Raw genomic sequence first — 288,358 nt, forward strand, 5'->3', positions numbered from 1 at the left:
GCCTGTCCTGCCTGTGTGCTTGTCTTGCTGCTTCTCCCACGAGGTTCCCACCGTTTCTTCTCATCTCCATCTGCAGCCCCTGTGCTCCCTCCCTCCCTTTTAGAATAGTCCCTCAGTACACAGAGTGCTCACTCTGTTTACACAGACACTTCTCCAGACCTCCTCCTCTCCAGTTCTGTCTCTCTTTTTCTCTTAGTGCAAAAACCATCCAAAGGACAGTCTTCCCTGTGCTATCTGTTCTCAGCTTGTTTCTCTCACCAGGTACATTCTGGTCCATCCTGGTGGAGGAACAGCACCCTCCCTGTGGTAACTACTTCCAGCCGTTGGGAGGGGCGGGCATCCAGCCTGCTTCTCCACCATCTCCCAAGGCATCTCATCCTGTCTGCCTCTGCTTCATGACAGACTCTGTGGTCTGCACTGGATTATTAAGAAGCCGGAAGGGGCTGGGGATTTAGCTCAGTGGTAGAGCGCTTACCTAGGAAGCGCAAGGCCCTGGGTTCGGTCCCCAGCTCCGAAAAAAAGAACCAAAAAAAAAAAAAAAAAAAGAACCAAAAAAAAAAAAAAAAAGAAGCCGGAAGAGGTGCCAGGGTCATGGCTCAATTGATAAAGTGCTTGCCACACAAGCAAGAGGAATACCTGGTTTGGATCCCCAGAACCTAGTAAAGCTGGGTAGAGAAGTATGTGTCTGTTATCCTAGCCTCTCTACTGTGAGACAGGAGGTGGAGACTGCTGGGCAGGTGGCCTAGTAGACAAAATGGCAAATGCCTCAAACAAGGTAGAAGGCAGGGGTTGACCCTGGAGGTTGTCCTCTGAGCACCACACATCTACTGTGACACCTATGTGCCTCAGGTGAAAGCTAAGAACAGCAGACAGGAGGAGCCTTGGACAGGAGCAGCCTAGTTTCTTTTAATTCAGGTGGTGAAGTTGAGTTGCAGTGATCTGTCTGCCAGGCACAACACCAGAACCAAGCAGGACTTTGTACTCATTTCTTTCTGTCTCCAGGTTTCAAATGTTATATTAAACCATGGTGCCAGGGGTGAGCTGTTAACAGCTAGTGCTTCTTTTGTGATTTGTTGATCCTAGAATGTGGAAGAGGAGACCCTGTACATGAGAAGCACCCGATTCAGAGTCTTGGAGAGCGGAAACAGTTTGTCAAGGGAATCACAAGTTCTCTCTGAGGTTCACCTCTAAGCCTTATGCCTGGAATTCAGATTAGGGTTGAAGGTGTGTGTCTTAAAAGAGGCCTGGCAGGGTTAGATCAAATCAACTCAGCAAACTTGCTTATCATTCATTTTATAGCCGCCTAGAGCTCCCTTCCTCTCTCCTCTACTTCCTCTATTCCTCCCTCCCTTCTTCCCTCTATCCCTCCTTCCTTCTCTCCCTCCCTCCCTCTCTCCCTTCCTCCTTCCTTCTTCCCCTCCCTCCTTCTTCCTTCCCTTCCTCTATTCCTCCTTCTCTCCCTCCCTCTCTCTCCTCTGTCCCTGGTGTTGGTGTTGGTGATGGGCCTAGAGGGGGCCAAGGCTGCATCTGATGCTGGCAGCTGAGTTTGGTTGTGTGTAAGAGTCTCCCACATGGAGCTGGCTTTAGCAGCATGAGACCTGCAGAATTGAGGGGATCATGGAAAGCAGCTGAGGCTTAGCACAGAAAGAGTCCAGGAGAGGTCGCTGATGAAGGAGCAGTCGCGGTAACAGTGAAAACCCCAGGACTGCAGGTGTCAAGGAGATCAGTTGAGGCTTGGGCTGTGTGGCAAATTGGGAGTCCCTGAAAAGAGCCCAGGAAGCCACTTATGAGAGTGCAGCCTGTGGAGACCCCACACTGGAGATGTCAGGACCATGGGATGCCCATCAAGAAGGTGTGGAGTGGAATTGGCCTGACCTTAGAAGGAAGCCAGCCCTATGTGCAGACGGCAGAGTTAGACAGAGAAGAACTCAGAAGATCATGAATGAGCCTCAAGTACCAGAAGACACTAAGGTATTTATGCTGCTCCGTTTGATTTTGCTGTGGTCCTTCCTTTTTGAAATAAGAAACATGTGACGTGTTTTGTGTGTGTGTGTGTGTGTGTGTGTGTGTTTGTGTGTGTGTGTGTGTGTGTGTGTGTGTGCGCGCAGTTGCCCTCTGAGATCAGAAGACAATGCTAAGCTGGAATTATAGAAAGTGGCGAAGCTACCTGATATGGATGCTGGGAACTAAACTCAGGTCCTCTAGAAGAGTGGCAAGTCCTCTTAACTACTGAGACATTTCTCCGCCCACCCCTTTGAGATTTATTTTATTTTATGCTTGTCTACATACACATATGTGCACCATACATATACACTGTCTGCAGAGGCTAAGAGTCCCTGGATCTCCTAGAACTGGAGTTGCAGAGAATGCTTGAGAGCTGCCAAGTGCATGCTGGGACCCAAACCTGGCTCCTCTTGCAAGACCAGTCAGTGCTCCTAATCAGTGAGCTATTTCTCTCTTTTCTCTAGCCCTGTTTAACTGATTTTTTATTTTACAGGAGCCTGTGATGAGGGACTTCAGACTTTTAAAAACCTTTTAAACAGAGAACTCGGATTTGAACAGTGTTGAAAGTTTAACCCCCGCGAGAGTTTTAAAGTCATACTATGTTTTATATTGTGTTATTTACATAAGACCTTGGGGATAATTAAAAAAAGAAAGGTTATGAGTGATGCATTTGTGCCTTGATTTGGCAAGGGGTCAAATGTGTTGGGTTTGTTGTGTTTTTTTGTCGACTTGTCACATGTTAGGATCATCTAAGGAGAGAGAACTTCGACTGGGGAATTAACTCCTTCAGATCGGCCTTTTCTTCATTAATGACTGATGTGCTCAGGTCCAGCTCACTATGGGCAGAGCAAACCCTGGGCTGGTGGTTGGATAAAAAAGCAAACTGAACGAGCCCGAGGAATGAGGGTAAGTCAGTGGGCAGCATCCCCCATGGCCGCTGCTTCAGACCCTTGTGCCCAGTTTCCTGTCCTGTCCCCCCTCGGGGATGGAGTATGGCCCGAGAGTTGTAAGCTGAAACGAACTTTCTCCTCTCCAAGTTGCTTCTGGTTGTGTTTATTGCAGCAATGAAAAGGATCTGAAGAATACAAGCAGAGGAAGTGTTTAAGAATGAGAATTAGGGCAGGCAGTGTGGTACAGTGGGGAAAGGTCTTGCCACCTAAGCCTGACATCTTGAGTGTGATTCTTGGGACCCATAAAATAGAAGGAGAGGTGAATAACAGAAGTCACCCTTTGAATTCCCAATGTGTGCTGAGGCATATACGTGTGTCTTCACACTCAAATTCTCTCTCCCTCTTCCTCTCCTGTCCTCCTTCCTCCTCTCCTTCTTCTTCTCCTTCCTCCTCTCCCTCCTTCTCTCCTCCTTCTCTCTCTCCCCCTCCCACTCTTTTTCTCTCTCACACACACTATACATATACATACATACATATATACATACATACACCTCACACCACACATACATACTACAAACACCATATACATACATACACACTCACACCACACCACACATACATCACACACACACTTATACCACACCACACATACATTACACACACACACATACATACATTCACACACCACACCACACATACATACACACCACACACATACTACAAACACCATATACATACATATACACACCACACCACACACACTGCACACACACATACCATATACATACATACACATACTCACACCACACCACACATACATTACACACACACACATACATACACACATCACACCATACACACCGCACACACACATACCATATACATACATACACATACTCACACCACACCACACATACATTACACACACATACATTACACACACATACATACCACACACACACACACACACACACACACAGAATGTATGCTGTGGCACATACATGTGCCCCCACAGTCTCATACATTACATACACAATATTACTAAATAAAACAGCTAGAGAACAGAGAAAGAACTTAGTAATCAAGAATATAACAGCAGAATTTTTTTTATGATCTATTCCAACAAGAAAGATAAATTGGTCAAGAGGATAGCCTGCTCCTCTCTCTAGGGACCAGACTGGTAAACTGAACACAATTCCTTTCCTCATTGGCCAGACCTTTGCCACATAGTTCATCTAGCCGCAAGCATTTCTGGGAGATGTGTCTAGTTCTCCTGCATTGCTGTAACAGAATACCTGAGGCCGAGACATTTATAAAGAAGAGACTGTATTCTCATAAATGCTGAGAAGCCCCAGGTCAGGGATCTGTCACCTCTCAGGCCTCCCTTACTTTGTTCTCTGAAGGCCTTGATTTGTTCCTGGTCAACCGGTGACCTTGAGCCCAAGATGATGGGCTCCACAGGGTAGCAGTTGGGTCTGGGGTTATCTCTGACTTCTGGAGCAGAAGCATCTTCTGGTGCTTTTTCTGGTATGTTCTGGAATGTTCCTTGCTCTCTGGATTCTACTGACTCTAGCCCACTTGCTGGACTTTTCATTGATTCCCTGTTTTACCTGGTACCACTCTGCCGCTGTGGTTCTGTTGTGAGTCTAGAGGGACTTGGTTTCTGATGACTTCAACTGTAAACCTTAATTAATGCATACAGAAAGCCTATAGCAAAAATCCAACTTCATGGCAAAAGGCCAGAATCCCATCTTTTCTTTAATTGGATATTTTCTTTATTTATATTTCAAACGTTATCCCCTTTCCTGGTTTCCTCTTCAGACCCCCCCCCCACCATCCCATCCCATTCCCCCACTCTCTGCCTCCATGAGGGTGCTTACCCACCCACTCACTCCTTCCTGACTCCCCGCCCTGGCATTCCCCTACACTGGGGCATCGAGCCTTTCCAGGACCAAGGGCCTCCCCTCCCATTGATGGCAGACAAGGCCATCCTCTGCTACATATGTATCTGGAGTCATGGATCCCTCCGTGTGTACTCTTTGGTTGGTGGTTTAGTCCCTGGGAGCTCTGGGGCGTCTGGTTGGTTGATATTGTTCTTCCTATGGGGTTGCAAACCTCCTCACAGAATCCCATCTTTAAAAGGGCCTTATTTTGGGATTCTGTTCAGCAGGGAACCACTAGATAAATTCCTCACTAAAGCGAGTGGTTCAAGAGCCAGGAGTAGACGACTCACCTGCCCGTAGAGAGAGTAGCTGAGATCTCTGATATAACCATAGGAACCAGGATGTATGTGTTAGCCAGAACCACAGGAAGCAGTGGTTGCCAGAGCTTCCCTTTCAGACTGCCAAGATGACTTAGGCAAGGTAAGTGGTTGTCATAAAACAGGGGTAGATAGGGCACAGATGAGTTCTAATTTGTGGGGACAGATGTTTGTGGAAGCTCGGAGGTACGGCAGTTAGAGCTGACAGATGCTGAGGGAGGGGTGGTGAGACCAGTGGCTCCAGTTCTCCATCTGTTGTGTATATTAAAAAAAAAGCCGGGTGGGGATTATGACACAGTTATATCTTATTTCCCTTCCTTCTTAATTAAGAATATATTATATAATCAGTAATATGCTATTCCTAAAAACATAAATACAACCTGCTCAACCCATGTGATAGGACTTGCACATCTGTTTCTGTCTGGTTTTGGAGAATCAGTCTGAGATTGAGGCCTTCTGGGTTTTATTGCCCACAATATTAGATATTAGTTAATCATGACTGTGTTTTATTTGGGCACGTTAATAACACAACCCAAAGTGTCCATAGATGCCTGGTCTGCACCTTCAGAAATGAATGTGTTTGATCCAAGCTAAAAAAGAAAAGGAAAAGCAAAAACCAAACCAATTTACTTCCCACCCCTAATCTAAATCATGCACATAGCTGGCCACAGCTTTCCAGTGTAGACAGACAAGACAGCCCTGCCTACTCTGTGAGTTATCTCTCATGGCACCTCTCACTTAGTAACCAGTGGGCAAGCTCTGATCAGTACTTGAGAAATGAGGCGTGTAGGTCAGCACTGTCAGAGGTCAGGGTCTGATAGGTTTTCCTACTCCCAAGCCTAAATGAACCACCCTGACCTCCTTCTAAGAGTGGAGGTCATTTCTCACAATGCACCTCTTTTCTAGGGTGAGACAGACCCATGGATGGAGGCGAAGGAACTCACTGGAGGGATAGACTTCTGCCGGCATGCAGGAGCTAGCCAGAGAAGGCCGAGCTAATGGATCAGAGGTGATGGGCAGCCACTAGGCTGAGAAGCCATGTGGTCCAGCAGCAAGGGGAGCTAGGGCCTCTGTGCAGGTGCAGTTTCATTGTGGCTATGGAGCTGTGTGTATGGCTGAGGCAGTGAGGAGGAAGCTGGGGCTGGAACCCACTGCCAGGTCTCTCTATGGCTGCTGATGCTGGTGGTGACCATGGCAACCTGCAGTAAGGGCCACAATGCCAACTCCACTTGTTCTTCCAATTTTGTGTGAATTCAAGGTTTGCCAACTGTACTTTGGAATCACACAGAGAAAGGGATCGTTGGGAAAATGGATCTAATTTGATCAAGTTGTCGTCATGGAAGCCACTCTAAGCGTACACTCTGAAGATGTGGAGGGCCTTAGCAATAGCCAGCCAGTCTTGTAGGCCCATTATCCCCCGAGCTAATGACCCCTGTGCTGAGACTGTGTCCCTAGCACCAATGAAGTGACATGTAAGGATTGCTTACGGGAACATGCTTAGCATGCCTTAGCAAAGGATTGAAAATGATGCTCACATTCGAGGAGGAAAAAAATAATAAGCCACAGAAAATTGTGCATGGGTGCAGAACAGCAGTTTTCAAGATGTTTTGCTAAGTGAAGGTCGGCCGTGCTTAAATCTCAGTTTCACCAGGACTCTTGTTCCTCCTTTGTAGCCTATGAATGTATTCCAGCTTCTAGATAACGCATAAACATTAACTTTAAAAGTTTCTAAAAACTGAAGGGAAAAAATATCCCCAAATCGACTGTGTTGTGTACTGATTTTGAAGTAGCGTGAGATACCCCTCTACAGCAATCCCAGCACAGTAATAATTACACCCTCTGTCAGTAACTTTAAGCCTGTCATAGGGGTCCCCTCCAGCTGTGGCAGGTATGGAATGAGGCAAACCACTTGAGCAGTGGGGTCTAGAACCAGAGGATTGGGTGCTGCTGAGAGGAGATGCAGACACAGGGTCTGTTGGTCGGCCGGAAGATCTGTTCAGAACCGGACTGGGTGATATTAGACTTGGCACATGGCGTGCTCTCTCTTTGAGACGCTCCCTGGCTGTCATCTAGGCTATAAGTCTAGACACGGTGGGTGATCCTTCATCACGCAGACCCTCGCTGCCTACCCCTTGATCACTCAAACAAGAAGGGCTAAAGATCCCTGCAGAGGGGCCTCCTTTCAGACTTCAGGCTAGCTGTGGAGAAAGTGACTGAAGCAGGCAGGCTAAAGAACACTTCCAGAACTGTGGCCGGACTCAAGCCCACGGCGAGGAGCTGTTCTGGAGATGGGTCCAGTGCCTAGCCAGGACTCTCAGGCGGTGTTAGCACCTAGCAGAAGCTGGATGGCCATGGATTGCAACCCCTGAAGCTGGAAACCCAAAAATAAAGCCTCTCAATGGTTGGAACTGGAAAACATCATCCTGAGTGAGCTAACCCAATCACAGAAAGACATACATGGTATGCACTCATTGATAAGTGGCTATTAGCCCAAATGCTTGAATTACCCTAGATGCCTAGAGCAAATGAAACTCAAGACGGATGATCAAAATGTGAATGCTTCACTCCTTCTTTAAAAGGGGAACAAGAATACCCTTGGCAGGGAAGAGAGAGGCAAAGATTAAAACAGAGACTGAAGGAACACCCATTCAGAGTCTGCCCCACATGTGGCCCATACATATATAGCCACCTAATTAGACAAGATGGATGAAGCAAAGAAGTGCAGACCGACAGGAGCCGGATGTAGATCGCTCCTAAGAGACACAGCCAGAATACAGCAAATACAGAGGCGAATGCCAGCAGCAAACCACTGAACTGAGAATAGGACCCCCGTTGAAGGAATCAGAGAAAGAACTGGAAGAGCTTGAAGGGGCTCGAGACTCCATATGTACAACAATGCCAAGCAACCAGAGCTTCCAGGGACTAAGCCACTACCCAAAGACTATACATGGACTGACCCTGGACTCTGACCTCATAGGTAGCAATGCATATCCTAGTAAGAGCACCAGTGGAAGGGGAAGCCCTGGGTCCTGCTAAGACTGAACCCCCAGTGAACTAGACTGGTGGGGGGAGGGTGGCAATGGGGGGAGGGTTGGGAGGGGAACACCCATAAGGAAGGGGAGGGGGGAGGGGGATGTTTGCCCGGATACCGGGAAAGGGAATAACACTTGAAATGTATATAAGAAATACTCAAGTTAATAAAAAAAATATAGAAATAAAAAAAAAATAAAGCCTCTCTTCTAGTGAGGGTGGAGTGCTTAGGGACACTTTTAAATCCCACGCCTTTGCAACCGCGGCGTGGAAAGGAATCTGCATGTATATATCACCAAGGGCATCGTGCGTGGCTGATGGCGTATTTGTTTTCAATGAGCTCAACGGCCCAGGCGGTAATGGGGCGGGGGCACACACGATCAATGCGGGTAGATATTAACTAGACAGGGTTCCAGGACCTGCCTGAGCTAGGCTTCCAAAAACAGGGAAGAGAAGCATAGTCTCAGAAATGTGGCTGTGATCGTCTGAGCAGATGGGCAAGACTGGGCCCCAGAAGGACTGACTGCCCTTGTCCCTGCCCTGTCAGATATGGGTGTGTGGAGATCGGACGCCAAGGCAGGGCTTTCCTATGGGGTTAACCTGCAGTCTTCTCAGACAATGTTATAAGTGCCTGTGGTGAAGGTGGCAGGTCAGCTCCATCTCGCTTGGTGCTGTGTCATATGATGGGAAGAGCAAAGCCCATGGTGGATGGGCTCACAGAAGCCTCTTGTGGTGAGACTCAGAGCTGTGGTCTGCTTTAAGGTTTCCAAGTTAATTGGCATAAGGGGGAAACGATGCCTAGCTCCACTGAGTCTACTGAGCCTTTGCAAGCTGCAGGGAAAAGAGAAATTGGGCTTAGAAGACTGACTGAACGATGGGTAGGGTCCACAGGAAGCATCCTATGGGTAATGCAAACTGTCTGCTATACGGCCGTGCTTGGGGATTAGTTAGGGAGGCTCTTCTTAGTGAGCATCCACATCTACACATGAGCTCTGAATGCTTTTTATACCCTCGGTGGTGTTGTCTGAGGCCCCTCACTGATATGTCACAGCCTCCAGTTGGACATGGCTCAGGTCTCAGAGAACTATGGGATTGCAGCTCATCAGCCTCTGCACCAAAAGTCAGCCATGCATTTCCTCCTCGGGGTCCCCGACAATCACGGCAGCATGGGTGTGCCTTCAGTGTGGTGTTTCCTGGAGTTTGGAACCAGTGTGTCTTACGATCTTATTACGGGCGTTTATCACGATTAAATACAAATGTCTTCAGAGACGGAAATGAATAAGAATGAAGCCCTGTCCTACAGCTCTGGAGAATTATAAAGATGGGAAAGTTATAAGAAGGTAACCTGGAAAAGATGAGAGGATGTGGGGAATCAGAGGCGTCCGATGGCAATTAGCCTAAGGGATACTGGGATCCTTTCTATACTGAGGATCATGACAGGTTGTCTGTGGGCAGCGACCTTCTGACGATGGCCACGCAGTTTACAGCCTCAGGTTAATACCTTTGAAAACAAATTGAGTGATAAGGAAAACTGGTCTAGGCAGTAAGGCAATCAGTCTACTGACAATAAGAGGGTTTACACAGGGTGGATTTAGCATGGAGCACACACCTCTTCCTCCATATTCTATACCATAATGCATTTGCACAGCATCAATGATTAACAGCATGTTTTCCCCTTTGTGCCTCATGGCCACACAGAGGAAGATCCCTATGTTCTCAGTATTGATTTCCCACGAGTTTGATTTCCCACGAGCCCTTCCTTTCCTCAGATTTTCCTCATCGATGCCTGTTGACCAGCCACGAGCTGTGTTGTGGCAGAATGGCTTGCTGGCTGTCTGGCTAATGTTCCCCAGCTCCCGTGGATTAGTCCGGTAGTAAATCCTTACCTATGACTCGAGACAGAAGGCAACCAAGAGCTCGTGTCTGTATTTTTCTCTACCGCGGGAGGTGACATTGGGGGACCATGGATCCCCAACTGAGGCACAGTTACCGTTAGAGTTACATAGTGAAAGCCCAGCTGTGTCAGGCTACCGCAATGCTATGCCTCATTTTCAGTGCTCTCAAAAAAAGCCCCAGCTTGAGTATAATGTTACTTGTTTCCCAGGGCTTAAAAATGCATCCTAAAGAGTCATCTGCCAAGGTTTCTGGAGATGGTTAAGTACTGAAATCGGGCTGTGAAACACTCTCAAAGGCTCAGAGCATGTGTAATTTTTTGATGCATACAGATGGGTTCTTAGATTTACAAGCTTGTATGAGTGTTCTTATATAAGTAAAATTTAAAGAGTAATTATTGTAACCCAAATGTTACCCATGCACGGAGCCTCTGTGCTGTGAGACCCACAGGCATTGCCAACAGTCGTCTGTTCCTCCCCTTCCCTGTTGTAGCTGGGACCCTGCCTGCTGCTGCTGGTGTTTTACATGCTGGGTGCACTCACCTCACCTGACCAGGAGTTTGTTCTGAGAAGTGTGTTGCCAGGAGACCTTGCCCGGATGTGGTGGTCAGCTTCTTCACATGACCTCTTCTTCCAGATGGGAAACGTGGCTGACACTGGATGCCTTACATGTTACAGCATGATAAGGCATCACATGTTACAGAATTATAAGGTATTACATGTTATGTCATGATAAAGCATAACTCTTTTTAAAAATGATTTTTATTCGCTCACTTTACATCCTGCTCACTGTCTGCCTCCCGGGCTCCCCCTCCCACAATCCTTCCCCCTCTTCTCCTCTGAGAGGATGGAGCCCCCTCCCCCATCTCCTCACCCTGACACATCGAGTCTCTGCAGAGCTAGGCACATTCTCTCCCACTGAGGCCAGATAGGACAGCCAATCTAGAAGAACATATCCCACAGACAGGCAACTGCCTTTGGGATAGCTCCCATTCCAGCTGTTCAAGACCTACATATAGACCAAGCCGCATATCTGCTACATATATGTGGGGAGGCCTAGGTCTAGCCTGTGTATGCTCTTTGGCTAGTGGTTTAGACTCTGAGAGCCCCAAGGATCCAGGTTAGTTGACTCTATTCCTGTGGAGTTCCTAGTCCCTTTGGGGGCCGTACAATCCTTCCCCCAACTCTTCCATAAGTTTCTGAAAGCCCCATCCACTCTTTGGCTGTGGGTGTCTGCATCTGTCTGAATCAGCTGCTGCGTGGAACCTAGTCGTTCCGGCATGGTTGCTTAAGGGGTATCATGCCACTGTCCCTGCTCCTAGAGCATCACAGGGCTGTTGATCCCCACAGGTGCCGATGGTTGCTGTTGCCCTGAAGTGGATGTGCTGTCTCTTCTCTTGTTTTACTTTCAACCTCTCTTTCTGGGGAATAACGTTTCCCCATCAATCAGAGCTAATCACGCCATAATAAAGGAAGCAGATGCGGTTCTCAGGAATGAGGAATGGAGGAACAGACCTTCTGCTTGGCTTTTGGGGGCCATTGGTTCAGGCTCTCTGCTGAGAGGGAGGAGAAAGAATGAGAAGAAAGAAGAAGGAAGAATGAAGAGAATCCTCAGGTAAAGAGAGAGCACTTGAGCCGACAGCTCACATTCACCTCTGAATCAGTGCTGCTCTCGGATGACAGCCATGCTAGACTCCTGACTGCAAGCATAACTGAGTATCATTAATAGTGTCACAGATTGGTGCTTGCTCATGGCATGGGTCTCAGCCGGTTATTGGTTGGCTCTGTTCCATCCCCCATCCCCGCATTTTGTGTAGACAGGACAAATTTTGGGTTGAAAGTTTTGTAGATGGAGTGGCATTCCTATTGCTCCGCTGGGGTTCCAAGGCCTAGCTTTTGATGGTAGTCATCTTCTATAAATAAGGCATAGGCTTTAAGATGAGGAAAGTGTAGTCAGGAAATTCATGAACGCACCCCTTCCTTGGTTATTGATATTGGGCACCATGAGCTATTCACAGAGGCATGTCATGTACTTTTAAAAATTACATTTTAGGCCCGGCCCGCAGCTGCTCTCTGCTCCCAGACCCGGTGAGAGAGAGACCCAACCGCCTGGTCAGGTGGGCACTCCTGAGGCTGCAGAGCAGAAGAGACCACCAACACTGCTCACCCCTGCCCACATCCCTGGCCCAAGAGGAAACTGTATAAGGCCTCTGGGCTCCCGTGGGGGAGGGCCCAGGAGCGGCAGGACCCCTGCCAGAGACACCGCCGGACCCTGAAGGAAACAGACCGGATAAACAGTTCTCTGCACCCAAATCCCGTGGGAGGGAGAGCTAAACCTTCAGAGAGGCAGACAGGCCTGGGAAACAGAAGAGACTGCTCCCTGCACACACATCTCGGACGCCAGAGGAAAAAGCCAAAGACCATCTGGAACCCTGGTGCACTGAAGCTCCCGGAAGGGGCGGCACAGGTCTTCCTGGTTGCTGCCGCTGCAGAGAGCCCCTGGACAGCACCCCACGAGCAAACCTGAGCCTCGGGACCACAGGTAAGACCAAATTTTCTGCTGCAAGAAAGCTGCCTGGTGAACTCAAGACACAGGCCCACAGGAACAGCTGAAGACCTGTAGAGAGGAAAAACTACACGCCCGAAAGCAGAACACTCTGTCCCCATAACTGACTGAAAGAGAGGAAAACAGGTCTACAGCACTCCTGACACACAGGCTTATAGGACAGTCTAGCCACTGTCAGAAATAGCAAAACAAAGTAACACTAGAGATAATCTGATGGCGAGAGGCAAGCGCAGGAACCCAAGCAACAGAAACCAAGACTACATGCCATCATCGGAGCCCAATTCTCCCACCAAAACAAACATGGAATATCCAAACACACCAGAAAAGCAAGATCTAGTTTCAAAATCATATTTGATCATGATGCTGGAGGACTTCAAGAAAGACTTGAACACACTTAGGGAAGCACAGGAAAACATTAATAAACAAGTAAAAGCCTACAGAGAGGAATCGCAAAAATCCCTGAAAGAATTCCAGGAAAACACAATCAAACAGTTGAAGGAATTAAAAATGGAAATAGAAGCAATCAAGAAAGAACACATGGAAACAACCCTGGATATAGAAAACCAAAAGAAGAGACAAGGAGCTGTAGATACAAGCTTCACCAACAGAATACAAGAGATGGAAGAGAGAATCTCAGGAGCAGAAGATTCCATAGAAATCATTGACTCAACTGTCAAAGATAATGTAAAGCGGAAAAAGCTACTGGTCCAAAACATACAGGAAATCCAGGACTCAATGAGAAGATCAAACCTAAGGATAATAGGTATAGAAGAGAGTGAAGACTCCCAGCTCAAAGGACCAGTAAATATCTTCAACAAAATCATAGAAGAAAACTTCCCTAACCTAAAAAAAGAGATACCCATAGACATACAAGAAGCCTACAGAACTCCAAATAGATTGGACCAGAAAAGAAACACCTCCCGTCACATAATTGTCAAAACACCAAACGCACAAAATAAAGAAAGAATATTAAAAGCAGTAAGGGAAAAAGGTCAAGTAACATATAAAGGGAGACCTATCAGAATCACACCAGACTTCTCGCCAGAAACTATGAAGGCCAGAAGATCCTGGACTGATGTTATACAGACCCTAAGAGAACACAAATGCCAGCCCAGATTACTGTATCCAGCAAAACTCTCAATTAACATTGATGGAGAAACCAAGATATTCCATGACAAAACCAAATTTACACAATATCTTTCTACAAATCCAGCACTACAAAGGATAATAAATGGTAAAGCCCAACATAAGGAGGCAAGCTATACCCTAGAAGAAGCAAGAAACTAATCGTCTTGGCAACAAAACAAAGAGAATGAAAGCACACAAACATAACCTCACATCCAAATATGAATATAACGGGAAGCAATAATCACTATTCCTTAATATCTCTCAATATCAATGGCCTCAACTCCCCAATAAAAAGACATAGATTAACAAACTGGATACGCAACGAGGACCCTGCATTCTGCTGCCTACAGGAAACACACCTCAGAGACAAAGACAGACACTACCTCAGAGTGAAAGGCTGGAAAACAACTTTGCAAGCAAATGGTCAGAAGAAGCAAGCTGGAGTAGCCATTCTAATATCAAATAAAATCAATTTCCAACTAAAAGTCATCAAAAAAGATAAGGAAGGACACTTCATATTCATCAAAGGAAAAATCAACCAAGATGAACTCTCAATCCTAAATATCTATGCCCCAAATAAAAGGGCACCTACATACGTAAAAGAAACCTTACTAAAGCTCAAAACACACATTGCACCTCACACAATAATAGTGGGAGATTTCAACACCCCACTCTCATCAATGGACAGATCATGGAAACAGAAATTAAACAGTGATGTAGACAGACTAAGAGAAGTCATGAGCCAAATGGACTTAACGGATATTTATAGAACATTCTATCCTAAAGCAAAAGGATATACCTTCTTCTCAGCTCCTCATGGTACTTTCTCCAAAATTGACCATATAATTGGTCAAAAAACGGGCCTCAACAGGTACAGAAAGATAGAAATAATCCCATGCGTGCTATCGGACCACCACGGCCTAAAACTGGTCTTCAATAACAATAAGGGAAGAATGCCCACATATACGTGGAAATTGAACAATGCTCTACTCAATGATAACCTGGTCAAGGAAGAAATAAAGAAAGAAATTAAAAACTTTTTAGAATTTAATGAAAATGAAGATACAACATACTCAAACTTATGGGACACAATGAAAGCTGTGCTAAGAGGAAAACTCATAGCGCTGAGTGCCTGCAGAAAGAAACAGGAAAGAGCATATGTCAGCAGCTTGACAGCACACCTAAAAGCTCTAGAACAAAAAGAAGCAAATACACCCAGGAGGAGTAGAAGGCAGGAAATAATCAAACTCAGAGCTGAAATCAACCAAGTAGAAACAAAAAGGACCATAGAAAGAATCAACAGAACCAAAAGTTGGTTCTTTGAGAAAATCAACAAGATAGATAAACCCTTAGCCAGACTAACGAGAGGACACAGAGAGTGTGTCCAAATTAACAAAATCAGAAATGAAAAGGGAGACATAACTACAGATTCGGAGGAAATTCCAAAAATCATCAGATCTTACTATAAAAACCTATATTCAACAAAATTTGAAAATCTTCAGGAAATGGACAATTTCCTAGACAGATACCAGGTATCGAAGTTAAATCAGGAACAGATAAACCAGTTAAACAACCCCATAACTCCTAAGGAAATAGAAGCAGTCATTAAAGGTCTCCCAACCAAAAAGAGCCCAGGTCCAGACGGGTTTAGTGCAGAATTCTATCAAACCTTCATAGAAGACCTCATACCAATATTATCCAAACTATTCCACAAAATTGAAACAGATGGAGCCCTACCGAATTCCTTCTACGAAGCCACAATTACTCTTATACCTAAACCACACAAAGACACAACAAAGAAAGAGAACTTCAGACCAATTTCCCTTATGAATATCGACGCAAAAATACTCAATAAAATTCTGGCAAACCGAATTCAAGAGCACATCAAAACAATCATCCACCATGATCAAGTAGGCTTCATCCCAGGCATGCAGGGATGGTTTAATATACGGAAAACCATCAACGTGATCCATTATATAAACAAACTGAAAGAACAGAACCACATGATCATTTCATTAGATGCTGAGAAAGCATTTGACAAAATTCAACACCCCTTCATGATAAAAGTCCTGGAAAGAATAGGAATTCAAGGCCCATACCTAAACATAGTAAAAGCCATATACAGCAAACCAGTTGCTAACATTAAACTAAATGGAGAGAAACTTGAAGCAATCCCACTAAAATCAGGGACTAGACAAGGCTGCCCACTCTCTCCCTACTTATTCAATATAGTTCTTGAAGTTCTAGCCAGAGCAATCAGACAACAAAAGGAGATCAAAGGGATACAGATCGGAAAAGAAGAGGTCAAAATATCACTATTTGCAGATGACATGATAGTATATTTAAGTGATCCCAAAAGTTCCACCAGAGAACTACTAAAGCTGATAAACAACTTCAGCAAAGTGGCTGGGTATAAAATTAACTCAAATAAATCAGTTGCCTTCCTCTATACAAAAGAGAAACAAGCCGAGAAAGAAATTAGGGAAACGACACCCTTCATAATAGACCCAAATAATATAAAGTACCTCGGTGTGACTTTAACCAAGCAAGTAAAAGATCTGTACAATAAGAACTTCAAGACACTGAGGAAAGAAATTGAAGAAGACCTCAGAAGATGGAAAGATCTCCCATGCTCATGGATTGGCAGGATTAATATGGTAAAAATGGCCATTTTACCAAAAGCAATCTACAGATTCAATGGAATCCCCATCAAAATACCAATCCAATTCTTCAAAGAGTTAGACAGAACAATTTGCAAATTCATCTGGAATAACAAAAAACCCAGGATAGCTAAAGCTATCCTCAACAATAAAAGGACTTCAGGGGGAATCACTATCCCTGAACTCAAGCAGTATTACAGAGCAATAGTGATAAAAACTGCATGGTATTGGTACAGAGACAGACAGATAGACCAATGGAATAGAATTGAAGACCCAGAAATGAACCCACACACCTATGGTCACTTGATTTTTGACAAAGGAGCCAAAACCATCCAATGGAAAAAAGATAGCATTTTCAGCAAATGGTGCTGGTTCAACTGGAGGGCAACATGTAGAAGAATGCATATCGATCCATCCTTATCACCCTGTACAAAGCTTAAGTCCAAGTGGATCAAGGACCTCCACATCAAACCAGACACACTCAAACTAATAGAAGAAAAACTAGGGAAGCATCTGGAACACATGGGCACTGGAAAAAATTTCCTGAACAAAACACCAATGGCTTATGCTCTAAGATCAAGAATCGACAAATGGGATCTCATAAAACTGCAAAGCTTCTGTAAGGCAAAGGACACTGTGGTTAGGACAAAACGGCAACCAACAGATTGGGAAAAGATCTTTACCAATCCTACAACAGATAGAGGCCTTATTTCCAAAATATACAAAGAACTCAAGAAGTTAGACCGCAGGGAAACAAATAACCCTATTAAAAATGGGGTTCAGAGCTAAACAAAGAATTCACAGCTGAGGAATGCCGAATGGCGGAGAAACACCTAAAGAAATGTTCAACATCTTTAGTCATAAGGGAAATGCAAATCAAAACAACCCTGAGATTTCACCTCACACCAGTGCGATTGGCTAAGATCAAAAACTCAGGTGACAGCAGATGCTGGCGAGGATGTGGAGAAAGAGGAACACTCCTCCATTGTTGGTGGGATTGCAGACTGGTAAAACCATTCTGGAAATCAGTCTGGAGGTTCCTCAGAAAATTGGACATTGAACTGCCTGAGGATCCAGCTATACCTCTCTTGGGCATATACCCAAAAGATGCCTCAACATATAAAAGAGACACGTGCTCCACTATGTTCATCGCAGCCTTATTTATAATAGCCAGAAAATGGAAAGAACCCAGATGCCCTTCAACAGAGGAATGGATACAGAAAATGTGGTACATCTACACAATGGAATATTACTCAGCTATCAAAAACAACGAGTTTATGAAATTCGTAGGCAAATGGTTGGAACTGGAAAATATCATCCTGAGTGAGCTAACCCACTCACAGAAAGACATACATGGTATGCACTCATTGATAAGTGGCTATTAGCCCAAATGCTTGAATTACCCTAGATCCCTAGAACAAACGAAACTCAAGACGGATGATCAAAATGTGAATGCTTCACTCCTTCTTTAAATGAGGAAAAAGAATACTCTTGGCAGGGAAGGGAGAGGCAAAGATTAAAACAGAGACTGAAGGAACACCCATTCAGAGCCTGCCCCACATGTGGCCCATACATATACAGCCACCCAATTACACAAGATGGATGAAGCAAAGAAGTGCAGACCGACAGGAGCCGGATGTAGATCGCTCCTGAGAGACACAGCCAGAATACAGCAAATATAGAGGCGAATGCCAGCAGCAAACCACTGAACTGAGAATAGGTCCCCTATTGAAGGAATCAGAGAAAGAACTGGAAGAGCTTGAAGGGGCTCGAGACCCCAAAAGTACAACAATGCCAAGCAACCAGAGCTTCCAGGGACTAAGCCACTACCTAAAGACTATACATGGACTGACCCTGGACTCTGACCCCATAGGTAGCAATGAATATCCTAGTAAGAGCACCAGTGGAAGGGGAAGCCCTGGGTCCTGCTAAGACTGAACCCCCAGTGAACTAGTCTATGGGGGGAGGGCGGCAATGGGGGGAGGGTTGGGAGGGGAACACCCATAAGGAAGGGGGGGGGAGGGGGATGTTTGCCCGGAAACCGGGAAAGGGAATAACACTCGAAATGTATATAAGAAATACTCAAGTTAATAAAAAAAAAAAATCAAAAAAAAAATTACATTTTAGGGGTTGGGGATTTAGCTCAGTGGTAGAGCGCTTGCCTAGGAAGCGCAAGGCCCTGGGTTTGGTCCCCAGCTCTGAAAAAAAGAACCAAAAAAAAATTACATTTTAATCATCATTTTGTGTGAGTTTGTGTGTGTGACAGGATTCATGTGTTAGTCAAAGGCCAACTTGTGGGAACTGGTTCTCTCTTTCTACCATGTGAGTCCCAGGGATCAAACTTAGGATGTCAGGCAAAGCCACTGAACCCTCTCGCCACTGTGTTTTTTATATAGTGGGCAGAATGCTAGGTTCGTGGGCTTTGTGGTGCATCTCGAAGCTGTTATGGCATCTCTGGGCAATAACATTCGTTAGTCTTCCTGGGGTACACTTGTATGCAGTCTGTCCTTGACTGAAATGCCATTTCATGTTATATAGGTGGTGTTTCTGAATAAGATGCTTTAATTATTATACCAGCACCTTAGCCATTTTCCCTTGGCATTCCACTTCTGGGAAGTCTGAGATTTAGTTACGGTGTTCATTATTTTTGCATCTGGTAAAAGACCCAGAATGAACAGCTCAAGGGAGGGAAAATACAGTTTAGTTTATTCCTCTCCTTTATGAGGGCTGAATACTATTCTGTTGTCCGGAATTTTTTTTTTATTCATTGACGTATTGAGGGGACATCTAGTCATTTTTACAGTAGATAGAGTTGTCATAAATGCATGTGCCTTTGTGTCATATGAGTTTAAATCCTTTGGGTCGATGCTGACCCATGGCACATGGATGAACTGTAAGGGAAGGATGCACAAATTGTGAGTAGCCTGCAGGTTGCCTTCCAAAGCGGCCAGGCTGTTCACCTTCCCACCAGCCACAGAGGAGCAGCTGTGTTGCCCCAAAAGTCACTAGTACTTGTTGTTGTTGCCAGTATTCTGGTTTATGCCACTCTAACTACTCCTTTACTGATATCCGTTAGATTCTATTTCTACTGACAAAATGAACATGTGCTAAATTATCCTCAAACTGACATTTGCTGCATGCTTTTTTTGTCTATTCTTATACACAAGAGAAGTGAAACATACAGGAAACTTGAAGTGTGTGTAGTGTGTTGATGATTATGACTCAGGATACACAACTGATGATTAGCGCCTCCCCTTGCTTTTGAGTTATATGCCTTAGGATGGTGCTTACAAGCAGGATGGCTGAGTTTGTCTGGTGTTCTGATTAGCTTAGTAGCCACAGTTAGCCCTCTCCATTGCAGAGGGACAGAGCAGCAGTTTGTGTCTGTGTGCTGTGAACATTCCTTGCTGTGTTTTGTGTGACTCATCTCTTTCAAAAAAATTGCTAAATTTTTTTCATGCAATATATTCTGATCAGATTATTTTTTCTCCTCTGATGTCTCCCAGATCCTCCTCACCTCCTTACCTCCCCAGTGTTATCCTCTCTCCTCTCTCTTTCATTCATTCTCTTTCTATCTCTCTCTCTCATTCTCCTTTCTCAAACACACACAGACACAGACACACACACATACACACACACACACACACACACACACACACACACACACACACCAAACAACAAGCAGAAAATCCAGTAAGTCCAACCAACCAAAACATCATGGAGTCCATTTTGTTTTGGTCAACTATTCCTGGGTATTGGGCCTGCCCTGTTGTGTGGTTGATATACCCAGTGATGCTCCATTGGTTTCTTTTGTCTTGTTTGAACATGTGTAGGTCTGGAGCGTGATGTCAGTCTCTTGACGTTGTAAGTGCATGAGCCCTAATGTGTCTGGAAGACACTGTTTCCTTAGTGCAACTCGTGTCTTTGCATGTTTATTCCTCCTAGTACAGAGATGCTGAGAGAAACACGTTTCCAATACTAATACAACATCTCAGCTTGATTTCCAGAAGTGCTATACTGATTCAGGCCCAAAAGAGAGGTTGCGATGTCTCGCTATTTAAAAAACTAACTTCACTTGGTATCACCAAGGCATTCAGGATCTATCAGCAGGGCAGATGTCTAGTAATGCTCAGGAGACGAGAGATTCTGAAATAGGGCTGGTAGTATACTGGCTTGAGAATTTAGGTCTTTGGATGTAATGGCAATTTTATATGTAGAGGGAACATGTGGAGGCTGAGCTACCACAGGTTGAAAACAAACTCCGCAAAGTTATCCACAGTCACCCACAGCAGCCACTGGTCCATCCGGACAGTGGAGATAAGAGAAAGCTTTTCTAGATCTGTGTAGACACGGTCATCTTTGATGAGCGCTTTGGGCTTGTGCTCGGAATACTGTTCTGAGACTTTCTCTTTCTGTCTCTGTATAACATATTTTTTATTCTTTTTCTGTTGCTAAATAAATGCTACAGGGTATGAAAATATCCAAATGTGTTAATTTGTCTTCCGTGGTGTGGACATTCAAATCCTTTCTAGTTTAAGCTGTTGTAAATAAAAACCACTGCAACTCATTCAGGTCCATGTCCTGTGTGGGTGGATTTAAGTATTTCTGTTTCAGAAAACGGAACACACACAGGGGCGGGTTCTCCACTCTAGGTTGGCCTTAGGTTGGAATCATGTGCAAAGATTATGGACCTTAAGACTAAATGAGTGTATAACCCTTATATACACATTATATATGGTATAATTGGTGTCTTTGTAAATACTTTTAAGGTGCCCACAAAGCTCTCATTCATATGACTCAGAACAGCACTACCTTAGCCTGAAATGTATTGTGGTGTAAGAGGAGACCAACTTTCTGATTTCTAGGTCTGTAAGAGGGCGACTTGTTTGTCTAAGGTGTTTCTGGGTATAAGTCCAGTGGCATTTGTTTGAGCGGTTCATTACACATTGTTATAATTTGCCACAGGCTCTAATCTTTTAAGCATCCTCCCTCAGATCTTGGTCAACCACTAAATTGATTAAGAGGCTCCCCCTCCCACACCGCTGAGTGTCACAGAAGGTGTGAGCTAAACGGGGAGACACAACACATTCCTAGCTAATGAGGCCAATGACTGAAGTTGTAACCTTCTGTGAGTAGAATTCAGAGTCTGGTAGCTAAGTCCATGAGGACCAGCAAGTCCCTAAGATGCTATGCAAGCTGATGGGACCTGGAAGGATGGGGACCAGAGACTGATGTTCAGCACCACCAAAAGTTCCTCCTAGCACCTCTGAGTGACAGGCTCCTTCTGATCACATGGTCTCTGGGAGGAGCCTTTTAAAGATGAGCTTGACAAAGGGTGCTAGGAATGAATCTCAGGGGAAGGAGAATTGTTAAATCTGCCCTCCCAGATAAATATAGTAAAACTTGCATGCTTTATGACCTGCACCAAAGAAAGAGAACAGGAAGACTGTAGAGTTCCTGTCAGGACTTTGAGGGAGTTCAGAGGTGAAGAGACAGTCCAATGTTCCCTGCTGGACCTCCCTGCAGTAAAAGTGTCTGGTCTTCAAAAGCCCTTTATCTCAAGAAGCTAAGTGGCAAGATCTCCCTGAAGACTGATTTTTAGCAAGAGTTCTGTCTGCATTTTTTTGGGGGGGCAGTCATTGAGCCCAATGGGTGTGCTGTGGCTAGCTTTCAGGACTCTGCAAACCAACTATTCGCATCTCTGTGGGTCCTGAAATCAACAAAAGGGGGCCTGATATTCAAGTCAGGTCCCTTCACTCCTAAGTGACAACAGGCAGCTCTCTTGATTTTCTGGATCTTGAGCGTCTTATCTGTAGTAAAAACTCTGCTATGTTCTAAAGCCACCAAGAGAAGCCAATAGGTGCAATATGCATGAAATTCTAGGGGTCAGTAGAAACTCCACTAGTGTTGGTCAGCATGGTGTTGGGGTGGCAAGAAGAAAGGGTGTCAGTGTGAGCTGAAGTGTCAGTTTTAAATTATAAGATCATAGTAATTGTGCCATTGGCCACCTATTACCATATCTGTGACTGTGGTACAGTATCCTGACCAAAAGGGACTTAGGGAAGTGTCTTAGTTAGGGTTTTATTGCTGTGAAGAGGCATCACAACCATGGCAACTCTTATAAAAGAAAACTTTTCATTGAGGCTGGCTTACAGGTTTAGAGGTTTAGCCCATTATCATGGTGGGAAGTATGGCAGCATCCAGGCAGATATGGTGCTGGAGAGGGAGCTGAGAGGTCTACATCTTGATCTGTAGAGGCAGCAGAAGGAGACTGTGTGTCACACTGGGCATAGCTTGCGTATAGGAGACCTCAAGTCCACCCCAACAGTGACACACTTCCTTCAACAAGGCCACACCTCTCAATAGTGCAATGCCTTTTGACCATGCATTCAAACACAGGAGTCTATGGGGGGGGAAATCTATTCAAACCACCACAGAAGGAAAGGGTTTATTCAACCTTTTATAACTCTAAGTTACAGCCCATTGTTGTGGGGAATTCAGGTCAGGGACTTCAAATATCACATTCGAAGTCAAAAGTCAAGAGAACAAATATATAGATCTTTCCTTGTTTGCTCTTGTAGACTCAACTCGATTTCTGAGCTCTTGAAATGTTCAGGACCCTCTGCCTAGTGCCACCCACAGTGGTCTGGGTCAATTGACAGTCAAGATTCTAACCCACTGACATTTGTAATTAAGACTCTTTTCTCAGGCGATTCTAGGTTGTGTGTAGCTGACGGTTAAAATTATACAACACACTAATATATACATATATATACATATATGTGTGTGTGTAATAATAATCTTTAAAAGGAGCCAGACAGTAGTGGAGTAAATCTCTTGGCAAGCAAGCATAAGGCCCTAAGATTGGATCTCCAAACCTACATGAAGCTGGGCATATTAGCTGTCTGCTACAGTGGTAGGTCTTCTACAGTGAGATTGGAGCAGAGGCAAGAGGATCCTCAGAAGTTTGTGGGCCAGCCAGCCTGTAAATGCAGTGCCATTCAGCAAGAGACCCTCCTCAAACTAGACAGAGATTACACACTGAATGCTGTCCGTTGTCCTCCATACATGTTAATCCCAGCACTTGGTAGGCAGAGTAGGCAGCTCTCTTGAGGTTTAAGACCAGCTTAGTCTACAAAGCTAGATCCAGGACAGCAAGGCTACACAAAGAAGCCTTGTCTGGAAAAACAAAACAAAACAGAAAGCACACACACACACACACACACACACACACACACACACACACACACACACAAAGGAAATATCCTTGGGGCTGGAGTGATAAATCATGGTTAAGAGCACTGCCTAATCTTCCAGAGGTCCTGAGTTTAATTTCTAATACCCACATGGTGCCTCAAAACCATCTATAATTGTGATTTCCATAGAATCCAGTGCTCTCTTCTGGCGTGCAAATGTACACTCAGCACCCATATATGTAAAGGTACATAAATAAACCTTTTAAAAGATAACATTTAATAAAAATGGCAGACAAAATATCAGAGGTAGAAACGCAGAAGTTTGTCAGGGAATTAAGGCTGAAGAAGGAAAGTTTCTTTTTTTTAATCTTTTTTTTCCCCTTCCATTTTTATTAAACTGGGTATTTCTTGTTTACATTTCAAATGTTATTCCCTTTTCCAGTTTCCTGTCCATCAGCCCCCTAATCCCTCTCCCTCCCCTTCTATATGGGTGTTCCCCTCCCCATCTACCGCTATTTCTGCCCTCCCAACAATCTCCTACACCGGGGGTCTAACCTTGGCAGGACCAAGGGCTTCCCCTTCCATTGGTGCCCCAACAAGGCTATTCACTGCTACATATGAAGTTGGAGCCCAGGGTCTGTCCATGTATAGTCTTTGGGTAGTGGCTTAGTCCCTGGAAGCTCTGGTTGGTTGATATTGTTGTTCTTATGGGGTCGCATGCCCCTTCAGCTCAGAAGGAAAGTTTCTTTTCTTTTCTTTCTTTCTTTCTTTTTTTTTTTTTCTGAGCTGGGGACCGAACCCAGGGCCTTGCGCTTGCTAGGCAAGCGCTCTACCACTGAGCTAAATCCCCAACCCAGAAGGGAAGTTTCTTATGGAAGAGACATGAATGGGGTTTTGTTGACGGGCTGTTTGTATGCATTTTGGGTTCTTGATACTCATTGCTGTGTGGCTGTGACAAAGCAGCCTTCAGAATTTGTGGGACCTTCAGACACTGCCAGCACTGCTGGGAGAGCCAGGAGCAAAGGTTGACCTTCGAGACCCGAGTGTTTCTGACTCGAGAGAGGTTTATTGATCAAATGCAAATGCAATAGAAGCCACTGATTACTTAACAGGGTTAGGAAGATTGCCTTTCGGAAGGAGCGTGGCTGTGACATCAGAGGACGTCCGGTAGTCACTGAATGAATAGATGGCTGGTTCTGTGTGGAGGATGTAAATATTTCACGGAGAAGTACAGTGTCGGAATAGAAATGTGGCTCACTAAACAGAGCTGTGGGGTCAGTCTCTATCACGTTCTCCTGAAATTTCAGTCAAGGACGCTAGGCAGCAGCTGTGGCTTTCTTAGGTAATGGTGGAATGTGTGACACTTTAACGCGTATTCCCAAATAGCTTGTCCGGCCATCATTGCTGCATGTTTATAACTGTGAGGTACTCCTAGATGAGGTGATAGACACCTATAAACTCAGCATATGGGAGGCTGAGCCAGGAGATCACAAGTTCAAGGCTAGCTGGATAAAGACCTTCTAAAAAATTAAGGGCAAAGGAGATGACTCAGTGGGTAAATCGCTTAGCAAGCAAGCATAGGGCCCTAAGATTGGATCTCCAAACCTACATGAAGCTGGGCATATTAGCAGTCTGCTACAGTGGTAGGTCTTCTACAGTGAGATTGGAGCAGAGGCAAGAGGATCCTCAGAAGCTTGTGGGCCAGCCAGCCTGTAAATGCAGTGCCATTCAGCAAGAGACCCTCCTCAAACAAGACAGAGATTACACACTGAATGCTGTCCTTTGTCCTCCATACGTGTACTGTGGCATGTTTACATCTGCATGTACACATGAATATGCAAAGATAAACATTAAAATAAAAAAAATTGTAGGGTGTTGACGTCTGAGTTCTAACACAGTAAATGTCCACTCCCCACGATCCCTTCGAGGACCCTGTGGAGATTAAGAGTCTTCGAAATGGGATCTGAGACAAATACTTATCTGCATCTCTGAATAAATGATGTCACTATAACAAGAGAGTGCACAGGACAACGGGTTCCTAGGGCCAGAAGCTGAGGATGTAGTAACAGCAGACATTTTTTATTGAGCCTAGCACTCCTCCATGCTGGCTGCTATCCTTGTGGGCTCTTCCACCCACCCATCGAGAAAGGACCCACCCAGTGAGAAAGCAAGTAAAAGGATGTTAAAGGTTATGGCCATGGCTGAGCACATAACTCAGCTGGTAGCTTCCTTGTCATTGACCTGCAGCATCCACGTAAAAATAATCTAGGTGTGGTACACACGTGTAACATCTGTGTTGTGCTGGCAGAGGCGGGTAGACATGTCAAGCTGACAGCAGCCAGCCTAACCTAATCAGTGAGCCCCAAGTCCCAGGGAGAGACTCAAAGAACAGGCAGACATCTCTGAGACTGACTTTTACACACTTCCACATAAGTGTGCACATGTGTGCACATACACTGGAGCCCACACACATGCAAGCTACACTCACATGAACACTTACTTCCTTATAATATGATTAAAAAACCCTCACTGATCAGCTTAAAATAACAGCTTCTTTTAAAAAAATATTGTTTTGTATATGTGTATGTGTAGGATGATGTCATTACGCAGGTGAAGGCAGGTACAGGATAGAATGAGGCCTGTCATTGCATGAGAAGGAAGGATGGGTGGGAGAAAAGTTTTAGAGAGGGAGGAGGAAACTGGAGCGGTGGAGAGAGGCAGCCGAGAGAACATGGAGACAGATGTTAAGGTTCCTCCCTGCACATTTACAGGTTGTTATGAATGTTATTAAGGGATGGATGTGTACCTGGCTTTTTATGTCTAGATGGGGCAATTATATCCTATCATTTGGATCAGAGGTTATTGTGTTGCGTGCTCTTTCATATGTCGATTTAATTGAATTCAAGAGAGTGTGTGGTGGCCGGAGACACTGGGCTGCCACGGAACTGGGATGTGTTTGTCTGGCCTGGTGGCAACCTGCCTTGGGAACTAGATGGGTAGAAAGATTGTTGCCAGGCTCAGAAAGAAGCCATGGGCAGTGTGATATGGGATGGAGCAGAGCAGGTGAGAGGCTTTGCTGACTGAGATGAAGATACTTATCAGATATCTTGGGGCACTACGGTGCTGGATCTAGTGTGGGGTAAAAGACAATTTTTTAAAAATAATTTACAGCAACATGTATGTGGTGTGTAAGTGAAGGTGCGCACACACGCACGGCAAATGCATCACTGTAGGCTCTGGAAATCAAACAAGTCATAAGGCTTTGCTTTAATTTTTCTTATTTTATAGGTTATCAGTTGGCATTTTGCCTGCACACATTTTCTGTGCACCACATGCATGCTGTGCCCACAGAGGCCAGAAGGTGAGAAGCCCTCTGGAATGACTGTTACAGAGGGCTATGAGCTGCTGGGAATCGATCTGGAATCCTCTGGAAGAGCAGCTTGTGTTCTCAACCATTGAGCTATCTCTCTAGCTCTGTGGCAAAGAGCTTTACCCACTAAGCCATTTCAATGGCCCTGAAGCCCAGTTTCTCTACCAATGAATCTACACTTGGAGTGTCAGAGAGTAGAGGGATATGGATACCTGAGGGTGATGCTGGCCGAGAGTCAGGGAGCGTCGTGTATCCAGGCAGGTGCCAGCCCTTGAACACAGACTCTGTGTCACGCAGAGATGCTATTTGAGACACGTGGCCATTGGATGCCACCTGAAGCCTGAGAAGGCAACTTTGTTGATTGAGTTTACCCAGGGGCCACAGAGTTTACTTTAAATTATTATTGTTAAATATTCTGTTAGGAGGCGGTTGAGGAGCCCTTCAGACAGAGATTAAAATATCTAGATGTTTTTATTTTGTTTCTGTACTGTGAAAAAAAATACCCCCAACAAAAGCACTTGTAAGGGACAAAGGGTTTATTTGGCTTAAAGTCCCAGGTTATAGTTTGTCATTGTGGGGAAGTCAAGGCAGGAAGATTGGGGTGGTTGGTCACATCCATGATTGAGAGCAAAGAAAATGGACACACGCACAATTAAAGTCAGTTAGTTTTCTCCATTTTTAGATAATTCAGAATTTCGTGCTTAGGGAATGGTTCCCCCAACAGTGGGAAAGGCTTCTCATGTCAATGAGCAAGCATGACAGCTGTGCCCCAGGGACACGCCCACTGGCAAACCTGACCTAGACAACGGCTTGCTGGGACTCTGTTCCTAGGTGATTCTGGGCCATGCACATAAACAATTCAATCTAACCATCAGCCAGGTATGACAGTACACATCTTTAATCCCAGTACTTAGAGGCAGGGGCAGGCAGATCTCTGTGAGTTCAAGGCCAACTTGGTCTACATGATGAATTCTAGGGCTATGTAGGGAGAGACTTGCCTCCAAGCCAATAAAAAACCCAAATGAACAAACAAGTAAACAATCTCAACAACGACAACAACAAAAACTTCAAACCCAACCAACTAGTCTCCCTTCCCCACAAAAACTCAACCAACCAACTAACCAACCCTCCAAAACCAAACACAAGCCAATGGATAAGCTTCACAGATGTTGTGCCTGTTGTAACTGACTTTTGTAAATGGAGACACTGATAGTTCTATGCCAGACACTGTGCTCAGTAACTTTACCCATTAGACTCTTGGTTGAGCTATTTCTCTAGCCTCTGGGATTCTAATGTGCATTTTCTTTCCGAATACTGACTGAAAAACAGAAAAATGATCAAAACACTTGGATCCAACCCCGGTGTCACTAGCTAGGTGTGAGGGTTTAGTCTTCATTGTAGGCTTGGCTGGATTTAGCCTCATTCAGGAGACACAGCCCTTGGAGTGCCTGTGAGGCCACTCCCAGAGAGTTTAGCTTAGGGAAGAATCACCCTTCCCTCAGGCGGCACTGTCCCATAGGCCTGAATAAAAACTGAAAACAGAGACAAGGAGCTGTGCTCCACATTCGTCTCTCTTTGTTTCCTGACTGGGGACACTATGTAACTCTCCTTACACTGATACACTGTATCCCTCAAAACATGAGCTGGAACGAACCCTTTTGCTGTTAAGATGGTTTTGCTACAGTAACCGGGAAAAGTACTTTAAAACTGATTGCATGTAGAGGGCTGGTCTGAGCTTGATCTTTAGCTCCTTTGCGGTTCCATTCACCTCCCCTCGGAAGTCCAGTGTTGGCCTTTGGTCTAGGCTCCACCCACAGATACCTGGCAACAGCCTGGTGTGCCTGACTCACTATAGAAGGGACTGCTTGTCCCACACCTCACCCTCTTGCTCCTGTTCCCACTCCCTACCCTCTCTTTCCCCATTCCCCTCTCCCCTCTCTCCATGTGCTCAGGGCAGGCCTCTATTACTACCGCCCCTCCCGCGCCTTTCATCGTGTGTCTGGTTCTTTGGCTGGGGAGAGGGATACCTCAGCTTGGACCCGCAGAGGCACCCCCCAACCTTACCGCACCTCCACCAAACATATCCCTGTTTTCTCGTTCTTTTTATAAATCACAACATCCGGGATCTGCTCTAGGTCAAGGTCCCTTAGGAATGTAGTCTGGGATGGTGACTTGCCTATATCGGGTGACTGGGGCCACCCTACTAGAGGTATGGCAGGAAAACTTGACATGAGAAACAAAACCATTTGATGTGACAGTTCTCAGGGCACAGCTCACAGTTGGCAGCGGAGCTTGGAAAGTTGCGATGTCCTGGATGAAATCTAAGAGTGATGGCTGTGGACCTCTATGTTATGCCTTACTCCTTAAGGTGGGAGTGGGGCTGTGGGCCTTAGGCTGAGGGTGGTTGCCGATGTAACTTACTTTAAAGCCAGAAATTTGAAGAGGACACAGTGTGGCTCATAGCAAGAACATTTTCCAAACTACCGACTATGGTCATTCCTGCCCACAGGTAAATCTGTGGATCTAACGTTTCTGAATAGTATTCTTTTACCTAGTCCAGTGTGTCCCCACTGCAATGGCTTCCTCTGTCGATCTGGGCCTTTGTATCCTCTTTTGATGTGTGCAGCCTCAGGGTACAGACCTCGGATGGTATGGGACAGCTTGTAGGAGGTAGGTTTTCTCAATAGAGACAGAGCCAGACTTCAGGTGACTATTATGGCTAAGTCATCTTTCCTCACAAAGTTCACAGCCATCGCTGCCTGGTATTAACGCTTGAACTTTTGCAGACAACATGTAGGGTTCATGCCTGGCTTTCACTCATTCATCCATTTCCATTAAACGTGCATTTATCATGCTAGGAATGGTCAGTATATTAACCAGTGTGCCACCAGAGTGAAGCCCCTGATAAGGTTTCCTTATGATTCTGGGGTTCAAATCCAAGGTCAGATGGCCTCATTTGTTTAGTCCTCCAGTGAAGTTTGCATGTAGCATGCACTACAGCAGGCGGAGAAGGATGTGGGGAGAGCAGGGTTTCACAGTTCCTTCAGAGAACATATTACCAACGGCTGTAGAATTTTCTTACAGCACCTGCTGGTACCAACCCTGGGGCCCTGGCCCGTTTCTGATGGACCTCAGGAGACAACACATTTAACCAGGGGCTGAGGTGCCCCCCACAATAACCTAAGCAACCACCTGCTCTCAAAGCTAATCTTAGACTGAATTATGAAAACAGAAACACGTGTCTTTAAATTAAAGGATAGAGCTAGGTGGGGAGTAGTCATTCATGATTTTTCTATAGGAGTAGAATCTACAGCCTGTGCTTTTAGGGTGAACATTCAGAACATCTGACTCACCCATTCACAGAGTAAAACAGAATGTGGTGCATGTGTCGTGGGCAGGAAGGGAAACAGCTTCCAATGTTAGTAAACTAAAATGTTAGGACTGAGGCAGTGACTCCATCAGTAAAGTGCTTTCCTTGCAAACGTGAAGACTCGAGTGTGACCCCTCCCTTTCATCCCCAGAAGCCACATGAAGATGCCAGGGGTGTTAACATGCTAGTATTCCCAGCTCTGGGGAGGCAGAAATAAGATTTCGAGGGTTTGCTGTTTGGTCAGCTCAGTTTAATGGTAAGTTCCGGGTCAATGAAAGAGCCTGTCTCAAAGGAGGATTGCACCATCACCAAGGAATCCACACAAACTTGTCCTCTGGCCTCTGAGAGCACACACACGCATGCATACATTTAAAAATAAACAAGCTCCTGGGGCTGGGGATTTAGCTCAGTGGTAGAGCGCTTACCTAGGAAGCACAAGGCCCTGGATTCGGTCCCCAGCTCCGAAAAAAAGAACCAAAAAAAACCCACAAAAAACAAAAAAAAAAAAACAAAAAAAAAACAAGCCACTAAGTGTAATTTTCATTTATTTTCTCACCCTGCAGTGCCCTCTGGTGGCAAAATTAAAGTACTATGCCCCAAACCCCAATTGTTTCTGCTTGTCTGGGACAGCCACATAATTTATCACGCAAACGATTTGAAGAGTTTTGATTGTAAAATGGGAAACGATTAATAATTCCCTAGAGTGCCAAGCATGAATGAATCTCTTTAATAAGAAAGACATCCTAGAGGGAAAAGTGACCCTGATACTGAATCAGTGAGATCTTGGCTCATTTCAGATGTTGGAAGGCTTGATTCTTAGCTTTCCCTCACTAATTACCACATGGTGGCCGTGGGACTACCAGGTAAACTGTAGGGCGGCTAATTACAGATCACAAGTAATACATGTAAGAGATCAGCAGACACCTAAGGGTATCCCAGGTATTCAGACGAGCAGCTAATAACGCCCAGAAGTTGTTGCATGGGACATACTTAACCTAAAAAGTATTTACCCCTTACCTGAAACTGAGATGTTCCTGAGGGGTCTGTTTATCTTTCTCCCAAATGTAGGAACTGAGATAGGAGCAGTCCAGTCACTTGCTCTCTGGGCAGGGTCCTGCCTTGTCATCTCAGGAACTTGTATAGCAGGACAAACGGACTACCTACCGTGGTACACAGCGCTCAGTGACTCGAGGATTGGAAGTACTCCCATGCTCATGTGCCAAGACAGTCTTGGGGAGGCACACTGCAGCCTGAGGCGGGGATATCTTCTCTGACAGTAGTCTGGGCTCTGGGTATGAGTGCTGGGTTTGGGCAGGGACCACCAGCTTCTAGAATTTCCATCCTAGGGACTTTGTGGTGTCACACTTTTCTCTGACACTGTCCTTCCCACAAAGGGGTCTCTGAAATTCATTTTTGAAACTGTAGCTTATCCTCATGGCCACAACAGCAGCCAGTTGTAGGGACAGCCAACTAAGGTCAAACAGGTGAGAGTCCACATTCCAGGGCTGTCACAATTGGGATCTAAGATGCTAGTCACCAGTGGGAAAGAAGTTCTAGGATCTGGAATAACCTTGCCACCAGGGAGGTGGGAGGAAGATAGAAGGGGGAAGAAGAGGGCATGAGGAGAAGAGAAGTAGAGAGAGGAGGAGGAGGAAGAGGGAAGGAGGAAGGGGAGGGGAAGGGAGAGGAGCCAGAGAGAATCATGTGTGGGAGAGCTTAAGGGAGTGGCAAAGAGAAGCAAAGACCCCTCCCACCAAGGCCTCAGACATATGAGAAGCTATGTAGCCCACAGTCCCACGGCCCCATGGCCCCACAGCCCCAACAGTTGTGCCACATGGTCCAGAAGTATTGTCTTAGTCACTGTTCTGTTGCTGTGAAGAGACACCATGATCAAGGCAACTCTTACAAAATGAAGCATTTACTGAAACTTACGGTTTCAGAGGTTTAGTCCATTATCATGGCGGAACATGGTGCCATGCAGGCAGGTCCTGGAGCAGTTGCTGAGAACCACTTCCCGAATGGTAGAGAGAATAGATCTGGCATGGGCTTCTTGAAAAGTCTACCCCTATTTCACACTTCCTCTAATAAGGCTATATCTCATAATTCTTCTATTCTTATCAAAGAGTTACCCGGCCTGGTGGCTAAGCATTCAAATACGAGGCTATGGGGGGTGTTCTTATTCAAACCATGATGAGCTCCGCAGCCCCATAGCTAGCATGGTCCCAGCATGACCATCCTGGGAACGTTTGACACGGCTGGAATGCATAGACCCCCAGTGCAGCTTCCTCTCATTCACTATGACGGCATCAGTCACCCATGTGGTGGAATGTTATCTTACAGAAACAGTCACTGTTGCTGTCTTCACAGAGTGGCTGTGAGCACCAGGAGGGTCCCTCGAGATGGCCCCAGAGAGCTTGCCACCGTGCCCTGCTCTTCCCAGCCAACTGTGTGCAGTTCTGCCCACACTGCATGTGATGACGTGCTCTCAGGGGATGGGATGTGGAAGGTGAAGGAAAGACTCTTATCTATACAGTTGTGAGGAACATCATGTTGGAGTGACATGTTTCCAAAGTATGGCAGTTGGCATTCAGTCTAGGCTCCACCCCACAGTTACCTGGCAACAGTCAGGTGTGCCTGACTCACTATAAAAGGGGCTGCTTGCCCCCTCCTCTCTTGCTCTTGCTCTGTCTGCTGGTTCCTGCTCCCTCTCTCACCACTTGTTCATGGCCGGCCTCTATTCCTCTCCTCTCCTCTCCCCTCCCTTCCCCTTTCCTCCCCTCCCTGCCTTGCCCCCCCATGCCCCCCTCTTCCCCATCTCAACTCACCTCCCCATGTCCCTAAATAAACTCAATTCTGTATTGTACCATCCTGTGTTGTGTGGCTGGTCCCTCGGGGGAAGGGATGCCTCAGCATGGGTCTGCAGAGGCACCCCCTTTCCCCCATACCACACCTCACCTCCACCAAACACATCTCTGGTCTCTTCTCTTTTTATAAAACAACAATGGCTGCTTTGGTGTTCCCCATGTCCTGTAAGCACTCCCTAGCCAATGCTGTCTAAGTGCAATAAACTTAAGGGGCCCCAAGTTGGACTTCAGTGGAATGGCGCGTTTGTGGTAGAAATTGTTTAATCCCAACCCAGAGTTTCTACCCCGCCTTTGACCCTTTAGTTCTCTGATAAAAGACACACACAGCCTTTATGTTTACAATAGAGCAGCACAAGAGCTGGCAGCTACCTACCCTATGTGCTATTAGAACCCACTTTCCTATCGAGAACCCCGAGTTATTACTTACTACTTACTGTGTTTCATCCGGGCTGCTCTCAGCTCCAATTGACTGACCCTCAGGGACATGATTTTATGGCTCACCTAACCCATGGTGGCTTCCACCTTCCTTCACCTTCTTTCCCCATTATGGTCATTTTCTAACCTTAAGCCCATGAAACCTAAACCCCGCTTATGTCTCTTCTGCCAGGCTATTGGCTGTTGGCATCTTTATTTAGTAATCAGAAATAACTTGGGGCAGGGTCACATAGCATCTACATGCAGACTCTCTGTCTCCAGGGCAACCAGTCCTGGAGACTCAATATTAGCATTAAAATATAAGCAGCATCAGGCCAACCTACTCCAGGCTTTGTATCTTCCAGGAAGAACTGCAGACAACACCCCTAAATATGTTTCCTGAAGGCTTCTTCCCAAGCACTAGTCTCCCTGCACCAGTTGTCTTTTAACCCTGTGGCAACACCCATCTGTAGCTTCCTTCCGTGCACACACCAGCTGTCTTGGGTGTCTGTGTCTGGGAACTCTGGCTGGTATCTTAGAGCTCTGGTTAGTGAGGTTTGTCGCCACCTAGTGGCCATCTAGGGTGAAAGGCGAACTCCATCCAGAAGAGCGGTGGATAGTGGCATTTTCTTGGCAGAAATCAGCATCACTCATAAAAGCACTAGGAGGCTCAGAAGATCCCTGATACAAGTGGGATTTGAAGCAGCATGAGGAAGAAGGTGAGGTTCATATTTGCAGGCTGACAAGCAATCGGCCATGAAAATGCCCACCAAGCCATAGTGGTCTCTGTTTTCCCCTCGGTTTCTTTCCCTGGCCATGGGAAACTGCCCAGGAGCTGTTCCACCTGTGCCTTTTGTGTGTGACTGCCTGTCCTCTCAGCCTCCTGGCCAGACCACTGCGGTTGGCCCATAGGTGGGCCTTCACACTTAGCTGGAAGCATTAGAGCTCCCCTTGGAGTTCTAGACACAGGACTTGAAGAATAAAACCAGGGGCATAGGGAGATGACATTCTGCACAATCGTGAAGGTCTGAGTTTGGATCCCCAATAACTGTATGAAAGTCAGATACAGCAGCCTGCTCCTGTAACCCTAGCACTGAGGACAGATGTGGGGTCCCTAGGGTTTACTGTCAGCCAAGTTAGACAGTGAGCACAACATTCAGTGAGAGACCCTAACTCAGAAAGCAAGGTGGAACGTGATGGAGGAAGATCGTTGATGTCAGTATTTGTCCCCTATATGCACACACACACACACACACATATAACATATACACAAGGCACATACACACATAAACATGTACTAACATATACACAAGGCACATACACACACAAACATGTACTAACATATACACAAGGCACATACACACACAAACATGTACCAACATATACACAAGGCACATACACACACACATGCACACACTCACATACACACAAACACATATAACATATACACAAGGCACATACACACACAAACACGTACTAACATATATACAAGGCACATACACACACAAACACGTACTAACATATATACAAGGCACATACACACAAACATGTACTAACATATACACAAGGCACATATACACACACAAACACACAAACATGCACACACATATACACAAACATGCACATATACACACAAACATGCACACACAAACATACCCATAAACATGTACACATATATGTACATGTTGTGACCTGGTCCAGGACTGCTGACCCTCTTTGTGGAAGAGACTAATGCTTGATGTGCTGAAGTCTGTCATCTGAAGATTCTCACTTTAAAAATACCTTTTAGTAATTTAAAAGTCACTTTTAGTATTTCATTTTTATCATTTTGTGTTTATGAAGGTGGATCTCTGTGTAGGTGTGTGCACTGGGTGAAGGTGCACAGGGAGGCCAGGAGAGAGTGCCAAATTCTCTGGAGTTGGAGTTAAGGTGAGGGTGAGCCTCTGGGAGGGATTCCTAAAACACAGCTACTGTAGGAAATTGTAACTGTTTATAAACACCACTTAGTGTTAAGGACTTCAGATGTCACTAGCCCTATTTAAGAAAAGCCAAAATAGTTTTTGTTGTTGTTGTTGTGTTCTGGGAGGATAAGAATGGTTTGTTTTTTAACATCACAGGAGTCTCACAGTGGGGTTTCGGCATTTGAAAGCAGAAGGGACACATCTTTCTTTGATGCAGTCAAGATGAAAGGCTTGCTGACAGCTTCAAATGGACAGGAAGAATCCATGTGTTTATGCTGGGTCTTCCAGATCTGGAAGTGAGTAGGATCCCTCCTCAGCGGGTAGACCAGGATTCCATCTCTAGGACCTGACTAGACATAGGGTCACTGGTTTCCCAAGTGACCCATACGTCACCCTCTGGAACACAGACATATGACTTCAGTCTTGGTCACTAGGAGCCTGTCTAACCGTGTGAAGGAAAGCCACAGCTGGTACACTCCATTCATAACTTCACAAATCATAATGTAAGCAAGTGCGCAGTGAGACCACCAACTGGATCACTCCTTGGCTGCAAAGACAGGTTTATTTGGGGGAACTGGAAGATGTCATGACTACCTGTCGAAGGAAGAGAGAATAGCAGAAGGTGGGGAGCCTTTCTGGTTTTAAAGAAACAGGAGGCAGCCTGTAAGTTGGAAGTTAGGATAGCAATGGGAGAGAAGACTCCAGGAGCTCGTGTCTCTTCTTGGGTGGAAGGGCATCCTGAGATATGGGAACCCAGGAACCACAGCTTTTTTTTTTTTTTTTTTTCCGGAGCTGGGGACCGAACCCAGGGCCTTGCGCTCGCTAGGCAAGCGCTCTACCACTGAGCTAAATCCCCAACCCCGGAACCACAGCTTTGAGAGGATGTCTCCTCAGCAGAGGCATTGCAGCTCCAGGGGATGGTGTCCCCCGCTGAGCTGAGGACCTCAGGAGCCTCAGCTCCACTCCTCTTGTTTCTTTTCTTCTTGGTTTCTGATAGGAGAGTCATACCAAGGAGGGAATCACATGAAAGATTTATTGGAGGGTCCAGGGTGTGGAGGGATGAACCAGGGATTCTGCCTCTGGAGTTGGGCAGCAGGGAATTGGACAAAGGGGCAGCACTTATATAGTATTTCTTAGGGAGTAGGACTTTTCAAGGCAGAGATTTCCTGATCGAGGATTGGTGGGATTTCAAATCTTGAGCTTGGGGAGTTCAGGGGTTGGTGGGTTTTGCTGTTCAGAGATTAGGTTTTTTGTTCAGAAATTGTGTGTGTGTGTGTGTGTGTGTGTGTGTGTGTGTGTGTGTGTGTGTGTGTGAAGTTGTGAAGTTCAGGAATTGTTGGGTTTTCCTGCTTAGGAATTGGTGGCTTTTTTTTTTTTTCTCACTCTCTTTTTCCTGCATTGGGACCATGGGTTAGGGTGGGAAGTCCTTCCGGGATACAGCAAGCTTTTGCTGAGGGTCCATCTCTGTGGGGCTGCTGGGGGTCAGGGTGGAGAGGAGGCGCTGCCACTGTGGACAGCTCCCAAGGGACAGCTCCTGCTGTGGTGTTTCACCAAGGCTTTAGGCTGAGGCAGGAAAGGTGTTGCCACCGTGGACAGCTCCTGCAGCTACTGTGAAGGCTGCAGACTGAGGAGTCTATGGCGTGGCCATTTTGACAGGAGCCGCCATTTTGACAGGAACCATCATTTTGATATGAGCCGCCATTTTTACAGCTCCTGCCAGCGCATCTTAACACAGCCGTGGGTTGGGGTGGGAATTGAGGGGTTGACCACTACCTTGAAGGCTTTTGTAGCCCACTGTTTAGGGACTACAGCTTGGGGGCTTTGATGTGTGTTTATAACTCCATGCTAATAGGGGACTAGATGTCCCATTGATAGAGTATTGGCTCTTCCTGACAGATAAACCCGGCCACAGGTTTCTGAGCAAAACTGAGCTTAAACTTTTGCTTACTTGCTAACAGTCCTGTTTACCTGTCAGGGTGCAGCCTGAGTTGAGCCCAGACTGAAATATACAACATTGTCAGTGGCACTGCCATTTTGGGAGTTGGGGGGGCACTTTGGACCTAATACTTCCCATTTAACATGAGGCTGAGGTGGGTAACTGTGTTTTGAATGGGAAATCAAGTTAATAAAAAAAATAAGTGAATACCAGTCATCAGGGGATGAGAGAAAACACAAGTGGATAGAAGACTGGACTGTAAGTGCGACCTGGCTCCCATCCTCAGTCCCAACTGCTCATGCAAAGCTAGAGAAGGAATGGCTGCCCTGGCAGGGGTAGGTGAGGGTTCTATGCCATTCCTCATCATGGCTGCTATATCTCCTGCATCTACTGGGTGTGTGTCAGGCTCCTCGTGTTGCAAGCCTTGGGGAACCAGCAACTACTTCACTGAAGGCTGATGATTTGAAAACCCTTCCCTAGCAAGGGAAATAGTTTCCCCCTGCTGGAACCAACTCTATTTCCTGACTTTCATATGGTATGAGTGCCTACAAATGAATGATTTGCAGAACAGAAGCCCATGTGTGGTGGTTAAATCGTGGCTGTCAACTTGACAGGACCCAGAGTCACCTGTGTGACAAACCTTTAGGCATATCCGTGAGGTATTTTCTAGATTTGGGTGATACCATGGGCTGGGGTACTACGTAAAGGAGAAATCAAACTGTACACCAGCCTCCATTTCTCTTTGCTTCCCGACTGTGAATGCAACATGGCCAGCAGCCTCATACTTTTGCTACTGTAACTTCCTCCTATGGTGGACTGTACCCTCAGAGTGTGACCCCCAAATAAACCCTTTCTTCCTTAAGCTGAGTTTGTCAAGGTATTTTATCACAGGAAAGAGGAAAGTAACTAATACATCAAAGGAGCAAAGTTCATTGGTGGGGCCAGCTTGGGTGATACCAATGAGATGGGATGCTGTCTTCCAAGGTGGCCAATGCATGGTAAAGGGTCTGAAGACACCTCAGAGTGCTTCGTTAACACCTGTCAGTGGTATGTTCTGAAAGAGAACTGTTCCCAGAAGCTCAGGTATTTGAACACTTGGTCTCCAAGTTGGCACTGGCTGGGAGATAATGGAACCTTTAGAGGTACAGCCTTCATAGAGGAACTGTATCACTGAGGGTAGAATTTGAAGTTTTGTAACGTGGCCCTGCCTCCTGTGTACAGGTAAAATATGATTGGCCAGCCTTGTGCTCCTAATGCTTTGCCTTCCCCGTCTTGGTGTACTGTGTCCTCTCTGGAACTGTAAGTAAAAAACAAACAAACAAACAAACAAGCAAACAAACAAACAGCAAACAAAAACACCACCCCCCAAAACCAGAAACCAACAAAACAAAACAACATAAAAAAAAAAACAAAAACAACCCTTTCTTCTCTGAGTTGCTTTGTGTCAGGGTATTTTTTTTTAATCATAACACCGGAACAGTTACTAATACAATCAGCATACACAGGTCTGGGAATGTTGTTGTAAAACATAAAAGAAAAGGGATGTCTTTTACCTCTTCTAGATCCGGCACTGCAGTGCCCCAGGATATCTGCTAGATATCCTGCCAGAAGTACACATCCCAACTCCATGGCGGCCCAGTGTCTCTAGCGGCTGCACACTCTCTTACACTTAATCTGCACATGAAAGAACGCACAACACAATAACCTCTGATCCAATTGATAAGATACAATTGCCCACCTAGACATACAAAGCCCTGTACACACCCATCCATTAAGAACATTCATAACAACCTGTAAATGTGCAGAGGGGAATCTTAACGTCAGCCTCCATGTTCTCTCTGCGGCTACTCTGCTGTCTCCTTCAGTCTCCTCCTTCTCCCTCCACTTTTCTCTCGCCCATCCTTCCTTCTTGTCCAGGGCTTGTTCTATCCTGTTCCTGCTTCACCTATATGATGACATCATCCCACATGGAGACCCAGTCCTGAAAGTGTGATCGACTGCTTTCATGGTCATTCCCAGGAAGCTTGTGCTTCCCTGTCTCTGGAACCTAAGTCTAGCAACGTGGAGATCCTGGGTCCTGGAGAAGTGAGTTGGGTTCTACTGAGGTACAGAGTAGGGGTTCCATGGCACCCAAATGTGACTGCCATCTGGCCACTTTGGGCCTTTCCTGACAGTGACCAGCAAGTAAAGCAAGCAAGAGGTACCTTCATCATCAGTGGCTGTGAGCTCGAAGGGTCAGTGGACTACAGTCATTGCCATGTTCCTGAGGTGTGGCTGGGCCTCCCAAGATTGTCTGGGGATTTTCTACATGCTCTTGTGACAATGGTGACAAAGGTGATGGGGCAGTCACAACAATGGTGACTTGATGAAAGCAAGAGAAACAAAGCTTGGACTTTCAGAGTGGGAGGACTGTACCTGGACCATTGAGACACTGAGGGGCATCAGGGACATCTGGAAGGAGTGGTGAGGAGGGAGCAATCTGTACCAACTCCAGCCCTAACCAGCTGCAGACGGCTGCTCACTGGTGGTTCACTTTGTTTATTGTCTTGATTGATTAAGACAATAAACTGGTTAAGCTGTTCCTAGAGGAGCTGTAAGGCACACCCATGGACGTGTCTGTGATGGTGCTTTGTTTTCCAGACAGAAAGTAGATCCTGAGAGCACTGATCTAATGTGTGGATTTGTCCCTTGACTGATTCATAAATGTCATCGTTAGGAGGGGACTTAATCGGAGAAAGTAGTTCAGGGGTTGTGTCCTGGGGTTGTGTGTTATATGTTGCTATGGCCTCTTTCTGTATAATTTCTGTTGTGTGGACTTTTTCCTTTTTTCCTGAAAAGAAACAGGCTACATCCATCTACTTAACCCCAGGTAAGGAATCCACAACAGACTGAAGTTAATGGCTTCATCAAAATCTAACTTTGTGTTTTGGGTACCCACCAGAGATGACCACTCAGACACAGTTTATAGGACCACATTCAGGTATTTGGGACCCAAGTGTAGCCCAAAGCATTTAGACTAAGGAACTTTTAAAGGCAAGACCCACATCCTGAACCTCACTCAGCAGTTTTAGAGGGAGGTTTTGCATAAGCAGGCATTTTAACAGAAGCCAAGACAAGCAGTAAATTCGAGGGGGAGGAAGGTTTGCACAAGCAAGAGTTCAACGGATGCTAAGTAAGTTAGCCAGGACTCTTGACCTCAAGTTTCTAGAATAGAGTTGGGCAATTTTCTTCAGGATTCTTGAGACCTCAAGGAGATCAAATTCTAGTTAAACCTGAGATGGCCTCAGCAAGAACACAAGATGGGGGATGTCTTGCCCTGTCACAAACGAACCAATGAGTTTACTGGGGATTCCTACAATGGTATGGGGGAGGGGTTGCTTACTGGAGCAGCAATAACTCAGAGGCAGCTGTATAACTGAAAGCCCACAGTGCAATCGATGGATGACTTAGGAAAGCTACAACCCTGGTGCTCTCTGCAGGGCAGCCTTTGACTCTCTGATCACAGATAGATTGCAGTGTGCAGATCTGTGATGCCCTCCCAGGAACCCATCTGGGCAGAGTACCCTCTCCAGTTATTGTTTACTGCTTCTAAAACCTTGGGGAGGGACTCCTGTGAAGTGCACAAATTCTGGTCTTCCTAGTCATAAGAAGTTGGTTTAGTTTATTTACTTCCCTGTCTTATGAGCCTCCCACTTCCTTTGAGAAGGGAATGTTTTAATTTAGAGGAAATGACTGAATAGCATCTTGCTGTCCCTTTTCTCAACTTACTGCCACCACAACTTGAATGGTGCCACTCTGTCAGGCCCCTCCCCTCCACAGTGGACTAACACCTATAAAATCATGAGTCAGATTATATCCTTTGAGTTGTCCTGGCAACGAATGAGAGAAGCAAAAATTATATTTACTTTTACCTGTGTGGGCTTGTTTGTAGGCCGTGGCCCACCATGACCTTGTAGGTGTAGTAATAGAACAGAGCTAATATGTAGCTGGGATGATCTAAGATGGGTTGGGGCAGACTCTGGCCCACAGTCTCTCAGCCTGAGCTCTGATTTCAGCAGAGGATGAGTAGCTTCTGTGTTTCATGGTGGGTCACTCAATGCTGACAGCAATTTGCTGCAAATCTGGGCTGCAGGTTCTTTGTTATGTAGACTTCATCCAAGTCATACATGAGGAATGCTTAAACCAGTTGGTTTTGATTGGCAAATAAATGAGGCAGGACTTTTAGGATTCCTGGGTAAGGGACAGAGATAGAGATAGAGATAGGGCTAGGAAGGGAGGGGGCAGGGATAGTTGCTGTGCTGGGAAAGGAGTAGTTGCCATGCCTGAGAAGGCAGGACAAAGAGACAGCCGGGGAAGAGGAGCCCCAGGGGCTTCTGACTGGATCTTTGGCAACAACAATGAAATATAGATTTTAGTAAGTAATAACTCAAGAATATCGGAGGGGAGGGGAGGTATTAACCACATAGAGGTTTGGATTAAAATATAGGCTCTCCGTCTCTGTCTCTGTCTCTGTCTCTCTCTCTGTGTGTGTGTATGTGTGTGTGTGTGTGTGTGTGTGTGTGTGTGTGTGTGTGTGTGTGTGTGTGTGTGTATGTGTGTGTGTGTGTATCTTTCATTTGGGAACCCAGAACACTAGGGTGGGTAGTGAGGAATGCAAAATAAATCCTGTCTTCCATGCATTGTTTTTGATCATGATGTTTATTTACAGCAAAAAAAAAAAAAGCAACCAATAAATTCATTAAGTATGATGACCATTTGTTAACCTGCTGGGGTTTGGAGTCATCCAAGAGGCACACCCCTAGGCCTGGGTTTGAGGATATTTACAGAGAGGACTAGCTGAGGTGGGAAGTCTACACTCAGAATAGACGGCACCTTCCAGCCAGCAGCCCAGTTATAAAGAGGATGCTGTAACCCAGAGAAAATGTCAGGAGGAGACTGCAAGGCAGAGATCCAGGTATCAGCACCCTGCAGAGAAACACTTCTCCCAGGCATCTCCAGATGTTGGTAACCACAGACCTTCTTTGTGGTGTAGCATCTATTTTTCTAGTCTCTGTCTGCCAGAGCCTGGCCTTTTTTTCTGGCATCTCCCCACATGGTCTTTCCTTCCTGTGTCTCCGAGGCTTACTCTGTTAACCTTGTCTGAACCCGATGAGTGAGGAGTGGTTCCATTTCTAAATAAGGAGACATCCACAGGTACTGGAGGTTAAGACTCAGGCACGTCTGTTTTGAGGAGTTGTGTTTCATCCACAATAGCTTGCTTGATACATGTTCCTATCTGAAGCCAAAGCAAATTCAATTCTCCTCCTCAGAAACAAGAAGAGTCCCTCTGAAGCTAACAAAAACATCTGGGGAGTTTTGTTTCCTCAGCAACTAGCAGCTCTGGTGCCAGTACCTATGGCCATAAAAGGACGCCACGCTTGTTTCTCAGTGTGCATACCTGTGCTGTGGCAGTCATCAAGTAATGCCTGAGGCAAGATTCATCAGTAAAAATAGAACAGAATAAGCTAGACTAGGAGCTTCTTTGCTTTTCTCTCCTTTGTTTTCAAAAAACATTTTGCCTTTGAAAATTTGAGATTATTCTCACGGCCCACTCTCGTCTTACTCTTTGCCAATTGTTCGTGTATGGACCATGTGACTCTTGGGAAAACTATCTGGTGGTATGGGGAACTATTGGCATAGGTTGAGGGCCCAGTTGAAGTCCTCAAATGTAGTACAGTCTTCTGGAAGACCTGAAACAAAACAGCATGGTTGCTTGAACCTTTTCCTGGGGAGACACAACCCCAAAACCTCTTCCAAGGCACTAGTGATAAACCAGGCATGAGCGCACCAAGGTCCAACTGAGGGAGCCAATGAGTTTACTGTGCTTATAGAGCATGGGTGGAGGGTTATCTACATACAGAGTGACCCCCAAAGAGCCTCCCAACCTGAAAGTTTCATCCAGCAGGGATGATTGCTTCTTAACAGTTGCCTAGATAAGGAGCAACATCATTTAACCATCCCCAGTCAGAATATTTGAGCAGCTGCTGAGATCACAAGACCACATATGATTATGATTAAGGCAGAATCCTGAACGTGTGTGTGTGTGTGTGTGTGTGTGTGTGTGTGTGTGTGTGTGTGTGTTGCAAGAGGCAGTGGTTGAGATCTCAAGTCAGCTTCTGATTACCCTCTCCACCTCACCCTGTGGCGAATGTCAATAGGTCAATAGCCGTCACAGCCACTGCTGATGAACGGAATCTGTTATGTTCACAGGACACCATTCTGCAACACTCATGGATGCTCATCAGGTGGTCCCGATGGGCTGCTTGATGCCAGGAGGACAGTTGGATCTTGTAGACTCAGGTACAGATCTGGGAACTCACTGGCCCGGTGCTGTGGTTCTATTGTGGTCTTCCACCCAAGAGCCAGAGGTGTGGCTAGAGATGTTAGAGGTGTGGAGGCATGTGGGATACTCGGAGGACCTGGAGGAAGTCATTTAGGCAATGTGCTATCGGGTAGAGTTGTCTATCTGGCATCTGGTTTTGAGGTCTTTCACACGTATTGGACTTTGAGCATTCATGAAGCCAAACCGGGGCCCCTAACCTTGCCGTGGTTTGGATGTGAAGCAACCCCTTACCCAAAGGACTAATGTATTAAAGTTTTGGCCATCAGCCTGTGCATGTATTGGGAGGTGGTGGGAAAGAAGATAGACCACTGGGGCCTTTCCCTTGAGAGGGATACTGAGACCACAGCCCCTCTTCTTTCTTTCCTTCCCAGCTGCCCTTTGGTGGACAGGTCAACCCTCTCTCCTGCATTCTCCCAGCCTCAGCATAGGTCTGAAGCCACGGGAGCCAAGGGACCATGGACTGAAACCTCTGGACAAAACCAAACAGCTCCTCCCTTCAAGTTGATTTCTTCAAGTGCTTAATCTCATGGATAAGAAGATAATACAAACCTCCATCCATGGATAAGAAGATAACACAAACCTCCACGGATAAGAAGATAACCCAAGCCTCCAGAACTGTGAGAGACCTCTGTAGGCTCTGAGTTTTTTCAAAACCTACTTTAATAAGGGCTTTTAAATACTCTAACCTCCCTCCTAGTCCACCACCCACAAGAGGTAGGGGGAAGGAAAGGTTAATAGGGCAAAGGTAGATGTGGATCTGTTTAGAAATAGTTCTTTTGGGGGGGGTTACAATCTTTGTTGTCAGGAGGTCAGCAGTTCAGTTCATACAAATCAGCAGCAGCAGCTTGATCCAGAAGAAACTGCGAGGCCCTGCCAATCTCTGAGTCTACAGAGAAATGGCAAGAAGCCACCTGGATACCATGAGAAGTTCTTTGGTGCGTTTCTCTCTATGAAGTCACCTACAAACGATGACCAGCTAAGAAGGCAAGGTGAACCAATGCTGCGTCATTGTCAATGAAGACCAGAGTCAGCAGAGCCCAAGGGAGACCAGCAAAGAGTGGCAAGGCCAACCAATGTCACACACTATTGTCCACTGTCTGTTGGGTTATACTCATATCCTTCCCAAATATCACATGTCCGCTCAAGCATCTACTCTAGCAAAACATCACATGCCCCTTTTCCCGGAGCTTCCAGAAAAACGGAAAACCACGTCTGTTCTCAGCAAAACACCCTCCCATGTGTCTGTTTCAGCAAAAGCATCCTCTCGCAAGACAGCTTCCAGAAAATCATCACGTGACACAACCGAGTCTCCAAAGAAACTAGAAATTTCCACTTCAGAACTCCTTTCTCTATAAGCTTAGCCCACCTCGAGAATTTTACGGTGGTAATGATAACAACAGAGAGAAAAGGATGGGGGGGAGAGGGAGGGAGAGAACATCTGTAGGATGTTGTTAACAGCTGCACTATCTTCTCACAGGTAAAGCAATGGAACTCACACGTTCTTCAGACCTCCGCCACTGGCGGGGGTTGGGTAGGTTCTAAGTCTTCTGCCCCTCAGTCTAGACTCTGACTCTTGATAGAGCATCATGGGTGTGAATATAGTAGATGAGGTCATAAGTATCTCCCAACAAGGCACACGCCCTCTGGTCCCCTTTCCCTTTGCTTATGAATATGGTACCATCACAGGACAGATGATCAAGTACTGTGGGTGTCAATGTAGTAGGTGAGATCACGAAGGACTCCCATCAGGTCATATCCTCCCTTCTCCTTCCAGTGAGATTGCTTGTGAGCATGGTGGCACCACAGGACAGAAGAGGGATTGCTCCCTTATACCCATTTCAGAAAGCAGAGTTTCTTTCTGCTTGGCAGCAGAAGAGGAAGCCAGATACAAACACAGGAATGGTGCTTTCATGATTGTTCTGTGGCTTTGAAGATGGAGGGTAGAGACAGACACAGCCTGGGACCCTGGAAGCTTCCAAAAATATGGATCTTGTTGTGGTTTGCCCTGGAGTTATCTGTATTTTGATGCTAATTCCACTGCCCTAAGGACAGCTGCCTAGCCACGTACTCAGGACTCAGGTGACTTCACCAGAACCTTCTCCCCATTGAATTTGTAAAATACAGGTGAGGGGCAGGTACAAGATAGAAGGAGGCCTGTCATTGGAGGAGAAGGAAGGATGGGCAGGAGAGAAGTTTGAAGGAAGAGGAGGAGACCGGAAAGGAGGAGAGAGGAGGGAGAAGGGAGAATGGCAGGACAATGGAGGCTGATGTTAAGATCCCACTCTGTGTATTTACAGGTTTTTATTAATGTTCTTAAGGGATGGATGGCACCGGGCTTGGTTTGTTTAAGTGGGAAATTATATCTTATCAATTGGGTCAAGGATTATTGTGTTGTGTGTTCTTTTATGTGACAGTTTGAGTGTAGGAAAGTGTGCGGCGGCAGGAGACACTGGGCCGCTGTGGAGTTGGGATGTGTTTCCGCCAAGATATCTAGCAGACATCTTGGGGCACTGTGATGCAGATCTAGCGGGATAAAAGACAACCAATAATTTTTAAAAATTTTTTATATTTTTACAACAACAGGACCTTATGGGACTCTGAGCAGAGAACCAAGCTACATCAGCCTGGGCTTCTTCCCCCGGAACTGCAAGGCACCTACTGAGCGCTTTGCAGCCTGGTGCAGCCCATCACTGACTGAGAGCCTCCTCAGCCTGCCACAGCCTGGCACTGACTGAGCACCTCCACGGCCTGGTGCAGTCTGGCACAGACAAAGCACCTCTGCAGTCTACCACATCTGTGGGCGTTTATTACTTGGCAACAGAGAACAGATAGGGTATCAGATATCACCATGAAAGCCCAGAAGCTTCCATTTTATGGGTCTCAGAAGGAATAGCCCTGTTAACCCAGTTGCCATGCTGTGATGAAGCTCTTGCAGTCTTATGGAAGGGTCTACACGGACAGGAACCACCGCCATCAGCCAAGCCAACTGTGGCGCTTTGAATGAGAATGACCCCCATTGGCTCATATATTTGAATGTTTGGGTTTCCGTTTGTGGAACTGTTTGGGAGGAATTAGGAGGTATGGCCTTGTTGGAGGAGGTGTGTCGTTGGGTGTAGGCTTTGAGTTTCAAAAGCCCATGCCAAACTCAGGCTCTTTCTCTCTGCTCGCAACTTAATAGATCAGACCTGAGCTCGCAGCCACTGCTTTGGCACCAGGCCTGCCGGCCTGCCACTGTGCTCCCTGCCGTGATGGTCTTGGACTAACCCTCTGAAATGATATGCAAGGCCCTAATGAAGTGCTTCCTTTGTAAACTACCTCGTTAGTGGTCTCTTCCCAGCAATAGAAGTAACTAAGGCACTGACTGTTCAGCTCTGTGGATAAGCCTCTTTACAAACGGCCCCATCTGACACAGAAGGACATCCGCGACTGTCACATGGTTGATTTTATTTGCCAATTTGGGAGAATTTAGAATCACTCTGAAGCACTCTCACCCCACAGGCATCTGTAAAATCCTTTCAAGAAAGTAACTGATGGGGAAGACCCACCCTACAGGCAGGCACCACCAATAGGCAACCCAGAGACAAAGCAGCCAATGAGAGAGCAAACCCAGAGACAAGCTGTCCAATGAGAGAGCAGTGTGGGTGTAATTGTGTTTCCTCTTGAACTTGCTGCTGACCTCCGCTGCTGCCAAGAGTCTCCGTCTGGCCTTTCAACTGAACTGAAAGTCAGACAGAGACTCTGCAGGGAGTTCCAGGCCTTCATTGCTAGATGGGGACTGCTGAGACCAGCTTCCTGGACTGAGCAGCAATGGGGTTCTCAGCTCCTCAGGGCTCAGTTGGCTAGACTACTCAACTCCTATTGTGTACTGTTTCAATAATGGCCCAGATGTATGTATGCGTTCTGTCGGTCTGCTCCTCTAGAGAGCTCTGCTTGATGTACCTTCCTAGGCTACAGAATATCAGACTGTTCTTTTCTGAAGCCAATATAATTCATGGTGGTGGAGTAGACTGATTTTTCGGCCGTTTGTCACCTACGATGCTGATTATGCCTCTGGTGACATGATTGATGTGGAAGGTGGTACATTCATCAGAGACCAAGCTTCCTGAGAGAAGATGCGGCTTTTGCAACTCCAAAGCCACATCGCTCTGGCCCACTGTCCTCCCAGGTGTAGGCAGAAGGCCTTTTGCCATCTCTTGGCCACAGGAGGATTTATGAGCCTGGTACGTACGTATGCCACACTCGGGGGAAAAAATGCTAGTAGTTCTGTCAAGGGTGCAATGGGATGAATGATCTCAGACCACTCGGGCGGGTCTGAAACTGGTCATGGTGCCGGCAACTAGCTGAACTCTATGGTCCATTTTAAAGCAATCACCGTTTGACATATGATTCTAATTAAAACAGCTCAATGTAAAATAAGAGAAAAACAAGGCCCCCCCATGCATATATAAAATCTCCATATTATTTGCACTTTTTGGAAACTGGAGCCAGCATGAGGCTGAGCCAGATGTGTGCTTCTATAGTTGCCGTGATATATTATAATGGTACTGTGATCATAATGTAACCTATTATTACGGAGCCATTAAAATCGTGTTTGTGAGTGGCTTTTAATGAAATGGAACCACGGTTTTAATAGAGTCTTAAATTTAAAAGGCTATAAAATTGCATACCCCGTTACTATATTCTATACAATATATAGAAATGTATAGTTGTTGGATTAGAGATTTCTAATAGTTAAGATGTAGGCACGATTGAATGCTTTAGAATAAATGGCTTTTTAAGTAACATCGGTACATCTATAAAACATAATGCTGCTTAGCCACTTAGAAGAATAATGCAGAAGTTTATGTATAACTAGTGGCTATGTGGGTATGGTAACAGCCCAGGACTGCTGGTGGGAGGCAGCACAAATGTCGAGCCATAAGACTTGTTGGACAGTGTCTTCTGGATCATTTCCTATTACTGCAAACATCTCCAGTGATTCACAGAAAAGAATAATCCACTTTAGTGCTGTGGCTGTGGCTCCGTGGGTGGAGTGCGCACCTAGCATGCATGAAGCTTGTGCTGAAACTACATAAAAGCTGGGAGGTCCTGAGTTCAAATCCCAGCAAGCACATGGTGGCTCGCAACCATCTGTAATGGGATCTGATGCCCTCTTCTGGTGTGTCTGAACACAGCGACAGTGCACTCACATACAATAAATAAATCTTAAAAAAAAAAAAAAGCTGGGTGGGGAGATGTATAGGATGAAGGTCAGAGGTTCAAGGTCATCCTGGGCTAGCCTGGGTTATCATATGAGACCTTGTCTAAGAAAGCCAAAACAGTAATAATCATGCTAATAAGATTCACATTTCAGAGTGGTTTGGGTTCACAGTCAAAGTGAGCAGAGGACTCAGAGTGTGTATCCATCTTGGTCCCTCCACACAGTTTCTCCCCACTGCCATGTGACCAGTGGGTCTGCACCAACTCTTGTTTGTCGGGAACCGTCACAGGACAAGCTAATAGCTCTCAGGTGACCTTCCTGAGATGACTGCCTTAGACGAACTCTGATAGGCAAGGCCCAGGAGAAAATCATTTTAGGAAAGATTCCTGTCACTAATATGCTTTTCCTGTTATTATTAAACATATATGACAAACACTAGATCTACGAAGATGCACTGTCTTATTTACATAGACAAATAGATGATTTCTTAAGTCTTAACGATGATTCTATAAGAATTTCTAAAATTATATCAGTATTTATTAAGCTCTTGTATATGGGACTGCTATTAGGTCCTTTCTGATAGTCAAACTACAATGAGAACTCTGCCAGTCTCCCCTGTGTCACCAGTTAATTGCTCTTAGATGGTAACCAGACTTTCTACTACTCAGAACACATTCCAAGAGGTTGTAAAACTATTAACCAAAGGTCAGAAAAAGGGAGCTAACAATTTATTATAGGTGCTAGGACAGAAGATAAAATATTGACTGGGTTTATCTCTAGAAAACTTCACTAATAACTTAGTTATGGTTTTAAACCTTCTGTGAACCTGTGGAGCTGAGACAGGTGATGGATGTTTAGCCAGATAATTACTCCTAATGGATATGCAAGCAAGCATTCTCTGGTGTAAACTTCTATTTCGATTTATCATTTGATTTTATGTGCGAACTTGTGATGAACTTTTTAACACATGATCATGTATTCTGAAAAGTGTATAAGTGCTGAGGACAAAAGAAGAGTCACAACTGAACTCAAGAAGAACTTAGTATAGGAATAGCATTGGGAGAAAAAGCATCGAGAGTAAGAGCATTGTTGGGACATGAGAGCAGGAAAAGAGAGCAAGGTTAGAAGGAGAACGCAGAGTGGAATAACTGTAGTAACATAAAACACTAAGAGAACAATGTGCAGAATACAGAGGGGAAGAGGAAAAAGAAAAAGCCTTAGAAGGAGCAGGCAGACTTCTCCCTACCATGGGACAGAACAGGGCCTTTCTTAATAACGAGGCAGGCTTAGTCTTACTAAAGAGAACAAAGCTTTCTTCTTACAGACTTGGGTTTAATTCACTTAGCATTGAAAGGGTAGAAGATTTGTCTTTCGCTGTGCAGTAAAGATTGGAGCTCATTTTTTCCACCCAGAATGAGTGAGTTTTTTCTGTGCCAGTGCACAGTGGTCTTTTTCTCTGTATGCATATGCAAGTAGGCATGTGTGTGTGTGTGTGTGTGTGTGTGTGTGTGTGTGCGCGCGCGCGCTGAGCCCGATGGATATGTATTAATGGCTATGGGTGAATCTGTATATGAATTTATGTGAATTAATACATATTTGCTTATGTAAAAGTTTTTCCGTCTGCGAGAGTGTTATTCTCTTCTCCTGGTTCAATAGAAGTTTATTACTCCAAACGTCCCCCTAGCCTGACAAGCAGGAGGCATCTGGACAAAAAGGGAAAAGGCTCTAGGATTAATCCTTTACTTAATCTCCTGCTGTTTTAGGAAGAGGTGCTAAGTGCTAGAGACTGCAGTTTCTGGCCTCAGAGGAACACAAAAGGCAGGTCAGCTACAATAGCAAAGTAACTTGGACTTAGATAAGTAAGCTTTTTATTATACAGCAACCCTAAATACCTTGTAAGAAAAAGTCTGACCCTCTGCTGATGCTCTTCTCCCTCGACTGCCTCAAGAAGAACCAACAAGAAGGAAGACCCCGCTGGGGCTGGCCCCCTGGCACTTGCTCTCGCCCGGGTTTTACGTAGGGCTCATTCTGGCGGTGGGGCACTTTGAGTTTGGGCAAACACCTGTACTGTGACACACCCTCGCGTGGAGCAGGAAGCCCTACTTTTCACATGCGCGTGTGCCTGAGCTTTCCCGAGTCTCATCTTTCCCCAGCTTATGACAACCACTGAGTTTCCTATTAACGTTATAACGCTAACTGCATTTTCCCCAGAGTTGACCCTGAAGAAAAAAAAAAAAACACTCCATGTACCTTCCTCTCGGATTCACTTCTTACAGTGTTCGTTTGCTTACACGGATAAAAACTGTAAGCAAGCTGGGAGTGGCGAGTGTTAGGACCCTATGACGTCAGCGCATAGAGGAGCCGGAAGAAAGGGCCGAAGCTGGAACTTATTCCACATGCTGCCTTTAGAGGGCAGAATATGCTTAATCATGAAGAATTACTCATTAGGGCCTGGCCCGGTGCAGATGTGTAATCCCAGTTACTCAGCTGGCTGAGGCAGGCTGAATCCAAGTCCAAGTCCTGGCCTGGACTACAGAATGAGTTTAAGGAGTCTGGGCAACTTGGAATTTATTTCAAAATAAAAGTAAAGGTGAGAGTGGCATCAGATACCCTTTTGGACTAAATGTGAGCTGCCAGCTACTGAACCTGGGTCCCTGGGTCCTCTAGAAGATCAGCCAGTGCTAACTGTTAAGCCAGCTCTTCAGCCCCGGGAGTACAATATATTAAAGAATTAGAAACTGTTTACTAAGTTGCTACACCTTTACATTTTAAAGCGGACCTATGCTGAGCTGTCCACAGTGCTTGTCACAACGTGGCTGTCTCAGCCATATTCTGTTTTACAAATTTCCTCCTTTTTGGGCCAGTGATATGACTCGGGGGTGGGGAGGTAAAAGGCTTCTGCTAAACCCAAGAGCTTGAGTTAGAACCCACTAGGTAGAAGCAGAGAGGTAACCTCTACAAATTGTCTTCTGACCTACATCCACATAGACAGACACATATACACACATACACACACACACAATGAATATTAAAAAAAACCCTCCTTTTTTGCTTTCCTGTAATTTCTTATTTTCTGTAATACATGTGAATCACCTCTTTAATAAGAAAAATAATTAAAGGTTCTCATTAAAATTTCATAAAGCTTATTTATGTGGGATGGCGAGAGTATAGAGGCTTCTCAGTTTCTCCTTTGTGTGACATTGAACCCAACATAAAATTGCTATTTCTGGGGTTGGAGAGACAGCTCAGTGGTTAAGAGCACTTGTTGCTCTTGTAGCATAACCTGGGTTTGGTTCCTAGCATTCTCAAGGCAGTTTACAACCACCCATAATTCCAGTCCCCGGGATCTGCCACCATTGTCTGGCCTCTGTAGGTGCTGCAGGCATGTAGTACACACATGTCTTTTTTTTTTTTTTGGTTCTTTTTTTCGGAGCTGGGGACCGAACCCAGGGCCTTGCGCTTCCTAGGTAAGCGCTCTACCACTGAGCTAAATCCCCAGCCCCATACACACATGTCTTAGTTAGGGTTTTCCTGCTGTGAACAGACACCATGACCAAGGCAACTCTCATAAGCACAACCTTTAATTGGGGCTGGCTTACAGGTTCAGAGGTTCAGTCCATTGTCATCAACATGGCAGCCTCCAGGCAGGCATGTTGAAGGAAGAGCTGAGAGTTCTACGTCTTCATTTGAAGGCTGCTAGCAGAATACTGACGTCTAGGCAGCTAGGATGAGGGTCTTAAAGCTCACACCCACAGCGACACACCCACTCCAACAAGACCACACCCACTCCAACAAGGCCACTCCCTGGGCCAAGCATATACAAACCATCACAACGTACAAACATGTATCCAAACCTTCATACATATAAAATAAAATATAAACTTTAAAAAAGCGGTATTTCTGGAGGCAGGATAGAATTGAATATTGGCTCACTTATTTCGTATTTTTTAAAAAATATCTCCAGTGGTTATATAAATAAATTCCTCAGGGTGGGGAGTGATAAAATGATGGCTGTCTTGAGAGCCTAGAGTGTAACACACATTGAAGATTTTACTTAATGCTTCAGTTAATGAGGGAGCCACCATGATGTTGAAGCAGAATCCTTGGAGAGCTCAAAAAGAAATGCTTGTCACTCACACCGTCATAGGCACAGTCAGTGTCCCACATCTGAGGCATGCAAGAGTGGTTTCTAAGAACTCAGACACCTCTATGGTCCTCTTCCAATCCCAAGATTATCACCGCTTTCTCCCTGTGCCTTCACATAGCTGAATATAGAAACCAAGTCTGTCCAGACCATCTGGGACCTTCTGTGGACACATCTACGATTGCCCCAGCTATGCCTCTGCATTCAGGACCTCCTGACCTCTTTAGGTGTCACAGAATCCTCAGGCTCCTGTCATTGCAGAACACCCGATGCATATTTTTCTCCCTGCCCAGGACAGGCTGGCCGTTCCCTCAGTCCAGCTTCCTTCCCCTGACCTCCTAGCACGTCCACACCTATCTGAGGCCAGTCCTAGTTTCCTGGGGCTTCCCAGTCCACTCCTCCACTTTCCTTCAAAGCCTCCCTGCCATCTGAATTGCCTCATGAATATGTGTTATGCAGATTTGAACTTTCTGGATTTAAAATAGCAAGGGGCCAAAAATATCACGAAAGTTTCTCTCTGTGCTCAGACTCCGAAGTGATGCCGATCCTTCAGACATGTGCGATGCCTCAGGACAGCAGACCTCAGACACATTTGTCAAGATCCCTAGGGAATGTTTTCTGGAATGGGGGCATCTCTGAGAGACATGGTCACATGGGGGTTGGAAGGAGTGGGGGTCACAGTGCACACCTGGTCTTCTAGGGGCTGGAGAGGGGACCTGTATCCAGGCTGAGGAGCGTGCAAGCCTTGATCAGTCCTCTGGAGGCTGGTGAGGAGCCTGCAGGCAGGAGTTCCATCTCGTCTTAGTTCTCAGACAAACACTCTATAGGAAAATGGGATCCACAGAAAAAAAGATCTCTGTCTAGCTGCAAAGGGAGTAAGGGACAGTTTATCCTGAGACAAATGTGCCTGATGCCAGCCAGGAAAACCAGATTCACTTTTCTCGGAATGACGGGTTTCGTGACGGAAGTGGCTCCCTGAACTCTTAACCACAGAACAAAGGACAGTCACGAATGAGACGAGTTGGTGGGGATGTCCCGTAGGTGCGCTACTGCGACACTGGAAAGTCTGTGTTATAGGTTGCAGGCCCTATCTGACAACATTCTTAGGTCTTAGTTTGGTGGGAGCAATGGTCAGCTAAGTTAATAATACAACGGTTTTAATCGATAAGCCAAGAGGATGTTACAGACACAGAGATGGGTGATAAACGGCTATGAAGGTGGCTAAAGGTAGCCCAAGATAAGTTTGTGCTTGATCTACAACATTCCAACTCCCCACATCAGGGATCTCTACTCTGCCAATCAATCTGCAGTTTCCAGACTTTCTCTAGGAACTTCAGCTCACGCTCCTACAGGCTGTCAAAGGGCTGTCCTGTTTGCTTGTGAGGGAACCGGTTTCACCAGGACTAGAGGCTAGAGGCAGGTGGATGGCCAGGCCAAGGTATTTTGGCACAGTCTTTGGGGCTGACTGAGCCTCTCAGACTTCATGCGAAGGACGATTGAACCAGGATATGGGCAAACTTGACCCCAAAGGACTGGAAAAAGCTCCGAGGAGGAAGAGTGGAGGCCCCGCCTCTGTTTCTTAGCCTGGCCTGGACTTCCTGTATTTGGCCTGGCTAATGGTTAAGAAGGAAAGTTGCTGCAGCTAGGGGCGCTTACACCTGTCTGTTCCTCCAGGTTTATAGCCTGGGCACTGACTGGATAGGGCCACTTGGCAAGGGACTTCCTGTTACCGGGTGGGGAGTGTCCTATCAGAAGTGTTCCTGTGTTTCTATAGAGAGCAGCAAGAAGCCAGGAAGCCCCGTGTGAATGAGATTCAGAGATTTACCTGCCTGAGGTAAGGGAGGCAATGCCAGTGTGAGGCTCCCCTGTAAGGGGTGTTCGTTCGGCGGGTTTTTGGGCCTCTCAGGGTGCTTGGTAGGCCATTGGTGGGGCTCCCCATAAAAATACAGTGTTTGCCTTTCAGCTTCCACTGGGTTAAAAATTAAACAGGAAGGGTGCTCTCAGGGTTCAAAATAGTCCCAGTAATTCGTCAGTGAGTGTCCCTCTTGTACAGAGCTGTTCTGGAGATATGCTAGGGCTCTGCCGGGATTCAGAGGAGGGTCTCAGGGTCCGGAAGCTAGGAAAGCTGTCTTCATTTCTTAGACAAACTTGTAAATGCCCTCTCCCTTGAAGAGAAACTTCATGGGGACCAGGGTGTTCCGTTGCCACTGGGGATTCTGAGAGGGCAGATTACAAGAGGTCTGTCCAAGTGAGGAGGCAGGTCCTGGTCAGTGAGGAGTCAGGATTCTAGTGAGAGAGAAGACCCCAGTGAAGACGGGCACCATGGCGGCGAGGAAACAGTTCTGAAGGCAGGTGCACGGATTCCAAGGTGTAGCAGAAGTGCTGGGATTGAAGGAAGCCCCCGGCTCAGAGGTACTCCAGCCAAGCCTACTGGTCCCTGCTCTGACCCTTTGGAAGTTTCCGTACAAAGTATTTTCAGCAACTCAGAAAGGAGGAGTGAGTTATGAGACAGCAGATTCATGGTCTCTCTGTCAAGTTACTGGGGAGACATGTCAGGTTTTCTGTCAGGTTTTCTGAGTGTGTTTTTCGCCCCCCTCTTGTCAGGCCAGTGAGGAGTGGGTAGGAGGTTAGCAAAACTTAATAAGACTTATATTTTTGGAAAGATGGCAGTTTCTCAACTAAAAGTAGGTTATTCAAAGCTTTCCTCAGCAAAATCAGTGAGAAGTCGAGTCTCAGGTTTGGATCAACCCCCTACAGAGGTATTGTTACCTAAGGATTTCTGACCTAGGTTCCTATTAAAGTCACATGTGTGACTGTTGGCTACACTGTAACTGTCCCCCTTTTTTTGACATTGTCAATCGCTCCTCACACTCTCAAATGCTGTATCCACATATATCACTTTCTGTTGCAGTGCTCACACTGCTGGCTCCTGGATTCTGCATCAGGCCTGGGACAACTGTGGGACTGCTGGGATAGCTGGTCTGAGACAGAGTGATGTCAGGCAGAAAGCTCCCGAGGGGATTTCTTCCTGAGTTAAAGAATGTGCCCTTAATGCTGTAGATGTTCCAGATCATCTATCGGTGTTTGAGGTGTTTCCTCATAACCTGTGCCCTTGTGACCTTTGCCCGTCCCTCACTGTAGTTTCGATAATGGTGAGTGGCTGTTAGTAAAATAGGCATCATTCAGGCTGGGAATAGTAGTAGCACACACCTGTAATCTCAGTACTTGGGAGATGTAGGCAGGATGAGGAACTGCCCTGACCCATGGTGTCCTTGGGTCTAGCCTGGGCTACAAAGATCTTATTTTTTTTTTTAACTGAAACAAAATAAGCAAAACGAAACCAATAACAAATTGAGTGCAACTTTCACAACTGGGCAGCTCAATTTCCTCTCCTTTCCAGCTGACCCGGGCATTCCAGGTGACTGATGGAGCAATTTTCTTGCAACCCCGTGTTAATTGAGCTTGAAAATTAGCAAATGATTTATCTGCCACTTTGTGAGACTGGATCTGGGCTCAGGGTTCAGTCTCAGAAGGCTGCAACTTCAGCTGCGTCTTGACTGCCAGGAGACCCCATGGGGGCTGCACTCTCCAGCTCTGTTGAGTGCTTCAGGCCCACAGTGGGACAGTACCCTCAAGTAGGGATGTGGATAGTTAGTGTTCAAGGTGCATGGTAAGGTTTGGAAGACATCAGAGAGACGAGGGGTGAAGACCCACTCTCTTTCCTTCTCCTGAGCTGGGGTACCTGGGAATAAGTGTAGGTATAAAGGTGAGTCCTAGGCTTGAGCACCACTAGGCTCAAGATCAGGTTATATCCTTCAGGGATTGTCTGAGGTGAGCTGGCCCAGAGTTCCTGGAGGTCTACATAAACACAGCATCATGCACAGTTTTCCACCCAGTGTTTCTGTGATGGGACCCAAAATGCAAACTCTGAGAGAGCACTGCTCTGCCTAGGACACAATGCCCCAGAAGTATCCAGAGTGTCTGAGCTGCAGCGTAGATCCCCTTGGTTCTAAACATCACCTGCTCCCTTCTTGTAGGTAAGGAAGATCATGCTGAGATGGAGGGCAGCTGGAGAGATGTCCTGGCTGTGCTGGTCATCCTGGCTCAGTTGACAGGTAAGTATAGTAGGTGTGTAGGCTGTTTACAAACTTCAAAAGCAAGGTAGAAGACAGGATGAACAGATGGTGCAGCAGGACAGGCTAAAGGTGGGCCTCCTCAGGCACTTCCTCCAGGTGGTCTTCCTCAGGTACTTCCTCCATGTGGTCCTCCTCAGGCATTCCCTCCAGTAATCCTCCTCAGGCACTCCCTTCAGGTGGTCTTCCTCAGGTACCCCCTCCAGGTGGTCCTCCTCAGGCACTTCTTCCAGGTGGTCCTCCTCAGGCACTCCCTTCAGGTGGTCCTCCTCAGGCACTCCCTTCAGGTGGTCCTCCTCAGGCACTCCCTTCAGGTGGTCCTCCTCAGGCATTTCTTCCAGGTGGTCCTCCTCAGGCACTCCCTTCAGGTGGTCCTCCTCAGGCACTCCCTTCAGGTGGTCCTCCTCAGGCATTTCTTCCAGGTGGTCCTCCTCAGGCATTTCTTCCAGGTGGTCCTCCTCAGGCATTTCTTCCAGGTGGTCCTCCTCAGGCACTCCCTTCAGGTGGTCCTCCTAAGGCACTTCCTCCAGGTGGTCCTCCTCAGGCACTTCCTCCAGGTGGTTCTCCTCAGGCATTTCCTCCAGGTGGTCCTCCTCAGTCACTTCCTCCAGGTGGTCCTCCTCAGTCACTTCCTCCAGGTGGTTCTCCTCAGGCATTTCCTCCAGGTGGTCCTCCTCAGTCACTTCCTCCAGGTGGTCCTCCTCAGTCACTTCCTCCAGGTGGTCCTCCTCAGATACTCCCTCCAGGTGGTCCTTCTCAGGCACTCTTTATAGATGCTCCTCCTCAGGCACTCCTTCTAGGTGCTCCTCTTCAGTTACCCTCTATAGGCGACATTCTCAGGTACTTCCCTGCATCTCTGTTTCATGGCCACCTCCTCAGGAGCTCCCATTCCTGCCATTGTAACTCTGCCCTTAGGGACCTTCTGCCTCTGACATCCACATGGTCCCCTTAGGGTTTTCTCTAGGTCCCTGAGGTTGTCATGTGAATTGTTTCAGTTTTTGAGATATCTTTCCCACTTGCTTCCCACCTCTTCAATTTCTGTATCTCTCAAGAAAAAGCTGGCTCAGGTGTCTCCTCTGTCTGGAAGCCTTCTTGACTCTTGTGATTTCTAGGGTGGGATCCCCAAGCCTCCCTAAGAGTTTGGCAAATCTTTGAGCCTCACCATAGCTTATCACCAAGAGTCCTTCAGGGAGTTGCATCAGCTTGGGTGGACTCCTGCGGTTCCAAGCAGGATGGGCTGAGCTGACTCTGGAGGTCTCAACATCCCTGGAGCCTGTACTCAGCTTGGATTAATTAGGTCCTGACTCCTTGATCACTGCCTCTGGATTCTCATTCTCTGTGTCTCCTATGATGACAACAGGAAGACATGCTGTAACAGAAGGTCAGAACTGATGCACAGACGTTTGCAGGTCAAGGTACCCTGGACAACTTATCACAAGCTGAATCGTCCTTGTGATCAACCTGGAGACAAGACAACCCAGAGAATAGCTCCATCTGTCTCTCTCCTCCCCAAAGGCCACCGTTCTACAAGCTGCATGGGCGGCCATGCTTGTTTGTGCTTCAGGAGCTTGTGTGCTCCATTCTGGATCAGTGGACACTGGGCTTTAAAGGCCTGGCTGGGACAGTGTTAACTGAAGTAAAACAGAGTGAAACTCCGTAGGGGAGAGCGGTGTCAGGTGGGCAGGTTGGTGAAATTCCACCTCTGGGTATATTTACCTGTGAAGCCAAGGCGCTCCTGGGTGAGGATTGCAGAGGCAAAGGTATGAGGAGCCTTCTAACAGCAGACAGTGAGAAGCATCCTGGAGGGATCCACTGGACATTTCCCCGTAGAGTGGAGAGGAAAACCAGGCCTGGGAACAGTTTAGAGACTGAGGTGGAGGCTAACAGGCCACCTTAACCATGCTTTAGGGACACTTGGAGGTGACAAAAGTCTTCCAGAGACTGGAGAGAATTGGATCAACTCTGGGCTTAGTTTTTCAGAAAAAAATTATATATATTTATAATATATAATATATACATATATTATATATAGTCTCTGAGCCTTAGCAGAGCCTTGTCACCAGGAGTCCTTCAGGGCATCAGCTGGGGTGAACTCCCCTGGATCCAAGTAGGATGGGCTGAGCTGACTCTGGAGGTCTCAAAATCCCTGCAGGCTGTGCTCTCAGCTTTGGATGCCAAATAAGAAATATAGATTTCATATATATATATATATATGCATATATATATATATAGTATACCATGACTTTCTGACTACATATCAGAAAAATATATAATCAGAAATATTTATTTATGTATTTATGTATTTATGGATATTGAGCCTTAAGTACTGGCTTGAGTCAAGATGGATCTGGTTTGAGGTTTAAGATGGCTGCATCAGGAGGGCCAAGTATTATGGACTGGTTTTACAGTCCCCAGAGAGAATTTATAATGGGCACTGGACCCCTTCCATGTTTCATCTAGGAAAGTCTTATGGCTACTTGAGTCTCTTCATCTGTAGACTTAGCTCTGTAGCCCAAGCAAGTGTCCACATACCCACAGGGCCCTTCCAAGACTCTCCCTCCCCTCCTCGCACCCTTCCTTTGCCATCTTCTCTCCTCCCCCCCTTTCTCCTCCCTACATTGCCCATCGTATCATGGCTTATGTAGATCTTGGTTACCTCTTTTATTTTCTCATTTACTGAAACCATTATGGACCACGTAGTTGAGGCACAAGCACCAGAGCTTAGAGTCTAGTTGGGCAAACAGGCATCGAGGACAACAACAACAACAACAACAACAACAACAACAACAACAACATCAACAACTCACTGTTGTGACATCTTTGAAGATTGTCTTTGGAGTGAAATGAGGTGGACACACTCACACTACGCTCCATACAGGCTCTGTGGCTCTCACCCACACCATTACTTCAGCCTTGCAGGCTCTCTGTAGTTGGCACTGATTCTATACTGAGGGCAGTGTGTATTTCCTCTTTCCTGTGGCGTGTAAGTGAGTCTGTTTTCCTCAGGGTGACTCTGGGTTCGTGGCTTGAGTTGAGATAGTGCCTGTAGTTTCCTTGGCATCTGACCTGATTAATTTTTGTTCACTCGACACTGGCTAGAGTCATCTTGGAGGAGGGAATCGCAACTGAGAATATGCCTCCAATCGATTGGCCCATGGGCAAGTCTGTAGGGCATTTTCTTGATTAATGATTAACATGAGAAGACCCAGTTTGCTGCAGTTAGCTCAGCCTCTGAGCAGGTGGTCCTACTTGGTATAACAAAGCTGGATGAGCAAGCCATGGTGAGCAAGCCAGTCAAGTGTCCTTCCATGGCCGCTCCACCAGTCCTTGCCTCCAGGTTCCTGCCCTGGCTTCCTTTAATAAACTATGACCTGGGATATGTAAGTTCAATTAAACCCTTCCCTCTCCAAGTTGCTTTAGTCGGTGTTTTTATCAGGGCCATAGAAAGCAAAGACAGAGTCATTTCTAGTTTTGTTTGTTTTCCTTTCTTTCTTGAGACCTTTTGTTTGTTTGTTTGTTTGTTTTTAGCTGAAGATCAAGATAGCTATGGATCAATGAGACTTGGCCCAGTGGCTACAGAGAAGATCCACACTGCGATGGGTGTTAGGAACCCGTTTTCATTCTTCTTTCTGTCATTCCCTGGGTGGTGTGCACTCAACCACTGAATTAGTTGAGGGGACTTTTTCTAGCTCTGCTTCTTATAAGTCAGTTGGGTCTCCTGACTTTGTCTTCCCAGCACCCCTCTCTCTGCTGGTCCTGGTGTGTATAACCTATTGTAGACAAGGAAACTGCCCTGCAGTGCATTCTGGGGGATCATGAGGTACTAATGTTTGGCTGTAGGTCAGTGTCTGGTTCTTGCCCTGGGATGTTCATGGCTCAACTAAGTTTCCTTCAAGGACCACCTCACATTTGTCCTTCCTGGTGAGAAAAGGAGAGCTGGTGCTATTTGGTGCTCCCCAGAATACACAGAGGGCTAGCGTATTGACCCATAGGAGTCATATAAACACTAAAGGGTAAACAGGAGTATCCTGACTGATGGGTTAGTCAGTCAGGTAGTGAGTCACAGTGCAATTGAAGTGAGCCTCTGGGCTCTTTAGAATTGTTACATTCTGAGGGCCTTCTAAGATCTGATAACTGGATCCAGAAGAAACCAGGGCATATGTTGTTTCAATGGGTCTTCTAAGTGACAAGAGTTGGGAAAGAGTCTGTATTCAGGTGGCAAGACCTGAATTGTGCCCCAGTTCTGATGTGGCTGTAAGTCCTGTGTGTCCTGTGAACAGGTCTGGTTGCCTTTGGAGGCCAAGAAGGAGAGTCTAGTTCTTTACCTCAGTTTGCTGGTTGTAGCAATCCTTGGCATTTCTTTTTTTTTTTTTTTTTCGGAGTTGGGGACCGAACCCAGGGCTTTGTGCTTGCTAGGAAAGCGCTCTACCACTGAGCTAAATCCCCAACCCAGCATTTCTTGCTCTATGTGTGGGTGTAACACTTCAGTCTCAGACTCCGTCTCCACACAGAGCTCTTTTCTTGGCATTTCTGTATCTCAGACCCCTCTGCCTTTGTCTTATAAAGATGTCTGGGATTGAACTTGAGGTCCACCCTACATCTAGAATGATTTCATACTAGGATTCGTGACAGAGTTTATCCTCAAAAACTCTACTCTGTTTCTTCGGTGAGCTTCTAGAGAATGGTGTTCAAGTTGGTGCTGCACATCTAGAGGAAAGTGGGAGGAGGCTTGCATTGGCCACATGTCTACCAGAAGTCCCTGGCCTTAGGAGGAATAAGGCAGAGGGGCTGAGCCTTTCAGACGGTCACTCAGAGCATGGTAGGTAGCAGAGGGTTAAATGACATCGTTGAGTTATGTCAGCTAATTCATTTACTGCCCAGAAAAACTGATTGTCTTCTAGTTTCCGGATCCAGTTATCAGATCATAGAAGGTCCTCGGAATGTAACAGCCCTAAAGGGCTCGGAGGCTCGCTTCAACTGCACTGTGACTCATGGCTGGAAGCTTATCATGTGGGCTCTCAACGGTATCGTGGAGCTGAGTCTCACCTCCCAGAAACCCATCATCACCAGCAACCGCTTCACCTCTGCCAGCTACAACAGTACTGACAGCTTCATCTCTGAGATGATCATCCACAATGTACAGCTCAACGACTCGGGGCCCGTGCAATGTAGCCTGCAGAACAGCAATGTGTTTGGATTCGCCTTTCTCTCGGTGCAAGGTGAGTCAGCTGGAGGGCTGCAAGGGCCTTCCGAGGCTCACAGCTGCGCAGTGATACTTGGGGCCCACCTTTAGGTTTGGTAGTGCTTATTGTAATTCCCAACTCATGACTGCTTTGCGTGTGTGATTCGTTCCCGTGCTACCAACTGGGTTCCTTCTCTCTCCATTTGTGGACAAGGAAGGTTAGCCCCGCAGTGCATTCTGGGAGATCATGAGGTGCTGATGGTTGGCTGCAGGTCACTGTATGGCTCTCACCCAGGGAGGTTCTCCATCCCTGCATCCTTCTCTCTCACATAGTCTAGATTCCATTATTCTGAGTATTCTGAGCTAATGCTGGCTTTGTTTATGTCTCCCTCCCTCCTTACTTCCCATCCTTTCTTCTGTCCTTCCTCTCTCCCTCCCTCCTTCCCTCTCTCCCTCCTTTCCGGTTCGACTCCTTGTTTAGCCCTTTCCTTTCCTCCCTTCTCCCCTTCGAGACAGGCTGCTCACTTCCCCATCTGATCTGTTCTGGCGTCCAATTGCCCTCCTGGAGTTTTTCCATGTAGTTGCACAGCCCCTCCCCCGACAGTTGGTGGTCCCAGCCCCTTCTCTGGGTTTTTTGTGCTTCCGACTTATGCTTCGGTGTGGAAGCGTGCTTTAATTATCTCCTCTCTTTGAAATCCTCTGGTCTGATTTTTGTCCCAGTGACCATAACATATTCAGAGGTTTGTGTTCTACAGATGTATCTGAGTGAGAAGGATAGACCACTAGGCTATACTACCACAACTTATTCTCATTTGTAAAAATAACTCGATCTTTAGAAGAGCATCAAACTATGATAAAGGTAAAAGGATGCGTTTCACGAGGCTTTAGGTAGCTGCACACAAATCAAGACCTCTTGACACTTTTCGACAGTGGATTGATAGGCCATCGACAGAGGCTGTGACTAGTGGATGCTAACCCAGGTCCCTGTGGTCTCTATCCAGGGACTCTGTCCCCAGCTCTGCAGAATTTTGATTTCTATGACAGCAAATCTCATGAGAACATGCTATGTCTTAAGATTGTTTTTTATATCCACTTATTACTTCGCTCCGGGGAAATCCCAGATTTTGTCAAATCAAATGTAATAATGTTTGATAGAAAAGCATGTTTATCATTTGTATATGCATTTAAAATGTTTTTTTTACTTTAGAAATTGAATTAAGTTGGTGGTTCTTCTTTATTTTGGGATATCTTTTTTTTTTTTTGCAGTTTAATTAATTAACCATTTTCTAGGTTGTGATTTTCATGAAATCTTAGCCTAGCCTGCTTGCATCAGGTTCTCTGATAATAATTCATTTATAATGGAAAGAACTCAGGAGACAGAATCAAAGGCATGAGTTCTGGTTTTCCTTTATCAGTGGTCAACCAGCGAGATCCTCGAGTTGGCTCCCCTCCCCTCTGTAATGTGGGGATGAGGCTCATCTCTCAGTGCACACCTTTGCTGTGAGGATCAGGCGATGAGACCACGGAAGGCTCCAAAGCATGGTCCCGTTTAGCTTGCTTTAGATCCAGCTGGGCACTCAGAGCAATGCAGTGGTTAGAAATACAGGCTTGGGAACCTGGATGCCTGAGTTCCCGTTCTGTCTTTGTTGCTTAGAACTGCATGGTCTTGAACAAAGCACACAGTGACTTTGGGCTCAGGATCTCTTATCACAGGGCTGTTGTAGCATAGGGTGGGAGTCAATAGAAATCCTGGCCTGGATCACAGAAATTACCATATAAACTTTAAAAAAAATTCATGAAAAAAGCATATTATTTTAGGTACTAACGACCCATAGATCACCAGAAGAGGGCTGGCTCCATTGGTAAAGTGCTTGCTATGCAGGCATAAGAGCCCTCGTGGGAAGTCTGGGTGTGGTAGTGCATGCTGCAGTCCCTGTTGCTGGACACAGGACCCTTGGGGCTTGCTGGACAGACAGACTAACCAAATTGGTGAGTTCAATGCTCAGTGGGAGATTCTGTCTCAAGAAATAGGATGGAAAATGATTAAGGAAGACACCTAATGTTGACCTCTGGCTACACACACACACACACACACACACACACACACACACACACCCCACACCCCCCTCACACCCCCCACACCACATCACACACACACACACACACACCCCACACACCACTTCACACACACACACACACCACACAGAACTTAAACATACAAAAACATACACAGAAACATACATGTGCACATATGCTTACAAACACACTTGCACACACATACACCCATGTGCATGTGAGCACATGCACACAGATGTATGTACACCATTTATATACACATTTGCAAACACACTCGTACACACATACACACATACATGCACACTTACAAACACACAGTCACACAGCAACAGACACAGACACACACAGACACACACACGAGTATCTGGAAGCCTTCATTATCCTGTATCCATCAAAGGAGGAGTTGGCAAAATAATGAACAGGTAAAACCCAAGCCTTTCAGATTTAAGCCAACCCCTTCTCTCATTCACTCATTTACAGGGGTGCTTAGGGTTTGCACAGACATCTTACTTATTCTAATTAGCATCTAGGAAGTGTAACATTTCAGAGTGAAGAGGTATGGTCCACACTGGTCCTCCTCCACTCCAGGGTGTGACTTCTTATAATGATCTAAGACTTGCAAAGTGACTCTTGTTGAGTTCCAGCTTCCTGAGTACACAGGGGGGCAGTGTGCACATTGGAGAGGTCTCCTTCATAGGTCAGCATTGTCCACATGACTGAGCATAATGATAACACACACACATACCACACACACACACACACACACCACACCACACACACCACACACATACCACACACACACACACACCACGCACACACACCCTACACCACATCACACACACACCACACAATACCACACACACACACACACACACCACACCACACACACCACACACACATACACACCACACACACCACACACACAGATACACATACCATATCCCCCACACACCACACACACACACACACACACACACCACACCACACACACACACCACACCACACACACCACACACACACATACACACCACACACACCACACACACAGATACACATACCATATCCCCCACACACCACACACACACACACACACACCACACCACACACACACACCACACCACACACACACACCACACCACACACACACCACAAAACACCACATCACACCCCCCACCACCACCACCGGCACTACCATACATACCACATACACACATGGGCAAAAATCCAGACAACTACCATGGTGTAGAAGGAGAGAGAGAAGAAAGGTCTTCACAGTGGTTTCAGGTTTCAAGGTAATCTCCTGAGCTCACCTCCAAAGGGAACATTCCTTTTTTCATTTTTTGGCATGGCATCAAAGAATACCCATGGTTACTTAAAAAGGCCATTGAACACACTCTGTCCTTTCAGTGGTGCTTCTGTGGGAAGTCAGAATTTTCCCCTGCTTTCCTCAAACAAAGCAACCTTGTAGCAGATGAATGAAGCAGCTTGAAAAATCTAGCTGAACATGAGAGATTTGCATAGATAAACATTGCTGCTTGATTTATTTTTTTATTAGTTTAAAAAAATACAGCTTAGTGGAAAAGTGTTCATTTACATCAACATGTCGTGAGTTATACGATTGTTAGTTTTAAGTAAATATTTCAGAATGATTTATGTAGGTACTGCCAACACAAAGGAAGTTCTTTGGAGTCTCCAGTGGCTTTGTAAAAGGAATTGAAACCAAAGTGTTTGAAGATCATGCATCCTAGTCAAACTACTCCCTTAAGAGATGGGGAGTGCAGAGGTGGGGGGCTCCAAGACCCCCAGATCTCAGGGATTGGGTTGTGCTGCAGAGCCATGAATGAGAGTAGAGTTCCTTCCAACCAAGCAGGAGGGGGATGTGCCTTGTAGCATGTTTGAGTTTGAACATTTGAATGCATATGCATGTGACTAAGGCTGTGTCTTTGCTGGGGCCAACCTACAGGTTATTTTGGTCATGTCAGCACACATTAATATCATTTTCAGATGAATTCCTTGCAGTGTGAATGCTGCCAGGGGCAGGGGGTTCTTTAAGAAAATATTGATCTAAGTCAAGAATTCTGAAACTTAATTGGGTTAATTCAGTTAATAATAAGTTCGGTTTTGATGTAATTAACAAGTAGAAACATTTTAAAGGAATATCCAAGGCAGTTAGTTTTTAAACTTTACTGCTGGGTGAGGTGGCACATGTCTGTCTTCCCTGACCTTGGGAGGTGGAGACAAGAGGATCTGCAGCTCAAAGCCAACTCTCAGTAATGTATGAGGGTAGCCTGGGCTACATGAGACTTTGTCTCAAAACACCAAACAAAACAAAACAGTTTATGACCCCAAATTATAAAATGAAGGTGATTAATGTAAACTTAAGGGGAGAGATTTGCTTTTTGTGAGTCTCTTGGAAAAGAATATAGATTTTTTTCTTCTTTGCCTCTGTTTCTGGGACTGGCTAAGAGAATCCTGTATCGAATGCCAGTGACCCTTGGCTTTTATTTCTCCATTGTTATTGGGAGCCACCTCACGTTCTTGTAAGAGCCTAGCAGGTGCATAAAGAAAGATGTGGGAGATAAAACCTGAACTTGGTTTCCTGGGACAGACACAGCTTTCCTGGGGCCTGAGAAGAAAGTCTCAGGAGATGTAATTCGAAGCTGAACTTGGGAAAATCAGATAACTATCATTCTTTAGCTTGTTTCTCTCTTCTCTTTAGTCATGGGGACTCTGAACATTCCTAGCAGCAACCTTATAGTCACTGAGGGTGAGCCCTGTAACGTGACTTGCTATGCCGTGGGCTGGACCCCACTCCCGAATATTTCCTGGGAGCTTGAGGTTCCTGTAAGTCATTCAAGCTACTATTCCTTTCTGGAGCCGGGCAACTCTCTGAGGGTCTTGAGTGTCCTGGATCTCACACCACTGGGCAACGGGACCTTGACTTGTGTGGCAGAGATGAAGGACTTGCAGGCCAGCGAGTCCTTAACTGTCAACCTGACTGTGGTTCAGCCTCCACCGGGTAAGTGAGCCTCGCCATCCTCAAAGCCATGGAGTGACAACTCTGAGTTCATGGGAGGGTCAGCTCTTGGTCAACACGAATTGTCAGCCTGGAAAATCACCTTGCCATTGGGTGGAGACAGCTACGATCGACTCGACAATCTCACATGCTCTTACAATTGCTTCTTCAGAGTTTTTCTTTTTCCTAATTGCAAACTAACCATTGAGAAGCCTCATGCACTACTTAGATAAGAAGGCAGCAGGTTCAGGGGCAAATACTTGACTTAATATTTTTCATAAATAAGACTGGATGTAGCAGATCATGCCAATAATTCTAGCACCTGGGAGCTGAGGCAGTAGGATAGCTGAGAGCTTTGGGCCAACCTGGGCTATGTAGTGAGTTCCAGGGAAACCTGGGCTACAAGTGAGATCCTGTCTCAAAAAAAAAAAAAAAAAACAAACAAAAAAAAAAACAAAAAACCAAAACTTGGCTAACTTGGGTAGGTAGCAAGATTTTAAAGTTTTTGCCTTTCAGAGGAACCTTCTATGACATAGCAGAAACCCTAGCCTTGTGCATTAAAGGGCCCCGTGGAGCTTTCAAGCTCTGAGTTAACATGGGTAGAGGTCCAAGGGTCCAGGAGTTATGAGGTAGGACATAAAGATTACATGACTTTGCATGTGTGTGCACGTGTGTGTGCGCGTGTGTATGCGTGTTTGTGTGTGTGTGTGTGTGTGTGTGTGCGCGTGCATGTGTGTGTGTGTAGAAAGGGACAGTGTGGGGGATGAACCTAGGGACCAGGTAAGAGATCTATCACTGACTATAACTCCAGTCACCCCATCCCTGGAGGCTCACAGTGAACCTCTCATTTTACAGAAGAGGAAGGGAATCCAGGTTGGAGTAGAGAAAGTCTTTTCAGCCCCCCTTTCTTCTTTTGATATTTCTTGGCTTGTAGAAGTAGTAGCCCCTGACCCAAACCTTCATTTTCTTTTTTTTTTTTTCTTTTTTTCTTTTTTTCGGAGCTGGGGACCGAACCCAGGGCCTTGCGCTTGCTAGGCAAGTGCTCTACCGCTGAGCTAAATCCCCAACCCCCAAACCTTCATTTTCACATGAATTTCCTGTGCTTGTGTCTGTCCAAATCTGGGTCTGTCTGTTTGTCTCATATAATTCAATTTTAGTCTTTCTATTATACTTATTTTGAGGCTCAGCTTGGTTCAGCATTTCCTGTCCCCTCAACTGTCCTTCTGACATTTTCCTATCAGCTTTTGGGATCTCACTCAATCAGATACCCTAGATTTATTTGCATTACCCCTGACCAACCCAGTTCTCCTATCAGCTACTTAGAGATGATGTAGTCTGGTCCAGGATTTAAGAGGGAAGATTGAAATTCTGGTGCCAAAAGTCTGTTGACACCAAGTAGACCAGAACTGCCTGTTGAAGATCCCTCATTTAACAAGAATATGGGGTAACCCAGAGCTTGGTGGGATGGCCCCTTCTAGACATGAATCTTACAGATTATCTCTCTGCCTACCTTTCTTTCTGAAGGGGACAGTAGAAGGCAAGGCTACTTCACCTTCCCTACTTTCCCTACCTTTCTGAGTATTATGATCTCCTCTCTTCCTCTAAGAGGGGCTTTCCATTGGGAAGAAATAGTTATACAACACCCCGTCATACCCAACAGAGAAGTCTTCATTATACAGCATGCACCCTTGTTCCAGTCTGGGCTTCCCCTCGTGTTGGTTCTCCTCCTGTGTAGGTTAGGAAGTGACCGCTGGTAATCTCTGATGTTGCCTGGGTTGAGGAGCAGCAATCTCATTCAGACCTTCATTTCCACTTGGCCTCCCTGATGAAAGGACCCTGGGCATATCATTGACTTCCCAGGCTCAGCTTTCCTGCCTGTGAAATGGGAAGGTAATGAATTAAGCCAGTCCTGGAAGGATTCTGAACACCTCTGCTGTGGCCTAGCCCTTTCCGTAAGCTTTTCATTTAACTGTTTTTTCATGGAATGTGGTACCTCTGACTTTAAGTTTCCAAATAACTTTATTTCTGTTCAAGAGCAGTTAACCTAAAATCTAAAGCCCCACTTTTTACTTTAGATGGTCAGATTCCACAGTCTCTACAGACCATAGACAGGGTAACACATCCGCTCTCTAGCTCTGTGATGTGGGAGAAACTCTTAACCTCTCTGAGATCCAGCTCTGTCATCCGTGAAACTGAGATAGCTTCAGTGCCAGCCTCTGGAGCTTTTTATCTTGGTGGGAAATGAGTGTATTGAAAAAACTAAGACAATCTCTCAATGTGATCTGTGCCCCAGAGCATGCAGAACAGAAGGGTGAGCTTATGTTGGTGGCTCTGACACCCATGTCCTCTCTGGTTTGTGTAGGCACAGGCTTTGCACATGGTGGGGGCTGATTTTGAGACACTCTTAGAGCTCTGCTATCTCTTTTCAGAACATTTGGGAAAATTATTCTCAGAGATCAGGAAAGGACAGTTCCTCAAAGCACTCAATAAAGTCAGTCATGCGGCATGAAGGAACACGCACCACGGTAGGAAGAGCTTAGAGATCGGAAAAGAACAGTCACTCAGTACTAAGTCAGTCACATGGCACTGCAGAGCATGCGCAGTGAGAAGAACTTAGGGAAAAAGGCTTGAACTTGAAACCTGGCGCTAACCTTCGCTGTTAGCTGTCACTGTGGGCTGCTCAGGTGAAGCATGACTGCCTAAACCAGAGTTCTGTCACTCACCTGAGCCATGCACCCTTTGCCCTGCACACAGCAGGACCACACCTGAAAATATTTTTTATATCAGGTGAGGCATGGGTGGTGCCTCCCTGAAGGGAATTGTTCCACAGAGAGGACCTGCGGCAGAGCAGGGGGCCCGTTGACAGTCTTTGCTTTCTTGTGCTGAACCACGGCAGGGGTTCTTTCCCCCTCCTGACTCATTTATGAGCAGACTGGATCAGAAACATCCCAAGAACCTGTTTTTCTATCTATTATCAATTTCTGACTTAACGATATGACTTATTTGTTTTTCAATCAGCTGTGAATGAACTTGTTCTAAAAATAACTTTCTTCTAAACAAGTCATCCATGATATATATGCCTATATGCATATGACTATCTATCTATCTATCTATCTATCTATCTATCTATCTATCTATCTATCTATCTATGAAAAAACATTATTAAAATAAGACACCTGTAAAGTTCCAGTAGTAGCCTGTGCTGAAGACCCCAAACATGATTGGCTGGATTAAAGGCCATTTGAGCTAAAGTGTCTTCTAAGTATGAAGCTCTGAAGAAGGACTTCCAGGGGAGAATGCTCACCACAAAGAGGAAGTGAACAGGAGCTATGGCTGCTGATACCCATGCTGGTTCTGTGTGGAGCTGTTGAGGGAGGCTGGGTTTGGTGGCTGAATTAAGGAACAGGACCGTGAGTAACATGTCTCCCATGAAGCCCTCATTCCATTTTGGACTTAGTCATCAGCCCCAAAAGGTGCCCTTTCCCCCTATACACATGCACACTCAAGGAGAATGCAGGCTCTCTCTCCTAAGCTGGAGGAGAGTTGTTGGATCCAGCCTGGTTTGACAGAGGTTGGAATGTTAGGTAGGGGAAGGAAAGGCCATGGGCAGGGAATGTTTGAGTAGTCAATAAATATGTTGTCCTAGGTGGGGAGAATTCAAGACTATCTCTTACATCAGGAGCCAGGCCTTACGTCTGATCTCATTACAGATGGTTGTGAGCCACCATGTGGTTGCTGGGATTTGAACTCAGGACCTCTGGAAGAGCAGTCAGTGCTCTTAACCGCTGAGCCATTGCTCCAGCCCACCAGGCCTTATGTCTAATCCCAGCTTACTCCCTTATAAAAACTTGTGACATTTGCAAACTTGTGTTTGAGGGAGAGAGAAAGTGAATCTAACTTGATGTAGGGTGGCCAGGGTGATTGTGAACCCATGGGTCCGATCTCAGAAACGTTCACACACATTCCTTGAGTCTGAATAACCTGGTAGATCAAGACTTGTGACTAGCAAGTGAGCCAGAGGCTAAAAACAACCTAGAAAGTAAACAGGGGCCACAAGAGTGGCTAGTTCTTTTTGCGGAAAGCCCAACACACTGGCAGTTGAGAGACTTTCACACAGAGGTCTGCTTTTCCATTGAATTGTGAGTCAGGAACATAGCCTTCATAACCTCATAGTTGTGTTCCTGGGAAGGGAAGCTTGGACATATTCCATAAGGGGGCACAGTGGCCTGAATAATAGAATAATATTCCCGAATTGTAGATCACCAGTCACTTGCATTTGAAACATCTGGGTGCCTTTGCAGACTACCTCACTGGAGTAGGCTTTGGATCTGACTGTTCTGTAGGTATTACTAGGGATGCTCAGTATTGTGCTCTCTGTCTGTGAGGACTGACTTGTGACAGTTCCCTAGTTTTGGGGCTGGGGCAGTGTGATATGAAAAAGTATAGTCCCGTCCTCTCTATCATCACCAGGTTTTTCATTTTTCTGAGGTTATAATTTTGTCATTTCCTCTACCTAATCCTCCCCCTCCCCATGTATTCCCTCTTGCTCTCTTTCAAAGTCATGGTTCCTTTTCCTTTACTTGTCATTGCATACATATGTGTGTATATATGTATTCCTAAATATATAAATACAACCTGCCCAGTTTGAATAATCTTACTTGGGGCTGGGGATTTAGCTCAGTGGTAGAGCGCTTACCTAGGAAGCGCAAGGCCCTGGGTTCGGTCCCCAGCTCCGAAAAAAAGAACCAAAAAAAAAAATAATCTTACTTGTGTGTTCTTGTATGTTACCTTATGTTCTCAGGGCTGACTATCTGGTTTTAATATTCAATCTATGTGTTCTTCCATGGAGAAGATTGTTTCTCCTGCTCTCAGCCCTTAGTTACCTGTAGTTCTTCAGGTTGGGCAGGACTCACTCTCTCCCATCTTATCTCAGGAAGACGTTGGGAGACTTAGAAACAGATGCCATTAGAAAACTAGTTTGGGCTTCCTGAATCCTGCATTTCTTCTCTAGATAAGTAAATATTGGGAGAAAGAAGAGACCTAAGCCTGTTTTAGTGTAATTGACTGCCTAGCGTAGGAGGCAAATAGCTGTTTCAGTCATCTATCCATTCATCCATCTATCGTCCATTGTCTATCTACCCATCATTCATCCATTCATTATCCATTCATCATCCATCCACTCATCATCTATCCATCCACCATCTATCTAGCCATCATCCATCTATCATCCACTATCCACCCATTCATCATCCATCCATCCATCCATCTATCCATTCATCCATCCATCCATCCATCCATCCATCCATCCATCCATCCTTCCATCCTTCCATCCTTCCATCCATCCATCCATCCACCATGACTAGTACATTCCAGGTATATGGGGTATAAGGAATACAATACGCTTGACCTTAAGGGAGTTAGGATAAGTTTAGATGGTAGAAGATACATAATAAGAAGCAGAATAAAATAACAGTAAACATAAACTGTTAAAAATTAAAGAAACCATCAAAATTGTCCAGCATTTTCTAATACTCTAGAAAAAATAAACAATTCATGAAGAGCAAAACAAAGTATCTTTTAAAATATGATGTGATTTTTCAAAACATAGAATTCCATGAATTATTTTCAGACAAGCCTACACACTCTTTAAAGAATGATTTGTGTGTGTGTGTGTGTGTGTGTGTATTTGTATGTGTATGTGTTGTGTATGCTCACATGATTGTAATGCTCACAGAGGCCAGAAGAGGGCCTCAGATACCAGTGAAGCTAGAGTTATATGCATTGGTGAACTGCTGATGTGGGACAGAACTCAGATCCTTTATAAGAGCAGCAACCATTGTTAGCTGCTAAGCTGCCTCTCTAGGCTTGCCTGTGGCTCCTTATGTAGCTGAGTTCTTGCTTGCCTGTGGCTCTCCATGCAGTTGATTCTTGCTTTCTCATGGCTTGCCATGTACCTGAACTCTTAATTGCCTATGGCTCCTTATGCAGTTAGACTCTACTTGCCTGAGGCTCTTTATGAAGTTGAGTTCTTGCTTGCATGTGACTCTTTGTGCAGGTGAGCTTTTACTTCTCTTGACTCAATACTGAGCTGAAGCCAATGTCTCTAAACATTCTACTCATATTTTGACCATTTAACATTTGCGTAGGAATAGCAAGCCATAGCTGCTGGATCAATCTTTAAGCAAAGTTCTGTAGTGGGGAGAGCACCCAAAAGATATTTTTATCATTTGCCTCTCCTGCCATTGGTTTCAGAGCAAACCCCATGTTCCTTCAGAGGAGACCTGATATTTTAAAGTTTCTAGTGACTAGTCAGCCACTACTCCATTTTCACTGAGCTACTCGTGAGGTAGGCTGACAGACCTTGTTGAATACAATGCACAGTTCTATGGATCAATGTGGTTGTCTGTGGTTTGGATTCTACATGGTTCCTGTTTGAGTGTGGAGGAGTAAAATGCTATTCAAGACTCCCTTGGGAATCATCCACATAGTTCCCACAAACCAGTGGATATGCTGCCCAGCAGGACTTTCAAGGATGGTAGAAATTCTCCATCTGGGTTGATTTGACCATTGAAATGTAGACAGCACAACTAAGGAACTGTATATTTAATTATACACAATTTTAGTGAAAATTTGGGTTTACATGACCATTCAAAGCCAGCAGGTCAGTTCTACAACCACCTGCAACCACCACTACAACCACCACCACCACCACAAAAACCCAAAAAAACCAAAAAGACAAAAACAAAAAAACCCTTCAAAACCATAAACAAAGCAACAACAGCAACAAAAAAGAAACAAAATCATTTTTCTTCCTTCTAATTTCCTTCCCTATTTTTCTCTCATTCACTGCTTGCTCTGCCTCACCTCACCTTTGTCTCCCAACTCCAGACCTATTGACTAAGAGGGCAAAGTAGATCCTAATAACTTTGGCTCCAGAAGAAGTGAGGGAAGCTCACATGGCTGTAGGAGAAATGCATTTAGTGATGGGCTCTGGTGGGGCCTTGGGAAAACTGTGTACCCAGGGTCTTGTGGCCTCCCTAGGGTGCCCCAATTACCTCTGAGCTATGGAGTCACAAATCATGGGAACATGGATGCCAGGACACACCATTCTCTAGTTCATGGTTTGGGCTAACCAAAGGCTATCCAAGCATGCTATTCAGAATTCTAACCCTTGGGAGTTGCCTTGCTGGTCCACCTGTATTCAGCTCTTAAGAATGTGAGAGGTGTCAACCAGCTTATAACTGGATCCGGGTTACAAAGCAATCACATATACCAATAAATACTGGGATGGGAGATGTTGCTGAGGACTGAGTCATTGAACCCACAGGAGAGAGGTCAGCAGACCATGCCCTGCTGCAGCAGGTTGAGAGTTATACTGAAGACATAAGGCAATTGGGATCCACTAGAATCTGAACCTACAAGGTACAGGCATCACTAAACATTTTCTTTCTCTTGCTCTTGTAGACAGTATTGGCGGGGAAGGCCAAGCGCTGCCAACCTGGGCCATCATCCTCCTGGCAGTGGCCTTTTCCTTACTCTTGATCCTGATCATTGCTCTGATTATAATATTCTGTTGCTGTTGTGTCTCCAGGAGAGAAAAGGAAGGTATTATTTTTCATATATGTTCCTATGGGGTTTTGAATCTGTGATACAAGCAATCGAAGTGAGTGAGTTTATCAACTTCTCAAAAGATGAGTTTCACCATAGTGAGATGTGACAGTGCCCTGGAAGATGGCTATCATCACATAGGCAAAGGACAAGAGCTGGCAAGGGAAACTTACACATTGTTGGCTGGAATGTGAATAGGTATGTCCCCTGTGGAAAACAGTATAGAGGTTCTTTCAAGACTAAAAATGCAAATACATATGATCTAGCTCTTGCACTGCTGGGTGGATATCCATAGAAAATGAAATGAGTGTGTCAGAGACACATATGCCATTCCATGTTCACTGCAGAACTGTTCATGATAGCTAAGATATGGAAACAGGCTTAGCATCCATTAATTGATGACCATGTAAAGGCAGTGCCTCATACATACACATACATATATACATGTGCATATACAGATTTGAATGCACACATATACATGTATGCAAACACATGCAAACATTCATTCATACACACATATCTATACATATAATCATACACATGCATATATATACATGAATACACAAGCATACGTATACACATGTATACATAAATACATGAATACATACATGCATATACACATACATACACATGCACACTGAACATACAAACATGTATATACACACAAACATACATGCTTACTTATATTTATTCATACAAGGGGCTATCATTTAGCCTTTAAAATGTGTAAATCCTGTTATTTTGGACAACTCAATGATATAGAATATGCTAAGAGAAATGACTCTGTTACAGAAAGAGGACTGTGGAGTGATATTGCTTGTCTGTGATACACTCAACAATCAAATGCACAGAAACAAAGTGGAGTGGCAGTTTCTAGAGGTGGGGGCAAGGAACTGGGACATGCTGGTTAAAGGGCACAAGGCTTTGGTTAGAGCAAGTATGTTCTGGAGAACCATATTAGTCATAATATATCAAGGCCTGAACATAGATCCTAAATGTGTTCTATATAAAAGGTGACTGGTGTATGGAATGATAGGTATGTGGATTGGCTCTATCTTGTAATTCCCCAGCACCTGCTCATATCAGCTTATCATACAGTACCTACAGATTTATATTCTTTTTAGCTCCCATTCTGCCTTAAGGAGCTGGGGCAGAGGTAATGGTAATGTCACAAAACAGAACTGAAACCAAGTGGGGAAGCCTTCAGTCTTGGAAAGGAACCACAAGGTGCAGGGAAAAGAAGGCTGTTCTTCTAGGGCAATGGTTCTCAACCTTTGAGTTTTGACCCCTTTGGGGGAGGGTCACACATCAGATATCCTGTATATCCAATATTTATATTACGATTCATACAGCAGCAGATTACAGTCATGAAATAGCAACAAAAGTAAGTTTATGGTTGAGGTCATGACAGCATGAGGACCTGAGAGTTGAGAACCACTGCTCTAGGACCCCGTGTAACTCCACCCAGAGACCAGGCTGTTCCCATACTTGAGAAAGTGATGACTGAGACTTCTATGGCCTCAGTTACTTATTTTTAAGGACAGGTAGCTGTGGTGATGTGTCATTTAACACGCAATGGCTTTTCTATAATAACGTTGGTCAGTAGATGCCTCGGGGTGGTTTTCTATCCTGAGGTGTTCCGAATGTCCCAGTGTGGGTGAGAGTGTCTGCAGAAGTAAAAGGAAAACAAGGCACATGCTGAATTAACATGTCTTGTGAATGAGTGTGCGGAGACACGCCCAGCAATGTGGAAGCCGATGCTGGTTTGGAGGTCGTGTCTGGAATGACAGCCTGTCATAGAGTTTGACAATTTGAAACTTGAGTGCGTAAGCATGATTTGACATGTGACAGCTCAGAACTTTCTAAGTACTGAATCTTTGTCTTTTTCTCTGATTTGAACACTTTCTACAGTTAAATTATTATTTTTTTTGTAAGAGCAGAGATTCTATGTTTGGGTGCCTGTCACTTGTCTTGAGTTGTTAAGTTTGTGAGCACTTCGTGTGTGCACCAGGTGTGACTCTTTTTCATCGATCTTTCTCTCAGCGAGACATGCTGGGTAAATCACATGACCTGGCCTAGGGACTGGGTCTGCTGCAGCTCCTCCATGGATTGGGCTTGTGATTTGAAGGATAATTTTATTCTTTAAGAAGTGGAAGTTGGGGAGCAATGAGAGCCTCAAGATGAGAATTTGGTTTGACCAAGAGTTGGCCATGCACCACAGACTTATTTCTTCACAGACCTGTGCTGGATTTTAAAGTAGAATGGGTTGAAATATCTCCCATTTCATTGAGAAGATACTGTGGACTGGGCATTGCCTTCAGTGGGTGATCTTTGGATATGGCATTCATCTAACTGGTGGAGAAGTTCTGATGTTTTGGGTTGGGTTGTCTCTTTCTCTTAGGCTTCTTTCTGACCTATGTTTGCTCTGTAAGAAAGGTTGGGGGTCAGTGGATGTTCTTCCATATGGCCTGGGTGGTTTTACTTTTTTCTTTTCTTTTAGTTTGATTTTCTATAAATGCCATCCAATATATATTAGGTATGAATATTAAGAATGTATCGTAAGAGTTCTGAGTCAGGTGCAGTGGCTCATGTGTGTAATTTTAATACTTAGGAAGCTGAGGCTGACAAAATTGTCACAACTTGGAGGATAGTCCAGTCTATGGAGTGAGTTATAGGCTAATGTTACATAGTAAGATGCTGCCTTAAAAATAGTTTTATGTTACATCTTAGGCTTTGTCCTTTATGTAATGTCAGGGGCCAGTCCTAGTAGCTCTTCTTTCTTCTTTAGTTCTTCTTGAGGAAGCAGAAGGTGGGAAGAGCACTGGCGGGGGTAAGATTTAGTCTTATGAGAAATTTAGAATTGCAGCATAATATTAATAAGTTTTCTTGTCTTAATTTTAAGTCACTTTGCCTCAGTAGCTGGCCTGTCTTCTGAGTCCCCATGGGAAACTGTGTAGCACCTCATCCTAAAACAGCAGGAGATTAAGTAAAGTAGCCTTTGTTCTATCTCTGCAGGAACTGCACAGCTCTAACTTTCAGCCTGCTAGTTGAGGTCCCAGGAAGAAAAAGGGACACTTGGAAAGTGATTTTAGCATTTATTTCTAAGTTATAAAAAGTTTTCTATGAAAGCTCTCTAAGACAAAGGTGGGAAGAGTTTGTAAGAAAAAGGGGGATAAGGAGACTCTAAGAAAAAACAGGATAAGGAGTGATAAGAAGAGGGGAATAAGGAGAATAATTCTAAGAAAAGTGGTGGCATGGAGAATGAGTGTGTACCTTCTTCTCTTTGTCCCAGCACTTAAAAACATCTTTCAAAATACATGGTCACATGGTAAAAAGTTCATCACAAGTTTACACATAAATTCAAATCATAAATTGAATAAGAAGTTTGCAACAGAGACTCTTTACATGCATTTACATCCATTAGGAGTAATTATCTGGCTAAACGTTGATCACCTGTCATAACTCCACAGGTTCATGGAGAATTAAAAACCATAACTGAGTTATTAGTGAGGCTTTGTATAGATAAACCCAATCAATATTTTATCTTCTGTCCTAGCACCTATAATAAATTGTTAGTTTCTTTTTTATGATCTTTGGTTAATGCTTTTACAACCTTTTAGAATGTGCCTGCTTGTTATCTCAGAAACAAATAATTTGTGATACTAAAGACTGGTAGAGTTCTCATTGTACTTTTGACTATCAGAAAGGACCAAATAGCAGTCCCAGTAAAAAGAGCTTAATAAATACTGATATAATTTTAGAAATTCTTATAGGATCAGCATTAAGAACTGAGAAATCATTTATTTGTCTATATAGCATCACTCCAAGACAGTACATCTTCCCAGACCTGCAGAGATCTGCTCAAAAGGGTGGGATAATACCTAGTGATTGTCATATATGTTTACTAATAACAGGAAAACATGTTAGCAGGAATCTTTCCTAAAATGAATTTCTTCTGGGCCTTGCCTATCAGAGCAAATCCATCATGAATTATTAATCCAAGGTGAACCATCTCAGGAAGATCACTTGCTAGTTTTTAGCTTGTCCTATGTCAGCTCCTGATAATGAAACTTCAGGCCCATGCCAGTATGAGCTATTTCTTTCCCTTTCTTGTTTGTAACAAGTTTAAGTTGGAGCTTTGAACAGAGACTGGACACAAGCCACTTACAATGCTTGCTCTATGCCACTATGTCAGATGTGAATGCAGAGAAATTATTCTGCATATTAACATAATTGAAAAATTCAATGACCTTCTAAGTTTTTTCCAGTATGATAATTTCAATTAATGATATGTGTTTTCTGATCTTCTGCTGGTTAACTGAAAACTGACTGAGGATGCCTGAGGGTCCTGCTCATCTTACGCAGAGGCCCTAGGGTGGCAGCATGCAGAGAAAGACCCAAATCCCACACCTGTTGCACCTGAATGGGACCATGTGGCTTGTCCCACTATTGGAAGGTTTTGATGGAGGGAGACCAGAGACTTGCAATGTAGATAAAAGAGTTTCTGAGTTTAGTTTGAGACCTGAATCAGATGATGTTATTAGAGTGAAAATAGGTGAGATTATTACCTAGAAATATAATAAGGAAATAGATATTGTCTATTCCTCAGCGGAGTGTGACATATAGAAGGCCTGGCTATGAGAGTGGGGTTGTAAAGAAGCATGGGCTCTGAATACAGACTTGGTGTGTGGCTTGGTGTAAGGCTTAAAGTTTTAGATTCTAGATTCCCTCTAGTTCAAAAGTCCATTGATTGGGACCATTGACTAGGGAAGGAATAGTGGTATTGTGGTGAGTGTGTGTGTGTGTGTGTGTGTGTGTGTGTGTGTATGTGTGTGTGTACAAGACCAAGAATAGGGACTGAGAGACAACAGAGTTACATGACAAATCCTGGGAACCAAACTCTGGAGACCAGCATCAGGGTGCAGATCTGCATTTATTGCATATCACATAAGCTTACATAGTGTTTGAACCAATCCCAAGACCCTAGATCATTGGCAAATCATATCTGGCCACACTGTCACTGTGCCCAGTTGAAGCCTGTCCTGATGAAGTTACTTAGAAGGGGTGGAGGGACATCCTTACTTTTTAGGACTTCCGTGAAGATGGGGAAGCAGCCACTACCCTGGCTTTGGTTCCTTTTGCTGCCTCACTTGTGTTCCCAGAGCCATTTTAGATCTAATGCCATTCGTGGCAGATCAGGACTCTTCGAGGAGTTACAGGAGCCTGTGGCGCCTGGCTCTCCCTTCCACTTTTTCCTTCACAAAGTTGACTTTCACATTTCCACAATGTGTGGCAATGTCTGAGTTGACACTATTCGTACACATGAACTTGATTGAAAAATGGATCTTAGCATTAAGGAACTCAGATGTAGGCACATAAGGTTCCATCTTTGTTAAGTTGCTGTAACTTTGCTGTCTAAGTCAGATGAGAGTAAGCTTTGAGAATACAGTTCTGCTGGGCAGTCATGCAGGGAACAACCAGTGATGGTGTGGGGAGATATGATTGGCCAATGATTTAAGGTCTTAGGATTGGTTTAAACACTGTATATAAGTTTATGTGCTGTGCAATAAACTCAGATCTGAACCCTTATGCTGGTCTCCAAACTAGTTGCTGTCTCAGTTACTTAAAGCCTTTCCTGGTGATAGAGTTGCATAACCTTGGATTGATATCAAACTCAATTAGTATTCACTAGTTACACAGGGGGTATCTACTATCTTTCAAGAACCTACAGTATTTATTTTTCTGATACTGAACCTATTTTCCTTAATAGGCTTAATCATTTAGTAATTCCATATAGGGCCACTTTGAGTACAGACTGGGTCTAGGTGAGGTTTTTCAGAGTCAGAAAGTCAATTAAAATATCAGTGAGAATTTATTTCTAGAACCCCTATCCTCCTTTTGCTTATGGGACTTCTCTCCCTCTGTTTTTTTTTTTTCAGAATCTACTTATCAAAATGAAATAAGGTAAGAAAGGTAAAACGGTAAGTTGGAAGCAGGGGACTACAGGGTGTGAGGGTTTGTCACTCAAAAAGTACTGAAATTGGATACTCTGAAAAACATGCTAATCATAAATTCATAAAGCAACCCTACTTGTAGAATATCAGAGACCAATACAGGTGGGTGAACTGTCCCCTAATCACCTGACATTTGCAACTCTCCCCACAAGAGGACACTGTGCACTGTGACTGTTGACTGTTGTCCTGCCTGCCCTGCTTTAAGTCAGGAACCTGCAGAGGTTGTATCTGGACTTGAGGTGTGTTGTAGGACAGCAAGGTAACCCACACAGATGCCTATAAGGCATGTGGTATTGCTCCAGTTGACAAATTAGGCTCTGCCAGTCGTTTGTCCCAGTGCAGAGAAGTAGTGAAAAATTCCTCCCATTCCCATAACCATTCATAGTGACTGCAAACAATTTTGAGGTTAACTAAGTCCAGACTCACAGAAATACACAATAGCTCATGTGTTCACAGGAATACACAATAGCTCATGTGTTCACAGGAATACATGGCAGCCAGTGTGTTCACAGGAATACATGGCAGCCAGTGTGTTCACAGGAATACATGGTAGCCAGTGTGTTCACAGGAATACATGGCAGCCAGTGTGTTCACAAGAATACATGGTAGCCAGTGTGTTCACAGGAATACATGGCAGCCAGTGTGTTCACAGGAATACATGGTAGCCAGTGTGTTCACAGGAATACATGGTAGCCAGTGTGTTCACAGGAATACATGGCAGCCAGTGTGTTCACAGGAATACATGGCAGCCAGTGTGTTCACAGGAATACATGGTAGCCAGTGTGTTCACAGGAATACATGGTAGCCAGTGTGTTCACAGGAATACATGGTAGCCAGTGTGTTCACAGGAATACATGGCAGCCAGTGTGTTCACAGGAATACATGGTAGCCAGTGTGTTCACAGGAATACATGGCAGCCAGTGTGTTCACGGGAATACATGGTAGCCAGTGTGTTCACAGGAATACATGGTAGCCAGTGTGTTCACAGGAATACATGGTAGCCAGTGTGTTCACAGGAATACATGGTAGCCAGGGTGTTCACGGGAATACATGGTAGCCAGGGTGTTCACGGGAATACATGGTAGCCAGGGTGTTCACGGGAATACATGGTAGCCAGTGTGTTCACAGGAATACATGGTAGCCAGTGTGTTCACAGGAATACATGGTAGCCAGGGTGTTCACGGGAATACATGGTAGCCAGTGTGTTCACAGGAATACATGGTAGCCAGTGTGTTCACAGGAATACATGGCAGCCAGTGTGTTCACAGGAATACATGGTAGCCAGTGTGTTCACAGGAATACATGGTAGCCAGTGTGTTCACGGGAATACATGGCAGCCAGGGTGTTCACAGGAATACATGGTAGCCAGTGTGTTCACAGGAATACATGGCAGCCAGTGTGTTCACGGGAATACATGGCAGCCAGTGTGTTCACGGGAATACATGGCAGCCAGTGTGTTCACAGGAATACATGGCAGCCAGTGTGTTCACAGGAATACATGGTAGCCAGTGTGTTCACAGGAATACATGGTAGCCAGTGTGTTCACAGGAATACATGGTAGCCAGTGTGTTCACAGGAATACATGGTAGCCAGTGTGTTCACAGGAATACATGGTAGCCAGTGTGTTCACAGGAATACATGGTAGCCAGTGTGTTCACAGGAATACATGGTAGCCAGTGTGTTCACAGGAATACATGGTAGCCAGTGTGTTCACGGGAATACATGGCAGCCAGTGTGTTCACAGGAATACATGGTAGCCAGGGTGTTCACAGGAATACATGGCAGCCAGTGTGTTCACAGGAATACATGGTAGCCAGTGTGTTCACGGGAATACATGGTAGCCAGTGTGTTCACAGGAATACATGGTAGCCAGTGTGTTCACAGGAATACATGGCAGCCAGTGTGTTCACAGGAATACATGGTAGCCAGTGTGTTCACGGGAATACATGGTAGCCAGTGTGTTCACAGGAATACATGGCAGCCAGTGTGTTCACGGGAATACATGGTAGCCAGTGTGTTCACAGGAATACATGGCAGCCAGTGTGTTCACAGGAATACATGGTAGCCAGTGTGTTCACAGGAATACATGGCAGCCAGTGTGTTCACAGGAATACATGGTAGCCAGTGTGTTCACAGGAATACATGGTAGCCAGTGTGTTCACAGGAATACATGGCAGCCAGTGTGTTCACGGGAATACATGGCAGCCAGTGTGTTCACAGGAATACATGGCAGCCAGGGTGTTCACAGGAATACATGGCAGCCAGTGTGTTCACAGGAATACATGGTAGCCAGTGTGTTCACAGGAATACATGGTAGCCAGTGTGTTCACAGGAATACATGGTAGCCAGTGTGTTCACAGGAATACATGGTAGCCAGTGTGTTCACAGGAATACATGGTAGCCAGTGTGTTCACGGGAATACATGGTAGCCAGTGTGTTCACGGGAATACATGGTAGCCAGTGTGTTCACAGGAATACATGGCAGCCAGTGTGTTCACAGGAATACATGGTAGCCAGTGTGTTCACGGGAATACATGGCAGCCAGTGTGTTCACAGGAATACATGGCAGCCAGTGTGTTCACGGGAATACATGGTAGCCAGTGTGTTCACAGGAATACATGGCAGCCAGTGTGTTCACGGGAATACATGGCAGCCAGTGTGTTCACAGGAATACATGGCAGCCAGGGTGTTCACGGGAATACATGGTAGCCAGTGTGTTCACAGGAATACATGGTAGCCAGTGTGTTCACGGGAATACATGGTAGCCAGTGTGTTCACGGGAATACATGGCAGCCAGTGTGTTCACAGGAATACATGGTAGCCAGTGTGTTCACGGGAATACATGGTAGCCAGTGTGTTCACGGGAATACATGGTAGTCAGTGTGTTCACGGGAATACATGGTAGCCAGTGTGTTCACAGGAATACATGGTAGCCAGTGTGTTCACGGGAATACATGGCAGCCAGTGTGTTCACGGGAATACATGGTAGCCAGTGTGTTCACAGGAATACATGGTAGCCAGTGTGTTCACGGGAATACATGGTAGCCAGTGTGTTCACGGGAATACATGGTAGCCAGTGTGTTCACAGGAATACATGGTAGCCAGTGTGTTCACGGGAATACATGGCAGCCAGTGTGTTCACGGGAATACATGGTAGCCAGTGTGTTCACAGGAATACATGGTAGCCAGTGTGTTCACGGGAATACATGGCAGCCAGTGTGTTCACAGGAATACATGGTAGCCAGTGTGTTCACGGGAATACATGGTAGCCAGTGTGTTCACAGGAATACATGGTAGCCAGTGTGTTCACGGGAATACATGGTAGCCAGTGTGTTCACGGGAATACATGGCAGCCAGTGTGTTCACAGGAATACATGGTAGCCAGTGTGTTCACAGGAATACATGGCAGCCAGTGTGTTCACAGGAATACATGGCAGCCAGTGTGTTCACAGGAATACATGGTAGCCAGTGTGTTCACAGGAATACATGGTAGCCAGTGTGTTCACAGGAATACATGGTAGCCAGTGTGTTCACAGGAATACATGGTAGCCAGTGTGTTCACAGGAATACATGGTAGCCAGTGTGTTCACAGGAATACATGGTAGCCAGTGTGTTCACAGGAATACATGGTAGCCAGTGTGTTCACAGGAATACATGGTAGCCAGTGTGTTCACAGGAATACATGGTAGCCAGTGTGTTCACAGGAATACATGGTAGCCAGTGTGTTCACAGGAATACATGGTAGCCAGTGTGTTCACAGGAATACATGGCAGCCAGTGTGTTCACAGGAATACATGGTAGCCAGTGTGTTCACGGGAATACATGGCAGCCAGTGTGTTCACAGGAATACATGGTAGCCAGTGTGTTCACAGGAATACATGGCAGCCAGTGTGTTCACGGGAATACATGGTAGCCAGTGTGTTCACAGGAATACATGGCAGCCAGTGTGTTCACAGGAATACATGGTAGCCAGTGTGTTCACAGGAATACATGGTAGCCAGTGTGTTCACAGGAATACATGGTAGCCAGTGTGTTCACAGGAATACATGGTAGCCAGTGTGTTCACAGGAATACATGGTAGCCAGTGTGTTCACAGGAATACATGGTAGCCAGTGTGTTCACAGGAATACATGGTAGCCAGTGTGTTCACAGGAATACATGGTAGCCAGTGTGTTCACAGGAATACATGGTAGCCAGTGTGTTCACGGGAATACATGGCAGCCAGTGTGTTCACAGGAATACATGGTAGCCAGTGTGTTCACAGGAATACATGGCAGCCAGTGTGTTCACAGGAATACATGGTAGCCAGTGTGTTCACAGGAATACATGGTAGCCAGTGTGTTCACAGGAATACATGGTAGCCAGTGTGTTCACAGGAATACATGGTAGCCAGTGTGTTCACAGGAATACATGGCAGCCAGTGTGTTCACAGGAATACATGGCAGCCAGTGTGTTCACGGGAATACATGGTAGCCAGTGTGTTCACAGGAATACATGGTAGCCAGTGTGTTCACAGGAATACATGGCAGCCAGTGTGTTCACAGGAATACATGGTAGCCAGTGTGTTCACAGGAATACATGGCAGCCAGTGTGTTCACAGGAATACATGGTAGCCAGTGTGTTCACAGGAATACATGGCAGCCAGTGTGTTCACAGGAATACATGGTAGCCAGTGTGTTCACAGGAATACATGGTAGCCAGTGTGTTCACAGGAATACATGGTAGCCAGTGTGTTCACAGGAATACATGGTAGCCAGTGTGTTCACAGGAATACATGGTAGCCAGTGTGTTCACAGGAATACATGGCAGCCAGTGTGTTCACAGGAATACATGGCAGCCAGTGTGTTCACGGGAATACATGGCAGCTTCTGTGAATGTCTGTGGTACTTCCAGAATCACTTAGTTATCCAGGGTTTTTAGACACACAGTTTAGCTGAACATGTCTGCAGCCATATCCTGCAGTAGGTATTTATTAGATAATATAAAGTTTTGAGATTCTGAAACTTGAAAATCTTTATAGCTATGTAGTTCATACAGATGGATAATGGGTACCAAATGACAGGTTCTCTCCATTTGCCCTCTGGTCCTGGCTAAAAAAACAAACAAAAACAAAAACAAAAACAGGTTCTAGAGAGGCAGCTACATTCTGAGGCATCATCCAGCAACAGTCTGGAAAACGCCCTTTGGGGCCTTACTGAGGTTAGGGAAGATCTTGGTGCATATTCTGATATTTCTCCTGATGATGGTTACCAGGTGATTGCAGCCTGGACTGTCAGCAGAACAGGATCAATTGTCACCACAACCTTCACTTCTGTTCTCAGGATCTCAGGATTTCAAGGCACAGTAAAGCAACCCAGAATTATTTAGCAAACTGATGGAGAATAGCATGTATAACCACACAGGTAGTCGTGACAACAGAGTGACATCTAAGATCACCTTTCTCTGTCACATACAGCTGGGCATTGTTCAGAATTTTGCAGGGTTCCAACCTTTCTGGTTTCTCACCATGGTTTTATAGGCCTTTCCCACCTTGTGGCTGAGGGAACTGAGGCAGAAGACTGATAACAATCTCTGACATTTCCCCTGTGAAGAGTCAGGGATGTAGACAGGGAAGCTGGCCCCAGGTCCAGTTCCTCATCTATGTGCAGCTCCAGGTTGAGAACAGATTGCCTTGGCCTGGGGCATGACAGGTGACTCACTGCCTGACCACATCTCCCTGTCTTTTTTCCCTTCCATTTGTTGGTATTGCTGTCTCCAGCCACTTAGCAATTTCTGCATTAAAATAAGCAAATTACTTATCGATGATTCAGTACATGTTTAGAATAGAAAAGAAAGTGAAACACAGATAAGTCTCAAATGTTACATGTAGATCATTGCTTAGAGGTAATTACTGTTACCTATGTTTGTGTATATTTATATGTATGTGTATGTTCCTATATATAAGCAGAAATGTATATGCAGGCATTTAATATAATCTGGACCATAGCAACCATTTTCTTACAGTGTGTTCTTTTTGCCTGACATTATTCTGAAGATTATTTCTGTTAACAAATGTGTACCTAAAAAAATAGCACTTTAGTCTGATCGTTTCTTTTATGTCAGATGGTTTTATTTCATGTTTTTTTGAAAGGTGTATATGTATATATATATATATATATATATATATCTTTTCTTTCTGCTTGCAAACAACTCAGTATAACAGTGTAGGAGTTAAAACCGTTTTATTAGTGGGGCTGGAGAGAAGGCTCAGAGGTTAAGAGAACTTGCACAGGACCTGAATCCAGCATCCATGCCAGGCAGCTCATATCCAACTCTAGACACCCCCTTTTTACCCCTATGAGCACCTGTAGTCCCGTGCTCATACCCCCACACAGGCGCAGACATGTACACTTAACTTGAATCACCTTTAAACAATTTTATTAGTATAGATTTGTTTTTCAAAGTAATGGATCTCATGACATTTGTACTCCCAAATGTAAGTGGGGGGTGAAGTGTACATTCATAGCATGACCAATATCCCCAAGCACCTGTGCTACGGTCTCTGCCCAACTTCAGAACTAATGAGTCTGTAGTCCCTCAGAGCTTTTCTCAGGCTTTCCTTAGAGCCTTGTCTCCTTGTTCCCCAAAGGTGACCTGCTTCTGACATTTTTCCCACACCTTAAGATTAGCTCTGTGGTAAGTATTGTAGAGACAGTTGCCACATACTCATTCAAGCATGCCTGCTCCCCAGAGCTTTCTACAGTGAGGCCCATCCACATTGTGTAATGTGGATGGGGATATTTTCCAACGACGTAATGCTGTGTTCTAGCTGTACGTGGGACTTGTTCTCCCAGCTTCCTATGGGGCTCCAGTGTCCTTGAGGAGAACTTGAGTGCCCATCTCGTTCAGAGTCCTGTGCCATCCCTGAAGCAATGAGAGCCAGGCCACAGGGTCGGTGCATGTGCCACAGTGTCCAAGAGAGTCCAGTGTCTACCGCATCCCAGAGTATGAGTGCATTCTTACCTATCACCATTTTATGGGTAGCATAGAAGTCCATCACTTACTCATGTTGGCCCTGTCTTGTCTGTGGCTCACATATGGGCTGTGTCTCAGGCATACCTTTGTGTGTGTGTGTGTGTGTGTGTGTGTGTGTGTGTGTGTGTACACAGGTGTTCTTAGGGGTTGAGTCTGAAGATTCCTCATTATCTGGCCCTCCATAATTCACCTTTCTCCCCTTATAAAGCTGTGCCAGACTCAGCCTTATTTTGGGGAACCAGCCTACTTTTTGTATAAAGAAACACACAGTAAATACTTTGGTTTTTACCAGCCCTAAAGTCTTTGCCACAACGTTGTGTTGTTGTGACACGAAGGCAGCACCGGAAACTGTGAGAGCAGGCATGTGTCACCGTGTGTCAGCGACGAATGGCAGAATGGTTGGGCTCAGGGATCATAGGTTCTGACCCCCTAGATTCTCTTAGTGGCTTCTGGGAGTTGAGCCATAGATCTGAGATGATCCTTCTCTCCCTCTCACTGGCATGCACGGATGCACAGGCTGTCCACCTCCGCTCAGAGGTTGTAACCGCAATGATCTAATTCCAGGAAATCTGCAAATGTGAGGACAGGCAAAGCAGATCCCGAGACATGGTTAAAAAGTGGGAAGGAAAACTATGGGTACAAATCGGATGAAGCAAGGGCTGCACGTGAGTACCCGCTGGGGCACAGGGAGACCCGAGAGGAAGATGTGTGTGTGGGGTGACTTCACCGGCCTCTCAAGCAGGAAAACCTAGATGCTGGGAGCAATCAGTGTTTGGATAATTTTTTTTTTTTAAGGAGACGTTTTAGAGTTAAGAGTAGTCTAGGAGTAGATTTAGCAATAAAGATCTTTCTCTCTGAATGTTAAAAAAATATAACTTCAAAGGCTTTTACTCTCCTGTAAGTTTCTCCTTAAAATTATCAGATGGCCCCACTTAACCCCATTCAAATACAACAGGCACACAGAGCCCTGCTTCCATCAGTCAGATGGGGTGATTGTTGGAAGGTGTCTTAGTTAGGGTCTTATTGACTAATGTAAGTTTTATAAAGGACAGCAATTAATTGGGGCTGGCTTATAGGTTCAGAGGTTCAGTCCATTATCATCCAGGCAGGCATGGAGCAGGAGGAGCTGAGTTCTACATCTTCACCGGAAGGAAGCCAGGGACAGACTGAGCATCCCCAGGCAGCTAGGAGGAGGGTCCCCAAGCCCACCCTTACAGTGACACACTTCCTCCAACAAGGCCACACCTTGTAATAGTGCTACTCCCTGGGCCAAGCATATACAAATCATCACAGAAGGCTAAACTACTCTGAGAAGTCTTGGTGCAGAGTCTCATTTCATGTAGTCACTATGGGGTGGGAACTTTCTGTAGGCAATGTCACAGTACTAAGTAGGCTTTGAAAGTGTGCATCGAGAGAGAAGGAGGCACACGCCATTCTTTAGCACCTAGAAAGAGAGTCTCAGCCATGTAGGCTGGCAAAACGAACTCCAAGGGAAGACCCTCAGCCAGGCGGCCCTGGCTGAGATTGGGGTCCTACCTTTCAGTGTCCCCATTTTTTGACTTCACCCAGTCTGTCTCCCTTGTGCATCTGAGACTCAATGCCACATTAAGACATTCCCCAGAGCATTGGCTTCTATACCTAAAGATGCTTAGCTTCTTCCAGGATTTCTTGCTACTGTGCATCCATTAATATTTTGGGCATTTTGCAAATCGTGTGATCAAAATCATGCCTTAAACCTAACCTCTTTGTCTCCAACTCCTGCCTTGCCCTGCGTTTATTTTTCCTTGGTCAGCTACTGAGGCCATGGGTCATCTTGTGTCTAGATAGGACCAATGTTTAAAGAAAGAAACTGAGTTTATTTAATTTTTTATTGGTTATTTTGTTTATTTACATTTCAAATGTTATCCCCTTCCTGATTTCCCCTTTGAAACACCCCCAATCCCACCCACCCCTCACCCTGCATCTATGAGAGTCCTCCCCTAACCACCCACCCACCAACCCACTCCTGCCTCACCACCCTAACATTCCCTACACTGGGGCATCAAGCCTTCACAGGACCAGGGGCTTCCCCTTCCATCAATGCCAGACAAGGCCATCCTCTGCTACATATGTGGCTTGAGTCATGGGTCCCTCTATGTGTATTCTTTGGTTGGTGGTTTAGTCCCTGGGAGCTCTGGGTGGGGGGGGTCTGGTTGGTTGGTATTGTTGTTTTTCTTATGGGGTTGCAAACCCCTTCAGCTCCTTTAGTCCTTCCCCCAACTCCTCCATTGATGTCTCTGTGCTCAGTCAGATGGTTGGCTGCAAGCATCCACATATGTATTGGTTAGGCTCTTACAGAGCCTCTCAGGCGACATCCATATCAGGCTCCTGTCAGCAAGCACTTCTAGGCATCAGCAAGTGACCGGGTTTGGTGGCTGCATGTGGGCTGGGTCCCCAGGTGGGGCAGTCTCTGGATGGCCTTTCCTTCAGTCTCTGCTCCACTCTTTTGTCCCTATATTTCCTTTAGACAGGAGCAATTATGGGTTAAAGTTTTGTGAAGGCCTGGTGGCCCCATCCCTCAAACAGGGCCATGCCTAACCTCTGGGTAGGGTCTTTACAGGTTCTCTCTCCCCTTTGATGGATAGTTCAGCTAATGTCATCACCGTTCCACCCTGGGAGCCTCTTGCTTTTCTGGCATCTGGGACTTTCTGGTGGTTACCCCCAGTCCCCCATCCCCATTGCCACACACCTCGGTTCAATTTCCTGACCCTTTGTACATCTCGCCTGTCTCCTCCCACACCTAATCCTGCGTCTCTTTTCCCTCTCCCCCTCCTCTCTTCCTCTCAAGTCCCTCCCACCCTCAACCTCCCGTGATTATTTTGTTCCCCTTTCTAAGTAGGACTGAAGCTGTTTTGTAAGTCAGTTTTCTTTGACTCTACAGCACATGCATAAAGCACAAGGCTCTAGACTTACGTAATATAAAGAGAAATAACCATATATCCACAGTGCCATTGTTATCCTTCCATTGTCTGTGGAATTCTGAGCTTAACAGCCAAGATGGGAGGAAAGATTCGTTTTGGCTCACATTCACAGGCTTGGCCCTATGGTGAGCGGAGCATCACAGAGCAGAGTACTTATATCATGGTGCTAGGAAACAAGGAGAAAGAAAGGAACAGGTCAGGGGCCCAACATTCTACTTAAGGCCATCTACCCTATGACTCAACCTCTTCCCACTAGGCTCTGCCCCTTATGAGCTCTTTATTTCCAGTAGTGCCAAGTCTTTAGTCCATGGGCTTGAGTGGGCATTCCATTTAAACTATAGAGAATGTTTTATGGTAGAACTACATAGGAAAAAATGTCCTTCCTGAGCAATCCTAATTAATTATTAGACAATGCAATCTTAAAATAAATAATGTTTTGCACTGACAAAAATTCTTTTATTGCAGAAATTGCTTCTCTCCCTCCTAAATCTGGTGAAGTTAGCCTTCCAGAACAACGCAGTAGCCTTCCTCAACAGGTGATGTAGAATGCTTTGTACATTTTTTCCTTTCATTTAAAAATACTTGTGGTAGGTACATGTTGAAAATTCATGGTGGAAGAAGGACTCTCTTTCTTGTCTGTTTCAAGCAGACAGCTGCCAGGAATGGGTGCAGAGAGGAAATAGCTCTTGCTTTCCTATAGCAATGGCTGTAAGTCTATAGAATGTAATCTGACTGGGGAAACACTGATCTGAGCCAACAATGTCACGAGCAACATGCAACTTGTGTTTGTTCTCTTGGAGTCTCTAAGACCTGAGTTAGCTCTGCTGTCCTGGCTGCCCTTAATATGCATAATATATACCTACACTGGGACCTTGGGCCATTTGTCTCATGGAAGGATGCTGGGTGCTGGGTTTGAAAAGCAGGAGAATAAGTGTGTTTTGCTGTGCATGTAAGGTCTGTGGCCATGAGGTTGAGAGTGGGGAAGATCCTGTTGTGACTGGAGTTTGGGTGGAGAATGGAAGGAGTCCTTGGCCAGGAATATGTCTGGGACCTCATGGAAGTTGGAGCTATCACTGACAGATGGCTGAGAGACAGGGTTTGGGTACAGAGAGCAAGTGTGGACCACTTCTCAGGTCTCTGTTAGACATCATCAAGGAGACTCAGTGTGCAGCTGAATGTGCGAGTCCGTCTTGTTTGATGGACAAGACAATGATTAAACTGCCCACTGGGAGCTGTAAGAACACAGTATGTTTGCTTTCTAATACAGAGTCAGCACTGGTTGTCATGCATGTGTGAGTTGGAGCTAATAGGCAGAAGATATTTTGTATGTGAAAATTTGTCAAAACATAACCAGCAATTTTCCCTGACCCATACAAGTGAAACTCTAAGAAAAGTGCACTGCAGGGAAATCCCACGGTCCCACAAATGCTCTTCTCATCCCTTTTGGGGAAGCTGCCTCAGATCTCCAAACCACTTACTGGATGGTTTGACCTGTGCAGTGGCTGCTGTTGGCTTGGGACAGTGGCATCGAGAGTGTGTTTGTCTTTGTGGTCCCTCCCTGATTATTCTTTTTGGATGCATAGATTGACTTAAATTTCCGGGTAGCTCTGGGCTGTGTTTTTTCTCCCCATCTCTGGGATCCAGCTGCCTGCGTGCATTCTGCCAATGACACAGACCTTTCAGGCTTTAAGTGGGTAGGAGACTCTGCCGGATGCTCAGTTAGATAGCTTGGGAACTTAGGTCATTTTAGGGGAATACAGGAAGTAAGCTGAGAGGATATGGGGGGGGGACTATGGCACAAATGAAGGTGGGTCTCGGTGACAGATTGTTCCTAGTACACAATGTAGTCACTTCCTCAGGTTAAGTGGCAGGTAAACAAAGAGGTCAATTTTTCTCAATAAGGTAGATCCTGGGCTTGTACATCTTTGGATGGATCTGGAGCTTTAGAAATGGGGGGTGAGGGAGGGGAGACAAGTTTTTTTTTTTAGAATCACTAGTCTGGTGACCAAGAGGTGGCAGTTAACAGCGGGCAGGCTGTGGGGAGTGTTGTATGTTCATTCTTGGGGGGATCATGGGTTGATAAGGACAGGTGGCTGAGATGTTCTCTGCCACCCAGCTGTAAGCATGATGTGTAAGATACTCTTCTTGTTGCTTTGACAGAATGGCTAGTAAAAGCAAAGACAGAACACTGTAGCATTTCAAAGGCTGTAGCACTTCAAACATTGTAGCACTTCATAAAGGCAGGTCCTTTATCTCAGCGGAGTCTAGGCGTCTTCCGAGGGTGGTGATGACCCGTGTTTCTCAGAGCTTTTGTCTCCTGTAAGGATGCTATAGTGTGTGTACCCTCCATCTTCCAGCCCTCCTCCACCCTCCACTGATCTGTGCCCCTGGAAAGGTAGGAAAAGTGACTGAGAGTGTATCCTTGTCTTTTTACCCTCCCCTCTGAGGACTCCCGTGGCTTCAATTTGCCACAGCCCGGCATATTACTATGAGGACATTTCTGTATATGCCCTGGATCTTCTCCAGCTTGGGATGCTGGTTAGTTAGAGTTCAGGATGGTTGACCAGGATGGCTTTACTGTTTTAAGGACCCCCACTTTCACCCAGATCATAGTCTGAAGAGGTTGTAGTCTAAACTGAGCTCTGGAGCTGTAAGGCAGCCTGCAGCCAGTGTTCTTCCACATCTGGGTTTCTGGGGAACTCACTGATCCAGAGCTTGCCCATAGAGACATAGGAACATAGGGGCCCATAGCAACAGAGGCCCCTGCTTGTTGCTATAGGATAGGACTTGGAGCAGGCAAAGCTTGGTTTTGTAAGCAGCAGAGTGACTGCTGAGGCTCAGGGCTACATATAGCTCAAGAGACAGCAGCGTTTGGGGGTATTTGGAGGTTTCCTGTCATGCCCCCAGCGTCCAGTACCTCTGAAACTCAGTCTCCATCTCCAGGCTGATGAGAACTGCTACATGTGTATCTTTATCCTAGACCATGTGACATGATTCTAATCACAGCCTATATCCAGCAACTACCCTGCAGCAGGCCCACTGTTGGAAGGCTAGGAGACTCCATCTTTTGATGGAACAGCTCTCACAACTCTTTTCTGTTCCACGTCTTTTCCAGTTGAAGCCTAGAGTGCTGGTGTCCATGCTGCTATGGAGAAGTCATGTGGGGCTGGGGGTAATGCTCTTGGGTCAAACTCTTCATCGTCTTCTGAGAGTTTCAGTGCAGAGTCCTTGTAAGACTTCAGAAGGGTGAGGATTGTCACAGGGACAGAGTCTTAGGGGGCTGGAGGTGTGCCCCACAGAAAGCCAGCCATTGTGGCCAGATGCTTAAGGAGGACAGTGGCCGCTGTGGCTCACCACAGAAGATGGTAAGCTCTGTCAGTGGTGCAAGATAAAGATATAGGCTTTCAGAACTGCTTAACTCCATCGTCTAGAGCTCCTTTTGGTTCAACCCCATCTGGGGTCTTCCTAGATTATTGGACCATTAAAGATTTATTTATTTTATGTGTATGAGTGTTTTGCCCACATGCGTATATTTTGTATGTGCAGTGCCATCAGAGAGACCAGAATAGGGTGTCAGAACTCATGGAAGTGAAGTCATAGATGATTGCGAGTCACTATATAGTTGCGAGGAATAGGACTTGGGTCCTATACAAGAGCAGCACATTTTCCTAACCACCTCGGGTACGGGGGTTGTTTTAGGAATTTATGCTCCCAATTCTTGCCATATCCTGATAGAGACATGGGGGTGTGTTTGCAAATATTGGACACTCGAATTACTAAAGAATGCCAGCTGGATATGAGGTATGCATGGCACCTATAGAAACCTGCGCCTGGTACCCCGATAAATCAGTGCAGCATATCCAGGAAGCGCTTGGGGTGCTTGTGCAAGCCCTTAGGGCTCTTCCAGAGTGCCTAGACAACAGCGGGCCTAAGAACCAGTATTTTCACATGTTCTTCAGGTGACCTGCTTGGGAAAAATGTTCTTGTAGACAGGGGCAGCCTTTTTGTAAGGCAGGATCCTCTCTGAGTTCTAGGAGGGCGCCTAAGCTGGGCCTCATGTGCCCAAAGCACTGAGCTTCTTACGCATCTGGGGTGCAGTGATGGGCACCAAGCATGAGGTCTGGAGGGTCAAATACTACCCCCATCTGCAGCAGAAGTTTTTTTTTCAGTCTCCAGTGTTTTAGGTGTGCCCTAAGACACACTACATTCAACATGGCTAGAAGCATAAGATTTTAGGCTGCAGAACCTAGTTCAGGCATTAAGTGTCTAGAAAAGTTGGAAAGGAAATAGAGATTATCCAAACATTCACCTGGCCAAGCATGACCCCTCTTCAGTGCTGGTTCCTGCCATATTGTAGGGTATGCAGTTAGGGTAAGGAACATGGTCACTGGTTGCTAAGTAAGAGCTTATTATAGTGATAGACAGAGCTCAGGTGTACCATGATTGACACATCTGAGGTTGGAGCTTCCAAGGCTTTAAATCTTTGCTGCAAATCACAACCAGCTCATGGGACAAGAGAACCTTTTCTATTTTTGTCTAAAACCATGGACTTTATGAATGCCTTGTACCTAGATGAGCATGTAACACAAACGGCCATCTTTCCTTCTCTTCTGGGGCCTTCATTTGTGGTCAGTCAACTCTTCTGGTGGTTTTTTTTTTTTTAAGTAATTTTGTCTCTTTACCATTCCGTTTTCGAGGGCGCATGAATGTTTCATAACCCAGCCTGTGCCTTCCCCACTAATCCATTCCCCCCGTTGAGATAAACAGAAATAAACCTGTGATAAATTTAGAAAGCGGCAGCGTGTTTGTGCACCCCAGCAGGGTAAACAGAGGCAAACAACCGCAAAAGCCTCCAACACTCCCAGCAGAAGGCACCCTCCAGAGAGACCCCCAGCAAGATACTCCATCCACCAAGCAGGCTTCCTTTCCTTTTTGGGAGTCTGTAAATGAAAGCCCCACAGCAGCCTAGGACTGTTCCCATTCAAGATCCACAACGTTCCAGTGCCGCTGAATAATTCATCCTGCCTGGCTGCATTATTTAAGATGTTCGATACGCTCCCTGTACCCTGCAGCCTGAACTGCTACCCTCAGGGCAGGCAGGGAAAATGGGTTGCACATAATGTCTTTGCCTTTGAGACAGGGTCTCGCCGTGTGGTTCAGAGTAGTTTGAATTGATGATCCTCCTGCCTCAGTCTCCCAGGTGGTGGGCTTACAGACACATGTTAGACTTGTCCTCACGTCCTCTTAGGGTGACGTCGCTGGCCTGGTAGAGGAGCCCGGGTTGGTTTACAAGGTTTCTGAATGAGAAACCAGCATCACACAGTGCCGCAGGAGACACGGGTGGTGGACTTCAGGCCAGCGTTTCCAATTTGCTTTTGCTCTTTTAGAAGAGATGCGTGTTATTCAAAGACATCCATAATAAATATCTTACGTTTAAAAGGAAAGACACCTACCAGGTAAAGAAAGAGCTTCCATAGGGAGATTAGAAAATAAAACAAAACAAGGAATTTTTGCATCTGTAATTTAGTTTGGTAAAAGTGAGACTTGGATTCTTGGAATGAGCTTGCTCTTTGGGCTTGGAAAGCACCCAGAGTGTGTGTTGCTGAAGAAACAGAAGGAGAGGGCATGTCTCTATCTAGTGGTTCTTCCCTCTTCCCTGGTGAGTGCCTCTCAGGTGAGCATGGTGCCTGGGGCCCAGCCAGCGAACACACTGACCCTCCTGTCTTTGTTACCAGGAACTTGATAAACATCGGCCCAGCCCAGTGACTCATCCACGAGTTTCCTTTGACATCGCCAGTCCTCAGAAGATCAGAAATGTGACTATAGTGTAATAATAAAGACTTCTCATGGCTGTGCTTGGTGTACACACACCGGGTCAATATCATTCTCTTCTGTATCCTGAGACCGCATCTCAGCTTTGCCAAAGAGGCCGCATCAGAGTCACCAGAGCTGGTGTTTTATAGCAACAGGAGGAGTTGGTTTTCCTCCTTCCAAGAAGAATTTGATCTTGAGGTGTATCATGGTTTTGGTGAATTCCTTAAGGTGACCGAGTAAAACATGAGGGTCTGTCATGGTGACATTCCTCATGACTTGACACTCCTGCTAACCCAGCGAAAGGCAGATATAGATCCTGCCACGACCTTCAGAATGCTTCTGTTTTCTGAGATCGTGGTAATATGGTCTTTATGTGTGTTTCACAGCGAGGGACATCACTGAACCTTATTACAGAACCAAGAGCCTAACAACTAGCATCAACTGTGTCTTGTAAGTAACTGGCCCCTGGAGCTCAGGAATGCAACAAGAGGAGAAGCAACGCACATGTCCGGATGCTTTCCAGAAGACAGTCTTTCGCATACGCTCCCTTGTCCTTGTCACCATGGTTTTGGGTGAATTAGGTGTTGGATTCTGCCTGATGAGGGACAAAGCTCATGTTCCGCCAGCATCATGAACGAACGGGGAAGAGATATATACTATTTAATAAACAATCAAAAAGCCAAGCACCTTGTACCATCTTTTTCTACTGTATTTTTAATTTATCCTTTGAGAATTCCATAGGTGGACACAATGTACTTCTGTCCATTCTGTGATGTTAAAACCTCCTCCAACACCTCCCAGATCTCCCAACACCCCCATTCCAACTTCATGCCCTCTTCGTTTTCAATCAGTTTGGCTGTATATGGATGGGTGTGGGCTGTCCACCAGAACATGGGCAACTAACCAGGGCTTACACTTCCAAATTCTAGTCCATCGCTGAATGAAGCCAAGACAGGAACTCAAGCAGGGCAGGAACTTGGAAGCAGTAGCTGACACAGAGGCCCTGGTTGGGTACTACTTACTGCCTTGCTTCTCACGGTTTGATTAGCCAGCTTTCTTATAGAACCCAAGGCTACCAGCCCAGGGATGGAATGGGCTGGTCTCTCTCCCATCAATCACTAATTAAGAAAATGCCCTACAGGGCATTTTGTGTACATCCTAATCTTATGGAGACATTTTTTTCGGAGCTGGGGACTGAACCCAGGGCCTTGCGCTTCCTAGGCAAGAGCTCTACCACTGAGCTAAATCCCCAACCCCATGGAGACATTTTCTTAATTGAGGTTCTCACCTCTCTGATGACCATACTGGTGTTAAGTTGACATTGGAAGTATCCTGGACACCTTCCATGCTGTGATGTTGACTGGTTTGGTCTTGCACAAGCCTTGTCCAGGCAGCCATGGCTACTATGAGTTCATGAGTGCAGCGGTCTTGCCGTGTCCAGAAGGCATTGGTTTTTACCAGTCCCCCTGACATCTGGCTCTTACAATCTCTCTATCCTCTCTTCTGTGATGGTTCCCGAGCCTTGGCCAGTGAGGGGACAGCACAGTTGCCTGTTTAGGGTGAGCACTCTACAGTCTGTTATTCTCCGCACTTGGGCTGATTATGGTCTGTATTAACTGCTCTCCATTGAATGAGTGAGGGAGGGCTGAGAGTTGGTGCTGCCTTTTAAAAATTATTATTTTATGTATACGTGGGTGTGTTTTGCCTGCATTACTGTGTGTGCATCACATGTGCGTGGTGCTCATTGATGCCAGAAGAGGGCATCACATCCTCTAGAACTGGAGTTTTAAAGATGGCTGCCGGGAACTGAACCTGAGTTCTCCGGAAGAGCAACCAGTGCTCTTAACCACTGAGCCATCTCTCTAGCCCTGGTGCTGCCTTTCACAATGCTAAGATTTGCGTGGTAAATTCAAAGAATTACAGCATTTAGAAATGAAGCAACTGTCAAGAAGGAAGTCAGGAGACCTCAGCTGCTCATCTTCGTGTGTCTTCTCTTCCCATGTAAAATCACCATGGATGTTAGGATTCAGAATGAGATTTCTGCCCTTTCCAAATCCCGTTTACATCTAGGTATGTATGCTCAGTGAATTTCACTGCCTGTATCTGGTGCACTCACATTTAACTTAGAGGTAAAACACTTATTATCTTGAGATCCAAATGGGTTGGTGCAGATTTCTCTGCTGGCTAGCAATTACTCCCATGTTTAACTATGCTGATAGGTAGCATTTGGCTTTTGATATTGCCAGACTATTACTGTGAAGACTGAACAAATGTCTATTCACCATAGCGAACCCACAAGTGACCAAGGTACAGATAGTACCACAATCCAACTTGGTGAACCTATGAGTTTTATTGGGGCTACTTATAGAAACTTGGGTGAAGGTTTACTTAAAGGAGCAGAATTCACTTAGGACAGCTGCATCACAAAAACCTACCTCAGTGTGGGTGATGGCTCACAAGATCTGGAAACTTCAGACACAGTGCACACCCTGCAAAGGCTGGAAAGTGTCCTTTCCAGGTTGTTCTGTTGACCTCATGCTCTTGTAGGCAGCTCAGCTTTTCTGAGAGTAGCACTTGGCAGTCTCTGCTGCTTATATCCTCACTGGCAGGAGGACCTAGTGAATCTGGTCAATTTCAGGGACTTCCTTGGAACTATTTTGAGTTGTTCAGTTCCTGTCTTAAAAGCTTCACTGCAGGACGGAGCATTTCACCCTTTGGCCAACATCCTGTCTCAAGAAGTTTCCTTCTAAAATTGGATTTTATTGTGGAGGAAACTGCTACCCAACCATAGATTCTAGTGAATTCTGTGAAATTATTAAAGGAAGGATCAAGATGGCATTCCTTGTCACTCAGCACTCCCACTTATTGCAGTGTCACATAACACCGCTTAAACTTAAGTTTTCAAAACTAAACAGAACACAAGACCTTCTTCCTCGATTACATCAGCCCACTTCAAGAGGTCAACAGTCATGGTTAGTGCTACTGTATGCGAATACAGACAGATGATGGGGTTTTGTTATTGAAGCAAATTCTGCTGGACAGAGATGAGAGAGAACAAGGAGAGACAGAGAGAGAGAGAGAGAGAGAGAGAGAGAGAGAGAGAGAGAGAGAGAGAGAGAGAGATTTGTAAATGACCTTGACATGTCACAGGCTTTTTCATGCAAACACAAATCTGTGTTTTCTTTGGTGTGAAAGCCTGCAGTAGACCGGTTTCTATTTAGGGATCCTGCAAACCTCAAGGCAGCTCTCAGCTCAACGTGGTGTTTTGCTGATGTGGTAAAAGTGTCTGTCACTTCGTGGACAGCTGAGGCAGGCTCAGGGGGCTGGGTTGGGAGGAGGCAATCGGCAAATGACATAGACAAGGTCAATTCTCCAAGACATAGATGAGGGTCTCCGGTGATGAATGATTAATGGGGGTGCAAATCTAGTTCAGTGATTGTTCCCCCCGTGCCATTAAATGCTGACTAGGAAGTGACCCATTTGACTTCCTGGCTGATTTTGAACTTGCCTGAGCTTTCCAGGGCCTTCTGTAGTTGACTTAGAGCAGCAGGACTGAGGCAGTGATGCCAATCCGTGAGGATTACTGGGAGCCTTTCCTCTGCTCTGTGTGGCTCTGACCTTAGGGAGGTGAACGTTGCAGTGCATGATCCCAGTAAGCAGACGGCATCAAAAGTGAGTGTGGGTCATGGTAGACAAGAGCCGTCTTTTAGTATCTTGTTCCTAAGGTTGAAGTGTTTAGGACACCTCGAGAATGGGCAGTTCACTGTTTGAAAACTCTCCTCTTCTGTGAAACAGAGGGTAGCCAACAAGCTCAGAGAGGGAAGAAGGTGTGGGAGAGATGCTAAGCGGAGTCTCGGGAAGATGGACCATGCCAAGGACCTTGACAGGGAAAGGCTCCAGTGGCCTTGGAGCAGGCAAACTGAGAAGGCCCGAGAGGACTGACAGGGGAGCAGACTTGGCTAGACCTGTATAGAGCAGGTCTTGTGGTTGTTGTGGCTTTAACAAACTATGGGAATCTTCCCTGAACCAGCCCCAGCTGGAAACCAGATACCCTGTAAGCTCATTGACATTAAGGTTAGTGTGTAAGTTGTTCCCTGGGGAGGACAGAGCCGGGTGAGGTGTTGAGCAGTGGGTGTGGGTGCATAAAGAATGTCCAGAAATCAAACAATGGAGAGTGCCTTTGTGAAGAAGGAAGGGCATACATTCTGCCTAGCAGCTGCACGGCTCCTCTCCTTAAAGGATAAGCCACTTACCTGAAGTACACATCACCAGGATGCCCTAGGCATGCGCATTCCTTGAGTAGCTCAGGCCCATGTTCACATCCACAGAACAAGGAGACAGAATAGTGATCCTCTGAGGTGCCCGCCTTACCTCAGAGATGTTCATACACACAGGCGAGCTGGTGCCAGCACCCATCCTCTCCTCAGCCAGTGTGGCCCAGTGGGTGGGACCAAAGCTGTCTTTTTAGGTATATATAGCACCATTCACCCTGGTAGTACTGAGGTGGGTGTTGCTATAAGTGGCAAATGTTGGATTCCCTCCAGCTCAGCTTTGAACCCTTGGGCACTGAGGCCTTGCTAAAAGTGTCTGTGGTCTCTGGTGGTAGCTGGAGTCCTAAGAAAGTCCCATTGTCTTCCCTATGCTGCTGGGAGCATGTGCTATTTCTAAAAAAATGCAATGGGATATTGAGCATTGAGGCCATAGGAAGATCCATGAGAATTGTTGTCTAGAAAGCAGCTTCAGGCTGCTAGTAATACTGGGTTGATACAGCGAAAATTCCAGAAGGCTCTGGTTAAGTCTGTGGGGGAATGTAGGTAACCCAAAGGTGTTGAATATATTTTTCTCTAGAAACATCGTGTGTGTGTGTGTGTGTGTGTGTGTGTGTATGTGTGTGTATGTGTATGTGTGTGTATGTGTGTGTATGTGTATGTGTGTGTGTGTATGTGTGTGTATGTGTATGTGTGTGTGTGTGTTTTACAGGATAGCTTCATTTGTAAACAGCAGGCAACTGTTTTAATTTCATAGACAATAAAGTCTGAGGTAGTTAAACTAATAGAAACAAATCTAAATAAAAAAAACTAACTTTAAAAACTACAGTTGATAGTCCATACCCCCCTCCCTCCCACTTTAGAAAGTATAAGTTGGAAAGTTAGGGGCAGGGTAGCAGGCTCCTATCATGAGGGTGCCAAGGATGAAAGTTTTGTCTCCTTCCTGCCTCCGCACAGCTTCATGGTTTGTGTGTGTGCATGCAGTTGTGTGTGGTTTGTGCCTCTGTATATGTGTCTGTGCGAGAGTATGCATTTGGTAGGTGTATGAATGAACTGCATGTATATGTATTTATATACATATGTGTATGTGTATTTGTGTGTACATGAGTATGTTCGTTTACATGGCACATGTATATTTTTGTGTGTTAGTGTATATACTATGTATTTATGTGTGGACTCCAGTTTGCCACACCGGCTTCAAGTCCAAATTGCCTTTCTGGCCACCAATGATCAGAGGCCCCTTTCTGTATAGAGGGGTGACAGCTGACCAGGACAGCTCTTTGTTTGAATTGCAGTCTTGGTGACTTCTTTCCTGTCCCTCTGACATACTCCTTCCTTTATTACTCCAAAGGACACCTTCCATCCAGTGACTTCTAATTCCTCTGATTCTGTGTGTGTGTGTGTGTGTGTGTGTGTGTTTGTGTGTGTATGTATGTATGTATGTATGTATCTATCTATCTATCTATCTATCTATCTATCTATCTATCTATCTATCATCTATCTATTTCTGTTGCAGCTTGGACTTCATGTGGTTCCCCAAACACCTAGAGTAGGTTTTGTACCTAAAGCTCTTGCCTATCTGTGGATTCCATTCCCCTAACTGGGCTGCTTTGTCTGGCTTCACTGGAAAAGGATGTGTCTAGCCCTGCAGTGACTTGATACACCAGTGTCTGCCAGTGTCATGGGGATACCTGGGGTAGGGGGCACCCTTTCAGAGGAGAAGGGAGGTAGGTATGGGAGAGTGACTGTGAAGGGGAACCAGGAGTGGCAACAGCCATCTGAATGTAAAATGAATAAATAAATTTATTAATGGAAAAATGTATGTTTGCTTTTTGTGTGTGAGTGTTTTGCCTAAATGTATGTGTATACACCACATGTGTACCTGGTTTCTTTGGAAGCCTGAAGAGAGTGTTGGATTCCCTGCCAACAAGTCACAGAAGGTTATGAGCCACCACGTGGTCACAGGAAACTGAGCCTGGGCCCTCCATAAGAGCATTAACTTCTCTGGATGCTGAACCATCTCTCCAGCCCCCTCCCATAAACTTTACCTTGACACTTGACAAGCTGTTCTGTCTGCCTGACTCACCATCCCTGAGCCCTTCCAACTCCTGACTTAGCACCTCTGACATGTTAATGTCACCGTAAGTGTCTCCTCCCTGGTGGCTAATGGCATAGATTCAATGCTGGACACTTTTGCATTCAATGCCTGTTTTCCTATTCAATTCCCTGCAGGAAGGTAGGCTCCATATTGGCCTCTCCCTGCCTGTTCTGATGCTGCCTGCATGGAGACAGGCACCTTCTACATCGCCAGTGAATTCTTACAGAAAAAGATTTACTACAAAGGCTCGTGTGAACATTGATTTCACTTCTAGGCAGTGGTTTGGCTGCATTAGGAATCTTTGTGCTTGTTCAGAACTGGCCACTCATGGGGTCCTTAACTACTGAAGCATCTCAAGCCAGGGAGCAGACATTGAGGGGTATTTCATTAGAGGGTATTGCAGTGTTAGAGTGCCCCTCTTTGGAACCATTAGGTCCATAGGAGCATACTGGAGAGGAAGCCTGGAGAGAAGCGATTGAGCCTGGGGATATCTTCCTGCGTGGCTTGGGGTGTGGTGTTTGAGCATCTGAGAAATGTGATGATCATTGGCAGAAGTCTGGTTCATCTCCATGTGCATCAAAGGTTGTTTACTGTTTCTCTCTCTCTCTCTCTCTCTCTCTCTCTCTCTCTCTCTCTCTCTCTCCCTCCCTCCCTCCCTCCCTCTTTCTTTCTTTCTTTCTTTCTTTCTTTCTTTTTTCCTTTCTTTCTTTCTCTTTCTTTCTTTCTTTCTTTTTTCCTTTCTTTCTTTTCTTCCTCTCCCTTTCTCTTTTCTTCCTCCCTCCCTCCTTCCCTCTTTTCCTCCCTCCCTCCCTTCCTCCTTCCATCCCTTCCTCTTTCCCTTTCTTCTTATGGAGCTGGGACTCTAAGAACACCCCATGTACTAAGCAAGAACTGGACCTCTGAGCTAAGTTACCTATTTCTTTTTTTTTTGTTCCGTTACTTATTTATTATTTAAAGATTTACTTTATTATTTATTCATCTATATGTGTGCAGGTCTGTGTGTGCATCCATGCAGGTACAAATGGATTCCTATGGAGGCCAGAAGAAGGCAGCAGATTCCCGGAGCTGGAGTTACAGGTGGGCTGTGAGTAGCCCAATGTAAGTGCTGGGAACTGAGCCCAGGTCCAATGCAAGCACAGTCAGTGCGTTAATCTCCAAACCGTCTGTTTAGTGCCTTGACTTTATTTTGATACATGATCTCTCACTAAATCACTCAGACTGGTCTTGAACTCACACTGCAGTCAAGACAGGGCTTGTACTTGCAGCCTTCCTGCCCCACGCCTCCCCGAGTAGCCAGGACTGCAAGCTTGTATCGCTAGACCTGACAGATTTCTTAACAGTTAACAGCACTAGTCACTGACTTGGAAGGAAGCTTGTGATTCCAATACCTAAAAATACCTGCAAAATCACCCTATGTCCCAAAGACATTACAAAGGCATTAAGCCAATTTCTAGCCACAAACATCTCACTGTGTATACAAGTACAGAACGTCTGTCACACGCGTTTGAATTTTCCACAAATACAATTGCATTAAAGAAAACACCGAGGAGGGGTTGAGTTTGGGGCTGTATATAACCTTAACAAGGACTGTTGGGCTCTTGGTAAACTGTAGCTAACAGCCTTGCCATAGGAGTATCTGAGTTGCTAACAGGGCTTACCGAGAACCCCGGATCTGCTTGAGACATCTGTTGATAGGGAATGCAGATCCACTGGCCTCACCTTCTTCTGTGCCCTGCCTTTGTCTAGATGACGGCTTTTCCTGTAGATATTTATACAAGCTCTGCTGTGTCTTCTCTTTTCTAAATTCACTTTCCTGTCATCTGTGAACCTAAAGGATTCATTTTACCTTCATCCTTTTCATACCACACCCTGGCACTAAGCATCCCTCTATCCGATTGCTCAAAATCATGGATTTGCCTCTGTATATCTACCAGCCACTCTGATTGCTCTCTCTCCCTTGCTCCTGTTGCTGTCAGGAAGCACAACACAGAAATGACTAAAGAAAATCAAACAGACCCCTAACCGAACCAAGAAAACTTCCAAAAGTTACAGGAATCCACGCCTGACTCCTATAAATAGTTTTCAAAGTATTTAATATGTGTCTTACGATACAAGACGGTTGACTTAAGTGCCTGCTGCCGAAATGATCCGTGCTATTTTAGAAGGCAGGGGAAAGCGTCAATAAAATATGTTTCTGTCATGAGAGCCTGCAAATACTGCGAGCGAAGTTTATATAAAAATTAAAAATGAATAGCTGAGGAGAGAGGAGAGAGTGGTAGCACGTACCACCAAGTGCTCCTTAAGCTACTCATTTTGTGACATTGTGTAGGGCATCCTGAGAGCATCGCACTCTGGAAAGGCTACCCACGGGTGCATAGTCAGATGACTGGCGCTTTGAGATAGGCTCTTGACTTTCCCTGGGGTGCAGCCCCTTTGGTACCTCAGAAGTGTCACACTGATAAAGGCCAAAATGCACCATTGTTCAGTGACCTTCTACAGAAGCATCAGGGTTAGCCAATAAGCCCTATTTGTCAGAGCTTCCTTTAGACATAAAGGCTATTCCTGTCTGAATAGAATTTCCAAGTTCTTGGTTTTGCTGATGCTTAAAGCTTGGCTTAGTTTACAGATGCATCTCTGTGAACTTGAATTTAGGAGCCAGAATGATCTGCTGCTGCTTCTCTGGTGTGTGGATGCTGTAAGGACATTTTAAGGTATTAGTGAACTAATTAGAGAATCAGAATTGTCATGTGAATTTAGTTATTTCATCCCAGTGACCTGATTATGTGACCCTGTGGTAGTGAAACTGATGAGATTAGCACTGTGGGATTCTCCTTCAAAGAAGGTGGTTCTGGTAAGGAAGAGCTGGGATTAGGGAAATGGAGTCAGGAAAGGCAACATTCGGGTGTGTATGCTATCAACGTAATGCACAGGACCAGTAAGGGTTGTCATTGTAGGTGGACTGAGCCCAAGCCCAGGGACACCATAGCAAGGAATACAGGCTGCTTCTAAGGTGGGTCTGCTCACAGGGCTGGAGGCCACAGGGAGGATGTTCTTCTACTTTTGTTGGCGGGGGACGTTAGCATCTCTCCCAAGACTCTGCAGCAGAGAGGGAAGACTCAAAGCGGCTGTCAAGAGGGAGGCTACAAAATGAGAAGGGCTGTGTCTGAATGCTTTACCCCAGCCACAGACAGAAAGAAGTTGAGTTGGGATATGGGATTCAGGTGCTTTTGCTTCCGGGGATGGCGCCCCACTTTTCTCATCTATTTGACTCTTGGTTGGGCAAACAAAGATCAGGGAAAAGAGCTGAAAAGGGAGGCAGGAAAACTACACCTTCTGGTGCGGCTTTAGACTTTCTGGTGTTATAGCAAACTACATGGCATATAGAAGAGTGGTGTGGCCTTGCAGCTGCTTTTGGATTCTGGATTACAGGGAAACAAATTCACAAAGAGGCCAGAGAGTGACGGGCAGTCCACTGCAGGTGATGTACAGGGGTTCTCTCTTACAGGTTCACAGGAGCGAAGCTGCCCACAAACAAAAAGTGTGGGGTGTTCTTCCTACCTATTTACCTCTTCAGGACAAATGAGATCAGGCACAACAGGGACCTGAAAAATAATGCAAGGTTTCTTCCTCCTCCCTGGAAAATATACAACCCCTAACCTGAAAGTCCCAAGCACGGGACGGTAGTGGTTTAGAATAGCCCTGCAGACTCCTGACTTCTCATTTTATCATTAAAGGAACAAGGTCATCTTCTGAGTAGGATCCTGGAATAAATCTGGAGTTTATGCCATCTAAAAGTCCAAAATACAGAACAGGTTGGTGTCAAGAGACTCAATAATGGAGAGTCCTCTGTGTGCATGTTTAAGTAAATGTTTTAAGAAGAAGGCTCTTAGTTTCCTTACCAAGAAGTAAGGTCGTGAGTGGGGTGAGGAAACTGGTTGATCTGGGCAGGTATGGTGGTTCTAATGAGAATGCTCCTCATTGGCTCCAATGCGTAATCATCAGAAAGTGGCACTAGTTAGAAGGACTAGATGTATGTGACGTTGTGTGTCACGCTGGGGGGGGGGTGGGCTTTGAGGTTCTAAGAGCCCAAGTCAGACCCAGTGCTTTCTGCAGATCTGGATGTAGAACTCTTGGCTCCTTCTCCACCATGTCTGCCTTCACACCACCATGCTTCCTGCCATGGTGATAACGGACTTAAATCTATGACACTGCAAGCCAGTCCCAATTAAATGCTTTCCTTCCTAAGAGTTGCATAGTCTTGATATCTATTCACAGCAATACATCACAGACTAAGACAGGGGGATGGGGAGGGGGCCTTGTTTTCACAGGGTGCTAAATTCTCTGTAAATTTGTCTCTTTAGGGTTGCTTAAATCTAGGAAGAGATCATGATAAGACAGGCATTTGGGAATGGGTATCCCGGAACACCAAAGCTGACCCAGAGAGGCAAGTGTGGTCAAGAGTAGACTGAAGATATTTATTAGAAAGAACACACATTGTTGTCATTGGGTTCTTTGCAGTGCCTAACTAATAAGTACAGAGAGGTAAAACATGTAATATAGAATCCAGGAGAAGATTGGAAGAGCACTGTTTGGGTGTTTGTTCTACACTGGTTCATCATGGAAGGGAGGGTGATGGAGATCATCAAGAAGAAAGACGTGGAAAAAGAGGAAAGAAAAACCCAGCATTCAGCAAAGGGTGGCTCTGAGGAAGGTCAAACGGTAGACAGGTGGCCTAGTGAGGAGCAGGTAAACCAGAATGGAGGTTGAGGGAAATGTCATGAATGTGCCTTCCCTTGCAGCAACTCTTCCTCAGCTCATCCCAGCATGGATGATGGTCCCTGAGGACCTTCTGAGGGAGAGCTTGCAAAGACCTCCAGGTGCTTTGATTATGCACTAGCTCCTATTACTGACCTATGGAAGCATGACACTAGAAGTAAAATCCAGTCACTGATGGCTTGAACATACAGTGCAAATGGGTGTGCACATGTGGCTTGAAGCTTGTTTGCTCCCAAACTCCTAGAGGGGTTCGCACTTCCAAATCACATGCTCATGGCAGCAAGAGGGTAGAGACTTAATGCCAAAGTTGTGGCTAACACTGAGGCCTTTGAAAATTATTAGATCAGATGAAGTCATTTGATTGATCATGATCATTTTAGTCACTTGGGGGGGCAGAGACAAAGACACAGAGAGAGACACAGAGAGAGACAGAGACAGAGAGACAGAGAGAGATATGCTGATGTGATTTAGTTGATGCACAGGTTTACTACATCCTGAGTACACTGCCTGCCTGACTTTCAGCCTTCTGTGATACTACCAATTAAATGCTAGTGTCATTACAAAGTATCCTGCATCAGGTAATTTTAGTTATTTTTCTCAAACTGTCTGTCCAGAAACAATCCAAGGAAGAAAAAAAATCTTATTTTGGCTTATACATTTGGGTGATACATTTTATCATGGTGGGGCAAACATGAGCACAGGACTGGGAGGCAGATGGCCACAATGTATCCTCAGTCAGGAAGCAGAGGGTCAACAAGAATTAGGCCCTAGCTTCAGAACCTCAAGATTCCATTCTCACAGTAAATGATTCACTTTTGCCAACAAAGCTCCATTTCTGAAGGATCACACAACCTTCCCAAATGAGACCACTAGCTGGGGACCAAGTGTTCAAACATGTGAGCCTGTGGGGACAGGTTCTCCAAACTATGCAGTAAAAGGTGAATTAAAACATCAGTTACCATTAGGCCAGACCATGTGATTTCCATTACCCTATGAGTTTGTGTGGGCTATTCAGAGAAACAAGACACACAGGTATGCTTGTTCTGTCTGTCTGTCTGTCTGTCTGTCTGTCTCTGTCTCTGTCTCTGTCTCTGTCTCTCTCTCTCTTTCTTTCTCTCCCTCTCTTCAACTCCTTCCATACCCTTTCCCTTCTACCCTCTTTTCCCCTAAGAAGTCGACTCATATAATGGTGGATGCTGAGAGGTCCAAGGTCCACAGCAATCTGAGAAACCAGGGGGAGTTGATGACATGGCTGTGGCCTGTGGTGCTTAATCTTGATTGACTACTTGACTAGATTTGGAATCACCCAGGAGACACTCTGAAGGGCATTTCCAAAGGGGTGTAACTGAGGTGGAAAGATCCACCCCAGATACTGGCAGCGCCATCCTGTGTGCTGGTCCAGGCTGAATAAAAAGGGACAAAGTAGCAAACATTCACATTCACATTTATCTCTGCTCCCTCCATACACATGTACCATGAGTGGCTGCCGCATGCTCTGGTTATCATGACTTTCCTGCCGTGGTGACCTGCATTCTCAGAACCCACATAAAAGTTGGGGATAACAGTGTGTGTCTGTAATTCCAGTTCTGGGGAAAGGGGGTTCCTAGAACTCACTGGTTAACTGGTCTCACTAGCTGGTGAACTCCAGGTCCAGGGCAATTGGAAAAGACACCTAATGTTTACCTGTCTCCTGCCCCTTCCCCTGCCCACATGTACTCACATGCACTCTGTGCATACACAGGGGAAAGATTAAACATGTAAGTTACTCTTGCATTTAATTTAACTGATTTCTTAATTTTCACACAGAAAAACATATGTCTGGACTGCTAAGACCTAGGAAGTTTCTTTCTCAAGCCTTGTGAATGACTGCATGGGCCAGAAGGGGATGCTCTCCCTGGAGAGGAGTCCACAGAAGACCTGGAAGGTTGGTCACTGTGGAAAGAAACAGCACACCAGCTTTTGTTGTGATGGCGTTCCCGTGGTGCGGTGGTGCATGTAAGCCATGTCTTGATCGGTCATAGCATGGAGGAGGCATGGTTTGCTGGTCCCATCCAGTTGGTTCTGGTGCCTCACCCTTATTCTCCTCATTCCACACTGGCTCCTCATGGTAGGGTTCTTGGAAACGAGGCTCTTCTGGGGAGAAACCAAACATGTCCTTATTAGCACAGGGAGGGCTTCTGGGGCTGTCTTGGAGGCCACCGGTTTAAAGACGTTGCTTTGAGGAGAAAGGCAGGAGTGGAAGATCTTCCCATGGATTGGACATTAAGGGTAGAGAGGTCGTAGTGTGCACGCTCGCCTGAGCTGCTGGGGCAGGGTGTGCGCAGGCCTTCAGCGTGAGAAGTCACAGAGGACAGGAAGGTGCAGGCTCACACAGCCTAGCCACGCACGCTGTGCCAGTGTGCTTTGAGCCCCATCCTCTCTGGAGAGCTTGGCTGTTTCAGGGGGATCATATAGAGAACCAGCAGGAAGGCAGTGCTGGCAGGACACCTACTGTAAGTGGTGGCACTGGAGCTTTCTGCACACACTAAGGACAAAGCATGATCCATCAATAGCGTGAGTCTTACCCAAAAGTCTATAGTCTCTGTACGTCACTCAGTCCTTAAGAGGTCCCCATTCTAGAGACTTGCTGTCTGCCCCACAACACAAGTATGCAAGAGAATCCAGCCTCAGCCTCCATCAGAATCAAGGCCAGTCCCTGTGGCTCCAGTGATACTTAAAGGCTGCTGGGCCTGGCCTTATTCACAGAGGTTAGGGTCATGCCTGAGAGGCCCTAGGCCATCTCACTGCACAGTTGAACCCCTAAGGAGGTCCGTGCTATGGCCTTAGGACAAGTCCTCAGCTTCAGATTCCTCACACAGTCGGGGCCCCCTCTCCCCACTCTCATGGGTTCCCAACTTGAGGAAGGGTTGGGGAACAATGGACTCCAGGTCTCTGTCCTGTAAGAGTCGCAGTGTGCTATAGGCTGCATATTCTGTGGCTACCCAAGTGGCCTTGCTACTTTGTCCCTTCAGTCCTCTAAGCATGGATGGCAGGGGGAACTAGAATTCTGGAGTTGCACGCTGAAGGCCTGTGGGGACATCTTGACTTTTGCTCAAATCCAGCATCTTTGACGTCTTTGGCCATTATTATCTAACACTTCTCCCAACTGCTCTAATCCCCAACTTCCCATCGCATCTGCTGGAGGACCCCAGACCTTCAAACTCTTACCAAGTCCTCTATTCTACCATCTTCATGAAGTATATTGTCTGTCCTTCCAGCTCAGCTCAGTTCAGCCTGTCCATCTCCAATCTCTCAGTCCTGACCAAGCAGCAGTACTGGGTAGTACCGTGTCCATCTCAGCTCAAGACAGGACCTCGTCCTCTTGGTCCCAGACAGTATAGACCCACTTTGTACTGACTGACAGGGCAGTGGGCACCTGACAAGGAAGCAACCAGCCAACTGCATCAACCTGTACCATGTCAGGACCATGCCACCCCTGTATCTACCTGGTCCCTGACAGCACCATGACCAGCTTGTTTCCTGAGAGTTCTGTCGCTGAGAGGGTCATGTCCACCCTGGGTGCTAGCTGGGATTAAACAAGACAATGTAGATGTTGCTACTCTTCCTCTGGGAACCCCTAATGGCTCCCTGGCGTGCTCAGGAACAACCTTGAACCCGTTTGGATGACAGACCTCCTTTTCCCAGTGCTTTCATTTTTCCCCAGGAGAAGGGGCCCCTCACCACGGGGTCTATGAATCATTTTAACTGCTGTTTTAGCCTCACCCTGTGCAGAGCATTGTCTGAAAGAACCATGCCAGGAATGCATATTCTTTGCAATATGAACCCCATGAAGACCAGGTCATGACCCCCAGTTTGCAGGCATTACCATCAAGGACCTGAGCTTAGTGGGGCCCAACAGTGCTGTAGACAGCAGCATCCCCCACTGCTCTGAGGCATAGATCCCCCATAGATGCCATGAAACAGCTAACAGGCACAATCCCTTAGGGCCCTCCCATCAAACAGAAGATGCCCTCACTATATGGTCATTGCTTCAGTGGTCCCCCTCTCAACACATACTGGAGCTACCCCCAGAGGACCCTGTCTGCTGTCCATCTCTCAGTACAGGGCCAGGTAAGGGTATGGATGGCAGCTTCTTTGTACTACATACCTGCCCAGTTATCCTGGATAGTTCCCCTCTTGCTGCTATGTATCTTTATCCACAGGAGAGAGACCCTTCCCTCTGCAGCCCCCTTGATATCAGCGGAGGCACCGATGGCCAGAGTTCTTGTCATTATGTCCCACCTGCACCGGATCTGGGCACTGCCCAGTCTCACCTCGGCTGTCCTTTATGTAGATGGGATTGATGTCATCCTGGTCTTGCCGATATAGAGTGTAGGTCATATGGCAGCCCTCTGAGTCCCATTCAGTCATACGGGTCTTGTCATTCAAGGGGGTGGGTGAATGCAGCAGATTCCAACACTCTGTGTCTTATTGTACTGTTGTGTCTCAAGTACCTGGCACAGGAGCTGAGAAGAAGATGAGAATGAGTTTGATGGAATGAGGTGGTGAGGGGACCCGAGAGCATGAGACAAACGTCACTTGGATGGGCAAAGTGCACAGGCGTGTTGGGGTTTCGGCACTATGCAAAGACACAGGAATGTATCAGGATACACAAGTGTGTAAGACTTCACAGGTGTCAGGCTGCATAGATGTGTTAGGGTGAATGATGCATGAGCGCGTACTGCTGTGGGGGGGCACGGTGAATAAGTGTGTATTGGTGTGTAAGGATGCATATGTGTCAGGGTGTATGCTGTGTGAATGTATATTTGTATGTTAGGGCGTGCTGGTGAATCAGGGTAAACAGATGTACAAGACTGTGAGTTTGTCAAGGTGCACATTATGTGAGTATATACTGGTGTGTCAGGGCATACTGGTGAATAAGTTGTATTGATGTGTGAGGTTTTGTGTGTGTGTGTGTGTATGAAGTGTGCATGCTGTGTGAGTGCATACTTGTATGTTAGGCTGCACTGTTGGATCAGTATGTACTGGTGTGCAAGACTTCACAGTTGTGTCAAGGTACATAGTGTGGGAGTGTAGACTGGTGGGTCATGCTGTCCTAATGATTAAGGGGTACAGGTGTGCAAGGGTAAACAGGCGTCTCAGGGTACATGGGGTTGTCAAGATCCACAGCATGTAATGTGAGGATGTCCACATACAAGTTGATCCTATGGAGAGAGTCCTAGTCATCCTAAGAGGCCATCACAACAGTGCAGGTGAGGTTGAAACAGACAGTGGTCCTGGGAGGAAGTGAAGGGTAGAGCTAGTCAAGACTGGATCCAAAGGCCCAAGGGAGGTAAGATTCCCCTCAAAAATAAGGCTTCCTGCTGGGTCTGCTGGATCTCACTGAGAACTATGGTGTGGCAGTGTCCCTGGGGACTCCCAGGTGGCCTGGCAGTGAGGCTAGTGTGGGAGGTGAGGGCACTTATTAGTACTTGTAGCAGGAAAGAAACAGCCAGGACACTCCTCACGCAGTGGTGGCTGGTAGCCTGGGTCACAGCTGCATCTGTTACAGTGGCATCGACCATGGCCACTGCACTCTATCAGCCTGTCGTGGACAGCCCACCGTGGGTGTCCGGCACTGGCAGGCTGAGCCCTCAAAACCATCCTTACAACTGCATTGGCTGCAGGCACAGAGGCCCCTCCCTGGAAACCAACCGGGGTTGCCATGACTCATCTTCCTGAAGGCAGGTAGGAACCAGGAATCATTTTCCCACCGCCCTGGGCCCTTGCTGGATAGTGCTATATTTACAATGTCTTCTGCCTGCTTGTACTTGTATCACCCCATACAATCCCACAACACCATGCAAGGATAGGTAGGCAAAGATACAGAGACCAGGGAGACGCCCCCTACCTCCAGCAACAAAGCTACCTTTCATCCAGACCCCATATTGTGTCTAAATAGCTCTTGAGTCAGGACAGTTACTTATTACCCTCCTCCTAGGACAAATCCCGACCCTCACAGAAATGGAAGGTCCACCTAGGCTTGCTGCTTTTGTGTGGCTTAGTAAGTCCAGCACTCATCTATCCACTGTATATCCCAGCATTCCACTCAATGTCTCTTGGTGCAAACTGACAAGAAAGTCTCCACCTCCAGTGGCCCTTGTCACTCACATGGGCCACCGCAGACTTGGCCGTCATATCTCTCACAGTTGACATTATCACACTCACAGTATTGCCCAGAGATCACTTGGTTGGGGATGTCACTGGTGTGACACACACACTGCCCACAGATGCAGTACCCCAGCCCCGAGCACACTTGGAACTATTGTCTTTCTGGAAGCTTCCCTCCAGTTCCCAACATAGCCAGAGTTGCACCTGGGGCAGTGTAGGAAGAGCTGTGCTAAGGATCTCCAGGGATGGGCACACTTTCAGCCCCTTTGGGCCCTGCACACTTCTAAACACCTGGAAAGTATGCCATAGCACATTTGTTCTTTTCTCAATGGTCTCCCGAGCACTGTGAACGGAAGCTCAGTAGTCACTGAGATCCCTCCTGAGGCTGCCCTTAGTAGAGTAGCCAAGCATAAGCTTGACCTTGGGTCTTGAACACTTGCTCTGACAGGCTACTATGGTACCATGCAGTGCAGCATACAGACAGACTGTGTGGTGCGAATGGTCCTCTATTTGTGGGTTCTGAATATCACTGGATCTCAGGTGACTGAGGGACCGCATCTCTTAGCTTTGATTGACCTGTCTTGTCCCCAGTCCTTGCTTGCTTCTGAATCTCTGTTTTCTGCTGAGTGAAGTTTCCTGTCAGCCAGTCAGAGAGTAGAGTGAGGTTGGAATTGCTGAGGATTACCCTGGTTGGGGAATGACAGCAAAGGCTTTGGGGGTGTGAACCCCAGGTTCCTCACCAGCTGTGCTCACACCATGGAGCCTAGAAGCTATCTAATAAGATGTGGGTCGGTCATGATTACCTCACCAGTAGACACCTTTCCCATGGGTTGCTGTGTCACAGGCTGGCCCTTCCTGCCTCATCTGTAGACACACTCCACGACACCCTTGCCTCCACAGAGGCTGTTCTGTCGACTCTGCTCCCGGCACTGGCACTTACATGGGAAGGATCCGCACAGTTACCGAACCGTGAAGCCCAGTGCCTGGATGAAAAAGAACTGCTCCTGGAAGCACTCTGAACCATGACGTTAACCTGGAAGGTGACCAATAGGGGAGTGATGGGGCTCAGGTGGGGGACATGGTGACCAGGGTCACAGACCTGCTCCTTTCCTCCCAGAGGTGTTGAGGAACAAGAATGATGTCAGGGGAGGGCTGTTAGATTCTCTCTGGATTTGGGGATGCCCTGCAGACCATGCTGCAGGAAGGCCAGACCCTTGCCTGTACCCACTGCCCTTATTAACCACATCCAAGTTCCAAGAATCAGACTAGGGAGCTAATATTTTTCATTATATACACAGCAGGAGGTTTTACACTGAATTTGTGGGGCACGTTTTCCCTTGTGTTGTACCTGTAAGTCCAGTGCACTAAGATACCAGAATGTCATAGGGAGAGTGATGTCACATCTAAAAGAAATTTAAACCGCATGGTACTTTAAGAAAGAGTAGAAATGTCAGTAAAGGTGAGAAGCAAACATCTGAAAAATATAATAAACTCAGTCAAATTCCTGTGTCACTCAGCAGGAGGGGACGGATGCTAAGAACTGGCAAAGAAGCATGGGTTTGTCTGGTGTGAGATGTTAGTTCACAAGCAAAAAAGAAACATGGAAAGCTTGGGTAACAAATGTATATCTAGCACGTTGGGGAAACAGTTCATGTTTCTTCTGCTCACTTGGGAGAGCTTTGATGTTTCCATCCAAAGATAAAATGAAACAAAAGTAAGAAAGCCTGATCCAAACTGGTATTGTTTATATCTCTCTATGAGTCTAGCACTTGCCCCCAAGGGGTGTTGTTATTGCACCCCACTGGTCTGCGTATCTGGGCTATTCCAGGAGGGGTCTGGAGTTTGCTGGGGAGGTGCCCTCCCATTCCTTAACATTACCACAATGATAGCACCTGGGCTCTGCTAAGTGGTGTTTAAAGGGAGAAGGAGCTGGCTGGCTGCTGGAATCCCAGGCTCACTGGTCATTGATTTGTACATGGCTGCAGTTCCCTCTGGATTTGCCTGTGCTTGATGTTCTATTGCTGTGATAGGAGTCGTGGGTAATTGTCAGGATGCTGGGGATGGTGCTGTGGTCCAGGATGACTCTGGAGGAGAGTTTCTGGGGACAGACACAAGCAAACTCAGGAGTTACAAGTCCAGCTGTCCCTGTCCCCCAGTACTGTGGCACTTCTCATGCCCCTCCTGTTTGTGTTGATGACACAGACATCTACTGGGAGCTCAGTGAATGTGTCAGGATGGGACAGCAGGCTGATGCCATGGCTTGCTCTGAGACAGGCTACTGGCAGGTGACCAGCATAGACACAGCTGTGATCCCTGCTGCTCAATACTAGGGTTGGCAGAGGAGGCGGGATAGACTACTATAAAGTGATGAGAGATGAGACACAGGTGGAAGGAGAAGGGACAGATGACATCTGTTGAGTATGTAATGATGGTGCCACCGGACTCATCCCTGTGAAGACAGAGCTAGACATGACTGGGCAGTGACCAGGTACAGGAGCCTTTTTGAGGCACCTGAGGCTCACAAGGCTAGAGAAGGAAATGAGACCTTTCCTTGGTCAGTAACATCACACACTTGTGCTGCCAGCCCCTTAGGAGCCTAGGTCAGAATTTGTGGATGCCTGTCATCTGTGGATTTCTGTATCTGTAGGGACTAAATGGGTCCTGAGCAGTGAGCAGTGTTTGGTGCATGCTGGTGTCTACCAGAACCCTGGGACTCGAAGGGAGCGAACCTAGATGCAGCTGGACAGACCACACACCAGGTAGGAAGATGGACTCAGGATTTGCATGAGGCATGTTTGGGGGCTGGCATGCACGAGGTTCTGTGCTGATCTGTTTTTGTCAGCTTAACACAAACCAGAGTCACCTTGGAAGAGGCGACCTCAATTGAGGAATTGCCTTCCTCAGATTGGGCATGTCTATGGGCATTTTCTTAATTGCTAATTGATGTGGGAGGGCCCTGCATGCACCCTACATGGTGTCATCCCTGGTAGGTGGGCTTAGGCTGTATAAGCAAAGTGTCAGAACAAGATACAGGGAGCAAGCCGGTAAGCAGTGTTCCTCCATGGCCTTAGCTTCAGTTTCTGCCTCCAGGTTCCTGTTTGAGTTCCTGCCTTGCTGTCCTTTGATGATAGACAGCAAGGTTTAAGCTAAATGATATGCTTTCTCCTCAAGTAACTTTAACACAGTAATGGACAGACCCCTCCTTCTCAAGGCTGTATACACAGGGTGCAACTTTGCTGAGGTGGTTTCTGAGGTCCCTCCAGCCTGTGAGGCACTATGTGCTTGCTCCCCCCTGGCCATCTGCCCTCTTATATCCCCATAGTGGCTGACAAGGAAGAGCCCCATTAGAGTAGGGCTTAGAACTCATGTTTCAGGGAGAGCCAGATGAGATCTGGGGTGGTATACACTACTAAGAGGAGCTGCCCTGCACTCTGAGTCTGTCCAGAAGACTAAGGTGCCTGTAGGGGGCGACATTGGGGTTTCCCAAGTCAGGGCTTTGCTAACTGTGGAGTTCTCATCATCTCATGCAGCTTCTCCAGGAGACTCATACTGTAGGTGTTCCCGATGAGCTATGTCACGTTCTGGAGTCATTTGACAGCTACCTGATGTTCAGCTTGGGGATGAATGTAGTAAGTTTCTGTTGGAAGAGAAGATCAAGCTGGCACCTGGTGCCACCAACGCCTCCATGCTCACGAGGGCCCGTGACACCCAGAGGGTCTCCTAAACTCTCCAGGATGATGCTCGACCATCTCCTGACTTCAAGTCACAGAACGAGTACCAGCAGCATGCTGCCAAGTGCCAACATGTGACCCATGGCATCTTCGTGTCTGTGTGATGTAAGTGCTCCTGGCAGTTCCAGTGGCAAGCTGGTGATGTCACTAACAGGGAGCCTGCACCTGGCTCACCACGGGACAGTATTTTCAGCATATCAGCATGGTGGACAGAAATCCCACACAGGGCACGTAAGGGCACAGATCTAGAATGTGGTGAAATCACAGGAAGAGGGAAGTCCTGAGCCTGACTCAGTCTGAGCAAACTGATTTCAATGGTGGCAGTGTTACACAGCCCTGTGACAATCAGCTCTGGCAGGAGTGGCCTGCTTCCTAGAATGTCCCTGGAGGTGGTCCAGCCTGAGCTCCTGATAACAGACAGGCCGGCTACTTCCCTACCATTGCCCTAGTGTCATTGAAAGATGGTATATTTCACAAAGGAGAAGGAGCACTGCCACCCTCTCCAGGGACACACTACTGACAGTCAGGCCACCTCTCTACCCAGCATTGTCCTGTGACTCTCTAGAATGGAGTCTGTCCTCTCTGTGAAGCACAGAAAGCTTGCAACAGCTGGGCCACTAACCTTCTCTGTAACTCACTTCCATCTGTCTTGGTCCTGGGACCACCCCCCTGAAAATTTGGGTTCTGCCTTGTGAAAGTCGTTCTGTCTGAAATCCAGACGCATGCACAAAGAAGGGTGTGGGGTTAATGTGGAGTCCTGTGTCTGCTCCACCACAGGGCTTGGGCTGCTTGGGGAGGCAGGACAAGGGAAGTTGACTGCACTTACCCCACACTGCGGGTATTAGGCTGTGGGAAGCCTCGGGACACCGCTCAGGGGGTGGAGAAGTACGGTCTGAGTGCAGGGCACAGCCAGAGCTGTGGAGGCTGGGGCCATCAGGTTCTCGGGCTTTTGGGCATCCATTGGGATGCCACAGAAGAGCTGAGAATGAAATGGGGGCCCACAGTCTGGGTCTAGCCCAGGGCCAAGGGGGAAAATAGGGGGAAGCTGGATGGTGGTAGGCTTGAGCTTGGTGGCAGCTGCTGGGAGCTCAGGGAGGCCTTCTACAGGAGATTAAATGGTGGCTCTGTAGGCAAAGGCCTTCTCTGTGGCTTTCCATGACATATCTCAATAAAACAGCCCGTGACTTTAGACAGTTATTGTCATGGCGGAAAGTGGATGAGTAAAACTGTACCCACTTCTCAGTGTGGACTGGAGATTAAATTACCTTTTGCAGGGAGGAGTGTCTGGGAAGGAAAGTTCATTGGCTAAGCCTCCAGGCCTTTAGGCACCTCATTATAATGGAGATCTGTCTTGAGCGTATGTGACCTATGGTTATGTTCTCTACCTGTGGAGGGGCTTGGGGCATTGCCCTTATGTGACTGATGGTCACAAATCCATGGAGGGCTGCGGCTAGTGACTGGCCTGGCTTCCTGGGAGTTAGCTAAAATGTATACCATCTCTTTTAGGGTCACCAGGGTTTCAAGCCTCCTCAACTGGGAACCAGGGTGCCTTTCACAGTCCCAGAAGGGGACTCATATGCTTCCTGTGGTCGTGACCAATCTCCAAGAAACAGATACTTAGGGAGGCCAATGACCCATCAAGGCAAAGGAAGTAGTGGGGTAAGTCTTCTATCTGTGGTGTCCTTGCTTGTCACAATGCTGTCTGTGGGAGTGTGATGACTGCCACTGACAGCAACGAGTTGGGATCTTCCACAACCCTATGAGGAAGGGGTACTGTCATAGCCCAATTACAGATGAAGACATAGGAGCTGTGATATCCTGGGTAAGGGGTGGTCTCCTCTTTGATCCTCTGGCTGGCAACCTGTGCAGAGCCAAACCACTGTTCTCTGTGGCTGGTCATTATGGAGGTATTCCAGGCTGCCTCCTCTTCTTTCTTGGTGTCTCTGTAGACTAGCTGCCCCGCCTCCCCCAACTTGTCTAGAGCCTGGAAAACCTAACTGCAAGAATTTCCTGTTGTCCTGGCAACCAAGGCTTGCCTGAGACCTGTGATGTGACCCAACCCTGAGTCCTCATTCAGCAATGCACAGACAACAAATGTCACTTTACCAGCCTCTGTAGTGTTTTACTCCCCCAGGAGTCAGGTTCATACTCAGCCTAGCCCAGCACCTGGCTGCTGTATAAGGTGGCAGGCACAGCCTCAGAGATGAGACACAAGGGAAGTCGACTTGGAAAACATGTGACTGGCTCTGAGGATGGACAGTGTCAGGGGTGTCACTCACGGAGGGGGAGAATTTGCTCCTAGAGGACCTGATTTCTTAAGTAATTGGATGAATCAACTTAGGGGTCCCTATAGTGGTCTTCTCAGGTGATTATCATTGACTGTCAAAGAGGAGAAATCTGAGGCCCCCAATTGTCCCACTGCAGACCTTAGGTCTGAGGTTTTCCTCTAGGGACCCTGCTGGCCTAGAAGAACTGGTCGGACTTTAAAAGTAGACTATGGCTATCATCTTCCTCATTTTGGGCCACTGGACATACGTCCTCTTCTAGTCATAGTCCCTCAACTGGCACATGGAAACAGAACTTTGGTGAGCTTGTGAGGATCCACACCCTGTAGCTGAAATGCCTCCCTTGCTCAAGACCATCTCTCTTACCTCATAGGTTTTCACCATCCTCGAGGGCACCATGAAGATGGGTCGGATATTGTTTTCAGCCCGTTTGCTCACCAGCTGGACCACTGACTGATAGTCCTGGGAAGAAAAGACATCCTGTTAGACTGCCTATTCAAAGCAAGTGCCTAGGGCTCTGAGGACTCTGGTGTTAGCTCAAGTCCCGGCTGCCCTTGTCCTGTGGCAGGACTCTCTATGTATTACAGAATTAATCAGAAATGGATGATATTGAAAGACAGTTGAGAACACACCAGAATATGCAATGTGCTTGGCCTCTGGGTGCAGACCCAGGGTCCCTGGAATCCTTCCTGGCAACCTCTTTGAGCTTTTCATCCTAGCCCATATCCAGTCATCTGTGACCTACAGGGTCCCACAGCTGTCATGCTGGGTCGGGACTCAGGTAGGAGACTGAGACTCAGGTAGGATTGGAGACTGCCTCCAATCCAGTCTCTCCAAACTTCCCATTAGTCCTGCTGCGATTTGCCTGCAGAGTTCTTCCTCCCAGCTCACCCAATCCCCTAGAGACTTGGCCTCTTTGTGTGGATCCATTGTCCTTCTAGTTCTTCTCAGTGAGTCCTTCTAGCCCATCTCTACTTCTTTGTGACTTCCCACTTGTTTTGCAGAACAGGGAGACTCTTCAGTGTGTCTTAGGGTCCTACCACTGTACGCTGTTCTGAGGCTGATATTCAGAGATCTAACACAATCACAGCTTCCAGAAGATTTTCTTGAATTTGTTGCTTAGGTTGGAAAAAGGTATCCAAGGCTCTGGAGAGTTGGACCTGTGTGACCGTGACCCTTAACCCCTTCCCCCCTGTTGCATGGTTGCAAGTCTGTAAGAGTGCTGTTTTTCCTGCTGTGTGTGTGTGTGTGTGTGTGTGTGTGTGTGTGTGTGTGTGTGATTCAGGGTTGAGCCCCAGAGGGTGCCCTGGCAGGAAGGTTCTCACAGGTTCTCCTGGGCTCCTGTACATGCTGTCTTTCAGGTGACAGTGTCCATCACTGGTGTTCTGTCTGGTACCCTGAGTCTTGTCTTTAGCAAAGTGGAAATCATTGTCAGTGGCAAGCACCAGAAACCTTGTCCTGTTGCACCAGTGATTTCTCTCTGGGGAAGAAATGTCTTGGAGTTACCTGTTATGCTTTTTCAGTTGGGCTCTCCAAGGAGCCAGGTGTGGCAGCTTGCAGAGGGGGAGCCACAGCCTCTCCTCCTCTGGGGGTTTCATAGCCTCCAGATAATAGAAAAATAGAGTTAGGATTGACTCTTTGGTGAGTCTGCTAAAATGCCCAAAGTGTGAGGTGAGAGAACATGAAACACATGTCTGCTTCCAAAAAGTTGAAACTGTCACAGCCCATCTCTCCAGGACCAGACTCCCAAAAACCTTCCCCCAAAAGGAGAAGAATACTGTGGCGTCCATCATGACAGGTGAATCCAGTGAAGAGACCACAGGGGGACTAATCTTCCAGGATCATCCCTGCAAAGGAGTATGTGCTTGTGATACACTGTAGTATGACACCATGGGAAAGGTCCACGATCAGAGCACAATACATTTAGGGCCTCAGGGAGGCTGGAGGGCTGAGAGCCCAGCCAGGGCAGCAAGCTTGCTGCAGCAGTGACATAAAGAGAGCCTGGGACAGATGAAGGCTGGTGTGTGTCTGAGAGGAGTCAGGAGTGAACAGGGACTCTGCACAGGGATTGCTGTCGTGGCTTGGAAGTGAGATTGGCCCCTTACTCAGGACATAGGTGAGGTCCAGCTTACAATGGTCACTTGAGAGGGTCAAGGCAGGCTTCAGGTGAGTTAGTGACATCGCAGACTAATAGTAAAATCTGTAGGTAACTTCCAGGTCCCTTTGCCTCCTCCCCCCCCACCCCCGCCCCCAGTCTGCCTCCAGTGGCTCTCTAGGGGTCTAGTGAGGACTAGTCTTCTTAGGTTGACAACAAGCCAGGGGCTTGCACCTTTGAGAGAACACTGGCTAGTGTAAAGCAGCTTGTAGCATCCCCACGAGGCTCCAGAATTTGGGAAGTCTGCAGATCTCGGTAGGGATTATAGGCTCACCAGGCACATGGCAACTTGCACCATAGCATCCAGTCGTCCTTGGGGGGGGGGTATCCAGCTTTCCAGAAACCAGTTGCTTCTTCAGCTCCATCTGAAAATGGCTGGATGTGCTGGAGGGTCATGCTCACAGTGGATCCGAAGTCTGAGAAGGACAGATGAGGCTGGGAGACCAGGGCTGTGGGAGGTAGAAGGCTGGTCCAAGACAGGGAGGTGAGCCTGGGAGATACTCACCTTGTAGTAAGTAAGTATGGTACATGTGGGTATTTGTACATGTGTGCACATGTGAGCAAACAAAATTGTGTATATGTTTGAGGGCAGTGCGCACATGTGTGTTCCTGTCTGTATGTGAGCATGTCTAGATATGGATATACTTGGTTCATGTGTGTCACCAGATTATGTATCTGGCAATGTATGTACCTGTGTGGTCTTATACATGTGTGAGCATGCCTGTAGGCGTGTATTGCCTATGCACACATATATAAGTGTGTAAATGGGCATGTGTATGTCTAAGTATGAGGGAGTGCATCACTATTCAGAAAAGAGAGAGCACTGTTCTGGGGAGTCAGGACATGTGTTGGAGCTATGTGCACATACATACCACACATGTATGTACACAAGTCTTTATGTGCACATACCACATGTGCATGTACACAAGCGTTATGTTCTGTGAACTTGTTGGTGCTTGTGGAGTGCTGACCCTATGGCCTTTGCTCACTGTGATTATTGCCTTTATGCTATAGCTGATGCTTAATCAACATATTGTGAAGCTCATTAGTGTTTTTAGAAATTATCACTCCTGTCTTTTGAGCATATAAAAAGATGAAAAAGGAAAGAAAGGAAGTGGAGAGCTGAATTTTGGGGTCAAGTGACTGGGCATGTCCTCTGGAGGGGATGCAGGGCCAGCACCACTTACACTCCAGATGGCCTGAGGACCCTCAGATATCTGTCTCTGCTAAGTGGGGGTAGGAGTTGCCCAGGATATGGGGAGGAGCTGAGCCAGAAGCCTATAGTGGCTGTGGCCTGACTTGGTGATCTCACTGAGGGCTTGGAGCAGGTCACTGCCCAGTGTCTGGATATTGGAGTGGTGACCTTGCACCGAGCCAGAGAGACCTATCAGGAAGTACAGGTTAACAGAGTTGTCCTGGGTCCACTGGAAGTTCACTTTGAATGTTGCCGTTTGACCTGTGAGGGAGAAGAGTGTCACTGCTGGGCCACTGAGCATGTGCTACCTGTGGACATCTCTCTCCAGGAGTTCTCAGTCCCCTTGGTTTGTTCAACCATTGCTGCCTGGGTTAGCCTCACTAAAAGGTACTGACCCCTACACCTGTGGGCACACACCTTTAACCTCAGCACTTGGGGGGCAGAGGCAGGAGAATCTCTGAGTTTGAGGCTAGCCTGAGCTACATGGTGAGACCCCTGTCTTAACAAAAGATGGGGGGGTTGGGAATCAAGAACTCTTCTGCCTCTGTCCGTTATGTGGGGATACTGAGCAGATGGCTGAAGAGGTTTTCAGAGAAACCAGTACCCTCCCTGTAAGCACCCTGATCTTGGACTTCTAGTCTCCAGATCCATGAGTAGTGAATCTGTTGGGTGAGTTACTCAGCCTGTGGAGCCTTCTGCTCCTGTCCAAGGCTTAATCTACTACCCTGACTCCTTGGGCCCCATCCTCATAGGAACTCTGGAGCCTGTGTTCTGAAATAATTTTTGTGGTCATGGTCAAACCTGTTGGGCAAGGCTGGTTTAAATCTGTTGGCTGCAGGACTTAACATGACCCTTACTCTGCCAAGAGCACCTTGGCCTTCTGAGAGTGAACACAACGGTGGTTTTCAAGTAGTCTGTTCTCCCTTCTAAAGAAACAAAGCAAAGCAGAACAAAAACATAATTCAGGGATAAGAGAGACAAGGCAAGGCATGCAGTGTAGACCACAGACAGGCAATGGAGGTTGGGTTCTTGCTTGGAGGCAGCAAGGGGCAAAGCCATGGACAAGGTTGGTCTTTTAAATTTATATATACATATGCATATGCACGTGCGCACGCACACACACACACATATATAAAACATATACATAATTATGATGTGCATGGTATGTATGTGAGTGTCTGTGTCTATCCTTAAATCAACTCCTGCATTCAAGTGATCCTCCGGCTTCAGCCTCCTGAGGGTTTTGGGAAGCTTAGGAGTCTGCCTGTTAACTGTCAAGCTTACAGAATCTATAATCACCTGGGAGATAGGCCTTTGGGAAAGCCTGTGGGGGATTGTCTTAATTCTGCTAATTGAGGTAAAAGGATCTCTCCACTGTGGGTGGCACCACTCCCTGGCTGGTATCCTGGGCTCTATGAGTTAGACGAGGGAGCTGAGTCATGGTTTCACCCATTACCCTCTGCTTACTCACTATAGATGTGATGTGACTGGCTGCTTAAAGCTTCTGCTGCCTGGACTTCCCCACCATGATAGACTGCATCCTTGAACTGTGAACCAGACTCTTTCTGCTTTAAGCTGTCTGTGTAGAGATTTTATTATACCATCAGAAAAAGAACTGAGATACAGTCTGTCTGTCTGTCCACAGTGATACAGGGGACTCTGGTTGAACTCCTGTAAATGCTATGTGCCTGGTCTACCCCAAGCTCAAACCTACCCGGTCTCAAGAAAACTGTCACATTTATGGAGATGGCGGCTTCTGGTCCCTCTCCTTGTCCTCCTGGGGTTCAGCAAGACTCTTGGGGTCCACAAGGTACTCAGATGTGCAGCCTTTCAGCAACAACAGTTGCTCTGGAGTATCATAGTGAACTGAGTTGGGCTCTCCTTGCCCTGTGAAGTTCTGGGGGGAAAGGACTCAGTGTCAGGAGGAAGCTGACTGACCATGAAGGACTAAAGCCCCTGGCCTATCTCCTGCTCACTTGCCCTTAAAATTTGGCATAGAAATTTCTGTGGATTGGGACATCCTGCTAAAGAATACCTGTCCTTGGAGACAGCCTTGGTCTCTTGGAGGGCTCCATGTCATATAGAGCCATGAGCTGCAGGCCCTTTCCTGCTCCTGAACTACTCCCTCCAACAGTGTGAAGGTTACCCCAGCATCTACAATTGAGTTCAGATACCCCAGCATCTACAAATTAATGCCACATGTGCCTGTAACCCAAGCACAAGCACTTCTGGCCATAGCCTAGCTTAGGTTCATAGAGATCCTGTTTCAAGGGAATAAGGTGGAGAGTGTTATTCCGTTCTTTACTTGTGTGCATGAGCACATACATCTACATACACCTACATCTCTCTCTCCCTCCCTTCAAAGTACTCAAAATGAATGGGGAAAGTCATTTTGATGGTATCCAGAGCAGTTAGAGTGGCCCATGGTCATGCTGAGACTCTGACACATCATTGGGCAAATGATAGTCACAGAATATTGAACAAGGTAGAAATGCATGTATTCATTGGGGGAGGGAAAGAAGGAGGGAGGGATAGACAGGTAGAGACAGAGAGGAAAGAGACAGAGAAGGCAGTCAATCATGTCAGGCGATATCACAGAGAAAAACAGGGAGAGACATACAGAGAGAGACCAAGAGGAGAAAGACAGACAGTCATAGGGCAGTCATAGTTGGGGATATCACAGAGAGACACACAGAGAAACAAGGAGAGACACACACAGAGACAGACAGACAGGCAGATAGTCACACAAACACATAGACACAACATACACACACAAAGACAGAGACAGAGACAGAGAGACAGAAATAGATAAAGAAGTAATAAATGCTACACTCTGCCAATCAACTCCTGTGGTTCTTACCAGCTTCTGGCACCAGGCACAGCTGGGCCCTGACTGGATGCAGTCCTGACAGGTGCCCATCTTGTCCTTGGTACAGGGCTGCAGTGATAGGTTGGGTGAATAGGTTCTGCCCACCCCAGCTGCTCCAGAGTCAATAGGGGTGGGTGGGAAGAGACCCAGGAGAGGTCAGGTCAGGATCTACAGCTCCTAGTGGCTTGGAGCTGTTATGCCCATGAAGTATGCCTACTGTTTCTGAAATACCTCATGTGGAAATGACCTCATGAACCTCACCAGATCCCAGAGACAGCAGCCCAGCTAGGATAGGTAGCAGGGTGCACCGGCCCAGCGTGTCCTATAGGGGGAAGGGCTTGGTGACTCTAGGAGGCCGCCTACAGATCCTCTGCTGACTTGTCTGAAGTGCAGGGTGCAAATGTCTGCTGTGGGTAGAGTGGAGAGGATCTTGTCCTTGCTACCACAGGGTGTAAAGATCAGATAGGTTCCACACAAGTCAGATACCAGTGTTATCAGGCTCAGAGGAGGATGAAGGGGGGCCACATACTTACTGAGATCCCCGGGGCACCAAGCATAGAGTGGGTACTCACAGTTGGGCACATCGCATACATAGACAGACATATGCCATATTACCATCCACACACACACACATAGCACATGCCATATGTCAACACAGACATAGCACACCCACCACATGTTACAAATGCAGCACTCAGCCCAAATACATATGTGTGGTCCATGCTGCTGAGGCCAGGGCTATACACTTTGTGTTGTTAAGTCATCAGAGTATGCAGCCTGGGCTACAAGTTGAGACTCTATTTGCCCCTGTGATACTGGAGGCGATGCAGGGTGGTTGTAGGACACTGCTGATTTTAGATACCCCCCGACCCTGTCTCTGCCAGCCTCTAGTCTGCCCTTAATGTGTCCGAGAGTCAACAGCATTGACGTTGTCTTCCAGGGACTTGGTTACTGAGTGGATCACACCAGTCCCTCCCGAGGACCTCCCAGATTTATTCTCTCTCCAAGGCATTGACTAAGATTCCTCCTACCCTCCCGCAGTAAAAACGGAAACCCACAAAACTCACTGGTGACAGCATGCAACATCCCTGTATCCCTGGATAGGGAAATTTGAACAGGGTGCATATGGACCTCTAGACTCTATGCTGTCTAGAGAACAGGAGGAGAGGGTTGAGTTATAGCAAGACTGACCCACCCAGGTTGTAGTGTCCCTATATCCTGATAACAGGCAGCTTGATGGGATGGGGAGGGGGTGCACCTCTCCTCCCACACACTTCCCTTTGCTTATGTGGACACTGTGACTATTACAAAGAACAGCCAGGGAGGTTACCTTGCAGGTTGATGACAGGAAGTTTTCACAACACTGAAAACGCAGAATTCTAAGTAACCACACAAGGAAGCTCAGGACCCACCCACCAACCCACAGGAAATCTGTAGCAGAGACGATGGGAAGAGATGGTACAAGCCGGCACATTCTCAGGAAATGGTGAAGGTAATGTTACCATAGCCTCTGCTCTGGGCTTTGGCAATTTTCCTTTTGTAGAGATCCTGTCCAGGACCTGGGTCCCCTCTCCTGGCACCAGTCATAGCATTGAACGACGACTTCCTACTTCCAGAGAAATCAAGCTCTGAACACCTGGGTTATGAGACCTGAGGGAGGCCCTGAGAGGGAAAACAGAGCCCATCCACTTCACATGCTGCCATGAAGAGCGGTGCTTGCATGATGGAAGGGAAGAAACAGACACCAGTGAGGGCAGCTTAGCCACAGAGCAGAGGGCTGAGACTAACTAGAAATGGCGGGTGACTTCCTGTTGTAAACTTTCCCTAGTTGCAGAATCCTCCACCAGGCCCCAGAGAAGCCAGAGGCTCCCTGGGTGAGGTACCCATGCAAGGATGTCACAGGGAAGTGAGCAGGGAAGACTGGATAGCCCTAGGGGAGCTTGGAGGGAGCGTGGGATCCCACAGCCACCCTTGTCTTATAGAAAACAAAAACAAGGTCTTGTGATGATCAACGCTCACCCAACAGTTAAACTGTGCCTAGTGCCAAGATGGAGTTGCTTCTGCCTTTACTCAGTCACAAAAGAACCGAAGGCAGATGGACTCCAGGCTACTGGACTCCAGGTTCTGGGACCCCAGAGCTTCGGCAGGGGACAAAATACTACATCACTGGCTTTCTCAGTCTCTCCAGTAATCCTGTCTGCGTTTCCTTGTTTTCTACTTCCGTGTATATAGCACCATCTTTTAAAGATAACATTTTTATTAGGAACTTCATACATATATGCAGTGTAACTTAATCATATCTGCCTCCCGTTCCTGGCGCGTCCGCCACACCTCCCTCCTGCCATATTTTAATATTTACTTTTAAATTTATGTGTATGTATTTACGTATATGTGCTACATGTGTGCGGGTACTGGAAGAAGCCAGAAGTGGATGTTGGATTCCCTGGGGATGTCATGTGTGCCCTGGGGACTGAACTGGGGTTGCTAGATGAGCAGCAAGCATTCTTCACGGCTGTTTTAATTATTTATTGTTTTTAACCCACTAAATTCAGTTAGTGCTTCTCATTTGCATGCGACTGTGCTGCCATTCACTGGAACATGGGCAACCCACCAGTCTTCCCCCTCCCTGTCTCCTGCAGCCATCGACTGCCAATAGTTCTCAGCTAGGGGTGGGGCCTTGGAAGACCTGACCCTTAACTGGCTCGATCCACTGCCAGTCTTAGAGGAGCTCCCAGTTCTGTACTAGCTGACGTGTCGCCTGAGACGGTAGATTCCCAAACCCACTGGCTCTTTTGTACGTGCCATATACATTCCTGGAGAGAGGTATACCATGACATCAGCAACTGTGGGGGCGGTGACCTCATGGATTTGTACAGCTCCTGCTTATCAATCATCGAATTGCTCTCGCTCAGTCACTCTCTAGCATGTGCTTTTTAGTCTCTCCTGGTACAAAACCGGAAGCGTCTAGTTATTCTTAAGGACTATTCTTACCGGACTCTGCCTCTGTTGGTCCCCTCAGCATCTGCACCGCCCCCACTCTCATTGTGTTTCCACTCTGAATGTTCCAGGCATGATGGATGCTACTTAAAAGCCAGCTGCTCTCCTAGAGCTGACTGTACTCTCAGACTCTAGAGCACAAAGTGAGCCCTGTTTAGGGCTTGGACAAAAGAACCCCATCGCAGAAGCTTTTATAACACCGGCATTTAAGTATGGAGAGCTCTGCGTCTCACACAGGCTAGATCTGAGCATCCTAGAGGCCTGTCCTCTTCTTTCTACTCATGGTTCACAGTCTGGTGTAGGTCTCTAGGTCACAAGTGTGGAGTCCCTGTTGCAGAGAGGTGGGTGGTGCTATGGCTTCCGTATTTCCCTCACAGTTCATTCCAGTCCCCTCCTGTCATGGCTGCTGCCTCAGGTGTTATCAGAGGCAGAGGCCATGTATGATGTCTTCCCACTTCTGAAAGGACAGCAGTGTAGGGACCCAGCCCTACAGTAGGGATGAGCCAGTCTCTGGGTGATGATGGGGTGGGGGCAGGCTACTGTGTTCAGATCTTAGAAGATCACAGATGGGCCTGGGAACCAGAAGCATGATTTCAGCTTCCCTCTTGCCTGTCAGAGGCCTTGAGAACAGCTCTTTTTTTTTTTTTTTATTAACTTGAGTATTTCTTATATACATTTCGAGTGTTATTCCCTTTCCCGGTTTCCGGGCAAACATCCCCCTCCCCCCTCCCCTTCCTTATGGGTGTTCCCCTCCCAACCCTTCCCCCATTGCCGCCCTCCCCCCATAGACTAGTTCACTGGGGGTTCAGTCTTAGCAGGACCCAGGGCTTCCCCTTCCACTGGTGCTCTTACTAGGATATTCATTGCTACCTATGGGGTCAGAGTCCAGGGTCAGTCCATGTATAGTCTTTAGGTAGTGGCTTAGTCCCTGGAAGCTCTGGTTGCTTGGCATTGTTGTACTTTTGGGGTCTCGAGCCCCTTCAAGCTCTTCCAGTTCTTTCTCTGATTCCTTCAACAGGGGACCTATTCTCAGTTCAGTGGTTTGCTGCTGGCATTCGCCTCTGTATTTGCTGTATTCTGGCTGTGTCTCTCAGGAGCGATCTACATCCGGCTCCTGTCGGTCTGCACTTCTTTGCTTCATCCATCTTGTCTAATTGGGTGGCTGTATATGTATGGGCCACATGTGGGGCAGGCTCTGAATGGGTGTTCCTTCAGTCTCTGTTTTAATCTTTGCCTCTCCGTTCCCTGCCAAGGGTATTCTTTTTCCTCATTTAAAGAAGGAGTGAAGCATTCACATTTTGATCATCCGTCTTGAGTTTCGTTTGTTCTAGGGATCTAGGGCAATTCAAGCATTTGGGCTAATAGCCACTTATCAATGAGTGCATACCATGTATGTCTTTCTGTGATTGGGTTAGCTCACTCAGGATGATATTTTCCAGTTCCAACCATTTGCCTACGAATTTCATAAACTCGTTGTTTTTGATAGCTGAGTAATATTCCATTGTGTAGATGTACCACATTTTCTGTATCCATTCCTCTGTTGAAGGGCATCTGGGTTCTTTCCAGCTTCTGGCTATTATAAATAAGGCTGCGATGAACATAGTGGAGCACGTGTCTCTTTTATATGTTGAGGCATCTTTTGGGTATATGCCCAAGAGAGGTATAGCTGGATCCTCAGGCAGTTCAATGTCCAATTTTCTGAGGAACCTCCAGACTGATTTCCAGAATGGTTTTATCAGTCTGCAATCCCACCAACAATGGAGGAGTGTTCCTCTTTCTCCACATCCTCGCCAGCATCTGCTGTCACCTGAGTTTTTGATCTTAGCCATTCTCACTGGTGTGAGGTGAAATCTCAGGGTTGTTTTGATTTGCATTTCCCTTATGACTAAAGATGTTGAACATTTCTTTAGGTGTTTCTCAGCCATTCGGCATTCCTCAGCTGTGAATTCTTTGTTTAGCTCTGAACCCCATTTTTTAATAGGGTTATTTGTTTCCCTGCGGTCTAACTTCTTGAGTTCTTTGTATATTTTGGATATAAGGCCTCTATCTGTTGTAGGATTGGTAAAGATCTTTTCCCAATCTGTTGGTTGCCGTTTTGTCCTAACCACAGTGTCCTTTGCCTTACAGAAGCTTTGCAGTTTTATGAGATCCCATTTGTCGATTCTTGATCTTAGAGCATAAGCCATTGGTGTTTTGTTCAGGAAATTTTTTCCAGTGCCTATGTGTTCCAGATGCTTCCCTAGTTTTTCTTCTATTAGTTTGAGTGTGTCTGGTTTGATGTGGAGGTCCTTGATCCACTTGGACTTAAGCTTTGTACAGGGTGATAAGCATGGATCGATCTGCATTCTTCTACATGTTGACCTCCAGTTAAACCAGCACCATTTGCTGAAAATGCTATCTTTTTTCCATTGGATGGTTTTGGCTCCTTTGTCAAAAATCAAGTGACCATAGGTGTGTGGGTTCATTTCTGGGTCTTCAATTCTATTCCATTGGTCTATCTGTCTGTCTCTGTACCAATACCATGCAGTTTTTATCACTATTGCTCTGTAATACTGCTTGAGTTCAGGGATAGTGATTCCCCCTGAAGTCCTTTTATTGTTGAGGATAGCTTTAGCTATCCTGGGTTTTTTGTTATTCCAGATGAATTTGCAAATTGTTCTGTCTAACTCTTTGAAGAATTGGATTGGTATTTTGATGGGGATTGCATTGAATCTGTAGATTGCTTTTGGTAAAATGGCCATTTTTACTATATTAATCCTGCCAATCCATGAGCATGGGAGATCTTTCCATCTTCTGAGGTCTTCTTCAATTTCTTTCCTCAGTGTCTTGAAGTTCTTATTGTACAGATCTTTTACTTGCTTGGTTAAAGTCACACCGAGGTACTTTATATTATTTGGGTCTATTATGAAGGGTGTCGTTTCCCTAATTTCTTTCTCGGCTTGTTTCTCTTTTGTACAGAGGAAGGCAACTGATTTATTTGAGTTAATTTTATACCCAGCCACTTTGCTGAAGTTGTTTATCAGCTTTAGTAGTTCTCTGGTGGAACTTTTGGGATCACTTAAATATACTATCATGTCATCTGCAAATAGTGATATTTTGACCTCTTCTTTTCCGATCTGTATCCCCTTGATCTCCTTTTGTTGTCTGATTGCTCTGGCTAGGACTTTGAGAACTATATTGAATAAGTAGGGAGAGAGTGGGCAGCCTTGTCTAGTCCCTGATTTTAGCGGGATTGCTTCAAGTTTCTCTCCATTTAGTTTAATGTTAGCAACTGGTTTGCTGTATATGGCTTTTACTATGTTTAGGTATGGGCCTTGAATTCCTATTCTTTCCAGGACTTTTATCATGAAAGGGTGTTGAATTTTGTCAAATGCTTTCTCAGCATCTAATGAAATGATCATGTGGTTTTGTTCTTTCAGTTTGTTTATATAATGGATCACGTTGATGGTTTTCCGTATATTAAACCATCCTTGCATGCCTGGGATGAAGCCTACTTGATCATGGTGGATGATTGTTTTGATGTGCTCTTGAATTCGGTTTGCCAGAATTTTATTGAGTATTTTTGCGTCGATATTCATAAGGGAAATTGGTCTGAAGTTCTCTTTCTTTGTTGTGTCTTTGTGTGGTTTAGGTATAAGAGTAATTGTGGCTTCGTAGAAGGAATTCGGTAGTGCTCCATCTGTTTCAATTTTGTGGAATAGTTTGGATAATATTGGTATGAGGTCTTCTATGAAGGTTTGATAGAATTCTGCACTAAACCCGTCTGGACCTGGGCTCTTTTTGGTTGGGAGACCTTTAATGACTGCTTCTATTTCCTTAGGAGTTATGGGGTTGTTTAACTGGTTTATCTGTTCCTGATTTAACTTCGATACCTGGTATCTGTCTAGGAAATTGTCCATTTCCTGAAGATTTTCAAATTTTGTTGAATATAGGTTTTTATAGTAAGATCTGATGATTTTTTGAATTTCCTCTGAATCTGTAGTTATGTCTCCCTTTTCATTTCTGATTTTGTTAATTTGGACGCACTCTCTGTGTCTTCTCGTTAGTCTGGCTAAGGGTTTATCTATCTTGTTGATTTTCTCAAAGAACCAACTTTTGGTTCTGTTGATTCTTTCTATGGTCCTTTTTGTTTCTACTTGGTTGATTTCAGCTCTGAGTTTGATTATTTCCTGCCTTCTACTCCTCCTGGGTGTATTTGCTTCTTTTTGTTCTAGAGCTTTTAGGTGTGCTGTCAAGCTGCTGACATATGCTCTTTCCTGTTTCTTTCTGCAGGCACTCAGCGCTATGAGTTTTCCTCTTAGCACAGCTTTCATTGTGTCCCATAAGTTTGGGTATGTTGTATCTTCATTTTCATTAAATTCTAAAAAGTTTTTAATTTCTTTCTTTATTTCTTCCTTGACCAGGTTATCATTGAGTAGAGCATTGTTCAATTTCCACGTATATGTGGGCATTCTTCCCTTATTGTTATTGAAGACCAGTTTTAGGCCGTGGTGGTCTGATAGCACGCATGGGATTATTTCTATCTTTCTGTACCTGTTGAGGCCCGTTTTTTGACCAATTATATGGTCAATTTTGGAGAAAGTACCATGAGGAGCTGAGAAGAAGGTATATCCTTTTGCTTTAGGATAGAATGTTCTATAAATATCCGTTAAGTCCATTTGGCTCATGACTTCTCTTAGTCTGTCTACATCACTGTTTAATTTCTGTTTCCATGATCTGTCCATTGATGAGAGTGGTGTGTTGAAATCTCCCACTATTATTGTGTGAGGTGCAATGTGTGTTTTGAGCTTTAGTAAGGTTTCTTTTACGTATGTAGGTGCCCTTGTATTTGGGGCATAGATATTTAGGATTGAGAGTTCATCTTGGTGGATTTTTCCTTTGATGAATATGAAGTGTCCTTCCTTATCTTTTTTGATGACTTTTAGTTGGAAATTGATTTTATTTGATATTAGAATGGCTACTCCAGCTTGCTTCTTCTGACCATTTGCTTGGAAAGTTGTTTTCCAGCCTTTCACTCTGAGGTAGTGTCTGTCTTTGTCTCTGAGGTGTGTTTCCTGTAGGCAGCAGAATGCAGGGTCCTCGTTGCGTATCCAGTTTGTTAATCTATGTCTTTTTATTGGGGAGTTGAGGCCATTGATATTGAGAGATATTAAGGAATAGTGATTATTGCTTCCCTTTATATTCATATTTGGATGTGAGGTTATGTTTGTGTGCTTTCATTCTCTTTGTTTTGTTGCCAAGACGATTAGTTTCTTGCTTCTTCTAGGGTATAGCTTGCCTCCTTATGTTGGGCTTTACCATTTATTATCCTTTGTAGTGCTGGATTTGTAGAAAGATATTGTGTAAATTTGGTTTTGTCATGGAATATCTTGGTTTCTCCATCAATGTTAATTGAGAGTTTTGCTGGATACAGTAACCTGGGCTGGCATTTGTGTTCTCTTAGGGTCTGTATGACATCAGTCCAGGATCTTCTGGCCTTCATAGTTTCTGGCGAGAAGTCTGGTGTGATTCTGATAGGTCTCCCTTTATATGTTAGTTGACCTTTTTTCCTTACTGCTTTTAATATTCTTTCTTTATTTTGTGCGTTTGGTGTTTTGACAATTATGTGACGGGAGGTGTTTCTTTTCTGGTCCAATCTATTTGGTGTTCTGTAGGCTTCTTGTATGCCTATGGGTATCTCTTTTTTTAGGTTAGGGAAGTTTTCTTCTATGATTTTGTTGAAGATATTTACTGGTCCTTTGAGCTGGGAGTCTTCACTCTCTTCTATACCTATTATCCTTAGGTTTGATCTTCTCATTGAGTCCTGGATTTCCTGTATGTTTTGGACCAGTAGCTTTTTCTGCTTTACATTATCTTTGACAGTTGAGTCAATGATTTCTATGGAATCTTCTGCTCCTGAGATTCTCTCTTCCATCTCTTGTATTCTGTTGGTGAAGCTTGTATCTACAGCTCCTTGTCTCTTCTTTTGGTTTTCTATATCCAGGGTTGTTTCCATGTGTTCTTTCTTGATTGCTTCTATTTCCATTTTTAATTCCTTCTACTGTTTGATTGTGTTTTCCTGGAATTCTTTCAGGGATTTTTGTGTCTCCTCTCTATGGGCTTCTACTTGTTTATTTATGTTTTCCTGGAATTCTTTCAGGGATTTTTGTGTCTCCTCTCTATGGGCTTCTACTTGTTTATTTATGTTTTCCTGGAATTCTTTCAGGGATTTTTGCGATTCTTTTAGGCATTTTTGCGATTCCTCTCTGTAGGCTTCTACTTGTTCTCTAAGGGAGTTCTTCATGTCTTTCTTGAAGTCCTCCAGCATCATGATCAAATATGATTTTGAAAATAGATCTTGCTTTTCTGGTGTGTTTGGATATTCCATGTTTGTTTTGATGGGAGAATTGGGCTCCGATGGTGCCATGTAGTCTTGGTTTCTGTTGCTTGGGTTCCTGCGCTTGCCTCTCGCCATCAGATTATCTCTAGTGTTACTTTGTTCTGCTATTTCTGACAGTGGCTAGACTGTCCTATAAGCCTGTGTGTCAGGAGTGCTGTAGACCTGTTTTCCTCTCTTTCAGTCAGTTATGGGGACAGAGTGTTCTGCTTTCGGGCGTGTAGTTTTTCCTCTCTACAGGTCTTCAGCTGTTCCTGTGGGCCTGTGTCTTGAGTTCACCAGGCAGCTTTCTTGCAGCAGAAAATTTGGTCTTACCTGTGGTCCTGAGGCTCAAGTTCGCTCGTGGGGTGCTGCCCACAGGCTCTCTGCAGCGGCAGCAACCAGGAAGACCTGTGCCGCCCCTTCCGGGAGCTTCAGTGCACCAGGGTTCCAGATGGTCTTTGGCTTTTTCCTCTGGCGTCCGAGATGTGTGTGCAGGGAGCAGTCTCTTCTGGTTTCCCAGGCTTGTCTGCCTCTCTGAAGGTTTAGTTAGCTCTCCCTCCCACGGGATTTGGGTGCAGAGAACTGTTTATCCGGTCTGTTTCTTTCAGGTTCCGGCGGTGTCTCAGGCAGGGGTCCTGCCGCTCCTGGGCCCTCCCCCACGGGAGCCCAGAGGCCTTATACAGTTTCCTCTTGGGCCAGGGATGTGGGCAGGGGTGAGCAGAGTTGGTGGTCTCTTCCGCTCTGCAGCCTCAGGAGTGCCCACCTGACCAGGCGGTTGGGTCTCTCTCTCACCCGAGAACAGCTCTTATAAGCCTGACTATTGTGGGGAGGCTAGCCCCATCGGGACCAGCATCCCACACCAACATTGTTCCCTTAAACACATTGCTTACCTAGCATGACATCTACTGGGCCAGCCCCTTTAAGTCTTGAGCACTCAGAGAGTCATGTGGTAACATTAATAGAAAAGGCACATGCTGGACACACATGCATACTACACATGTATATTCTACATGCACATACCACAGACACGTATATACATACCACACAAACATATATATAATACATAATCACACATAGGTATGTACAGCCACACATATACACATATATGCATACACTACACAGACATAATTGTACATGCCCATGCACATAGGTTGCGTGTGCATACCTGCTCACTTCACACATACACATGTACATAGCACACAGGCACCCATGCACAGACAGACACACATATCACTCAGACATACAGTTCTCCACATAAGTCTGGAAGAAAATTTATTGGAGATGGAGGTGTAAGGAGAGGTGTGGATCATCTGAGCAGGAAGAGGCAGACATAGCTGACCACTGCACATGTCTCTGGGAATTTTCCCATCCAGCTCCAGTCACATCTGGATCCTCCATCTCCAGCCAGATGTTTGGAAGCCCTCCCCCAAGAGGATCCTTCCATCTCTGCTGGGTCTAACAGCCACCGTGTCTCTGGAGGTCCAGATAGTGTATGACTCAGAGCTGTAGGTCTGTGTATCAGTGCCTACTCTCCACCAGCCTGTCCCTGTGTCTTTAGCTCTGGGTGTTCCTATCAAGCTCCATGGTTCTGCCTGAAGGTTCATGGTGCCTCTACTTGATGGGCATCAGTACACAGGGCCTGGACAGGGTAGTCTTCAAATAGTTATCTTCCAGACACCATGGACTAGGGTTATGATGTCACAGGATCCACACCAGGAGTGAGGTCAGATAGACCCTTTCTCCTGCTGCCTGGGAAAGACTAACTCTGAGGTGTCCTCTGTAAGAGTCACAGGGACACAGGGCCCCCCATTCACCACTTTGCTCCCTGGAGACCTTGGCTCAGCAAGGCTGGGGATTCATCAGTTCCTTGTAGCTCTCTGGACACCTCTGAAAGACACACCTTATTAGCCTGGTGCTTCCTCTTCTGTCTGCTCGTGGGAGGAAGTGGAGTGGTTTGTGGTTGGTTACCCCCTCTCATGGGGCCTTACTTACCTCAGCCCTCTGCAGCACACTTGCTCTCAGCAGCTACAAGGTAGGAGCGGGAACTGACAGTGAGGAGGAACTCTCATAGAAGGAAGTGGACCAGTGGGAAGAAGGGCAGCTGCTTGGGAGAGCATTCTCTGGCAACACGGAAGACTTCGCCAATGTGTCAAGGATGGGTAAGTTTCCAGAGCTCAGTGAGCAGGAGCTGGTTGTAGAAGATCCATGTTCCAGATGGGGAAGGTCTGGGTTAGGTATGAGCCCCAGGCAGAGGGCAGCACAGCTCAACTGGCTCCCTCCTTTCTTCCCACCTCCAACTTGCAGTCTGAGAGCAGGCTGCAGTTTCTTTGGATTTCCAGTGTGGATGCAAGACCAGCAACTCCCCAGGAATCCTGCAGGCCTTCAGGTCCAGTTGGAACTGCTGAGCAGCTACCAGTGTGCAGACAGCCATTGAGCCTTACTGTGCGAATCCATCTAAGGAATTCCCTATTGTAGCATAGATTCACCCATTGGTTCTTTTCTTCCTGAGAGCCATGGCTGACATGACACAGACTTATGATGTCCTGGACTACACTTTCAAACATCCTTACATTTTTTGTTACTGGGGCGTTAGTCCTAAAGAGTCAATAAACACGGTATTTAAGAGATCCCTAGAATTAAAACCAATGATCAGACCCAAAGGAGTCCATTTCTTGGTAGTTCTAAAAATGATCGCAGTTTGTGTTTTATAAAAATGTGTGCTTACAAGATTTGTGTGCTTTCTGTCTCAAGTCCAGGTTTATAAATGACTCAGCTTAGTCCTTGGAGCTTTGATTCTTATAAATACCATAAACAGTAACTTTATTATATTCTTTCCAGACCTTTAATTTCTTTTTCCTGCTTCATGAAATGATGGACCAAGGTCCAAATCCTGATAAAACTTTGAAGTTCTTATGTTAACACATTGCATTGTGGCTCTTGAGCATGTATTCTCTTTCACAGAGAATTTAAATTCTAAAGTAAGGACACAAAAATTAGCCTTAAAAGGAAGCTGTCTTCCTTCAAGTCTGCTTGCCTGTCAGCCCTATCATCCATATCTATCATCTGTCTATCTGTCTGTCTGTCTATCTATCTATCATCTATCTTCTATCAATCAATCACATATCAATCACCTATTTATCTATCAATCCAATCAATATCTTCCTACCTATCATCTGTCTCTCTATCTATCATCTATCTTCTATCAATCGATTACATATCAATCACCTATCAATCAATAAATCAATCATTTTATCTATCTATCTATCATCTATCAATCATCTATCATGTATCTATCAATCATCTATCTTCCATCAATCAATCAATCACTTATCTAATTATCTATCAATCAATCCAATCAATTGTCTATCATTTAGCAATTTATCCAACTATCTTCTATCAATCAATCATCTGTCAATCACCTATCTATCTATTATCTATACCTATCATATCTATCTATTATCACCTATCTAGCACCTCAATCAATCACCTATTTACTTATCATGTATCAATCACCTATCTATCTACCTATCAATCATTTATCTATTTATCATCTACCTACTATCACCTATCCATCTATCCATCCATCTATCTTTCATCTATCTATCTATCATCTATCAATCAATCACCTATCAATTTATCTATCAATCACCTATGTATCATCTACCTATCAATCACCTATCTAATCATCTATCTATCCATCTATCTATCTGCCTGTCTACCTACCTATCATCTATCCTTTCCTGGCTAATGCAGTCCCTCATGCACTTTGGATCTGTGTAGAAATGGTAACTGAGCCTTCTGTTAGTAAGGATCTTCTCACAGGAAGCAGAACAGTAGTGATTCACTGCAATTCCCTCCTCATGTGGCTATCATGTTGATTTGTGTTAGTCAGCATACTGTTTACTTTTTTTGGTGGGAAAGAGGGAACCTCAACTGAGAAAATGTTTCCATTAGACTGCCTGTAGGCAAGATTGGAAGCATTTTCTTGATTAATGATTGATGTCTCTGGGCCCATCCCACTATGGGTGGTACCACCCTTAGGTAGGTAGTCACAAGTGGTATAAGAAAGGGGGCGGAGCAAGCCATAAGCAGTGACCTCCATGACCATTGTCTCCATTCCTGCTTTCAGATTCTTGTCTTTGGTTCTTGCCCTGACATCACTTAACAATGGAATGTTACTTGGGAGTTGTAAGTTGAAACAGTTTCCTCCCAAAGTTGCCTTTGGTCAGTGTATTATCACACAAATAGAGAAAAAAAAAACTAGGATAAAAATTGGTACCAGATAGTGGACTATTCTGTGACACATCTGTCCATGTTGTTTTGCAGAGAATTCTTGAACTATTTGGAATGATGGGCTGTAAAATCCTTTCTTGCTCTAAGCTCAACTGGGTTGTTCTGTTAGAGCTCGGAAGGTAAGGAATACTACAGACAGTAGAGGCCTGGTTTGTGAAGATTGTGAAGGAAGTTTCAGAGTTTCTGGAAGACTCTCTCAGGGTCATTCATTTTATATTTCAAATTGAGAATGTTGTTTCTTGTCAGATGGTGTTTGAGAGTCAGCTGATAAGCGAGAAGTTTGTTTAAAGTTTAATGGGACAACCAATGCTGGTCAGCCAGGGCTGAGAAATTAGCAGTGATTAAGAAGATTATTGTTGTGAGATCTTCTGGGGCTATTTTCTCAGGGTCAGCACAGAGAATCTGTAGTCCACGGAGGCCATGGCTGTATCTAGAGCTGGCAGCAAGATTTGGTCATGTGTAAGAGTCTCCCAGGTGGTACTTGTTTTGAAGGCATGAAAGGGTCATGAAAGGCAGCTGACGCTTGACACTGTGTGGTAGGGTTAGAGTCTCCCTGGGTCTTGCTGCTCTAGAGGAAGTGGTGATTGCTGAATGAGGAGGACTAAAGTCTCATGCAATAGCCAACTTTATTTAGAGCCTCTGAAGTAAACTCATTCCTGTCCACCACACCTGGGAGGAGCACAAAAACACATTCCAAGAACAATTCCGAGTTTTGAAGAAGCTGAGGACAAGCACTCAATTCTCCTGACATGAATCTCTTCCTGGTCAGTGTTCTGACACCCTCGGACAGGCCAGGAGAGGATACTGATGAGGCAAAGAAGCCTCGGTCTCAGTGATGACCTGGAGGTTCCTGGAAGAGGGATGATCACCAAGGACTACAGTTGTGGGCTAGAGCCTGTGAGATGAAGTATGTTTGCTGTGAATGGCAGAACCAGAGAGGTGGGGTTGTCCAAAACCCTTTGCACTCAGAGGATTTTGAGTAAGTACCACATTATCAAATACTAAGCTATTTGTAACATTGGGCTTTGGTTTTGTTTCAGTCTGATTGTCACTGCGTTCTGATTCTTCCTCATTAAAATAAGAAATATGTAACTTATTTATAATTTTACTGGAGCTCAAAGTCGAGAGGCTTTGCACTTGTTTTTTTTTTTTTTTTAAAGAGATGCTGGATGTTTTAAAGAGACTGAGCTTTTAAAGTGTTTGAATTTTTTAAAGTATGGGATTTTCAAATTTACTATGTTTTATGTTGTAACATTAATGTGAGTGGCGTCTTGGGGGTAAACAAGAAATAAGTCATGGTTTAATAGTGATGTGTTTGTGTTTCAAGTTGACAAGGGGTCAATTGTGATGGTTAGGTTTTTTGTTTTGTTTTGTTCTGTCTTTTTTCCTATTTGACACAAATTAGAGTCATGTGGGAAGAAGAAACCTCAGTTGGGAAAATGCTTTTACCAGACAGCCTGTAGGTATTTTCTTGATTAGTGATTGATGTAGGAGGACCCACTGTGGGTGGGCGGGACCAGCCCTAGCCAGGCAGTACTAGACTATAAAAAGCAAGCCAGTAGACCATGGAAAGAAAGCCAGCAAGCAGCCTTCCTCGGTGGTCTCAGCTTCAGTTCTCCTTTTGGGTTTCTGCCTTGACTCCCCTCAGTGCTGGGGGATTATTTGAAGTACGAAGATGAAATGCCTTCTCCCACAATTGCTTTTGGTCAGTGTGTTGTTATAGCAATAGAAAGCTAGTTAGGTAGCAATGAATATCCTAGTAAGAGCACCAGTGGAAGGGGAAGCCCTGGGTCCTGCTAAGACTGAACCCCCAGTGAACTAGTCTATGGGGGGAGGGCGGCAGTGGGGGGAGGGTTGGGAGGGGAACACCCATAAGGAAGGGGAGGGGGGAGGGGGATGTTTGCCCGGAAACCGGGAAAGGGAATAACACTCGAAATGTATATAAGAAATACTCAAGTTAATAAAAAATAAAAAAAAAAGAAAGCTAGTTAAAAGTCAGCTTTGTGTTGCTAGGATAAGATACTGGGGAAAACAACTTAAACAAGAAAAGGTTTATGTTGTCTTATGTTTCCAGAGGTTTCAGTTTATGGTCACTGATTGTGTTTAGGTCAGTGGTGGGCAGAACCCCGTGTAAGGGTAAGGTGGAAGTAATCTGCTTACCTTCTGGGTGCTGCTAAGGAGGAGAAAGGGAGAGAGAGAGGGCAGGGAGGGAGGGAGGGAGAAGGGGAAGAAGGGAGTGAAGAAAGAGGGAAGGGTGTGGGGGAGAGAAAGGGAGGGGAGGAAGAGAGAAGGGGAAAGGGGGGAGAATGAGAAAGGGGGAGAGAGGGGAAGGAGAGGGAAGAGGGAGAGGGAGGGGGAGAAAGGGAAGAGGAGAGAGGGGGAGAGAAGGATGGAGGGGAGAGAAAGAAGGAAAGAGGAGAGAGAGAGAGAGAGAGAGAGAGAGAGAGAGAGAGAGAGAGAGAGAGAGATATCAGTGATGAGTTAGACTTCTCCAGGGCTAAGGGTCTAACTCCTCTGAATTAGGTCCCACTTGCTAATTTCCATCCTCTTCCCAGATCCTACACAATATAACCAAGACAGGTCCACTGATGAGATGAGAGCCATTAGGAACCCGGTCATTTCCCTAAAATGCCACCTTTGAAGCCTGTTGCTCTGGGGACTAACCCTTCAACCCTCGAGCCTTTGGGGACAGCTTATACCTAAATCAAGATTATACAGAAGTCAATATCCAGTCACCATCCTCTGGCCCCTGTGTCCTGTGAAGAAAGCCCATGGCCTTTGTTTCTTCCCAGATATTGACCTTCAAGGCCAACCCCTCCGATTGTTAATCTGGGTGGCATTTCTCCAAAGTTCTTCTCAAGGTTGTCTTTGTAACAGACGGTGGGTGTTCCTGGAGTGCTATGTGAGTACTGTACAATGGAATTGTGGGCCAAGCATACAAAAATTGAATGAAATTGAATGTTTTAATTTAACATTTTGTTTGTAACTTGAATTCTAATCACATTTCTGGTTGTTTTATTATAAAACACTTATTCTCCTCCAACTTGTAAGCATTACTGAGGCTCTGGGATTTGCTTGTGTATCTGAGAAACCTGGGATGCCTTATGGGCATCACCGTATCGAGAGTGGGAGGTTACCATAGCCTGATTGAGTGCTCCCCCTCCAAGGTCAAAGGCCAGAGCTAACCTAAAACCAACAATGTGTTGGCTCATGGCTGTAATTCTAATTTTACTTGCTCCCTACTGCACCTCACATCCAGCCACAGAAATTTGGAGTGTGAAGAGAGACCCATGCCTAAGCACCCCCAGGTCTGGTCCTCTGTGGTAGGTTTTTAAGATATGTTTTTTTTTCCATCTTTATTAAATTGGGTATTTCTTATTTACATTTCAAATGTTATTCCTTTCCTGGTTTCCATGCCAACATCCCCCTAACCCCTCCTCCTCCCCTTCTATATTTGTGTTCCCCTCCCCATCCTCCCCCCATTACCACCCTTCCCACAACAATCCCATTCACCGGGGGTTGAGTCTTGGCAGGACCCAGGGCTTCCCCTTCCACTGGTGATCTTACTAGGATATTCAATGCTACCTATGGGGTCAGAGTCCAGGGTCAGTCCATGTATAGTCTTTAGGTAGTGGCTTAGTCCCTGGAAGCTCTGGTTGCTTGGCATTGTTGTACATATAGGGTCTTGAGCCCCTTCAAGCTCTTTCAGTCCTTTCTCTGATTCCTTCAACAGGGGTCCTGTTCTCAGTTCAGTGGTTTGCTGCTGGCATTTGCCTCTGTATTTGCTGTGTTCTGGCTGTGTCTCTCAGGAGAGATCTACATCTGGTTCCTGTCAGCCTGCACTTCTTTGCTTCATCCATCTTATCTAGTTTGGTGGCTGTATATGTATGGGCCACATGTGGGGCAGGTTCTGAATGGACATTGCTTCAGCCTCTGTTTTAAACTTTCCCACCTTATCCCTTCCTAAGGGTATTCTTGTTTCCCTTTTAAAGAAGGAGTGAAGCATCTGCATTTTGGTCATCCTTCTTGAGTTTCAGGTGTTCTGTGCATCTAGGGTAATTTGGGCTAATATCCATTTATCAATGAGTGCATACCATGTGTGTTTTTCTGTGATTAGGTTACCTCACTCAGGATGATATTTTCCAGTTCCATCCATTTGCCTATGAATTTCATAAAGTCATTGTTTTTGATAGTTGTAGGATTGGTAAAGATCTTTTTCCAATCTGTTGGTTGCCATTTTGTCCTGACAACAGTGTCCTTTGCCTTACAGAAGCTTTGTAGTTTTATGAGATCCCATTTGTCAATTCTTGATCTTAGAGCATAAGCCATTGGTGTTTTGTTCAGGAAATTTTCTCCAGTGCCCATGTGTTCGAGATTCTTCCCCACTTTTTCTTCTATTAGTTTGAGTGTATCTGATTTGACATGGAGGTTCTTGATCCACTTGGACTTAAGCTTTGTACAGGGTGATAAGCATGGATCGATCTGCATTCTTCTACATGCTGACTTCCAGTTGAACCAGCACCATTTGCTGAAAATGCTATCTTTTTTCCATTGGATGGTTTTGGCTCCTTTGTCAAAAATCAAGTGCCCATTGGTGTGTGGGTTTATTTCTGAGTCTTCAATTCTATTCCACTGGTCTATCTGCCTGTTCTGTACCAATACCATGCAGTTTTTATCACTATTGCTCTGTAATACTGCTTGAGTTCAGGGATAGTGATTCCCCCGGAAGTCCTTTTATTGTTGAAGATAGTTTTAGCTATCCTGGGTTTTTTTGTTATTCCAGATGAATTTGCAAATTGTTCTGTCTAACTCTCTGAAGAATTGGATTGGTATTTTGATGGGGATTGCATTGAATCTGTAGATCGCTTTTGGTAAAATGGCCATTTTTACTATATTAATCCTGCCAATCCATGAACATGGGAGATCTTTCCATCTTCTGAGGTCTTCTTCAATTTCTTTCTTCAGAGGCTTGAAGTTCTTATCATACAGATCTTTCACTTGCTTGGTTAAAGTATTTTATATTATTTGGGACTATTATGAAGGGGGGTGTTTCTCTAATTTCTTCCTCAGCTTGTTTCTCTTTTGTGTAGAGGAAGGCTACTGATTTATTTGAGTTAATTTTTTACCCAGCCACTTTGCTGAAGGTGTTTATCAGGTTTAGTAGTTGTCTGGTGGAACTTTTGGGATCACTTAAATATACTATCATATCATCTGCAAATAGTGATATTTTGACTTCTTCCTTTCCAATCTGTATCCCTTTGATCTCTTTGTTGTCTGATTGCTCTGGCTAGGACTTTGAGAACTATATTGAATAAGTAGGGAGAGAGTGGGCAGCCTTGTCTAGTCCCTGATTTTAGTGGGATTGCTTCAAGTTTCTCTCCATTTAGTTTAATGTTAGCTACTGGTTTGCTGTATATGGCTTTTACTATGTTTAGGTATGGGCCTTGAATTCCTGTTTTTTCCAGGACTTTTATCATGAAGGGGTGTTGAATTTTGTCAAATGTTTTCTCAATATCTAATGAAATGATCATGTGGTTTTTATCTTTCAGTTTGTTTACATAGTGGATTATGTTGATGGTTTTCCATTTATTAAACCATCCCTGCATCCCTGGGATGAAGTCTACTTGATCACGTTGGATCATTGTTTTGATGTGTTCTTGGATTCAGTTTGCAAGAATTTTATTGAGTATTTTTGCGTCGATATTCATAAGGTAAATTGGTCTGAAGTTCTCTTTCTTTGTTGGGTCTTTGTGTGGTTTAGGTATAAGAGTAATTGTGGCTTCATAGAAGGAATTCAGTAGTGCTCCATCTGTTTCAATTTTGTGGAATAGTTTGGATAGTACTGGTATGAGGTCTTCTATGAAGGTCTGATAGAATTCTGCACTAAACCCGTCTGGACCTGGGCTCTTATTGGTTGGGAGACCTTTAATGACTGCTTCTATTTGGTTAGGAGTTATGGGGTTGTTTAAATGGTTTATCTGTTCCTTATTTAACTTTGGTACCTGGTATCTGTCTAGGAAATTGTCTATTTGCTCCAGATTTTCAAGTTTTGTTGAATATAGGCTTTTGTAGTAGGATTTGATGATTTATGAATTTCCTCTGATTGTGTTGTTATGTCTCCCTTTTCATTTCTGATTTTGTTAATTTGGACACACTCTCTGTGTCCTCTGGTTAGTCTGGCTAAGGGTTTATCTATCTTGTTGATTTTCTCAAAGAACCAGCTTTTGGTTCTGTTGATTCATTGTATAGTCCTTTTTGTTTCTACTTGGTTGATTTCAGCTCTGAGTTTGATTTTTTTTTTCCTGCCTTCTACTCCTCCTGGGTGTATTTGCTTCTTTTTGTTCTAGAGCTTTTAGGTGTGCTGTCAAGCTGTTGACATATGCTCTCTCCTGTTTCTTTCTACAGACACTCAGAGCTATGAGTTTTCCTCTTTGCACAGATTTCATTGTGTCCCATAAGTTTGGGTATGCTGTACCTTCATTTTCATTAAATTCTAAGAAGTCTTTAATTTCTTTCTTTATTTCTTCCTTGACCAGGTTATATTGAGTAGAGCATTGTTCAACTTCCATGTATATGTGGGTGTTCTTCCCTTATTGTTATTGAAGACCAGCTTTAGCCCGTGGTGGTCTGATAGGATGCATGAGATTTCTGTCTTTCTGTAACGGTTGAGGCCTGTTTTGTGACCGATTATATGGTCAATTTTGGAGAAAGTACCCAGGAGGTGGTGAGAAGATGGTATATCCTTTTGTTTTAGGATAGAATATTCTACAAATATCTGTTAAGTCCATTAGGTTCATGACTTCTGTTAGTCTATGTCTCTGTTTATTTTCTGTTTCCATGATCTGTCCATTGATGAGAATGGTGTGTTGAAATCTCCTATTATTGTGTGAGGTGCAATGTGTGCTTTGAGCTTTAGTAAGGTTTCTTTTATGTATGTAGGTGCCCTTGTATTTGGAGCATAGATATTTAGGATTGAGAGTTCATCTTGGTGTATTTTTCCTTTGATGAATATGAAGTGTCCTTCCTTATGGTTTTTGATGACTTTTGGTTGAAAATCGATTTTATTCGATATAAGAATGGCTACTCCAGCTTGCTTCTTCAGACCATTTGCTTGGAAAGTTATTTTCCAGCCTTTTACTCTGAGATAGTGTCTGTCTTTGTCTCTGAGGTATGTTTCCTGTAGGCAGCAAAATGCTGGGTCCATTCCATATCCAGTTTGTTAATCTGTGTCTTTTTATTGGGGAATTGAGTCCATTGATGTTGAGAGATATTAAGGAATAGTGATTGTTGCTTCCTGTTATATTCGTGTTTGGAGGTGAGATTATGTTCATGTGCTTGGCTTCTCTTTGTTTTGTTGCAAAACTATTAGTTTCTTGCTTTTTCTAGGGTGTAGGTTGCCTCCTTTTGTTGGGCTTTACCATTTATTATCCTTTATAGGGCTGGATTTGTAGAAAGCTATTGTATAAAGTTGGTTTTGTCATGGAATATCTTGGTTTCTCCATCTATGTTAATTGAGAGTTTTGCAGGATACAGTAACCTGGGCTGGCATTTGTGTTCTCTTAGGGTCTGCATGACATCTTTCCAGGATCTCCTGGCTTTCATAGTCTCTGGCGAGAAGTCTGGTGTGATACTGATAGGTCTGCCTTTATATGTTACGTGACCTTTTTCCCTTACTGCTTTTAATATTCTTTGTTTTGTGCATTTGGTGTTTTGACTATTATGTGACAGGAGGAGTTTCATTTCTGGTTCAATCTATTTGGAGTTCTGTAGGCTTCTGGTATGTTTATGAGCATTTCTTTCTTTATGTTAGGGAAGTTTTTTTCTATGATTTTGTTGCAGATATTTACTGGTCCTTTGAGTTGGTAGTCTTCACTCTCTTCTATACCTATTATCCTTAGGTTTGATCTCCTCATTGTGTCCTGGATTTCCTGTATGTTTTGGGCCAGTAGCTTTTTCCATTTTACATTAATCTTTGACAGTTGTGTCGATGATTTCTATGGAATCTTCCTGAGATTCTCTCTTCTATCTCTTGTATTCTGTTGGTGATGCTTGTATCTATGGCTCCTTGTCTCTTCCTTTGGTTTTCTATATCCAGGGTTGTCTCCCTTTGTGCTTTCTTTATTGATTCTATTTCCATTTTCAATTCCTTCACCTGTTTGATTGTGTTTTCCTGTAATTCTTTCAGGGATTTCTGTGTTTCCTCTCTAAGGGCTTCTACTTGTTTACTTGTATTTTCCTGCATTTCTCTAAGGGAGTTCTTTATGTCTTTCTTGAAGTCCCCCATCATCATGATCAAATGTGATTTTATACCTAGATCTTGCTTTTCTGTTGTGTTTGGATATTCAGTGTTTGGTTTGGTGGGAGAATTGGGCTCTGATGATGACACGTAGTCTTGATTTGTGTTTACACCTTACGTTCCTGCGCTTGCCTCTCGCCATCAGATTATCTCTAGTGTTACTTTGTTCTGCTATTTCTGACAGTGGCTTGACTGTCCTATAGGCCTGTGTGTCAGGAGTGCTGTAGACCTCTTTTCCTGTTTTCTTTCAGCCAGTTATGGGAACAGACTGTTCTCCTTTCAGGCATGTAGTTGCTCTTTTCCACTGGCTTTCAGCTGTTCCTGTGGGCATGTGTCCTGAGCCCACCAGGCAGGTTACTTGGAGCAGAAAAGTTGGTCTTACCTCTAGTCTCAGGACTGAAAGTCCCTCCTTGGGGCTGGGTTTCAGCTCTCCATGAGGGCAGCAACCAGAAGGGCCTGCCCCTACTTCTGGGTCCCTGTACACAGGGGGCCCAGATGGCACTAGGTATTTTCCTCCAGAGTCAGAAATGTGGGCAGAGAGTAGTCTCTTCTGGTTTCCCAGGCATGTCTGCCCCTCTGAAGGTCTAGCTCTCCCTCCCATGGGATTTAGGTGCAGGGAGCTGTTTGACTGGGTCCGTCCAGATCTGGGTGCAGTCTGGACTGCAGGGCTCCTACAGCTTGATTGCCCCTATCTTCCTGTGCCCAGAGGCCCTATACAGTTTCCTCTTGGGCTAGGGATGTGGACAAAGGTGGGCAGAAGTGGCAGTCTCGTCTGCCCTGAAGTCCCAGGATTGCCCACACGTCTGGGCAATGAGCTGTCTCTCCCACGGGGTTTGGGACCAGGGAGCTGTGGGCTGGGATCAGCGAAGTTTGGGCACCAGCTAGAAACCGAAAGTCTAGGGTATGTTTCTTAATATAAAACATCAAATTCAGCTTTGGGGTACTCATTTCCCATCTCCAAATGCTGTTTTCTACATGGATGTTCCTTCATGACCTCAGCTAGAGACAGATTTTCCCCTCTACAAATGCTTACAGCAATAAGAAAACAGAACGCAGGGAAAGCGAAGATGGAGTCAGACGGAAGGTGGTGGAACTTGATGGTCATTATGGGGACTGCCACAACTAAGGCGGGTGAAACTTAAGGGGTGCAAAATCACTGGGGTACATGGTTTTAGAGCATTCCTCCCCTGCCCAAGTTGCTTATTAATTACAACATAAAGCTTCCTGTGTCTGTGGAGAGGTCTGGTGATGGACAGTGGGGCCATCGGTCTGCACAGTGGTCATCGGAGACTCTGACATCGTGGGCTGCCTGCTCTGAAGCACAGGGATGAGCTAAGCATCAAATATTCAGGACTCTGTGCTTTGTCCCTGGCACAAAATGAGGGCACATGGTGCCTATGCCGAGTTTACTAGTAAGACCTTCATAGGGGACCCCACACTACAGAGTAGTCTACAAAACAACTATGTAGAACTCTCAAAGAATCTGTGACAACAAACAAAACCAGTCAACAGCCTCGAAACATGTAAAGAGATGTAGCCAAAAGATTATTCTAAATGAAAGATTAAACACCTTTAAGGATCAAGTGTCCTGCATTAAGTCTTGGTGTAACTGTGGCATTTGAATACAGACTTACATATTTAGCAAGATCGTTTACTTCCCTTGTCAGATTTCTTGGGTGTAATAAAATCAAAATATTTAAAAAATAATTAGCTTTCTTAGAAGAACCATTCTGGGAATAGGTTGTTATTCATAATGGTTTCAACTAAATTCCAAATAATTTAGCCAATTGGGGGGTGGGGAGGAAGGTGGGGGAGAAAGCCATTAAGCAAATGTTGGACCATGTTAGGAATTAAGGGTTCACAGGCGACTGTTGGCTTAGACTTCTACAGGTCTGATGTTCTCCAAATTTCTGCAGTTAAAAAAAGTCTACACAATGGCACATCTGTGTATAGCCTTTGTCTTGAGACTAGCCTGTGCCCTCTGCCCTGTAGGCTTCCAGCCCTGGATGGTCTTCGGTTCTGTGGCCTCAGAATATCCTGGCAGCTGGAGGAACTGTACACCAGAGTCATTTGAATGGGAGAAGAAAACCTATTATTTTCCCTGAAATTCTTGCTCCAGGTTTTACCATGTTCCTGGGGCCTGTGACCTCAGAGCATGCCACCCACCCGTTACAGCTTTCTTGGAGTGATGTTTAATCTGAGGGGCTTAAAGCCTTTGATCCAATTCCACTTTCCATTGACCGTGGCTGAATAATTCAAGCAGACATCCCAGTTCAGTTTTCTCTCTGAGGGAAGGAAGGCAGGCAGGGAAAGGATAGTTCTGGAAATGAGTCTGAGATCGTCTTCAGAAATCAACTTGTGATCACACAGCTCACTTTCAATTTGCACCTTGGTAGGGTTCCTCTTGTTCCCACAGCGGTTGTGCTGGGGTGTATGTTGGAACCTCATGGACTGGAAAATAGTCACCTGTCTACCTATAAAAGCAGGGAATACCTAGAATATACACACAAGGCAGCAGGAGCCAGGAACAACAATGGCGGCCCACCAAGAAGTTCTGTCACAGTGACAGTACAGAGAATTGTCTCCTCTTCAAAAATGTTTTTTCCTGTGTTCTATTGCCCTTCCGTTATTTTTATCCTTTGTTTCTGCTTGACAAACAGTGTTTGCACAGATATCCTCAGTGCAATGCCTACTTTGATTCATGCATACATAGTGATCAACCTAGGGAATTTTCCATATTTCCCCAAAGTTTTATCACTAACTGTAAATACCTCTAAGATCCCTTTTCTCAATCTCTCTCACTACCTCCTCTCTCCCTCGCCTCCTCCCCTCTCCTCTTTCTCTTCTTTTCTTCCCTCATCTCTAGTTTTAGAAGCTGGATGTAGACTCCAAAGCCTTGTACATGTTAGGCAAGTACTCTAGCCCGTGCTTCACTGAAAAGTTAACCATAGGCTAATCCACCTGAGGTGAGCCTGAGTGGGGGAGACACAGTGCTAGCTGTGCTTAGGGAGTTGCACTGAGGAAAAGGAAGGCAGGCTTGAAATGCAGGACAGGCCTTGCTCAGTGTGTGTGTGTGTGTGTGTGTGTGTGTGTGTGTGTGTGTGTGTGTGTATCCCATCTCTGTGTAGACACTCCAGTAACTCACCTCTGTGTAGACACCCCATGCTATTAGGAAGAAAATGTACTATATCTCTTACACAATGAAGATCAGATTCCAGACACTTAGGGAAATTTTTTGAAATGAAAGAGAGAACTTCCCAGAACTTTCTTGCCAGAGTTGACTTCCAAGGTGAGGCACGAACATTCTAGAAGCTTTCAAGCTCTTTGGAGCCATATATATAATACACACACATATATATGTATATGTATACATATATATGTGTGTGTATTATATATATGTGTATATATTATATGTATATATGTGTATATATATGTATATATACATATATATATTCATACAGAGGAGACTAGCCTCAAGCCAAACCCCTTCTCTATTAGCTAGGATCCATGCTTTGTTTAGTTGGCGTGAGTCCCTCAACTCCAGAGTGCTGGCAAGCAGGTCCTAGGGGTGACACTGCCAGGGTCTCCCTAAATCAAGAAGGAATGGAGGGAAGAGGCTTGGCCTCACCCTCACTCTTCCTCAAAACTTCAAGAAACAATTATTGAGCTTGTAGAGAACTCAGTTCCCTCAGCTGCATAGAGATTGGTTGTTAACTGACCACTAATTAATACTCGATCCCCTTTTAATTAAAATTCATTGCCAAAGGAGAGTATGGGTGTTTTGTGGGAACACACAAAAGATAGGAAGGTCCTGGTGACAGGGTGTGTGAGGTGGGGACTTGGGTGGCTACTGGGTGGTCCTGCATGTGTGAGGCATCCCTCCTGAGGTGCAAGTGTCTGCTCCCAGTGCCCATCATTCTCTCTCCAGCAAACATCTACATATACCTAGATTTCTTCAGACAGCAGGAATGAATTGTGAAGAATCTCCACTGACCTCCCAGCAGGCATGAGAAGTTTCCATGAGCTACCAGGAGCTCAGGACTGACTCCTGGGGCTGTAATTCTACCATGTGCCTTTGTGGCCCAGAGCAGGTCTGTTGGCTACAGAATCTGGGAAACTTAATTACATGCTTCTATAGAAACCATCACCCCAGAGCTTCCTTCTATCTAGCATCCAGCCTAAGAGTTTGAGATGACCATTTTGTTGACAGGGATGCAGACATTCATGAATTCTGCATCCCCAGGACTTTAAGGCCAAGCTCCATTAGCCCAGTGGACCTTTGTCCTATGCTTGGCTCCCATGAAGCAGCCTTGCTTCCATGAAGTCACTGGTCACTTCTCTCTTCTCTTGGGTCTAAGTCAAGTAAGAATGTTTTCTGGGCTTGAAATCAGAGCAAGCCTAGGTGAGGTGACCCTCTTGCTCACAGGCGACAGAAAGCAGAGCCAGAGACGGCCTTTAGCTCCTCTTTTAGAAAAGGAAGTTAAACTTGACACTTCCCACAAATGTGAAGCTGCCCATCTTAATTTGACTCCACAGGGTTTTGTGTTTTTTTGTAGCAGGAAAATATAGCTTTCACTGTTCAAGGTTCAATTTGTGATAATTAAAAAAGGTAAGTGTTCAGTGAAGCCAAGACTCTGTTATTAAAATTTTTCTTCTTTCCTCCTTCTCTCTTTTCTTCTTCCCCTGCCATGACGCTGCACCCCCCCCCCCATTTCAGTACTTCAAACTGAACCTAGAGCTTCAAACATTCCAGCCAAGCACTAAGAGATCTACTGAGATACATTTTAGCATATTTTTGTTACTTTTTTGAAAGTTGAGGCTGGCTCCCACTAAGTTTCTCAAGTAGGTTGTGAGCTTTACTTTATAGCTTTACCACTGGCTTTATAATCCTGTCTCCTAAGCAAGGGTGGTTTCAGGCCTGGGCTACTACACTCTGATAGCCTAATTCACCATGTTTCTTCTTTGCTCTTACTTTGAAACGGGTCATGCAATTTTCCTGGGCATCACCAAGATCCATTTGTTGAGTATCCGAATTTAATATGCTGGATTCACAGCTTCATAATAACCTTTTAAAGTTAGGACACGGAGGCCATTATATCAAATGCCTGTTAGCGTGTATGCTTTTACCTGCTATCTTTTCTGTGGGTGATGAGAATGGCTACTTTCCTTGTATCTGAATTGCCAAGCTGAACTATTCTAGACAAATTATCATCAATGTTTTTACTTTATCAAAGACCAAATTGCTTCAGCCTAGACTATTAGAATTAGGCGTGAAAGAAAGTTCCAGCCCCAAAGCTGAGAGGAGCTGTGACAGCAGCAGATGGCAGCTGCTTTCTTTTTGTTTTGGTGACAGGTTTCACCATTATGAAAAGATGCATTTAACTTATTAGGAAGAAAATGTACTATATCTCTTAAACAATGAATATCAGATTCTCAACTCATCAGACACTTAAGGAAATTTTTTGAAATGAAAGAGAGAACTTCCCAGAACTTTCTTGCCAGAGTTGACTTCCAAGGTGATGCATGAACATTCTAGAAACTTTCAAGCTCTTTGGAACCATAACCTGATCCTGGAGAGTCCTGGCCTTACGTAGTCCTCAGTCTAAACTATTCATGGCCAATCCTCTTCTGTGATGGCTGGGGTTTTTGTTTGTTTGTTTTGTTTTGTTTTTGTTTTTAATTTTATAAACTTGACACAAGCTAGTCATTTGGGAAGAGGGAACCTCAGTTGAGAAAATGCCTCCATCAGATTGGCCCATAGAAAGACTATGGAGAGTATTTTCTGAATTGATGATTGATGTGGGAGGGCCAGCCCACTGTGGGGGATGCCACGCATGGGCGGTTGGTACTGGGAGGTATAAGAAGGGTGACTGATGTGAGCCTGGAGAGCAAGATAGAAAGCAGCCACCCTAGTCTCTGTTTCAGTTCTGCCTCCAGGTTTCAGCTCTGACTTCCTTTTAACACGGGCTGTATACGGACAGATGAAAATAAATTCTTTCTTCCCGGGGTTAGGTGGCATCGTTTATCACAGCTATGAAGAGAAAAGGAGAAAAACTTCGTTCACTCATTTTCCCTTGTACTTCTTGGGCAGGGTGGCATAGTCTAAAGCTTGTTGTCGACGTGAATCAGTTTGCTGTGAACGTGATGGGAGATGGAGAGAGGGTGTGCGGGAGGTGGGATGGTGATGCTGCTGCCCAGACACTCCAGTAACTCACCTCTGTGTAGACTCCCCAGTAACCCACCTCTGTGTAGACTCCCCAGTAACCCATCTCTGTGTAGACTCCCCAGTAACCCACCTCTGTGTAGACACTCCAGTAACCCACCTCTGTGTAGACACCCCAGTAACCCATCTCTGTGTAGACTCCCCAGTAACCCACCTCTGTGTAGACTCCCCAGTAACCCATCTCTGTGTAGACTCCCCAGTAACCCACCTCTGTGTAGACACTCCAGTAACCCACCTCTGTGTAGACACCCCAGTAACCCATCTCTGTGTAGACACTCCAGTAACCCACCTCTGTGTAGACACCCCAGTAACCCATCTCTGTGTAGACACTCCAGTAACCCATCTCTGTGTAGACACCCCAGTAACCCACCTCTGTGTAGACACTCCAGTAACCCACCTCTGTGTAGACACCCCAGTAACCCACCTCTGTGTAGACTCCCCAGTAACCCACCTCTGTGTAGACACCCCAGTAACCTACCTCTGTGTAGACACCCCAGTAACCCACCTCTGTGTAGACACTCCAGTAACCCACCTCTGTGTAGACACCCCAGTAACCCACCTCTGTGTAGACACCCCAGTAACCCACCTCTATGCAGCACCCTCTAAAGCGTTATGAAGTTGTAGCATTGTTGCTCTGGCCTTTTCATGTGTAAGTTGTGTGACTTGGGCAGAGTGGTTGGGAGAATAATGACTTCCTCAAACCCATGTACTGATCCTTGGAAATCATGAGCCATGGGGCACAATGAGAGAGGGAATTTACTATTATAAGTACATGAAGGATTTGGGGGTGGGCAGAGGTGCCTAGCTTATCCAGGTGGTCCAATGTCAGATCCTTTAGTGATAAAAGAGAGGCCAGAGAGGTCAGAAGGGATGAAACAGCAGAAGCAGAGGTCAATGAACACAGAACAGAGGCCAAAGAATGGGGATAGCCCTGGAGAGCTGGATCTGGTTTTGCTCTCTGTACCCCCTGCTTGGATTTATTTTCATTCATATGAATGCGGTCCTGTGCCCCAGACTTGTGGTGTCTGGGACTCTATGAAGACACTGTGGTAAGGAGCTGACTTGTGCTGGCCTGTTATGGCTCCAGAAGGAAACTAACACACAGTTTGCTGAACTAAAGGAATGTATACATTTAAAGTGGAGCCACTTATGACTAGACCCTACAGGGATGAGTGTTTTATGAGTGTGTTTTAGAAACTAATGCAAGGTATCTACTACTGAAGCTGCTCTGTGGTACCAGGAGCCGCTGAGTGACTGATTGATAACCGTGGGTTTCCACGGTAAATCCCTTCTTGGCGACCCTGGGAATCACATCCTGAAGTCAAGCAGGCCAAGGAAAGGGGCTGCTATGCCTCAGGTAAGTGAACCACAGAGGGCTGTTATGAGCTGCTCTTCAGCCTGGTGCTTCTGGGGTAGTGGCTGCTTTAAAAGTTGGAGATTTTCTGGCTACTGGGCACAGATTTGGAAGGTGACGTTGTGACCTTTGCCCTTCTTTCTTGCTTTTCTTCCTACACTATGAGATGAATGTTCTGCTGTGTGGGTCTGCAGGGGCCATTTTCACTATCACATTGGTGGTAATGTTCTTTAGCGGAATCCAGCAACCAAAATGGCTTAAGCTAGTCAGTCACATTAACAGGAATACATTTACCGCTCTTTACGCTAACATTTTTACTCTTTAAATAGCGAGAGTGATAGGAAGCATTTTGTGGAACATCATTTTTAGACATTATGTTTGCTTTCGTTTGGGAAGGTTTTAGCACAGTTTCCCAGATTTTCACTGGCATATGTACTAGGGCCGGAGAGCAGTAATTATCTGGAGTTCTTTTGTATTCCACTGTGCAGTGCCTTGTCAGACACGTCACTGCCAACATCCAGAGCTGTTTAATTCCGTCAGCCCCCTCCTTCTCGGTCTTCTACTCCTCAGCTCCTCAGCTAGACATTCAGACTTCACAACTTCTCTCCCAAACCTTTGCCTTGCCCATTTGCCTGACATAACCATGGATCCTCTTATGAATGAGAGAACGTGACCTTTACAACATAAGCCAAGAAATAAAACATCTTTATTTTGGACATAAACATTATGTTCCTGGAGGCAAAGAGCGGGGCTACCGACTCTAGGGAATGGCATGCTAACATTGTGGGTGTCACAGCAAAGTTGTGTGTTCACCCGTGTGTTTTCAGACCCTGTGTGTTCATGTATACCTGTGGACACTTTCATGCCATGGTGAGTGTGTGGTCAGGGGGTAGCCTCAAGTGGAGGGTTTTATTCAACTTTGTGTGAGACAGAATCTCTTGTTCACTGGTGCACATGAGTTACTGTCCCATGAGCTCCTGAGAATCCCCCTGTCTCCACCTCTCACACTACCCTAGAGTGCTGGGATTACATATGTACTGCTATGTCCAACTCTACGTCAGTCTGGGCGTCTGAACTTAGCTCTTCATGCTCACATGACAAATGTTAAACTGAAGGAGCATCTCCCCAGCCCCCTTCACTGGTACTTTTAATATCAGATCATTTGGACACACACACACACACACACACACACACACACACACACACACGCATACATAATCATGACACCATGTTGTTGTAAAAATATAAAAATAAAAAAGGTATTGGTTGTCTTTTTCGTGCTAGGTCCAGCACCATGGTGCCCCAAGATATCTGCTAGATATCTTGGCAGAAACACATCCCAACTCTGCAGCAGCCCAGTGTCTCCTGCCACCACACACTTTCCTACACTTAAACTGTCACATAAAAGAACATACAACACAATAACCTTTGACCCAAATGGTAAGATATAATTGTCCACTTAAACATACAAAGCCCGGTACCATCCATCCCTTAGGAACATTAATAAAAACCTGTAAATACACAGAGCAGAATCTTAACATCACCTGCACAGCTTCTCACCCTCTCTTCGTCTCTCCCTCTCTCCTCTAGTCTCCTCCTCTTCCTTCAAACTTCTCTCCCGCCCACCTTTCTTCTCCTCCAATGACAGGCCTCCTCCTATCCTCTACCTGTCCCTCACCTGTACTTTACAGATGCAATGGGGAGAAGGTTCTGGTGAAGTCACCTGATTCCTGAGTACATGACTAGGCAGCTGTCCTTGGGGCAGTGGAATTAGCATCAAGATACAGATAACTTCAGGGCAAATCACAACAATACCACACACATATACATAACACAACATACACATACTATATACACATACACATAACATAGCACACATACACATAACACTATATACACACCACACACGCACACCACACCACACATATACAACACCATATACAGACACATATAGCGCACCATACCACACACACACACACACACACACACACACACACACACACACACACACCCTCCCTAATACTCCTGAATTAGACATTTCCCTTTGTTGTGGGTTGAACATGAAAAGTCCCCCACAGGCTCATGTGCTGGAACACTTGGTAAAGTTGTTCTAGAAAGCTTTGAAGCCCTTGGGAGATGGAACTTTGCTAGAGGAAGTGAGTCATTGGGGGGCAGGCTTTGAGGTTTAAAATCCAGTGTGGTCTCTGCTTGCTGTGCATGCAGACACAGCATGGCCATAACCCTCAGTCCTCTGCCTCCACGCCTCTGGGCCACGACGGACTGTATCTCTTCTTAAATCCTTCCTGCCCTAAGTAGCATGTTTTGTCACAGTGACAGGAAAGGGACTGATATGCTCTGGGTGCCAGTAAGTCCAGTTAAGTTGTCACCTGTGCTGCTTTATAGGCATGCTCACATAGCTTTAGCCTTAAAGACAAACTTTCTAAGTTCAAGGGAGGCATTGGGAGCTGCTGACCACGGGATGGTACATAATGTTTATTTGTTAGTTGAGGTACATTACTTTCCAGAACCATGCTACCTTCTCCACTCTGATGGCTCAAGCTATGTGGCAAGTGTAGAGGTTCTGCCAACTGCCTCACAGGTGTAATTTTGGTGGGCTCACTCTGTCAGCCCCCATGCCAAGATGCCATCTGTACTTGCCCACTGTGTCCCTTAGCCCTAGCAGGGAGGATGATGATTTGTACCCCTCTTTGCACCTGAACTCTTGTTATTCAGTTCCATTTGAACTGAAGCAGCTCATGCAGGAAAGGGAGGCTCATGCCCTCACTTGTCTTGGAAAGTGATACCTTGGAAGGTTCTGGAAGGTCCTTCTCAGTTTTGTAGGAGTTAATGACTGCTGGAGAGGAGGCTCTGACAAGCCTGAGTAGAGAGAGAACATTCTTGACCTGTTGATTTACCTGTAAGTAGGATGAGAGCCCTGAGGTGTGGCGTCCATGAGCCGTCACCTGTGCTGTGGTAGGCTTTTCAGTGACACCTTTTGAGACCTCTCTGCTCATTAAATAACTCCTCATCCATATTCCTGCCAGTAACCCTAGTGAAAACTGGCCAGGTTGGACTTTACGGCTGTCATTACTTCTCTGTGTGGTTCCATTTCTGGGGTGAGTTGACAGCCTTCAAAATGTTTGGCTGTTCTCTCCTGATCTACCCTTTCTCAAGTGAATTATGGCCATTGGTCATTTGAGGAACGATAGGAAGTGCCGTGGTCTCTGTGATGGCAGACCTTTTGACTTACTGCCTCAGGGTCTTCAAACTGGATCCCACATGAAAACCAGACAAGGAAACTCACCTATTCTTTTGTGTGTATGAATTTTCTCAGGCAAATTTATTAATAACAACACACCGAGGAAACAAAATCTTTGGAAAAGAGTTTTAATTTTTTTCCTCTATTCTTCTCTCATACAACACATCCTGATCACTGCTTCTGCTCTTCCCAGTTCCCCATCCCTACTTCCCCTCTCCCACAGATCCACTCAGCCCCGCCTCCATTTCCCCTCAGAAAAGAGCAGGCTTCTCAGGGACATCAACCAAACACAGCACAATATACAATAAGTCATCAAATGGGGCACAAACCCTCACATCAAGACTGGGTGAAGTGAGAAAAGGGGTCTCAAGGGCAGGCAAGAGTCAGAGACACTCATGCCCGCTGTCAGGGGTTCCCCAAAACACCAAGCCAGGAAGTCTACCTTTTATTTGTATGGCTTGGTCAGTCTCTTGACACCCACCTGTGGTTTCTTGTATAAATTCCTGGGGATCTCTGTAGGCATATTCTTACAGATCGTTGTTCCCCAACTTGGTACTGTTGGCATTTTGAGTCAGACAGTCCTTCTTCTGTTCCTTTATCTCTCTCTCTCTTCTTATTTTATGAGTATTGCATCTGCAAATACACATGTGCATCGGGTATGTGCCTGGTGCCCGCAGAGCCCAGAAAAAGAGCTTCAGATGTCTTGAAATTGAGTTATGAATGGTTGTAAGTTGGCCTATTGGTGCTGGAAATCAAGCCCATGTGGTCTGTAAAAGCAGCCCATACTCTTAATTGCTGAGCCACTTCCCCCTGCCCCCAAGCAACCCTTGATTGTGAGGACATTGTTGAATACCACAGAATAGTTTGATAGTGTCTCTGGTCTCTGTACGACCTCGGGTCTCCTTAGGTTTTGACAACTGACATCATCTTCTCTATGAACAATTGAAGTGTCCCCTTTGCTCCTCCCTTGAGACCTACTAGTCTTGACTCCTCGCTCTTTGTGATGGCCACTCACACATCTCACTCCGTGGGTGCTGTGCTCTGTTAGTGTCTAACGAACAGCTGTTGGCCATCTCAGGCCACTCTCTGCCTTTGATCTTCCGCTTATTTGAAAGGGTGCGTCAGCTCATTTTTGACGGTTGACTGTTGTCACCTGGCCTTTGTTATTCTCAAGTCTTTTTATGCCTGTTGCCATCAGGAAGCCAGCTCTGCAGTGGCCTTCCCTTGTATCCCAGTCCTGACTCCAGAGGACAGAGCCCTGGGAGCCTCTTGAGAATATGGCTCTTTCCCAGCACATTCCTACGGCATTGGAGGAGACCCTACAGCAAACTTTTGAGTCTGCTCCACAGAGAATGTTTGCCAGTTCTCTAGAACCTCTGGGATTTATTCTGGACCTTCCCCCTACCTTCTGAGGTTTCTTTAACCTTGGCATTAGGAATTTTCTTGTGTAGATCGATATGCAGTCAATGACTCCAGGGAACCCTTTGCAAATATCTGGAACTCCCTCTGCAGCTGTCTTTGTCTTTGGTCTTCCGACCCACGGTTTCCCTTGCAATCCTGCTGAAGGGGATGCATTCACCATGTTTTCTAGACTTACTGACCCATGACAGCAGTGTGCCCTCTGCCTTTATGTTGATTTGGAATGGCTCCCTTCAGGTGCCCATTGTCCTCGTGCTTTTTTCCTCCCTTGAGGAGAATGTCAACCTCACTTCTGCTGCCTGGGTGCTGCCCATGACCATGGGTGGGTCCGTGTCCTGCATTGGGTTGCTATCCCAGATGCAGGATCTGCCTCATCTCTCAGCCCTTGTTACTCCTTGTGGGTGTGTTTGCCTGGAAAGAGAAATGAAGTGTGGGTAGACTGCAGAACGATGTGACAAGGGTGTTGACTCACAGCCACAGGTAAATGATGGGGTGGGATGGGGCAAGTGGAAGGTTGGCCTGACCCTGAAGAGCAGTTTCCTCTCATTTCCTGTGAAGGTTTTGGAGCGGAGTTGAATGGTAGAGTTGTCTTGAACTGGGACAAGAGAGCCAGGCTTTCAGGGGAGAGCCACCTTCTCTACATGGCACAGTATCTTGCAGGCAGCAATGTGTAGCTGAGCGTAGTCTCTTGTGACACTGAACTAAGAACCATTGCTGGTGTTGTCAGCAGCCGAGAGAACATGTCCTTGATATGTGAGGTGGGAATTGGAATATCTGCCACAGAGTCCATGGCAGAACCCGGCCTTGGCTGTGGGTCAGAGGGTCTTGTCAGTTTGGGAGGCTGCAATAGGAGACTACAGTCAGGAGGACAAACAACTGGAATTTACTGTCTTATGATGCTGAGGTCAAGGCATCAGACATCATCTTCCCATGCCAGCCTTGTTACTCTGGGCATGTCTGTATCTCAGTCTCCTCTTGCACAAAGACACCAGCCATATTATTGGACCCAGCTTGAAGACTTGCTTGATCTGGCTCATCTCTTTAAAGTCCTGGTTTTAAAAACTGGTTCATTTGACATATGAACTTCAGAGAAATGCATACAAACAGGCGCTGTCCCCAGCACCAGGCGGACAGGTTGGTGGGCTATGAAGAGTGGACTGGAGGCTCTACCTGTCCCACAACTGAGACACGGCAAATAATTAAAACTCAACAAAGCATGGTTTTGTGAGCTTCCAGGGATGCTGGGGATTGGGAGTCCTGCCAGCAAGCCCACAGGGAAGCCTTTGGCAAATGCCACTGACCTTTGTGTCCAGAGAAGGCTACAGGGGTGACAGGCTGGTTCTGTGAACATCCCAGACGGCCCTAGTCTCCAGGAGAGGCTTGCTCAGCTAATTGGGCTGAACTCGACTGCAGGTCATAAACTGACCTTTTCTTCTATAAACATGGAATAATAATTCAAAGCTTAAGAAGACAGGGGAGACAGATAAGTCTGCTGTATGGGAGCTTGGAAGAGAAGCCATGGTCTTCTCCCTCAGCTGCCCTTCCAGTTCCTTCTCTCCTGATCCTGGTAGTTTAGGAGATCCTGGTAGCTTAGGAAAGAAAGAATGACTCCACCTAGCATCAAAGTGGGATGGAAGTGTGAGGGCATAAAACACCCAGGATTTTAAGTAAGAGAGCCATAGAGGAAGAGAGAGAGAGCAGAGGAAGGAGGGATGGGGGAGTGGAGAGAAAAGGTGAAAAAGATACTGAGAAAGAGAAACAACAAACCCTTAGTAACTGTAGTGACACACACACAAACACACAGACGCACAGACACACAGACACAGAAACACACACACACACACACATGCACACATTATGCAGAACAGTCACATAAATGAGACCAATAATATGTGGGGACAGAGGACTGAGCGGGACAGCAGTGTGCTGGGCCACACCATCTGCTAACTCCTCACAAGGCCATAGCCTTCTACTTTGCTAACTGATTCCTTCATAAAGGCAGCAAAACCCAATAAACTATGGTCTGAAAAAGTTCGCTTTGCTAGAATTAAAAAAGAAGTTTTGGAAAGCAGGCTTCAAATCAACAGCATAGCGATTTTTGAAAGACACTGTTTATCATTTGCAAAGAGAAAATTCTTACATGTCCTTGGAAGATGTGTCTCCAGTTTTCTTTCTTGTGTTAGCCTTCACACTAGGTGACTGCTGGAATGTTTATGTGTTCTGAAGTCATTTTAGGTGCCTGTTTCTTGCTGGGCTACGTGACTTATAAGAACAGTAGAAGCATGGCCTCTCACTCTTTCAGATGGTGTAAAGCCCAGACAAGACTCACAGGCTGTGGCCCCATTAGTTTGTCATGACCATTGTCACTGCTTCTAGGAGAACACTGTGGGGTTCAGAACCAGGGAGACTGCTGGCGTGGGGCCCAATGGAATCCTGCAGAATTGGGAGCCCGTGGACTACTGTCAGGGTGGGATGCTGGGGCTCACAGGTTGCAGAGATGCACAGGACTGTTCCAGAAGGTGACTGGGGAGCAGCCAAGGCAGGAAAAGGAGAAGAGGTATTATAGAAGCTGGAAGCCACAAGCCAAACCCTGCTGCAGTCCTTTTGAAGGATATGTTGTACTCTTTGTCAGTACCAAAGCTTCCTGTGTAGGGGTTAAGAGTGCTGTATGGGCACATGGTGGTATCTGGGCTGTAAAATGTGAAGACGCCAAGCAACAGACAGAAGTAGGAGGGAGACTGGAGGAAACTTCATTCCTTCCTTCCCCCCTCCCTCCCTCTTTCCCTCCCTTCTTTTCTCTCTGCTGATTGAACCTGGGGCCTTGCATACATCAGGCAAGGTATCTACTCTGTTGAGCTACACCTTGACCCCCTTTCCCCTTTTTATTTTGAGACAGAGGCTCACTAAGTTGTCCAGTTGGCTTTGAAATTGACAGCCTCCTACCTCAGCCTTCCAGGAAGTTGGGATTACAACAGGCTTGCAGGTAGCTAGGGTTGCATGAGGTCTGGCTTAAAATGGGCTTAAAAATCCTTCTCCGCTGTGTTTCTGAAGAATGATGCATTTGGCATAAAAGCCTACTTGAAGATAGAGTATGCTTATAGTTCCATCAATTTCGTGGCCCATTCCCTCAGGCGAGAGCACGCCTTTACTGATGAGTACACACACACGCACACACACACAGTTTTCATAAGTTATATATTATAAAAGCTGACTATATTTAACACAGCAAAGGCGAAACATGACCTAAGATGTAATACATGTAGCTATAAATCTGACTCTCCTGAAATTCTTTTGACATTTATTTCCCAGGTCAATTTAATATACTTAGTTCATATATGTATCTATCTATCTGTCTGTCTGTCTGTCTTCTATCTATCTATCATCTATCTATCTATAAATCTATCATCTATCTATAATTTATATCTATCAATCACCAATCAATCTATCACCTATTTATCTTATCTATAGTTTATCATCTATCAATTATCTATCATCTATCTATCTATCTATCTATCTATCTATCTATCTATCTATCTATCTATCTCTCATCTATCTATAATTTATCAATCTATCAGCAATCAATCATTTATCTATCTATCATGTATCTACAGTTTATCAATCTATCATATATCTATCATCTATGAATCTATCTATCTATCTATCTATCTATCTATCTATCTATTTATCTTAGGTTAATAGAAACAAAGTTTTAATGTTTCTGTTTTTAGTAGAGGATTGGATACTTTGACAAAGTCATATACAAAACTATTTGTCACACCATGAATTTAGGTTTCAAGTTCCTGGCTCCTGTCACATCTACTGTATGATGTGGTGCTGGGTGATCTGTGGGAAACTGTGTGGGGAGAAGTCAAAGCTGATTGAACATCCATTGGCTCCCCATCTGCAGAGGTAGATGGCGTTGTTTGAAGAACCATTGCACCTGAGGGGGTGGCTGGCTTTTTTCCTTCTTTCTATTTTATGTGCAGCTATCATAGTGTAAAGGGGACCCAGGGATGGTGGAAGTGTCACAGAGAGTCCTCTGTAAAGACTTTGCCATTTTAGACAAGGAATTTGAACAGCTGTAGATTTTGACATCCATTGGGAATCCTGAAATGCCTCTCCTCCGATACTGAAGGACATCAGTATAAAAAAGCAAACAAGAACTAAAATGACCCGAAAAGAGATGTGGGGGCTAGGCAGGGGTGGTAAAAGAAAGTCTAGAAGGTTTGGGTAGAAGGAATGGTGTGGAAGGAATGGTGTGTGTGTGTGTGTGTGTGTGTGTGTGTATGTATGTGTGTGTATGTGTGTGTATGTGTGTGTATGTGTGTGTATGTGTGTGTATGTGTGTGTATGTGTGTGTATGTGGTGTATGTGTGTATGTGCATGCGGATAGATATGTGTATACATGTGTGTATGTGAAAACCTGTTTATGTATGTGTTCTCATATTTGAATATATGTGTGTATATATGTGTGCATGTGTGTGCACATGAGTTTGTGTCTATCCCTTATCACTGCTTCAAGTGGTTCTCAAATTTAACTGCTTATGAGAGCCACTCAGAAAGGTTAGCCCTAGCCCTAGTTAGGCTTAGTCCTCAACCCTAGCGTCAGAGATTCTGAGATGTTGGCTATAGGGTTCTTTTAGTCTCAGATTGAAGGGTGGTTTTCCAGGGGCCCCACAGCCCAGAAAGTCCCATTGGCCACCTTAGAAGATGGTAGCTGTACACGCAATGCTCATTCACTCACAGGCAAGTTCCTCCACTTTCACAGGTGCCAGATTTTGCGTGGTGTGTGTGTGTGTGTGTGTGTGTGTGTGTGTGTGTGTGTCCATGTCTCAAAGACAATATGCAATTGCATACTTACAGGAGGCAGCTGTCCGACTGAGGGAGGCTAAGACGCCCTCCAAGTGGCAAACAGGCAGGACGTTCCTCCACAAGGAGCTCTTCTGTTCTCTGACAAGTCCCTCCAGGGCCCATGTCACAAAATTGAGTATGAGAGCCTGCCAAAACACAGTGCCTGTCATAGTAATTCTTTATTGTGATAAGACAACATGACCAAGGCAACTTAGAAAAGAAGTGTTTATTTGGAGCTCGTGGTTCCAGGAGGTTACAATCTGTGAGCATCATGGTAGGGAATGTGGCACCTGACAGACAGGGATGGTCCTGGAGCAGTGTCAGAGAGCTCACATCTTGAGACAGAAACCTAAGGCAGAAAGAGAGAGAGAGAGAGAGAGAGAGAGAGAGAGAGAGAGAGAGAGAGAGAGAGAGAGAGAGAGAGGACGAGAGAGAACGAGAGAGAACGAGAGAACAAGAAAGCGAGAGCAAAAGAGAAAGAGAGAGTGAGAGAGAGTGAGAAAGTGAGAGCGAGAGAGCGAGAGAAAGTGAGAGAGACAGAGAGACAGAGACAGAGACACTGGGAATGGTGTGGGATTTTGAAACCCCAGTGACACACCTCCTCCAACAAGGTCACACACCTAATAAATTCCCAGTTGGTTCCACTAACTGGGGACTAAGTATTCAAATATATGAGCCTACAGGGGCCATTCTTATTCAAACTACCACAGCAGCAAGCTTACATCACAGACACTGAGGATGGATGTTGGGGATCAAGGTGTTTCATTGACGGCTCCCTCTGTGGTCCCTCCTTGTTTTGTAGATGGCAACTTCTCCCTATGTCCTCCCAAGGTAGCTCTCTGTCTGCTTAAGTCTTAATCCCATGAGTATATTAGAAATTTTGGGCTAGACCATCTTAACGTGATAAGCTCTATGAAAGACTGTGCCCAAACAGCCACGATCCAAACTCCTGGGGATTAGCGAATTGGGAAGTAGTGCCCGAATTCAGGCCATGACAGCTCCCACCTTCTCTCCCATATTAATCCCCAGCAATTGTACATTTGAGTAATCACAGCTGCAGCCCAGCCTGGAGTGCTCAATCGAGCCCTTTCTCTTGAAATCCTAGCATCTGTTTCCTTCTTCCCAAGCTCCAGGAAGCCGCAGGCACACATACATTCTTTTGTGTGTTAGTAGGAAGTTCAGACCTGCTGCAACATTTGGTGAACAGGTAAAGGCTGGCTCTTGATGATGTCTCTGCTTTTCTTCTCTGCAGGAGACCAGGCTGTAAAAACCCAGATAGAACTTTTTCAAATTTGCATGGAGGGGTCATGTCCTCTACCATATGGTGCCTGGGGCTCAGCTTTCCAAGTCCGATATCTCCTGGGAGGAGGGAGCGGTGGCATCCTCAGAAGCTACACTGTTCTCCTCTGAGGATGAGTAGGCTTCTGTTTATCTGGGATGTTTGCACATCAGTTAGCACTAAGGTCTTGGGTCTACTTCCAGGACCTGGGGATACCTTAGGACATCACGATGTTGAGCCTTCATAAGGGCGAGTTGGGAGCACAGAAGGGATTAGGGAGGAGAGGATGAAGAGGATGCTGTCTTTATGTATATGGTTGGGACATGCAGCTAATATGTATGTGCTATACAATGTATACATGTAATACATAGATATGGGGGCATATGTGTATGCACATATATACCGTGCTGTCCACTCTGTGAAATATGCATCCTGGTGAACATCCAGTGTTTCCACTTAGAAGGCATGTTGTCTGTGACAGTGGCTCTGGGTTAAGAGGCTGGGCACCCATAGGTGCTGTAGGCTCTGGTCTTCTGCTTCCTGTTCTCATGCAAATGTTATACTAGAGCTGCTGGCCTATCTGTTCTATTTGGAGACACATAGAGGATGCCATGATGTTAGGACTGGGAACAGAAGACTGACGACTTGGGGAGGAGAATGCAGCTGAGCTGAGAAGAGGGAATCAGTAGACAGGGCTATCATGCAGGTCATTCTGGGTACAGGACGTGCTAGGATAGGTATTGTGGGCACTAGGAAAGGTTGGGGGGCTTGACATGGTCTTGCTAGTTAAGTTGATGTTCACCAGGACCAGCTAGGACATAAGCGAATGCTTCTTGTCTAGCAGACGCCACACTTCCCCATCTCCCAAGGTCCAGACTGATAGGGGAAAAAAAGAGCAAGGTCTGAAGTGAGGGGGATAAAAAAAGAGCTGCTTTCCTCAAAGGCTAGTCAGGGCAAGGAGAAGAGACCTTTTATGGGGTCCTGCCCCTAGGTAGGGCTATCACAACCCCTAAGTGAAAAAAGCGGTTTTCCCTCTTGTTGCTGCCAAGTGGGATTCAAGTCTTTTGAACTCCAAAGGTCACAACACAAAACTGTTCATGTTTGTCCTTCCACCCTAGGGTCCAAGCAGACAGACAGATGGGGTGGACTCTAAACAGAGGGTGGTCAACTCTAAAGTCTGAGTCTGGTGCACCCAGAGGTGAGTGGGGAACAGCTAGGAGCCCAGAGGGACAAGAACCACTCCACACGAGGCTTCCCATTGCTCTTCATTGGGAAACAGAACCTGTCAATTACAGACACGCAAGATCTAGTCCCAGAGGGTGTGAGTCCTGCACCTCTCAATCCATCAACAGAGGCAGTCCTGTGGCAGTCTGTGTGCCTGTGACTGTTCTGTTTCTCTTTCCTTTAAATTAAAAAAAAAAACAAAAACAAAAACAAAAGAAACCTTCTAAAGCAACAGGTCTCCTTGTGGCATTTCAGACATCCTGGGTTTCAGTTGGCCATCCCCACCCCTTCTTCTTGACCATCTCTTTGCCCCTCTTCCTCATTTATGCCTTTCTACCCCCAGTATTCCCTGTCCAATCTCATATCACAGGTCTTATTTTACCTTCCCCACCCCCATACCTCGACCCCTCCCCCCTCATTCGAATAAGCATATAAGCATTCAACATTTAACAAGTGGAAGTCAGGGCCTCCATATGAGCAGAGACATTTGTCCTTCGGGAGTCTGGCTTACCTCACTTTCTGTAATGTTTTCCATTTTCTTCTACCTGCTGCAAATGTCCTGATTCATTTTTTCCCCCTCATGGCTTAAAATCTTCCATATTGCAGCTTAATTAATTATCCTTTTAACTGCTGGTGGACATCTAGAATGATTCTTTCCTTGCTATTGTGACATGAGCAGCCGTGAAAATGGAATGAGCAGTATCTCTGCGGTAGGGTGTAGAATCCTTTTAGGGTATCCACCGGTGTACAGCAAATTCCTTGGTCCCAGCCACGCAGTTCCACTGTGCTCCACTAGGTGGCTCTTTGCACTCTCGGATGTCTGCAGGCGTTCAGACAGGTGAATGCATCTCATTGGTTGGCGGGAGGCATGATGCCACCCAGCAGCTCTTTTTAAGAGAAAAGCCAGGACCAGAGAAGCAGCCACCCCTGAGCATTGCCTTCTGAGCTGTTCTGTGGGACCAAGCTGCGGAGTCAGGCCAACATGAGTGAGGTAAGCAATCCTTGCCTTCACACAGGGGAACTGTGGAGTGAGAAGGCTCTGTCCCTGTGGGATTCTCAGAAACCCAAAGGGTACCTAGTGGGGCTGAGGGGTAAATGGATCTTGTTATAATTTGCTTTCAGCATAGACTGTCCTGATAGCTTGGTTTGAATGCAGTGTAGAAATTTGCTAAGTTTGCAACTTCTGAAATTAGTCTTAGGAAGAGAAAGGGATATAGGTATATTGTTTCTGATCTATGACTTTGGGTTTTGTACCTCTGAAGAGAAAGCCAGTTATTTGATTCTCTCACGAACATTTGTGCTTTTTCCAGGGAGTGTGTCCTCATGTGTTTCCTTGGGACACAATCTGAATGTTAGCAGACAGTGCTAGCCACCTGGGAAATCCAGTCTCAGAAGAGAGGTGGGGAAAGGGGTGAGGATTTATGCCGGGTGCAGCACCTGCAGAATCATTGTTTGCGACAGGGATTGCTGTTAATCAGTTAATCAGAGTCCTGGGAAACATGTGGGGTCCAAGCTTGAGTGTGTGTGTGTGTGTGTGTGTGTGTGTGTGTGTGTGTGTGTGTGTGAGAGAGAGAGAGAGAGAGAGAGAGAGAGAGAGAGAGAGAGAGAGAGAGAGAGAGAACGAGAGCATGAGCTACCTCTGAGGCACCAGGGAGTGTTGTCAGAAGGGTTCATTTTCAAACCCAAGACCCTTTTCTGATTAAATGTATATAGAACATATTATGCTGGGGCAAACTGGTGGCTTACATATTTTTCTTTTAAAAAGAGATTGTAATCTCTCCCACAAGAAGATTTGGGGTTATACAATGCTATCCCCCTTCAATGAGAAGCCCAGTCAACTCTTGTTTTCATTTCCCCTTGGTTGATACTTAGTTACTTTGAGAGATCTGTTGTCTTCTTTGTATTTTGGTTTTTTTTTCTTAAATGTTTGACAGATGGGTGATCTTTTTTTGGAAGTCTAGAGTAGAATTAACAACTTCGGAAATCAAATGCCTCCTGGCGGCTCCTCTTCCCTCTATGGACGGCTTTGGATACAAACAACAGGCAGAAGGGCAAGGTGGTGCAGCACCCAGGCACAGGACTTGGGATAGAGCCAAGAGCTTGGGGGAGGAGGAGGGTGGATACGGGCTGCGAGATGGGAGTCTCCTGGCAACCCTGGGAACAGAAGCCACACTGACAGCCATTGGTTGCCTCATGGTGTAAATGTTGAGAGCAGTGCCAAGCACTCCCACCCGTGTCCCCTTCTGTGAGCCTCTTCATACCCTGGGCAGCCAGTGACAGAGGAGGAAACTGAGGCACAGAGAAGTAGACCAACTGATTCAAGACCACCATCCAGATCTGGGGCTAGCCTTGTCACACTGAAGTAGTCGGTATACGGGTGATTCCTGGTGCTGTTCGAATGCATGTGGGGCTCCTTGAACAGCTGGAGAGGGAGGGGCAGAAGGAGGTAGAGAATCCAGGGAAAGGAAGCAGGGCTCTGAAGACCAAGGGCATTGAGGACAAGATCTCTTTTCTTTTGCCTGTTGGGGAGGGGCTTTCTTCTGAGTTCACTAAGATTTTAGAAGCAGGAGGCTTATGGACTCCTTGCCTTGCTTACAGGAAGAAGGGAATGGCTGTATGGACAGCTTTTTCCATTCAGAACTCAATGGATTCTCATCAAGAAGGGGCCTAGAAACTGCAGGCTCTGCAGACGGACCTCACACCAGGGACCCTCCCCTGTGTCCAGTCATTGATCTGAGACAGCGTCTTGTCACTCATTCCGTGCTGAGGCTCATGCATAGAGAAGTCCTCCAGTGCCTCTCCTTGGACACCCAGCTGAGCAGATGACTGTGTGGGTCTCCGGGGAAGAGCCTTGTCCCAGAGTTCAACCCACAATTAGGGTCACAACCTCCTTTCTGTTGACCCTGTAACTAGGGCAGCCTCACACTCCCTACCCTGCCCCCAACTGTCAATGACTTAGTGTCACAGTCAGAGTGTGAATTCCCTAAACCCTGTGGGTAAAAGTCCCTAGGATGAAGACCCTGCGTCTGTGTCCCCCGTCCTTCCACACTCCAACTTCTCCTTGCACCAAGCTTGGCTTCTCATTCACACCACTGCCCTGAGCTCCCCCTGCTGGCCCATCTCCAAGTCCCTGGCTGCCATTGTTCTTTGGAAAAGAGACATTTTTCCTTTGACTAAAACTTAGGTCTGCTTTAAACATTTAATAAAAGGGACAAGCAGCCAAGGTACTGGGGAGGGCACCAAGTCCCGGAGGTTTTCTTGAGTTGGATGAACTACAAATGGCTTCCAGGGTTAATAACTCCTAGGCAGGATTGGAGCACATAGTCAATAATAGGCTTATATGAATAGCTGTTGGTCAAAGCAGAGACATTGATTTCCCTCTGTCCTCAGGGTTATTCTGGGCTGGGGCAAGTGTGTGTGTGTGTGTGTGTGTGTGTGTGTGTGTGTGTAGAAATTCCAGAGTTATCTAGCTTTCCCTTGAGTTAATACAAACTTGGGCAGGGCAGAAAAGACCCTGAAAGGCCAAAGGGTCCCTGGGGTCAGCTCTGCACTTTGGGGACTTTTGGCCTTGAAGGGGAAAGGAGAACAGGAAACCAGTCCTGAAGCTGGCTTTAAACTGGACAACTTAATGCAATGTGGTTTTCATATCTCAGAACCAACCTTCCTTCCTTCCTTTCTTTCTTTCTTTCTTTCTTTCTTTCTTTCTTTCTTTCTTTCTTTCCTTCTTCTTCTTCTTCTTCTTCTTCTTCTTCTTCTTCTTCTTCTTCTTCTTCTTCTTCTTCTTCTTCTTCTTCTTCCTCTTCTTCTTCATCAGGGCAATGACATATGGTCAAATAGAGCAGTTTAAGTACAGTAAGTGTTTGGTTGGAAATAAAGTCCAAATTTAGGGCCGTGTGAGAGCCGTGGCTGTCTGGGTACATCTGATTTTCACACTCGTATTACAGTATGTCAGATGTGCTTGGAGCAATCCAGGAGATGGACTGGGATCAAAATGTAGGCTTAAGTCTAGTAACCACATTTGAAATTCTCCCAGCAAGACCCAAGGTATTGAAGCGCCATTTGCAAAGAAGAGGAGGATTCCTGGGAGCAAGTCTGTCCTAGTTCCTCGCCTGGAGGTTGCTTCTAAGTGGCTTTTCAAAAACCCCAACTCAGGAGAGCTACAGATGAGATTTTAATGGAGCATGAATTAAAACACGACATGAACTATTGCCATGTTTGGAAAGTTACGGGAAAGCAATCAGACTACATAATATATTGGGCAACAGCTGTGACTTAAACACGAGACCCTAAGCCTTCCCAGAACTCTGTCCTGGGCTCTCCGCTTGTTTTGACTTAGGTGATATGGGTTAGCCCAGCATCAGGAATGAGGATCTTTGGTCCATGTAGACATTGGCCACAGTGAAAAGACTATGCCAGGTAAACACCTGGTTGAATCAAGATAAAAGATGTTCAAGAGCCTATGTGCACACACACATATGTGTCCCAGGCACCAAAATAGATCTATTGCCTCTCACCTGAAGACCGTCGTCGTCTTATAGGAAAGAGGAAAGCTGGGACTGACCGTTCCCCACTTGCATACTAGGGAAGATGGATAAAAGACGCATGGACTTTATATTCAGACATAGATACTGCTTAAAAATATCATGTAACAGAGGTTTGGGCGTCACACAGTGTGCGAGAATCAGAGAGATGACAGGAACCAAGGTGAGAACCAGTGCTATAGTGGGCTCCTAGGACCCCACTGCTGTGGTGACCTGGAGCTTAGTGCTCTGTGTGCATGGCTGGGTCTGTGGAAGAGCTCAGACAGTGGTTAAGCATGGATTCTGAAAGTTACAGGCAACTGTGGTGTTTCCAGGGGAAGGCCAAATGGCAATTTGATTTCTTATGTAATTCTAATCTCATTTAGGGGAGCACATGACCTAGGAATGACCTAGTGAGACCCACTTAGAACATTTTTTATTACCACACCTTATTTGTATAAAGAAATAGATTTCGCACTGTCATTGTCAAATGCGGACTTTGTTCACGTTAAGCCACACACTGGTGGACATTATTCTTCCTCTAACTGGGAATATTAAGACTTGCTGGGTTGTGATTACAACTTAGGTTCCGAGGTTAAACACAAAAGCGTGCTTTCAGGCCTGGTAATCATAATGGATTGTCATAAAACTTGCCTTCCCAGTCTGCATCTCATTAACTAAGCTCAGGATTACAGCACCCAATGTTTTCTTCTCTTGAGTTCTAAGATTGAATGAAGGCAGAGTGGGGCATTTATTTATTTTTTTCCAGACAGAAAAGCTAAGTAAATGACTCACCATCGATTTTATTAAATGTTTAGTGGAGGTGGCATGATCAACATGAAAAGAAGATCCAAGCTTGTGTCAGGCGAGTCTCCCGAGTCTGTGATGGACACAGTCCCTGCGCTAGTGTTTAGATTAATTTCTTCCCTCAGTGCCCTGAGAGGTCTTGCTATAGTGAAATTTGTTTGTGCTTCCTCGGTTCTCAGTCCCATGGGTGTAGGAACCATTTAAACACACAGAATTACCAGCTTCAGGTCAAAGTTTCTCACTGATTTCAAATGACTTTTCTGCAAGGAGTTTTAAGGCTATGGGTATATAGGTTTGTGTTCTATTCAAGTGCCAGCTCCTTAAGTCCAGCTAGAGCCAGCATGCTGGTAACAACCTCTAGATACACGCTGTACGAACTGAAGCATTCTTCTTGGCCCATCGATTTGCTGATGAGGAAGACTGGACTCCAGGGGCGGAGCCTGGTTTGTGTCCAGCACATAAATGAATTAGTGGTATTCCAGTGTGGATGACCAGCTGTTACGACTGATGTTTCGGAGCTCTGTTCTCTGGACATTCTTATTGCTGTAGGATATGTGAACAGGGGATGGGGTTTGCATTCTGTTCTTTGCTCTTGGTCTAAAACCTGCGTGCGCCACTCACATTTTTTTGTAAGTGGGAAATGGGGGTTATGATATGGCCAGGCGCACAGAACGCAAGCTCCCACAGAAGCAAGAGAGAAGGAGAAAAGGTGGGGGAAATCTTCAAGAGGAAGAACACTGAGCACTTGGGAAACACTAGGAAAGGTATAAGAGCTGAGATGGGGGTTGGCGAGGACAGACCGAATCTTTGTTCATATCCCCTGAGGCTGTCTCACCTCAGAATTGCTGCATGGAATCTAAACAAGAAGGACACAGACAGGCAGAGCTGGGGCCAGCTGGAAGTCAGCTCTGTTGTATTGACACAGGAAAGTAGTTTGGCTGTGTGAGAGGAGAAAGTCTACGCAGATCTTTCATAGTAGGGCTTCTGGCATGGAGACAGGCAGCCAAGATGTAAATCACAGCATATTGTTGGAGGAAAAATATGTCTAAACAGACGGAAGGCAGGTTGTAGATGTAAATATTTTAAACAACACTTAAAATTGACTATCAATAATTATCATATCGTTAAGACAATGAAAACAGGTATTTAAATTAAGACGTTTGATGGGTTTGCTTAATATTTCCTTATGAGTAATTGTGTGTGTGTGTGTATGTGTGTGTGTGTGTGTGTGTGTGTTTTCACATGTGGGGGGTGCATGTACTTGTGTGTGCATGTGGTGAAGAGGACCACTTCTGGTTGTGTTTTTTAGTTGCCAGCTTTCTGTGAATGACCTGGAGCATACACCTTAGCTATGCCGGCTGTGCAATAAGCCCAGGGATCTGGCTGTCTCTACCTCCTAGAACTCAGATTTCAGGCACCCACTGTCATGCTTGACTTTTTATGTCAGTGCCTGGGATTTGAACTCAGGCCCTCATGCTTGCTTACAAAATATTTTTTTTTCCTTTTTTTCTTTATTAACTTGAGTATTTCTTATTTACATTTTGAATGTTATTCCCTTTCCTGGTTTCCAGGCCAACATCCCCCCTAACCCTCCCCCCTTCTTTATGGGTGTTCCCCTCCCCATCCTCCCCCCATTGCCACCCTCCCCCCAATAATCACATTCACTGGGGGTTCAGTCTTAGCAGGACCAAGGGCTTCCCCTTCCACTGGTGCTCTTACTAGGCTATTCATTGCTACTTATGAGGTTGGAGCCCAGGGTCAGTCCATGTATAGTCTTTGGGTAGTGGCTTAGTCCCTGGAAGCTCTGGTTGCTTGGCATTGTTGTTCATATGGGGTCTCGAGCTTCAAGCTCTTCCAGTCCTTTCTCTGATTCCTTCAATGGGGGTCCCGTTCTCAGTTCAGTGGTTTGCTGCTGGCATTCGCCTCTGTGTTTGCTGTATTCTGGCTGTGTCTCTCAGGAGCGATCTACATCGGCTCCTGTCGGCCTGCACTTCTTTGCTTTCATCCATCTTGTCTAATTGGATGGCTGTATATGTATGGGCCACATGTGGGGCAGGCTTTGAATGGGTGTTCCTTCTGTGTCTGTTTTAATCTTTGCCTCTCTATTCCCTGCCAAGGGTATTCTTGTTCTCCTTTTAAAGAAGGAGTGAAGCATTCACATTTTGATCATCCGTCTTGAGTTTCATTTGTTCTAGGCATCTAGGGTAATTCAAGCATTTGGGCTAATAGCCACTTATCAATGAGTGCATACCATGTGTGTTTTTCTGTGATTGGGTTAGCTCACTCAGGATGATATTTTCCAGTTCCCTCCATTTGCCTAGCTTACAAAATATTTTGCTAAGTCATCTCGTCAGCCTCCACATCTGGCTGCTTTAGGTACCAAAATATGTTTGGATGTTTAATTATCTTAAACAGGACTGGATTAATGTACGGAAGGTGACCAACCTAAACACACTTTCCTGGGGTGACCTTGCCACACCCACAGCCCTGTGATAGTCACCCCCTACCCTGCTGATCTCACCTTTGTATTCTGGCTACGCTGTTACCAGTCTTCAAAATGAAGTGATGTCCACAGACACATTTACCTTCAATGGAGTCTAAATATAAAAGTTTGTACTTTGAACAAAACTAGCCTGCCACACCCCTTGGGCTATTTTACATGACCAATTCAACCCAAGTGTCACATTAGGCATTAATCTACCCATTACTGTTTGTGCCTCACGAATAGTTCCGAATCTCTGTGTCAGGATCTCACAGCATGACTTGTCATTCTGAGAGGGAAAGCAGTTGCCCAGATTTATGGCTTTGCCAGCGGGGACATCAATCACCCACTAAACTCCCCTATTTCCTATTTTGTTCTTAACCTGCCACCTTCTAAACAAAACAGAGACAAATTAGAATCACAGGGTATGGAAGCAAGCCCCCATGCACAACAGGACCCCTGCACAGAGATCTGGTTGGGAAACAGGGTAGATCGTTCACACACAAACAAAGCCATTTTCACAGTGTAACGTTGTGAGACTTGGTCCGTAGGAGCACCTCTCTACACATGGTTTCTGCCTTCTCTTTCAGTCCTGGCTATGACAAGGGTCAGGTGTCAGACACACCTCAGTCATCCAGCCACTCTTCTGTTTCTGACTATCCAGTAACTGGGCTGGGGTTTGAGCTGACTTGAGAGAAAGCTCTTCCTGATACTAAAATCCAAACTTGTCTTAGATAGGACTGACCAAAGAGAGCAGTCATGTGACCCCAAATGCTTAGCGAGGTGACTAGCTACATTATTTTTTTTTAATATAATTGCAGGGAATGACAATACGCATGAACATTCATCTAAATAAAACAGGAATAAAAATGCCATAAGAGAACATATCTTCCATTTTCCTATGACCATTTTCAAAAGCTAATGCACAAGTCTGTCAGGTGACCAGAGTCCAATATGGAAAAGTGGATTGAGCTCGTCGTGTAGGTCAGTTGGTAGAGCGCTTGATATCCTACACCAGGCTTTGCCATAAACACGTAAATGGGACATGACGGTGCATGTCTGTACTGCCAGCCTCAGATAGACAGATGGAGGCAGAAGGATCACGACTTCGAGGTCATCTCTGCTTACATAGCAACTCTGAGGCCAGCAAACAAAACATTAAGGAATTACACTTACTCTAACAAGGAAGCTGTCTACATATATTAAATTCTTGTTAGGTAATGCTGTTTCCTTTGAGGCTGTTTCCTTGGGCCTGGCAGACAGGCTGATTGTACATGGGGTTTTCTTGTTCTGATTGTACATGCAGAGACATTCCCGAGTCCATGAACTAGTCACACTCGGAGCCTGAGCCTTGTCCAGTGCTGATGCTTGCACTACTGAGGACTGAGTGCTCAAAATACAGGAGCAGGCACAGAAACCCTCGCACACCCATCTGGGTCAAGAGTATGGAGGCTTCCTTTAAGGATTCTGATTTTTCCCCACAGTTTAAAGAGCTCCAAGCGGAACAGAACCACCTCAGAGTTGTTATGATGGGGGGGGTGGTTTGACGCCATGCTGTCCTGTGTCCAAGGACCCCTCTGTTGCTATCATCACTGTCTCCCCCTCCTTTCTCTGACTTTCCACACTCAGCTGTCATTGCCCTAACAATGATGCTGTCATCACCACAGCTGTTTGGGTTTCTCAGGCCGCTTGCAGGTCCTAACAGGACAATAGAGTAATATCCACAGGACCTTGGGGTCTCTAATATTCTATCTGGTTAAACCTGTTGTTGAAGAATGTAGACCACGTACACATTTGTTTCTTTCCAAATTATGCCTATGTGCTAAGATGGTTTAGCTGCACCGTATGTGTATTAAAAGCCAGTTACCTGCTGTGGGGAGGTGCAATTAATTCAAGACAGATTGTGTGATCTAAAGTCCACTTCACGGAGCGAGAGGCATCTGACGTGGCAGAGTAATACTTTCAAGGCATGCTGTTAGGGAGGGTTTCAAGGCAATTTGCAGTTATAAGAGTCCTCAACAGCCCTAGAAAGGGAAAAGTTCTGATTTTAGCTATTTATGAAGTGCAATCTTTAATACTCCTCACCATAAGCAGATAACAAACATAAAACCTCAACTCTCTTTACTCTGAGTGATTCTGATGGTGACTCACCTTACCACCCCAGAGGTATCCGTACAGTGGTCTGTATCTGTGATGCCCCCAGAGTTGGCTGTGTACAACCTGTTCAGTTGAATGTGGTAGCTCTGCTCCCATGGGCTTCATGCTAGTTTAAGAGCTAAGACTACAGTTATACGTAGAGGCCAAAGACTTAAATGATGTGAATAGCATAGTCTCCTTAATGTGCTCATTTTAATTTTTCATTGGTTGCCCATTTTATTATCATCTGTCTGTCTGTCTGTCTGTCTGTCTGTCTGTCTGTCTTATCTGGCATCTATGAGTCATCTATATCAACCTATATATCTGTCTGTCTGTCTGTCTGTCTACTATCTTCTATCCATTCATCCATCAACCTTCAAGGCAGGTGCTTTCAGTATCACTGTCCTCAGACCTCTGGGGACAAATGACTACTCTACTGCAGCCTTCCAAGTACCTGGGTCTTATTGCCACTTTTAACAGGCTTGAAAGCATTCATTTTTCGTTAGGGAGCTGAGTGACCTGAAATTCTTGTTGAAAATCCCAGTGCTCTTGAGCAAAAACCAGGCTTGTTTTCTCTTCCACATTTCCCATTCTATTAAATTTCTCATTTTCTGTCATATTCTGGAAGATACCCACTACCTTTTATACCAGTCTCACATCCACTTGAATCTCTGCAAGAAATAATTGGAAATACCACAGTCCTAGCTATTTTTTCTTATTCGAGAGCAAAAAGGGTCCCCACAGAAGTATGGACAAAAGCAACCTTCCTTCCCAGGTCTCTAGATGGCTTCCCAGGGTTCATTTCTGATCTGTTCCTTCACCCTTACGTCCTAGTCACATGTTATCGTTACTCTTCCATGGAGTAGTCTGTGGAGACACTGGGCAAAATTTACTTCAGTCTTGTTGGGTTTTCTAGACCAACTATTTCCATGCCTCACTTGGCTCCCAGGGACCTGAATAAGAAAGGATGAGAACAAGAGTCCCCATCCTGATCAAAGCCATTCTATATATCATCAACAGCTACACATTTGATAAGTCATATAACTTCCTGTCCTCTATGAGGGTGACATTATAAGTGGCCATGCCTTCTACTCCTTTAAATCCCCAGCACAAAGCGTTGAAACTCCCACTGGTGGACATGTAGTTACCTGTCAGACACTGCTGAGGAGACAGAAAGGTACGGTCCCTGCCGCTCAGAGTGTTGATGGAAGAGGCGGAGCCAATGTAAGATTAATTCTTCTATGGCTTCCACACAGAGTGCATGTGTCAGGGAAGTAGTAGATAATTTATCACTGTGCAGGGCTGTGAAGAAGAGGGGAGACAAGGTTCAGGTGAGCCTACCAAAGGAGGGAGGACTCAATTCCTGATAAAGATCATGATAGCAGTTAGTAGATCTTAAAGGAGGAACATTTCCGAGCCAATTGAAAGTTATCAATAGTCACGCTGAGTGGTTGGTACACACCCGCTGTCAGGCTGTACTTATTTTTAAGCTCCCTATTTTAGTGTCTTTCCCTATTGCTGAGATACAGAGCTCTGACAGAACAACTTAAGGGAGAAAGGGTTCATCGCTGGCCTCTGCTTCCTTGTGGATTGTCTTTTCCCACCCCACATCCCTACACCTTGGATTAAAACAAAGACACATTCTTAAAACATTTCTGTGTTCTTTAAAGAACCCAAAATTCCAGAATTCTGACTGGAGGGTTTATCTCTGGATACAGTCCACCATGATTCAGGAGTCATAGTGAAGGAAGCTCAAGAGAGCTGGTGACATCACATCTATAGTCATGGAAGAGAGGGGGAGATCGCTTCCTTTTTACATAATCCTTGTCTAGGACTCCTTGTCTAGGGAATGGTCTCACCCATGTTGGAGATGGGTCTTCTCATATCAATTAACATAGTAAAATGGCATTCTCTAGGGACATGCAGAGACTCATTAGCCAAGAGATTCTAGACAGTTAGCATGGACCATCCCGTGCCCATTTTCAAGTGGAACATACTGGCCTTCTTACTAGTCATGTTGGGGCTCCATTGATTTCCATATCACGTAAGGAACATGAAGAAGGAAAAAAAATCCCCTGTGATACATTGGAAATAGGTCACCAGAGCGAAGTCAATGGTATTTTTCTTGGGATTTTACACATTGCTTATTTTGTAAACTTTACACATTCTAATTGTGAGAAATCTGGTGAATTTAGACTTGTCTGCAATTTATCTTCCAGGAGCACCAGTGTTGATTCAGGATGGCATATGGTTTGCATTCTTTTCAGTCTTAGGGCCCCAGGTGGCTTCCCGACCATCATTAGTAATCTCTCTTCTCTTTAGAGTTTGCCCTCGGATGGACTCAGCTTCTATATATAACTCAGATCCCACATCTGCATTAGCCCTGTGAAAATCTCAGGCCAACAGAAGGCTATCTCAATTTTTTTTTTCTGGCGGCCTTCTTTACGTTAGAAATGTAGGCTATTTTTCCTCTCTTTTTGAAATAAATTTCTTAAAATAGATGTAGCAATTTTTTCAAACACCTCCGCCAAATACCTCTTTCTAGTTCATAGCTGCCCCCACCTCCCCAACACACATTTTGATTTAATCTCTCCCATCTTCCAAACTGGCCTGTTTCATTCCCAGGCTACCTTTTTATAAATTCCCATGTCATTGTCTTTCTGCTGAGTTCTTGCTGAGAGTCAGTTCTGGGAGAGATTCAAACAGCATTTCTCTACAGTTGATTTCCGGATGAAGACCTTGGATTTTCACATGGTAGAAAAGTAGAGGCAGCCTAACCTGACTTTGGAGCTGTGAGAGTAGCTGGGGGTGGGGTGGGGTGGGATGGGGAATGGGGGGTGGGGAATGGGATGTGGGCGGTGGGGAGTGGGGGGGGCTCGCTCTGGCTTGCTGGGTCCCTTTAGACTCACAATGGGGACTGGAGACCTGGGCTGTGGATGGGAGAGACCAGTGGATCCAACAGAAAGGATACTACTTAAAAACATCAACTGTTAAAAGCTCGCCCCTATCCCTTCTTTCCCTCTTATGGTTCTTTTGAGATGTAGCTCCAGGGACATCTAGAGAGCCTGATCTAAGAGCACTGGGATCAGAGTAGTAACAATTTGAAAAAAAAATAAAAAAAAAGCACTTATTAGACTTGTTAACATTGTTAAGAATGTTGCCAGCTGACAGCAGAACATTAGGACCTGAATGAAAAGGGAAGGATAGGAATGCTGCTCCTAGGAGTGCTGGAGGACACGGTTTATGGTAGATATGTGGGAAGCACAGCCAGGGGCACAGACATCTGGGAGAGCCCAGAGTCAGCATGACCAGACTGAGCTGGGCCACGATGCAGCAGCCAGGATGTCAAAGGTACTAAAGTGGCTGGATTATAGGGACAAACCTTTAGGGAAGGGCATCCCAACCCTGGGCTGGAGAGTTTGGGGATAGAGGGCTGGGTATGCTGATCATACCCTCTGGCAAGTAGGGCCTAAGGGATGCTGGGAGAACTTGGAGTCCAGGTCCACTTTGTTAAATAAACACCTCAGCCATCTATCTCAGGTTTGACATTTAACAAGACCCAATTTGGGGTCTTTTTAGACACAGTTGACTAAGACACTTTACCTGTGGACAGCCCTAAGTACACACAGGAGTCCTGGTGGGATATTGATGACTGCAAAAACAAAACAAAAATTAAAAAGGAAAGAAATTGCACTGGTGAAATGTGATCCTATCATGCTGACTGCGTAAGGGCACACATGCATACGTGTGCATGTGCATGAGCATGTGTGTGCATGTGTGTGTGCACATGTGCATTAATATATGCACATGTGCATGAGCATGTGTGTATACATAAACACGTGTGTTCATGAGCATATTTGTCTGCATGTGTGGAGCGTGCATGAACATGCACATATGCATGTGTATAAGTATGTGTGTGCAAGTGAATATGTGGGTGTGCATGTGTGCATGTGAACATGTATGTGCATGTGCGTGTGGTGTGGATGTGTGTGTGCATGTGCATGAGCATGAAATTGTGCATGTGGTCTGTTATTTCCATGTAAACTGGCCTTTGACATGGCCCATGTCTGACCCTAGAAGGAGGCAGACAGAGTCTTTCTTCCCAGTCTGGAGAAGCTTTGGGGTTAACTCTGAGGAACCTACTGTGTATTGCTCAAAGGAGAAACTCATTTGTTCAGGGTCACTTGGCTGACCCAGAGAATTGTTTGAACAAACAATGACATTATGAAATTGATTAAAAACACTGTATTTGAGTGCATGCATGTGTGCATGGGAAGGCTAGAAGACAACCTTGGGTGTCATCTTCAGGAATGCTGTCAACTTCCTTTAAGACAAGCTCTCTATCTCATTCAACCTGAAACCCATCAATTAGGCTAGGCTGGTTCACCACTGAGCTCCAGGAATCCTTCTTTCTCTGCCTCCCCAGCCAGCAGGGTTATAAATACACCATCACACCTAGCTTCTCCATGTGGGCTCCAGGGATTTGAGCTCGTGACCTCCTGCTTGCATCTCAAGCATTTTACCAACTGAACCATCTTCACAGTTTTTGGCCCGTCCTCTAATCTGTCTTAATTTTTAAGTCTTGAACTGTGGACAGCTAATTTAGGACAAAAGTATACAGCCTCAGTCTTCTACCATTTTATGAAGCTATTTTCATTTAAGTGGGGAGAAAAAAAAATCTGGCAATTTCTTTAATACCAAAAAAGAAAGTTTCCTGCTTCGGAAGCTTGGCATACCCTTCTGAGAGAAGCACATTTAGCACCACACGGTGCTAAATAAGTGTCTGCATTCTGCAAGAGATCGGGAGGCTTCAGCTCTGTAGGAATGGTGTTCATGTGGGAGTTATGAAGTTCATCAGCCATGTGGCCCAGAGGTCATGAGTCACCAAGGCCTTTCTCCACAGTCGCTGAGCCCTGCTCTCACAAGTGCATGACAAAGGCCTGTAACTCTGGTACTATACTGACTCTGCCCACAGATGTTTCACCACCAGGTTCTAAGACAAGCTCGCAGAATATGCCTAGTCCATCTTGTTGCCTAAAATGTCTCAGACACTACCCCATGTGGAACTGTGTGCAACATCAGCAATTCCCATGCAGTTGCTTTGTTGTTAAGATAAGGGTCAAACATGGCTCCCAGTCTGCATGTAGATAGATTGAGTTATCTGCATCAGAGGAAGTAGAAAGGTGTCCTCAAAGCCTGACCCTTCACCTTCTAAGTCAAGGCTTTCCCTTCTAAAGAGGCAAGGTTAAGGGCCAAGCGTTGGACTTCCAAGCTGGTCTACGTAAGTTCCATCATCATATTGACAGTAACACCCTTGGGTGTGCTTCCAAACGGCTTCCCTGCCTCTGTTAGCTGGGACTTCCCTGGCAGTGCTGAGCTGATGCTCTTGCAAGGGGGAAAACATAGCGATTTGCAATTGTGGACAGAATGTCGGGTAGAAGAATTGAAAATGTGTTTGCCAAACTTGGAAGAATTATTCCCTTACTCAGCTTTACATGGGGGTTCTCCTGGGTAGCAATGGATTTGGCTTGTGGCCTTTCTTTTCCCATATCCTTGTTTGTTCTCCTGATGAAGAAGTTTGAGCGTAGCAGTTGGGCCTGCTGGCTCGGCCATAGGAGGGCTGATATAGCCTTGTGTGAAGCTGCCAGCAACCTGGTTGGTGGGCACTGAGGGACTGGCAGGGAAAGATTCTACCAGTTATGTGGACATTTTCATTCAGAAATTACGGTGGCTGATTTTGGTTCTCAACTTCACGACATTATAGTCACCATGGAAACAGAACTCTAGGCATATCCAGAAGGGGATTTCTGGGTTAACTAAGGCAGGGATACTCACTGTCAGTGTTGGTGGCACTCTCCCATGGGTTGGTGAAACCCATGAACGAAAAAGGAGAAGGTAAACTGGGCCCTGAAACTGCAAGCCTGAAAATTGTGAGCCAAATTAAATTTCTTCCTTCAGGTTAGCGACAGGAAAGGTAACTAATGCTCTGGCCTCTGGCTATTCTCTGTCCTTTGAGTATACAGAGCATGCATATTATGGGATGAATAGCAAAGAAGGGAATGGTGGTGTTAACTACCGACAGCAAAGAGGAGATGCATTTCTCCCTCTGTGGCTACTTTCTGTAATCTGAGTTTGGCCCCATGTGAGTTTTTGGCTCCTTGGGTCTTCAGAATGTAAAAGAATGGAGGGGCATCACACCTGTACAGGAGGGGCGGGAGGGCAGGATGCTTGTCTTGAGCACCTTACAGTGTGGGTTTCATTTAGCCCTTGGAAACTGGCTCTGCCTGTTGGCTTTCCCCGCTCTAATCACCTTTACAAGGTGTCTCAAAGGAACCAGCTGTAGGTGTGCCTCATTCCTGCCTTTATGCTGTCGGTCGACTACCCTCTTTCTTACTCCTGCCCTCTGTCTGGTCAGCCATGACCTCTCAGAGCAGGGAAAACAAGCAAATCTAGTCTGTCTCTCCTCCGTGAGTGTTGGGTGCCTTCTGCATGTTCTGCGAAAATACATTTTGTTAACTTCTGGATATCCATGCCTCTGTCTTCTTTGTCAAGCACAGAAACTGTTGTGACAAGCATTCCAGCAGCCTCCATCATGAGGGTAATCTAAGGAAATGACTCAAAAGCAGGCAATCAATGGGGGAAGTGGGTGGGAGGGGGAGGGTTTCTTTGGATGCACAAAGTGTGATATTACACAACCTTGGGGTTTTCAAAGAGACCCAAGGGTGGATTACTCCACTAGCTCATGTGGCCTTCCTCCAACCTCAGACTTGAGTCTTGAGTCTCAGTTGAGCCAGACATAATGTGATGAAACCATTAAGTTCTTCCAGTGTTTCACCCATAACTGTATTCTGGCCATTAATACATCTCCCTCCTGCATTGTCTCTTTCTAGAAAAAAATATTTTCTGTAAGTTGTACCAAGATCGCAAAGCACATTTGTGGCAGAATCAGAGGTCCAGAGGCCAGGATCAACAACTGGCTGACCAATGCAGGGATAGGTCGAGCTTACAGATAGTGTTCTGTCCTTAGAGTCTCACAGTAGCTGTAGGGACATTCTGAGTTTCATGCTTTTTAATTCTCCTTGAAGAAGTTGACTAGATAAGAAAACCACTCTGCTAAGGCACACACTTAGCACCTTTCAGTCATTACATCATCATTCTCAGTCTTCTAGTGGCCGAGTCAAATGCACCCCTTTTTTTTGTGACTGTAAATATCTGGTAGTATGTATGCAATGGAAGAGAAACAGTCCCACTTCTGTACAGGCTTGTGCTTAACATATCTATGCCCTTTTAGAGAGTGATTCCTGCAGGGTGGGCAGCCAGTTCTCACAGCTTACTAGAAGAGAGCTGCCTTTTATCCCCATTTTGTAGACAGACTGTGGCTCAGTGAAGTTCATTGTCCTTGCAAGGTCATGACTCTGAGAGTGGCTGGGATGCCCTAGGCTGTCTATGACTTCATTTTTGTTTTAAAGGTTTCATGTTTTTTGTGCTTGTTTGTCTTTTAAAGCCAGGCCTTTAAAAGGGAAAATTTATATATGGTAGCATAGGCCCCTTTGCCCTGTGTGGCCAATGGGTTTTGTCTGCAGAGCTGTCTCTGAGGTACTGGCTTTTTCGACTTCCCGAGAAGTCTCTTTGTGTTCTTCGGGTCATTTGCTTCCCTGTTCTTTAGGTCTAGCACCTGCTTCCTTCATCAGTGACCACTGGATGGAGTAGGCTCCAGTGTGTACCCAAAGAAGCCCATGGTTCCTGTAATATCACCCGACAACCTCGAGAGCCTGGGGATGAGTAAATCTTAGGCAGCCATTTTTGCCTATGTTTAGATTGCTGAAATTACCAATGTCTTGGACCCTAGGCATGGCATGTTTTCTGTATATTCATACTTTGTATGAATTTGTCAATGAGGCACAGTTAAGAGACTAATGCAAAAGAGCAATTATATTAATATATTATAATCAGTATAGACTGAGTAAATGCATGCTCTCTGTCATCGTCTCTCTCTACCTCCATCCCTCTGTGTGTCTCTGTATCTTTGCTTCTCTGTGTGTGTCTCTGTCTTTCTGTCTCCCTCTGTCTCTGTGTCTTTGTCTTGTATCCCTTTGTCTCTCTGTGTACATGTCTCCCTGTGTCTCCATATCTCCTTGCCTCTTGTCTCTGTGTCTCTCTGTTCTTGTCTCTCTCCCTGTCTCTGTGTCTCTGCTCTTCTCTGCGTGTATGTCACTCTTTCCCTCTGTCTCTCTGTCTGTTTATCTTTGTCTGTGTCCCTTTATCATTAGACTACGTTGTCTTCAGACCTTAGTTGACTGGAGTGGGGGGAGGTGACTGAATCCTCACAAAGTAAACTTCAGGGAAGGGACTGTGACTTGGTGGTTCCCAAAAGGTGATTTATAAGGACCACTGGGAATCAAGCCAGGCACACACCAGCAACCCCAGTACTCAGGAAGCACAGACAGGGGATGAGAGTTCAAGGCCAACCTTGACCATGAGGGAAGTTTGGGGTCAACCTGGACTACGTCAGACGCCATCTGAACCCCACCTGTGCAAAAGAAATAGTGGAAGCATTAGAAATGTGGTGAACGCCAAAAGCCTGACTGTGCTCACTGCAAATGACCATCCAAGTCAGGGCAGAGGCTTTCTGTTCTTTATTGATGGATTACCTTGCTTTACTTCTAGTCAGGAGCTCATCTTCCTGCCTCAGCCTCTTGAGCAGTGGGGTCATAGATGCCACCATGCCTGGCCCCTCCTCCAGAGGTCTGTGTGACAACATTCTGTAGCTATCTGGAGAAACATCTGACACCTTAGAGCAGGCGCCGAATGCGACTCGGGACTGGCACTGGTCTTGGCTCTAGGTGGATTACATCCTCTCTCTGTAGATCTTGTAAGGCCTTCACCCTGGAAAGCTCACATTCTGAGGTACACGGCATTGAACACTCATTGCAACAAAACTTATGGTGAGCTTCACGGAACATGAAGGACCACCCAGAACCTTCTACGCTGCCTTTTTGTGGTGAAGATAGCAGCAGTGATGCTCACTGCTGTGAATCTTTGTCAAGCTAAGCTGAGTAAACAAAGCCAGGTGTCTTTATAGGTACAGAAAAGATACATAGGCATTGCAGCTTAGGGCTATGCACTCCAAATGAGCTTGGCAGCGTGGTCCAGAGACCATTGACTTATATCTGCTCTTTTAGATTGCAATGCACAGCTGTGGCAACATTGTATCTATATGGCATACAGCTACTTTTATAGAAGAGAGACTATACATGGGCCCACGAACAAAAGACACCATAAAATATCCTGAGATATCCCCGGAACTTCACTGTGGTTGTGCTTACTTGGGTTGTAAGTGATATTTTTGCTTTCTTCCTTGAACACAGACCCCAGGAAGTTCTAGATGACCATTCCACTTTAACACATAGAAAAGAGTAGAGAAGACAGGCAGAATGAAAGGTTCTGGGGTCGTCGAGGTGATGATGGTGGTGGTGGTGATGGTGGTGGTGGAGGTGGTGATGGTGGTGGTGGTGATGGTGGTGGTGGTGGTGGTGGTGGTGGTGGTGGTGGTGGTAGTGGTGATGGCGGTGGTGGTGAAAGTACTAGTTTTTAAAAGTGTGTGGAGCTCTGAAAGTGCTCAGTAAAGTGAAAACTGCAACTGTGAGACAGAGGCCATGACAAACTCCATTGTGATAACTCAGGAGCACCTGTAAATGAGGGTCTCTTTGAAGGCATTTGCTGGAACTACTGGTGTGACATTTAATTCCCTCACACAAAGGTCAGGCGCAAGTGCTTGGAATAGAATTGGTATTTCAGGCAAATTTCAGCCTTCTCCGAGTTGAGAATCAGGACACAGATAAAAAAGAGCAAAGGTGAGCATGCCCACCTCATCATTTCTTCATTTATTTTTAAAAACCTTTTTTTTCTTTAAAAAAAAACCCAAAACCTTTCCAGCTAAAGTTTTCGTTTGACATTAATTTCTACTCCTTTAGGGATTAAATTAGCAGAGCTCTTAGTGCTCAATTTTTGGAATGTTACTAGAGGAGTTATGACTTAAAAATATCAGCGGCAAGAAATTAAAGCTATTCTCTCCTTGTCATAAAATGTGGGCATAAAAGTCTCTCCTGCTCTTCACACAAACTCGGGGACTTTGAAGGGAAAGGTGCCTTTAATGACATGCGTTTGATGTTCCCGAGAAGCCACTCACTTAATGATCCCAGTGTCCCAAAGCGCTCATCAGCAACCTGCTGGCCAGTCCAGCTGCTGTCTCCCTGGTTCTCATCTCGGTCACTGCAGGCTTTGCTCCTCAGGTCGTTTAGACCCTGAACATAAGAGGCTCCTGATCCTTCATCAATAAAACATTAAGTGTAATGCTGAAGAAAACACGCCTTTTTGTTTCCTTATAAACAGGGCGATCAAAAGCGGGAGCAGGGAAGAGACTCTTAGAAGGGCTCCCTGCGATAATTGGGGAGGCTTCTCGTTTGATTTTTCTCCAGTGTGGGGTTTTGAGTCTGCAGAGAGGCTGTAATATCCGAACCGTCATTGCCTCGGTGTGCAGCACACTATAATGGCATGCAGATTTGAGCTTCTCCCTTTATATATGAGTCATGAGAGGGATGGCTTGTGAAGATGCTGCTATGGTAGGGATCTGGAGACCGTAAAGCTCTCAGAAATGTGGCTCTCAAGACTCTGACATTACGGAAGACAGTACTACAGGGAAAAATAACAAGAGAAAGTGCATCAGAGTGGTGCACTTGGTGGGGGATGCAGGCTGGTACAAAGTGGCTAGCAAGAATTTTCAATTAGGACAATAATGTGAATGGTTCCTTCCTTCCTTCCTTCCTTCCTTCCTTCCTTCCTTCCTTCCTTCCTTCCTTCCTTCCTGTTGTCCATCTGTTTGTCTGCCTGTCTGTCAGTCTGTCTTTCTTTCTGCCTTCCTTCTGTCCATTTGTTCTCCCTCTCTCTTTCTTTCCTTCTCCCTTCCTTCCCTCTTTCCTTCCCTCTTTCCTTTCCTTTCCTTTCCTTTCCTTTCCTTTCCTTTCCTTTCCTTTCCTTTCCTGTCTGTCTGTCTGTCTGTCTGTCTTTCTGCTCGCCTCCCTCCCTCCCTCCCCCCCTGCCTCCCTCTCTCCCTTCCTAGACTCTAAACAACTCCCTGGTAGACAGAGACCGATAGAGACCAGAGATCAAGAAGGGAAGGCAAAAATACTAAAGAGTTTCTTGCAACAAGGGCTCATATTCTCTTTGCATGGGGAAGCCACCATTACAGATATTGGGAGAAGAGCTACACTCAAGGTCTGGGTCTTTGAAATGTGGCCCACTGGGGCCAGCTGTGAATATCTTTCATCCCTAGTGGGTGGGACTGAGACAGAAATGTTAGCTGGTGGGTAGCTCTCTGCTTACAATCTGCTGAAGACAGGAGACTGTGTCCCCTGTGAGTGATAAGCCTATGCCCAGACCTTTGACCTCAGGTGTTCTGGGCTCAGAATTCTTACATGATAGGCTGGTTGCTTTTCTCTCTTTGACTGACAGATTGTGAGTCAGCCAAAATGGAATCTCCAGGCCCTACTAGCCCAGGCCTGGCTCAGTTAAAGTAAAAGCAACTGATCTGGGAAGAGTCACTACCCAGGGTGGGCTCTTACTGCGACTGACTTTGGCTTTGCAGGCCAGAGTGTTCTTGATTGTCCTATCTGCTTGCTTGCTTTCCTAAAAATATATGTCTTTATGAATGTATGCCATGTGTGTGCAGGTGCCTGCGGAGGGCCGAAGAGGGTGCTAAGAACAGGAGTCACAGACAGCTGTGAGCCACCCAGAATGGGTGCTGGGAATGAAAGCCTGGTCCTCTGTAAAAGCCATACTCGTTCTTAACCCCTGAGCCACTTCTCCAGCCTCCTGATAACTTACCTTTAAAATGAACCTTTAATTCCTGAGCCAGTGTGACACTAAGTCCTCTGACTGGGGATTTCTCTAAGTAATCAGCCAGAGGAAGCTGGTTCCATGCCCATGAGGAACCATTTCCTTCCACCCATGAGGAGCTTGGCAACACAGCTGAGAAGAAATTTCTCTGTATTACACATTCCTTTTCCCCTATAAGCCCAGTTCCCTGATATAAGAGTCATTTGCCTTTTTCCAGAGTTCTGAAAGTCAAACTCAGATAAAATCTCCTTCCAATGTTTGGTGGCTAAAGAGGAGGCAGGAGACCTGGGTCTGTGGAGTTCTGAGGAGTTTAGGGATGAGCTGTGTACTTAACTCTCCAGGAGGCTCCTTTTCCTTAGCAAAGTGAGGTTTGAAAGGGATGACTGTTCAAGTAAATGGTGTATCACCAAATTAGATATCAAACTAAAGAATTCAGATTTACCCACAAATGTTGTAGACCTTCCTTCAGACAGTATCCCTGAACTACAACTTGGATTCTTATTTTTTCTTAAAAAACAACAACAACAACAACAACAACAACAACAACAACAACAACAACAACATCTTCTCCTTCTTCTCCTTCTTCTCCTTCTTCTCCTTCTTCTCCTTCTTCTCCTTCTTCTCCTTCTTCTCCTTCTTCTCCTTCTTCTCCTTCTTCTCCTCCTTCTTCTCCTTCTTCTTCTTCTCCTTCTTCTTCTTCTCCTTCTTCTTCTTCTCCTTCTTCTTCTTCTTCTTCTTCTTCTTCTTCTTCTTCTTCTTCTTCTTCTTCTTCTTCTTCTTCTTCTTCTTCTTCTTCTTCTTCTTCTTCTTCTCCTCCTCCTTCTCCTTCTCCTTCTCCTTCTCTCCTCCTCCTTCTCCTTCTCTCCTCCTCCTTCTCCTTCTCCTCTTCCCCATCCTCATCCACCTCATCCACCTCCTCCTCCTCCTCTTCCCCCCATCCTCATCCTCATCCACCTCATCCTCATCCTCCTCATCCTCCTCCTTCTCTTCCTTCTTTTCTCCCCTTTCCTCCTCTTCTCTCCCCCTCCCCCAGTGTGTGTGATGGTATACTGTATAGGTCAGAGGACAACTTCCAAGAGTTGGTTCTCTCCTTTCTTCCTCTGAGCTCTGGGGATCACAGTCAGGTCTGCAGGCCTGGAAGGTGCCTTTACTTGCTAAGATATCCTTCCACTTCCCATTGTTTCTTTTTGAGACAAGGTCTCATGCAGCTCAAGATGGTCTATAACTCACTGTGTAGACCAGACTAGCCTTGGACTTATAACCCTCCTACCTCAGTCTACCAAGTGCTGGCTTTATAGGGCTGTGTCCTCCCATGGAGGCTGCACCCCAGATTCAACCAGTGGGAATTCACATCATGTTTCATACTCTTCAGACTTCCAGAATTAAACGTGCCATTTCCTGAGGGTGTGCTTCTCATGCTAGAGGTGGAGCTGTATGCACTCAGACAGATGAGTTTCCAAGTGAGCCCCGTGTCTCAAGTTGCAAATTAGCATGAATAATGACACCACTTTTGCTAATGTGGCCTCTTGTGTGCAGAACAAATGGAACGCTGATGTCACAGGCACGGACAACAAGGTGGCAGATGGGCCTGTGACATTGGGAGTCTAGAAATCATGTAACAAAACTCAGGAGGCAGCAGCAGCCACTCTTCACCTGTACCTGTGTGGTTCGTGATGCAATAGATCAGGTTTTAATCACTGCACGGCATTGGAGTAATTTTCTGAACTGTTGGGGTCACTGGCTTTCTTGAACTAAGGTTTCTATCTTGCATTAAAGTATTTCTCTGCATTAAAGTATCTATCTTGATGACTGGACTTCTTGGTGTGCCTGTGCATTTTGTCCCTGAGACAAAGCCCAGGCCATTCATCTTGCCCAGGGTGGTTATTCTATAAGCAAGGTGGTTTTGCAGAAGACTATCGAGAGAAGAATGGGATAACATCTCTTGATAACAGAGATGTTATCAAGTTCTTCATGCTCAAATGAGGCATGATCGGGATTTTCAGGAGAGATCATCAGGATGTTCCTGGCTGGTTTAGTGATGTTTTAGATGCTTTGCCTTGCTACTCTGTGAGAGGCAGCATTATCAATGTGTGTGCTCCTGACTGCGGCTTAGAAGTGGTCAGACCTATGTCAATATTCATCATTAGCTCAAAGTACACGGACAAACAAACCCAGGGCCAACTATTTCCTAGAAACTGATATGATCTGTTCAATAGCTTTGTGAAGCATTCATGGTTCTGTGATGTGGCCACCACGGTTCACCCACTGAAGCTTGTGTGCTGAGTCATTTGCCTCTCGTGAGCCACTGCAGACCTTACCTGTGAGGATGTCTGCAGCTACCAGTTCTCTGTGGGCTTGGGCGTTTGCACGATAGCAGCTCATCATTTCCCGCCCTCTCCAAACACCTCCATTACCACCTCCCTTTCCCCTGAGGCTTCCCCCATCAGCCCACGCCAGGTGAGACTGTACAGTTCGAAGGCATTGGGAATTGGTGCTCTGTGGGGCATCTAGGATCAGTGAGAGACAGAAGTACTGGGTGATCACTCCTGTGCCTTCTCTGTCCCTCACCCATCCCTACTCACAGCCTGCACAGTTCTTGAAGGTGACCTGGACCTAATCATGGCCAACTTGAAAAACATCCTGATAGCTTGTGCCTCTGTCCACTGTCCTTCCCTTCATTCATAGCATTGTCTTCACTAAAACTCATAGCTCAAACGGTACTTACCTCAGGGTCTGCTTTCTGGGAAATCCAGGCTAACACACACACACACACACACACACACACACACACACACACTGCACTCATTCACACACACATCACACACATCACACACATGCACACACACATCTCTCACACACATCACACATATCTATCTCACATACACCCATCTCATACACACAGAGACACACATCATACGCACATACACATCTCTCACACATTTCCCTCACACATGCACACACGTCATACACATCACTCTCACACACCCCTTTGCACACACAAACACAGACAGACAGACACACACACACACACTACACGTAATAACACACATATCGCACACATCACAATCCATATCTCTCTCACATACACACATATCATACACACATAGACATGCATTATACACACATGCACATCTCATACACGTCACTTTCACATACCCCCTGCCACACACAAACACACACATGCACACACTTCCCAAAGATCTTGCCACAATGAGACTGTCAGGAAAAATTACTTCAAAAGTCGCATCTTAAGACTACTTCTCTTGCCTTTTAATGGATACTAGAAATACATTAAACTATCAAAAGAAACATTTAAAGGGACAGGCCTCTTTTATATGTGCAATTGTTGCTTTGGTTCTTTCTAATTGAGTCTTCATTAAATTCTTAGTTGTTCTGTTTTTATTAGTGAGCATTGGTGGGGAAGGAAAGCTTCATTTCCATGTTGCTTTGGGAAGCATCTACAGATGGCTAACCTAGAGCAATGGCTCCATCTAGGCCTCTCTGTTCTTCTATCCCTTATTAAACTTCTTAGACACATCCCACTACTAACCTGGGGCTGAGCAAAAGGGGACTTCCCCATTGTGCTTTTGAAGTCATGTGAGTATTTAGCACGTTCTAATTGTGTCTTAAGGTCAATATTAAAATTGGTGGCTTCAAGGACTCCATAGCCCAAGAAGCCCAGTGGCCTGGTCATTTGTATGTTGACAGCAAAGCTGGGTTGAATGTCACATCCCACAGAGGGAGGTCTCTGTGATTCTAGAAAAGGTTTCTGCAGATGAGAGCAGGGACGTGGCTTTAATGTGTGTGACGAGGAAACTGTGCACTAGACAAGGACAGTCACAGAGCTGGCTTCTGTAGCAAGGAATGGATGCTGGCTTCAGATGGGAGATGGAGGAAGAGGCTGTCGTTCTCTCAGACGTTTGTCCTATGGAACAGGAGTGTGTCTGTGGGGATGGAGCGCACCAGCAGGTCCACTTGGCTTATTTTATGATCGTAGACTTGCTAGGATAGGATGAGGCAAGTGGTGAGGAACAGAGGACCTGAATGAGAACGCCTGGTTCAGTACAAGGAGCAGATACTAGACTCAGAGTCTCCTGGGACTGGGACGATGAGGTCCCAGGGCGCAGGTTTTGTTGTGGTTGGGGTAGAGGTGGACTCTGGCTTCTAGGAGCACTGCCCCTACCTTCGGAAGAGACAATGAGCAAATCCTCATGTGTGTCGTCCCCTCCCATTCTTGGTTCCACAGCCTCAGACTAATTCTCTAGAGGCACCAGAAAACACCCAATTAGATTTCTGCTTGTGGAAGGACATGTCCTCAAAACTCTCAGACATACTAGTGTTTGGGTTTCTGGGATATTCTGAAAGTATATTTTTAATATCTGATTTTAATTGTGGTAATTTGGCAATTGGAATGGTAAATTGTAGCTAGGTATATTTGCTAGAGTGACCTTTCTCTGCCTTCTGCATATGCTAATCTATTAAGTTATGTGGCCATCCAAGCTGCATAACAGTGGGAACATGCATGATATCATGAGGCTATTGCTGATTTCCTAGAAAAGGACTCAGAATTCCCGAATCTGAAGCTGGGATTTGCCTGTTCGCTGTGTTTATTTTCTTGACTGCTAAATGTGATTATAATAGGTTATACTCATGATGTTTTGTTCAGCAGGTAGAGGAGTCTCAGGATGATGGTGTCATGGAGCTGGTGGTGGATGAGTGTAGGGGTGGAATGAAAAGGGTGCCTCTTTCCCAATGAGTACTTCTATCCCTTCATGAAAAATAAAATTTTCTCTGCTTCTCCTTTATGACCTTTGTCTGTTTATCTATTCACTCGCCTACCCATCTATCCACTCATCTACCAACCATTTGTCTATCTATTATCCATTAATCTATCTACCCACTCATTCATCTATCTACTCATCAATCCATCTATCCATGAATCCATCATCCATCCATTTATCCATCCATCTGTTCAGCTATTAACCCACCCATTGATTTGTTGATCCATCTATCCATCCATCTATCCATCTATCCATCCATCTATCTGTTGGTTCATTAGCACACCTATTGATTCATTGATCCATATATCCATCCACCAGTCCATCCATCCATCCATCTATCTATCCATCCATCCATCTGTCCATTGACCCATCCATTGATCCATCTATCCATCCACCAATCTATCCAGCCATTTACCCACTGGTCCATTGATCTACCTATTAATTGATACATCCATTGATCTGTTGATCCATCCACCCATTATTCTATACATCTATCCATTCACAACACAGCCATTAATCTATCCATTGACCCATTGATTCATTAATCCATCCACCAGTCCATCCATTGATCAATCTACCCATTCTTCTAGACACACAGTCATTTATTTCAGCATAGTTTAACTCTGGTTCTTGTGCTATATATAAACTTAAAAACAACCTTATAGCTATCCTACTGTTCAGATCTTTGCTATTGGTCAGGCTACTTCTTCTTATAATCCAAGTGTTCTTGATACCTCTAACCTGTGGGTGCTAATGAGGCCACATTAGCCTTAAGATATGAATTCCCTTCTTTGGTCTCCCTAACTGTAATGGTGGCTCAGGAGAGATGTGATCCATAGTGTGAAGGGATTCTCCCACACAGTGGCTAGGAGAGGGAGCTGAGCACCTAGTCTTTGGGTTAAAATCCTGGCTCAGCCCTTCTCAGCTTTGTGGCCTTGTGCAACGTTCTGCTCTGTGTCTTAGGCTAAAATGGGTAAAGCAAGGCTGATGAGAACACATACCTCATTAAAGACACTGTCACAATTCACAAAGTTGGTGTTGTCTGACAGCCCCAGGGCCTAGACTAGACCCTTCACTCCTTAGTTCAGGGACACCTGTCATTCTATACAGTAGGACAGTACAATGAACATGTGTGAGGACCAGACTCTGAGGATATAGAAACTTCTGGACACCCTCCACCAAACTCAGTCTTCCTTTGAAAATGCCACTGCGTCCTTGAAGCAAGATGCTTCAACGACATGTGATTTTTTTCTGTCAGGATCACTTTCTGATCCGAGACAGCATCTCCTTTGACAACTCTCAGCTCCATCATATAAGAGCTGACACAAAGACCCCGTCTTACCAATCCTCGGAGAATGACTCCTTTCTCTTCCCTCTTTGAATCTCATTTGGTCTTCCTTGGGGGTTTCTAAAAAGTGATCTTTTGTGGAGCCAGGTGGCATTTGCAGTATCTGAAAGATATTGGTGTTTAAGGCATTTTAAGAAGACGGGCCCGAGCCTGCACCCACTTTGCACTTGTATTTCATTTAATTTGTCTTTATTCTGCCGTGGAAAAATCTCACCTTTCATGCTGCACAGTTTCCCTTTTATCTTCTATCTATGAATTATTCAGGGAAGGGCTTAGATAGTGGGCTTGTTCATACCCAGGGTGGCTGCTGCATCCCTGATTTGGGAAGTTCATTTTCATCAGAAGCCACACATTTACCAGCTTTGTGTGACAGAGGACCTGAGGTAGCATCAGATTAAGGACAGATGAAAAGAAATGGCCCTTGATGCCTGTACATCTGCTCTAGGCAAGGAACGTGCTATCTGGTTTAAATTAAGCTAGTTGTGTTACAGCTTCTGCCAGGTAGAGGAAGATACCATGGCAGGGATAATTGATGTCTGGCTGGAGATTGAATGCTGGTGAGTCTTTCACTGTGGAAGCTCAAAGGTTCCAAATTCAATATGAAGAAGGGGCCAGCCATTCTGTGATCTTTCTTGTCACCTCTCCTCTCCTCTCCATTCCTTCCAGAGAGGTGCTTGCCTTACTGAGTGGAGTACAGCATCCTTACCAGGTGGATGTCCGTTTTCTGCTTGACAGGGATGTGAGATTGAGGGTACTGGTAAAATATGAGGGAGGTGCCCTTTGGTGTGCTCTCTTGGGGTTATCCTTTGCTCAGGGTAGTAAGCATTTGGGGGACATTTAACTATACTGACATCCATAGGCATCATTGACTCTGTTTATACTGATTAGAACCTGGATCTGTATTCCATGAGTCACCGTTGACTAATGATGCAAAAAATTTCTTTTGACAACATTGATCATTGAAGGATACTGATTCTACCCTCCTAGGAGATGGTTTTGAGGCTGGAGTCTTGGATCCAGGTATAAACTCTGAGGCTACAATTAATTCTTAGGGGTCACTTAATGTGGTTTGTCCTTTCTGGTGGCTGTCTGTCTGTCTTTCCAAGACCCCTTTACTGTAGTTATGTCACAGTGATAATTTCCACAGGGCACCATTTTCTGGGAAAGGCACCCAGGTTACTGCTACTCATTGGTACTATGACCTTGGACAGATTATGCTTCTCCTTCTGGAAATCATTTCAGTCTCCTCCTGTGTTTTCAAATCAATGCTTCTGATAATAGTTAACTCTGATAATTGATAATTCTGACAATTGCCAAATACTTGGGTTGACAGGATACATCTCCCTCCCTGGATCAGGATAACTACCACAGTGAACTTCGAAGGGACACGCCTTCTGCTTACACATGTGTTACGTTTTAACACATTCCTCATGGAATCTCCCAGATTGATGCAAATCTAACCTTAAAAAGTATTTCTTCATGCTGAGTTTAGTTAGGGATGACTAAAATCTACTACAAACCGGCACCAAACTGTCCAACAGTAAAGAGTATGTTTCAAAATAACTCATAGTGCACTTCGTACTTCTTGCCAAACTGGACAAGGGAAACACCCAGGACAGGCTCAGACAGTGACGGATAAAGTGGATCAGCATAGGAGGAATGATGGATGGGATGGTGAACACAGGAGTCCCCTGTGCCTGTCAGGAGAACAGTGGTGTGAGTGCAGCCTCGGCAGCCCTGTGGTTGGCACACAGCCTTGGCTACTTGTCTCCTGTTTCGATGAGGGTATGCTCAATCAACAATCCTTGCTGTCTGGCCTTCTGCGCAATTCCTGAGTTGCATCAGTGGGCTCCGAGGGAGGTGGCAGGTGACTTCAGCATGTCCTTGTCGGGAGTTAGTTTCATGGTCTCACCAGTACTATGATCTAACTCCCTAAGCTATTATGACCCCAATGCAAAAAGAGATATTTGAATTAGCAAAAGAGGCAAAACAAAACAAAACAAAACAAAACAGTCCTAAATACATCTGACCGTTTCTTTTTCTTTTCCTAAAATGTTTTCAGAGACAAAGTGCTGGAGCGACCAATGGAAAAGACAAGACATCAGGAGATAATGGTAAGATGGTCAGAAAGGTCCTGCTGCCTCCCCTCTCCCAACTGCATCTTCCTGGGCTCCCGTGTCTTCTGATGCCTTCTACCCACATCAGCTTGCGGTTCATGCCTGTGCTTTGGTTTATAGTGGCTTTTAGCAACTCACAGTAAGCCCTATGGTCCAGCTTTAAAGGAAAAACTGAACAAGCTAAATGTAATTCTAAGAGCAGTTTCCCTCCCAGAAGAGGACTTTCATTTTGGGCAACATGTTAATTACAGTGCAAATATAGTTCTCTGCTTCCTTCATTAGGGTTGGTGAGAATCCACCCTGAGTTGTCGTGAGGCAAAAGTGAGACCAAATGAGATAAGTGCTTTGCAAACTGTGAAATGCTCAACTCCTGGAGGGATAGCGGGAACCCACTTGGGTTCTGCCCTTCGGAGAGCTCAGAACCCAGTACTGTTTTCTGGGTGCTGCTGAGGCAGGACTCTTACTGCAGACAGCCACCCACAAATAAAACCAGAGGCTACTTGGAACATGTGTCTCCCATTTTTTCCAGGCTCCATTATTATCCTTAGTTTCCGGAATAAGCTTCATATTTTTATGGAAACTAAAGAGTGGTCTGGAAGACTGGGTTGGGACACAGGACACTCTGTTGGGGTGACCCCTTTACCCACAAGCCCTGAGGGATAAAAGATTCTGGATGTTCTAAAACTGGGAATCACAAAACATGATCTCCTTTTGTGGAAAACCTCTCTCGCCTCTCTAAACGGGTAGAACTGATGCAGATAACAAACCAGACTCAAGTGGACAGCGTCCCTCTAATCTCTGCCATCCTGGTTAGGGTTGAAGCTGTTGAGGCAGAAACGTCATCTTACTGCCGTGTGGACAATGACCTTATCGGAGTCAGGACGAGAAGGAAGATGATAGGTCTTTCTCGAACCTGAGGTTGCCTCATATTAGGTCCAGAACATTTCTGTCTCCTGTGCATGTGGGAGACTGTCAAGGAGGTCAGAAAGCTGAGGAGAGAGCAAGATAGAGTTTAAAAGGGAGGAGGAAAAGTCAGAGCTACTGGTCCTAAGTGAGGAAGGACCATCTCTCATTGAGGCTCCCGCTGATTTTTCCTCCTCTTAGCCACCTGCCAACTGAAGCTTGTATCCACAAACTCTCCCAGTCTTAGGACCTTGGCCTTTACAGTTGAAAGACTCCTCAGCTTTCCCAACTTGTTACCGGAACTTTTCTGTAACCTCAAGGGTGCTAGAAAACCCTCGCAAGCCTCTAGTGCACTCTGGCTTGTCTAGTGATGGTTCCTCTTCTGGATCAAAAATGGAGCAAGTTCTTAAAGTTTGCTTATTAGTAAGTAGCAATAAACATCCTACTTGTTAACTTGAGAGATTTTTATATATGAAAACCTATTTCAAAGCATGCAGCATATTTAGTGCAAAGAAGGGCGATGTTTTATATTTCTTGCTAACATTTGGCTAACAGAGGTCAGCTGGGTTTTTCTGCCCGCTTCTGCATTCAGTCTGTAGTAATGTCCTATGATGTGTAGCTTCTGGAAAATTCCACCATGTACCTGGGAGAGAACAAGATTTGAAAAAGGGAATAAAACTTTTTATGATCCTACTACATCTTTTATAATATCTTTTATGAGATTGTCCCTGGCCCGCACTTTAAGTCTCCTGTTCCGGTATGAACCCTGGATACCTGAGTAGCTGGGAGCCTGTCGATGAGGCATGATGAAGGCTGAGTTAGCGCCAGGTCTCCTCTGACCTATGCTGCTGCACACTGGCTTTCTCCTGCCATGCCCCTGGTCCTTTGCGGGGGCAGCATGTCTGGATGCCCTGGGCTTTGTATCCACGGACACGATAGGCTCATATGGAGAGTGCACCTCTCTGCCATTCAAAAGCTGGGATTTTGGCCAATTAGAAGTTGGTTCGCATCAATAGACATGGAGTGAGCCTCCTTTGGAGGTATAAAAATTAATCGAATGGAAAAATTCAAGATGCTGTGAATAAGGCTTTTCATTGTGTAAGCCTAGATATTCAAATAAATTTGTTTCTGAGTGGCAAAAAGAAATTAGAGATTATTAGATAATTATAGGATAATGGCACGGTGTCAATCCAAATTATTATAAACAAGGTATACCTTACTTTGAGGAAAAGCTGCTTATGTACATTTGTATATGATACATTGCTATATTAATAAGCACTTGGGGCTTTTATCTCTAAAAACGAGCAAAGACAAAGGCTAGCTCTACCCCCGAAAAGACCATGCTAAAATGTTCTAGACGTGGATCAGAACACATTTCCCCAAAGAATCAAAGTTACTTAATTTCTTATTCACAAGATCCCGGATCTTGGAATTTCTGTTTTAGCTTAATATTAAATCACATTAAAATTCAAGTTATTTTACTCTGTCAGAGCAATTATCAAGGGACATCTATCATGTTAATGTATGTTTCCTGTTAATATCCAGTAAAGCTCCCTACGTGTGTTAAAGGAGCGAGGACCCTTGAGAACAGACACATGCAACATGAAGCAGCACAAGGCCAGGAACACTGCATGGCAGTCTCTAATATTGTTTAATATTGTTAAAAACAGGATTTCCCAGCTAGTGCCTATGAGCCAACATGCCATTGTCCTAAGTATGGATTTAGTTGTGGCCTCCATTTGACATATAAAGCCATGGAAGACGTGATCTATAGGTCTTGGAACAGTTTCTATCACAAAACACAGTGCAACAAAGAAAGGGTCAGCCTTCTGGGCTCTGCTGATGCTGTGTTACTTAAGGCTGTCTCCAGAGGGTTATTGACTAGAGATCAGGTTGCTGGAAATCCTTGTAGCTGACAGCATAACATCTTTTGATGTAAAATATGATACTTATCCATTTCTTACTGTCCTGAACACCCCCAAAGTCCTCTTCATTCTTCTTAGGTCCAGTTAAGCCCAGTCCTGTGCGCTCTCTCTCTCTCTCTCTCTCTCTCTCTCTCTCTCTCTTTCTCTCTCTCTCTCTCTCTCTCTTTCTCTCTCTCTCTCTCTCTCTCTCTCTCGTGTGTGTGTGTGTGTGTGTGTGTGTGTGTGTGTGTGTATGTGTTAGGGGTTGTACACATGGGTAGGTGCTTGCAGAGGTTGAGGCAACAGATCCAGCTGGAGCTGGAGTTGCAGATGTTTGTGAGCCACCTGATGGAGGTGTTAGGACTTGAACACAGATTCCCCTGGAAGAGGAGTAACTTAACCATGGAGCCGCTTTACTAACCCATGGGGGCAGCTTTTATTTTAAACAATAGGGCTATGATTTCCTGTGTGTGCAAGTGCATTTGCACAGGTGTACATGTGTGTGGGAGAGTATCTTCCTTTAACTTTTTTTTTTTTCTTCTTGAGACAGAGTCTTTCACCAAACCTGGCCTGGAGCTCACTGATTTTGCTAGGCCAGCTGGCCAGGGAGCCCTGGTGATCTACTCATTTCCATCTCCCCAAAGCTTTGTACACAAGACTGCGCTACCGAGCCCCAAAGTTTCATATGGGTCCTGGGGCTTGCACTCAGCCCCTCACACATTTGCAGTGAGGACCTTTACCAAAGGAGCCATCTCCTTATCCTGGGCATTAAAATGTGGGTTATCCAGAGATTTCCAAGGCTCTATGGAAAAGAGATCCTAGGTTGTCTGCTGAATCAGGTGCTGGGAAACTTTGCTCCTGATGTAATTTTCCACTTCAGTGAAACAATAGTTCATGGCCCCAGTGACAGATCTTCTTAGTCTAGACAGCAAAATTAAATCCAAACATGTTTATAAATACAGACGCACAAAGCTCATTACGAATCACCTGCTAACTGTTGCTGAAGAATCTCTCTTTTCTGGATGTTTGATGTGTATGTAACCTGATATTAGTCGCTTAGAGAGACTTGGGTTAAATTTTTGTATCGGAAGTAGAAAAATGGCAAGAGAAGAGCAGCTTCAGGGCAGGGGGGTAGGGGTGGGGGTGGGGGAACCTTCTCATCCAAGGGAGAGATTTATGAGTAATGGCCCTTCTGAAAGGCTCTGCTGCTTGCCCAAGCTAAATTGAGTTTCTAAAACTGGGACAGAATTCTCCTGTCTCACTGAGCCATGATGCATTGTTTCTAAGTACTCTGCTTTGAGAATGAAAGGCAAATAAACCCACCTGATGGGAGAAAAAGATCTTTCAGGCCAGGAGCTGTTTTCCGCTCTGAAGGGCAGTGCGATGCCGGCTTACTCTGGGGTCTCTCTCAAGTTGCAATTGTTTTTATTTTTGTTTGTTTGTTAGTTTGTTTAATGAGAGAGAGCAGTGCAGCCCCACCCCAGGCTTGTGCCCTGTAGGCGTGCCTCTTTTGGGTAGATGCTGCCAGTGAGAAGTTTCTAGTAGCTGTGAGGATATGAAGGGAGAAGGTGAGATTTTACATGTTTGCACGGGCAGTGATAGTAAGGGAAGCCCTCTATAATATCAGGTTCTGTCTTCTACCCATTTAAAGAAAATCTAAATCATAGGAATTCAAATGTATTTTACCTTTGCTTTGAGGGAATCCACCCACTGGTACACAAGGGTGTACTTTTCTTATTTTTCCATTACCAAGTAGGTGGAGAGAGTGACTGAGGACCTACCTTAATGCACACACATAGACACATATACTACCATTAAATTGAGTGTGAATAAGTTCAAATAAGAAACAGAATTCAAAGGTACACGCCTAGCGCCCCTTGCTCTCTCTCCTCCCTTGGCTTCGGGTCGCCCACTAGCCGTCAACAATCTTCTCTTTGTTCTTGGTGCATGACAGGTTATCAAGACCCACATACTGACGTGGGCTGATTGTGCCTGGGATCTGTTCAAGCCATCACGGTTTCCTTTGTACAAGCATGTGGTGTGAGGCCACATGCACAGGGGTGGGCAAGAGGTGACAGAGGGCTTGTTTCCATACTTAGGAGAGAAGACCATTGTTGGGAGGTGCTGCCCAGCTGATGTTGCGTTTGTGTCTAGGATACCTGGCAAGGAAGGCTAGAAGAAGGGACGTGATCTGGAAAGGCTACAAAATATCTGTGACCCCAGGTGCTTCTATAAATAGTGTGGCTGTACTGGGCTTTACAAAGGCACAAGCTGCCTGGGATGTCATTTTGGTGTTAGGAGCAACGGCAAGCATTTGGAAGATTGATGGTGATTGGATCGCTTGTTCCCACCAAGGATTAGACTCCACAAACATCTCAATACTGGACTGAGATCCGAGCTTCTCCAAAAGGGGCAGTACCAACCTGAGATACACCTCAGAAACATGTTGCTTCTAACCCAGGCTGCACCTGGCTACAAACTCATCAATTTCCAGTGTGTGACGTCTCCTAGGGCATCGAGCCTTTTCTATCTCTGCTACTGCAGTAAGCCCTGTGCTGCAGAAGCTGGGAGCCCCTGCAGGTGGACTGAGAGTGCAGCTGTGCATGCTGCAAACACACCAAGCCCTCAGGGTAAAAGAGCAGGATGCTCTGGTCTCCAGCCAGGCTCTCTTGTTGCATTTTCTTCTTTCTATTTGAAACAATCACTTCGCGAGCACACACACACACACACACACACACACACACACACACACACACACACACACACACACCAGTGTCTGAAACTCAGGGACCAGTCCTTTGTGCTGTTGTTGACTCTGAACATTCTGTAGTCTGTATTCCAGGAGGAAGGGATGGATGCCCGAGGTTGCTCCTAATATTGATCCAGATGGAGAAAGAATGAAATTGGAATTGCTTATTAAGCCAAGGCCTTTAAACCATCAGGGTCCACAAATAAGCCTGCCTCACTTGTAGTATTGTTGAACAAGTGGCTGATTCTGTGTGAAGGTTGTCTCGGGGATTTGTACTGACAGGATTTATTGCCATCAATCTGAGTTAGCAGAATGGCTTTTAGAAAGTTGTTTTGCCCTTTATGTGTGACTTTGATACACAGGGAGCATCTCGGAGGAACATGATGCGTGTGTTTGACATGTTTTTACCACGTGGAGGAGCACAATGACCCCTCATCCTTCATTCTTTCTACCTACCTCCTCTGTCTTTGTTCTACTTTTCCTGTCTTCCTCCTTCCCTCCCTCCCTCCCCAATTTCTTTCCTTGTTTCCTTTCCTCTTTTTGTCTCTCCCTTTTGACATTCAATAAGAAGACAAGACTAGCTGAATATGAAACTACAACCCACCTCATATGCCTTTAAAAAAAACCCTGAAATAGTAAATGATGCTGTTGGAGATCTTTCTAAGGCCACAAAAAGAAAAAACAAAATCACAATCTGGGAAAATATTAACCTCTGCCCTTTAGATCCTTTTCTCAAACAGAAGACAGGGCAGCTCCAAGTTCTGCTTATCGATTATCTTGTCAATGAGAAAAATGCAATAATTTGGACATCTTAATGAACTTTCATTTGCAGTGCCAGGGCTGGGCACCACCTCTCTCTATGAAACAGTACATGTTTTGGGTGAGCAGATCAGTACCGAGAGGCTAACACAAGCAGACAACACTGAAGCTTGGTTGTTTTATGTTCCTTTTCTCATAAGGGTCAAAACAGAGGGGACCCCTTGCTCTGTACCCAGAACTAGCCTGGCCACTGTCCCTCTCCTCATTTAGAGTAAGATGATAGCTTAGCTTTGCTTGTAACAGGAATCACAGTGGCATGTTGTTCTAGAGTGGGTACTATGCAGACCAGAGCCTCCTCTGCATCTGATCCTACAATTTGTATGGAAATCATATTTCCTGTGTGCTTGCAATCCCTTCCCCTTCTCTCTGGTAAAGCAGTCCTAATCTTATTTGGGGAATTGATTTTTGCAGGCAGCAGCTTCCCAGAGGTGAGAAGCAGGTTGTGCTCTCCAGCCTGGGCTTGTGATAAGGTGATTTAAATGAGTAAGTTTCACACTAGTGAGGCTTAGCAGGGGAATTCTGGGGAGCTCCTGCAAGGGCAGCTCCCAGCAGGTAGAGTCTGATGTTCTTAGAGTGGGTCTCTCTCCTGAGCCGGATCTATGTCCTGAGCTATGTAGAATTGCATGGAAGCCTGGCTACCTCAGTGTCTCCAGTGGGTAGACGAAAGCTGGTTCACTCCAGTTTCAGGCTCAAGGGAGAAAGGTTCAGAAATTTTAAGAGGGAGCTCTAAATACATCGTTGGTGACAGCCCTTGGGGACTGCTGGGAGCTTATGTAAATTCCCCTGAACTAAGTGACTGACTTCCATAGCATTCATAACGAGTAACAAGTCAGCTTCTGATCAATATTAACCAATCATGAAGACTGGGCTCGATATTTTACTCGATTCAATCAAGAATTGGTATATTTCACCCTTCTACAATCTTATTCTCCCCTCCAAGGGGGTCTCCCTGACTCAGAAAAAGACTGGTTTTCACTAGCTTTAGGCAGACTGAGAACTATGTTGGCCGTTAATCATGTTTTTTTTTTTTTTTTTTTTTTTTTTTTTTTTTTTTTTTTTTAATTAACTTGAGTATTTCTTATATACATTTCAAGTGTTATTCCCTTTCCCGGTTTCCGGGCAAACATCCCCCTCCTCCCTCCCCTTCCTTATGGGTGTTCCCCTCCCAACCCTCCCCCCATTGCCGCCCTCCCCCCATAGTCTAGTTCACTGGGGGTTCAGTCTTAGCAGGACCCAGGGCTTCCCCTTCCACTGGTGCTCTTACTAGGATATTCATTGCTACCTATGGGGTCAGAGTCCAGGGTCAGTCCATGTATAGTCTTTAGGTAGTGGCTTAGTCCCTGGAAGCTCTGGTTGCTTGGCATTGTTGTACACATGGGGTCTCGAGCCCCTTCAAGCTCTTCCAGTTCTTTCTCTGATTCCTTCAACGGGGGTCCTATTCTCAGTTCAGTGGTTTGCTGCTGGCATTCGCCTCTGTATTTGCTGTATTCTGGCTGTGTCTCTCAGGAGCAATCTACATCCGGCTCCTGTCGGTCTGCACTTCTTTGCTTCATCCATCTTGTCTAATTGGGTGGCTGTATATGTATGGGCCACATGTGGGGCAGGCTCTGAATGGGTGTTCCTTCAGTCTCTGTTTTAATCTTTGCCTCTCCCTTCCCTGCCAAGGGTATTCTTTTTCCTCATTTAAAGAAGGAGTGAAGCATTCACATTTTGATCATCCGTCTTGAGTTTCGTTTGTTCTAGGGATCTAGGGTAATTCAAGCATTTGGGCTAATAGCCACTTATCAATGAGTGCATACCATGTATGTCTTTCTGTGATTGGGTTAGCTCACTCAGGATGATATTTTCCAGTTCCAACCATTTGCCTACGAATTTCATAAACTCGTTGTTTTTGATAGCTGAGTAATATTCCATTGTGTAGATGTACCACATGTTAATCATGTTTTTAAGAATTACTTCTAAACGAGATGGTGGTGTCTTCGGCCCTGTGCCAAAATCGAGTCCTGTGTACTGGGCTGCGGCATGATGGCTTTGTCTTGTTGTTGGCAGGGGTGGGCAAGTGTCCAGCAGACCTCTCATGGCCACACAGAATGCAGGGGCCATGGGAAACACACAGCAGGGTTTGTCTTGAGAGTCCAGAAAACTTCATCCCCAGCTCCAGTTCTGGAAGGAACAACCCCAGCGGGTTAGTCCTGCTTGCCCGTCTCACCGCCTCTCTCTTCCTCACCACCTCTCTCTTCCTTTCTGTTATTTACAAAGGACAGAGGCAGTGGCATGCACCACAGGTCTCAGTGAAGGATGAAAACTTGTTCCTTGTTTAAATGATTAAGCAGAACATCAAACCACACCCTCTGCAGGTGCTTCACGCAGCCCCCGTTGTCCGATCATGAGGCCAGCTCATGCTGGTAATCATATCCAGAGTTTATTTTTAAAAAAAGTAATTAATCACACAATGTTCATTTCAGAGTCTATTTTTCTTTGTATCACTGCTAAGCTGCTATCTTGGGTCAACATAGAGATAACTAAAGATTTCTCGGCATTAGCAATTAATTTGAGGACTTGAAATGGGTGGTAAAAAATGGGTAAAAATTATTTGTTTGACTCAGAGACCTGCATCAAAGTGTACAGCTCATTGAAACTAAACCCTGGGGTTTACTTTGGAGACCTGGAAATATGCCTGGGCCATGCAAAACATCCACAAGTGGGTTACATGAGATCCTGTCTCAACAAACAATAAAAGAGACTGGGGAGATGGCTTGGGCAGTAAGATGCTTACCACACATGCATGAAGACCTGAGTCCAGATCCCTAGTATCCATATAAGCTGGGTATCTCAGTATGTAGCTGAAGCAGAGACAGAGAAATTCCTAAAGTTTGTTGGCACAGCCAAATCGATGAACTCCAGGTTCATGGAGAAATCTTGTCTCAAAAAGTATGGTGGAGAGTAAGTGGGGAAGACAGCAGACATTGACCTTTTACCTCCGTGTACGTGCATGTGCACATACATGCTCACCTGCCACACACTTGTGAGGACATCATGTGCATCTGCACACAAATGTGCACAGACGTTTGCAATGCTGGGCAACTAGAAAGAGCACAGAATGCTGCAGCCGCTGAGCTTAAGCAAGCAGAAAGAACACTGAACTTCAAGTTTGGATGCTGATTCTCTGGCCATTGAGCACATCCAGACAGAAAAGGCACTCGCGATACATTGTTGCTTATAGAGCTCAGGGTCAAGTTGATCCCTACATGAGCACCCCCTGCCACACGAAGGGTGCTCTCCCTGACGAAGTACAAGTGGCTCCTAAGCCAAAATCGAATGCTACTCAGACAAGAGCTTTCAGAAGACACTGAAGAGCTCACAGAGCTCGAATACATTCAGCATAGGAAAAGCCAGATCAAGGAAAATAGAAGGAGATATTAATTGGGTTCTCATTAATTTCCCAAATGAGGTGCAGAAAGCCCGTCTGCTATTTTTATTTTAATGAGCTTGGCTGAGACTCCTGGATCCCTGTAGATGCTGGTTGTGGCTTTATTTGATTTCTTGCTTGGATCACACCTTGTGGCAGATTAAAGGTGGCTACCAATTACTTGACGGCTGGCAAAGCTTGCATCTGGGTGAGTCCTCAGACCAAGAGAAGCTAACAAAATGGATGCATGTTAGTTTCTGGGCCCAGCCTCAGAGTTAGCAGCATGTATTTCTTGCTCTAAAGTCATCTATGGAAAAAGTCAGTTACCATATCAGACACAGCTACCTTGGACTCAGACTTTGAGGACACCCAGGGTGTCCATATGGAGTGACCACAGGTATAGAGACCATGGGTTCTGCCCATTGGTGAAGAGACATGGTAAAGAGTTCCTCAGACAGCTCATCTCTTCTCTCTCCTCCCTTCTATTCCTCTCTGCCCTTCTCCCTTTCTCTTCCTTTTCCTCCCCTCTTTACTCTCCCCTCTCATATCTTTCTCTTCTTTTATTTTCATTCATTCACTCATTCATTCATTCATTCATTCAATATGCCCTTATCTACTGTGTATTACACTCTATAATCAGACCTGATGATGGGATATTGTAAGAAAGTCGTGTTAAAGTGCCTGTTCGTGGTGTGTGTGTGTGTGTGTGTGTGTGTGTGTGTGTGTGTGTGTGTGTGTGTGTGATCTGTAATGGTAGATGGTCTTTTGAAAACACTGAGAGTTCTCTAAATGGATGCTTTGCAAAGCCTGTACTGTTTAGGGACCGTCTGCAAAAGTGTGTGACAGAGTTGGGGGAGCACAAAGAAGAGAGTGTGGTGTCCGAGATTTACCATGAGATCTCATGGCGAGAATCCGGAGTCTCGAGGGGGTGTCAGGGCAGTTATTTGGACTTTGCAGCAACATGGCAGAGATGCGTGGGGCTGTTAGATTTAGTAAATTCAAGTACAGCATGTTCACTCAAATTTCCATTTCAGATGAGCTTAAAAATGTTTTTTTTTTTTTAAAATGGTACACCTCACGCAGTGTTGGGGAAATGGTTCTACCAACCCATTTTACATCTGAAATTAAATTTTCACTAGACATTCCATGTTGTGTCTGGCAGCCCCGGGAAATGAGCAATCAAACACTGTTTCTGACCAAAACTAGGGCCACCCACTGGGAAAATCCCAACCAAAGCCACCGAGCCATTGTCAGGAGGAGCAGCGAGAGCACTGGAGAGTGGTTAGAGAGGACAGGAACAGCAGTGTGGGCCCAGGGCCATGTTTCCCATACTATACCTCTCTCTCTCAGTGTTGGGTCAGGCCACTAAAGATGGAGCTATTTGTATTAACGTATGCAGCCTCACAGGGACCAAGCAGGGATGGCGATGTCACCCCACCTCAGGAAGAAAAATCCACAGTCTTTGTCATATGTGGATCCCAGCAGATAAGGCCTGTGTGTATATTTGCAAACAGGCATAGGCATGGGGCTGGGGTACAAAGACAACAAAGGGTGGTATCAGGCGATGAGGACAGGAAGCACAGGTGGTCCTGGAGGGGACATAAAGCTAATTGCTTTTCTAGTTTTAAGTCTGTCACAGCTTTTTTTTTTGTGGGTAAGTGTATGAATATATACTTGATACTGAAAATATGAAGTCCCGGTGAAGTTCCACAGTTTCTGAATGACTTTTTGCACTCTGCAGAACTTTATGGAGGTGTGTGGAGGTTGGGACTGGACAAGTGTTTATTTAGAAGCTATGTTACTCTAGCTGCATGATGTGAAATTATTAATTTATTTAATGTGTATGTGTGTGTGTGTGTGCCTGAGTGTATGCATGTGCATCTTGTGTGTGCTGTATGATTTTTTTTTTATTTTATTTTTTTTGTATGATTTTTTTTCCTTTTCTTTTTTTCGGGGCTGAGATTGAACCCAGGACCTTGCGCTTCCTAGGCAAGCGCTCTACCACTGAGCCAAATCCCCAACCCCGTATGATGTTTTTTATTGGCAAATTCATTACAAATTACATATACATATACATATACATGTGTACATGTACATGTACACATGCATTTATATAGTAGATCCCAGGCAGCTGGGAAATGGAGAGAAGGGCAGAGAAAAACATTGCCCTGGCAGGTCAGGTTCCTCAGAGCAGCTTCTAGACTTCTGTAGCTGAGGACCACAGAGATCAAACCTGGTGATCCAGAGCACAGGGGCTGCATCGGGAGCCCACAGTCAGTATACCATAGGAAAGCTGCCTTTCTGTGGGCTGATACCGAGCTGGGGACCCTGTTCCCAGTGAAGGTGATTATGGATAAGCTGTGCTGCTTGGTAGGGTTGTGGGCACAGCAAGGCAGGGCAAGTCACTCCCTGCTACAGTCCACATCCGCTCCAGCAGCGATGCGGGGTAAGCCCAATTCCGCCTCTGCAAGCGGCCATGCCCAGTGGTGATATAGACGTGGGACCCACAACCTTACACTGGTCCACAAGGAAGATGAGAACAAGTGCACCATTGGCTCTTGCTGGGACCCCTGCTGTGCCTCGTAGGCAGAAACTATGGTTCATGGGCTGATCTAAGGTATATTCAGCACCGATCTCTCCCAGTTTGCTGTTCCGGGAAGAGATGCTAACATTGACCTTGACCTTGTTGGAGAGAACGAAGGAGCCATCTGCTCTCTTTTGGGTCCTTCATAGCTGCCTGAGCTTTGGAACCTTGATTTAAACTTCTAATTAAACCGAAGGATCTGCAGCTCAAAGGCATGATAAATGGCACATTTTCCTGTTAATCAAATATATCTTCTTTTAATCTCGTCCCTCCTCACTGTGTAGCTAAGAGAATTGCTTTTTTTCTCATACCATGTTGAGGGAAAAAAAAAGCAATAGGGTCTCATTTACTATAAATGATCTCTGGAATATTCAAGAAGAGAGAAAGAGTGATTTAGAAGGTCACTGAATTGCAAGTGAACAGTTCATAAACTTGATTTCCCCAGCATTATTTTGAAGGTGCTTATTAGTATCGTTGTTGTAGTTTCAGACATTGTAGGTCGATACTTTTGTCTTTCCCTAGGCAGGTTTTCAAACATCTCCCGCCTCACAGCCTTCTGTTTATGGTACTCTGTTTGGGATGACTCTTTTTTTTTCTATCACATCTTTTGAGGAATTATCACCGTGCACAAGGTGACTCATTATTTGCACACCGCTAGATTTCATCTAATGGGTTTAAAAAATCCTATTTCCCAGTCATCAGTGCAGTGAATAGAAGGGCTGCCTTGCATGCATGACCTGACTTCCATCCACAGAACCCATGTGATAAGGAGCGAAGCAGACATGGTGGCACTCCCTATAATCTTATACTGGGTGGTGGAGACTGGAGGATTTTAGGGATTCGCTGGTGAGCTGCCACAGCCTACTCAGTAAGCCCTGAGCCAAGGAACGACCCCCATCTCCAAGAAACAAGATGGGCAGAACCCAAGGAAGCACAGCCATCCACCGGCTTCCACATGCATGTACATGCGCCCGCACATGTATATGCACACATGAATACACACACAATTGCGTTTCCCTTGGAAGTTATCTTTCTCCCACTAACTAAATATGAGCTGCTTCTTTGTTAGTCTTGAGGTTCCACGGTGTTCTGGGCGCCATCTCCCTATTGGTCTGACCCTTTCCCTTTCTTGCTGAGATCTGTGTGATGATGGGTTATCGGAAGTACACGTCGCTTTGATGGATTCAGATCAAGGGGCAGAGATGTTGGTTCACATGAGTTTAGGAAACACTCCTGAAAAATCCCTGTTTACGCCGCGTGTGTGCCCACTGTCATTTCTGTGTGCGGCGACTGCATCCTTCCATTTTATGAGTACATTCTTCCCTCCACACTGCCCTACCGCTGCAGACCCTGCTGATAACTGAAAATTGAGCCATGGCCTGGCATTCATTTAGGAAACAGTCCCCTCAGATACCAGGATATTTCTGCAGCTAATGCTGATGAGAGCAGTGTGATTTTTGGTCTGATGCTTCCCACTCCTGCAGCCAGCTCACAGAGCCAAGTGTCTCCAGGAAGGCTGTCTGTATCAACAGAGCCCGCCCCCCCTACCACAAAGCATCACCAAATGTTTCGACCACAATTAGCTGGTGATTTCTTTTTGTTCTATCTTCGTGTGGACTGAGGGTTGCCATGTTTCAGAGCAGACATAAACCCGTTGGCAGATTGAATTGGTAAATGCTCAGCAAAGTGCAATTTCCCTCCAGTCCATAAAACAGAAAGGATTTTTAGAGTGAGCTCTGATGCTGGGCTGGGATACCAGAAATGGCGTGTGAAGTCGGTTTTTTGCTGATTACCAGGCACCTGCTGGTCACTGACAGAAACGTTGGCTGCTCTGAGCTCTATAGTCGTTTCCTAAGACTTTCTCAGAGGCAAATGGTTGGCCTCGACCTTTCTAGTCTGTCTGCAAGGTTAGCTGTCAGCATACCCTCCCCTCCTTACCAGTACATCTCAGCAGATGGCTCTAACTCTCTCTTTTCTTCGGTCATCCCCTCACTAGAGCAGCCTGAGTCTGCTCCTCTGCAGCCTGGCCAGACTGCTACATCCGACTCTTTGTTTGCATCCAAAGGATCATACACCATGATCCCAAAGTTTACTTTGTTTCTCTCATCCCATGCTACAGTATCTTATTCTGGACTCCCCTAAGACAGCCCATTGGATCCTTTCAGTCTCCACTGTCCACAGTGGGACCATGTTGTCTCCTGTCTCATTCTGACAGTCTATGACTGGCTCTCCTCTTTCCCGGAACAATCAGAACAATTCTCCCCGATCTTATTTTCATGTGTATGACGGTGTGTGTGTGTGTGTGTGTGTGTGTGTGTGTGTGTGTGTGTGTGTGTGTGTGCGCGCGCGCTTGTGCATGCCTGGGTATGTGAAGGCTCAAGGTTGATGTCAGAAGTCTTCCTCAGTCCCCCTTCACCTCCTTCATCAATCCGCCATGCTCAGAGCTCAGTGCTAAAGCTGGTCTTGTTGCCAGCTTGCCTTGGGGGGAAATCCCAATTCTAACTTCCAAGGCTGCGATTACAGGTGAGCCTCTGCACCCAAAAGTCACTTTATCTGGACTCTGGTGATGCAGATTCTGGTTCTCTCACAGTATGGCAAGTACTTTAGCTGCTGAGCCATCTCCTGGTCTGTGAATTCTCTTTATTTTTCTTTTTATGCACCAAGAGAATGTTAGGTACGAGTCCAAAGAAGAGATGGCAAAGGAGGAGAAAGAAGGGGGGAGAATGTATGCTGAGCAGGAATGTCGGGGAGCACTCAACAACAAATGGGGATGAGGGGGAGTGTTCAACAACAAATGGGGATGAGGGGAGCACTCAACAACAAATGGGGATGAGGGGAGCACTCAACAACAAATGGGGATGAGGGGAGCACTCAACAACAAGTGGGGATGAGGGGAGCACACAACAACAAATGGGGATGAGCACACAACAACAAATAGCTACTTTGTAAGTATTTCCACAAAATGAGGGAAGATGGGAGAACTTGGTCTGTGAGTTGCATACGATATATTTTAATCATATTCTTTTCCCTCCCCTAGCTCTCCTCAGATCCCCCACCCAACTTCATGCTCTATTTCTTTCTTCTAAAAAACTGAAGCCAAAACCCAAAGCAATCTCTCTCTCTCTCTCTCTCTCTCTCTCTCTCTCTCTCTCTCTCTCTCTCTCACACACACACACACACACACACACACACAATTGGTTTTGTGTTTGCCAGCCACTCCTGAGCATGGGGGCCTGCCCTGGAGTATGTTGACATACCCAGCAACACTCCTTTGAGGAAAATTGGTTTTCCCTCCCCCGGCAGCCTTCAATCATGAGCAGCCTCTGGGCTAGGGGTGGGACCTTGTGCTGATTTCCCCTTCTCTGTGCTGGATTTCGTCTGGCTCAAACTTGTAATAAAACAGCTCCCAATAACACCCATAGATCAGTACATTTGGCCAGGCCTCATCAGACAGACTGCTCAGATGGGAATTAACACAGAGACCCGCACACGGGCCATGTGCGGACAGTGAGGGAGCACTAGGCACTAAATGGGATATCTTTATCAAACCTCGCCTGTCAGGGTTCAGGGATCCACGTAGAAGAGGATTATAAGAGAAAGATTATAAGAGCCATAGGTGACGGATGACTCCCAAGCTGCTTTCATACAGCAACAGACTCGACATACATGCGAAATCATAGAGACTGTGGCAGCATGGGTGAGAATTCAATCTTTTAGCTTCAAAAATGGCATTTCCAACTCGCCGACTGGTAGATGTGGGAAGGATTTTTTTTTCTTCTGAACATTGCTCTGTGCGCATGCAGGTTTTCAAGGTGGCTGCTGGACATATGACGGTTCATTCAGGTGAACATAGACGTGGACAGCAGTGCCCCAGACATCACAGAGAGGCGAGCTCCTCCTGTGCCAGTGACTGGGACACCTGCAATGAATTAAATATTAACATTAATTAATTTACAGCTAGAATATTTTGATTACCTTTTATGGTTCTATCACTGTTTTAACTGTCAGCCAAGGCGATGCCACTTGGCTCTAAGCCTTATTGAGAATGTGCATGAAGTGGCCACTCTCTGCCTGCTCCAGTTCTGGTCATTGGTCCCAAGTGAGAATTAGACGATCATTTGTCTCTTCCATTGACACCTTAAATTGTGACCCTGAATGAAAGAGCAGAAATGTAATTTTGAAGTTAGCAGCCAGATATGCTTGTGGGAGACTAGGATGGGGTCTTACAAGACACTGTGAGCCACACACAGTCCTTATTCCATCCCCACACCGCACAGTTGAACAAACCCATGAAATCCTGCCAATGATGTGTCTGGGATTGAAATAGCCCATTAGGTCACCCTGGTTACTCCCAGTCGGTGAAATATAATTCCCCGCTGTACCTTCCTAGGTTCCGCTTAAAATGAGTCTTGCAAAAGGTGGGCTGCAACTGCTGTTGGGAGATATTTCCACACTAATGTCAGATGCTTTTCAAAGCCTTCTGTCTAAATTGCAACCCTTGCCAGTTCCAGTTACTGCCCCGTGGGCACCTGAAGTCCAAATGGGTTCTCCATCACTGCTTACTTTTGATCAAGACAGAAAGGCTCCTATTACCTCTCCTGATAATCACCATTGCTTCAAGGGATGGCGTTTTAGCAGTCTGTTGAAAAATATGGGTTTACGTTTTTAAAACCTGTTTCTTTTTTAAAAGATATGTTTTGCTTGCGTGCATGTCTGTGCACCACATGAACGCTTTATTTGTGTAGGCCAGAAGAGGTTGGAACTGGAGTGACCATTGATGTTTGTTAACTACCATTTGGGTGCTGGGAACTGAACCGAGGTCCTCTGGAAGAACAGTCAGTGTTCTTCACCTCTGGACCATCTCTCCAACCTCTAAACACAGGTTTAAATCAGTTTAAACTGCACATCTTTGCATCACAATGCCCAGTGTATTGTTCTATTTTCCGTTGTCCTGATAAATACCCTAGTCAGAGCAACCAGGGAAGGAAAGGGTTAATTTCTGATTATCACTTCCAGGCACAATCCATCAGGCAGGGGAAGGGGCGTGGGGAGTGGGGGAACAGGACAGGATGGGACTACAGGACGATGACTGATCCCATGTGCCTAGGTGTGGTGTCACCACGGTGGGCTTGGACTTCCACATTAACCATCAATCGAGACAGAGTCTCACAGTCACGGTCCAGGCTGATATGGGCAATCCTGCAACCAAGTTTCCTTCTTCCCATGAACTCTAGGCTTTTTCAGGTTTAGAAAAAATTCTATCGGGCAGCCGATGGTAGAAATGTCTCTGCTTTTGGAATTGTTGAAAGCTCTGAAATGATGTCTTTTGTTTGGTCCATGAGAGGGATGATCAGGCCGCTTCGGTGGCGGCAAAAGCTGTAGTCATCCATCCTCAGGTCGCATTGAGTGATGGGTAAAGTGGCTGGTTCTCCTGCTTCAACCACCTGCAGGGAGAGAAGCCTAGAGCTCATCGGGCCAGGAAAGGCACCATTGAACGTCTTTCTGGGACTGGCTATCAGAATGTCATTATGTGTGGCTTAAAGCTAACTCTAAAACTGCACGCCGTCAGCCTTCCCCAGCCCAGGGCGCTGCCTCGCCTAGACTAGCATTTGATTTCTTCTTATGTTTTAGATTAACTCTGTGCTGTGCGTGCGTGCGTGCGTGCGTGCGTGAAAGCCAGGAGATAACCTTAAGTGTTATTCTTCAGCACTGTGGCATTGTCTAGCTTTCTTTCTTTTTCTCTTTCTTTCTTTCTTTCTCTCTCTCTCTCTCTCTCTCTCTCTCTCTCTCTCTCTCTCTCTCTCCCTCTCTCTTTCTTTCTTTCTTTCTTTTTTTTAGACAGAGTCTCATACTCTGGCCTACATTTTACACGGGAGGTGGTACAAGCCAGTGAAAGAGACCCTGTCTCAAAAAAAAGAAAGAGGTGGACAGCACACAGTGCTGAAGAATAACACTGGTCCTGTGAAGCCTCGTTTCCCCAGTGTAGGGGAATGCCTGGGTGTTGAGGTGGGTGTAGGTAGATGGGAGAGGGAGCACCCTCATAGAAGTGGGGGGGGTAGAAGAGGGGAGAATGGGGAAAGGGGATAACATTTGAAATGTAAATAAATACCATGTCCAATTTAAAAAATATAAGCTAGGCTGGCTGGCCTGTGGCCCTCACATGCCAGGATCACAGGCACATACTCCCTGCCCGACTTTTGTCTTCAAGGTGTGTTTAGGGGATCCAGCAGAGGGGCCCATACTTGTGAGGTGAGCTCTTCGCTGACTGAGCCATCTCCAGACCCCAGGTTTCTTTTCTACATCATTTTAATAACATCTGGGCCCATGTGCCTGGTAACTAGCGCAAAGCTTAAGCTTCAGGTGACCCATCTCTAGAAATGGTTTCCAACCAGTTAGTGAGTGTCTGGGCTCTGGAGACAGCCTTCCCTATGAGCAGAGACATGTAGGGTAGTGGAAGTGTGCAGCTGTGGTCCCGGAGACCAGAACGTGGTGCTTGGTTGCCAAGGATACTTTCTGGTAGTCAACACACATCTTTCCATTGATGGAAATGTGAATTATTGCTCTGACTTCAATCACTGTCCTTTCTGAATCACCACACAAATAGCCAACCATGTTTATGCTCTGAAAATACACAGAGAAGGCAGACATTGTCATAGTGATGCCGACTTCTGCCCTGTGCTTCATAGCACATACAAAGCCAAGTGCCTGAGCTTACAGGCTGGCGAAGGTCCAGGTAGAGCATGCACCTCTGATCAGCTATTCCACTCCGAGGGGCTTGCTTTCCGCTGGCTACTTTGTGTGTCTTCTTTCAGAATTCTGTTCAGAGATTTGTTCCCAGAAGTCCAATTCCATAGGCAATGGACTCATCCGTTTGCATCTAAAAGGAACAGCATGGTAATCTTTGACAACATGCAAAAGAAAATAGCTGTCTCCCTGGATTGGAGGCACTGAGGTGAAAAGCCAGGAAAAAGGTGTTCTAGAAGATAGAGCCTGGCTTGGCTACGGTGAAGGCCACAGAGAACAAGGCCTTATCAGCTAAGGATGGCTCCAGGCAGTGCACACTGATAGATAGGAAAGCATTTCACCCAGAGAGCTGTGAAGGGAGAGGCTGTGGGGAGGGGAAAGCTGAGTGGAAGGTGGTTTTAACTATCACACTGCTGTTAGTCTCTAACATCTCAGCTAGCCTCTTTCCTTCTGTGTGTCCTATTTCTCTCATTTCTCACCTTCCTCTTTCGTGTCAACTTCTCTGTGGACTTTGAGATTGGGGAGTGTTAGAGACACTTGGTGGACCCAGGTCTCTGCGTTAGTGAGGCTAACTGATGTCCTTTTGGGGCTTATGGTATTTTACAGTTCTTCTGGCATTGGACTATTCTTCCCCCTGAAAACAGGCGAGATGTTTGAGAGCACTAAGTTTTCATAGTTTGCTTCTCTGAGTCTTGCATCTGGATGTTTGGAAGCTCAAGGTACAGGTGAAGTTCAGATAACAAAGAACACTTCATGCCCTGGAGACCCAGACAAGGTCAGAGACAGAATAAAGACTGGTTATTCCAAAGCTGCGGAAAGAATTTAAAACCAGACTCCCCCCACTTCCCCCATAGAAACCAGACCTAAAGCAGAGAGAAGGTAGTTGGTGACAGGGTAGGGAAAGCCCTGTCCTAGTTGCTGGCCCTGTCCACGTTTTGTGTTGTCAAGTCCTGGAAGAACCATGCCTTTTCAACAGATGGAAAGCAGATGCTATACTCTGCAAGGGAAAAGATCACAAAAAGCAGGGGTGCCTGCAGTGGGGAGCTGGTAAAGTGTACAGATGCAATGGAAGTGTTGTGTGAAGCATCATGGGAGATGCTCCAGCACTCTGGGTTGAACCCAGAGCCTGATACATGGCAGGTAAATGTGCTGCCCCTGAGATATAGTCATAGCCCCTTTAAAGTTAGCTTTTCATTTTGAGACAAGGTCTTAAAGCCAACTTGCTTCAGCCAGTCTTGAACTGAGCCTCAGCCTCCAGTGTAGCTGGCATCAAAGGCCTGTACCTCCAGACCTCCCAGGACCTGAGGTCGTTAGAGATAAAACACTGTGAAGAAAGGGCCACCCACATCAGAAAGTTGACAGAAGGGTGCAGCAGAATAAAAGTCAAGGGGATAAAATGCTAACCCACTAATGCCGTGCTAGGCAGTAGAATGCCTTTGGATATCCACCGTTACCTTAAATTCCGTGTGTGCACTGGCTGTGACATATGTGTGAGCAGATGAGGGTCATGGATGGAAGTTGAAACCCTAATAACAACAGCTTAAACAATAAGCCAGATTGGTCTTCTCTCATCAAAAGGATTCTGGAGGTCAGTATCTTCCAGGGAGCACAGAGGGTCCCAGTAACCATTCTTCCTTCCTCTGGATAAGAACTCTTCCCTCTATGGTCCAACACGGCTGCCTAAGCATTGGCCATTGCACACATAGTTCAGCCAGAAGAAAGCAGGGCATGTGGGGAAAAGGATAGGAGGAGAAATTTTCCTGCTAGCATGGTAGCAGCCAGAAGTTAGTTCTGCAGTCGTACCCAGCAGTGGAGAAGCTGACAGCTATCTTCAGGATAAGCATGTGCTCACTTGATGACTTTTCTATCTAAGAGGAGGGTGGAGAGAGGCAGCAAGTAGACATGGCAGCACACATCTGACTCTGGAGTTTCTTGAGCACATTTGTCCCAGTTGCTGTTTTACGGGGAAAGCCGTGCAGGGCAGGGAACTTGTCAGAGACTCTTTGATGGAGGGTGAAGGAGGGGAGGAAGACACCCCCCTCTCACGGTTCTCCATCTTAGCAGTTAACCACTGACTGTAGAGAAGGAACTTCAGCTCATTCTACATGCCCAGAGGGAAGGGGACCTTCAGTGTGCTGTCCTTACTACCCCTGAAGGTTCTGGCAAATTCTTTCCTTCAACCTGTTCTTCAGAAAGAAGGTGGAGAGTCCTTGCTGTCCTGTCAGCAGAAGCATAAGATCACTTTTTTTATGTAACAATGTCCCTCTCTACCCCTGTCCCTGATTCAGGAGGTAAGGGCAGAAGCCACAGGTGCCAGCATTGCAGTTTCCCATAGGGATACTTTGTTACAGGGTAAACATACCTCACAGGACTTCAGGGGAGCAGAGAACCAGGCTGGGCGTTGCTAAGACGAGTGAGGAGATTGTCCCCTGATGAGTCATTCCAGCATCCTAACACAGGGCACCAGGCAAAGGGCAGTAAGTGAGGCATCCCTGTGCTGCTCCAGAGAACCCCCTACACCAGGGTCCTAGTGTGCATGGAGGTGAGGTCCTCCTATGTTTGGGTCTTACCTAGGGCTCCCTCCTTCCGTCTTGGATCCTAGCAGTCCATACATTGGTTAGAGCCGACATGGTCGACAGAGTTCCATTCCCATGAGTCCAGCTGGGAATTAATTCCTCTAGTTCAGCCTCCTCAGTGCATGCCAGGTGAGCCAGCCAGCTAGCCAGCTGTCAGGTCCTTAACAGTAGTAACCCAGACCTCCTGGTTAGAGCAGCGTGCACCCAGTTCTTATCCCTATATGACCCCAACCTAGATTCCTGTGTGCGTCATTTTCCAGTATAGGGAGGGACGTGAAGGGAACAGAGTAAAGTCTCAGAGACTCGCTCTTCCTAGTTAAGCTGTCTCTCTGTGCACGCCTGACTGTAGTCTTTGATTTCCTCTTAACAAAGGAAGGATTTTTGACTAATACTGAGCCCTAAATATAAAGGCAGGAGCTTTAACCTCTGTCCCCTCAGAGGGTGGGTGTCTAGGGACAGGCTCTTTAAAAGTAGTAGTCAAGATGAAGCTGGGTGGGATGTATACTTTTAAGAGGAGGTCTGGACATAAGGCCTTTAGGACCCAGAAAAGGTGCAGGGCATCTGTAAGCCAAGAAGACACTCAGGGGAAACCCATTTTGCTTGAACCTTGACCTTGGCTCCCAGCCCCAAGGGGGTTGGATGAGTGTGGGACAATCAATGTTTGTTTCTTAAGCCCCCCACTCCCCCTGGTATTATTCAGTTGTGACAGATTTGGAAAATGAACATGGCTAGAAATGAGTTTTGTCTTTCCAGTACAAAACTATTTTTCGAGTGATGTATAGATTGGCCTTTGTGGGGAGGGACTTGGGGGACGTTTGGCCCTATGACGGCTCTTTCTTTACAATCAGTGCCTGTAGGTCTATACATACTTGACTAGTTAAGAACTCACAGCTGGGGTGCCTGCAGGGTTTACTTAAGCCCAACCCAGCTCCACGGAACTAGCGATGGGACGAAGGTTGGGTTGCGGGAAGCACAGAGTAAACCATTCTTTTCAGATGACCAAATTAGGCTTTCTGTCCTCCAAGAGCCAAGCCATACAGCACTGGACGGCAGGTCTCAGGGTACCTCTATTTTAGGACAAAGAATTACTCTCCCTTGGGAAAAGCTGTGTGAACCAAAGAAGGGGCTAGCCCGGTGAGTGGGAGATTTGTAGGAAAGGGGACCAGGCTTTTGTGTGATTTAGGGGACATCACGAAGCAGGAAGTCTACTTGCATGCTGTGGCTAATGCCTGACCCTCACACATTAATCCCTGCTTCTTTGCAGAGGCCCGGAAAATTGCAATTGTTCACACCAGCTGCCCTGTGCAGTAGCTGCAGAGGCTGCCGCAGGAGCTCTGTGGCTTGCTGTGATCACACCTCCTGCTCACTTCCCAGTGACCCTTCCTCACCCAGCAGCACCTTGCTGAGGAGGGGACACTTTGGACCTCTGTGTACTCTGTTTCCAGTTTTTAAGAACACTTTGTCTTTTTTTTTTTAAAGGGCACTTCATAAAACACAGTGTTCAGTGTCAGCACTGTATAGTCTGCTTATGTGCATAAAGTTCTTTTTATTATTAATTTTAGTTTGGGGAAGAAGATGACTTTGTCTTCTCCAAACTGGCTGCCTTATGGTCTGAGTACACCTTCATCCATTTTGAGGCTTAAGGAATAAAATCTCTCAATTCCTGCGTGTTTTCTTTGCCAGTCACTTTGACCATTATAATTCCAAGGGCAAGGTTTGGGTCCTCAGAAACAGCCCACGCTGGCTCCCTATGGCTCTCATAAGAGAGAGGTATGGATTCAGCTCAGGTCCCCCAAGCGCTTTGTGTGGACTGGCTTAATTGTATCAAGGGCAACACAAGTCACAGGGCAATTCTTTTAGAGTTAACGTTATACTTTGAAAGGCGGTAGGACATCCCGCAAACCTTGGCATTCACATACCCCACTTGCAGGGCGTGCTTAAGTTTAAATTCCAGTTATTTCCTTATGGAGTGCTAAGATTTTAGTCCTTTTATAGTACGCTATGTGCTTCGACTTCTAACGAAGGGAAACTCCCACTCAGGACAATTATATCCCAATTTACTGGTTATGTACCGGTTTCTGATCTACAGGATTAGGCCTTAGGAGGTAATTAGTTTCTGTCAAATAAAGCTCAAACTATGGAGAGCTGTGATTATGTAAATGGAGGCCTTTGCATGTGTGTGCTTACATGGGGTGTGTGCAGTTGTAGGGTGTGTTAAAGCTGAAAACCGTGTTCATGACTTATTGCTAGTACCATGAGACAAGGATGTCACGTTATCGTAAGTCTGGAAACAAATGTATTAAAGAGTTCCTTTCTCAAGGTCAGGGTCAAATATGATGTGCATATGTGTGCATGCATGTATGTGTACATGCGCATGTGCGGATGAGTGTGTGTGTGCCTCTGTATGTGCACATACAGTGTGTTTTCAATGAATATCATACATGGAGGGAAACAAACCCCAGAGTCTTTGTCTCATGCTAGGGATCAAACCTAGGGTCTTGTACATACTAAGTAAGCTTTGCTCCGCCACTGAGCTACACGCTCCATATCTTATACATTTGAATTCTGCTTCATTTCATCCTCTCTCGGGCTGGGGTGGGATCTCTGAATAGCTCTGTCACGCTCTCGGTGACTTTCCACGGCTGTTAATTTCTAAGGAGTTAATGTTAGTTATTCGAGGTCTGCTGCTTGGACTGTGACTCCAGCTTACCAAATTGTCATTTCCAAGCCTTGGAGAACTTTTGAGTCTCTTCTCTCCCTTGGGAGGTGGGTTGGACCTGTCCCTTTCATGCTGGCCTCTTCTGGTGGCTCACTTGATAACCACCACAGAAACATTCTCATTCTCTCTCTCTCTCTCTCTCTCTCTCTCTCTCTCTCTCTCTCTCTCTCTCCCCCTCCCTCCCTCCCTCCCTCACTCCCTCCCTCCCTCCCTCTCACTCTTTCCTGTCTATGTTGGCACCTTGCTCTGGTTTGGAAATCTCTAAGGTTCTAGTTTTCAATGAGTGTATGTATCCATTTTCTGCTCTCCTCTGGGAATCAGGAGCTTAAGTGTATTCTCTGCTATTCCCAAGCCCCCAGAACAGGGATAGCTCAGTGTGGATCCACTGCTTAGAGGTAATAAGTCCTGGTGAACCCAACCTGGTCAGCTGGTGGGCTTTCACATGCCAGTTCACCGAATCAGGTGTTTAGACTGGGAGCACTGAGGTCTGCTCTCTCCCAGAGCTATGCTAACTGCTGCACACAGGAGTCCATCATTCCTGCTTACATCTGTGGAGCATAAATAGCACAGCATCACAGCAGACTGGGCCCTGGCCAGTACTTACCAGGTGATCTTGGATGAGGTACTTCGTTATTTCTGGCCTTTGTAACATGGGAACAAACATTCCGTAGCACATAGAGACTCAGAAACCAAGCAAAGTGGCCCAGAAATCCCACAAAACCCCAGAGTTACGTGAAGGGTCATCATAGCCTAGGTTACGACTCTCTCCCATGATTCGATTTAAAACTCTAATCCCTTGTACCTCAAAATGTGACTGCATGTGGGATTGGCATTTTCAAAGAGATGGCTAGCACACTCACGGAAGACATCAGGGCAAATGGTAATCCAGTAAGGCTGAGGTGAGGTCCTGTTAGGAAGGGAGTCTCCGAGTTTGCAGCCACTGGGATAGTCTTCACCACATAGGGGCACAGTGGGAAGGCAGCTATCTGAAGACTGACGGAGAGGACTCAGGAGAAACCAGCCTTGCTGATTGATACCTCTGTTTGAAATTCCTCCAGACAAGAGGAAACATAGTCTACACTGTGTTCTGCCACAGTGACCTCACCTGACTGACTGGCTGGCACTTGTTCAGTCCTGTTGATTGATAGTAGGTGGGCAAACCTATGGACCTCCATCACACCATACTTGATACCTGTCAGAATCCGTTAACGTGCAAACCAAGCTGTGTTTTCATGATGCTACCAGAGGCCTGGGTGGTCCTTTGGGGTTTTCTTCAGTTGGCAGTTCCTTAACTTTGTACCTAAGATTCCCTTTGCCAATCAAATGATCTGTACAAGAAGACTCAGGGAAGCACATGGGGAAAGATCTATTTCATGCTCAATAAGGATAGACTTTGGTTAAAATGAGTTCTTTCGGCAGGGTTACCTGAACACTACCGTGACAAGGTCAGGCATACTGTTACCAAGCATCATTGTGGATACGAGAGCTGTTGTTTGCTTAGCAAATGGTCAGTAAGCCAGGGTTGTTTGTGTTCTCTAAGGGAGCTGCCAACTTTTATACAGAATCTGCTGAGTAGCGTGGACTCGTCCCTACTCTTGACCACTCTGTGACCAGATTCAGCATTTTATTGTCCGTGTGGAAGGAAGCGGCAGACTTCTAGAACTCCGGGCAGATGCAAATAACGTCTGAGCTCAAGTGTTATGGAAAAATACTGCTTGCTCAGTGATAAAAGCCACCATCGGAGGTGGCTGATGTAGGTTTGTCCAGTCCAGGCAATGGAATCCTAAACGGAAGTGTCAGATTGAGCCCACTCAGTCCAGAGACAAGCCTTCAAACATCTCTATGAGGCAATCCACAGAGATGAAAGGGTTGTGTCGCCAGGTGGGAAGGGCAGAAGGGCAATGGCAGCTTACCTACTGGCAGTACAAACACACCTATCTCTCAGGGATAGAGATAGAGGTCCCTCATGTGTTCAGGGTCCTCCTAATTGTAGAGACTGGGGTGGGCTCTTCTGCAGAAGTGAGTCTCCCTCTATTCCATGACCTGTGAGTTGTGCCCAGCACTGGGTGGCATGAATGGTTGGTCCTTAGTACGTTTTCCATGGCTTGAATCACACAGCTGGGACCATTTCTGCAACAAGCCAGGCTTACTTAGCTGCCTAGACTGATCATGAAGCATCCATGATGATACATGTCGTTCTTTCTCTGAATTAGGGCAGGTGTAACCTGTGAATCACATCCACGGATCAGCATGTGCAGAGAGCCCAGGGTTTGAGTGCCTCATGCTTGCCTTCACCCCTTCTACTGGCCTCGGTAGCCCTGGCCATGCATAACCTGATACTACTGTTCATATTGAAGTTTAACTTGCAGTAAGGTGTTGAGATACACACTTGGGGACTAGGGAAGGAAGGAATTTGACTTCCACATTTAAAAAAGAAAACCCAGAACTATGTTAGCTGCACACTGATAGGTTATTTGTCTGCCGCTAAAATGAGCCAGTTTAAACCAGATTAGATTATTAAAGGCAGGTTTTTTTTTTTTTTTTTTTGGGAAGCTGCTCTCTGGTGGGGGAGTTCACTGGCCCCAAGGACCAAGGCCAGGCAAGTTGCTATGGGAAAGGTGGCAGGGCTAGAGGAGGGAGAGAGAATGAGAGAAGGGGGTGCAGAGAGAGAGAGGGAGAGAGAGAGAGAGAGAGAGAGAGAGAGAGAGAGAGAGAGAGAGAGAATGAATATGAATATGAGAAAATGAGGATGATCCTGTGTTCTCTGGGATGCTGCCAATATACCAGCTTGGGGAGGACAGGGCAAAGTCTGGGGTCTGCAGTTTGTGTCTCCCACCGGATGTCGGAGTGCTGCTGTACACCAGGCCAGAAGGGAAGAGCAAGACCGGGATGAACAGGATCCTGGTCTGGCTGAGAACGAGTTCCAAGTGCTGGAGAGGCAGAAGAGAGAAGGCCTTCTTTGGGAGTCTTACTGTTACAACTTTGTTCCTCATGGCTATCTTTAATGAAGCATTTCTCTGAGATGATCTTAGCTTGTTCATATGTCTTTATTGGGTGTGGATGTGAACCAGGGATTATATAATTTTATGGGAAGGCACAAGACTATCCAGGAAGGGAAGGTCATTAGCTGAAGGCTAAGGCTATTGAGGTGCTTCATTAGCAGGAAGAGGTGTTCCAGGTACTGTGTTACTCAACTGACTGCTGGTGGTCACCTTAGTTGCGTGTCCTGGTTAAGTGTTCCAGAATAGGGACAGAGGCAGGGAGGGAGCTGCTCTACTCCCTGCTGTCTCAAATCTCTGGGATTCCCAGGGTTTGTACATGCCCTGCCTCACCAATCCCTTGCCTGTCTGGTGGCATAGTCCGTGTGCTCTCCTCAGTTCTATAGCTGCGCTCAATCCTCACACCTTCTGTCATTCATGAACCAAGCACCCCTAGCTGGCCCGGGTGTGGCTTTGGCTGCACACTTCCTAGCCATGCTTCCTTAGACCGTCGTTGTGAATCCTTAGTACAGGTGGAGGGACTGAGAACAAGGACCCACTGGCCAAGAGAAATTACACACTGCAGGGCATGGCAGTGTCTTAGACCTCAGGCAAAAGTGTGTGCTGGCTTGACAGAGCTGTTCCCAACCAGCAGCTGCTAATTGAACACGCAATTGGTGTCAAGCCCTAGGAGAGCTTCTAGAACAAGGTAGACAGAGCCCCTCCCTTCCCAGGTTCACACTTGGAGTGTGAACAAACCAGGAATGAAAAGAAAGAATTAGACTAACGAATAATGAAGGCTACAGTGAACCACAGTCTAGGTCTTTGTGTGTGTGTGTGTGTGTGTGTGTGTGTTTCTCTGTGTGTGTGTGTATGTGTGTGTGTGTTTCTCTCTGTGTGTGTGTATGTGTGTGTGTTTCTGTGTGTGTGTGTTTCTGTGTGTTTCTGTATGTCTGTGTTTGTGTGTGTGTATGTGTGTTTGTGTGTGTATGTGTGTTTGTGTGTGTGTATGTGTGTTTGTGTGTGTATGTGTGTTTGTGTGTGTGTGTGTGTGTGTGTGTGTGTGTGTATGTGTGATGGGTAGTGTAGTGTATTTTCAATGGGTATAATATATTTATAGAAACAAACCCTTGGGTCTCTGGCCTTCTTATCTACAATGCTGAGAGCTTCTACAATATCAACAGCAAATGCCGTTAGCGAGTCCTAAGCTCTGCTCTAGAGTGAAGGAGGAGGCCGACTTTCTTCAGACTCAACCTCCATCATCAACTGTCATCATCACTAGGGACATTCAAAGAGGACCTTGGGAGATTACAAAGCTGCCCAGATTCCTCTCTAGTCATCCACTGCTGATGCTGAGCTAAGGTACTCAGATCTGGCCAATCCTGGCTTCCAGGCCCCCATGGGACCGTCTCCGCCGTTAGATTTGATGAGCTGTCTGTCTTCCTCCTGTTCTTTCTACCACTCTGATTCCTGGCCAGCTTGGTAGATGGAGATTTTGCTTCTCCTATGACAATGTAGACTGCCCTGAAGGGAGGCAAGACTCCGAAGTAAACAGAAAATGGCAAGTTCTTAAATATCAGAAGTTGCTTTGTAAAGCGTTGTAATATTTCTCAGATGAGTGTGGCATCAATAAATCCCTCTGGGTGGAAGATATTAGTTTAAGATGTAATTGTAAAATTGATTTTTATGACCCATCTTTACTACTGCATCTCGGATTCCCTAAATATACATAATTTCCTGCATCTTCATTTATCACTTGTCAGAAACATAAAATTATTGTTTTATCCCATTATTACAAAAGGGAGAAGATGGATCGGGCCCTTCAAAAACTGTGTGGGCTGCAGCAACATTTTTTTTTAAGTCTGTGTAAACCTCTCCCAAGATCGCTTGAATTGCAACTAATTTCCCCATGGTCCCTCTTCACAGTGGATCCAGGGTCTCCTCTGGGAGGGAAGGATCAGAAATACAAAGCCCCAGTGACAAATGAGAACTCACAGAGCTATAGAGCCATACACAGTGTTGGCATTAGCACAGAGCTCGGGTCACTGTATATCTGCTGGGTTCTTGCCTTTTAGTTCCAGGCCAGTGGGTGGGATGACATTAACTTCTCATTTCTCAGCATCTACTTAGGTTGCAGGCGATTTCTATCCTTTCCTGTGGCCCCGTGGCACCCATCGCTGTATAGATCAATAAGCAAAGGGCTACTTGGCCTGGAGGAATGTAGCTGTAAGCATTGGATCATCCTATCTCTCTGTCGGGCCCCGGGGATCATGGAGGATGCCTTCAGTATTCCCTGCACTCCAAGTCTCAGCCCCTGCAGTCATGGAAGTGACTTAGAAAGGGAAGTGATTCAGGTCATAACCCACCACACTAACAAGGCTCACACGGCCACAGGCAAAGTGCTCACTGCCAGAGGAGGAATGGAGAAGTGCCTGGCACGATCCAGCCAGAACCTGCTCGGTCTCTAAGAAAGCCAAGAGGATCTGCAGTGGAAATGCCTCGCTGGAGGCTCCTGAAATATGTAGGGGTCCTTCTGCATGCCTGTCACCTATCATCCATTTACCACTTACCATGTGTCTGTCTGCATCTGTCTGTCTTCCATCTGTCAATCAATCCATCCATCTATCCATCCATCCATACATCCATACATCCATCCATCTATCCATCTATCCACCATCCACCCACCTATCTGTCTGTCTATCTATCCACTATCCACCATCCACCATCCACCCACTAGTATCATCTTTCTACTATCTTCATCATCAATCATCATCGATCTATTAATCTATCATTATCATCTCTCTGCCTTCTACCGTCACCTACACATTGTCTACTACCATCCTGTGTATGTATGTATGATGTATGTATGTATGTATTGATCTACCTATCATCTATCAACTATATATTACTATCTGTTTATGACTAATATTTATCTATCATCTTCCTACTGTCTACTATCACCCTATCTATTGTCTATCTACCTACTATCTTTCTACCTTTCTATCAGTCATCTATCATCTCTTTCACCTATCTAGTGTCATCTTTCTATCAATAGTCTATCTTATCTATCTTCCATGCATCTATTATTTATCTATTATCTTTATCATCTATTATTTCTATCACCTCCTCCCTCCCCACTCTCTGTTTTATCTAGCTAGCCTCTACACAGTGGCATGCTATTCAAGGGTGGCAATCTGACTTCTCCCTGGGCTTAACAAATGATCAGGTTTGCCCCTATGGGTACCTTTCATTCAACTGCACAAGAAGTTGCCCTAAGTCAGGGCTGGGGTGCCTGTGTCTGCATTCAAAAGAGACAAATGATTCTTCTTGTGACTCCAGTATTCAGCCTTCACTGGGTTGGAGGATGTAAAAAGATGTCCATTCTCTGACTGGAGGACTTGCTTTCTTACTTTTTGGTCACAGTTCAGAAGTGCCTAGTACAAAGGCCCAATTACCTTGAGTCCTCACTTGGTGCTGGCTTATAACTGGCCTTCAGCACCCATGTTAGTATGAGTTGGCCTCCCTGCCTAAGTAGACCCACCACTTTTGCTTTTCAGTATTACAATGTATCACTTATGGAAGTGCGATCTTAGGGTGATGGTAAAATAGTATCATTTGGTTATAAAAATAACCCAGGGCCTGGAAAACAATGAGCAACTCTTGTTAGCAACAAAACACAGATGTCCAAAGTATTTCCCAGTCAGCTCTGAACACAGTGACCAACAGCTAGCATCATGGACTATCTGTGACTTCCGTCATCCTGCTCATGGTAAAGTTCAGATAGCTAGAGAGCTGTAGATTCTGAACGTCTGGAACTTTCTACCATATTCCCTTGGGTTTTGCTTTACAAATGAGGCTTCTGTTGGGGTGGGTGAATGAGTACCTGAGCACATACTGGGGTGGCCGCCTAGCCTCATGCATCTAGGCTGGCCCTGCTCTTCCATTTTCAGGTGGTCACCTTATTATATTTCTGTTTTGTTGTTGTTGTTGTTTTTGCTACAGATGGGCAGAAGAAGGTCCAAGAAGAATTTGATATCGACATGGATGCACCAGAGACAGAGCGTGCAGCTGTGGCCATTCAGTCTCAGTTCAGAAAATTCCAGAAGAAAAAGGCAGGATCACAGTCCTAGTGGGGAAGCTGCTTCCTGGTCCACCCGAAGACACCAAGTTCAACCACCGTCCATCCAGAAATGAGAAGAACAATACCCTAGAGCAAAGTCATCCACACCCAGTACACACTCCGCTGCTAACCTGAAATGCATGAACAGAAACCCATAGTATTTATGCCCCTCTAGGCAGGTGTCCACAATAAAATTGTGAGCAGCTTAATCTGTCTGTCTCCATTACAATTCCTCTGCAACGATTTTCCTCGATGTTGTAATAAAAAGGAGGTAAGAGGAGCCAATCTAGTGTCTGCCTTCATTTCTCACATTAGGCGGGACCATACGGTTCCTGTCATACAGTTAAAGACAAACTGTAAGTCAGGTGTCACTTATATTCTTAAAACTTTAGAACTTTTGTTAGGGTGGAGCTATTCATCTTCGACCCTGAAGTTCCTATCTCATTTACAGAGTATGGGCTGCCAGTAGGTGGTGGCTGTGTTTCCTTACCTGGGAAATGTAGTCTGTATCCTTGACTGTCCCAACATATCCAGGAGAACGTGAGGTCTGGGAGTGCATTGCATCTGGGGTTGGGAGGTCACCCAGGTGTGCTTGGCAAGTGCATTTCAGATCTTTGAAAGGTCGCCCCACCTCACCAGGGCCATCTTTGCACCTGTGTAGCTCCAAGCAGCAAGCCCAGGCTCCAGGCTCCTCTGAGTCCAGGCTCCGGGCTCCTCTGTGTTCAGTGTGGTGGTTTGTTACCTGCTTAGCTTGTTCATCACAATCTGCAGCTTGGAGAAGCTGCCTGGCTTTTTTCCAGTGCAAACCTTGCAGACACATGGCCTCACATGTCTCAGAGAGCTCCCATAGGTAGCAAAGATGTTCATTTTGTAGGAAACATGGCTCCACAGAATCAGGAGTCGAATACAAGTTGGATGGGTGTGATTGAGCTAGCCATGGGTAACAAGTGCCAAGAGCACCAAACCTGTGTTTGTATGGCTGCTCACTTGAGCCTTGCCATTCGAGAACCTGAAAGAGAAATGACACTTCTCCCGGAACCGAGAAATCATCATGTATGTGGTGCACTCGTCTGTGTGTTTCTTAGCTGGGGCTCTGGGTGAGTCATACACACTTGTTAGAAGAGAGGCAGAGTCTCTGGACTGTGGGTGGATGAGGTAGTGGGAATGAGGTTTGTCGGGGAAATATTTGAGAGGACACCATTCTCTCATAAAGCCCTTCTGCAAGTGTTAGGTGCACAGGCTGAGAAAGACTGGAACCCATGGGGGATGTCTTGCCACAGGAAAAAAAAAATCCATCTAAAAATGTGCTTGTTGCCTTGTATAAGACATCCCTAATCCCTAGTGCTATCTCTTCCCTGTGGCTACTGGGGTGGGTTGGGAATGGCAGGGAGCTATGCCTGAACACTCCTGATGACTTCAGCTAGTGACCACTAAGTAGGATCACTTCTAGAGTAACAACCAGCAAGGCTCCTGATGGGATGGTCCCCATTGAGAAGACAGTAGGTTGATAAGATACCCCAGAAAGAGCTGCTAAGACAGATAGGGGTATAGAAATCAGATGGCTTAAGGTGCTATGCTCAGGGCTCCCTAAGGCTGCTAATATGAAATATGCTATGATCCAAATGTATGCACAGGTAGTGATCTCCCTATCTGATATGTGTCCCAGCTCCACCACTCCTCTCTGTCCCCCAGTCTAAAGGAAGTGTGACCTGTTCTTATGGGGTATGTTCTGGCTGTGGTAGCTGGAGGCCACCCAGGGTCTGAGGAAGATATTGTCTCCTGTAAAGAAACATAGGCTAATGTCTCCTTAGATGATCCCAAGCATCTGGGAGTTCTCTTTCAGCTTGGTGGGGGAAGCTTGGAGGGGGTTCCCTCAGATATTCAATGTGTGCTTTCCATTGCAGTCATAGGGCAAGGGTGCAACTGACTTCCTTTGAGCCCTAGGGCGTTAAGCGTTTCACTTCTTGGTAGATTCATATGGATCTAAAGCTCCAGATGTTGGTGGGGTAGTGAATGTGTGGTGAGACATTTGTTTTCCACCAAACTTATGGGTTGGGTGTGTGGCATCTGTGGTCTAGGTCTCCCAGAACAGAAGAACAGAGGAAGCAGTTTGTGGCCCTAGGTTGAGGAGACTTCTCATAGAGCTCATCATGAAAGGAAGAAGAAGCCCTCTCAGGATGTGCAACAAAGTATCTGCAGCTTGGAGCCATGAGCTGTCTGGATTTTGTTCCCTCCGCTGGACTGTGGCTACAAGGCAGGGCAGGGTGCTTGCAGGTAGGCTGGTGGGAAGGATAGAGAACCATGGATGTGGAGGATGGAGACAGGTAGAGCATGGAGTGACAACAGCAAAGCAGTGACTGGGAGACTCACATGGGCCTTACCCAGGGATGGAGACCCACTGCAGCAAGCTTAAAGATGGTGGAGGTTCCTAAATAAACAACTCTGGCAGCTGGCACAGAGGCTCTAGGCTGAGACCATGGTGGATGTGGTATGATTATCAGAACCTTAGGTAGGACCCTAAGTGTCTTAGTTTGAAAACAGGCCCATCTTGGATCTGTGAGTTGGCCAGGCCTCCACGGAGAACTTAATCTGCCATAAGAAGGTAGTCTCTTGACATTAATATGTTGATAAAAACCTGCTTAGACAACATTAGTAAATTAAAATGAGATAAGTGAAATACACATGTGCCTGGATCAATGCAGGTGTCTACTGGCAAGGCCATGGCATACCTCTCAGGACTCTTTGTCCTGTCCCAAATCAAACCATAGGCGGGCCTCTGCCATTCCTGACCACATCCCTTTGGACCAATGAATCCTGACCCAAGGTGGGTTCGACCAATCAGGTTCTTTTTCCTGAGAATTAGAGCTCATGCTCATGGGACTTGAGCCGCTTAACACGCTCGATGTGGATTTGAGGCTCAATGCAGTGGTGCGATGAAGCGGAATAATAAAAACCGGCATTCAAGTCTATAAAAGTATTATTATTGCTGATGAAATGACTATTATTTGCAAGGATCTGCAAGAGTCCATTTGGAAAGGGGTATGGGTGCAGAGTCAAGACTCAGGATATACAAGCCCGTGAGAGATGGAGGGGCAGCCCGGGCTGAGTTAGTCATTTGATTGCTCTGAACAGGAACCCACTCACACTAGCTAAAAAAGGAGAAACTCCAAAAATAGAACATTCTAGACATCCAACGGGGGGAAAAAAAGAGAACACCACAGGCAGGCAGAATTTCATGAGATTTATAAATATCCCCGGGTACAGTGGGAAAGGAGCGACATCTTTCACATCACTGTCTTTGCAACGTTTTATGACTTTCCATAAAGTTTTACAGTTTTCTTTAAATATATCTTGAACATTTCTTTTCATTCTATTTTTAAATGTCGCCCAGTCATTGTCGTCCGACTACTTGGAACCTTTACACGAAGCATTCCACAGCCGTCTTTACTGCTTTCTAAGAAAATGATTGATTTTTGAATATTTCGCTCTGTGAATATTCATTCTATTGAGCTGTGCGATGTGATGATTTTTAGTAACTTCCTGTGGCTTTGCAGGGAGACAGTCCCGTGGACTTCAAACACTAATGTCTCTTCTTCCCTATGACTTTGAACTCCTTCCACCCCACCCCTCTCATCCTCATTATAATCCATCACCATACCTGTCTTACAGAAGGCTTGGGCACCATTTTAGAATCAAGGAAATGGTGTCAAGACATCTCCCAAGAAAGCCTATAAAGTTGAATGGTTTCAACTTTAGATAGCCATCTTTTTTTAAGTCATAAACCTCTTGAGTATTATTGAATGCATATATTTTATCAACCTCAAAGAATTACCTAGATAAATTGGCTTGACTGGAGAGGGAAGGAGGGAGGGTTTGGCATTAAGTTTTCCTAGGGTTTGTGTTTGAGGAGAAGACTCATTCTAGTGTTGAGTTTAGAAGATGCAGCCTCTGTCACGGATGGTGAAGGTACAGTTCCTGGACTGCTCTATAAGGCTCAGTGTTTTAGTCAGCTGGGGACACTGGGACGAAATATCACAGATTTTCCAACCGCAAGTTCTGGCATTCACCCTCACATCTCTGGAGACTGTAAGTCCTAGGCTGAGATGCTGACAGACTTGGTTGCTAGCTATCAGCCAACTGAATTATTGCTATTTATTTCAGAGAAGGGAAAGAAGGAAAGAGGGAGGGAGGAAAGAGAAGAGAGAAGGGGGAGAGAGAGACATAGAGATGTACAGAGAGACACAGAGGGAGACAGAGAGAAGAAAGTGTCCTTTTTAAATTTACTTTTAATATATAGCCTTGCTATATATTGTAACATAGGCTTGAACTCACCATTCTTGGTCTCAGTTTCCCAAGGACTGAGGTTTCAGGAGTGTGCCACTCCGCCCAGCACCTTTACTCTTTTTGTAGGATGGTACTCTCATGGAAGAAGTCCTAGCTTCATGGCCTCATCTCAACTTAGTCATATACCAAATCTCCCACGTCCTATTGTCCTAGTATTGGGGTAAAGGCTACACAGTATCCGTTTAGGATTGGGAGCACCTGCTGGTCGGCACCATCTGCTCACTCTAGAGCTTCACGTTATCTAATGGGATCAGATCACAGAGCCATTGGTCTTCGTTCACTGCTCCGTTGATTCTCCACAGACTTTGCTTAAGCGCAAGCTCACAGTCTGCCTCTGTACACTTTCTGTTGTTGCCACAGCATTGGTTTCCAGACAATCTCCTCTGCTCACCACTGTACTGCCCTTTGCAAGGCTCTTTGGTCTTATGCTAACAGGAGTGTAATTGAATAAGAATCGGGAGAGAACAGCCTGCTCTGTCTGGGGTGTGTAACCTATCCAGGAGTCAGGGATCTGCAGAGCTGGAGAGTGGTGGCTACACACACACACACACACACACACACACACACACACACACACACACACACACACACCTGTACCACCAGAGGCAGAACCCTGTGAATTCTTTGGATACCACTGAGGATGGTTAAAAGCAAATCTATTCACTCTGCAAATTGTAAAGCCAATTAGAATAAGAGACTCTTGCAGCCTCAAGGCTTATTTCAAAGCTGCCTGAGAGTTGAAAGGCCAAGGTGGCACTTCTCTGTGAGAACTTTCCAGGCTTTCAACTGGGACCTTCTGGTGGGCCTGGACTGTGTGATCACTCCCCCAGACTGCCTGAGATCTGACGGCTGTGTTAGTTTCTGTAGATGAGTTCTTGTTCGAGGCCTGGCTTGCTTTTGCCTTAGTCAGTCAGATGAATTCCTGCCCAGAAGTATGTAGACACTTGGGACATCATGGCTTTGGGTGACAGGGGAGGAGCCTGTACTCCCTACTGTGTTGTCACAGGAGCTCCCTCATGTAGCCCAGCCACTTGTCTCCAGGCTCTCTACCCATCAGTGTGTTTGGAACCAACATAAGACTGGTCTCAAGTGGAGCCTGTGGCTGTCTTAAATTATTAACTGGTCCAGGGGTCCCCACGAAGCTGATGTGTGAGAGGTGTCACCATGCTGTAACTGGGCAGTTTTGGAAACTATCCCTCTGATCTTACCATGCCACGCCCATTTTGCTCCTTCCAGTACTTTCTCTTGTGGCAGCCAACACATGCATCTGTCTGTACTACCCTTCCCATGTTGCCCTGTCCCCAGACTCAGCCTCTTATTGGCTATAGTGTGAGGATGGGGTGGAGTCAAAGTCCTTCTTATGGCTTTTGAAGACCTGCTGGGGGACACTATCCTCATTATTGAGATGGACCATTCCCTCTTTCCAGGTAATCTCCCCCATCTCTTGCCTAGATGCTTGGCTCTGTAGGCTCAGTTTTTGCCTGGCCTGTCTTTGCATCTGGGGAATTCATAGCCTTTTCTGGTTCAGACCTGATATGCTTCTTCCTGAAGTGGATGAGGTAAAACTGACTTCTGGGAGAGATAAACTTTGAGCTTGGGGTGCCTGTTCATGGGAGAAATTTATGGTTTGTTTGAAGCAGAGATAATGCCAGGGACCTTGGGTCAACTCTATTTTCCACATGCAAGGTTTGTGAGGGGTCACATCTGCAACAACACACATCAGTTCTAATAGCCAATGAACGCCTTTCCAGCTTGAAGGGACAGCTGGGAAACGTAATCTGTCTGGATGACCTGGGGCGGACCAAACAGGTTTCTTTCACCTCTGTCCCCTTCACATCTGTCCCCAGCTCCTCTTTTTAGACCCCATCCATGGGATGCTTCTCTTGATGTCATTGATTGTAGCTTCACGAGTGTTGGTGTGATACTTTGATTCATTCTTGTGTCTTCTACTCAGTCACACAAGGTCAGGGACATTGGTTTTATTGGCTTGGATGCTCTTTAAACACTTTGTAGCAAGAGTAGATGAGGATGGCTGGATATGTAGCTCAGTGGTAACAAGCTTGCCTGGTCTTCACGAGGCTTTGTTTTTTTCCCTAGCATTGCCAACAGTAATGAGTGAGTGAATGAGAGAGTGAGAGAGTGAGAGAGTGAGTGAGTGTGGTAGCTCTCTGCTGATACTCTTCCCTCCCCCACATCTAATGGGAGAGATATATGAAAGGGAAACATCCTTCAGGAATCAGCCAAGGAAAACCTTGACTCATCAGAGGTCACAGCAGCCTGTATCCTTCTGTCTTCTGTCTAAAGAAGGTTGTGCAAAGCCCCTTCGGTATGCATTTTCTTGATATTCTATTTGCAATGGATAAACATAGACATTCAGGATGGGCGACAGAGCTTGGAGACATGTTTAGGCTTCCCCGTGTTTTCCCCCTAGAGACTAAGCTTATCTGGAAGTCATGGCTGCCTTGGCAGGGATCCCTGTGCTCCAAACCTGAGGTCCTGTACACTGCCTTCTGCATGTATTCTTTTCATGAGAACAAGGTTCCCCCCTTCTCTCATTCATCAGCCTCACTGCAGATGGCTAGAACATGTGAACAGTGGAGCCAGGCTTCAGCCACAACTGCTGTCAGCTTCATCTGGCCTAGTCTCTCTCTCCCCATGTAAAATGGACATGATCTGACCCCCAGAGGCAGACGCTAAATCTGTGTTGAATAATCTCTATAAGTTAAATTGTTGTAAGCTAATACACACTTGACAAGTATTGATTGTCTCATGGAATATACAGTGCTCCCATTTTATTGGTGAGAAAATAGAGGCTCAGAGATGATAAAGAATATACTGGGTCACCCAGCTTGAAGGGCGAGGGTGACCCCTTCATAGGTTTAATTTCTCAGTCTAAAGCCTTTGAACGCCCTTCTTGGCTCTCCACGAGGCATTGAGCATGGGTGTGGCTTCCTGTGGATGGTTCCTGTCCACACAGAAGACTCTTTGAATTCTGCAGTGTCTGGCAGGTGTATCCTTGATGTATCTTTCTACAACGGATATCCTTTGGGACTTGCGGCCTCTGAATCTCAGTGCTAGTGGTTAATGGAATTAGCCATCTTAACCCCCAAGGTGGATGAATATGTTCCTATCTGTATTGGGGACACTTTGTGGATGTGACTGAAACCAGGATTCTGAGGTGAGAAGACACCATAGCATCACAGGGACTCTATACGAGGAACCAGGGAGACACATGTTGGGAAAGGAGCTGGGATGATAACAGTGACATTAATGGGATGTGCTTTAAGATTGTAGAAAGAGACATGAGCCGAGGCATGCAGGTGGTGCCTAGAATCTGGGAGAGCTGGGAAATAGATCATGTCAGTGCCTCTGGGAGGACCATCCCTGCTTAAACTTGGAGTTTGCTTTGTAAGAGTTAAGCGAAGAGTTAAACTAAGAGTTTAAACCCCTAGAATAGTGGTGGTGAATTTGTGTTGTTTGAAGCTACTGGGTGTATGTCACTTCCTTACAACAGTAACGGGATACGGATGGTGGTGTTGTGTCCTGTCCTTTGTTTCTTGGTGCAATGATAACTTTTAACATGAGTCCTAATCATGTTTCGGCTCAGCTAGTGAGGATTCTCCTGAAAGGGGAGAACAGGAGTTATTCATATGAACAAAATGGTTTACATGGGGTGGAGGGTTGTTACTTAACATTAAAATTGGCCATAGTAGTGTGGCTTCAGACCATGTCTTAGTAGCCCTTACCTTGGAGGAGGGTGATTGCAGCCACATTGCCACCCCAGTCTGCTGGGAACCCTTCAGGAGGTGCTGATGGCTACAACATGCCAGAGGCATCTGCAGCTGCTTGACCAGATAGTGGCAGAAGAGCTTCAGAGACGGCCTGTAGCCAACCCTGGCTGTCAACACTCATTTTCTCCTGCTCGATGGAGCTCAACCTATTTTGTGTGACTTGCCCGCCACCAAGTCAGCAGCCCCTACATAATCAGGGTGCTGAGCTGGACTGATAAGTAGGGCTGTGGTACAGATATCTTTGCCATTGCAGCAAAGTTGAGAGCTGAGGCTGAGGGGAGAGTGAATGCAGGGTGTGTTTCTGCCTAAAATGCTGCTGCTGCTCTTGCAGCGCCTGCCTCCCCAGGACAATCCAGCTCCTAGAGGAGGGGTGCAGCCCTCCCTATGATTCTGGGCTCCAGGGTAGTGGTGCAGTGATGCAGAAGATGCATGTTTGGGGAGCATTGACTTATAACCCTAGTAAGTATGCGGCAGTGAAGGAGCTCTGTGGAGCCGTTCTTGGGATTGCAGGGCTCAGCTTCTGTGATTGTCAAGATGAGGAAAGGCAGCAGGAAGCTCCCTTCTGAAGGATCAGCACTCAATCCAGCTCCCCTTCCCTCTGCCACCCCATCCTCCTCACTGAGCTCCTTCTAAGGTTCATGTTTGTAGGCCTGAAATGACCTCCAGAGCCCCGTTAACCCCTGCACTTAATGAAGATGCCAGACAGGTACATGGCTTGCCCATGACCGAGGCTAAGCCCTATTGTGATGTCCAGTAGGGTCAATACTTCTTCTGCTGAGGTCTCACTCACCTGCCAGGCTGATGAGACTCATCTACGACTTTCCGTTGGAGACTCTAGGCGTGCTCCTGGGAGATCCTGAAAACATTTGCTTAAACTCCCTGGGAACAGAAATAGAGGGAAGATCAGAAGATGGCTTACCCCATTAGTACTCCAGGGCATAGCTCCAACGCATGTGTTGAAAGGTATGTGGCTAAGATTTAAGCTCAGCACATTAACCAGAACCCAGAGTAACAGTGGCATCACCAAGAAGGACCCTTTACTTCCACACCCTCAAGGGATGCCAGCTACAGCAGTGTTGTGGGTCAGAGGCAGAATAGTCTTCTTCAGCCATCCTTCGGGTTCTGGCTTTCTCCTGTGTTTAGATGGATTGCCATTGTGTCCAGGTCCAGGTTCAGAAGGACAAGGTGAGGGACACAAAAGAGGAGGAAGCTAGAGGAACAAGGTGCAGTCTCTGTCTCATGGGCCATGTTTATAGGTGCATATCTATGCTGTGAGTTTCTCAGACAATGGATTCCTGTTCATTCTTACTGGTACTGTGAGGTTTCCTGCAGATGTTCTCACAACTGTCCGAATCTCTCCAGAACATGAGTATCCAACTGTACCAATGCTCCCCATGCCCCATACACAGGGCAGCTGGAAGTTACCAGTATTACTGGTGCCTAGCTCAGTTCCTGGTTCAACTCAGAAGATGAATATCCAGATCTCTTGATCTTTAGCATCTCTGAAACTCCAGAGATCCTTGGCAGGAGCCATCCCTTATTGCATACAATTGTTTGCTCAAAGATTCAGTCTTCTCCAACCTTTCTTCCTTCCCTGATTCATGTCCACACTTTGCCCACCCCAGATGCTCCCTCAGTCTTTCAAGCAAAGCACTTGCATCCAAAATCTTGCCTCAAGGTTTGCTTCTGGGCAACATTAACCCAAGACATATGGCGAGGGAGATGTGTGGGCATTTTGAGCCAACACTCAGAGGTTCCAAGAATTCTAGAGCCTTCAGAGCATATGTTATGTTTACATCATGTTTTTTACAACTTGGAAGAAAGCAATCTCTTAAGACCAGAATGGACACTTCGTTTTCAGTCAACTGAAAGTTGTTTCCCTACTCTGAAGGGCAGGCAGCCCCACAAGGGCCAAGGATGAGTCAGGGCGGTGTAGCCAACCTACCTCCTCGGATCTAAGTCTTTGGGCTATGGAGACACTGAGTTCTACTTTCCCAGAAGGTGCATTCCAATGAGAAAGAAGCTGAAGATGTGAATCTTTGAGGAAGGTAGAAGAGAACAGGAAGGAATCACACCATGTGTCACTGTGAGGCTCAAGCTTGTGAAAATACGAATATGCTCTTGAGAAGTGGAGAGATCTTCAGGGGTGGGCTGAGCACAGCTGGAGGCATCTCGGGATAACTGGAGAGGGAAGAGGAGAAAGAACCCTCAGGGAAGAAAGGCAGCATCTATGACGAAAATGTGTGCCCGTATTCCTCACTACTTGGCTGAAGGGACTTAAACCATTACCCCTCCCCCCTGCTTCCTTGGAAATCTCCTGGAACATTGACTATCTTCTTCCTGGTTGGCAGGAGTGAACTTCCAGTGTTTTAGGAACATTACTTTCATTCCCGGTAGACTCTGCTCTCTGGGGAGGACGTTTCTCTGCACACAGGGTCATTCTCTCTTGCCACAAGTTCTCTCTGCTTCTTCTAGGACTACATTTATCTAATAATAATAATAATAATAATAATAATAATAATTATTATTATTATTATTATTATTATTGAAGATTCTGCTACCTCTACCTTTGAATTATTCTTAGAATCCTTCTTCCCTTATCTGTCTATATGTCTCTGCCTGTCTCTATCTCTCTCTGTCTCTGTCTCTCTGTGCCTGCCTGCCTCTCTCTCTCTCTCTCTCTCTCTCTCTCTCTCTCTCTGTGTGTGTGTGTGTGTGTGTGTGTGTGTGTGTGTGTGTGTGTGTGTGTAGTTATTCTTATCCCCTGCAAGCCTCTCAGCCTTCAGGGAAGTTTAACCCTTAAGCCTTTTACCCATACTACCCTAACACTCCACCACTGTGTTTTTCCATAGGAATATCAGTCCTCCAACCCCAAATAATTTCAGAAGACTTTAGGGCTAATCTTGGACTAGAGGATGTGGAAGGGTCATGCTCTCCTGAGCACAAATTTACTAGAAAGCCCTTTGTGCTCTACTTTGCTGCCCAAAGGCCTCTGAGCTGCTGTCCAGCCTTGCAGCTTTCTGAGATCATGGAAAGCTAGTCGACTTGTGAAATCAGTTCATTGTGGGGAACCTCAGTTGAAGAACCTTCTAGATCAGATTGTCTCCAAAACATATCTATGGGGGAAATTTTCTTGATTCTAATTGATGTGGGAGGGTCCACTCTGTTGTGGGCAGCATATTCCAGAGCCTTGTGGTCCAGGGCTGTGTACATAAGTGAGCTGTAAGAAACAAGCAAGTGAACAGCAAGCCCTGCTCCTCCATGGTTTCTCTCCAAGTTCCTGCCTGACTTCACTCCATGATGGATTGTGGCTACAAGTGTAAGTCACAATGGTCATGGTGTTTATCACAGTAACAGAAAGCCAATTAGGAAAGATGTCCTCTTATGTTGCTATAAAGTGGGGGCTTGGTCTAGACTAGTACCTGTGTTGTGCCTCATGGCTTCTTCTTGCCCAGCACTTTTACTTCTTCTCAATGTCTATCATTGGGTTTCAGACTCCACCACCAGGCCTTACGATAGAAATTCTTCTTAGTCTCGGAGCTACCAGTAATCCCTATAGTAGGTGAGGGTACTGTGGGACTACAATGCTTTTCTGAACTCACACTTACCAAAAAAAAAAAAAAAAAAAGGTCAGAACTTGATACATCCCAGAAGGTGAGGATCTAGGCTGGGACTGCTCACCTTTTCTGTTATTCTGTCACCTCCTGATTCCTGGAGATCCCCTAGTGTCACAGTTGTGTTGCTTGGGGACCTTGGTGTGAGTGTTACTGCACCTCGGTGGGTTAACACACAGGAAGTGGGTTTCTCACTCCTCTCAAGCCGAAGGAGGAACAGATCACACTTTACCGAAAGCAAAGTCCCAGGCAGTCAGGCTCCCGGGACTCTACCTCTTTTGGGTACAGGCTTCGTAGAGAAAGAGCTCGGATAATCACATGGTGATTAAGCAAGGGCCATCAGCACACAAGGCTATGCATTGGGTAGCTGGAACAACAGATAGTTCCGGAGTCCAAATGTCTTCCCTAAGAGGTTGGCAGGGTTGGTACCTTCTGTAAATCCCAGGGGAGGATGCCTTGCTTGCTTCTCTCCTGACTCCTGCTGCAGGCCAGTTCTTCTTGTCACTCCCCAGCACGTGGGAAGGCAGATTCCTTCTCTGTCTCCATGTTCACGTACCATGTCATCCCTGTGTGGGCCTCCTTGCTTTCACTTTTCTCTCTTACGATGACACCCGCCATTTGGATTTAAGGCTCACCCTAAGCCTGGATAGTATCATCTGATTTCTGCCCCAGCTGGGAGGCAGCAGAGGAAAACAGTCTCCCTGTATGCCTCAGAGAAGGCACGGAGGGGGCAGTGTCTGGACAGTTTTGCACAGGAGTTGGGGCGCACACATGTGTGTGCATATTCCTCTGTACGGTGTGTACGGGAGCACATAGGTACAAGCAAGCATGCACATGCATATGTGTGTGTTGCTTGGGGGGCATTGGTGTGAGGTGTTACTGCATTTCAGGGGGTTAACGCACAGGAAGTGTGTATCTCACTCCTGGAGTCAGAGGCAGACACCAGATGTCTTAGTCTCTCTCTGGTTTGTGATAGTCCTTCACTGGAAGTCAAGAATCTCAAGAATCATGCTGGTCAAGCTGTCCAGGGAGCCTCAGGGGTCTCCCCAACTCCCCAGCCCCCGTGCTGGGCTTATAAGCTCATGCTATTGCACCTGGCCCTTTAGGTGTGTTCTGGGGATAATCTCTGCTCCTCATGCTTATGTGGCCATCTCCTGCCCATCTCCCCAGCCAGAGGCTATTGTGACATTTCAAAAGGCTGGAGGTCTTTACTGAGAGACTAGCAAGGCTTGTATTATTGAAGAATTTGCTCCCTGCCTTCCAGGAAGCCTCTGTTGGCTCCAAAACATGAAACCTAATTCTCTGTTCCTGTCTCTCATCGGTTTCCCTTACTGCATCAACTCCTGGCCATTTGTCCTTACAAGACACAGCTATCATCTCCCCCACGATAGCTATGCCTATACTCAAACCTTCCTTTTCTCATCTTGGGGCTGAGCAGGTTTCAGCCAAAAGCTTGTGAAATGCTGCCTTTCTTCTAGAATATTCTTTCTCTCACCATAGAAAATGTCTCCCCTTTCCCTCCTTCCTCATGACCTTGAGACCAAGGGCACAGCCATAGTTCTTGTAATTCAAAAATGGTGACACAGACCCACAGGAGTGATGGTGCAAGATTCTTTAAGTTGATGGAAATAAATGTTAGTAAGTTCATCTGCCAGAGGAGAGGAGCTGGCAGGGTGGTCAGCTTAAACCCAGCTATTGACTTTTGAGGGCGAGGAGACTGCAAACTCATTTCCATCTTGGCTGCCTCAGATCTGCATCTCAGAGCCCTAGCACAAGCTTCATCCAGCAGTAAGACATCAATTGGCAGCTTGTTTGAAGAGGATCCAAACTACCTTGTCCAAACAGAGCCACACAGTGCATTTGTAACAAGAAGCCTTGGCTTCACAGTGTGTGGGGAGGAAGGGACCTGGGTTAATTTCCCTCCCCCAGCTGCCCCTTCTGTTCTGGAAAATTTTCTGCTGCCTTGCAGAAGACCGAAGAGGAAAAACCAAGCTTGTTAATTTTGTACTTTGCTCCTGTTTATTGATTCATATCTTTATTGTACACATAGTCAACAAAACAGCAGTTTTCTTTTAAAGAAACGATGACTAAGAGGAGGATGAGACCGGAGGAATGGAAGAGGGGAGCGTTAAGGGCACGGAGAGAGGCTGGCGAGGGAAGCAGGAGCAATGTACTAAGGGGTGGGAAAGAAACAGAGACCTCTGGCTTGGTACTGAGGTAAGATGCTCTTCACCACACTGTGGATGGCTGTCCTATCATGTCTGTCCCAGTTCCCTGTCAATTTACCCCCAACTCCCTTCAGAGGAACACGCTTCCTTCACTGCATAGCTGTAGTCAGTCCATGGTGCTCCAGGGGCCACCTGAGAACGTGAACTTGGCGCCGGTTGTGTTTGCACCTTCTTCAAGAATCACTGTGCTAAGTTCACAGAAACAGCGAATGCCACAGGTACAGACATTCTTCTGAGAGAGCTTTAGCATACACCATGTTAAGACGGGACCATCCCCAGAGTTTTCTCCCTACTAGATGTGATGGCCATGCCCATAGGCAAGGAAAAATAGAAATTCTTTGAGAGATGGATTATCATAGGTAGGTAGACAGACGGATGGAGAATGGGAAGCAGAGAAATCAATTCTGATGAAGGTTTTATTTGATGAAGAGTTTGAGCTCTTGCAATATGGGGAACGAGGCATTGCAAGAATGGCCGATTCTATGAAAGGGAAGGGGGATTGATCTTCTAGTCCAGAAAGTGTCTTGGGAGCCTGAAGGAAGGTGGGTGAATCTAAGCCTGAAAGTTAAGTCAGGTCAAATTATAGATGGCTCATGGTGGAGAACTGGCCAACAGTTCACCAGCCTGTGCTCTCCTCATCTTGGAGACAGCCCAGTCACCTTCCTGACAGCAGGATAAAGAGGAGAGTGAGCTCTGGCTAACAAAACCACAGGGCAGGTGTTGTGGGAGACACTTTTGAGCTCACTTCGAAGAAAACAAAAACAAAAAAACCAACCAACAAAACAAACTCTGTAGTATTGTGAAGAGACCGAGATGAGATAAATCTGAGCTTCCAATGATCACACCGAAGGGCAGCTGTGTTCAAGTATGCCCAGGGCAGAACTTCTCTCCTGCAGCGCATCCCTGAGATCCACTGGGAGTTATCCGCTGCAGCAGTCTCCTCCTGAAGTCATTATGTATGCACAAGCACTACAAGTTTGTCAGGGAATTTTTCCACAGGTATTCATCAGAGTATGCAAGATGAGCTCTGGACAGCCCAAGTACCATGGATGGAATGGTGGGTAAGCAAAACGAAGAAAAGACAAAGCCAGAGTCTAGCAAAGTGTGACCACATGTACAGCTTTAATGACTGTCTCTGTTACTGTGTGTTGTTATGGTTCTCACTCCATCAAGAACATTATTTTGAATAGGACAAAGGGAACATTCTGCTTGAGACACTAAATTGGTGCCTGAAGACCCAACCTATAGAGTAACAGAACATTGATGAGGATGGGTATTTACAGTTTGATGATCTGAGTGCTGAGTTCCAGGCCTATCCTGCTTTGGATTCTATTAATCTCCTTCCTGACTCTGCACTGATGCCATTCATTGGCCTAGCTCACTACCATGCCCTAACGCATGTGTCCCTGCCTTGTGTCCATCCCTCCCAACTGCCCTATTTCCTCCCTCACTTTTGAGCACCCACTCCTAACTCAGTCTAATTTTTACCAGAGAACAGATTCCGTTTTTCTCTTGATGCACTGCTGGGTTTTGTTGCTAATTTTAAAGGTTACATTATTCAAGAAGATTTACAACAAAACGTCTACCTTTTCAACCATCCCCTTTCAAGTCCTGTTTCCCCAAAACATCTTTCATCGGTTCCTTTGAGCATCTCTCTCCCTATTTCTCAGATATGACTTGCCCTAAAAACTTCAGCTTTGGGTAATGTATAATGGCTTACATGGTGACCTCCTTTGCCTATCTTCCCTTCACCTCATTCTCTCAATAAAACATATGTTTTGCTCCCCCCCATTATTATGTCAACTTTAATATAATCCACAGATGACTCATTCAATGCAAATGTTTTTTCCCTCTAGAGGTAAGAATTTCTTACTTTTATTTTACTGATGCATAGACTTTCCATGAATTTACCATTATTTGAGTGCTAGGGTTTCTATCAAGGTGTATTTATGATTTTTAATTTTCTGGGCGATTCCCTCTTCTTCCTGTTCTAAAACAATATGCAGTGCATCTTTCATCGTGTACTGTATGCTCTTTACCCCTAAGACACTTACTTGATATTTCTTCTGGTTAAAGTGTTTTGTCTTCTTATTACCCTGTTTTTCTTTCTTGGTTCCTCATGTTGATGGAATATTCCTTTGAAATCTTCCTAAGAAAAGCTATCTAGAGAGTATTGAATGTTTGCATTTTTTGAAGATTATTTGGGTTAATTCTCATAAGGAAATGATAGTTTGGGTGGGTATAAAACTCTAGACCATGAACACTAAAAAAAAATATCCTGTTTTTTTTTTTCCCTCCCAGCTTTGTTGATGCATGATATACTGATGATATTTTTCACTCATTTAAAAACATACATATCTTGGCCAGGTATGGTAATGCATGATTTTAATCTCAGTACTGGGGAGGTACAAGGAGATGATATCTGTGAGTTCCAAGTCAACCAGGGCTAAAGAGTGAGACCATGTCTGAAAAAGAATAAACATTTAATTATTTTGGTAATCACATTCATTTGTGACATGACTTCTACAACCAAGCTATAGATGGTTCTATTCTAGGCCCTTAAAGAATTTCTTCCTATTCAGCTAAAATAGAACCTTAGTAAATGACTATTCTTCTTTGTGTCTCTACAGTCCTGCCTTTTCCAGGATTTTGTGCTAGTGGGATTGTGCAGCATGTAGACACTCACGGTTACCTTCTCAGATGGAGCCATGTCCTTGCTGCTCACGGCGCTTTAGGTGTCAGCATTTCTTCCCCGCCCATGGTTAGGTAGCGTTCTTACTGTGGAGAGACTGCAGTGTGTTTCCTCACCTAATGGGCAATTATAAAAAGCCAAATCGTTTTCTAAGGCAGCCATTCCATTTTGCACCATGACAGCAGTACATGGGCTAGCCAGTAGCTACCCATCCTTGGAGATGCTTGTTTCTGTTTCTCAAGACCCTTGGAAGTATTCTACATTGTGCCATGGTCTACCTCATTTGCTGGAGAAAAATTCAACCTCATTTTGATCCTCAATCCTTTGTGGCTTGGTTTTGCTACAGAAATGTTAAGATTCATCTCCTCCAATTTAAAAAAAAAAAAGTACAATAATTGTGGCCAAGTCAGTCTCTACCATCTATCCGTGCTGGGTATTAAAAGGAGCTTTTCACTGCAGGCTCATGGCTTCTGTTCCTGGAAATTTCCCTAAATTACTTGTCTGGTAATTTTTTCTCTTCTGTTTTCCTCAGAGCTCACTTTCTAGAACATCTATTATTTGGATGTCGGCTTCCTGGAACAATCTTTCACTTTGTAATTTGCCCTTCCCATTTTTCATTCCTCAACCAATTTGTCTCACTGGCTAGAAGGTTGTTTTTTTTTTTTTTTTTTCTTCAATTTTTCTTTTTTATTAAGACACTATCCTCCATTGCTGGTGGGAACGCAAACTTGTACAACTACTTTGGAAATCAGTTTGGCAGATTCTCAGAAAACTGGGAATAGTTCTACCTCAAAACCCAGCTATACCACTCCTGGGCATGTACCCAAAAGATGCCCCATTATACCACAGGGACATTTGGTCAAATATGTTCATAGCAGCTTTATTCATAGTAGCCAGAAAGTGGAAACAACCTAGATGTCCCTCAACAGAAGAGTGGATAAAGGAAATGTGGTGTATTTAGACCCTGGAGTACTATTCAGCTATTAGAAACAAAGACATCATGAGTTTTGCAGGCAAATGAATGGAACTTGAGAATGTCATCCCTAGTGAGGTATCACGAAGGCAGTTATGGCATATCTCATTTATAAGTGGACATTAGTCATAAAGTGCAGGACAATTCTACAATCTACAGACACAAAGAAATTGGTAATATGGAGGTCCCAAGGGAGGCTGTATGAATCTTACTCAGAAGGGGTCACTGGAGGTGGATGGAGAGAGGGAACTGGGTAGGGGGGAGGGCAGGGAGAGGAATGGAGATGGCAAAAGGTGTGGGGTGAAGGGGGTGAGAGAGGCCTAGGAGTGAGAATGGAAATCGGTGGGGGGCATCTCTGGTGACTAGCAGGAGGCCTGGCATGGGGTAGGATACAGGAATCTGTGGGGGGTGACCCTAGCTGAGATTTCCACCAGACAAGAATATAGAGACTGAAATGGCCACCTCCTGTAGCCAGGCAGGATTTCCGGAGGAAGGAGGGGGACATCAATCCAGCCACAAATCCTTCAACCCCAAATTTGCCCCGCCTGCAAGACTTGCCTGGATAAGAAGGAGCAGAGACCAGGAAACACCCAACCAATGAGTGCCCCATCCCACGTGAGAGAGCCCGCCCCCGACACTGGCTATTAACTACACTCTGATAGGCTTGCAAATAGAAGCTTCGTTCGCGAGTGAATGAAAGTAGCTACAGAGATCCAGAGCAGGACATAATAAGGTGGAGCTCAGGGAGTCTAGTGGGAGAGTGGGGAATAGAAGTGAGCAAGCCAGAGGGCTCAAGGACACCACAGGAAGACCCACAGAGTCAGCTAACCAGGGACCTTGGGGGCTCACAGAGACTGGACCACCTAGCAGGGAGCATGCTGGAACAAACTCTTAATTCACTCAATCTCGGGAAAGGCAGAGATCTCATTATTGCATAGCCAGGTGGAAGAAGATAACTCTCCCTGCTTCCTCGGCAGTGAGATTTTAAGCGTAGAACACCACACCTACCTTCTTTATGTGCATTTTTGGGGTCAAATTTAGAGCCTTGTGCTTGCATGGCATGAGTGTTAGCATTATGTCTAAGCTCCACCCCCACAGTTACCTGGCAACAGCTGTGCCTGGCACTATAAAGGGGGCTGTTTGCCCCCCCCTCACTCTCTTCTCTTGCTCTTGCCCTCTTCCCTGCTCTTCCCCTTTGTCCCTTCTCTCCCCATCTCCCTCTCCTCTTCCCTCCACGAGCTCATGGCCAACCTTTACTCTCCTCTTCTACTTTTCTTCTCTCATTAAACCTTTCCACGTGGAACCATGTTGGCTTGGTGTGGTCTGTCCGGACACGAACTGAGATTTCTACCTCAACAATGAGGGCTTTACCCACTGAACTTTCACTTCAGCACTCAAATGTCCTCTTGCTTTAGGCTGTGCATGGGTAGGAAACGCATCTTTATTCTCTGTTATGCAGTGCTCTCATGTCCTGGTGTCTGGGGAGACTGCTCTTCCCAGGAGTAGCTTATTCCTAAAGACAGCCAACAGTTTCTCCAAGAACGTCACTCTCACAGGCAAGCCAACCAGCCTGAACCTCTATTCCCAATGTCAACCTAACACCCACAGCCCAAACCCACAGCTTCTCCACCCCAACACACCCCAAGGCCCAGCACCTGACAACTAAGGCCACCCTGTGATCAGGCCCAAAACAATGCAAACCACTGGTCCTAGCTTTCTCTATCTGGGCTTCACTGCTTCTTCACTCCTTTCCATGGAAGTCACAGTAGGTGTCAGCTTTGCCCTCCTCTTCCTGTGGCCCTGCCTGGCACAGTGTGTTCTTCTCTCTTGAGACCCGTTAGTAATAACACCTTGTCTGTGTGCCTTCACTCACTCACCTCTACAAATCAAATCCCGGGCACAGCTGAAGCAGCTGAGGACAGAGATAGAAGCTAAAATGTTGCTGCTGTGGCCACCTACATGAAGGCTGTGGCCAGCCAGCATCCTGTCAACCTGTGGCAGCTCCCTGAGCTCATACCAGGAAATTGCCTGTCAGCTCAAGCAGAAGGATTCGACCCCTCTCCTTTCTTCCGTATTAAACCCATACCTCACTCTCTAATAATTTGGCACCTTTTTTTATTCCTCTGAGCTATTCACATACTTCTGTTTCCCAAAGTACCCTGAAATTACATTCCACAGACCGTTTTTGTAACCTTGTATTCTTTGTAAACTCAAAACAAAAGCCTTTCGTTGGCTCTGCCTCTCAGCGCATGGGGGGCAGGCACGCTTCTTCAGAAAGCACAGGGCTTACCTATTCATTATGCTGCCCCTGGCTGAAGTCTGGTGGCTCCTGTCCTCCTTGGTCCTGGCTCGAACTGTAATCTCCTGGGGAGGACTGTGAAAGGAGCTTTGCCTGTGTTCATCCCGAGCCTGATTATGGGTCTCGGGCAAGAGAAATTTTTTCCAAAGCATTTCATGTGGTTCTGCTGTGTTGACAGACCTGAGGGCCACCGTTGCAGCTGGGGAGTTTTTCATCACGCTTTTGTCCTTGTTGGGCCCAGTTTCAAATCCTACTCTTGGTGGCTCTGTAATTTTAGTGCATGTTAAAAGTTGCATGGAGAAAGAGTTTGGAGGCTTGCCCTTGGTGTCTCTCACACCAAGAGTCTGGGCAGGACCTAGGCATTCACTTTGCTGACATGTTTCTGCCTGGCGCTGCTGGTGGTCTGGTCCTGAGCTGGAGAATCACCCCTGACTGTGCCTACTAGCAACCTATTGCAATTTGCTTCTGAGATCTAGGGTAACCAGTCTCCATATTGGTTCTAAAAGCCCGTGTCTTCGCAAACATCCCCAACCTGTGAAAACTGGGGATAATTTGCTACCCAATTTGTTCACTCCTAAACCCCTGTGGTTGGAAGCATGATTGTACTTAAAACAAAGACCTTTGTAGATAGAATTACCATAAGAATCTGCAGTTGGGACTACCTGGAATCTGGGTGGGTCCCATGTCCAATGGCATGTACTCTTTTACAAGAAGGAGCTAGAAGGCACATTTTGGTGACTTTCCTTTTCCTGGTGATCACATAATCTCACTGCGGCAGCTTGAGGGAGTATGGGTTTGTGTTCGGCTCAAGGTCTCGGAGGGCTCTGTCCACGGTTGCTTAGCCCTGAGCACTTGGACAGAATGGTTGCAAGAGAGTGTGGTAGAAGGTGTTCTTTCCTTCGTAACAGTCAGGAGGCATAGAGCATGACAAGCTGGGGCCCAGGAACAATATATCTCCAAGGATCTACCCCAGTGAACTATTCACCTCAGCAAGACTGCATGTTTTAAAGTTTCAGCACGCCCTAAATAGTACTATCAGCTGGGGGGAGGGGAGAGGTTTTACAGAGTAAAACCATGGAGCCATCTTGTATTTAAACTTTATTAGGGAGACTCACAGACTAGAGGAGGAGGAAGTGGGTAGGCAAATCAGAGAGACGGGGGGATGGAAGAATGTGCTCCCGTGCTAAGAAGTGCTCGTATCCACTGTCAACTAGAAGAGACTGTCAGGGACAGAGTCTCCACCAAAACCTTCAGAATGTGCAGAGTCATGGTGACACCTCATTTTCTGCTTCCTCAGGACTCCCACAGGCTGCTGTTTGGAGATGCCAGGTTAGTCTGTTACAGCTGTCACAGAGAGGACTTGTGATCACACTAGCCATGGCTGTTCCAGGCGGAGACCCTGGAACTATATTGCCTCAACAAAGACTAGGCCAGTGAACTGACTGGGTCTGTGGAAATGCCAGAGTTGGATGGCACCAGTGCCCAGCTAATTGGGTTTATTAAAGTGTGGAGGATACTCTACACTAGATCATTAGGCAGCAAATGGCATACACAGAAAAATCTATTAATAACAGATAAGTTGTTTTGTGTTGCAAGCTATGGCTGCCTGAGAATTGTGAGTAACACGTTAAAATGTTGTGGACCATTTGTACTTTGAGTCTAAATTAAGGCCATTGGGAGAAACCTGGAGAGGCCCTGCCAAGTGCTCAGACCCACAGGGCAGTCCCTCAGCCCCAGAGTCAGACGGAAGCAGGTCTCTGCATCCAAGAAGGATGTCCACAGAAGTCCTCAGCCTGGAAGCAGTGCCCAGCTGAAAAGACTGGCCACATTCAAAACACTTGAAAGAGGACAGGCAAGATGTATATAGAAAGGTCCAGAAACAGCAAGAGCCCTGCGGGGGCCTTCAGCTGGCTTGTGGGGAAAGCCAGATGCGGGTGGGTGTGGGGCCTGGCTGGCACCTTTCTTCTCCATTGCTTCTGGCTTTTCTGGCTGTGATTGGAGATGTCTGATAGAACTCCCATTCCCTTGTTGAGTCTTGAGTGAGGGTTTCTCTTCATCTTCAACGTCTGGATGGTCTTCTGAATGTACTGCTATATGAATGATCTCAACCAGGCCTCTTATACTCACAAGCTTTCTGGAAAATATTGTGTGTACCCCAGGGGTGATAGTTAATCCCAGTACTTAGGGGGCAGAAGCAGCTGTCTGTCTGTGAGTTCAAGGCCAGCGTGCTCTACCAAGGGAGATCATCGTCAACTAGGTCTACATGGTAAGACCCTGTCTCAAAAATTAATGTATAATCTATTACATAATTTTCTTCTTTTTTTAAATGTCCCTGTGCCTGATATAAACCTTTACTTTATTCAGACATTTTAAAGGTCTTTCCTTTTAAAATTTTTACTATGTACACTTAAGGTATACAACATTATATTTTAATATGTGCATTTAGGGTATACAATTATATTTTAATACACATATTAAGTCAAGTAAGTGAGCTAGTCTCTTATCTCACAAGGTCACTTTTTTCTGCCTCTCTCTGTGTGTGTGTGTGTGTGTGTGTGTGTGTGTGTGTGTGTGTGTCCATCCCCAGAGCCAGTGTATTCCATTCTCCAGGAATTATACTGTGGGTTTCACACCAGACCTTTGCGGATGTCTGTCATGTTTTCTGTAACTTTATTGTTCATCCTTTACCACCAGGTTCCTTGGGGGACAGGTTCTCACACTCAGAGAACAGCTGTAAAGAACCGTGTTAAAACATTGTTTTCTTTTCTTTTCTTTTTTTTTTTTAAAGAGTACTCAGTGTCGCTTTTAAAATTCAAAAGACAGGAGGTGCCACATTTAGCTCTTGCTGCTGTCTTTACAGCTGGCTGTGGAGGACCATCTTAGAGAAATCCTAATGATCTCCTCGCTGAAAATAGAAGCAACCTGTCAAGAGGCAGCAGGCTCAGCCTTTCCCCCAAAACAGAGCACTAGTAAGCTAAGGCACTGTGGGATTTTAATACTCGGGTGTGGTGTGCCTTTGATTTGGGGAAGTTAACATAAACGGTGCTTTGCTCTCAGTAACTAGGAGATGGATCCTAGGGTTTACGTACTGACTCTCACGTTAGCCTTTGCAGCATAGACAAGAGAGTGACTTTTTGTAAGAAAGGATTTCGTGTAATCCCAGCAATCTTGCTATGTAACTGAGGATGACTTTCAATTTCTGATCCTTCTGCATCCTCCTTCTGGGTGCCAGGTTACAGGAATGCCACATTGGGTACAATCAGAGTGATGTGGTGATGGGACCCATGGTTTGTCACATGCTAAGCATGTTTTTGATTAGCTGACCCATGTCCCCACCCCCTGAGGGTAACTCTGGAGGGATCCTCCCAAAAATTGAGATCTCAAAGGCTCTGAATCAGAAGAAGAAGAATCTAGAAAAAATCCTGTCTTGTGCAGATAACAACTAATCATGTTTTCCCAATAACTTCGGTGCAAAACCTGGGCTCATTTGATGTTGGTTCCCCTAAAGGCCCAGCTGGATCTGTTACCACTTTTGTTACTCAAGTCGTATAAGATTGAAATTTATAAAATGTCCTTCCCCCAACCCCTACCCCAACTCAACCTTATAAAGGAAAATTATCCCAGTTTGCCAAACTAAATGTCGTGGTCAAGGACAGTCGGACTTCCCACTCATGAGTCCTGACCTCTTAACTATTGTTCTAAAGAGCTATTTCTAGAAGCATATAGTGGAGGCTCTAACTAATGTCATACAGATGAGATTAATCTTATGAAAAAATAGTTTCTTTCTAGAAAAACTGCACAACAGTCTCTCTCTCTCTCTCTCTCTCTCTCTCTCTCTCTCTCTCTTTCTCTCTCTCTCTCTGTAATCTTGGGAAACTGTAGCTTGTAGTAGAACAGAAACAGTATCTGAAAAAGTCATGTGAGCATGCTAACTCTCTGTTTGGAATGTAGATGGCATCTTCTAGGACCTGAAACCCAAAGGTCAAAAGACTAGCCACTGTGAAAGATATGGCGTTCGGAATTATATAAGTGTGCTGTCTAATTCCATGTCAACTGGACGTAGGCTAGAGTCATCTGAAAGGAGGGAACAGTGAAGAAAATATCTCTATGAGATCAGGCTCCAGGCAAGCCTGAAGAGCATTTTCTTAATTAGTGATTGATGTGGGAGGGCCCAGCCCACTGTGGGCGGTGCCATTCCTGGGCTGCTGGTCCTGGGGGTCTATAAGAAAGCAGGATAAGTAAACCACGGAGAGCAAGCTAGTAAGCAGCACCCTCCATGGCTTCTGACTCAGGTTCTGTCCTGTTTGAGTTCCTGTCTTGACTTCCTTTGATGATAAACAGTGATGTGGAAGTGTAAATCACAGCCTTTTCTCCCTGAGTTGCTTTGGCTATGGTGTTTCATACCAGCAATATTAGCTTAGCTGAGACAAGTTGGTACCAGATATGGAATATTGCTGTGACCGATCTGACCATGTTTTGGGGAGATTTGTGGAAGGACTTTGAAACTTTGGTCTAGAAAAGCCATTGGGAGTTGAGAGCTCAGTGAGCTGTTCTGTGGGAGCTTGGAGGATAAGAATGTTGAGAGCAGTGCAGAAGATGGAGGCCTGGCCTGTGAAGTTTCAAAAAGAAGTTTAAAGACTCTATCCAGGCCATTCGCTTTTTTTTTTTTTTTTTTTTTTTTTGGATTAAGATCATGTGGTTCTGGTTAGCTGGGGCTGAAGAATCAGCTGTGATTAATAACCAATAAATTGAGAACTTTGCTTGACTGGGACACTTGATGCTGGTCAGCTGGCGCTGGGACATTAGAGGTGATTAAAAAGAGACCAGCATCACTGAGGTGAAGGCTCCTGGGGTGTCCCAGAAGCAGCTAAGGTTGTACTGTTGTCATCCGAACTTGGTAGAGTGAGAGTCACTCAGGTGGTGCTGGGTTTGAAGGCATGAAGGAACCTTGGAAAGCAGCCAGGGTTTGGTGCGATAAGAAGCCAGGAAGGGTGCAGCCTCAGTAGCATTTGAAGTCCCAGTGATTGAAGGAGTCATGGAGAGAAGTTGAGGTATGTCACTATGAAGAGGAGAGACTATTGGCAAAAGTGCAGCCTATTTTCAGCAGAAGACCGTAGCATTTTGGAGATGCCAGTACCCTGGGATGACCACCAAGAACAGTAGCAGCAATGGAGTGGAGTCAGCCAGAGCCTTGGAGGACAAGCTGTGTGTGCAGCAGAGGGCAGAGCTGGGGAAGTGACCTATGTCGCTTGAAGGAGCCCAGAAAACCATGAGTGGATCCCAAATATTAGACATTGAATTATTTTCATTGTTGGAGTATCGTTTTGCTTTGTTCAGATTGTGTCTGTGCCCCACCTCTTACCTCTTGAACTAAGAAAGTTTTTTTTGTTTTGTTTTTTAAGCTTATATTTGATTTTATTTGAATCCACAGCCTTGCAGTTTTTAAAAGAGATTTTGAATTTTAAGAGAGACTTTTGGTTTTTACAGAGACTGAACTTTTTAAGTATTTGAATTGACAAAGAGTGGGACTTTCAGGTTTGTAGTATGTTTTGTAGTTGTAGTATTTATCAACTTAGATCTTGGCAACAGACAAAAAGCTTTTGAATCAGTAAAGAGTTGGACTTCTAGGGTTGTAATATGTTTTATATGTGTGGCATTTAGTGATCTGAGATCTTGGGGATGAACTAAAAATATTATGGCTTAAAAAGTATTGCATAGCAAGTTGACAAAAGGGCCCATTGTACTGGCTAATTTTATGTCACCTTGACAAAGGCAGAGTCAGCTGAAAGGAGGGGACCCCAATTGAGAAAATGCCTCAGTGTAGAGCATTTTCTTGACCAGTGATCTGGGAGTGCCTAGTCTTTTGAGGGTAGGGTCAACACTGGGCTGGTGGTCTTAGGTTTTATAAGAAAGCAGGCTGAGCAAGCCATGTGGAGCAAGCCAATAAACAGTATCCCCTTAGGGCCTCTGCATCAGCTCCTGCCTCCAGATTCCTGTCCTGTTTGAGTTCCTGCTTCCTTTGATGATGAACAGTGATGGGAAAGTATTCTCTGGCTAAGTTTCTTTGGTCATGGTGTTTCATCATGGCGATACTAACCATAAGGGAGTTTGGGCTGGCAGATGGCTCAGTTGGTAAAAGTGTTTCACAGCCAAACATGTGGAATGGAATTTGGATCCTCGGCGCCCATTTTAAAAGCTGGGCTTAGTGGTGTTCATGTAACGTCAGTGCTTCAGAGGCAAATAGGGGAACTCCCTGACCTTGCTGGCCAGCCAGTCTAGCCAAAAGGTGAGCCCCAGGGTCAGAGAGACCCTGTCACAAAAACTCAGGAGGGCAGTGATAGAGGAGGACACTCAATGCCGACTTCCAGGCTCTACATACGTGGTGTGTTAGTATCTGTCCAGTGTGTGGCTTACCATGATTGTATAGTGGTTAGTACTCTGCTGTGTTGTGGCTGCAGCAACCTTGGTTCGAATCTGAGTCATGGCATCATGTGTTTTATAAAACAGCAGTTGTGGTGTGGGAGAAGGGAGCTCCTGGGCTGGGAGCATGCCAAAGTTTTCCCTCTGAGAAATCAAGCCGTGAGGCAGACCTCATATAAGAAGGTTTATAGGCAAAAAGGAAAAGGGAGACGGGGAGAAGCCAGAGCAGTCCTTATATGCCAGGCTTTTGGCTGGTACCTGGCCGTTGCTAGGTAACTGTTGGGTGAGGCCTAGAGGAAAGGCTAACTTGGTGTACTGGGGTCACTAGCATCATGGAACTGTTCTTGCTACACTTTCTTGGTTATGTTTTCTTTAAGCTTTCCCTGAAATGTACTTCCATAAATATTAATGTTTTATAGATAAGCTGAACGGTACATGAATTGGATATTCTTCCTTGCTGCTTCCTTCAAAACATGCTGACCCAATGTTTTCCACTTCAAATTTCAAGGGCCAGGTGGAATCTTTTCCTTTTTTAAGTTTGTATGATCTTTTTAGCTGGGACTCAAAAAGAAAACGGGCAGGCATTCTTAGAGGAGTGACTTTTCAGAAAATGTTATATCTATATTTTTATGTTTAACAGCTTGAATAGAAGTTTTAGGAGATTGCTGCTGCCTGTGAACAAGGAAACATTTATGACAAAACCTTTCTTAAAACTTAGGATTTAACTAAAAAGCTCCCGTAACACACTCTCCTTTTGCTTGGAATAGGGTACAAAGGTAAGAGATTGAACAGAGGAAGAGGATGGGTCTGCCCGGGGCTTCTCAGACCCAGGAGAACATGGCAGCTGTTGGGGGATGTTCATTTTTAATCTTTCTAGAGTCACCATAACTTGCAATTCTATTGTCATTATGGCTTTTCCATATCTCACAGTCAAATAGTTAATCTATCAGGAGGCAAATCCCTTGTCACAGCGACAGCATTTGGTCTGTTCCACCCCTCACTACTATGGACTCTTCTCCATCAAAACTGCTAGCCACCTCTCTGCCTTTCCTAGTCTTTGGTCTCCTCCGGTTGTCCCACTTGGTCTGGGTGACCAGCCATTCCAACTGTCCTTTCGCTATCCTCCTAAGATTCCAGTGTCGGCTGGAATCTCGCCATCCTACTTGATGTTGCCAAACACTGGCTGGATCCTTCTCTGGGAGCTTCTTTCTTGTGTGTCTGTGTGCACATGCCTTAGATTCTAGTCTTGAGCCTGTAGCTGCTACTGGAGAAATGTACTTTACGGTGTCTGTTTCTCTCACTATGAAGGTATTCTATATAATCTCAGCTGAAGTGTCCTTTATGGTTGAACGCCCCCATCCTGCATTTATCTTGGCTGATTTCTTAGCTGGGTAATGGCTAATGTGCATGCCTCTTCGTTATTTCCCTCAGGTTTCCAACTCCCTTCTGTACGCTACCATGCTGTCTGAAACTCAGTATGATGGTTAGTCTTTACCTTCAACTTGACTGGATTTAGAAACATGTGGGAGACATACTTCTGGGAGTGTCTGTGAGGAATTTTCTGGGTTAGGGAACTCATCTTTTTCTTCTCTCTCATTCCTAGTTCTCCCATTCCCACTCCCTGCCTTTGCCCCTCGGCAATGTAATGCCTTTGGCCTTGTGGCGACATGGCCTCAGCAAAGCTGGCACCTTGATCTTGGACTTCTCAGACTCAGAAATTGTGAGACATGTATCTCTGTTCTTTGTAAATTAACTGGATTTTAGCATTTTGTTACAACAGCAGAAATGGATTGTAGTGGTTTACAAGAGAGAAACCAAAGAGCTGTGTTACTGGTCATGCTTAAAGCCCAAAGCATCATGAAGGAGTTTAGAGAATGGCCATTAACTTTGTGGCTATGAGGCTCTGGGTAGTAGGCATATAGTAGGAAATAGAAATTCTTCTAAAGATGGATGTGTGCTTCTGTCCACCATTACTGCTTGGTGTTAGGTTTGAACCTTTGAAATGCTCTAAAAGCAGTTAGACATAAGACCTGAGAGCAAAGGGGTTGGCTCAGGCTGTCTCTGCTAGGTATGTAGCCGCTCGATAGGTATTTGTTTGCATTTTATTTCTAGGTTTGATTGTAAAGGTTCAGAGAGCCATTCTCACTGGCGTTTAGCACCTGGAATTGCAAGGTGACAAGCTCATCATCACTGAGTTATGTCCATTTCATTTTCTCTTCTTCATACTTTTGTATTTTAAAGACAAGGTCTCATGTCGCCCAGTATGATAACTCACGAATGATACAGTTACAGATAAAAGCAACTATACCGAGGGCCTTCTGCCTGCTTGGGAAGCAATCTACCCACTCCTCACACGTTGTTCCAAACTGTTTAGACACCAGGTGAAGAAGGCCCTGTTCCCTCCCATTCTGCAGGCAGAGATTTCAGGAGTTTATAGAAAAGAACAATCAACTTCCTTCCATTGAAGGGTCTTCAGTGATATGGCTCTTAAGGCTTGCCATTGTTTTAAATGATTAGCCCATCCCGCCCCTGCCTAGGAGTTAGCAACATGTCAGGCATTTTAAATAGCCTTTCTGTGTTCTGACACAAGCTTGTCATCGGGGAGCTAAATGACATTTAGAAGTGGTGTCTTGAGTTTGATGATATGTCTTTTGATTGACTTTGTGCTCAGCTTAATAGAGTTATCCTCCTGCCCCTTGGTGGTGATGACAAGCTTACTGCCCTAGGCTGTGAGCCAGAGTCAACATCCCATGTAAGAAAGCCATCCAGCTCTTTGCAGAGGAAGAATGATAATAGATTTCCCTGCTCCACCTGCTCTGCCCCCACCAGATGTTGGGGACTCATTTTCCTTTGCAGCCCCAAAGTTAATGAGTTATCTCTTCTGAAATAGCAATTCCAGTTTATCCAATCTGATAGGCCCTCAGGGGATGGACTAGATGTTGGTTGTTGATTTTATTATAGAGAAGGCATGGGTGTCCATGGTTGGGACTCTCCTGGTACACTTTGAGATTTGTGTTACTTTTCAAAATGTATGCACACCCACACATCGTGTAGAGTATAATTAAGACAACTAAGAACATCTCTGTCCATAGCACGTGGATTACTTGTGACGTGCACTACATTTCTAGGAAAACTTATAATTTTGCCATACACATGCTACAGAATGAACTAACTGCCCAGTTGGGATACAGCCCAGGTCTTTGACTCTATCTTTTATCTTCCTAAGTAGTTCTTAAACTCAGGCACTGGATAGAACCTGCTGAAAGCAAGCCAGACTTCTCACAGATCTCTGAGATACATGCTAAAGTCGTGTGTTGCCTACTGGCCTATGCACTGCTGGACATTATACAGCTGCATAGACTGGGCTAGATGTAAATAGATTTGACATGCAAGATTTAGGAGCTGCACTTGGTGGTGGCAGAGGTGGGGAGCTCCTCTTCATGTTCATGTGTGTGTTCTGGTCTTTATGAAGCCACCAGGATCCAATTGTGTTGGTTCCATCCTGATGAGGTCTAACCTGTACCATCCCCTAAAGGTCCCATCTCTAAAGAGCACAGTAGGAAGGCGCCTCCAATATTACAATATCCCTTGTTAGGGATAAGATACCTAAAGAGGCTTTGGGGACACTTGAAACATACCCAGATGCCAGATGACAGTAAATGGTCCCATTGTGTAAATTCAAAGGCAAATACAAACATCGAGGCATTCAGAACTTGCTGTGTTTTACTGGTTAATGTTTATGCAAAAGCCTATAGGATGACATATACACATTATACCCAGATTTCGGGATTCCTGTGAATTTGCAAACTTCAGAGTAAGTAGATGGTTTATGATAGAGGACTTCATAACTGTCCCGAATAAAGGTGTGGAATTCATGATCTTGATACTCAAGTCTTTATCTTTGAATCCAGGTAACCCAAGATGCAGCCTCACCCTTATGTTTATGTCCTAAGGCTCTACCCAGTGCTGAGCCAGCCTAGAGAGTCCAGGACTGGCATCATGACTCAGGACTTCCACTGATAGATGTTTTTCTTCTCTTTTGTGTTGAGGTGCAAAATCAAGGGTGACAGCAGCCTGGGAAGGAGAGTCTATCTTGTTCTTCAATTTTGTTTTATTCTTTCTTCTACTGCTGCGACAAAATGCTCTAGATTGGGTAACTTACTATATAAAGAAGTTTATTCCTTATAATCAGCAGTCTAAGAAGTCCAGTGTTAAAAGTGCTGACAATCTGATCAGGGTTTCCTTATTATAATGATGTCATATGCAATGATGTCATACTACCATGATATCACTGTAATGGTATCATTGTGTGACTATACCGAGGAAGATACCACTTGCCGAGAGAACAGAAACACATAGCAGTCCTGCAGTGGTGGCATCTGGTCAGGGTTTGTTTATTATAATGATGCTATATGTGCTATATGCAATGATGTCATACTATAATCATATCACTGTAATGGAATCATTGTGTGATTACACAGAGAAAGACTGCCTAACAAGGGAACAGAAACACATACCAATCCTTCTCTGAAGTCACTAATGTTATTACCCAGGACTGGTCCTGATTACTTCATCTAACCCTAAATATCTCCAACAAACTGCACTCCAAATGCCATCAGTACATGATACTGGGGATTCAATTTGGAGGGATACATTCAAATTGGAGCAACTGCCATGGCCCATCCTTGGAGGCTTCTTAGACATCCATGACCTTGTTCAATGAAGCACCATTGTTCTGCATATTTCTAGACTTACCTAGATCTGAACTGGAGTCATCAGTCTTTCTTCATTCACTGTGAAATTCCCAGTGAGGGCAAGGATCTATTTAGGGGGCCATCTGGGGCCAGTCCAGCTGTCACGTCTACTCTTTGAGTTTGCAGCTGCCAGGGCAGGCAGAATGCATCAGAGTTGGGTCCCATGTGGGCAGAAAGGAACATCTCACTTCTGTGCTTGTTACTCTAAGTGTCTGTGTGTAGGGGAAGGGGGCATGGAACATTTCTACCTGGTGAAATCAATAAGCTCATTGGGTCACCAGAGGCCTCTCTGGTGGATGTGGGCTTTGGTTTGTCATTGAATCTTGGGAGGAGGGAGAAGGCATTTCTTAGTCCCCACTTCCTTCAAAAAGAAAACTTCAACAGTGACCTGTTAGAATTCAAGGTATGAGTTTAATGGGCGAAGCAGATACTCAACCACAGCATCTAGTGGGACAATGTCTGCTGTAAGGTTGGTTTTTGTTAAAACAAACAAATCCAGAATATAATTACCTGAAGGAAATGACCACCTTTCCCTCAGATCTGATGACTGAGAAAAGATTGAGACTAGAAAAATGTTTTAATTTATTCAAATAAGAACGGAAATCATTTAGTGATCTTTGGCTGGCACTGTTCTTGAAGGTGGCTGGATATTTTCATGATCTTAAATGCCAAAGGGTCAATCATTTTGTGCATCTCTGTCCATAAACCCTTTCCTGTGGTTTAACTGTAAACCCCAAACTCATCTATTCTGTCATTTGGATCAATTATTGAAAAGATGTTTTGAAAAGCCAGGCATTTGAAGTTCGGACATGGGTTACTGCCCAGCTTCTGCACTCTATGCCCTTGAATGGGCTTCCCATTCATTCCACAAGAAGCTGACTCTATGAAACATGTTCATCTTGCTTTTACAATTTGATTTTAATGCTTATCAACTTTGTAAATTAACAGGGTTCAGTGTGGCATTTCCTTATGAGCACACTGTGCCTTGGTCATGTACTCTGTACTTTCTCTCCCTGCCAGCACACTTCTTAGTCTCTAAAAATCCACTTTAATATTTTTCTGTCCCCTCCCTTACCCTTGTCCCTCTCTAGTGTCCTCTATTCCACCCTACACTTCTACAAAGTTCACCTTCTCATCTCTACATGTGGGTGAGAACCAGTCTTATTTGTCTTTCTAGTTGCTGAAATTCGGGAGTTCTCATACACTATTGGGAGTATGAGAACTAAGTCAATAAATATGCTCCATTGTTTAAATTCATCCTTTGAATTATAATATTCCAACTGTTGTGGGAATTTTCTCTCTGAGGAAGAGGGGGCTAAGAAATGCCTTTTCCCTCCTAATGGGGTTTTAATGACAAACAAAAAACACTATGGAAATTAGCGTAGGACTACTCAAAAAGAATGGAAGACACCCATTGGGTGTTTACACGATCCAACAATGCTTATACTGGGTACACAACTATTCGCATTAACCAATGTTATGTTATAGAAACAAGTCAGATGTCCTTCAGCTGATGGATGGATAAAGAGAATGTGGTCCAATTACCAAGGAGACTATGACTCAGCTGTTAAAATAATGAAATCCTGTTCATTGCAGCAGCATGTGCAGAACGCACAATAAATCAAGTGAAACAAACCAGACATGAGGAGGGAGAAAAGCCACGTTCTTACTCACTTATGGCGTAGCTTTAAATTGCTGATGAAGATTTACATGAATCCAAGCTGCCTTTCTTTGTTAAATGGTATACAGCATGAGTAACATAAAGAAGAGACTCACCTTTGTTTTTTTTTTTTTTTGATAGAGAGACATGTGTTGATGATACAAATACCTACATAAAATATAAAATAGCTAATGAGCCTCAGTGAGTATGCTCACCCATTCCCATGTGGTTTAAACCCCTTGGTGTTACTAACCCAGGAGTTAACAGATCTACTTAATCCACAATCTTGGAGACCATCTTGTAGGCGAGGGCACTGTCAGAAACTTTAGGGTAAATAAAGAAGCAGAGCCAAATGCAGTGGAAGCCTCTAGATCTAAAAGGAAGGCTGAAGAACCCGACTTAGAGAAAGAGTAATGACCAGGGCACCAGAAATGGAGCCACAGACCGGCCAGTCAGGATTCCTAACGCCATTCATGCAACCTGGGGCACAGGTTCCTTGAACTCTGAGTGGAGCCACTATGAGCAATTTTCTCCACAGTCCTGCTATGACCTTAACTCTCAGGGCATAAGGTCTTATTGGCTGAATGGAAGCCATAGACATTCATATGGTAGCCATGATGGTGACCCTTCCACTGAGTCTTTTACTAAGAGTCTTTGGATGTGGCTTTGGCTTGCTGTAGCAAAATGCATGCGATAGGTCAACTTCTAAGGAAGAAAGTTTATTTTGACTAATAACTTTGGAGGTTTGTTTGTGGTTAGTTAGCCTGCTATTTGAGGGGATGTGGTAAGTGTGAGCTGGTCCGAGTCATTCACATCACAGCCTCTGGGAAGCAATAGTGAAAAGGGGCTGAGCTCTCAAAATCCCCTTCAAGAACATACCATCAATGACCCAACTTCCTCTGTGCCTATCCAAGGCCACAAGATGAAGACCGGGCCTTTCAGGGACACTTCAGTTGCAAACTCTAACACTCCATAAAGGATGATGGAGAGAGAGTCTTCCTGGCGAGATTGGCCACTGAGATCCTTCATTTCCTGTGCTATCCATCTTCTTTCCATTCCTTGTTGGGAGTTGTCTATTCCTTATCGAGTACAAATGAGCCTTGTCCTTTGCTGGTGCACACCCAGTGCTTGTTGACGCTAGGGCTGAAGAAGGGGTTAAGGATCAGAAGGGTTTGTCCTGCTACAGGATGGAGTCACAGAGAACTTCTGCAAACTGGTGAGCTGTGTCTTTAAAGGAGTCAGCTGTAACATAAATAACTAAATCCATCCACCAGCTCTTACATGTGGGCACTGCAATAAACACCAGAAATGCAGAGTCCTTGGCATCAGAGTCTTCAATCCGTACATCTTTCTGAGACAGCCACCAGCATCATGTCAACTTTATTCAACACATAGGAAATTTACATCAAGGCTTGAGCCCTGCTCTGAAGGACATCTCAGATCCTACCAGGCACCATTGACCAGTCACCGCTTACTGACCCAGGTCACCATTTCCCAGTGCTAGTTCATGATACAGCACCTACTCAGATGGTGGGAAAAAAGCTAATGGGAGGTGCACTGAGGGGCCCTAACCTTCTTGTGTGCACTGAGCCCTTTGAGCTCAAATAATCACTCCGACTTGTTTTAAGGCCTTATTTGTTATTTGCTAATAGTCAGTGCCTGGCTGGTTGGGTTCCCTGAACCAGTGCTCAATCTGCTTCAGCACATTGTTAATCCCAGCTGCTTCCTGGAGGAATTTTGTGTCCAATTGGTGTGCAGGAGTTCCTAAAGGCTGATTCAAGGCTTGCGGGTACTGTAGTAGGGACATGAATGTCTCTAGGTCACAGGTTTCTTGGGAATGAAACCCATAAATACGTATATATTTTAGAATACGTATATATTTAAGAACAGAATGTATGCAGAAACAGGTACCCAGCACACAGTGGGACCATGGTAATTGGTGGATAATATTATACTCAAGATAGATGAAAAGCCAAGTCACCTTTCCTGGTTGTAGCCCACAAGGGCAGCTTTCTGCTGATTGTGCCCCAGAGTGAGAGAGGAAGAGAGGCCTCCCCAAGCCAATTCCTACACTGGCTATTGAAAGAGATGCCCACTTCCAGTCTGCCCCAGCATGGCCCTCTTTCAAAGACAAATCACAGAAACTACAGCCTTGTCTCTAAGGCAGATTTGATGTGGCACAAACACAATGTTGGGAACACTCAGGAGGCCATTGGAGTGGGTACACTGGCCGCAGTATGACAAAGTGACCCAGGGCTGATGACTTTTTAACTGATGGGAGGCACATGGGAGCTCCTCCAATAAGTCAAGTTCAAAGTCGTTTGTCACAGAATCCTCATTTAAAGGAGTGGATGTCACAATGTCACTCTTTTTAATAACAACAGTGGCTTTACCTTTATTAGGAAACTGTCTGGTTCCTTCAGCTCAGCATTTGTGGTTTTGCTACACAAATACATTTCCTGTGGCTCAGACACTCTGCCCTGGGGAAATCTCTAGCGAATGAGATGTCCAAAGCCTTAGGAAGAAGCAGAAGGATAGATGTGGTCCCGCACAGTTGGGTGCTGAAAATCCATGCTATAGTGGTAGAGCCATGGCTGCTGTGAGGAATTCTGGGATTGAGTTTTTGTGGAATGCCAGGAACATGGGAGGAAGCCCTTGCCCTGTAGTCAGAGTAAGACACAGAGAGGAGACCTACTGCCTAGGTCTGCAGTATTTCTGACCCTGGACTGACTCTGGCATGCTCCCTATATAGCTTCTTAACTCTCTTGACTCACCTTCTGTGTTGCAAATATCCCCCTCAAGACCTCTTGCATACATTCTCTCCTGCCCAAGAGCTGCTTTTAAGTGTTTATGTTGATGTTTATTTTCTCTCCCACTCATCTGTGAAAACACTCATTTTTTTAAAAAAATTGACTTGTATGTGCAGTGCATGTGTACATGTATGTTCATGCCTGTGGAGGACAGAAGTCAACCTTCAGTGTCCTTCACGAGCAGCAGTCCACTTTTTGGGTTTTGAGACACCATCTCTCATTGGAGCAAGGCTCATGGAACCCAGGATGCTGGGGACTGTGAGTGTGGACCACCCACCCAGCTTTTTATGTGGAACTAAACACCACACTGACTGAGCTTTCTCCCCAGTCTCTACATTTATTTTTGTTTACTGTGTGTTTATCCTGTAGAGTCTCTGTTGGTATTCTGGCTAAGCTCCACCCCCACAAGCTACCTGGGAACAGCCAGGTATGCCCCGCCCCCAGTTGCCTGGCAACAGCCAGCTGCGCCTGACTATAAAAGGGGCTGCTTGCCCCCTCTTTTCCCTCTTGTTCTCTTTGTTCTTAGCTTCTCTGCTCCTCCCCTCTTCCCTGTCCTTTCTCTCCTCATTCTTCCCTTCCCTCCACATGCTCATGGCCCACCTTCCCTTTCTTCTCTTCTTCTCTCATTAAACACCATGTTGGCTTGGTGTGCTCTGTCGGGATGGGAGCAGAGATTTATACAACAGTCACTGTCTACGTGGGGATTCTAGAACGTCCCATTTACTTTTGGGTCTGTTACCTTCCTCCATGTCTAGAAAGACCTGGCACATCTAGACGATACCATATTTGGTTAAAGCTTCCCAGCTCTGGGATACTCCAGACTCAGAGATGCCCAGTTTTTAGAGTCACTAATTTTAATAAACTCCAGACACACAAAGGTTCTTCCTCAAGAAGGGGTCAGCTCTGCCTCAAATTTGTCTCTCTCCTCAAGTGGAGTGGCTGATCAAAGGCAGAACATTCTCTGGACCCTTTCCCTCTGCCCAGGAGGCCTGCTCTAGGTTTTGTCAGTGTTTCAAAGCATCCTTGGCCAACCTCAGACTGAAGGAAAAAATTTCATCAACACAGCATATTTTTGGCTCAGCTTAGAGCCACAAAAAGCAGTTATTTATTTTTTATTTATTTATTTGTTATTTATTATTTTGTGCTCTTTTTTCCTTCGCCAGAAACATGCAACTGCCTCTTTAAATTATCTCAGCCAACTTCTGTTGATGGTCTGTGGATAAACAAAAGCGCCTGTTGAACTTGTGGGGTAGTTTCACATAAAGGAAGCTTGTAGTTAAGTGAGGGATCTGCATTTTGGAGCGGCTAATTAGGCAAACCTAACAGAGCCTCTGTAAATGTCTCCCAGGGAGCCTGCAGCCCTGTCAGGGCTTCAGCTGCATATTAAAGATTCATAGCTCGTGCGAGTCATTCAGAATCCTGGAACAGTCATAAAGACACGTTCAGCTCCCGGGGAAAATGGAAGGCACGGTGTTGGGTTTAAAATAATTTGCTTTATTAAGCGTATGTGAGAGACATGGAAATACACAGCAGGGGCCTCAGTGGCTGCCTCCTACTTCCTTCCCGGGATCCCTGACCTCAGCCTGTGTGCTGCACCTCTCCATCTGTCCCCAAATGAGCTCCTGTCCCTACTGCTTCATGTTTGGAAGCTCAAGTGGAATCCCCACCAAGCATTTTGATGATTGGACATGTTGCACTTAGATACGCAGTGCCTGAAGACCAAAGCGGCTGGAGACTCAGAAGGATTCTGACCCTGTGCTGGTCCCCAGGCTTCATACAGATGAGGAGATGTGAGGTGGGGTCAAAATTTCTTCTCCCAGTGTTGAGTGTCCTGGGGCCTCCATTGCCACAGATCATACCTGGATGTCCTAAAACATATGCCTTTTTCCCTCACAGTCAAAGTTCACGGTCACGACAATCCCGCCTTTCTCTTAGCTGCCGTGGGTGACAGCTTCAGTGGGCCTTAGTTTTCAGAGACCCTGGAACTTCTACCCTCATTGTTTTATATGACGTTTTCTGTGTTTGTATCACTTCTGTCCTCTGTCTCACTCTTATAAGGGCAGATGATGCTGAATTCTGATCCTGTCTAGGGTCTAGACAGGGGATCTTGAGTTCCTTACCTAGTATTTGAAAAGATCAGTTTTGCAAATGTGGGCACACTCCAGATTTCAGGTTGACATATCTTTTGGAGGGACACTATTCAACCCACTCTTCTCTCAGACCACAGTAGACAGCAGAGGGAAGAGTCATGACATTGCAATCACATGTCTTCCGGGAGGCGGTCTGTCACAGGCAAAGAAAGGAGCAATCTGTGTTGGCTCCACCTCATGGTCCCCCTCAAGTATTATGGTTTAGATTGCAAATGTCCCCCAAGGCCATGTACTAACAGTTTGGTCACCAACCTGTGGTGCTCTTGAGAGATGGTGGATACCTCAAGAAGTGGGGCTTGGTAGGAGGAAGTTAAGGTGTTGGGGTAGACACTTGAAGGCCTCTGACAGCTCTCCATTTTTCTTCGTTTCTTTGCTGTTATGAGATTAGGTTTCCTTTATTGTATACTCAGTGGACTGAAAGCTCAGAAGTCTCCAGTCAACCTTTCCACCCTTTGAGTTTATCAAACATTTTGTCATAGAGTTGGACACCTGACTGACATCAAGATAATGTTTTGGAATTCTCTGCTTGATGTGCCCCTTTGTGTGGTGAGTTAGTATTTGTGTATAAAAGACAGGACCTTAGAGTAATTCCTTGAATTTTCATATACATTTGGAGTAGTGTATATGTGTGCTTCTGTTAGTCCACATGGTACTGTTAGAACAGAATATCACAGCACTGTCTATGTGAACAGTAGACACTTATTATTTCTGGAGGCCAAGAAGTCCAACATAGAAAGAGTGCATCTGGCAATGCCCATGTTCACTGTAACACAGTAGAAGCCATCCCATGCTAGAGGGCATGCATAAGGGACAAAGGTGTTCGTCCTCCTTAAGGGAAGTAAGTCTTAAGCCAACCTTCCTACCCTTTGACTTTATCAAGCATTTTGTCATAGAAATGGACCTCTGACTAATGTCAAAATAATGTTTTGAAATTCTCTGCTTAATGTGCCCCTTTGAGTAGTGGGTTAGTATTTGTGTATAAAGGACTGGACCTGAGTATGCCTTATCCCATAGCCAGAGGGCATGCATAAGAGACAAAGGTGTTTATCCTCCATCAGGGGAGCTTTCCAGCTCCAAAGGTCTCCCTTTAGGCCTTGCCTCTCATAAAGTTTGTTGCATGGGGGTAGCCGTGTGGTATGAGGGTAGGGTTGGGGGTGAGTGTTAAGTTTCTAGTACTCCCTTTGAGGAAGGATACTTTCACACCCTAACCACTACCCAGGCATTTTCCCAGTTACATAGAAAACTATAGAAATAAAAAAAAATCAAGATTCCTGATGTCAAATAATGATGATCCAAATTTCCAAGAAATTTTGGCCCAAATGGTAGGCTTCCCAGTCTTTCATCTTTAATTACAGCTTGAGTTTTATCAAGAGAGAGCCACAAAGGTGCAGTATGACCTTAATTCAAGGCATGTATCTGTTCTCTTGTTTACAGCTCACCTGAATGAAGGCGTAGGAGGGCAGAGTCCTGGTCCTTCAGGTCATTGTGGAATCCTGGCTTCCCTCCCCTCTGTTAGACCTGTGGTTTCTGAGTGGAAATGGTGTCACTAAGGAATGTTGGGGAACCTCCAGGCTCTGTGTTTGCATATTTCCTTCAAGGCAGAGCCCTTCCTTCTCCCTTGACCTAGATCATCTGGTTCTCCTTGGGGTCTGACTCCAAGTCCTTTATACACAAATACTAACCCACTACTCAAAGGGGCACATTAAGCAGAGAATTTCAAAACATTATTTTGACGTTAGTCAGAGGTCCATTTCCTTCTATTTCCTTTCATTCTGTCGGGCTGTGATGGTGGCCAAGAGCAGTATGTTCAACACTGCAGAGCACACATGTGCACATGTATGCACACACATACATACATATACACACATGGGCAACACACACACACACACACACACACACACACGGACTTTGCTTCACAGGTATGTTTATGACAGAGGGAACAAGAGGCCATGGGGCATGTTTGTTCTGTAACCATTGAGTGTAGTGTCTCACAGTCCCTATAGGAGGGTATAGATGGTGGCTGATCCAGTATACACCTGCTGCTCATGAGCTCAGAAATGGTTCCTGGGCACAGGAATGGGAGGATTATGGGACTGGGTCTTTATCTGCAGTAGAGCAGGGAGGGAGTTTGTGTGTGGGACTTTCCATTCTCCAACCCCTTTGTTACAAGTCAAGAACAATTTCATTTTAGGTTTCATTAAAATTTTAATCCATAGCTGTTTATGCGAGCAGCCCCAGGCATTGCGTTGAGGTCAGGCTACTCAGTAAATGATGGATGTTGACTCTGTACCTCCACCTCTACCTACCTGTTAAGGAAGGATAATAATAGCATCCACTTCCCAGGATGTTGTCTGGAGTAAGTGGATACACAAAAGGCACTTGAGTCTTGCCCGGGATTCACAGAGCTCTAGCAAGTGTTGTCATGAATAGGCCATTTGTGGATGTGGGTCTGATAAGTCCAAGGGGAGCTAAGTGAGATTTCACTTCTCAAGGTCTCAGTTTCCCCTTGTGTCAGCACAGTAAGATGTGCAAGCCCCTTAGGAAGATGTTCCAGCTCCCTTTCTGTTGCTATGATGAATCACTCTGGACAGAAGCACCGCAGAAGGGAGGGTGTGTTTGACTTCCACTGCTAGGTCAGAACCCCATCATCACAGGAGCTCAAGCAGGAATGGAAACCACAGAGGAGAAAGCTGTGTACTAGTTTGCTCACCAATTTAGTCAGCCTTCCTACATGGCCTAGGAAATGACTCTGCTGCCCACAGTAGACTGGGGCCTCCTGTATCAGGTAATAAGGCCATCCCCACAGACACGCCCATAGGATAGTCTGATCTAGGTAAATTCATCAATGGAGGCTTTCCTTTCACACGGCTAGGCTGAATCAAGTTGACATTTAAAGCTAACCAGAGCAGAAGGCATGTGTAAGGAACAGCCAACAAAACCGAGTCCCTGAGACAGCAGCCACCCTCTTACAGTGTGCAGTCTGTCTGCTCTCTATCAGGATAATTTCCACTGACTGAATTATTTCTGCTGGCTGCTGACTCACATTTATACAGGGGGTTCGAAGTTATAGAAGGGTCTTAACAGGTTTTAATCTGCAGTGGTGACTTTGTAACATCTCTGGTCTAGTGACTGTCCCCTGGGGTCTGCGTCTAGAGTTTTGAGACATGAGGAGAATTTCCAGGTTGCTGGGCTGAGGGTATTTCAGAATCCATGGGAACTATGGAGACATGACTGCTCCTCAGGAAGCGTGCACACAGGAAGGCTGGTGTATTTTCCTTTCTGCCCTGGCATACTCAGCATGGTGTTGGTGAGGTCACTTCTGTAGGTATTTCATTGGGTGTGTTGTATGAAAAACTACTTGTAAAGCTATGTAATAGAGGGTCACTGAGTCATGTGAGGTCCTGAGGCATCATGGGGAGGGTTTGGACAGATTGAATTTTGAGGCTGCTGTGCAAAGGGTAAATTGGTGCCCCACAAGTGGATAGGGGAAGAACAGGGTGGGAAGGATGATGGGAACAAACTGGGGAGGGATGTCATGAGCAAAAGGTGCAGCCACAGACTGAGATGATGAAGGTGATGTGGGATCCCCTCACATGAACACAAGCACAGATAGATAACCTTGCTTCCCCTGTAGTCTTAAGAACTGGATTCTGAAAATTGGAAAGCAGAAGTTGCTTATATAAATCTTTTTACAGGAGTAATTCATCGAAAAGGTGGCAGAGTAGTGATGTCCATTTACCCTTAGAGTCTCCTCTTGGGACATAGGGAGATGAGAAGTAGCTGCCTCCCTTGGATGGGGACTGTGTGTGGGTTAGAAAAGGGCTGGAGGCCTTTGGAGAGTCTGAGACATTTCTGTCCTCAGGAATTGGGTCCAAATACCACATTGCCCATGGTCACTTAAGAGATGGTACCTCACAGAAGTTGGTGACATTGGTCTGCAGATGGTAAGTCCTTGAGCAACTTGGCAGAGGATGAGCTGTAGGAGGAGGTAGGGATCTTTAGGGAACCAGAATGAGGGCAGGGGCAGCCTGTGGAACCTAGGCAGGGTGGGAGGAACTTCCCAACAGTGAAAAGCAAGTAAAAATAAATCACCCAGGGAACCAATGATTGCTGATTTGAGAATAAAATTGCTGTTGATACTGAGTTTCTCTGCTTTTTATGTTTATAGGTGTAAATATATTTACATTGACTTTTGAGCTCACTTCAGTAGGAGTGTGAGACTTCTCTGTCGAAGAGACAGGACCTGCAGAGCTCAGCAGTGTTGGGTGAAAGGGGAGCCAAGGAGCTGACAGGCCCAGAAAGAGGAGCTCTGCAGCACAAATGGCTGTAGCAGTGTGGGAGCAGGAAGATAAGGAGGGGAGAAGAGAAGAATGGAGGATGAGGGGGAGGGCAGCTTCAGGATGTTCCCTGCTGGTTAGGGAGCACTGGGAATGTTCCTGAGACACTGAGCAGGCAAGGTCACCTCCACCAGCTTTGTAGAGGATGTTAGGGTTTGTGTATAATGTGTGCCCCATAGAGTCTTGTTGAAACATTGATACCCAGGTAGTGACGCTAGTTGTAAGGTTGTGGGGACTTAGGGAGGGTGAGAGGGAGCAGGAAGAAGTGGGCTTTACATGGGTCCTTTTCTATATTCCTTTTGTTTGCTTCTTGCTGGCTCAAAGTTCTTGCCACAATGACATTTTTCCTTACAGGCATGGGGCCAGCAGCAATGGGCTGAGCATTTCAAAGGCATGAGCTCAAACAAATCCTTCCTTCTCTAAGTTTCCCTCTGGTATCCTAGTCACAGTGTTATGTAGTTAAGTAACAACAAGGTCTGTGTCTTAGCTGCTTACAGAGGTGGGTGCCATCTTTCCTAGTGAGAGATGACCAAAGAATGGTGCAATGGTTATTTGCCCTCTTTCCAGGATACCAAAATGCATCTCTCAAGCAGAGATATGTGTCTGGAGCGAATCCCAGTCAAATATCACCTGGGTCATTTTCTTGGTAAGTCACTTTCTTTCTGTCAGCCCCAGTTCCTTTTGCACTAAGTGTGGACGCCGTAAAAAGGAGAGAAAACACCATGCACATGCTCTGGTAGAGTCTGGGGCATGTTATGACCCAGGAGTCATCCTTGTGACCACAGGGACAGTTTGCTTGGATCATCTTAGTACAAATACTCATCTGGTTCTTCTTGAGACCATCCCATGGTAGCTTCGTGCATTTTATAAGGTGGAAGGGATGGTTTGTAGTTCTGTCAACTTGATACAACTTCGAATCACATGAGATGAGAGCTTAACTGGAGAATTACCTAGATCAGGTTGGTCTCTGGGGGCGCCTTGATTGTTAATTGATATAGACAGGCCATCCTCCGGTCTGGGGTCCTAGGCTGTGTAAGAGAAGAGAGGGCTAGCTGAGTCTATGCAGGAAGTCAACATGGGTGCATTCCTTTCTCTCTGGTGTGACTTCCTGTCTTCCATAAAGGATGGACTGTACCCTGGAATTGTAAGTTGAAAGAAACCCTCTTCCCAAAACTTGCTTTTGGTCACAATAGTTTGTTACAGCAACAAAAAGGAAACTAGAGCAGAGGTCACTGGAGTTGGGAAGAGGACAGCATGGCAGTATTCTGAACTTTGGGGAAGGGTCCTCTGAAAAATCCTTCAGGATCATGGGCACCTTTGTAACTACCAGAGTGGTTACTCTCTTCATCTGTGTTATTAACTCCAACACCATCCCTCCTCACCCCTCAAGGCCAGCACCTCCTTCCTACAGGGTTCCCAGGGGAGAAAGGTCCCATGATTGGGCAGACACACACACACACACACACGCACGCACGCACGCAGCACACAATCTCTTTCTCTTCTACTCACTTTTCCTTGGCAGCCTGCTCCTTAGTATGTCTGGCCAAATAGTTCAATGGGAGAATCTGAGTCCTTTCTCCATGGCCTCCCCATTAAATTCTCCTATATAACCCCACCCTCATCCCCACGCCCCATGCTCCCTGTTGTTACCTGCCTGCACATAAGACGTTTCATTTAAGATGACTATACCACAGAGATTCTGATGGCAGAGGTAATTTTCTTTTTGAGCTATAAAAATCTAGGCAGAGGGGGCTGGGGATTTAGCTCAGTGGTAGAGCGCTTACCTAGGAAGCGCAAGGCCCTGGGTTCGGTCCCCAGCTCCGAAAAAAAGAACCAAAAAAAAAAAAAAAAAAAAATCTAGGCAGAGCTCACGGACCCACCTGAGTGCGCCCCCCCCACCCCCACCCCAGTGCTCCTAGTGACCACTCATTAAATCCCAGGAAATAGTTTCCCAACTCTAACAACTGCTATGATGAAATGGGAATTTATTACAGTTTGGGAGTGGGATGCTCCTTGGGAGTCCAGGGGAAACAGACCAAACTTCTGCTCTGTGGCCAGTGTGACTCCTCTAGCAAGTGAATACATTTTTATTTATTTATTTTTTTCTTGTTTTGAACTCAAAACTGACTCTGAGAACCTAGAAGTTCCTGTCTTCGGTGCCACTTGAAAGAAGCTGAGAGCATTCTATGCTCTCTGTGTAGAACAAACTAGAGCTTTAATGGCCTGTGGTGCTATTTGAATTCGCATGCTAATAGGTATTTCCCATTTCAGAAACAAGTATGCAGTAAGCCAGAATTAATTCCAATGCTGGCCGTTGTTATGGGCAACTAATTTTTGTTGACTTCTTGGCTAGAAGGAGCAATGAGGAAATTAAAGAAAGTTATCTTTTTCCTCTGCCCGTACCATCCGGTGGCACCCAAATGTCTCCCGAGTGAATCCCCCATTATTCTAGCTGCTAAGCACCCTGTTTGCTGTGTACTTTTTTTAAAAAGCTAATAATAAAGGAATCCAATATGGAGACCATCGAAGGGGCATTAAGAATGGGACGTGTAACACACATTTGACTAGGTTTCTCCTGTCCGAGTGAGGCCGAGCAGACGGCCCAGCACGTGTTGAGGGCATGGAGCCGGAACAGTTGGCCTTAAACTCAATTAAGGATGGAGACTTCAGAAAAGGGACAGCTGGGTAGGCACATGGCTGCTCTTCCGAAGGAAAGGACAAGGGTTCAGGAAGCAAGGGGAGCTGGGTGGTTTTCCAGTCTTTGCAGAGGCTGACCTGGCCACAGCTTTCCCTCAGAGTTAACTGTGAGTTCTCGTGGCCTCCAGTGGAGTCCTTCTGGAGATGGCCATCTTTCTGAACATTGTCCCATGGGAATTCTCTGATTATTTTCTTCAACTAAGAGCCGTGATGTTAAATAAATACCAGGCAGACTCAGAGTCAGGAGCCAGGCTTTGGCTAAGATCCTTGCACAGAATTTTTTAGAATCCCTGTTTTACCTGATTTTGTTTTTGTCCCTGAGTCAGGCTAGGCTGACACCATGATGGGCTTCAAACTGGCGGTTCAGGAGACTAGGCCTAAATCTATGTTTCCAAGAGCCGGGCAAGTCCAGGAAGGGCCCGGGCAAGCTAAGAAGTGAAGAAAACCCCAGACTTCAGGCAGCTAGTCAGAAACTGCCCTGCCATCAGAAGTCATCCTGCCACTGGGCCTGAGACAAGGGCAATGGGTCAGCAACAGTTTCCAGACTTCCCCAGTATCAGTTTCCAGACTTCCCCACAACAGTTTCCAGACTTCCCCAGTAACAGTTTTCAGACTTCCCCACAACAGTTTCCAGGTCTCCAGGTTCCAGTAATTGTTCTGGAGTGTCCCCAGAGAGTAAGGCAATAGATTTAGAGGTCACCTGCCCTCCCACTACCCCTGCCCCAGAATCCCCCTAATGTGTTTTAAATCAGCCTGAGCGCTTACTTGGGTGTCTCCATCTTTATGGATGGTAGACCTCACTGTGCTGGACTCCCCACTTTTTGTGTTTATATACTGCTTGAGTCTGGGGTATCATTCTTCAGCAAATCATGGTCCCTTACATCCTGAAGAAGTCAGTTTGTTGAGTATACATAACTCACTAGTGTTTGTTTATGAAACATCTCATAAAAACATTTATAAGCCTTAGAATAATTTCCTTTCTGACTGTGCACCATGGTCCTTAACTGTCCTTCTGGGAACGGTTAGATATTAGACTGTGCCATTTGCAAATCTATCTCTATTGATTTCTCTCTTAGTGAAAATTAACATAAGCACCAAGCTTAAAAAGCATTTTAAATACCCTAACAAGGAAAAAGCAGACGTTCTCTGAGTCTAACGAAAGCAGGACATCCAGCCTGATGTTTATTTTCTATTCTCCGACGTGGAGATGCTCCCAGTGTAGAATTCAGTCTCTTCATGCAAATCCTGTAATCGGATCTCTTGTACCCTCAGAGACCAGAATAGGATACCAGATCCCCTGGGACTTGAGTTAAGGGCAGATGTGAGCCTCTGTGTGGTGCTGGGAACTGAACCTGGGTGATCTGTAAGAGCAGGCAGTGTTCTTAAGTGCTGAGCCATCTCTCTGCCATAGGCTCTGCTTCTTACACATGTCCTCTGTATTTATGACAGCTTCTGTGGCTGCAGCCACTGCTCACTGCAGCACATGTCCTATGACAGCTTCTTTGGCTGTAGCCACCACTCACTGCTTCACTTGTTCTCTGTATCTATGACAGCTCCTGTGGCCATTGATCACTGCTGCACATGTCCTATGACAGCTGCTGTGGCCACAGCCACCGCTCACTCTGCTGCATTCTTTATGCCTGCATCTGGTAAGCATACATGCATATTTAGTGAGTATGATTTGCATGCAGGCCACACACCTGGCATAAGATATTAAGCATGGATTCCTATTACTAGGAATTCATGTTATGGGGTGTGACATGGAAATGTTCATCTGTTTACTTCATATCTTAGGACCCAACTGTTGCTGTCAACATCAGAGAGGATTTTAGAGACAATTTCTGTCTCTGTCTTTGTTCCTAATTTTTAGTTTTCTAATTCTATAGGCAATGTGTGTGTGTGTGTGTGTGTGTGTGTGTCTGAGAGAGAGAGAGAGAGAGAGAGAGAGAGAGAGAGAGAGAGAGAGAGAGAGAGAGAGAAACAGACAGAGACAGCAGGTAGAGGCAGAGATGCACACATATACACACACGGACACACAGAGAGTGACAGGGAGACATACACATGTGGAGACTCACTCACTGAGAGACACACATATAGATGGAGGCACACATATACGTGGAGGCACACACATATATGTGGAGGCACACACATATACATGGAGGCACACACATATATGTGGAGGCACACACATATACATGGAGACACACACATATACATGGAGGCACACACATACATGGAGGCACACACATACATGGAGGCACACACATACATGGAGGCACACACATACATGGAGGCACACACATACATGGAGGCACACACATACATGGAGGCATACCCATACATGGAGGCACACACATACATGGAGGCACACACATACATGGAGGCATACACATACATGGAGGCACACACATACATGGAGGCACACACATACATGGAGGCATACCCATACATGGAGGCACACACATACATGGAGGCACACACACATACATGGAGGCATACACATACATGGAGGCACACACATACATGGAGGCACACGCATACACGTGGAGGCACACACATACATGGAGGCACACGCATACACGTGGAGGCACACACATACACGTGGAGGCACACACACACATGGAGGCATACACATATATGGAGGCACACACATATACATGGAGGCACACACATACATGGAGACACATAGACATGGAGGCACACACAAAGCGACATCTACAAAAGAGAGAAAGACACATACATAAAGGCATATACACAGCTACACACACAGATACACACACAGACACACACAAAGAGGCACACAGAGAGGCACACAGAGAGGCACACACACAGGCACATACACAGGCATGCAGAGAGGGAAGGACAGGGAGGAGAAAGGGCAGAGAGAGAAACAGGCACGCATGCTACAGAAGTCAGCTGATTGAGCATGTAATTTGTAGCATCATTTCTTGATGTAGCTGAGATTTAAAAATGCATGCATGGGGCTGGCGAGATGGTTCACTGAGTAAGGGAGTTTGTCACCAAGCTGACAACCTTTGATCCCTGGGACTCACATGGTAAAAGGAGAAAACTGACTTTCATAGGTTGTCTCCTGGCCTCCGTGTGTTCTGGATGGCACATAAGTGTATGATATGTGGCATACACATGCACGCTACATTCATAGATAGAATTGGGGAATGCATCTATGTGTCACGGACTCTCCCTTATGAGGGGGAACACAATTTAGGTAGGAGGTCATTGCCCCTACCGTTGTCTTAAAATACGATGCTGCATAGCCCACAGGCTGCCCAAGGGTTCATTCTGAATTTCAGATTCAGATTGACAGAAGATATCTCATTGTTCCTAATTGCTCCTGTGGTTTTTAGTTGGGTCTCAGTGACACTGACCTTCTATGAAGAGAGATCGCCAATTGTCTGTGATTTTGTACGTTTTAGTGTGGCTCTTCCCAGGATGTCAAGGAACAATTTCCCAGAGATGGTTGTTCTGGCTTCTGCCCATGAAATGATCCTTAGTAAGTTTGTTGAGGAAGATACCAAGCAAAGGAGGCAGCAGCATGGCTTAGGGAACCCTTTAAATTACCCACCAAGTACCCTGGACAGCTAGTGTGACCCCTAAAACCCACATAACACAACTACTGTGGAATTCGGTGAGGAGCTCTGAAATAGACATCTAGGTGGGTCAGAAGCCAGGGCCACTGCTCATCAGAAAACACCCCATAATTCTTCTGTTTATTCTTCTAACTCCTCCCTTCCCTCTTCCCTTCCCTCCCGATCCCCTCCATTTCCTTCCTCTTCCTCTCTCTTCTCCCTTCTCTCCCTCCTCCTCTCCCCTTTCTCTCCCTTTTCCTGTCTCTTCCTTCCCTCTCTCTTTCCCTTCCTTCCTTCCTTCCTTCCTTCCTTCCTTCCTTCCTTCCTTCCTTCCTTCCTTCCTTCCGCACTCCCTTCCTTCCCCACTCTTCCTCTCTCTCCTCTCTCCTCTTTGCTATTTGAAACTGAGGCCCTAAAACAGTAAGAACCAACAAATACTGGGCCAATTCTCCCTGCCCACCAGAAGCACCCACGGGAATCTCTCCAAACCCGAGGAAACCTCCCACCCCCACTCGTGGGATTTCCCAGAATTCCTGCGGTTCCGTTCTTTTCTCCCCAATGAAGTCAATTTGTTAAACATATATAATTTATCTTTTGTATGCTTGTAAAACTTCTCATAAATTCATTCATAAGCTATAAAAATAATCACATTTCTAAATATGCAGCATGGTTTGCGTTTGGGAAACACAGATTTTTAGACAAGACACAGAGAGACAAATTTAAATGAACAGCTGGTGAGACAAACTAGAGAAAAAGACTCAGCCTCTACATAAGAAGGAGAGTCTGAGGCTGGGGAGCAGCCCAGAGGCTTCAAGTGATGCTCATAGGCTCTTGTTGGATCCATGTGCTCCTAGAGATTATCTGGTTGGGGTTTTGTCAAGAGTGGGTCAAGGCAAAACCTGGTCTATTCTTGAAATCTTCTTAACTTTGCTGGTCCCATCCCACTGGCCTTATAGACTCCTACCTCAGCCTGATATACTTTCCCCTCACCTTTCAAGATGCCTATAATATGAGCCTCTTGCAGCCTCTCCTGATCCACAAACCCCGAGGTGAGGTAGTTGACCTCTATGATACGGTGACCACTGGATAGCAGGACTTGGGAAAGATTTCATCTGTGAACAGGCATGTGAAATATAAGCTGCTGGTTTCTTTGGAAAGTCAGTTGTGTTGGATGGTGTTTTGCTGGGGCAAACATGTGAAGGAGTGATTCCCTGAAGAAGGCATAAGTAAAAGGACCTTTTGCTAAAGCAACATTTGGCTGAAGTGGACACAGGTGAAAGGATGCATAATAAAGGATTCTTCGCTAAAGACACACATGTATTGGTTCGCCTTACATGCATTGTTGAGCTCCATTTGTTGGGATTCCACAGAGAGAAGATTTCTGGTGGTATGCTGGTAGCTTCTTGCCTCTTTTGTGGATTCAGAATGATTGACAGAGTGGGACTCTGTGAAATATGAGTATTTACAAACTGTTTCCAGAAAAAGTCCCAGCACACGTGTACACTACATGTGCATGAACATGTATGTGCACATATGTGAACATGCATGTGGCTGGTTTTAACATTTCTACAGGCATGTACATGTATGCATGTATAAACACACGTGGTTATTAACAATGCTGGTCCCCAGTGCCTTTTCTTTCTATTTCTGTCATCTGCCTGCTCCTTGTGAAGCAGCTTCTGGATCTAAGTCTTGATCTGCCACTTGTGAGTCCACCTTGCACAGTCCATCCCTTTAGCAAGATGATACATGTTCATGATCAAGTCCACTCTGATCTTCCTAGACTGAACAGTGAACTACTTCAATACACAGGCCATATAACAGATACAATGTGTGCAGTACATACAACACATACCACACACAAACACACCACCAGACAACACCATTTTCAGCAACACACATCACATATGCATATGCCACCAGACAACACACACATACACAGACACACATACCTTACGTCTGTATAATACACAAACTATACTACACTACGTACAAATGGCACACATATACTATACATCCTACATACACTCACATACACTATACACACAAACCACAAACCATTATATACACAAATAGCTCACACAACACACCTACCTCATATCACACACACATACACACATACACACCGACACATACACACACACACACTGACACAAACACACATATAATATACAAACTATACTATGCTACATACAAATGGCATACATAGACTATACATCCTACATACACTCACATACACTATACACACAAGCCACAAGCCATCATATATAGCACACACACACACACACACACACACACACACACACACACTTCTATGTAAGCACCACACATAAAAACAGCACACACATACAAAACGTGTATGGCACACTCTCCTAAGTTTGACTTCCAGAAGCCTGGGGTGTTACTGGTTCAGTGAGGTGGTAGCCACCTGACACACTGGGCACAGTAACCACATTTGTGGACGTTCCCCATGCAGGTTCATTTACAGCCTAGACCCAGCCTCTGCATCACTGCTCCACTGGGGGCAGGGGCCTGCTCCCTGAAGTTTCTGAGTCTGTACAGAGTCCAGCTCTTTTCAGTGGTCTGGGAGTTTTGGGTCAGGATTTGTGGAAAGAGGTGCTAAATGAAATATGTATAGATGGAGGGGTTGTGGATCCCCAGCCCTACCATCCCTGTGGCAAGAAGGGTTGTTGGGAGTTCCTGAACTCCCTCCTGAGATGAAGTTATAGAAAGGGGTGTGTATAGGTTTGGAAGACATCTGGGGAGCTCCCACCCCAGTGCCTGACACTGTCGCATGGATCCTCCTCTTTCTCCTAAGTCCAGGCAGAGATCAGTACAGCAGTCTTTGAACTCTAACTCATGGGGAAGTGATGGTGATTTGGTTTTCTCTCAACATGCTGAGGCAGAAGAATCACCAAGATTCCCAAACACTTAAGTGTCAACTTTGCCTGCTGCTCTTTCTCCTGGGTGGCAGTGGGCACATTAGTTACTTTTTTGTTTGTCACTGTAACAAAATCCTTGACAGAAACAATTTAAGGGAATAAGGCTTGCCAATTTGTAGAGAAGGAGGGCTTGCAGGGTTTCAGGGAGGGAAAACTTGCAGGGTGCAGGGAGGGAAGCCTTGCAGGGTGCAGGGTTGCAATGAAGAAGAGCTTGCAGTTTTGCAGAGAGAGAGAGAGAGAGAGAGAGAGAGAGAGAGAGAGAGAGAGAGAGAGAGAGAGAGAGAGAGAGCCTGCAGGTTTGCAGGGAGGGAGAGTTTGCAGGGTTGCAGGGCTGGCAGGTTGAAGGGTTGCAAGGAGGGAGAGCTTGCAGGGTTGCAGAGAGAGAGGGGGCCTTGCAAGTTTGCAAGGAGGGAGAGCTTGCAGGGTGCAGGGTTGCAAGGAGGGAGAATTTACAGGGTTGTAGGGAGGAAGGGCTTGCAAGTTTGCAGGGAGGGAGAGCTTGCAGGTTTCCAGGAGTCACTACATTCACAGCAGGGAAGATACAGCCAGGCACAGGTTCTATAGTGGTAGGAACATGTGGCAGAGTTCCTCACATCATGGCTGGAGCAAGAAGCAGAAAGGTGGTCTGGGACCAGGATGGTTATGACAAAGAATTCTAGCACCTACATCTGTTATCTAGGTCCCATATCTCAAACCTCCCAGAACAGCTCTCCTAGAGGGGGATCCAAGAACTCAAAGCAGGGTTCTTTGGGGGAACATTGCAGGTTCATACTGCAACAGTGGAGGGCAATAAATACCTCTGCCCGGTCCCTCACTTTTACAGGAGACCAGATTAGGAGTTCATCAGCCACCAACACTAACAGGGGCTTGCTTCAGAGAATAAGGGGGCTCACTCCCCGAAGTCCTCTACAAGGGTACTCAACTCCTGCAAGGCTTTAGCTAAAACCCAGTTTAAATAACTCATAGAGTTGGTAAGAAATGAAGTGATGTCCTGGTTCAAATCTGTACCCTGTAAGTTAGAAAAAAATGAGGTCCTGAGAGAGGCAGCTTGTCTACCTAGGTCAATGGTGACAGGGACCTGAGTGGTGGGGCCACATTTGGAATATTTCTCATTGACCTCTTGAGGCACCTAAGCAGCCCATGTCTAAGGCTCCAAACACATTCTCTTCTCCTTCCATCAATGTGTTCCATGGAGCTATTGTCCCTTCAGTACGCACAAGAGAGTTGCTTTCAGTGTTTCCTCTCTCCTTGCCTTTCATATGATCAAGCATCCAATTCCTTTTAAGTTCTCTCTGGAACACTGTTTAAACTGTATACCTCACCAGCACCTTTCAAACAGATATCTTGGCTGTTGAAACTCTTGTAGCTAACGAAAGCCAGGTGTTCAGGAAGCTATACACAGGAGCTGTGGAGGAGGCAGAAGACACTTGTATAGTTGTGCTCTTGGCAGGTAGCTGTAAGTGCTTCTCTCTCTCTCTCTCTCTCTCTCTCTCTCTCTCACACACACACACACACACACACACACACTCACTCACACACACAAACACACATATATCTTTCACTTACACACACATTCTCTCTCTCTCTCTCACACACACATGCAGACACACACACATGCAGACACACACACACACTCTTACAAGCACATGCACATACATGTCAACATTGAAGATCAGTATCTTACTTCTTAGGGAAACAAAAAGCAAAGCACGTTGCACAGCGCATGGGAATTATATCTCTTCACATCCTCCTCCCTCTCCTCCCACACTCCTCTCAGGGTCTATCTTGCATCCCTTCCCCTCTCTTTTTTCATTTCTCTTCTCTTCTCTCCTACATTTTTCTCTCTGTCACTTTTTATCCTTTCCAAATAAGATGTCTATCCTGCATTTAGCTCCACTCTCTTCCTTTCGTTCGTCATGAACATGGAGGGCTCCTTGTTTTGGTATATGGCTTTCCATCCTTTGCCAGTGATGTTTAAGCAAAAGATTAAAGATGGCACAGCTTGAATCACAGGGGTTTACATCACACAGCTCAGGAGGTTGGGAGTCTGAGATCAAGGAGCTGGCAGGTTGGTTTCTTCTGAGACCACAGGAAAATCTGTTCTAGGCTTCTCTCCGGGTTCTAGAGGCCCATGGCAATGTTTACCATGCTTTCCCTTCATCCATAACACCCAGACATCTTTCCTTATCTCCATGCTCTGTCTTCAGATCTACCCCTTTCCTAAGGACACATCAGTCACATTGGATTAAAGGCTATTGACCTTGGGCATGACCCTGCTTTATACACGCGAGACCACCCAATTTCCAAATAGGGGTGCACTCTCAGTTACGAGTGGTGATTGGTGGAGATGTTTTGTGGGAAGTCGTGGAAATAATTCAACCACATGAAGGAGTAAAGGTGGGATGGGAATTATAAAGGTTCTGTCTGCAGCTTCACATAGCTTACCCCAGTGTTCTGCTAAATAACCAACAGGCAAGTCTACAAAGTGTAAATTTCTGGAAGTGGCTTGAACAACTCTTCGAGAACACGGAGATAGCAAGTGGCAGGGAGACGGACTTGACAGTCTCTTATTTTAACCAATATGCCTGCAGTTCCTCTTCAGCCTGGGTGGACTTTCAGAATAAGCACTGAGCAGTTAACATAAAGGTTGACTGTATGAGGAAAGATAGCACACTGATGGGAAGATGTCACAAGTAAGGTATTGTAATGGCTATTCCTGGGGGCAATGTGACTGTATTTGGAATGAATTACAATCCAGAATCGGAAGGCTCACCTGTGACCCAGATCTTGAGGCATAGTGGCTATGAATCCAAGGAGACTAAGGCAAGGAGATCTCTGAGTTCAAGGTCATCTGGGACAAAGCAAGTCCCAGATCTGGGCGTGGTGGTGCCCTCCTTTAATCTGGGCCACACCTTCTGCTGGAGACCTACATAAGGGCACTGGAAGAAGGAAGACACTTGCTCGCCTGCTTGCCTTATGGGACTGATCAACTACCACATCATTGGACTTTCATTCACAGCTGCTGCTGACCATTGTTGGGGAGTTGGACTACAGACTGTAAGTCATCATAATACATTCCCTTACTATATAGAGACTACCCATGCGTTCTGTGACTCTAGAGCACCCTGACTAATACAAGTATGAAAGCCTGTGTTTTGGTTTTTGATTTTTGTTTTGTTGTTTTATTTTTCTCAGCTTGATATAAGCCACAGTCATCTGTGAAGAAGGAACACTGATGGAGGAACACCTCCATCAAATTGTCCTGGAAGCAACTTGATGGGTTTATTTTCTTGCTTAGTAATTTATGTGGGGGTACCCAGTTCATTGTGGGCAGTGCCACCCCAGGCGGTGGTCTTTAATGCACAAAAAAGACATGTCAACCAAGATAGCAGGGACAAGCAACAAACAGCATACCTCTATGGCCTCTGTTTCAGTTCCTGCCTTTAGTTGCCTGCATTGAGTTCCTGCCCTGACTTACCTTCATGATGCCTGTTATCTGTGAGCTAAAATAAATCCTTTCTTTCTCATGCTTCTTTAGGCCATGGAGTTCATCATAGCAACAGGAGCCTAACTAGCACGTTATCAATAGACCGTGTATAAGTACTCACCTCCCTAAGATAAGGAAAAAGGGAGATGTGGGGTACAGGAAATTGTGAGTTCATGCTTATAGGTACTGCTGAGGTCCATTTCCACCCTTTTGGCTAAGACAATGAATCTTTTATTCTCTTGTTTAATCCGGAGTGGTTGATGGTTCATAGGCACAAAGTATGCGTCAATAGTTATATCTAGGAGTCTGGTGGGAGAAGAAAGGTGGGGGTGCCACCACAGGGCAGCACAAAGTGCTCTTGGAGCTTTATATTAGGTCCCTAGGGTAGCTGCCAGGTCAAGTTATACCAAGTGTGGAACTTAAAGCAGCTGGAGGTCAGAAGTCTAAAATAGAGACCTGGGTAAGGCCATGGGGAAATCACTGGCCTCTGCCTTTTCCTAGGGTATGTGTGGCCACTAGTCCTTGGGTTTCTTCAACTTGTAGATGTATCACTTCTGCCTCCATGTTCTTCACTACACAATCAACCTCCCTGTGTGTCTATGGCAGTGTTTCCACCTTTTTATAAAGTGCCTATGTTTATTGAGTTAGGACCCTTGCTGGTAAAATATGACCTCATCTTAATTTTGGTCCTCAAAGAGCCTATTTCTGCAGAATGTCACATCTCCAGGCACTGCAGTTAAGGACTCCAGTGTATCTTTTGTGGGGACCTCATGGCAAAGAATCAACTTGCTGTTTCTGTCCCTCTGTCCCCTGCCTTTCTACCAGCTTCTAGGCAGCTATAATTGTCTCAGCTCTCAGAGGAGATGTAATGTCTAGAAGAGAGGTTAGATCCTTGACTTTTGAGTTTCAAAACAGGCTCTTGGAGCGCACTGTAAAGATAACAGGCTAAGAGCCGGAGGATTTGTAGCTGATAAGAACTAGATTTTGTCGAGAGACAAAAGGATTTGAGTGCTTCTGCAGAAGGCAGAGCACAGTGTGTGACATAAGGATTTGAGGATGGAGTGGAAACAGACTGTGACTCAGGGGTGGGTTTCCAAGAGCTCAAAAGAGAAAATAGGAATTCAAGAAGCAAGGCATTAAGGAGGGAACTAATGAAGCAGGCCTCAGACACTGAGGAGTGTCAACCACCCCCATTCTGGTCCCTACCAGAGTGCACACCCTATAGAGGCAAGAGTAAAGTAGAGAGAGGTTTGGAAATCCTGTGAGCTAGGGTAAGGACAAAGGAAACTTCCTCAGATGGGGGGTGAGTGCAGAGCAGCCATGAAGAGGGGGAATGTTAAGCTGGAGATATCCAGAGGCCATCTCGGGTCTTGAATCAAGGTGGATCAGGTTTCCTGATTAACGTAGCATAGTGGTCATATGGACCCTCTGGGCTCAGATGGGATGTTTCCTTTATTTAACAAAGGTCTCAAAGCAATTTGTTTATTTCAAAAACATGTAACATTTTAGAAATAAGAACCTGTTTCAATACTTTCTAAAGTCAAATAAATACATAGGTAGATGATGATTGATAGGTAGGTAGATAGATGATAGGTAGGTAGATAGATAAATGAGACATGCAGCTACTCAGAGTTAGTGATGACTTAGCATATTCAACATGTTTCTTTCACAGTGCAAACAATAGATTTTTGGGGAAAGTTTAAGCTACAGATGCTGTCATTTATACTTTTGAGGTACAGATTCTTAGTAATTTGTTTCCTTCTTTGTCTCCTCCATCTTCTCCCTCCTCTTCCTCTCCTTCCTCCTCCTCCTCAGGGTATGCCAGTATCCTTCACTTTATGTTCTGAACTATCCAGAAGAAGCAGGAGACATGATGTCAGATGGGAATAGATGTATATGATAAGCCACAGGAGCACGTGGTTCAGCATACACATGAGTCACTGCATTAGAAATTAAATTTGGTTTTCATGGGCATTCGCCCAACCCAAAGTCCTGTGGGAGTGTTTGCCTTATGCTTCTATGTCCAAATATAACAAAATGACCCTGTTCAGCCCAAATGTTGAAGCAGTGCTGGGGTGTCTGAGTAGGAGGTTTGTTGGGACATTCTCCATCGGCAGGTGCTACTGAATATGTGTGAGTTAAAAATCATAACTGTTCACATTTATCAAGAGTTTATTTAGTGCCAGGTACTATTCCGAGCCCTTTAGGTGTATTAACTCATTCTGCGCTTACAAAGGGCCTCAAAGGAATTACAGCTTGTGATCTCATTTATCAATTTGGAGGGATAGATCTAAAATCACACTGGAGATGGGCCTCTGGATCTGCATGTGAAAAACTGGATGGGAAGCCCTGCCTGCTGTGGGTGGCACCATTCCCTGGGCTGGTATCCTAAACTCTATTACCAGGGTAAAGGGGGTTCAGCACAAGTATTCATTTCTTTGTTTCTGGACTGTGGATGTAACACAGCCAGCTGCTTCTGACTCCTGTAGTCGTGCATTCCCCTCCCTGATGAATGGGATCCTAAAACTGAGCTGAAAATAGACCCTTTTCTCCTTTAAGTTGCAGAAATGGGAAAAGGATCAAGGACACAGACATTTCCTGTGCTTTATGGATGAGAACATTGGAATGTGAGAGACACTTAGCCCAAGATCATGTGCTTATCCATACTTCAGACTGTCTGGATCCAGTCTGTAGATCCTTCTGTTCTCAGCATATACTGTGTTAAATTTCCCAAAGGGCTGGTGCATATCTCCAAGTCAACATAAGAGACTTTGAGATGACTAGAGAGAAGCAAAGAGTCTCTGCTTGGGCTGCTTCATTAAGTCTATAGACAGAAAGCCCCTCCTTTGGTATGCAAGAGCACTTCAGGGTGCTTTCCACAGAGAGTGGGGAGCAGTGAGGGATTCCTGAAGCCCCACCTCTCTCTGAGGAACTAAGTTGCTGGGGAAGGAAGAAGCATTTTCTTCAGTGGTGTACGTAGTCTCTGGTGAGTTGACCATGTTCCTGCCAATATCCCTTCACCTGTGAGCCTGCCCGCAGCCCTGACCCTAAGTTTATGAGGTCACACCAAAGTAGGAGGGGAACTAGCCAGGAAGTCAGTGGGGGCAAGAGAGGGTGATGGGATGAGTAGGGTCAAAACACATCATACACATGCATGAGAATGTTCCAATGAAACTCACCATATGTAATATGTATGATGAGTGCGTACTAATAAAATCAAATCATTGGAAAGCAATGGTGACAAAAAGAGAAAGAAGACCATGTTCTTAAGCTTCTCATTTTGAGCCATAAACTAGCTTACTTCAGCTTTGTATGAGATGTCTTTTCCCACTTCTCCCTCATTTTGGAAATGCTGTGCTCAGACAACTCAGCTCTCACCAACAAGCCCTTGCTTCAGGTGCCAGTGGGCTCTGCTTAGCAGGGAGCTGGGAGCACAGACTAGTAACAAAGACAAACAGCACAATAGGGCCTTAAGGGGAAGTCAGACTTGAGTTTCTGGAAATGCCTTAAAGGTTCTGCAGGTGCGGCAGCCTATAAATACTGTGATCTGTCTTTCAAAGCCCGTTTTCTGAGCGCCCAAGTGTGAATCCTCATTAGGTTGTAAGCCCCAAATGGATTTTTGTCATCAAAGACAGTGCTAAAAACAGATGCTTCCTGGCTGATTCCAGCCCTGCCGAAGAAATCAAATGACTGCCCTTCTTTGTGTTTCAAAGCTGTTTTCTGGTTTACTTTCCCTCAAACCCAACCACAGAGATAAAAAGAAACAACCCTTTGCTGAGTGTCTGCTTTGACAGCACAGGACAGTTCCCCTTCTCTAT

The 288,358-nt window shown here is 45.6% G+C and overlaps 2 protein-coding genes, 1 non-coding gene and 1 pseudogene across 10 annotated transcripts; 3 read left to right on the forward strand and 1 right to left on the reverse strand.

Moving 5' to 3' along the window:
- Positions 1–47,566: 47,566 nt before the first annotated feature.
- On the forward strand, positions 47,567–47,707 carry Mir6325 (microRNA 6325). The gene has a single exon (NR_106697.1). It is a non-coding gene; the product is annotated as a microRNA 6325 (primary transcript).
- A 7,177-nt stretch (positions 47,708–54,884) lies between these two features.
- On the forward strand, positions 54,885–97,767 carry Igsf5 (immunoglobulin superfamily, member 5). Of its 6 annotated transcripts, none has more exons than XM_006248155.5 (9): positions 54,889–55,101; positions 57,305–57,382; positions 62,302–62,619; positions 67,378–67,677; positions 75,139–75,279; positions 81,222–81,246; positions 88,875–88,975; positions 91,736–91,806; positions 97,006–97,767. In XM_006248155.5, the coding sequence occupies exons 2-9, from the start codon at positions 57,325–57,327 to the stop codon at positions 97,099–97,101; spliced, it is 1,110 nt and encodes a 369-aa protein (XP_006248217.1). In that variant the 5' UTR covers positions 54,889–55,101; positions 57,305–57,324; the 3' UTR covers positions 97,102–97,767. The 6 variants fall into 6 exon arrangements, with proteins under 6 accessions (XP_006248218.1, XP_038944296.1, XP_006248217.1 ...); NM_001006990.2 differs by lacking the exon at positions 54,889–55,101 and adding an exon at positions 55,338–55,679; XM_006248156.5 differs by lacking the exon at positions 67,378–67,677 and having other exon boundaries at positions 54,885–55,101.
- A 12,308-nt stretch (positions 97,768–110,075) lies between these two features.
- Itgb2l-ps1 (integrin beta-2-like, pseudogene 1) lies at positions 110,076–127,195 on the reverse strand (annotated as a pseudogene).
- Positions 127,196–128,079: 884 nt separating this feature from the next.
- On the forward strand, positions 128,080–230,081 carry Pcp4 (Purkinje cell protein 4). 3 transcript variants are annotated; one of them, NM_001270538.2, is made up of 4 exons: positions 169,081–169,155; positions 198,196–198,247; positions 228,030–228,156; positions 229,638–230,081. In NM_001270538.2, the coding sequence occupies exons 2-4, from the start codon at positions 198,218–198,220 to the stop codon at positions 229,763–229,765; spliced, it is 285 nt and encodes a 94-aa protein (NP_001257467.1). In that variant the 5' UTR covers positions 169,081–169,155; positions 198,196–198,217; the 3' UTR covers positions 229,766–230,081. The 3 variants fall into 3 exon arrangements, with proteins under 3 accessions (XP_038943970.1, NP_001257467.1, NP_037134.1); XM_039088042.1 differs by lacking the exons at positions 169,081–169,155; positions 228,030–228,156 and adding an exon at positions 128,080–128,103 and having other exon boundaries at positions 229,638–230,040; NM_013002.4 differs by lacking the exon at positions 228,030–228,156.
- Positions 230,082–288,358: the final 58,277 nt, after the last annotated feature.

This window comes from Rattus norvegicus, chromosome 11 (assembly GCF_036323735.1).
Source record: "Rattus norvegicus strain BN/NHsdMcwi chromosome 11, GRCr8, whole genome shotgun sequence".
In the NCBI taxonomy this organism is placed as follows: Eukaryota; Metazoa; Chordata; class Mammalia; order Rodentia; family Muridae; genus Rattus; species Rattus norvegicus.

What these genes read in the sequence shown, in the direction of transcription:
- Pcp4 (NM_001270538.2), top strand. Translation starts at nt 198,218, where the DNA reads ATGGAAAAGACAAGACATCAGGAGATAATG. An exon ending in CAAGACATCAGGAGATAATG is followed by an intron (nt 198,248 to 228,029) that starts GTAAGATGGTCA and finishes ACACGGCCACAG; the next exon opens with GCAAAGTGCTCACTGCCAGA. An exon ending in GCTGGAGGCTCCTGAAATAT is followed by an intron (nt 228,157 to 229,637) that starts GTAGGGGTCCTT and finishes TTTTTGCTACAG; the next exon opens with ATGGGCAGAAGAAGGTCCAA.
- Igsf5 (XM_006248155.5), top strand. Translation starts at nt 57,325, where the DNA reads ATGGAGGGCAGCTGGAGAGATGTCCTGGCTGTGCTGGTCATCCTGGCT. An exon ending in TGTGGTTCAGCCTCCACCGG is followed by an intron (nt 67,678 to 75,138) that starts GTAAGTGAGCCT and finishes TTGCTCTTGTAG; the next exon opens with ACAGTATTGGCGGGGAAGGC. An exon ending in GGATGAAGCAAGGGCTGCAC is followed by an intron (nt 88,976 to 91,735) that starts GTGAGTACCCGC and finishes CTTTTATTGCAG; the next exon opens with AAATTGCTTCTCTCCCTCCT.